The sequence below is a fragment of the Paramormyrops kingsleyae genome, chromosome 25 (assembly GCF_048594095.1).
Source record: "Paramormyrops kingsleyae isolate MSU_618 chromosome 25, PKINGS_0.4, whole genome shotgun sequence".
Lineage (NCBI taxonomy): Eukaryota > Metazoa > Chordata > Actinopteri > Osteoglossiformes > Mormyridae > Paramormyrops > Paramormyrops kingsleyae.
Window position 1 is genome coordinate 27,231,077 of NC_132821.1, and position 204,419 is coordinate 27,435,495.

The 204,419-nt window shown below is 44.9% G+C and overlaps 5 protein-coding genes, 1 long non-coding RNA gene and 289 other non-coding genes across 309 annotated transcripts; 2 read left to right on the top strand and 293 right to left on the bottom strand.

Annotated features, from left to right (window-relative positions):
* The first annotated feature begins 2,036 nt into the window (after window positions 1-2,036).
* On the top strand, window positions 2,037-57,852 carry LOC111837418 (prominin-1-A). Of its 9 annotated transcripts, XM_072707157.1 has the most exons (29): window positions 2,037-2,605; window positions 24,603-24,661; window positions 25,154-25,180; window positions 26,940-27,145; window positions 37,119-37,239; window positions 37,723-37,786; window positions 38,917-39,006; window positions 40,310-40,333; window positions 42,860-43,077; window positions 43,196-43,270; window positions 43,722-43,785; window positions 45,228-45,387; window positions 45,955-46,107; window positions 46,692-46,815; window positions 46,956-47,059; window positions 47,199-47,283; window positions 47,469-47,615; window positions 47,890-47,961; window positions 48,335-48,427; window positions 50,014-50,067; window positions 50,436-50,516; window positions 50,716-50,784; window positions 51,543-51,632; window positions 52,317-52,432; window positions 53,132-53,152; window positions 53,618-53,686; window positions 54,900-54,985; window positions 56,049-56,081; window positions 56,234-57,852. In XM_072707157.1, exons 1-27 carry the CDS (start codon window positions 2,383-2,385, stop codon window positions 54,967-54,969), a joined length of 2,679 nt encoding a protein of 892 aa, XP_072563258.1. In that variant the 5' UTR covers window positions 2,037-2,382; the 3' UTR covers window positions 54,970-54,985; window positions 56,049-56,081; window positions 56,234-57,852. The 9 variants fall into 9 exon arrangements, with proteins under 9 accessions (XP_072563258.1, XP_072563259.1, XP_072563260.1 ...); XM_072707158.1 differs by lacking the exon at window positions 40,310-40,333 and having other exon boundaries at window positions 2,038-2,605; XM_072707159.1 differs by lacking the exon at window positions 25,154-25,180 and having other exon boundaries at window positions 2,038-2,605.
* A 3,998-nt stretch (window positions 57,853-61,850) lies between these two features.
* Window positions 61,851-62,980, top strand: fgfbp1b (fibroblast growth factor binding protein 1b). The gene is made up of 2 exons (XM_023799419.2): window positions 61,851-61,920; window positions 62,046-62,980. The coding sequence occupies exon 2, from the start codon at window positions 62,081-62,083 to the stop codon at window positions 62,747-62,749; it is 669 nt and encodes a 222-aa protein (XP_023655187.2). The 5' UTR covers window positions 61,851-61,920; window positions 62,046-62,080; the 3' UTR covers window positions 62,750-62,980.
* Window positions 62,981-75,002: 12,022 nt separating this feature from the next.
* Window positions 75,003-75,075, bottom strand: trnaf-gaa (transfer RNA phenylalanine (anticodon GAA)). Its single transcript has one exon. It is a non-coding gene; the product is annotated as a tRNA-Phe (tRNA).
* A 127-nt stretch (window positions 75,076-75,202) lies between these two features.
* Window positions 75,203-75,276, bottom strand: trnai-aau (transfer RNA isoleucine (anticodon AAU)). The gene has a single exon. It is a non-coding gene; the product is annotated as a tRNA-Ile (tRNA).
* Window positions 75,277-75,504: 228 nt separating this feature from the next.
* Window positions 75,505-75,577, bottom strand: trnaf-gaa (transfer RNA phenylalanine (anticodon GAA)). Its single transcript has one exon. It is a non-coding gene; the product is annotated as a tRNA-Phe (tRNA).
* Window positions 75,578-75,704: 127 nt separating this feature from the next.
* Window positions 75,705-75,778, bottom strand: trnai-aau (transfer RNA isoleucine (anticodon AAU)). Its single transcript has one exon. It is a non-coding gene; the product is annotated as a tRNA-Ile (tRNA).
* A 96-nt stretch (window positions 75,779-75,874) lies between these two features.
* Window positions 75,875-75,946, bottom strand: trnaq-cug (transfer RNA glutamine (anticodon CUG)). Its single transcript has one exon. It is a non-coding gene; the product is annotated as a tRNA-Gln (tRNA).
* A 67-nt stretch (window positions 75,947-76,013) lies between these two features.
* On the bottom strand, window positions 76,014-76,086 carry trnaf-gaa (transfer RNA phenylalanine (anticodon GAA)). Its single transcript has one exon. It is a non-coding gene; the product is annotated as a tRNA-Phe (tRNA).
* Window positions 76,087-76,213: 127 nt separating this feature from the next.
* On the bottom strand, window positions 76,214-76,287 carry trnai-aau (transfer RNA isoleucine (anticodon AAU)). The gene has a single exon. It is a non-coding gene; the product is annotated as a tRNA-Ile (tRNA).
* Window positions 76,288-76,515: 228 nt separating this feature from the next.
* On the bottom strand, window positions 76,516-76,588 carry trnaf-gaa (transfer RNA phenylalanine (anticodon GAA)). Its single transcript has one exon. It is a non-coding gene; the product is annotated as a tRNA-Phe (tRNA).
* A 127-nt stretch (window positions 76,589-76,715) lies between these two features.
* trnai-aau (transfer RNA isoleucine (anticodon AAU)) lies at window positions 76,716-76,789 on the bottom strand. Its single transcript has one exon. It is a non-coding gene; the product is annotated as a tRNA-Ile (tRNA).
* Window positions 76,790-77,013: 224 nt separating this feature from the next.
* Window positions 77,014-77,086, bottom strand: trnaf-gaa (transfer RNA phenylalanine (anticodon GAA)). Its single transcript has one exon. It is a non-coding gene; the product is annotated as a tRNA-Phe (tRNA).
* A 127-nt stretch (window positions 77,087-77,213) lies between these two features.
* trnai-aau (transfer RNA isoleucine (anticodon AAU)) lies at window positions 77,214-77,287 on the bottom strand. Its single transcript has one exon. It is a non-coding gene; the product is annotated as a tRNA-Ile (tRNA).
* Window positions 77,288-77,522: 235 nt separating this feature from the next.
* trnaf-gaa (transfer RNA phenylalanine (anticodon GAA)) lies at window positions 77,523-77,595 on the bottom strand. Its single transcript has one exon. It is a non-coding gene; the product is annotated as a tRNA-Phe (tRNA).
* A 127-nt stretch (window positions 77,596-77,722) lies between these two features.
* On the bottom strand, window positions 77,723-77,796 carry trnai-aau (transfer RNA isoleucine (anticodon AAU)). Its single transcript has one exon. It is a non-coding gene; the product is annotated as a tRNA-Ile (tRNA).
* A 228-nt stretch (window positions 77,797-78,024) lies between these two features.
* trnaf-gaa (transfer RNA phenylalanine (anticodon GAA)) lies at window positions 78,025-78,097 on the bottom strand. The gene has a single exon. It is a non-coding gene; the product is annotated as a tRNA-Phe (tRNA).
* A 127-nt stretch (window positions 78,098-78,224) lies between these two features.
* On the bottom strand, window positions 78,225-78,298 carry trnai-aau (transfer RNA isoleucine (anticodon AAU)). Its single transcript has one exon. It is a non-coding gene; the product is annotated as a tRNA-Ile (tRNA).
* A 224-nt stretch (window positions 78,299-78,522) lies between these two features.
* Window positions 78,523-78,595, bottom strand: trnaf-gaa (transfer RNA phenylalanine (anticodon GAA)). The gene has a single exon. It is a non-coding gene; the product is annotated as a tRNA-Phe (tRNA).
* Window positions 78,596-78,722: 127 nt separating this feature from the next.
* trnai-aau (transfer RNA isoleucine (anticodon AAU)) lies at window positions 78,723-78,796 on the bottom strand. The gene has a single exon. It is a non-coding gene; the product is annotated as a tRNA-Ile (tRNA).
* Window positions 78,797-79,100: 304 nt separating this feature from the next.
* On the bottom strand, window positions 79,101-79,173 carry trnaf-gaa (transfer RNA phenylalanine (anticodon GAA)). Its single transcript has one exon. It is a non-coding gene; the product is annotated as a tRNA-Phe (tRNA).
* Window positions 79,174-79,300: 127 nt separating this feature from the next.
* On the bottom strand, window positions 79,301-79,374 carry trnai-aau (transfer RNA isoleucine (anticodon AAU)). Its single transcript has one exon. It is a non-coding gene; the product is annotated as a tRNA-Ile (tRNA).
* Window positions 79,375-79,470: 96 nt separating this feature from the next.
* Window positions 79,471-79,542, bottom strand: trnaq-cug (transfer RNA glutamine (anticodon CUG)). The gene has a single exon. It is a non-coding gene; the product is annotated as a tRNA-Gln (tRNA).
* Window positions 79,543-79,609: 67 nt separating this feature from the next.
* On the bottom strand, window positions 79,610-79,682 carry trnaf-gaa (transfer RNA phenylalanine (anticodon GAA)). Its single transcript has one exon. It is a non-coding gene; the product is annotated as a tRNA-Phe (tRNA).
* A 127-nt stretch (window positions 79,683-79,809) lies between these two features.
* trnai-aau (transfer RNA isoleucine (anticodon AAU)) lies at window positions 79,810-79,883 on the bottom strand. Its single transcript has one exon. It is a non-coding gene; the product is annotated as a tRNA-Ile (tRNA).
* Window positions 79,884-80,107: 224 nt separating this feature from the next.
* Window positions 80,108-80,180, bottom strand: trnaf-gaa (transfer RNA phenylalanine (anticodon GAA)). Its single transcript has one exon. It is a non-coding gene; the product is annotated as a tRNA-Phe (tRNA).
* Window positions 80,181-80,307: 127 nt separating this feature from the next.
* Window positions 80,308-80,381, bottom strand: trnai-aau (transfer RNA isoleucine (anticodon AAU)). The gene has a single exon. It is a non-coding gene; the product is annotated as a tRNA-Ile (tRNA).
* A 228-nt stretch (window positions 80,382-80,609) lies between these two features.
* trnaf-gaa (transfer RNA phenylalanine (anticodon GAA)) lies at window positions 80,610-80,682 on the bottom strand. Its single transcript has one exon. It is a non-coding gene; the product is annotated as a tRNA-Phe (tRNA).
* Window positions 80,683-80,809: 127 nt separating this feature from the next.
* trnai-aau (transfer RNA isoleucine (anticodon AAU)) lies at window positions 80,810-80,883 on the bottom strand. Its single transcript has one exon. It is a non-coding gene; the product is annotated as a tRNA-Ile (tRNA).
* A 228-nt stretch (window positions 80,884-81,111) lies between these two features.
* Window positions 81,112-81,184, bottom strand: trnaf-gaa (transfer RNA phenylalanine (anticodon GAA)). The gene has a single exon. It is a non-coding gene; the product is annotated as a tRNA-Phe (tRNA).
* A 127-nt stretch (window positions 81,185-81,311) lies between these two features.
* On the bottom strand, window positions 81,312-81,385 carry trnai-aau (transfer RNA isoleucine (anticodon AAU)). Its single transcript has one exon. It is a non-coding gene; the product is annotated as a tRNA-Ile (tRNA).
* A 224-nt stretch (window positions 81,386-81,609) lies between these two features.
* Window positions 81,610-81,682, bottom strand: trnaf-gaa (transfer RNA phenylalanine (anticodon GAA)). Its single transcript has one exon. It is a non-coding gene; the product is annotated as a tRNA-Phe (tRNA).
* Window positions 81,683-81,809: 127 nt separating this feature from the next.
* On the bottom strand, window positions 81,810-81,883 carry trnai-aau (transfer RNA isoleucine (anticodon AAU)). Its single transcript has one exon. It is a non-coding gene; the product is annotated as a tRNA-Ile (tRNA).
* A 224-nt stretch (window positions 81,884-82,107) lies between these two features.
* trnaf-gaa (transfer RNA phenylalanine (anticodon GAA)) lies at window positions 82,108-82,180 on the bottom strand. Its single transcript has one exon. It is a non-coding gene; the product is annotated as a tRNA-Phe (tRNA).
* Window positions 82,181-82,307: 127 nt separating this feature from the next.
* Window positions 82,308-82,381, bottom strand: trnai-aau (transfer RNA isoleucine (anticodon AAU)). Its single transcript has one exon. It is a non-coding gene; the product is annotated as a tRNA-Ile (tRNA).
* A 228-nt stretch (window positions 82,382-82,609) lies between these two features.
* Window positions 82,610-82,682, bottom strand: trnaf-gaa (transfer RNA phenylalanine (anticodon GAA)). The gene has a single exon. It is a non-coding gene; the product is annotated as a tRNA-Phe (tRNA).
* A 127-nt stretch (window positions 82,683-82,809) lies between these two features.
* On the bottom strand, window positions 82,810-82,883 carry trnai-aau (transfer RNA isoleucine (anticodon AAU)). The gene has a single exon. It is a non-coding gene; the product is annotated as a tRNA-Ile (tRNA).
* Window positions 82,884-83,107: 224 nt separating this feature from the next.
* On the bottom strand, window positions 83,108-83,180 carry trnaf-gaa (transfer RNA phenylalanine (anticodon GAA)). Its single transcript has one exon. It is a non-coding gene; the product is annotated as a tRNA-Phe (tRNA).
* Window positions 83,181-83,307: 127 nt separating this feature from the next.
* trnai-aau (transfer RNA isoleucine (anticodon AAU)) lies at window positions 83,308-83,381 on the bottom strand. Its single transcript has one exon. It is a non-coding gene; the product is annotated as a tRNA-Ile (tRNA).
* Window positions 83,382-83,477: 96 nt separating this feature from the next.
* On the bottom strand, window positions 83,478-83,549 carry trnaq-cug (transfer RNA glutamine (anticodon CUG)). The gene has a single exon. It is a non-coding gene; the product is annotated as a tRNA-Gln (tRNA).
* Window positions 83,550-83,616: 67 nt separating this feature from the next.
* trnaf-gaa (transfer RNA phenylalanine (anticodon GAA)) lies at window positions 83,617-83,689 on the bottom strand. Its single transcript has one exon. It is a non-coding gene; the product is annotated as a tRNA-Phe (tRNA).
* A 127-nt stretch (window positions 83,690-83,816) lies between these two features.
* Window positions 83,817-83,890, bottom strand: trnai-aau (transfer RNA isoleucine (anticodon AAU)). The gene has a single exon. It is a non-coding gene; the product is annotated as a tRNA-Ile (tRNA).
* A 224-nt stretch (window positions 83,891-84,114) lies between these two features.
* trnaf-gaa (transfer RNA phenylalanine (anticodon GAA)) lies at window positions 84,115-84,187 on the bottom strand. Its single transcript has one exon. It is a non-coding gene; the product is annotated as a tRNA-Phe (tRNA).
* Window positions 84,188-84,314: 127 nt separating this feature from the next.
* Window positions 84,315-84,388, bottom strand: trnai-aau (transfer RNA isoleucine (anticodon AAU)). The gene has a single exon. It is a non-coding gene; the product is annotated as a tRNA-Ile (tRNA).
* A 96-nt stretch (window positions 84,389-84,484) lies between these two features.
* trnaq-cug (transfer RNA glutamine (anticodon CUG)) lies at window positions 84,485-84,556 on the bottom strand. Its single transcript has one exon. It is a non-coding gene; the product is annotated as a tRNA-Gln (tRNA).
* A 67-nt stretch (window positions 84,557-84,623) lies between these two features.
* On the bottom strand, window positions 84,624-84,696 carry trnaf-gaa (transfer RNA phenylalanine (anticodon GAA)). The gene has a single exon. It is a non-coding gene; the product is annotated as a tRNA-Phe (tRNA).
* Window positions 84,697-84,823: 127 nt separating this feature from the next.
* Window positions 84,824-84,897, bottom strand: trnai-aau (transfer RNA isoleucine (anticodon AAU)). The gene has a single exon. It is a non-coding gene; the product is annotated as a tRNA-Ile (tRNA).
* Window positions 84,898-85,121: 224 nt separating this feature from the next.
* On the bottom strand, window positions 85,122-85,194 carry trnaf-gaa (transfer RNA phenylalanine (anticodon GAA)). The gene has a single exon. It is a non-coding gene; the product is annotated as a tRNA-Phe (tRNA).
* A 127-nt stretch (window positions 85,195-85,321) lies between these two features.
* Window positions 85,322-85,395, bottom strand: trnai-aau (transfer RNA isoleucine (anticodon AAU)). Its single transcript has one exon. It is a non-coding gene; the product is annotated as a tRNA-Ile (tRNA).
* A 228-nt stretch (window positions 85,396-85,623) lies between these two features.
* On the bottom strand, window positions 85,624-85,696 carry trnaf-gaa (transfer RNA phenylalanine (anticodon GAA)). Its single transcript has one exon. It is a non-coding gene; the product is annotated as a tRNA-Phe (tRNA).
* Window positions 85,697-85,823: 127 nt separating this feature from the next.
* trnai-aau (transfer RNA isoleucine (anticodon AAU)) lies at window positions 85,824-85,897 on the bottom strand. The gene has a single exon. It is a non-coding gene; the product is annotated as a tRNA-Ile (tRNA).
* A 96-nt stretch (window positions 85,898-85,993) lies between these two features.
* On the bottom strand, window positions 85,994-86,065 carry trnaq-cug (transfer RNA glutamine (anticodon CUG)). The gene has a single exon. It is a non-coding gene; the product is annotated as a tRNA-Gln (tRNA).
* Window positions 86,066-86,132: 67 nt separating this feature from the next.
* On the bottom strand, window positions 86,133-86,205 carry trnaf-gaa (transfer RNA phenylalanine (anticodon GAA)). The gene has a single exon. It is a non-coding gene; the product is annotated as a tRNA-Phe (tRNA).
* A 127-nt stretch (window positions 86,206-86,332) lies between these two features.
* On the bottom strand, window positions 86,333-86,406 carry trnai-aau (transfer RNA isoleucine (anticodon AAU)). Its single transcript has one exon. It is a non-coding gene; the product is annotated as a tRNA-Ile (tRNA).
* A 224-nt stretch (window positions 86,407-86,630) lies between these two features.
* On the bottom strand, window positions 86,631-86,703 carry trnaf-gaa (transfer RNA phenylalanine (anticodon GAA)). Its single transcript has one exon. It is a non-coding gene; the product is annotated as a tRNA-Phe (tRNA).
* Window positions 86,704-86,830: 127 nt separating this feature from the next.
* On the bottom strand, window positions 86,831-86,904 carry trnai-aau (transfer RNA isoleucine (anticodon AAU)). The gene has a single exon. It is a non-coding gene; the product is annotated as a tRNA-Ile (tRNA).
* A 228-nt stretch (window positions 86,905-87,132) lies between these two features.
* trnaf-gaa (transfer RNA phenylalanine (anticodon GAA)) lies at window positions 87,133-87,205 on the bottom strand. The gene has a single exon. It is a non-coding gene; the product is annotated as a tRNA-Phe (tRNA).
* A 127-nt stretch (window positions 87,206-87,332) lies between these two features.
* trnai-aau (transfer RNA isoleucine (anticodon AAU)) lies at window positions 87,333-87,406 on the bottom strand. Its single transcript has one exon. It is a non-coding gene; the product is annotated as a tRNA-Ile (tRNA).
* A 96-nt stretch (window positions 87,407-87,502) lies between these two features.
* Window positions 87,503-87,574, bottom strand: trnaq-cug (transfer RNA glutamine (anticodon CUG)). The gene has a single exon. It is a non-coding gene; the product is annotated as a tRNA-Gln (tRNA).
* A 67-nt stretch (window positions 87,575-87,641) lies between these two features.
* trnaf-gaa (transfer RNA phenylalanine (anticodon GAA)) lies at window positions 87,642-87,714 on the bottom strand. Its single transcript has one exon. It is a non-coding gene; the product is annotated as a tRNA-Phe (tRNA).
* A 127-nt stretch (window positions 87,715-87,841) lies between these two features.
* trnai-aau (transfer RNA isoleucine (anticodon AAU)) lies at window positions 87,842-87,915 on the bottom strand. The gene has a single exon. It is a non-coding gene; the product is annotated as a tRNA-Ile (tRNA).
* A 96-nt stretch (window positions 87,916-88,011) lies between these two features.
* trnaq-cug (transfer RNA glutamine (anticodon CUG)) lies at window positions 88,012-88,083 on the bottom strand. Its single transcript has one exon. It is a non-coding gene; the product is annotated as a tRNA-Gln (tRNA).
* Window positions 88,084-88,150: 67 nt separating this feature from the next.
* trnaf-gaa (transfer RNA phenylalanine (anticodon GAA)) lies at window positions 88,151-88,223 on the bottom strand. Its single transcript has one exon. It is a non-coding gene; the product is annotated as a tRNA-Phe (tRNA).
* Window positions 88,224-88,350: 127 nt separating this feature from the next.
* trnai-aau (transfer RNA isoleucine (anticodon AAU)) lies at window positions 88,351-88,424 on the bottom strand. The gene has a single exon. It is a non-coding gene; the product is annotated as a tRNA-Ile (tRNA).
* A 96-nt stretch (window positions 88,425-88,520) lies between these two features.
* On the bottom strand, window positions 88,521-88,592 carry trnaq-cug (transfer RNA glutamine (anticodon CUG)). Its single transcript has one exon. It is a non-coding gene; the product is annotated as a tRNA-Gln (tRNA).
* A 67-nt stretch (window positions 88,593-88,659) lies between these two features.
* Window positions 88,660-88,732, bottom strand: trnaf-gaa (transfer RNA phenylalanine (anticodon GAA)). Its single transcript has one exon. It is a non-coding gene; the product is annotated as a tRNA-Phe (tRNA).
* A 127-nt stretch (window positions 88,733-88,859) lies between these two features.
* On the bottom strand, window positions 88,860-88,933 carry trnai-aau (transfer RNA isoleucine (anticodon AAU)). Its single transcript has one exon. It is a non-coding gene; the product is annotated as a tRNA-Ile (tRNA).
* Window positions 88,934-89,157: 224 nt separating this feature from the next.
* On the bottom strand, window positions 89,158-89,230 carry trnaf-gaa (transfer RNA phenylalanine (anticodon GAA)). The gene has a single exon. It is a non-coding gene; the product is annotated as a tRNA-Phe (tRNA).
* A 127-nt stretch (window positions 89,231-89,357) lies between these two features.
* trnai-aau (transfer RNA isoleucine (anticodon AAU)) lies at window positions 89,358-89,431 on the bottom strand. The gene has a single exon. It is a non-coding gene; the product is annotated as a tRNA-Ile (tRNA).
* Window positions 89,432-89,659: 228 nt separating this feature from the next.
* trnaf-gaa (transfer RNA phenylalanine (anticodon GAA)) lies at window positions 89,660-89,732 on the bottom strand. Its single transcript has one exon. It is a non-coding gene; the product is annotated as a tRNA-Phe (tRNA).
* A 127-nt stretch (window positions 89,733-89,859) lies between these two features.
* trnai-aau (transfer RNA isoleucine (anticodon AAU)) lies at window positions 89,860-89,933 on the bottom strand. Its single transcript has one exon. It is a non-coding gene; the product is annotated as a tRNA-Ile (tRNA).
* A 96-nt stretch (window positions 89,934-90,029) lies between these two features.
* On the bottom strand, window positions 90,030-90,101 carry trnaq-cug (transfer RNA glutamine (anticodon CUG)). The gene has a single exon. It is a non-coding gene; the product is annotated as a tRNA-Gln (tRNA).
* Window positions 90,102-90,168: 67 nt separating this feature from the next.
* On the bottom strand, window positions 90,169-90,241 carry trnaf-gaa (transfer RNA phenylalanine (anticodon GAA)). Its single transcript has one exon. It is a non-coding gene; the product is annotated as a tRNA-Phe (tRNA).
* A 127-nt stretch (window positions 90,242-90,368) lies between these two features.
* Window positions 90,369-90,442, bottom strand: trnai-aau (transfer RNA isoleucine (anticodon AAU)). Its single transcript has one exon. It is a non-coding gene; the product is annotated as a tRNA-Ile (tRNA).
* Window positions 90,443-90,538: 96 nt separating this feature from the next.
* trnaq-cug (transfer RNA glutamine (anticodon CUG)) lies at window positions 90,539-90,610 on the bottom strand. Its single transcript has one exon. It is a non-coding gene; the product is annotated as a tRNA-Gln (tRNA).
* Window positions 90,611-90,677: 67 nt separating this feature from the next.
* trnaf-gaa (transfer RNA phenylalanine (anticodon GAA)) lies at window positions 90,678-90,750 on the bottom strand. The gene has a single exon. It is a non-coding gene; the product is annotated as a tRNA-Phe (tRNA).
* A 127-nt stretch (window positions 90,751-90,877) lies between these two features.
* On the bottom strand, window positions 90,878-90,951 carry trnai-aau (transfer RNA isoleucine (anticodon AAU)). Its single transcript has one exon. It is a non-coding gene; the product is annotated as a tRNA-Ile (tRNA).
* A 224-nt stretch (window positions 90,952-91,175) lies between these two features.
* On the bottom strand, window positions 91,176-91,248 carry trnaf-gaa (transfer RNA phenylalanine (anticodon GAA)). The gene has a single exon. It is a non-coding gene; the product is annotated as a tRNA-Phe (tRNA).
* A 127-nt stretch (window positions 91,249-91,375) lies between these two features.
* trnai-aau (transfer RNA isoleucine (anticodon AAU)) lies at window positions 91,376-91,449 on the bottom strand. Its single transcript has one exon. It is a non-coding gene; the product is annotated as a tRNA-Ile (tRNA).
* A 228-nt stretch (window positions 91,450-91,677) lies between these two features.
* Window positions 91,678-91,750, bottom strand: trnaf-gaa (transfer RNA phenylalanine (anticodon GAA)). The gene has a single exon. It is a non-coding gene; the product is annotated as a tRNA-Phe (tRNA).
* A 127-nt stretch (window positions 91,751-91,877) lies between these two features.
* trnai-aau (transfer RNA isoleucine (anticodon AAU)) lies at window positions 91,878-91,951 on the bottom strand. Its single transcript has one exon. It is a non-coding gene; the product is annotated as a tRNA-Ile (tRNA).
* Window positions 91,952-92,175: 224 nt separating this feature from the next.
* On the bottom strand, window positions 92,176-92,248 carry trnaf-gaa (transfer RNA phenylalanine (anticodon GAA)). The gene has a single exon. It is a non-coding gene; the product is annotated as a tRNA-Phe (tRNA).
* Window positions 92,249-92,375: 127 nt separating this feature from the next.
* Window positions 92,376-92,449, bottom strand: trnai-aau (transfer RNA isoleucine (anticodon AAU)). Its single transcript has one exon. It is a non-coding gene; the product is annotated as a tRNA-Ile (tRNA).
* Window positions 92,450-92,545: 96 nt separating this feature from the next.
* trnaq-cug (transfer RNA glutamine (anticodon CUG)) lies at window positions 92,546-92,617 on the bottom strand. Its single transcript has one exon. It is a non-coding gene; the product is annotated as a tRNA-Gln (tRNA).
* Window positions 92,618-92,884: 267 nt separating this feature from the next.
* trnai-aau (transfer RNA isoleucine (anticodon AAU)) lies at window positions 92,885-92,958 on the bottom strand. The gene has a single exon. It is a non-coding gene; the product is annotated as a tRNA-Ile (tRNA).
* A 224-nt stretch (window positions 92,959-93,182) lies between these two features.
* trnaf-gaa (transfer RNA phenylalanine (anticodon GAA)) lies at window positions 93,183-93,255 on the bottom strand. Its single transcript has one exon. It is a non-coding gene; the product is annotated as a tRNA-Phe (tRNA).
* Window positions 93,256-93,382: 127 nt separating this feature from the next.
* Window positions 93,383-93,456, bottom strand: trnai-aau (transfer RNA isoleucine (anticodon AAU)). The gene has a single exon. It is a non-coding gene; the product is annotated as a tRNA-Ile (tRNA).
* A 96-nt stretch (window positions 93,457-93,552) lies between these two features.
* Window positions 93,553-93,624, bottom strand: trnaq-cug (transfer RNA glutamine (anticodon CUG)). The gene has a single exon. It is a non-coding gene; the product is annotated as a tRNA-Gln (tRNA).
* Window positions 93,625-93,691: 67 nt separating this feature from the next.
* Window positions 93,692-93,764, bottom strand: trnaf-gaa (transfer RNA phenylalanine (anticodon GAA)). The gene has a single exon. It is a non-coding gene; the product is annotated as a tRNA-Phe (tRNA).
* A 127-nt stretch (window positions 93,765-93,891) lies between these two features.
* Window positions 93,892-93,965, bottom strand: trnai-aau (transfer RNA isoleucine (anticodon AAU)). The gene has a single exon. It is a non-coding gene; the product is annotated as a tRNA-Ile (tRNA).
* Window positions 93,966-94,193: 228 nt separating this feature from the next.
* trnaf-gaa (transfer RNA phenylalanine (anticodon GAA)) lies at window positions 94,194-94,266 on the bottom strand. Its single transcript has one exon. It is a non-coding gene; the product is annotated as a tRNA-Phe (tRNA).
* A 127-nt stretch (window positions 94,267-94,393) lies between these two features.
* trnai-aau (transfer RNA isoleucine (anticodon AAU)) lies at window positions 94,394-94,467 on the bottom strand. The gene has a single exon. It is a non-coding gene; the product is annotated as a tRNA-Ile (tRNA).
* A 224-nt stretch (window positions 94,468-94,691) lies between these two features.
* trnaf-gaa (transfer RNA phenylalanine (anticodon GAA)) lies at window positions 94,692-94,764 on the bottom strand. The gene has a single exon. It is a non-coding gene; the product is annotated as a tRNA-Phe (tRNA).
* Window positions 94,765-94,891: 127 nt separating this feature from the next.
* Window positions 94,892-94,965, bottom strand: trnai-aau (transfer RNA isoleucine (anticodon AAU)). Its single transcript has one exon. It is a non-coding gene; the product is annotated as a tRNA-Ile (tRNA).
* A 228-nt stretch (window positions 94,966-95,193) lies between these two features.
* On the bottom strand, window positions 95,194-95,266 carry trnaf-gaa (transfer RNA phenylalanine (anticodon GAA)). The gene has a single exon. It is a non-coding gene; the product is annotated as a tRNA-Phe (tRNA).
* Window positions 95,267-95,393: 127 nt separating this feature from the next.
* Window positions 95,394-95,467, bottom strand: trnai-aau (transfer RNA isoleucine (anticodon AAU)). The gene has a single exon. It is a non-coding gene; the product is annotated as a tRNA-Ile (tRNA).
* A 224-nt stretch (window positions 95,468-95,691) lies between these two features.
* Window positions 95,692-95,764, bottom strand: trnaf-gaa (transfer RNA phenylalanine (anticodon GAA)). Its single transcript has one exon. It is a non-coding gene; the product is annotated as a tRNA-Phe (tRNA).
* Window positions 95,765-95,891: 127 nt separating this feature from the next.
* trnai-aau (transfer RNA isoleucine (anticodon AAU)) lies at window positions 95,892-95,965 on the bottom strand. The gene has a single exon. It is a non-coding gene; the product is annotated as a tRNA-Ile (tRNA).
* Window positions 95,966-96,193: 228 nt separating this feature from the next.
* On the bottom strand, window positions 96,194-96,266 carry trnaf-gaa (transfer RNA phenylalanine (anticodon GAA)). The gene has a single exon. It is a non-coding gene; the product is annotated as a tRNA-Phe (tRNA).
* A 127-nt stretch (window positions 96,267-96,393) lies between these two features.
* trnai-aau (transfer RNA isoleucine (anticodon AAU)) lies at window positions 96,394-96,467 on the bottom strand. The gene has a single exon. It is a non-coding gene; the product is annotated as a tRNA-Ile (tRNA).
* Window positions 96,468-96,691: 224 nt separating this feature from the next.
* Window positions 96,692-96,764, bottom strand: trnaf-gaa (transfer RNA phenylalanine (anticodon GAA)). Its single transcript has one exon. It is a non-coding gene; the product is annotated as a tRNA-Phe (tRNA).
* A 127-nt stretch (window positions 96,765-96,891) lies between these two features.
* Window positions 96,892-96,965, bottom strand: trnai-aau (transfer RNA isoleucine (anticodon AAU)). The gene has a single exon. It is a non-coding gene; the product is annotated as a tRNA-Ile (tRNA).
* A 228-nt stretch (window positions 96,966-97,193) lies between these two features.
* Window positions 97,194-97,266, bottom strand: trnaf-gaa (transfer RNA phenylalanine (anticodon GAA)). Its single transcript has one exon. It is a non-coding gene; the product is annotated as a tRNA-Phe (tRNA).
* Window positions 97,267-97,393: 127 nt separating this feature from the next.
* trnai-aau (transfer RNA isoleucine (anticodon AAU)) lies at window positions 97,394-97,467 on the bottom strand. Its single transcript has one exon. It is a non-coding gene; the product is annotated as a tRNA-Ile (tRNA).
* Window positions 97,468-97,691: 224 nt separating this feature from the next.
* On the bottom strand, window positions 97,692-97,764 carry trnaf-gaa (transfer RNA phenylalanine (anticodon GAA)). The gene has a single exon. It is a non-coding gene; the product is annotated as a tRNA-Phe (tRNA).
* Window positions 97,765-97,891: 127 nt separating this feature from the next.
* Window positions 97,892-97,965, bottom strand: trnai-aau (transfer RNA isoleucine (anticodon AAU)). Its single transcript has one exon. It is a non-coding gene; the product is annotated as a tRNA-Ile (tRNA).
* Window positions 97,966-98,189: 224 nt separating this feature from the next.
* trnaf-gaa (transfer RNA phenylalanine (anticodon GAA)) lies at window positions 98,190-98,262 on the bottom strand. Its single transcript has one exon. It is a non-coding gene; the product is annotated as a tRNA-Phe (tRNA).
* Window positions 98,263-98,389: 127 nt separating this feature from the next.
* Window positions 98,390-98,463, bottom strand: trnai-aau (transfer RNA isoleucine (anticodon AAU)). Its single transcript has one exon. It is a non-coding gene; the product is annotated as a tRNA-Ile (tRNA).
* A 228-nt stretch (window positions 98,464-98,691) lies between these two features.
* On the bottom strand, window positions 98,692-98,764 carry trnaf-gaa (transfer RNA phenylalanine (anticodon GAA)). The gene has a single exon. It is a non-coding gene; the product is annotated as a tRNA-Phe (tRNA).
* A 127-nt stretch (window positions 98,765-98,891) lies between these two features.
* trnai-aau (transfer RNA isoleucine (anticodon AAU)) lies at window positions 98,892-98,965 on the bottom strand. The gene has a single exon. It is a non-coding gene; the product is annotated as a tRNA-Ile (tRNA).
* Window positions 98,966-99,189: 224 nt separating this feature from the next.
* On the bottom strand, window positions 99,190-99,262 carry trnaf-gaa (transfer RNA phenylalanine (anticodon GAA)). The gene has a single exon. It is a non-coding gene; the product is annotated as a tRNA-Phe (tRNA).
* A 127-nt stretch (window positions 99,263-99,389) lies between these two features.
* On the bottom strand, window positions 99,390-99,463 carry trnai-aau (transfer RNA isoleucine (anticodon AAU)). Its single transcript has one exon. It is a non-coding gene; the product is annotated as a tRNA-Ile (tRNA).
* Window positions 99,464-99,691: 228 nt separating this feature from the next.
* On the bottom strand, window positions 99,692-99,764 carry trnaf-gaa (transfer RNA phenylalanine (anticodon GAA)). The gene has a single exon. It is a non-coding gene; the product is annotated as a tRNA-Phe (tRNA).
* A 127-nt stretch (window positions 99,765-99,891) lies between these two features.
* On the bottom strand, window positions 99,892-99,965 carry trnai-aau (transfer RNA isoleucine (anticodon AAU)). Its single transcript has one exon. It is a non-coding gene; the product is annotated as a tRNA-Ile (tRNA).
* A 224-nt stretch (window positions 99,966-100,189) lies between these two features.
* trnaf-gaa (transfer RNA phenylalanine (anticodon GAA)) lies at window positions 100,190-100,262 on the bottom strand. The gene has a single exon. It is a non-coding gene; the product is annotated as a tRNA-Phe (tRNA).
* Window positions 100,263-100,389: 127 nt separating this feature from the next.
* Window positions 100,390-100,463, bottom strand: trnai-aau (transfer RNA isoleucine (anticodon AAU)). Its single transcript has one exon. It is a non-coding gene; the product is annotated as a tRNA-Ile (tRNA).
* A 224-nt stretch (window positions 100,464-100,687) lies between these two features.
* trnaf-gaa (transfer RNA phenylalanine (anticodon GAA)) lies at window positions 100,688-100,760 on the bottom strand. Its single transcript has one exon. It is a non-coding gene; the product is annotated as a tRNA-Phe (tRNA).
* Window positions 100,761-100,887: 127 nt separating this feature from the next.
* trnai-aau (transfer RNA isoleucine (anticodon AAU)) lies at window positions 100,888-100,961 on the bottom strand. The gene has a single exon. It is a non-coding gene; the product is annotated as a tRNA-Ile (tRNA).
* Window positions 100,962-101,189: 228 nt separating this feature from the next.
* trnaf-gaa (transfer RNA phenylalanine (anticodon GAA)) lies at window positions 101,190-101,262 on the bottom strand. Its single transcript has one exon. It is a non-coding gene; the product is annotated as a tRNA-Phe (tRNA).
* Window positions 101,263-101,389: 127 nt separating this feature from the next.
* trnai-aau (transfer RNA isoleucine (anticodon AAU)) lies at window positions 101,390-101,463 on the bottom strand. Its single transcript has one exon. It is a non-coding gene; the product is annotated as a tRNA-Ile (tRNA).
* A 224-nt stretch (window positions 101,464-101,687) lies between these two features.
* On the bottom strand, window positions 101,688-101,760 carry trnaf-gaa (transfer RNA phenylalanine (anticodon GAA)). The gene has a single exon. It is a non-coding gene; the product is annotated as a tRNA-Phe (tRNA).
* Window positions 101,761-101,887: 127 nt separating this feature from the next.
* trnai-aau (transfer RNA isoleucine (anticodon AAU)) lies at window positions 101,888-101,961 on the bottom strand. The gene has a single exon. It is a non-coding gene; the product is annotated as a tRNA-Ile (tRNA).
* Window positions 101,962-102,057: 96 nt separating this feature from the next.
* On the bottom strand, window positions 102,058-102,129 carry trnaq-cug (transfer RNA glutamine (anticodon CUG)). The gene has a single exon. It is a non-coding gene; the product is annotated as a tRNA-Gln (tRNA).
* Window positions 102,130-102,196: 67 nt separating this feature from the next.
* Window positions 102,197-102,269, bottom strand: trnaf-gaa (transfer RNA phenylalanine (anticodon GAA)). Its single transcript has one exon. It is a non-coding gene; the product is annotated as a tRNA-Phe (tRNA).
* Window positions 102,270-102,396: 127 nt separating this feature from the next.
* On the bottom strand, window positions 102,397-102,470 carry trnai-aau (transfer RNA isoleucine (anticodon AAU)). The gene has a single exon. It is a non-coding gene; the product is annotated as a tRNA-Ile (tRNA).
* A 228-nt stretch (window positions 102,471-102,698) lies between these two features.
* On the bottom strand, window positions 102,699-102,771 carry trnaf-gaa (transfer RNA phenylalanine (anticodon GAA)). Its single transcript has one exon. It is a non-coding gene; the product is annotated as a tRNA-Phe (tRNA).
* Window positions 102,772-102,898: 127 nt separating this feature from the next.
* trnai-aau (transfer RNA isoleucine (anticodon AAU)) lies at window positions 102,899-102,972 on the bottom strand. The gene has a single exon. It is a non-coding gene; the product is annotated as a tRNA-Ile (tRNA).
* A 228-nt stretch (window positions 102,973-103,200) lies between these two features.
* On the bottom strand, window positions 103,201-103,273 carry trnaf-gaa (transfer RNA phenylalanine (anticodon GAA)). The gene has a single exon. It is a non-coding gene; the product is annotated as a tRNA-Phe (tRNA).
* A 127-nt stretch (window positions 103,274-103,400) lies between these two features.
* On the bottom strand, window positions 103,401-103,474 carry trnai-aau (transfer RNA isoleucine (anticodon AAU)). Its single transcript has one exon. It is a non-coding gene; the product is annotated as a tRNA-Ile (tRNA).
* A 228-nt stretch (window positions 103,475-103,702) lies between these two features.
* Window positions 103,703-103,775, bottom strand: trnaf-gaa (transfer RNA phenylalanine (anticodon GAA)). Its single transcript has one exon. It is a non-coding gene; the product is annotated as a tRNA-Phe (tRNA).
* Window positions 103,776-103,902: 127 nt separating this feature from the next.
* On the bottom strand, window positions 103,903-103,976 carry trnai-aau (transfer RNA isoleucine (anticodon AAU)). Its single transcript has one exon. It is a non-coding gene; the product is annotated as a tRNA-Ile (tRNA).
* A 228-nt stretch (window positions 103,977-104,204) lies between these two features.
* On the bottom strand, window positions 104,205-104,277 carry trnaf-gaa (transfer RNA phenylalanine (anticodon GAA)). The gene has a single exon. It is a non-coding gene; the product is annotated as a tRNA-Phe (tRNA).
* Window positions 104,278-104,404: 127 nt separating this feature from the next.
* Window positions 104,405-104,478, bottom strand: trnai-aau (transfer RNA isoleucine (anticodon AAU)). Its single transcript has one exon. It is a non-coding gene; the product is annotated as a tRNA-Ile (tRNA).
* Window positions 104,479-104,713: 235 nt separating this feature from the next.
* trnaf-gaa (transfer RNA phenylalanine (anticodon GAA)) lies at window positions 104,714-104,786 on the bottom strand. Its single transcript has one exon. It is a non-coding gene; the product is annotated as a tRNA-Phe (tRNA).
* A 127-nt stretch (window positions 104,787-104,913) lies between these two features.
* On the bottom strand, window positions 104,914-104,987 carry trnai-aau (transfer RNA isoleucine (anticodon AAU)). Its single transcript has one exon. It is a non-coding gene; the product is annotated as a tRNA-Ile (tRNA).
* Window positions 104,988-105,083: 96 nt separating this feature from the next.
* trnaq-cug (transfer RNA glutamine (anticodon CUG)) lies at window positions 105,084-105,155 on the bottom strand. Its single transcript has one exon. It is a non-coding gene; the product is annotated as a tRNA-Gln (tRNA).
* Window positions 105,156-105,222: 67 nt separating this feature from the next.
* Window positions 105,223-105,295, bottom strand: trnaf-gaa (transfer RNA phenylalanine (anticodon GAA)). Its single transcript has one exon. It is a non-coding gene; the product is annotated as a tRNA-Phe (tRNA).
* A 127-nt stretch (window positions 105,296-105,422) lies between these two features.
* Window positions 105,423-105,496, bottom strand: trnai-aau (transfer RNA isoleucine (anticodon AAU)). The gene has a single exon. It is a non-coding gene; the product is annotated as a tRNA-Ile (tRNA).
* Window positions 105,497-105,592: 96 nt separating this feature from the next.
* Window positions 105,593-105,664, bottom strand: trnaq-cug (transfer RNA glutamine (anticodon CUG)). Its single transcript has one exon. It is a non-coding gene; the product is annotated as a tRNA-Gln (tRNA).
* Window positions 105,665-105,731: 67 nt separating this feature from the next.
* On the bottom strand, window positions 105,732-105,804 carry trnaf-gaa (transfer RNA phenylalanine (anticodon GAA)). The gene has a single exon. It is a non-coding gene; the product is annotated as a tRNA-Phe (tRNA).
* Window positions 105,805-105,931: 127 nt separating this feature from the next.
* trnai-aau (transfer RNA isoleucine (anticodon AAU)) lies at window positions 105,932-106,012 on the bottom strand. Its single transcript has one exon. It is a non-coding gene; the product is annotated as a tRNA-Ile (tRNA).
* Window positions 106,013-106,229: 217 nt separating this feature from the next.
* trnaf-gaa (transfer RNA phenylalanine (anticodon GAA)) lies at window positions 106,230-106,302 on the bottom strand. Its single transcript has one exon. It is a non-coding gene; the product is annotated as a tRNA-Phe (tRNA).
* Window positions 106,303-106,429: 127 nt separating this feature from the next.
* trnai-aau (transfer RNA isoleucine (anticodon AAU)) lies at window positions 106,430-106,503 on the bottom strand. Its single transcript has one exon. It is a non-coding gene; the product is annotated as a tRNA-Ile (tRNA).
* A 96-nt stretch (window positions 106,504-106,599) lies between these two features.
* Window positions 106,600-106,671, bottom strand: trnaq-uug (transfer RNA glutamine (anticodon UUG)). Its single transcript has one exon. It is a non-coding gene; the product is annotated as a tRNA-Gln (tRNA).
* A 67-nt stretch (window positions 106,672-106,738) lies between these two features.
* trnaf-gaa (transfer RNA phenylalanine (anticodon GAA)) lies at window positions 106,739-106,811 on the bottom strand. Its single transcript has one exon. It is a non-coding gene; the product is annotated as a tRNA-Phe (tRNA).
* Window positions 106,812-106,938: 127 nt separating this feature from the next.
* On the bottom strand, window positions 106,939-107,012 carry trnai-aau (transfer RNA isoleucine (anticodon AAU)). Its single transcript has one exon. It is a non-coding gene; the product is annotated as a tRNA-Ile (tRNA).
* A 96-nt stretch (window positions 107,013-107,108) lies between these two features.
* On the bottom strand, window positions 107,109-107,180 carry trnaq-cug (transfer RNA glutamine (anticodon CUG)). The gene has a single exon. It is a non-coding gene; the product is annotated as a tRNA-Gln (tRNA).
* Window positions 107,181-107,247: 67 nt separating this feature from the next.
* On the bottom strand, window positions 107,248-107,320 carry trnaf-gaa (transfer RNA phenylalanine (anticodon GAA)). Its single transcript has one exon. It is a non-coding gene; the product is annotated as a tRNA-Phe (tRNA).
* Window positions 107,321-107,447: 127 nt separating this feature from the next.
* Window positions 107,448-107,521, bottom strand: trnai-aau (transfer RNA isoleucine (anticodon AAU)). The gene has a single exon. It is a non-coding gene; the product is annotated as a tRNA-Ile (tRNA).
* A 228-nt stretch (window positions 107,522-107,749) lies between these two features.
* trnaf-gaa (transfer RNA phenylalanine (anticodon GAA)) lies at window positions 107,750-107,822 on the bottom strand. The gene has a single exon. It is a non-coding gene; the product is annotated as a tRNA-Phe (tRNA).
* A 127-nt stretch (window positions 107,823-107,949) lies between these two features.
* On the bottom strand, window positions 107,950-108,023 carry trnai-aau (transfer RNA isoleucine (anticodon AAU)). The gene has a single exon. It is a non-coding gene; the product is annotated as a tRNA-Ile (tRNA).
* A 228-nt stretch (window positions 108,024-108,251) lies between these two features.
* trnaf-gaa (transfer RNA phenylalanine (anticodon GAA)) lies at window positions 108,252-108,324 on the bottom strand. Its single transcript has one exon. It is a non-coding gene; the product is annotated as a tRNA-Phe (tRNA).
* Window positions 108,325-108,451: 127 nt separating this feature from the next.
* On the bottom strand, window positions 108,452-108,525 carry trnai-aau (transfer RNA isoleucine (anticodon AAU)). Its single transcript has one exon. It is a non-coding gene; the product is annotated as a tRNA-Ile (tRNA).
* Window positions 108,526-108,753: 228 nt separating this feature from the next.
* trnaf-gaa (transfer RNA phenylalanine (anticodon GAA)) lies at window positions 108,754-108,826 on the bottom strand. Its single transcript has one exon. It is a non-coding gene; the product is annotated as a tRNA-Phe (tRNA).
* Window positions 108,827-108,953: 127 nt separating this feature from the next.
* trnai-aau (transfer RNA isoleucine (anticodon AAU)) lies at window positions 108,954-109,027 on the bottom strand. Its single transcript has one exon. It is a non-coding gene; the product is annotated as a tRNA-Ile (tRNA).
* A 228-nt stretch (window positions 109,028-109,255) lies between these two features.
* On the bottom strand, window positions 109,256-109,328 carry trnaf-gaa (transfer RNA phenylalanine (anticodon GAA)). The gene has a single exon. It is a non-coding gene; the product is annotated as a tRNA-Phe (tRNA).
* Window positions 109,329-109,455: 127 nt separating this feature from the next.
* On the bottom strand, window positions 109,456-109,536 carry trnai-aau (transfer RNA isoleucine (anticodon AAU)). Its single transcript has one exon. It is a non-coding gene; the product is annotated as a tRNA-Ile (tRNA).
* Window positions 109,537-109,753: 217 nt separating this feature from the next.
* On the bottom strand, window positions 109,754-109,826 carry trnaf-gaa (transfer RNA phenylalanine (anticodon GAA)). The gene has a single exon. It is a non-coding gene; the product is annotated as a tRNA-Phe (tRNA).
* A 127-nt stretch (window positions 109,827-109,953) lies between these two features.
* trnai-aau (transfer RNA isoleucine (anticodon AAU)) lies at window positions 109,954-110,027 on the bottom strand. Its single transcript has one exon. It is a non-coding gene; the product is annotated as a tRNA-Ile (tRNA).
* Window positions 110,028-110,123: 96 nt separating this feature from the next.
* trnaq-cug (transfer RNA glutamine (anticodon CUG)) lies at window positions 110,124-110,195 on the bottom strand. The gene has a single exon. It is a non-coding gene; the product is annotated as a tRNA-Gln (tRNA).
* Window positions 110,196-110,262: 67 nt separating this feature from the next.
* Window positions 110,263-110,335, bottom strand: trnaf-gaa (transfer RNA phenylalanine (anticodon GAA)). The gene has a single exon. It is a non-coding gene; the product is annotated as a tRNA-Phe (tRNA).
* A 127-nt stretch (window positions 110,336-110,462) lies between these two features.
* trnai-aau (transfer RNA isoleucine (anticodon AAU)) lies at window positions 110,463-110,536 on the bottom strand. The gene has a single exon. It is a non-coding gene; the product is annotated as a tRNA-Ile (tRNA).
* Window positions 110,537-110,764: 228 nt separating this feature from the next.
* On the bottom strand, window positions 110,765-110,837 carry trnaf-gaa (transfer RNA phenylalanine (anticodon GAA)). The gene has a single exon. It is a non-coding gene; the product is annotated as a tRNA-Phe (tRNA).
* Window positions 110,838-110,964: 127 nt separating this feature from the next.
* Window positions 110,965-111,038, bottom strand: trnai-aau (transfer RNA isoleucine (anticodon AAU)). The gene has a single exon. It is a non-coding gene; the product is annotated as a tRNA-Ile (tRNA).
* A 228-nt stretch (window positions 111,039-111,266) lies between these two features.
* Window positions 111,267-111,339, bottom strand: trnaf-gaa (transfer RNA phenylalanine (anticodon GAA)). Its single transcript has one exon. It is a non-coding gene; the product is annotated as a tRNA-Phe (tRNA).
* A 127-nt stretch (window positions 111,340-111,466) lies between these two features.
* On the bottom strand, window positions 111,467-111,540 carry trnai-aau (transfer RNA isoleucine (anticodon AAU)). Its single transcript has one exon. It is a non-coding gene; the product is annotated as a tRNA-Ile (tRNA).
* Window positions 111,541-111,775: 235 nt separating this feature from the next.
* On the bottom strand, window positions 111,776-111,848 carry trnaf-gaa (transfer RNA phenylalanine (anticodon GAA)). Its single transcript has one exon. It is a non-coding gene; the product is annotated as a tRNA-Phe (tRNA).
* A 127-nt stretch (window positions 111,849-111,975) lies between these two features.
* trnai-aau (transfer RNA isoleucine (anticodon AAU)) lies at window positions 111,976-112,056 on the bottom strand. The gene has a single exon. It is a non-coding gene; the product is annotated as a tRNA-Ile (tRNA).
* An 89-nt stretch (window positions 112,057-112,145) lies between these two features.
* On the bottom strand, window positions 112,146-112,217 carry trnaq-cug (transfer RNA glutamine (anticodon CUG)). The gene has a single exon. It is a non-coding gene; the product is annotated as a tRNA-Gln (tRNA).
* A 67-nt stretch (window positions 112,218-112,284) lies between these two features.
* trnaf-gaa (transfer RNA phenylalanine (anticodon GAA)) lies at window positions 112,285-112,357 on the bottom strand. The gene has a single exon. It is a non-coding gene; the product is annotated as a tRNA-Phe (tRNA).
* A 127-nt stretch (window positions 112,358-112,484) lies between these two features.
* On the bottom strand, window positions 112,485-112,558 carry trnai-aau (transfer RNA isoleucine (anticodon AAU)). The gene has a single exon. It is a non-coding gene; the product is annotated as a tRNA-Ile (tRNA).
* A 228-nt stretch (window positions 112,559-112,786) lies between these two features.
* trnaf-gaa (transfer RNA phenylalanine (anticodon GAA)) lies at window positions 112,787-112,859 on the bottom strand. The gene has a single exon. It is a non-coding gene; the product is annotated as a tRNA-Phe (tRNA).
* Window positions 112,860-112,986: 127 nt separating this feature from the next.
* On the bottom strand, window positions 112,987-113,060 carry trnai-aau (transfer RNA isoleucine (anticodon AAU)). Its single transcript has one exon. It is a non-coding gene; the product is annotated as a tRNA-Ile (tRNA).
* Window positions 113,061-113,156: 96 nt separating this feature from the next.
* trnaq-cug (transfer RNA glutamine (anticodon CUG)) lies at window positions 113,157-113,228 on the bottom strand. The gene has a single exon. It is a non-coding gene; the product is annotated as a tRNA-Gln (tRNA).
* Window positions 113,229-113,295: 67 nt separating this feature from the next.
* trnaf-gaa (transfer RNA phenylalanine (anticodon GAA)) lies at window positions 113,296-113,368 on the bottom strand. Its single transcript has one exon. It is a non-coding gene; the product is annotated as a tRNA-Phe (tRNA).
* Window positions 113,369-113,495: 127 nt separating this feature from the next.
* Window positions 113,496-113,569, bottom strand: trnai-aau (transfer RNA isoleucine (anticodon AAU)). Its single transcript has one exon. It is a non-coding gene; the product is annotated as a tRNA-Ile (tRNA).
* A 228-nt stretch (window positions 113,570-113,797) lies between these two features.
* trnaf-gaa (transfer RNA phenylalanine (anticodon GAA)) lies at window positions 113,798-113,870 on the bottom strand. The gene has a single exon. It is a non-coding gene; the product is annotated as a tRNA-Phe (tRNA).
* Window positions 113,871-113,997: 127 nt separating this feature from the next.
* On the bottom strand, window positions 113,998-114,071 carry trnai-aau (transfer RNA isoleucine (anticodon AAU)). Its single transcript has one exon. It is a non-coding gene; the product is annotated as a tRNA-Ile (tRNA).
* Window positions 114,072-114,306: 235 nt separating this feature from the next.
* On the bottom strand, window positions 114,307-114,379 carry trnaf-gaa (transfer RNA phenylalanine (anticodon GAA)). Its single transcript has one exon. It is a non-coding gene; the product is annotated as a tRNA-Phe (tRNA).
* Window positions 114,380-114,506: 127 nt separating this feature from the next.
* trnai-aau (transfer RNA isoleucine (anticodon AAU)) lies at window positions 114,507-114,580 on the bottom strand. The gene has a single exon. It is a non-coding gene; the product is annotated as a tRNA-Ile (tRNA).
* A 96-nt stretch (window positions 114,581-114,676) lies between these two features.
* Window positions 114,677-114,748, bottom strand: trnaq-cug (transfer RNA glutamine (anticodon CUG)). Its single transcript has one exon. It is a non-coding gene; the product is annotated as a tRNA-Gln (tRNA).
* A 67-nt stretch (window positions 114,749-114,815) lies between these two features.
* Window positions 114,816-114,888, bottom strand: trnaf-gaa (transfer RNA phenylalanine (anticodon GAA)). Its single transcript has one exon. It is a non-coding gene; the product is annotated as a tRNA-Phe (tRNA).
* A 425-nt stretch (window positions 114,889-115,313) lies between these two features.
* On the bottom strand, window positions 115,314-115,386 carry trnaf-gaa (transfer RNA phenylalanine (anticodon GAA)). The gene has a single exon. It is a non-coding gene; the product is annotated as a tRNA-Phe (tRNA).
* A 127-nt stretch (window positions 115,387-115,513) lies between these two features.
* On the bottom strand, window positions 115,514-115,587 carry trnai-aau (transfer RNA isoleucine (anticodon AAU)). The gene has a single exon. It is a non-coding gene; the product is annotated as a tRNA-Ile (tRNA).
* A 96-nt stretch (window positions 115,588-115,683) lies between these two features.
* On the bottom strand, window positions 115,684-115,755 carry trnaq-cug (transfer RNA glutamine (anticodon CUG)). The gene has a single exon. It is a non-coding gene; the product is annotated as a tRNA-Gln (tRNA).
* Window positions 115,756-115,822: 67 nt separating this feature from the next.
* On the bottom strand, window positions 115,823-115,895 carry trnaf-gaa (transfer RNA phenylalanine (anticodon GAA)). Its single transcript has one exon. It is a non-coding gene; the product is annotated as a tRNA-Phe (tRNA).
* Window positions 115,896-116,022: 127 nt separating this feature from the next.
* On the bottom strand, window positions 116,023-116,096 carry trnai-aau (transfer RNA isoleucine (anticodon AAU)). The gene has a single exon. It is a non-coding gene; the product is annotated as a tRNA-Ile (tRNA).
* A 228-nt stretch (window positions 116,097-116,324) lies between these two features.
* Window positions 116,325-116,397, bottom strand: trnaf-gaa (transfer RNA phenylalanine (anticodon GAA)). Its single transcript has one exon. It is a non-coding gene; the product is annotated as a tRNA-Phe (tRNA).
* Window positions 116,398-116,524: 127 nt separating this feature from the next.
* trnai-aau (transfer RNA isoleucine (anticodon AAU)) lies at window positions 116,525-116,598 on the bottom strand. The gene has a single exon. It is a non-coding gene; the product is annotated as a tRNA-Ile (tRNA).
* Window positions 116,599-116,826: 228 nt separating this feature from the next.
* Window positions 116,827-116,899, bottom strand: trnaf-gaa (transfer RNA phenylalanine (anticodon GAA)). Its single transcript has one exon. It is a non-coding gene; the product is annotated as a tRNA-Phe (tRNA).
* A 127-nt stretch (window positions 116,900-117,026) lies between these two features.
* Window positions 117,027-117,100, bottom strand: trnai-aau (transfer RNA isoleucine (anticodon AAU)). Its single transcript has one exon. It is a non-coding gene; the product is annotated as a tRNA-Ile (tRNA).
* A 235-nt stretch (window positions 117,101-117,335) lies between these two features.
* Window positions 117,336-117,408, bottom strand: trnaf-gaa (transfer RNA phenylalanine (anticodon GAA)). Its single transcript has one exon. It is a non-coding gene; the product is annotated as a tRNA-Phe (tRNA).
* Window positions 117,409-117,705: 297 nt separating this feature from the next.
* trnaq-cug (transfer RNA glutamine (anticodon CUG)) lies at window positions 117,706-117,777 on the bottom strand. Its single transcript has one exon. It is a non-coding gene; the product is annotated as a tRNA-Gln (tRNA).
* Window positions 117,778-117,844: 67 nt separating this feature from the next.
* On the bottom strand, window positions 117,845-117,917 carry trnaf-gaa (transfer RNA phenylalanine (anticodon GAA)). The gene has a single exon. It is a non-coding gene; the product is annotated as a tRNA-Phe (tRNA).
* Window positions 117,918-118,044: 127 nt separating this feature from the next.
* On the bottom strand, window positions 118,045-118,118 carry trnai-aau (transfer RNA isoleucine (anticodon AAU)). The gene has a single exon. It is a non-coding gene; the product is annotated as a tRNA-Ile (tRNA).
* A 228-nt stretch (window positions 118,119-118,346) lies between these two features.
* On the bottom strand, window positions 118,347-118,419 carry trnaf-gaa (transfer RNA phenylalanine (anticodon GAA)). Its single transcript has one exon. It is a non-coding gene; the product is annotated as a tRNA-Phe (tRNA).
* A 127-nt stretch (window positions 118,420-118,546) lies between these two features.
* On the bottom strand, window positions 118,547-118,620 carry trnai-aau (transfer RNA isoleucine (anticodon AAU)). The gene has a single exon. It is a non-coding gene; the product is annotated as a tRNA-Ile (tRNA).
* A 228-nt stretch (window positions 118,621-118,848) lies between these two features.
* Window positions 118,849-118,921, bottom strand: trnaf-gaa (transfer RNA phenylalanine (anticodon GAA)). The gene has a single exon. It is a non-coding gene; the product is annotated as a tRNA-Phe (tRNA).
* Window positions 118,922-119,048: 127 nt separating this feature from the next.
* trnai-aau (transfer RNA isoleucine (anticodon AAU)) lies at window positions 119,049-119,122 on the bottom strand. Its single transcript has one exon. It is a non-coding gene; the product is annotated as a tRNA-Ile (tRNA).
* A 235-nt stretch (window positions 119,123-119,357) lies between these two features.
* On the bottom strand, window positions 119,358-119,430 carry trnaf-gaa (transfer RNA phenylalanine (anticodon GAA)). The gene has a single exon. It is a non-coding gene; the product is annotated as a tRNA-Phe (tRNA).
* Window positions 119,431-119,557: 127 nt separating this feature from the next.
* trnai-aau (transfer RNA isoleucine (anticodon AAU)) lies at window positions 119,558-119,631 on the bottom strand. The gene has a single exon. It is a non-coding gene; the product is annotated as a tRNA-Ile (tRNA).
* Window positions 119,632-119,727: 96 nt separating this feature from the next.
* trnaq-cug (transfer RNA glutamine (anticodon CUG)) lies at window positions 119,728-119,799 on the bottom strand. The gene has a single exon. It is a non-coding gene; the product is annotated as a tRNA-Gln (tRNA).
* A 67-nt stretch (window positions 119,800-119,866) lies between these two features.
* Window positions 119,867-119,939, bottom strand: trnaf-gaa (transfer RNA phenylalanine (anticodon GAA)). The gene has a single exon. It is a non-coding gene; the product is annotated as a tRNA-Phe (tRNA).
* A 425-nt stretch (window positions 119,940-120,364) lies between these two features.
* On the bottom strand, window positions 120,365-120,437 carry trnaf-gaa (transfer RNA phenylalanine (anticodon GAA)). Its single transcript has one exon. It is a non-coding gene; the product is annotated as a tRNA-Phe (tRNA).
* A 127-nt stretch (window positions 120,438-120,564) lies between these two features.
* Window positions 120,565-120,638, bottom strand: trnai-aau (transfer RNA isoleucine (anticodon AAU)). The gene has a single exon. It is a non-coding gene; the product is annotated as a tRNA-Ile (tRNA).
* A 96-nt stretch (window positions 120,639-120,734) lies between these two features.
* Window positions 120,735-120,806, bottom strand: trnaq-cug (transfer RNA glutamine (anticodon CUG)). The gene has a single exon. It is a non-coding gene; the product is annotated as a tRNA-Gln (tRNA).
* A 67-nt stretch (window positions 120,807-120,873) lies between these two features.
* On the bottom strand, window positions 120,874-120,946 carry trnaf-gaa (transfer RNA phenylalanine (anticodon GAA)). The gene has a single exon. It is a non-coding gene; the product is annotated as a tRNA-Phe (tRNA).
* A 127-nt stretch (window positions 120,947-121,073) lies between these two features.
* trnai-aau (transfer RNA isoleucine (anticodon AAU)) lies at window positions 121,074-121,147 on the bottom strand. Its single transcript has one exon. It is a non-coding gene; the product is annotated as a tRNA-Ile (tRNA).
* A 228-nt stretch (window positions 121,148-121,375) lies between these two features.
* Window positions 121,376-121,448, bottom strand: trnaf-gaa (transfer RNA phenylalanine (anticodon GAA)). Its single transcript has one exon. It is a non-coding gene; the product is annotated as a tRNA-Phe (tRNA).
* A 127-nt stretch (window positions 121,449-121,575) lies between these two features.
* On the bottom strand, window positions 121,576-121,649 carry trnai-aau (transfer RNA isoleucine (anticodon AAU)). The gene has a single exon. It is a non-coding gene; the product is annotated as a tRNA-Ile (tRNA).
* A 228-nt stretch (window positions 121,650-121,877) lies between these two features.
* Window positions 121,878-121,950, bottom strand: trnaf-gaa (transfer RNA phenylalanine (anticodon GAA)). Its single transcript has one exon. It is a non-coding gene; the product is annotated as a tRNA-Phe (tRNA).
* A 127-nt stretch (window positions 121,951-122,077) lies between these two features.
* trnai-aau (transfer RNA isoleucine (anticodon AAU)) lies at window positions 122,078-122,151 on the bottom strand. Its single transcript has one exon. It is a non-coding gene; the product is annotated as a tRNA-Ile (tRNA).
* Window positions 122,152-122,386: 235 nt separating this feature from the next.
* trnaf-gaa (transfer RNA phenylalanine (anticodon GAA)) lies at window positions 122,387-122,459 on the bottom strand. The gene has a single exon. It is a non-coding gene; the product is annotated as a tRNA-Phe (tRNA).
* A 127-nt stretch (window positions 122,460-122,586) lies between these two features.
* On the bottom strand, window positions 122,587-122,660 carry trnai-aau (transfer RNA isoleucine (anticodon AAU)). The gene has a single exon. It is a non-coding gene; the product is annotated as a tRNA-Ile (tRNA).
* Window positions 122,661-122,756: 96 nt separating this feature from the next.
* trnaq-cug (transfer RNA glutamine (anticodon CUG)) lies at window positions 122,757-122,828 on the bottom strand. The gene has a single exon. It is a non-coding gene; the product is annotated as a tRNA-Gln (tRNA).
* A 67-nt stretch (window positions 122,829-122,895) lies between these two features.
* trnaf-gaa (transfer RNA phenylalanine (anticodon GAA)) lies at window positions 122,896-122,968 on the bottom strand. Its single transcript has one exon. It is a non-coding gene; the product is annotated as a tRNA-Phe (tRNA).
* Window positions 122,969-123,265: 297 nt separating this feature from the next.
* Window positions 123,266-123,337, bottom strand: trnaq-cug (transfer RNA glutamine (anticodon CUG)). Its single transcript has one exon. It is a non-coding gene; the product is annotated as a tRNA-Gln (tRNA).
* Window positions 123,338-123,404: 67 nt separating this feature from the next.
* trnaf-gaa (transfer RNA phenylalanine (anticodon GAA)) lies at window positions 123,405-123,477 on the bottom strand. The gene has a single exon. It is a non-coding gene; the product is annotated as a tRNA-Phe (tRNA).
* Window positions 123,478-123,604: 127 nt separating this feature from the next.
* Window positions 123,605-123,678, bottom strand: trnai-aau (transfer RNA isoleucine (anticodon AAU)). Its single transcript has one exon. It is a non-coding gene; the product is annotated as a tRNA-Ile (tRNA).
* A 96-nt stretch (window positions 123,679-123,774) lies between these two features.
* trnaq-cug (transfer RNA glutamine (anticodon CUG)) lies at window positions 123,775-123,846 on the bottom strand. Its single transcript has one exon. It is a non-coding gene; the product is annotated as a tRNA-Gln (tRNA).
* A 67-nt stretch (window positions 123,847-123,913) lies between these two features.
* trnaf-gaa (transfer RNA phenylalanine (anticodon GAA)) lies at window positions 123,914-123,986 on the bottom strand. Its single transcript has one exon. It is a non-coding gene; the product is annotated as a tRNA-Phe (tRNA).
* Window positions 123,987-124,283: 297 nt separating this feature from the next.
* On the bottom strand, window positions 124,284-124,355 carry trnaq-cug (transfer RNA glutamine (anticodon CUG)). Its single transcript has one exon. It is a non-coding gene; the product is annotated as a tRNA-Gln (tRNA).
* Window positions 124,356-124,422: 67 nt separating this feature from the next.
* Window positions 124,423-124,495, bottom strand: trnaf-gaa (transfer RNA phenylalanine (anticodon GAA)). Its single transcript has one exon. It is a non-coding gene; the product is annotated as a tRNA-Phe (tRNA).
* A 127-nt stretch (window positions 124,496-124,622) lies between these two features.
* On the bottom strand, window positions 124,623-124,696 carry trnai-aau (transfer RNA isoleucine (anticodon AAU)). The gene has a single exon. It is a non-coding gene; the product is annotated as a tRNA-Ile (tRNA).
* Window positions 124,697-124,924: 228 nt separating this feature from the next.
* Window positions 124,925-124,997, bottom strand: trnaf-gaa (transfer RNA phenylalanine (anticodon GAA)). The gene has a single exon. It is a non-coding gene; the product is annotated as a tRNA-Phe (tRNA).
* A 127-nt stretch (window positions 124,998-125,124) lies between these two features.
* trnai-aau (transfer RNA isoleucine (anticodon AAU)) lies at window positions 125,125-125,198 on the bottom strand. Its single transcript has one exon. It is a non-coding gene; the product is annotated as a tRNA-Ile (tRNA).
* Window positions 125,199-125,422: 224 nt separating this feature from the next.
* Window positions 125,423-125,495, bottom strand: trnaf-gaa (transfer RNA phenylalanine (anticodon GAA)). The gene has a single exon. It is a non-coding gene; the product is annotated as a tRNA-Phe (tRNA).
* Window positions 125,496-125,622: 127 nt separating this feature from the next.
* trnai-aau (transfer RNA isoleucine (anticodon AAU)) lies at window positions 125,623-125,696 on the bottom strand. Its single transcript has one exon. It is a non-coding gene; the product is annotated as a tRNA-Ile (tRNA).
* A 96-nt stretch (window positions 125,697-125,792) lies between these two features.
* trnaq-cug (transfer RNA glutamine (anticodon CUG)) lies at window positions 125,793-125,864 on the bottom strand. The gene has a single exon. It is a non-coding gene; the product is annotated as a tRNA-Gln (tRNA).
* Window positions 125,865-125,931: 67 nt separating this feature from the next.
* On the bottom strand, window positions 125,932-126,004 carry trnaf-gaa (transfer RNA phenylalanine (anticodon GAA)). The gene has a single exon. It is a non-coding gene; the product is annotated as a tRNA-Phe (tRNA).
* Window positions 126,005-126,131: 127 nt separating this feature from the next.
* trnai-aau (transfer RNA isoleucine (anticodon AAU)) lies at window positions 126,132-126,205 on the bottom strand. The gene has a single exon. It is a non-coding gene; the product is annotated as a tRNA-Ile (tRNA).
* Window positions 126,206-126,433: 228 nt separating this feature from the next.
* On the bottom strand, window positions 126,434-126,506 carry trnaf-gaa (transfer RNA phenylalanine (anticodon GAA)). Its single transcript has one exon. It is a non-coding gene; the product is annotated as a tRNA-Phe (tRNA).
* Window positions 126,507-126,633: 127 nt separating this feature from the next.
* trnai-aau (transfer RNA isoleucine (anticodon AAU)) lies at window positions 126,634-126,707 on the bottom strand. Its single transcript has one exon. It is a non-coding gene; the product is annotated as a tRNA-Ile (tRNA).
* Window positions 126,708-126,935: 228 nt separating this feature from the next.
* Window positions 126,936-127,008, bottom strand: trnaf-gaa (transfer RNA phenylalanine (anticodon GAA)). Its single transcript has one exon. It is a non-coding gene; the product is annotated as a tRNA-Phe (tRNA).
* Window positions 127,009-127,135: 127 nt separating this feature from the next.
* Window positions 127,136-127,209, bottom strand: trnai-aau (transfer RNA isoleucine (anticodon AAU)). The gene has a single exon. It is a non-coding gene; the product is annotated as a tRNA-Ile (tRNA).
* Window positions 127,210-127,444: 235 nt separating this feature from the next.
* trnaf-gaa (transfer RNA phenylalanine (anticodon GAA)) lies at window positions 127,445-127,517 on the bottom strand. The gene has a single exon. It is a non-coding gene; the product is annotated as a tRNA-Phe (tRNA).
* Window positions 127,518-127,644: 127 nt separating this feature from the next.
* trnai-aau (transfer RNA isoleucine (anticodon AAU)) lies at window positions 127,645-127,718 on the bottom strand. The gene has a single exon. It is a non-coding gene; the product is annotated as a tRNA-Ile (tRNA).
* A 96-nt stretch (window positions 127,719-127,814) lies between these two features.
* trnaq-cug (transfer RNA glutamine (anticodon CUG)) lies at window positions 127,815-127,886 on the bottom strand. Its single transcript has one exon. It is a non-coding gene; the product is annotated as a tRNA-Gln (tRNA).
* Window positions 127,887-127,953: 67 nt separating this feature from the next.
* trnaf-gaa (transfer RNA phenylalanine (anticodon GAA)) lies at window positions 127,954-128,026 on the bottom strand. Its single transcript has one exon. It is a non-coding gene; the product is annotated as a tRNA-Phe (tRNA).
* A 127-nt stretch (window positions 128,027-128,153) lies between these two features.
* trnai-aau (transfer RNA isoleucine (anticodon AAU)) lies at window positions 128,154-128,227 on the bottom strand. The gene has a single exon. It is a non-coding gene; the product is annotated as a tRNA-Ile (tRNA).
* A 96-nt stretch (window positions 128,228-128,323) lies between these two features.
* trnaq-cug (transfer RNA glutamine (anticodon CUG)) lies at window positions 128,324-128,395 on the bottom strand. Its single transcript has one exon. It is a non-coding gene; the product is annotated as a tRNA-Gln (tRNA).
* Window positions 128,396-128,462: 67 nt separating this feature from the next.
* Window positions 128,463-128,535, bottom strand: trnaf-gaa (transfer RNA phenylalanine (anticodon GAA)). Its single transcript has one exon. It is a non-coding gene; the product is annotated as a tRNA-Phe (tRNA).
* A 297-nt stretch (window positions 128,536-128,832) lies between these two features.
* On the bottom strand, window positions 128,833-128,904 carry trnaq-cug (transfer RNA glutamine (anticodon CUG)). The gene has a single exon. It is a non-coding gene; the product is annotated as a tRNA-Gln (tRNA).
* A 67-nt stretch (window positions 128,905-128,971) lies between these two features.
* On the bottom strand, window positions 128,972-129,044 carry trnaf-gaa (transfer RNA phenylalanine (anticodon GAA)). Its single transcript has one exon. It is a non-coding gene; the product is annotated as a tRNA-Phe (tRNA).
* A 127-nt stretch (window positions 129,045-129,171) lies between these two features.
* trnai-aau (transfer RNA isoleucine (anticodon AAU)) lies at window positions 129,172-129,245 on the bottom strand. Its single transcript has one exon. It is a non-coding gene; the product is annotated as a tRNA-Ile (tRNA).
* Window positions 129,246-129,473: 228 nt separating this feature from the next.
* trnaf-gaa (transfer RNA phenylalanine (anticodon GAA)) lies at window positions 129,474-129,546 on the bottom strand. The gene has a single exon. It is a non-coding gene; the product is annotated as a tRNA-Phe (tRNA).
* A 127-nt stretch (window positions 129,547-129,673) lies between these two features.
* On the bottom strand, window positions 129,674-129,747 carry trnai-aau (transfer RNA isoleucine (anticodon AAU)). Its single transcript has one exon. It is a non-coding gene; the product is annotated as a tRNA-Ile (tRNA).
* A 228-nt stretch (window positions 129,748-129,975) lies between these two features.
* trnaf-gaa (transfer RNA phenylalanine (anticodon GAA)) lies at window positions 129,976-130,048 on the bottom strand. Its single transcript has one exon. It is a non-coding gene; the product is annotated as a tRNA-Phe (tRNA).
* Window positions 130,049-130,175: 127 nt separating this feature from the next.
* On the bottom strand, window positions 130,176-130,249 carry trnai-aau (transfer RNA isoleucine (anticodon AAU)). Its single transcript has one exon. It is a non-coding gene; the product is annotated as a tRNA-Ile (tRNA).
* A 228-nt stretch (window positions 130,250-130,477) lies between these two features.
* On the bottom strand, window positions 130,478-130,550 carry trnaf-gaa (transfer RNA phenylalanine (anticodon GAA)). Its single transcript has one exon. It is a non-coding gene; the product is annotated as a tRNA-Phe (tRNA).
* A 127-nt stretch (window positions 130,551-130,677) lies between these two features.
* Window positions 130,678-130,751, bottom strand: trnai-aau (transfer RNA isoleucine (anticodon AAU)). The gene has a single exon. It is a non-coding gene; the product is annotated as a tRNA-Ile (tRNA).
* Window positions 130,752-130,986: 235 nt separating this feature from the next.
* Window positions 130,987-131,059, bottom strand: trnaf-gaa (transfer RNA phenylalanine (anticodon GAA)). The gene has a single exon. It is a non-coding gene; the product is annotated as a tRNA-Phe (tRNA).
* Window positions 131,060-131,186: 127 nt separating this feature from the next.
* On the bottom strand, window positions 131,187-131,260 carry trnai-aau (transfer RNA isoleucine (anticodon AAU)). Its single transcript has one exon. It is a non-coding gene; the product is annotated as a tRNA-Ile (tRNA).
* Window positions 131,261-131,356: 96 nt separating this feature from the next.
* On the bottom strand, window positions 131,357-131,428 carry trnaq-cug (transfer RNA glutamine (anticodon CUG)). Its single transcript has one exon. It is a non-coding gene; the product is annotated as a tRNA-Gln (tRNA).
* Window positions 131,429-131,495: 67 nt separating this feature from the next.
* trnaf-gaa (transfer RNA phenylalanine (anticodon GAA)) lies at window positions 131,496-131,568 on the bottom strand. The gene has a single exon. It is a non-coding gene; the product is annotated as a tRNA-Phe (tRNA).
* Window positions 131,569-131,993: 425 nt separating this feature from the next.
* trnaf-gaa (transfer RNA phenylalanine (anticodon GAA)) lies at window positions 131,994-132,066 on the bottom strand. The gene has a single exon. It is a non-coding gene; the product is annotated as a tRNA-Phe (tRNA).
* A 127-nt stretch (window positions 132,067-132,193) lies between these two features.
* trnai-aau (transfer RNA isoleucine (anticodon AAU)) lies at window positions 132,194-132,267 on the bottom strand. Its single transcript has one exon. It is a non-coding gene; the product is annotated as a tRNA-Ile (tRNA).
* Window positions 132,268-132,363: 96 nt separating this feature from the next.
* Window positions 132,364-132,435, bottom strand: trnaq-cug (transfer RNA glutamine (anticodon CUG)). The gene has a single exon. It is a non-coding gene; the product is annotated as a tRNA-Gln (tRNA).
* A 67-nt stretch (window positions 132,436-132,502) lies between these two features.
* Window positions 132,503-132,575, bottom strand: trnaf-gaa (transfer RNA phenylalanine (anticodon GAA)). The gene has a single exon. It is a non-coding gene; the product is annotated as a tRNA-Phe (tRNA).
* Window positions 132,576-132,702: 127 nt separating this feature from the next.
* On the bottom strand, window positions 132,703-132,776 carry trnai-aau (transfer RNA isoleucine (anticodon AAU)). Its single transcript has one exon. It is a non-coding gene; the product is annotated as a tRNA-Ile (tRNA).
* A 235-nt stretch (window positions 132,777-133,011) lies between these two features.
* Window positions 133,012-133,084, bottom strand: trnaf-gaa (transfer RNA phenylalanine (anticodon GAA)). The gene has a single exon. It is a non-coding gene; the product is annotated as a tRNA-Phe (tRNA).
* Window positions 133,085-133,211: 127 nt separating this feature from the next.
* On the bottom strand, window positions 133,212-133,285 carry trnai-aau (transfer RNA isoleucine (anticodon AAU)). The gene has a single exon. It is a non-coding gene; the product is annotated as a tRNA-Ile (tRNA).
* Window positions 133,286-133,513: 228 nt separating this feature from the next.
* On the bottom strand, window positions 133,514-133,586 carry trnaf-gaa (transfer RNA phenylalanine (anticodon GAA)). The gene has a single exon. It is a non-coding gene; the product is annotated as a tRNA-Phe (tRNA).
* A 127-nt stretch (window positions 133,587-133,713) lies between these two features.
* Window positions 133,714-133,787, bottom strand: trnai-aau (transfer RNA isoleucine (anticodon AAU)). Its single transcript has one exon. It is a non-coding gene; the product is annotated as a tRNA-Ile (tRNA).
* Window positions 133,788-133,883: 96 nt separating this feature from the next.
* Window positions 133,884-133,955, bottom strand: trnaq-cug (transfer RNA glutamine (anticodon CUG)). Its single transcript has one exon. It is a non-coding gene; the product is annotated as a tRNA-Gln (tRNA).
* Window positions 133,956-134,022: 67 nt separating this feature from the next.
* On the bottom strand, window positions 134,023-134,095 carry trnaf-gaa (transfer RNA phenylalanine (anticodon GAA)). The gene has a single exon. It is a non-coding gene; the product is annotated as a tRNA-Phe (tRNA).
* A 127-nt stretch (window positions 134,096-134,222) lies between these two features.
* On the bottom strand, window positions 134,223-134,296 carry trnai-aau (transfer RNA isoleucine (anticodon AAU)). Its single transcript has one exon. It is a non-coding gene; the product is annotated as a tRNA-Ile (tRNA).
* A 96-nt stretch (window positions 134,297-134,392) lies between these two features.
* On the bottom strand, window positions 134,393-134,464 carry trnaq-cug (transfer RNA glutamine (anticodon CUG)). The gene has a single exon. It is a non-coding gene; the product is annotated as a tRNA-Gln (tRNA).
* A 67-nt stretch (window positions 134,465-134,531) lies between these two features.
* trnaf-gaa (transfer RNA phenylalanine (anticodon GAA)) lies at window positions 134,532-134,604 on the bottom strand. The gene has a single exon. It is a non-coding gene; the product is annotated as a tRNA-Phe (tRNA).
* A 127-nt stretch (window positions 134,605-134,731) lies between these two features.
* On the bottom strand, window positions 134,732-134,805 carry trnai-aau (transfer RNA isoleucine (anticodon AAU)). Its single transcript has one exon. It is a non-coding gene; the product is annotated as a tRNA-Ile (tRNA).
* Window positions 134,806-134,901: 96 nt separating this feature from the next.
* On the bottom strand, window positions 134,902-134,973 carry trnaq-cug (transfer RNA glutamine (anticodon CUG)). Its single transcript has one exon. It is a non-coding gene; the product is annotated as a tRNA-Gln (tRNA).
* A 267-nt stretch (window positions 134,974-135,240) lies between these two features.
* Window positions 135,241-135,314, bottom strand: trnai-aau (transfer RNA isoleucine (anticodon AAU)). The gene has a single exon. It is a non-coding gene; the product is annotated as a tRNA-Ile (tRNA).
* A 228-nt stretch (window positions 135,315-135,542) lies between these two features.
* trnaf-gaa (transfer RNA phenylalanine (anticodon GAA)) lies at window positions 135,543-135,615 on the bottom strand. The gene has a single exon. It is a non-coding gene; the product is annotated as a tRNA-Phe (tRNA).
* Window positions 135,616-135,742: 127 nt separating this feature from the next.
* Window positions 135,743-135,816, bottom strand: trnai-aau (transfer RNA isoleucine (anticodon AAU)). The gene has a single exon. It is a non-coding gene; the product is annotated as a tRNA-Ile (tRNA).
* A 96-nt stretch (window positions 135,817-135,912) lies between these two features.
* trnaq-cug (transfer RNA glutamine (anticodon CUG)) lies at window positions 135,913-135,984 on the bottom strand. The gene has a single exon. It is a non-coding gene; the product is annotated as a tRNA-Gln (tRNA).
* A 67-nt stretch (window positions 135,985-136,051) lies between these two features.
* trnaf-gaa (transfer RNA phenylalanine (anticodon GAA)) lies at window positions 136,052-136,124 on the bottom strand. The gene has a single exon. It is a non-coding gene; the product is annotated as a tRNA-Phe (tRNA).
* A 127-nt stretch (window positions 136,125-136,251) lies between these two features.
* On the bottom strand, window positions 136,252-136,325 carry trnai-aau (transfer RNA isoleucine (anticodon AAU)). Its single transcript has one exon. It is a non-coding gene; the product is annotated as a tRNA-Ile (tRNA).
* Window positions 136,326-136,560: 235 nt separating this feature from the next.
* Window positions 136,561-136,633, bottom strand: trnaf-gaa (transfer RNA phenylalanine (anticodon GAA)). The gene has a single exon. It is a non-coding gene; the product is annotated as a tRNA-Phe (tRNA).
* A 127-nt stretch (window positions 136,634-136,760) lies between these two features.
* trnai-aau (transfer RNA isoleucine (anticodon AAU)) lies at window positions 136,761-136,834 on the bottom strand. The gene has a single exon. It is a non-coding gene; the product is annotated as a tRNA-Ile (tRNA).
* A 228-nt stretch (window positions 136,835-137,062) lies between these two features.
* Window positions 137,063-137,135, bottom strand: trnaf-gaa (transfer RNA phenylalanine (anticodon GAA)). Its single transcript has one exon. It is a non-coding gene; the product is annotated as a tRNA-Phe (tRNA).
* A 127-nt stretch (window positions 137,136-137,262) lies between these two features.
* Window positions 137,263-137,336, bottom strand: trnai-aau (transfer RNA isoleucine (anticodon AAU)). The gene has a single exon. It is a non-coding gene; the product is annotated as a tRNA-Ile (tRNA).
* Window positions 137,337-137,564: 228 nt separating this feature from the next.
* Window positions 137,565-137,637, bottom strand: trnaf-gaa (transfer RNA phenylalanine (anticodon GAA)). The gene has a single exon. It is a non-coding gene; the product is annotated as a tRNA-Phe (tRNA).
* Window positions 137,638-137,764: 127 nt separating this feature from the next.
* trnai-aau (transfer RNA isoleucine (anticodon AAU)) lies at window positions 137,765-137,838 on the bottom strand. The gene has a single exon. It is a non-coding gene; the product is annotated as a tRNA-Ile (tRNA).
* A 228-nt stretch (window positions 137,839-138,066) lies between these two features.
* trnaf-gaa (transfer RNA phenylalanine (anticodon GAA)) lies at window positions 138,067-138,139 on the bottom strand. The gene has a single exon. It is a non-coding gene; the product is annotated as a tRNA-Phe (tRNA).
* Window positions 138,140-138,266: 127 nt separating this feature from the next.
* Window positions 138,267-138,340, bottom strand: trnai-aau (transfer RNA isoleucine (anticodon AAU)). Its single transcript has one exon. It is a non-coding gene; the product is annotated as a tRNA-Ile (tRNA).
* A 235-nt stretch (window positions 138,341-138,575) lies between these two features.
* On the bottom strand, window positions 138,576-138,648 carry trnaf-gaa (transfer RNA phenylalanine (anticodon GAA)). The gene has a single exon. It is a non-coding gene; the product is annotated as a tRNA-Phe (tRNA).
* A 127-nt stretch (window positions 138,649-138,775) lies between these two features.
* On the bottom strand, window positions 138,776-138,849 carry trnai-aau (transfer RNA isoleucine (anticodon AAU)). The gene has a single exon. It is a non-coding gene; the product is annotated as a tRNA-Ile (tRNA).
* Window positions 138,850-138,945: 96 nt separating this feature from the next.
* On the bottom strand, window positions 138,946-139,017 carry trnaq-cug (transfer RNA glutamine (anticodon CUG)). The gene has a single exon. It is a non-coding gene; the product is annotated as a tRNA-Gln (tRNA).
* Window positions 139,018-139,084: 67 nt separating this feature from the next.
* Window positions 139,085-139,157, bottom strand: trnaf-gaa (transfer RNA phenylalanine (anticodon GAA)). Its single transcript has one exon. It is a non-coding gene; the product is annotated as a tRNA-Phe (tRNA).
* A 170-nt stretch (window positions 139,158-139,327) lies between these two features.
* trnaf-gaa (transfer RNA phenylalanine (anticodon GAA)) lies at window positions 139,328-139,400 on the bottom strand. Its single transcript has one exon. It is a non-coding gene; the product is annotated as a tRNA-Phe (tRNA).
* A 525-nt stretch (window positions 139,401-139,925) lies between these two features.
* On the bottom strand, window positions 139,926-152,781 carry LOC111853126 (annexin A5-like). 3 transcript variants are annotated; one of them, XM_072707112.1, is made up of 13 exons: window positions 152,763-152,781; window positions 150,099-150,128; window positions 148,220-148,304; window positions 146,836-146,930; window positions 146,283-146,396; window positions 145,144-145,234; window positions 144,874-144,953; window positions 144,626-144,676; window positions 144,217-144,310; window positions 143,933-144,028; window positions 143,534-143,592; window positions 141,102-141,224; window positions 139,926-140,495 (listed from the first exon to the last, which is right to left on the bottom strand). In XM_072707112.1, the coding sequence occupies exons 2-13, from the start codon at window positions 150,099-150,101 to the stop codon at window positions 140,433-140,435; spliced, it is 954 nt and encodes a 317-aa protein (XP_072563213.1). In that variant the 5' UTR covers window positions 150,102-150,128; window positions 152,763-152,781; the 3' UTR covers window positions 139,926-140,432. The 3 variants fall into 3 exon arrangements, with proteins under 3 accessions (XP_072563213.1, XP_023685521.2, XP_023685519.2); XM_023829753.2 differs by lacking the exon at window positions 152,763-152,781 and adding an exon at window positions 151,835-152,026; XM_023829751.2 differs by lacking the exon at window positions 152,763-152,781 and adding an exon at window positions 150,366-150,492.
* Window positions 152,782-163,076: 10,295 nt separating this feature from the next.
* Window positions 163,077-165,770, bottom strand: LOC140582863 (uncharacterized). 4 transcript variants are annotated; one of them, XR_011985655.1, is made up of 4 exons: window positions 164,270-165,691; window positions 163,954-164,026; window positions 163,586-163,741; window positions 163,077-163,391 (listed from the first exon to the last, which is right to left on the bottom strand). It is a non-coding gene; the product is annotated as an uncharacterized lncRNA (long non-coding RNA). The 4 variants fall into 4 exon arrangements; XR_011985656.1 differs by lacking the exon at window positions 164,270-165,691 and adding an exon at window positions 165,698-165,770 and having other exon boundaries at window positions 163,386-163,741; XR_011985657.1 differs by having other exon boundaries at window positions 163,386-163,653.
* A 2,075-nt stretch (window positions 165,771-167,845) lies between these two features.
* exosc9 (exosome component 9) lies at window positions 167,846-173,547 on the bottom strand. The gene is made up of 12 exons (XM_023829524.2): window positions 173,381-173,547; window positions 172,989-173,083; window positions 172,726-172,845; window positions 172,255-172,357; window positions 171,275-171,412; window positions 170,990-171,072; window positions 170,774-170,906; window positions 170,447-170,535; window positions 169,750-169,896; window positions 169,448-169,617; window positions 169,276-169,354; window positions 167,846-168,748 (listed from the first exon to the last, which is right to left on the bottom strand). Exons 1-12 carry the CDS (start codon window positions 173,444-173,446, stop codon window positions 168,670-168,672), a joined length of 1,302 nt encoding a protein of 433 aa, XP_023685292.2. The 5' UTR covers window positions 173,447-173,547; the 3' UTR covers window positions 167,846-168,669.
* Window positions 173,548-176,077: 2,530 nt separating this feature from the next.
* trnaf-gaa (transfer RNA phenylalanine (anticodon GAA)) lies at window positions 176,078-176,150 on the bottom strand. Its single transcript has one exon. It is a non-coding gene; the product is annotated as a tRNA-Phe (tRNA).
* A 1,506-nt stretch (window positions 176,151-177,656) lies between these two features.
* Window positions 177,657-182,679, bottom strand: tmem33 (transmembrane protein 33). 2 transcript variants are annotated; one of them, XM_023829517.2, is made up of 8 exons: window positions 182,492-182,679; window positions 181,280-181,386; window positions 181,091-181,185; window positions 180,742-180,929; window positions 179,655-179,722; window positions 179,277-179,410; window positions 178,995-179,078; window positions 177,657-178,839 (listed from the first exon to the last, which is right to left on the bottom strand). In XM_023829517.2, the coding sequence occupies exons 2-8, from the start codon at window positions 181,322-181,324 to the stop codon at window positions 178,710-178,712; spliced, it is 744 nt and encodes a 247-aa protein (XP_023685285.1). In that variant the 5' UTR covers window positions 181,325-181,386; window positions 182,492-182,679; the 3' UTR covers window positions 177,657-178,709. The 2 variants fall into 2 exon arrangements, with proteins under 2 accessions (XP_023685285.1, XP_023685284.1); XM_023829516.2 differs by having other exon boundaries at window positions 181,280-181,352; window positions 182,492-182,678.
* A 374-nt stretch (window positions 182,680-183,053) lies between these two features.
* trnaq-cug (transfer RNA glutamine (anticodon CUG)) lies at window positions 183,054-183,125 on the bottom strand. Its single transcript has one exon. It is a non-coding gene; the product is annotated as a tRNA-Gln (tRNA).
* Window positions 183,126-204,419: the final 21,294 nt, after the last annotated feature.

The following is a 204,419-nucleotide window of genomic DNA, read 5'->3' on the forward strand; positions in this document are numbered from 1 at the left end:
TCGAGGCTAAACAGATTCAGCTCAGCTAACCTCTCCTTATAAGACATTCCCCTAAGACCAGGAATCATTCTCGTAGCCCTCCGTTGCACCCTTTCCAAGGCAGCAATGTCCTTTTTAATGTATGGTGACCAAACCTGCACACAATATTCACCCCTGAGAAGCAAGAGGCTGATTTTTAAATCACACAGCTATCTAAGTTAAGTCTGTCTATGTGGATCATCACCCTGGGCTCTGAAGGACAATGACCTGGTCCTGTCCTCTCACTTACAGTCTACACTGGGCTCCTTGCCGTCGTTTAATTACTGTAGATTGTGCTTGTAGACGTGGTGCTCCTCCAAACCCCCCCCCCCCCCCGCCCCCCCCTGAAAAGACCACATTAGTTTTATCAGTTTATTTTAAGAATATTAAGACAAAGTGATTGAAATAAGGTCAGTGTCTGATTATTTGTTATTTATTTTGCTTTTAGTAGAAGATTGACCTTTTCTGAATCGTCTTGAGTGCTACCATGTTTTTGCCGAGGGAGGACACTGAATCGGAATAGCATGGGCTGAGGGTCTCAGACGTATCCGTTTTAATTTATGTTAATGTAAAGATTACATGTTTAGCTGTAAGGTCACAGTGGGCTCCTTGGGAGTTTTCTGACTGTTCATTTTGCTTATGTTTTACTGATTATCCCAGCAGGTAAGACAGACTTTGTATAGCCTGTCTGTTTCTGTCATGCTGTTTCATCATCATGAGTCTTTTATCCATTTCATTAAGAGCAGTGTTTCACAACCCCGTCCTTAGAGACCCCCAGACAGTCCGCATTTCTGCTCTGGGACAGGGGTGTCAAACTCCAGTCCTGGGGGGCCGGAGCCCTGTGTAGCTTAGCTCTTTCCCCGTTCCACTGCAAATGATTCAGCTCAAGCCCTGTGTGGAAATTAGCACAAGGAATTGAACCAGTTGTGTTAAATGAGGGGAAATCCAAAAATGTGTAGGGCTCCGGCCCCCCAGGACTGGAGTTTGACACCTCTGATCTGGGAGCCGGGAGGGAGCAAAAACACGGACCGTCTGCAGGTTCCAGAGGAAACACTGTACCCAGATGTTGTTACTGCTCTTGTCACCTCAGTACCCCCTCCTCCCTAAACATATTCCAGTTGCCCCAGTCCCCTTGCATGCTTTTACCCCCTGCCATGTTAGAATCGCACTGTAACATGATATCCGGTGACCAGTCAATGCATTCCCTGTGTTTGGGTCTTGTGGTTCTGTCTGAGTGACATGCTGCATTTCCAGGGCAATGACATATTGAACAATGAATAACTATGAGGTTCACGGTACTAAATAAACCAAACAAACAAAAATGGAAGTTTGATAGATTTTACCTCTGAGATGAGGTGCATGACATGTAAAACGAAGGTGAAAATGTAATTTGTAAGATATGCGACACTGGTGGGAAGGTATTCACAGGGTTGTCAACTCTCACACATCTGGCGTGACGCTCACGCAAGAAATCTTACGGCAAATGTATATTATTCCATTTTAAACCTAAAATGAGCTACATCAAAAGCACTGGGGTAGTTTGTAAACCCTACAGACTATTTACAAGGTAATAAAACTGTTATATACACGTAAATGTGTGCAGACTTGTCTGAAATTTAAAATCTCACGCCAGCCAGCTGAAGAAAGTTGGCATCCCTGGTGTTCATCAGCTTCAAACCACATGATACAGGAAAAATAAACTAACCTTCTCTTAACTTTACTGGTCGGATTGGTTTATATGGTAAGATTTAAATGCCAGTGAAATATTACCTTGCTGAGATGCTAAGTAAATTAGCTTGTGTACCCTGTTGATGTGACGGACATTGTGAGGCTGTTGTGCTTCCCACTTCAGGAATATCCAACCAGGTCCAGCTTGCTGAAGGTTCCACTTCACCACTGCAATCCATTCCTCTGCCACTGTGGCTCCCGCAGTGACTGCACTGCCAGGGGTAACACACATGCACGCACACACACAGAGACACACAGAGCGCCGTCGGCACACACTCCTGCGCACACGCACACACTCCCTCACTCACTCACGGAGGCTCGCATCCATTCAGCACTGGTGGAAAGCACTCTCAGAACGCGGGAGCAGAGAGGAGGGAGTGACGCTGTACATCTCCTGCTGGCAAGACATCGGTCCTGGGGGAGATGTTCCTCATCCCTTAGGAGCACAACTTAACTTTTCTGTCCATCGTTTTGGAATACTTTATTTGTTTTTCATTTTTTGTGCACTTAGAACCGACACAGATTCCAGTTGAATAGGATTTTTTTTTAACCTTCCTAAGACAGTCCTCTTCCCACTCTTTGCTGTTTTTGAAGCTGATTTTCGTCCTGCTCTGGTACACCTGTCTGCTGTTTGTCATGGTTGGGAAAGTGGGGATAGTCATTCTGCTCTGTCTGGGCTCAGCTTCCAGTGAGCTCCGGGCAGCTGATCAAGACTCACAGTCAGGAACTTTGGATTTTGGGTTCGTTCCCTCCGGAGTTTACGAAACACATGCCTATTATGAACCAGGACCCATAGGGATTCTCTTTCACATGGTCCACGCTTTCTTGTATGTGGTGCAACCCAACCCATTCCCCAGAGGTAAGCTTTGCTGTAGCTGTTGTTCCCAAAACTCTTTGACTGGCGCTGGCTGGAATGTATGGCTCCCCTAACTGGTCTTTCCGAAAAAAGTATGTCACGGTGTGCAATTAAAAGTGATCGCATGATGGAAGTTTACCGTTACTTTGTCAAAGTTACGGCGTCTACGACTAGTAGCTATATTGCAAATTCCAATAACAAAACAGAAGCGTCGATTGATTATAAAACAATATCTGGGAACAAGTTTTTAAGTTGCCTTCTGACTAATGATAACAGGTATGAGAATAAACAAACACAAAATTATAAACAGTGTCAAATACTGTAGTGCAAAGTCTCATGTTCAAAATAGCTCTGAAGTCGTTCTTTAAATATGTTGTCATGTCATAAGTTGCTGTTCTGAGTAGGCAGGCAGAGAGCCGTTGAGAAAAAGGCGGGCAGGTGTCCACTTGAAACAGCTTTAAGCCAGTGCCATTTTCATCACCTGCAACCAATTAGAGAATCCTGCGATTAGGTGTAGCCTGGCAAGTCACCTGTCTGATTGGCTAATCGTATAATCTGGGCTGCCATATGTCGTTTGCTTTTGTCACCAGCTTTGTGCTGCTCGTTTAAGCTCAGGTCACCGGCGGCTTGACTGTAAACCGACGGCGTGATTGGTGGTCAGTGTCGGTCGCCAACATCCTGTTAATCACCTCCAAATCTATTTCAGTTATTGATATTTGACTAACGTAATTGACCTTATTATTAATTTGTTTGCGCTCGGGTCCATTGTAGAAATCAAGTTACATATTAAATTTAAGGGTTTAATTCTTGTTTGAGTCCCTTAGTCCATGACGCCGTTAATGCCATCTCCTGTATCAGCTCTCAAACCAGTTAACAAATGCATCGCTTCCTGTCATGTGCCATCAAAGCCAATAGATCATCATTGTAATAAGTCTTGTTTTCATTTTATCTTTATTTATTGTTTAAGACAATACAACAGTTGTGCCCAAGAGGATTAGCGCCTACGATAGGTTTCACTGAGTCAGACACTCTACCCACTGTACTGTACCACCTACTGTCCTATTGTGTTTCCCTTTGTCTTTCCTGCTCTGTATGACACAGAAGTCGCAGTCAGCCTGTGACGTAACTCCTAAATAGTCTTTCAGTCGTCTAGCAATAAAATGGAATAATAAGTCACATCAAAGTGAACTCCAATAATCCCTTTGTGTGGGGCTGGTATTGCCACAAAGGCCCCTAAGTGTCCAAAACCATTTTAGGGCCTTAAGGCACACATTAGTGTCGTCGGTGATTTTTAGATGTGCCACCTGACCTGTATTCACAGGGGCATTAATATATCGCTTAGTCCGAGTTGTTTAATTTGCGGGAAGAAAACAGACTGTCCTTTTCGAGTGCTATTCAGAGAAGCAAGGGATGGTCCACTAGGTGTAAATGAATGGTGAAGAGGCATGCTACTTAGTACGCTGTGTGCTTCATGAAGTCCATTTTCACAGCACAATTACATATATGTATATATAATTATTTTTCTTCTTCTTCTTTTTTTCATTTAGAACTTCCTAGAGAATTTCCTCCCTTGCTACGCCTTAAAGGTATTGCGTTGTATGGGGCCCCTTGGATTGTACTGAAGTCAGCGGTCATAGGAATTAGGAATTTTAGCCAGGAAACTTGCTGTCAGGAAGCGTGCCAACGCGGTGTTACGTTTTCCTATGTGCTATCAATGTCTTATTTAAATGTTGGTGTGAATTGAATCTGGGCTTCCTGTCAAATGGTTGCTTTTCTCCCAGATGGCAGAAGAACAGATGTTGGGCAGCTGAGGAAAGAGAAAATGAACGTCATGCATATACGTTTGATTAGGACGTGCGCTCCGGAATGGAAACGGAAAATTCTCCATAAATGAAAGAAAGGCTTTTATTCTGAGAACAATATTTAGGACAGCTGTTAGATCTGGACTAGTATCTTCTGGCCAAGATGTAGAAGATGAGAGTAGGCTATCTTAGATGAATTTTAGTATAATATACTACACTATCCACTACATTAGTGGGTAAACTGGAAAACTGTGGGGTCTTACGTTTTTAAGTAAGAGTCTCTGCTAAGCAATAAGTAAATTAATAAATACACGTGTCAGCAGACGGTTTCGACCGAAGTGACTAAGGCAGCTTACAATGCAGGGTTTTGCCGGCGTGTGGCTCCGCGTATTTGCTGAAGCTTTTTAGATAGAGTGTTTTCCTCACAGCCAAATATCCGTCCGACAGTCTAAATGCGAAGAGCAACACATAATCTATCATATGATAAGCATGCGACATCAGTAGCTTCGTCGAATGCGCTCTTAATGTCTTTGAACAGATCGCCTGAGTCCCCCAAAGACCTTAACATAAATAATACAGCAAAACACACAAATCATGCAGAAAGTGTGCTGTATTTTGCATGTGGTCCTGTTAAATCTTATACAGAATACAGGAAATACAAGATCAGGGTGACTATTTTAATTCCAATAATTATTTCAGCAGTCAGTGAAAGGAATTAATCAGCGAGCGAAAAACAAAGCATTTCAGATTTTTCTTTTGTTGTTTTGTGTAGTATTTTTTATTTTTTTTCCCCATACTCGTGACATTTTCATTTTTAATACCCACTGCTTGCATGCAGTGTTTTACCTCAGGCATTTGTTAATGAAGATACATGCATAGGATTCCATGAAAAACATTGCGAGCCGCGCACTAATGTGTTAGGAATTAATCTTGCATGCAGCCTGGGCTATAAACCGCGACTGTGTTACAGTACTAGATTTATATAATTTATATGGAGCAGACAGACTGCTGTGCCTTGATACTGTATGTGAATTCCCATTAAATAAGCCATTGTGTGGTGCAGTTGGTGTTGAGGCTGCAGGATGAAAACAAATCCACGCGCAGCAATGGATACCTCTTGGCTTATAACTGTTCAAGCTGAGCGCACAGTGCAGAAAAGCTGGATTTCCATGAGTATGATATCAGTACTTAGAATTACTCCATTACTCGTTACTCAGTCTGTAGTGTAATTAGCCGGGTTAATTAAAAGCTATTCACTGATTTCGTTATGAAAGTAGGCGTCCTGGTTTTGGAGTTTTCGGACAGCCGTTACATTCCATTGTGGAATGGAGCGCGGCGCATTGTTAATTAAGATTTGCTATGGCAACAGAAGTCAGCAACCCGATTTCGATGCTACGGTGAATTTGGTTTTATATGTGACTGTGTGCGGCCACCTGCCAGTGTCTTCACAGAAAGAACATGTGTGACATGAGCCCTGCTCCCTAATGCCTCTGCTCCGCCTCGGCCTCTTCGGTAATCTGACACGGAAGAGGACAGATTAGCCCCCCTGCATAAATGAATGTCATTATTTGTGTGGAGGGAAAGTCATTTAGCACATAGCTGGGCCTGTGAAATTAGCCTCCCTGCCCGCCTCTGCTAAAATTACAGGAGTAGTTTAAGTAGAAATATGTTTTAAATTCTTTTAATTAAAACTGATTTGCTCACCACTACCTTGCAGGGTGCATTGAATTCCTGGCTTCCTAATCTCTGAGATTCTCTCTGCAATATTTTGAGTTCAGAAGATACACTATGTGGCCAAAATTGTGGAAACACATCCTACTTTTAGAGACTGCAGAAATTTATTCAACTGTTGCTCCAGTTGCATATTTTATTGTCGAATGTATGATTTTACAAATATCATACTTTGGACGATTAAATAAGTAAATAAGTAAAGTTCTGCGATCTCTAAAAGCTGACAGTGTTTCCACAGTTTTGGCCATGAGTGTGATGTGGACGGCATTGTGGTGCAGTGGGGAACACGTGGGATTTGGTGTGGCTTTTCTCTGGGTACTCTGATCTCCTCGTGCAATCCAAAAACATGCAATTAGGCTAACTGGCTTCTCAAAGTTACCCATAGTGCATGTTTGTGCTCTGTGATGGACTGAAATTCTATCAAAGGTGTCCTATGACTTGTTTCTTAGGCTTCCAGGGATAGACTCCGGATTTGTCGGTACACTATTACCTCACAGAAGTATAAAACACTGAATTTTCTGTATTTGATGAATGGTATGTAAATGAGTGCTGAGATTGAGGTAATTCGACCAGGTACAGGTAGTCTAGGATAAGAAGCAATTCAAGTGCAATAATTCATTTGTGTAATTAATGCTCATATACTTTGTGATTGGAAAAGGTAACCCATGCAATAATAGAGGCTGATGTAAAGTTTTAAATTGTCGTGGTGTAGTGTTCCTTGGGGGTTAAGGCTGAACCCACCCAGAGGATAGAGTTCTTATGCTCTCGGGAGGTGAATAGGGCAGACTAGACTTACTTACAGTATCCACATCCATCGTATTATTTAATAACGTAACTTGTGAAACCTTACAGCCGGATCCGGAGGTGCTCACATTCAATGCACGTTCTCAAGCAGATCCCTCTGTAACAAAATCAGCTCAGTCGTCACCTGTGAGGTTCTCTTCACATTCATTCAACCACAAAATAAAATAAACGGAAAATAACAAACGTTGTAGTTAGGCGTGTAAAGTCGTTTAAATGCCCGATGCAGTGTGTTCACATCCATTGGTTACTGTGTGTAAATACTTGTCAGGTCAGGTCCTTCATTTCTCAAAGACAACTTCCACGACAGCATGTAAGATTACCTCACTACTAGGGGGGGGGGGGGGTGGGCTGGTCACACAGAAGAACCAAATCACTGCCGAACCCTGAGACCTCTTTAAGAAGATAATCCCTTTGGCAGATAATTCTCTCTGAGGTAAGATCAGAATCCGATTTACGTACTGCTTAGAACTTTCTGGAAAACCAAAACGAGCGACAATAAACTGTCTTCTCGTTCTCCATTTACACACACTGTATATGCCACTTTTTTAAGTTGTATATTTCACTTGTGTTAATTATTGCCTTTCTTATTGTTTATGAGGCCTTTATTTATGAGAGGAATGAGTTAGCTGACTATAGGCAGCTGACTGGCACATGTACTGTAAATATGGATTGGAACTGTAAATAGGTGGCATCATAGAGAGCAGTGGCATCATAGAGACCCAGACAGTCCATGTTTTTGCTCCCTACTGGGAGGGGAGCAAAAATGTGGACTTTCTGCAGATCCCTGAGGTCCAGATTGGGAAACACTGGTACTGAGGACCCATGGTTGGGTGTGTTTTTTAGTTCCTGTCCAGCAGATCTAACACGGGCAGTAGGTCTGTCCACCGCCTTTACACCTTGCTATGCCTGGTTATGGCCAAAGCCTCACGGGACTTACGGGACTGAACGTGGTATAGAGATACGATTCTGGTTATTAAAGCCCGACTGTTAAGCCCTTCCTGATGGATCATTTTAGCTACATTATCTTTAAAAGGTTACTTGTAGTGCCGCAATTACAATTTAATTATTTGGGAACTCAAATCTATGTCACCCCCCCCCCACCCCATGCTGATTGGTTTGATTGTTTATTATAGCATAATTTTAAAACTTTATTCCCTTTGTAGGAATATATAAGATGTGCTCTAACTTGTTATTTTTTTTAAACCGGTGATTATCATCGTCACAGAGTCCTTTAGCGTTATTTATCTGACATATTAACAGTTGAACGATAGATGATATTTGCTTATAGCAAGACGTTATTAGAGTAGGCATGCTAAGGCCTTTCTCCTCATTTCACGAAACGAAAGTCGCCGACCTGCTGACCTGAATTTTAGGCTTCTTTTACTCAAAACGGTTTCACTTACTAGATATGGGTTAGATGACTGGGTACAGTGAACTGGATTCAGGGAAAGGTGAGAAAGTTTGAACTGCTGGTATATGCAACATTTCATACGTTGCTACTACTGAGCGCGCTGGATTATATTCATCAGGCTAAAGATGCCGATGAAAAATCCTCAGTCCAGCTTGTGTTTTATCCCTGCTTATCAGTTCTCCTGCCTCATAAATATCCTCGTTTATTTATTCCTCAGAAAACAGTGTTACGCAAAGACATCATCTGAAGTGTCTGAGAAGCACGAGGGCCCTCTGTGAAATGAGGGAGGCGCCCAGGCGTGTGGGCCGATAATGCATCTGTCCTACCGCTGCGTGGTCACCAAGAGTCATTCCGTCTGCATACAGCAATCGGCAAGGGAACGGGAATCTGTTGTTTGAGATGATGCAAAGCTGACTCATGGGAATGACGCTTTTCATTGCCAGAAGAGTGTGCGTCAGGCCTCCGCTCTAAGAATGGGATTTTACATGAATTATTTGTGTTTGATATTTGCTTAAAGCTACTGTCAGTATTAGAGGAGGGATATTAAAGCCTTTGTTCATATATTTTGAGGCAACAGCAACCACCTTGCTGAATATAATTGGAGGTTTCTGTTAGATCAAATAGTTTCTCTTACTAGGTTTTGGTTAGATATGTGAGATTAAAAGCTTCAACTCAGAACAGTGAGGAAGTCTAAACTAGTTTACACAACATTTGGACAGGAATACCCATCCATTTATCTTCTGTAATCTCACGACGTCACAGGAAGGACATGCAATCTCCTCACACCCAGAACTCTGCTGGGGGCTTCAACACCAGTCCCAGAGATGGGAGGCTACAGTGCAACCACTGCACCACCATAGAGAAGAATACATTTTCTGAAATACACGTTTGAGATTTCGGAGGTAGGCCTGCATGGAAAATGCAGAAGGAAGGCCTGCGGTTGTAAGAGATGCTCCCTAACTTGTTTTTAGTGCTGGCCTGACTGCTTCCATGTGCACGCTGAAGATTTCACATCCTAAAGGGACCATTCTCACCCTTCAGGACCACTGTCTGATGTCAGTCACCATTCTGGTCTTTGCTGCAGTTTTACTTGTGTCAGTGAACAGGCTCAGATCTTTGGCTACGTTGAACTTCATGAATTTAAAATTCCTGTAATTATGCAGTCCGGGCCTGCTTTCATTAATTAAAAAGTATAACTCTATTAACTCTAAAACCGTTGCTATTAGCCATGCAAAATATCATGTACTCATAGATCATCATTATCATCACACCACTCCTCTGCAGGGCAGAGCTGGCCTATATATTCAAGGCAGCAGACTTCAGCTGATTCTGATGGATCCACAGATCTACCCAAGCCAGCTGGGTGACATAACCTCTCCAGTGTGTTCTGAGTCTGCCCCAGGGCACAGATCCTTTATGAGACCCCCCGGGTCACTTCCGAGATCTTTGCTCGATCAGAAGGTGCAGCAGCCTTATCTCAAGGTCTCTCTGGATCTTCCAAACTCCCTACCTTGTCGCAGAGAGTGTGCCCAGCCACCACCCAGGAAGGCATCATTTTAGCTTCCGGTTACTCGATACCTTTGGTTAGTACCCACAGGATTTGGGAGGTAGATCGACTGAGAGAGCATGAGCCTCGAATGATGACTTAACTCATTTCACAACCACTGACCACCCCCCACCCCGTTATCAGCAGTCAACAGCCCATCCACCTGTCAAAGTCACGTTCCTGCTGGCACTCATGAAGAAGATCCAAGGATCTTTTACTCCCTCACTAGGCGCAGATTGTCCCCTGAAGGTCGCAATCCTGTCCCCAGTGCTGGGCATTTCAGGTCCAGAAGCTAGAAATCCAGACCGAGATTTTGTTTCCACCAACCAGTTGAACAATAAGAGTCAGTACTCAAGTACTCAACTGCTTGGTAGAAACAAAATCCTGGTCTGAGTTTGTAGCTTCTGGACCTGAAATGCCCAGCACTACCTATCTCCCAAAATCACTAGGGTTTAATCCGCCTGGGCCCTTTCCTCATTCTTGACACCCAAATGGCACTGCACCTGACCCTCACCTTTGACCTTGTCCACAAAATGGTTCCACATGGTCAGACTGGGTTACATGGGTGGTCTGGCCACTATGAGCCCACCAGCAGATGTCACCCCCCCAGTCCTGCCTCTCAGAATGGCTCCTGTAATCCTATTCTGGGTGTGTGACCTCTCCACAAAAAACTGCTCTCCGAGAGAGCCTTACCTTATGACAAAGATCTGTGGACCATTGAAACACACAAATCCCACCATCATGCAAAGGTCGTGATCCTGAGAAAGGCGACACTGATGAGTATTTTCTTTAATTCCTAAAGCAGTTGCTCTCTGAACCACAGTCACTAAGGATAAGAGTCTTATGTGTTACAACTGGGAAGAACAATGAACAACAGACTCTTTTTGCGTGGCAAAGCTTTATTTCAACAATTTTGCTTTTTCGCTGCATAAGACGTTTTTCACATACCGCAAGTGCATTGCGTGATCCACGCCGTTAGCTTGGATAGCTTAATTATTGCCACAGGAAGGATGAAAGGGTAAATATGGATGAAAAGGGGATGAAAATGTTTCATGGCTGCCTGCAGGTGAAATTGCCGGAGTAAATCAAGTGGCACTAACGAAGAGGACTTTATAATCTTAACCAGTGGAGTGTGAACAAGCATTTTTATGATGATGGAATTTTTTTGACATCTCATGTCTATTTTCTTCTGGTAAGTCCAGGGGTCTCTGATGTAAAATAATTTTAAAAAAGCTGAGCCTGCCCCCCCCCATCTGCTTCAATGGCCAAACACATCTGGTGCAGCAGGCCTGTGTTAGGATCCCCAGAGCATCACTCTGGGCACATTACTCAAAGTATTTAACTGGCATGTGGGATACAAACATAAGTTGACTTACTTTCATGGGTTTGTCTCCCCAAACTCTCTGTAATATCGGGGAACGCGTCCAGTTCTAGCTATTGAAAAGATCGGGGGCTAAGTCAAGTTTACCTGGGGTTTGGCTTTTTTTGTTTTTGATGGAGGATTGGTCATCGGGGCTAAAATACTCAGGGCTCTAGCCCTGAGTGATGGGACCTACCGACACCCTTGGTACTGGGTGAGGTGTTCCCCGTTTGCATAAATAAGCACTGTAAACATACACACTAGTGGCCAAAATTGTGGACGCACCTAGCATTTTTAAAAACCACCACGCAAATAATGTTCATAAACAGTCGAAGGATGTTAGAAATATCAAACATTGGGCGATTAAATAAGCAACCGGAGTGGACGGAATAAAGTTCTGCAATCTCTAAATATTGGAAATGTTTCCACGATCTTGGCCACTAGTGTAGATGCATCGAGGTGCAGAATAGCCGGGCCCTCGGCCAGCACTGTGATGCGATGTATATTCCGTAAGTTCAGCTGGCACATTTGTCTGGTGTCGACCACCAAAGTGCTCGGTTACCCTGAAACGGAGCTTTTTCTGTCATTTTTTTTTTTACATTTTTTCGTGAATGGAAAATATAGTAGGGATTCTTGGAATAACCCTTGGACTAGCCTTGTGGGAGGAATAAGGATTTTGTGGAGTTTTCCTCAAACTTCCTGAATTTATCCAAGAGAAGGAGTGTAAACTGAGATTACTTTAAGATGCTTCAGCTTCGCTTGACATCTGTGCTCGGTTGCGAAGGCACATTAATGAAGGTCCCTGGATGTGGTGCTGCTCACACTGTCAGGAATCTGGGTGCCCAGGGGCCCGCTCTGCCTTTCCAGGGGCCCGCTCTGCCTTTCCAGGGGCCCTAGCAAAGCCTTACTAGAGGGGTCGCTGTTACCTACAAAATTGATGATCATTCCACTTCCTCCGCAGCTGGGGATTACCGTATTTGGTGAGTCGAAAAAGATTTAATATTAATGAGTTCTCACATTCACCGACCAATTAAGGTAGCGCCTCTGTCATGGATATTAATGAGGGTTCCCTAACTACCCTGTAAAGCAACAATTTGCCTCCAGGGGAACAGTGAGCAGTGTGACATATAGGGATGTGCATATCATTTAATTTTTAAAGTGAACGTGTGCATGAGCCTTGCAAACGCTGTGTGATGACACCGAGTAGCTGCCGCACATTGAAAATTGGTGCCATTTTCTTACATTCTGTTACTCCACTGTAACTCGCAGCACTGGGTCATATGAGTTGCAGTGCTCAATGCCGGCCGGACGCCTGGACTAGGGCCCAAAAAAGGATGTGTGCAGGGTAACCCAGATGTATGGTAACCCTATCCACAGTGCAGGTGATTTCACAGCTCTTAGGGAACTGCCAGTTCTACCTATAGCTAAAGCCAACCCTGTTGGTGCCGTTTTTTTAAACCAGTTCAGTCAAAGACTCCTTACATATAGTATTGTCACATGACACAACATGTTACTTTGTTGTTAAAGAGCTTTTATCAATGGAACTTGTTCAGTATAATGAGGGGAATTGTTCTGGTGATTGATGGATACAGATAACATCTCCAATACCTATTACTAGGAAGGCTCTCAGTGCTGGAACGAGGATTCAAGGATTAGTGGGGAATACAGAAAAAAGGATGCAAGGATTAGTGGGGAATTCAGAAAAAAGGATGCAAGGATTGGTGGGGAATACAGAAAAAAGGATGCAAGGATTAGTGGGGAATACAGAAAAAAGGATGCAAGGATTAGTGGGGAATACAGAAAAAAGGATGCAAGGATTGGTGAGGAATTTAGAAAAAAGGATGCAAGGATTGGTGGGGAATATAGAAAAAAAAGATGCAAGGATTGGTGGGGAATATAGAAAAAAAGATGCAAGGATTGGTGGGGAATATAGAAAAAAGATGCAAGGATTGGTGGGGAATATAGAAAAAAAGATGCAAGGATTGGTAAGGAATTTAGAAAAAAGGATGCAAGGATTGGCGGGAAATATAGAAAAAAAGATGCAAGGATTGGTGAGGAATTTAGAAAAAAGGATGCAAGGATTGGTGGGGAATATAGAAAAAAAGATGCAAGGATTGGTGAGGAATTTAGAAAAAAGGATGCAAGGATTGGTGGGGAATATAGAAAAAAAGATGCAAGGATTGGTGGGGAATATAGAAAAAAGATGCAAGGATTGGTGGGGAATATAGAAAAAAAGATGCAAGGATTGGTGGGGAATATAGAGGGAAAAAGCAAGAATTTTAGATTGAGTTTTATTCGTGGAAGCACTAAGTGGGTTTAATTATAGTTATAAAGAATTTTATTGCTGTCATGGAGATGATTCTCAGATAGGCCTGCTGCCAGCTTCTGCATGCAGTTGAAAGGCAAGTGTCTGTGTGCCCGCGTGTGTAATAACGTGGATGAATTAAGAGGTAGTGTTACCTAATTGAAGTTTCTGTCTGGCTAACATATTAAGGCATTATTGCATTTCGCTCTGTTTACAAAGGACGCCTTTGAAGTGACACGGCTGCTGGTGTGATGTAACATTTTCCAGGTCAGGAGGTTTTAACTGAGCTGGGATTGTGGGGAGTTTTTTGGATGAAGGCCAGGTAATAATAAAACACACTTCGCTTTGGATCACTGCGATTTATCAGAGGAGCCGAAATAACTTCTAATGATCTTACATAATAAAAAAGCGTTTTACTAGGGTTGCAATTTGTTTGATGTATTTATTTATACATTCTGTGATTTGTTTTGTGTTAAAGGCTGGCTTTGTACAGTATTTCATAGTAATACATAACGGCTCAGTCACCAGTGTTAATTAATATTTAGTGTATACAGGCATTCGGCAGGTTAATGGCTCAACTTATTTAAAGGTTATCGGCTCAACTTACGGACAACTCATACTTACGAATGGACAGCCGTAATTTATATTATATTATACTAAAAATTCAAGAGAAATACCATGGTACATAACGAACGCACGCACTACTTTGTAAAGCTTGTGAAAACATCACGTGGCTTCAGTGGTTTGTCGACTCGAGGTACAGTACAGTATAGTACAGTATAGTACAGTATAGTACAGTATAGTAGGCTACAGTATAGTACAGTACCATTTGTAGTTACGTTTAGTATTACTGCATTATTATTATCATTATTATTTACTGTATTATTATTTTGTTCGATTTACCTACAAATTGGACTCTTATTCGTAACCCGGGGTCCTGCCTGTAGTAATATATTATTTTCTTTTCATAATTTATGAAACACTTCATTAAACACTTTTTTTTCCGTAGAGGCCTACACAGTCTTTGTGAATGCCTTTGTGCAGCTTGGCAAAGGCCATAATCATAATATATATCACAATATTCAGAGGTGCTCACAAAGTCCCCCCCCCCCACAATGCATATTATAATTACGGCCTTGGTCCCCCCCAGTGTTGACTGCATGGTTTTCTGCTGGGGCAGCATAGATGCGGTGAGGAACCATAGCAGATGCACTCTGACCCCAGCCATTCACCCCCAGGGCCGCTTCCTGGATCCCTCCCTTCCCCCGTCTGCCAGCTGACTGTCACTGGCTTGTCGCACTCATTGTAATTAGTATTGACACTCGTGTAATCGGATCTCAGAACCACAGACGTCAGGTTTGCATTTTTCCCACAGCATTTAAAGGCAAATTTAATATTTCATCGAAGACATCTGGTGGGGGGGGGGGGGGGGGGTGGATAGGGACATCCCACAGGTGTTTTTCGTTTGTTTTTTCATTCAGATCTTCTTTCTCCATGTGCTCCAGCTTTTCCCTGCAGTCCAGAAATGTATGCTTAGCCAAACTGGATTGGGATTTCTAAAAGTCATTGTATTTGAGGGTAAGTATAGCCTGTGATGGGCTGCCATGCCTTTCTGGGTGTTCCCAGGCCAATCTAATTATGTTTGAACATTTTTAGGGCCCCTGTCAATCAGTGGTCCTTGGAATCGTCCAAACTACCCCCATCCCCCCCCCCCCCCCCCCACCCCCACACCCCCTTATGGCACCCCTGTCCCTACTTCTCATCATTTACTTCCTGCCACCAAGTTCATTGCGGCCGATTTCCAGATAAGAGGTTGTGGAACATTCATGGTTGACCAGCTGGAAGTATCTTTTTCCTATAAGACTTGTGGTTAAAATGTTTCTTATCGGGAGATGAGGTGGGTGGCTGTTCATTTTGCAGTCTGGTGAATAAATACAGTGTGTGGCATTATGTGAAGGCAGCCGCACGCTCACACGCCTGCAGCTATGACTCATATCACTCCTCTCCGCTTGTTTAAATAGATGGCATGTCAACAGTGGGCTGCAGCCAAATGCTTTCTCGCTGGTTCTTCGATTACCCAGCATGCCACCCACTCCCGCCATACTGGGCAGATGATGGCTTTCATGCAGTCAAGCTGAACATCTGAGTGGAAAAGTCCTTAATAGATTTCGCTTGGGTTTCCGTCTTTTTGGCATTTCCAAAATGTTGCCCTCTCCGTTTTGGCATTGCGGAATTCCTTTCATTAAATTCCTCTTTCTTCTTTTGTGAGTCTCAGGCTGCTCTTATGATTGCTTGCTTTTTTTGTCTGATCTCTGATTGCTAGCATTCACATGTCATCTGTACTTTGGTAGTGGAAGTTTGCATGTTCTGTGGTCATTTTTTTTTTCCCAATCATTTAAATAAAAAATTCAGTGGTTATTATTTATGCCTGCCTGTGATATTAGGATTTTGATTGCCGAAGTTGACCATATTAGTTCATTCTATTATTATTATTATTATTATTATTATTATTATTATTATTATTATTATATTACAGGTACACTAGTAGGCAAAATTGTGGAAACACTTCCAATTTTTAGAGATTAAAGAACTTTATTCAACTGTTACTTATTTAATCATCCAATGTATTTGTAACATTCATTGATTGTTTTTAAACATTACCACCAATATTTGTGCAGTCATTTTTAAAGTCTAATACCAAAACTAGGTGCTTCCACAATTTTGCCCACAGTGTATATCCTCATATCACCTTTAAAGGCAACAGCCCCATATGTCCATGGGAGCCTGAAGCTTGGCTTGAGATCTGTGCTCGCTGCTGGATGCAGAGCTCACACGCCGTCTTGGATCTCGGAGATGTTTTTTGGATACCCAGGTTAAGGTTTGCTACGCTGGGCACTGTCCAGGACAAACCTACTTTTTATGATAATGGGTGTATGTTTATTTTTGTCTAGAGGTGTTTTCAAAGACTTCTTGGAAGCTCCTAATTCTGTTTTTTATTAGTATCAATATTAATGCGAAAGAAGAAAGCTTTTCAATGCGACGCACTTTTTTTTTGGTGGAATTCTACTAGAACTTGCCGTAGTGGAGGAGTGTGTTAAGCAGCCCGTCAACGTCAGAATAAATATGCATAGTTCTTTCCAGCCGTGGGAAAGCAAATCTATATCTGCAGCAGAGTGATTCCTCAACCAGAGTCTGTACTGATATTTGATGAGTGGTTTGTGGAATATACTGCAGTATACTATACTTATACTTCTAAGTACATTCATGAACAACAGGAACAAGGAGTATCTGATCTGTATCTAGCTCAAACAACTGACTGGCACTTAGTGGTTAATTAGTTACTAGGACTCTAAATTGGATGTAATGATTTATCAGTAATTGGTACATAGCGATGAATTAGTGTTGCTTTCCCAGCAACCTCTGACAGAGGACGGCTATTTATACCATGCTGTCCAGGTTTCTTGCTCCAAAACAAGTGTTCTGCAGTATGGTGATAGAGTGTGATGTTGGTGAGGTGATGTGCCTCCGGGGTACAGTATAGCGTGACAGTGTGGTAGGACGCAGCATTTCTCCAGCCCTAATGCTCCTCACCTCTGGTGATCGTTATTATTGTCTCTTTGCCAAAGCTGAGCAAAACAAAAATCCTTTATCTGTAAAAATATACACATATCCCTGGGAAAACAGGTCACATCTATATAAATGTTTTCGCTTTGGATTGTTTCTGAAGCCCTGGGATAAAAATTCTGGGTAACACTTTCTATGAATGTCACGGCAATAAGAATCTATGAACACATTCATAACACATTATAATGCATTCCTGAAGCATTATGAACATGGCTATAAATATTTATAAAAAAGACATAACACATTTTAGCCATGTTTATTATGCATTACAAATGCTTCATGAAGCTCTCATTTATTATAGATACATTCATATTACAGTACAATATACAGTCCTTGGTTCTTATACTGGCCATTATAATGCATTATGTAGGTATTCATAGTGCATTATATATGCTGTAATACTTCTGTAATTCTTTTACTGACCATTATAAGGCATTATAGATGACAGCTTCGTCACATCTTTCCCGCCATTTCCACCTGACCCTCCTGTCTCCTCCCTGGCGTGACCCTAAAAAGCCACACCTGTTACATGATTGTCTTGCCTCTCATTCTTAACCCTCGTGTTAACCGCTCCCAGCTGCCTCTTGTTAGCTCCCTCGTTAGTCTCATATATACGTGCTTCCCAGTCCTGTGTTCCCTAGTCCAGTCACTGATGTCGTATCTTCTTGTTGCCTGTGTCCTACCTTGTTTCAGTTCCCCCATTTTGATCCCTCACAATCCTGTTTACTTCCAGCCTTTATTCATTGAGTTCAATAAAATTGTTTCTCCACCACACCTGCCCCCAAGCCCTTCATCCCGTCGGTCGTGACAAGCTTCAAGTGTTACTAAATATTTTTAAAATTCTCTCTTTTCAGTCGAATGATTGAAATAGATGACTTGAAATCTTATGGTTAGATTTTGCACAAGTTGTCCCCACTTGAAAGCTGTTTGCTTTGCTGTTTTGAAGCTTGTCCTTCTGTGTGTTGCTGATCTCAGAAATGCTTAGGGCTCTGGTGACACACCGCCTTCACCAGAAAGCAGACTGGCAGTCTCACTGCCTGGCTCTATGATCCATCTATGATCGGCAATCTCCATCTAATCACTGCCACTACACAGAGCACGTAACCAGAGGGTGCTCATGAATATGCACCAAGATAATGGGACACAACGCAAGTGTCTTCACTTGGCTTGTCTTCCTTCGTACCTCTCAGAATAGCTGGGTTTTCAGCATTGCTGTGCTCAGCAACACTTGTGGAGGGGCTATGACACAACATGGCAGCTCAGCAGGTGGTAACGTTGCCTCACACCTCCAGGGTGGAATCCTGGTGTGTGTGTGTGTGTGTCTGTGTGTGTGTGCGCACGCGCATTTGTGCATGTGGGTCACATATAAATTACATTGTGGCAACCTGTGATAAAAACCTGTTACTTTGACTTTGTGGGGACCATTTTTTTCGGTCCAAACAAGGGGACATTCAATTTTATAAAAATCTGTGACTGCAATCGAAAACCTAGAAATGCCAAAAGTCTGTTTGATTACATACTGTTAAGGTTAAGATATAATTACAAACCTGTGTGTGTATGTGTGTGTGTGTGTGTGTGTGTGTGTAGCTTCTCACATGTTTTGTACTGTTTCTTGTCAGTTACTCCAGTTTCCTCCCACTGTACTAAAATATGTAATTAGGGGAACTATTGCCTCACAATTTCCCATAACTTGTGACATTGTGTGTGCATGGTGCATGTCCTGCAATATACTGGCGTCCCATCCAGGGCATCAAATGCTGCCTGGAATAGGCTTCTGGCTCCCTTTGACAGATGGACATAAAGATGAGTATTATTGGATGGATCTTACACAGTGCTTGGCGGACAATGCCGAGACTTACACGATGTCCACGGTCTTCCTCTCCTTCCCGGGTAATCTGACTGATGCAAACAACCGCAGTTGTGTAGAACCAATCTCACCAAACTGAGAATAAAGGCACATGAATCACTTATCTCCCCCAGCAATTAAAAAAATCCCTCCTCAGTCTACTATCTTTTTGGATCAGGTGTCGCCAGAACAATTATGATTAATTAAACTTTAATATGTGTTTGTTGGTTAATGTCAATGAAGTCTGCAACATTATTATTTTTTGTACAGAAATTAATCAATCAGGGCACAAGTGCAATAATACCTATTTTTTTTCAATATCTGTCTATTTACAGCATCTCCCTACTGCAATATTTACCCACCCACCTATTAATTACCATCCTTATAAGTATTTATTCTTATACACAAATTATTACATGTTACTGTGTAATGTCTATTTTTCTCTTTTTGTGTGGCTGTGTACTGTTCAGTCGGTAATCATAAACAATCTCCTCCAGCATAATAAAAGTGTTGTCATTCTGATTCTGATATTATTAATAGTAATATCTAGCATTATAATTGATTACCTATTTATTATATTGGCAAGGCTAATGTGAGAAGCCGAGGAAAAAGGATGTTTACACTTTCTACGTTAGACTCTCTGCATTGATGCATATACTCAAGCCGGGCAAATTCTTTGTAGTGAGATGGCAAGCGGCAGTTTGCCGGAGTAGCTGGTGACCAGTGGTTCCAGCATGGTAATTCCACCCACGGCGGGTTCGGAAAATCCATTCATCCCATTGTCACTTGTGACGGCTGTAAACCCGAGTTTCTGTCTCTGCCTGGATTTAAAAGCATCTCTAAGCAATCGATTTCAGGAGTGATGGAAAAACCATTGGCTGTAAACAGTCGAAATAGTACAGTAGTACGGACATGTCATTTTAATGTGAATGATTGTGGGGCACCTCTAGAGATTATGGGCCCCATGGATGCATATCATACTGGGACCCCAACCCAGACCAGACCAATCTAACTGTGTTCCAAATCGTCTTCACTTTCCCCCCATTTATGGTGCCCCCCACACAGACACCACACTAACCTGTCGGTGATATTTACACCTATGCTCACTGCAGGTATACTGTATCTAACCCCCTCTGCTCTCTCTATACCCCCCCCCCCCCCACCCCAGGTCTCTGCTGTTTCTCTCCCTTCAGGCGCCTCCTTCAGACCAGATTTACAGTTGCGTAATAGAGGCTTGAGTTGTTTACTGAGGGAGTGCCCCCCCCCCCCCCCTCACCAAGCACCAAGTGTCTTTATTGATGCAGCACTCTGTCTCAGTATGAGACAGCTGGGAGGGGGCAGAGAGTGATACACACAGCTAGGGGGAAAAAAACAAGAGACCAGAGCAAATTTCACTCATTTCTCAATTTATGTGTGTGCATCTGTGAATAATCCATTTTGTTTTGTAAACTCCAGCCTGGTTCTTCTCTGTTTCTCATTAATGAAGGACTTCTTCCTTGCCTGAATGAAGGACTTCTTCCTTGCCTCTAAGAGCTTAGCAGTGCACTTCACACTACTTAATGTTTCCCATTCCTTTTGAAGGTCGCCTGAGGTCATCCTCTGAGTCATGATGCACTGCTGGATAAGCTGACGGTCATCTCTGGCATTAGAAAGTCACTCCTGCCCTCTACCTGGCTGGTTTTAGGCCATTCCCAGTGCCTCCTGCTTCACCTTATTCTTATGTACTGCTGTCTTAGAAACTTTGAGCCTGGAAGCAGCCTGCCTCACAGTGTAGCCTCTGCCAGCAGAACCCGGATTAAACCAGGATTTAACAATGCAGATTTTTTTTAAATATAGAGTGGTCTCTTAATTTTTTCCAGAGCTGTATAGTACTGCCCCCCCCCCCCCCCCCCCCCCCCACACACACACACACACACACACACACACGCACAAACACACATTCTCTATTCATTCACTACTCGATGGCTACTGGGTGCGGCAAAAGATACTCATTTTAAAAAGATCAGAGATGAGTGGCCTGGTCATTTATAACATTAAATGCTTTACAAATTCATGCTAACATTATGCTTCAGCGGGTCGCCGGCCCGAGGTACAGTACAGTGCTACAGTATGTGTAGTTACTTTTAGTATTACTGTATAATTATTATGTACTGTGTTATTACTTTTCATACTTGCGGATTTCACTTAAAAACTGACTAAGGGAACAGACCTTGTTTGTAACCTGGGAACTGCCTGTATACATGCAAACACTCTTTGCTCTTGAGAAGTCGGTCCTCAGCTGATCGTCCACCCTGATGTTTTAGCTTGTTGCCCAGGATCAACTTGAATGCTTGGGATTAGCTGTATATCTTGAGATCTTTCTATGGTTGCAGTCCCTGCTCCCAATTCATTAAGTGTGGAAATAATACTAATAAAAATAACTGAGCACATTTGCTTTCATTGTGCCCGTCTTTCGTTATTCATCCATTCACCATACCTGCTTACCCTGTACGGCAGTGTTTCTCAATGCCTGCAGACAATCTATCTTTGCAATTTATCTGTCTTTGCTCCTACAAGGAGCTGGGAGGGAGCAAAAACATGGACCGTCTGAGGGTCGCTGAGGACTGGGTTGGGAAGCACTGCTGTACTGGGTGGTGGTGTTAGACTGGAGTGTATGCCAGGAAGTTCAGGGGACACTCTGAGCAGGATGGTCACACACACACACCGACGCAGCGGCAATTTAGAGATGACAGTTTGCCTCACCACATGTTTTTAAATTATGGGCAGGACCTGGAGTTGAAGTGGAAGAAACCAACAAAAGCACAGGGAGAAGTCCACACAGCACAGGGAGAACTCCACACAGCACAGGGAGAACTCCACACAGCACAGGGAGAACTCCACACAGCACAGGGAGAACTCCACACAGCATAAGGAGAAGTCCACACAGCACAGGGAGAACTCCACACAGCACAGGGAGAACTCCACACAGCATAGGGAGAACTCCACACAGTACAAGGAGAACTCCACACAGCACAGGGAGAACTCCACACAGCATAAGGAGAATTCCACACAGCACAGGGAGAACTCCACACAGTACAAGGAGAACTCCACACAGCACAGGGGGAACTCCACACAGCACAGGGAGAACGCCACACAGCACAGGGGGAACTCCACACAGCATAAGGAGAACTCCACACAGCACAGGGGGAACTCCACACAGCACAGGGAGAACTCCACACACATGGAGCAGGATTTGAATGCCCAACCTTGAAGGTGTAACCCAACAGCTGCCCCACCAGGTTCCGGACTCCCTGTAGCCTGAGGACCACGTGAGACTGTGAGATAACGGTGAAGATGCACAGGCCACACCTACCGGTGTCCCTGATAGGAATCCCCCTGGGGGATGGGTGAAAATCTCAGGGTAACCTTGTACCCACTTGAATCGAAAGGATCGAACAGATGGAGAATTAATGTCAGTAATGTTGTGGCGTGAGGGGGGCTTGGTCAGGTGGGGTGGCTGTGGAGCTTCTGTCACGGTCAAGCTTCCCCGGTCCAATCCCATTAGCATGAAAGCTCTTGGTTATGGTCATGTAATTGGTCATGTAATTGGTCATGTAATTCTTCGGTTTTGCCAGCCCCCCCCCCTCCCCTTACAAAAATGAACCATGGTTTTACTTTGATTAAATAACCATGGTTTACAATGGTTTGCCGTTTTTCATGGTTTTTTGGGTAACTATGGAAACCATGACTATGGACTTTGCTGGGTCCTTTTTAAAACCATAGTAGTACCATAGTTACCATGAAGTGCTATGGATACACCATGGTAGTACTATGAGTAGTACCAAAGTACCATGAGGTACCATAGTAAAACTATGGTTACTGCATAAAAGCATAGGAAACCATAGTGAATTTTCCTAAGGGCCATGCCACCCAGACCCAGCCTGCTAGCTGAGGTAACTCACTGGGGTAATAAAAAGCTTTAAGGGCATCTTTGTACGCAGCAAATCTCTCCTCAGTGTTGTGTTTAATTGGATTCCCTTCTTTCATTTAATGTGCGGTTACCTTTGATTTATGGGTAGGGCGTAGTTCACCTAAAAGGTAGATGGAGCATCATCCCAATAATCATCAATGGATAGAGGCGGATTCAATCCTGAACAAATTATCCAGGATCCATGTGAGTTTTTCAAAAACACACCAAACAATTGAAACTTCCTGCTTCCTGTTTGGCCATTTTGTCCAATCAAATTCCTCCACATTGAAACATGGAATATTAGACAAACTCATATATAAATCTTACATGTCAGATTCTAAATAATATTCATATTAAAATAAACAGTTAATTTAAATCAATAAATGTAACCAGACCTTTTGCTGCTCCCGTCTTCCTGCTGGTGTGAGTGGTCACTCTCTCCTACATTTGTGTTCCTGCTTGTGTCCCAATTTACTCCTTACTTTCTGTTGCTCACGCTGCATCTGAGAGCTGCTGTAGAAGCTGCGTCTATCAACTGCCAGCAGTTGGAGAACACTGCGTGGCGTCAGATTAAATCGCCACAGGACATGATGGGGGTTGGCAGGGGGGGTTTTAGCTTTTCCAACAGCAAGCTTGTGTCAAGTATGATGCGAGCCACTTAAAGTCTCGCAAGAAGTCAGCTATTGATTTAGACTTAACAACCAACTTTGCGGCAAACACAATCCATCAGTGGGTTGCTTGAAGAATCGGAATCCTTACCCGCGTAGATCTAATTTGGAAGCCATGGCCCATGTTTGTCCCTGCCCACTTCTCCTGCATGGAACACTTATGACATGCGCATTATCCTCGTCTGGCTTCTGCCATGGTTACCCGAAGGCTGACACATCCTCCCACAATGAACTGGAACAGAGCTGATATCTCAGCTGTCTGAGCAAGGGCCTGTATCACCAAGCTGGAGTTTTGGGTTAGCAAGACAACTTGTCGGATTTAAGATAGTCTGGTCTAAAAGTGAACGGAGATAAAGTCCATTTAAACCTGGGTACCTTAAATCCGACAAGTTATCCAGCTGACTAATAAATCTCGCTTCGGGATACAGGCTCAAGGTCTGGAAAAACTGTTTAGGGGGGGTCTCTGTTCCCCGGTTCTGTTGTACCTTTAATTGGGACTGCCAAGGGCATAGGTTTTGTTTCAACATTAGTAAGGACCAAATCAGCCTCGAACCCCCCAAGCCCCTAAACACACACGCTGCACCCATAACATTGGTAAGGAAATATCCCTACTGTCCAAATCCATATCTCCGCCCTTGTGGACTACACACTGGCTTGGCCGTATTAGACCGAATGCTGTTTGCAAACGATGGTTCAATAATCATGATTCTAAATCTGATATGAATTAGGCTTCCCAGTGACATCTTTATTGTCGTGAGGACTGAGCCATCCATCAAACCTTTCACAGCATAACTTCCCAGAGCCTGGTAATACGTTCACAATAAGGCGGCTTTAATCCGGCTACGTGTGCTTCAAGTGAATACTCAGGCTTGAATTTGTTCAAGGATTGACTTGGTTGTTTTTCTTACGCTCCAAACCACTGAGCTTGTTTCTTTTCTCCTTATGTCTTTTCAGATCTCATCACCAAACTAGCCAAAGAAAAGTATGGAACGCTACAAGCTCAGTATCAGAAGGTAATGTGACAGGTAGCACTAGGAGCTAAAGGAATGAACTGTCGCCCTAAATGGGCGCCATGGTTTTACTTAAGCCACTTTCGATTTTAAAGCCCATACATGAATCACCAAGATAATTAATTGAGACATTACACTTCTATTCTAAATGTCTTTTGTGACCACAAAGTATTTTTGTGTTATATGTTTTATAAGTAAAGAAATTAAGAATCTGACTATATTGTACATATATTGTATATATGTATTTGGAAGCACATTTTGGTTGCCTAAAAGAAATTGGCTGACCACATGTAAACTTGAAGTATTGATAAAGAGGAGCTTTGTCTTGGGGTTACTTGTTTACATCTTGGGGAATCACAGCTGCCTTGTTTTGTGCTGGTTCGCTTTCGACAATGACTCATTCACCCGTGATCATGCCTTTGTTTTCTGCATGCTGCTCCCGCCGCCGCCGCCGCCGCTTCGCGTGTGCGCTCTCCCTCCGCTCTGGCGCCTCAGCCCGAGAACGTTGTGCTGACGCTCCAGGTAACATCACTCACCCCCCCCCCCCCCCGAGCTGTCCAAGCACCTGCCCCAGCTTCGGCACATCTAGTAGTCGATCATCTGACCAACAAGCATGATGTAGGGTGGGTAGAGTGGTCATGGGAAGGAGATTTGAAGATCTGTGTAGAGAAATTGCATCCATTAAAATCAGTGTCCTCAGGGGCACCTACATTTTTGCTCCCTCCCAGTGCTCCTGTATCATGTATTCAGTGTTCTTGATTGTTTTGGTTTGCTCTTGATTGTTTTGGTTTGTTCTTGATCGTTTGGTTTGTCCTTGATTGTTTGGTTCAGGTACTGTATGCTAGGAGCTGGGAGGGAGCAAAAATGTGGACCGTTTGGGCGTTGCTGTGGACTGTTTTGAGAAACACTGAATTAAATAATCAAATTCTACTGTAACACCGATGTAGTATTAAGTAATCATGAAACTAGCAAGTGACAAGAATTCGTGCTGGAGCAGCTGACTCATTTCTCAGAGGTAATGGGAGAATTCTGCACTCACTTGGCCTATTCTCATGTTCCAGTGAAAGAGATAAAATGTGAGAAAAAATTTCCCATGACTACCTTCCTGCCTCGGTCAGAAAATGCATCCCATGCGGGAGCCTTGTGGGAGGGGGCGGGGGCATGCATGCCTTGCGGGAGCCTTGTGGGGGGCAGAGTCCCACTGCTATAGATTCAGGAGACACTTTGGGTTCAGCCTCTCTTTGGGGTTCATCCTCGCCTTATTCCGCTCCCGATTCTGGGATCTGCACCAGCTGAGAAATGCCTCTATGTTGCTTCTCCCTCTCACCATCTGCTGATGTTCCTGTTTTCAGCAGTTTGGATATTAAATTGCTCACAGTTTGGAAAGGAAACTGTAGAATTCTCAGTGCTTCCTCTTTGGGCTTTTTAGCAATGTTTAGCGAAGGTTAAATATTTTCAGACGCACAAGTTTATTTTTAATTTTTTTAAATAAAAATTAATTAATAATCCATGTGTTTTTTTTTTTTTTAAACTGAATGTACTGCCAGTGTGACAAAGAATGAAAGTACGAGAATTCGGGTGAAATTGTTTTATTTAATGTTTTTTTTTTCAACCATCTGGTTGGACTTATGTTCATATTCAGTGGGTCCATGTTCTCTGCTAATCACTCAATATAGTGCCAGATGCCTTATCTATGCTAATAGATATGGACATGTTTATGAATATATACATTTCTAATCGAAATGAGCAAAAAGAATATATATAATCATTCTAATGACACTATCAAACTTTTGTAACATAGAGGCCTTTCTTCCAGCTTAATTATAATCAAATATCTTTTCCGCCTGTATTTTCTAGTATGTTCAGGATTGCACTTGATTAGTGGTAACTTTTTTTTCTCTAAACTCCACCACAACTTACAGGCAGTGATTCTAAATATAACTGTTTTTATCTATTGTCAAGTGTTTGAAGTATGTTGGTTCGAGTCTCTCATAAGCCCTTGGTAGTTTACCTGAATTACTACAGTAACTCTCTCAGTTATATAAATAAGTTTAACCTGTAAATTATACCTATTTGTAATATTAGTTTTGCTAATTTGTTCACGATACACCTAGACTTCATGTTCTCATCTCGCTCACGTTCTCGGAACCATGACTGCTACAGCAGGTGTTCTCCTGTAGATGCTGGTGCTCTGTGCTCGTTCCCTGAGCCCCATGCACCGCATCCCTCGGACCCGGAAGCTTCCAGCGCCAGTTCACCCTGCGCCTGTGTGGTTCCGCAGGCCATCTACTACGAGATGGGCTTCGTGGTGTGTGCGGCGCTGGGTGCGCTCTTCGTGCTGCTCGTGCCCCTGGTCGGCCTCTGCTTCTGCATGTGCCGCTGCTGCGACAACTGCGGCGGGGAGATGCACCAGCGGCAGCGCAAGAATGCCGACTGCAAGCGGGGCTTCTTCACCGGCATGCTCGCCGTCACCTCGTTCATTATCACGTAAGTCCGACCCCCCTCCTTCAGCTGACACCGGTGGGGGGGTGGGGACCTCCACAACCCTGACGGCACTTTCCCAGGTGTCAACGGGGCCGTGACGCATAAACCACAGCGATGCACGCCTGCAGGTCCAATCAACACTGTACGGCGTCACATAGCACGCTTTTAACAGGTTCTGAAATAGACCAAAGTGTAGAAACGAAAGCCAGGGTATAAAAAAAAAAACTGATGCTTCCTCGCTCCTCCTCACTTTCGCAGCCCTGCTCCAGTACTGGTTGTTTCCCTTAGAAGGGAGATTTCTCTGGTCTCCGCTTTGAAAGCAAAATAAAATATATTCTACCCTAAATCCACCTCCCCGGATTGAGGATTCTGAATCCCTTTAATTTTGTCCTGTCCCTTTCTTTCTTCTTTTGTTTCGTGAAAACCCTCCACTGTCGACATTCCACGGCTGTATTCCAGCTACTGGGAGACGCACTGGGAGACGCACTGTCAGTTCCAGTGTAGCTGCTGTAATTAAGTGGCTGTGCTGCCCCCACTGACCGCTGCCTCTCAGAATAAATGAGTTTTTTGAGCTCGACGTGAAAGTAAAGCTTTCTGTTCACAAAGCAGAGCTTTTGGGAGGGATTTGGGTGTTTTAAGTTATGTTTGCTTTGCGATAGGCTTTTTTTGAACTCTGTCATTTGCATAATTGCATTTTAGTCAGTGTTCCACACCAGTGCTTTTGAAATTTGCTTTTTTCTAAATTTTTTCCATAGTGCGGTGAACAAAAATATGACACATTGTTATGTGTAGTTTAACTCTATTTTAATTCAATATCCAGGTGTTGTCTTCATGTGTTCCATGTATGTTCTTTTTTTTGTTAACTATTTAAAAAGTATGGTTTACACAATTTTAAAATGCAAAAGATGGTTTGAAATATCCGTGTTGTTGCTTCTATTTTTCATATCGTCATTCTAAAGAAAAAAAACAATATATATATATATACATATATATATATATATTTAGTGCTTACATGTCCATGACTTCTTGACTAGTGATTCTAGTTAAATTTTGATGTTAGACCCTGACATGAAGGGAGCCCGGTCTGTGCTGTAACTCAGGGCCTATCAGCCCGGCCTGTGCTGTAACTCAGGGGCTATCAGCCCGGTCTGTGCTGCAACTCAGGGGCTATCCCTCTCATCCCAGATAATTAATGCTAAGCAGGGGGCCAAGATGCCGTTGTTGTTGTATTGTGCTAATTATACAGATATTTTCTTTTCTGTGCATTGACTAAAATGAAGAAGAACTCCAATTAGTGGATTCTGACACAAGTTCTCCTGCTTGAAATTCTTTTCTTCTCTCAGAGTAACACATGACCAGAGGGATGTGTTTCATTCTTTGTAGAAGCTCTAATAACTAGCTTGGTGTGTCTCAGACACTTCGGCGAGATATGAATAACTCATGAAAATTCACCCATCTGTTTCATCTATATATTTTTTCATTATTTTTTGTTTGCCAGCCAAATTAGGAGCGAATTAATATGGAATGAGTCGTTGCGAATTCACTGCAGACTTGCGTGTCTTAAAAAGAAAGTGAACTCTGCTTTACTCGTAAACAGGTAAATTGAAATACCAAAGCTAACAGCTTGCTGAGTGGCACGTCTTGCTGTAATTGCTGTCTATAATGAGCGATGCCACATGCTGGTAGCGTGGAACGAGAAACATCTTGACTCATACAGCGCTGGGAGTATCAGAACTCTGCTGGTGCTTGCTGGCTTCCCTTCTGGTCCATGCAGCACCAGAACGACTTTCTATGCAAATGACATCTTGGAGCTGGTGGACGTTGAGCATTTTCTGTACCCGTTTGTCTAAATTCGGTGCCCATCTGATGCCCGTTTCAGAAGCTACGGGCGTAAGGCAGGGAACAACCCAGGATGGGGGTAACAATCATTTGAAGGGCACACACATTTACACAGTTTGGTATCTATAATTCACCGTAGCCTGTAGGGGGAAACCGGAGTACCTGGAGAAAACCCACTGACACAGGGAGATGATGCAAACTCCAACCGCATGGAGTCAGGCCTGGCCCCAGAGGCGTGAGGCAACAGCGCTAACCAATATGCATTTTATTTTGTTCCTCGTCATTGTTATTGACAAGAGACAATTGAAGCAGCTTCGTCTTCCTGGTAGCTCGAGGATGAAGTAATAACACCCCCAACTAAGACTGCATTTAAGCTCATCTGTAAATTTAAGGAGGATGACGAACTTCACTTTGTTAGCCTTACCATCGCTCGCATTCTGTTTAAATGAGCAATGCTTCTGTCAGCTGAGGAAGCCTTCTCTAGCATTTATCTTCTTCTATGGACTGAGGCTGTGGATTCATACAGTCGAGCAGAACTGCTTTTCGTTCAATATAATGTCGCTCTTCTACCAGGCGAAACAGCTTAGATTGCTTATACTGTACGTATAGATGATATTCGCACTCCTGGGAGACAGAGTTTTTGGGTTTCCGCCGTAGACATAAACCATTTAAAAGGATTTCAGACTGTTATGCATGGTCTTCAGTATTAATGGAATTTGCCATTGTTGGTCTTTCTAGTCATTTTGGTATACAGAGCATATTTTCTCACCTGGGTAAGATTTTGCTCGGGTACGTACCAATATTATCGCAGCATAATCAAAGTGCAGCCGTCGAAAGAAAGTCTCTCTTCTGAGTCAAGATCTTGACTCAGAAGATCTGGACACAGTCAACTTCTGCATAGAAAAAGTAGAAGACAGCTGTAGCTCCTGGACCTGCAGAACATGCAGACATCAGTTTAAAGAGTCAACTAGCTTAGAAATATGCACCGATGTGTTTAGAGCAAAGGTCATAAAATATTACTGTGGAAAGATCTAATACATCTTCATGTGTCTACAGGAGAAACAATCACATTTCATTCTTTTATGCATTTATTCATTAAACTATTTAGGAACTTTCCAATATAGCTGGACAGCACGGTTAATTTAGAATGTTTATTTTTTATTTTATACTGTATTTATAGTGGACAGGTAATTACTGATGTAATTCTTTAAGTATGCTATTACTCCTCGCTTGGCCTTTTTGTGCAGTTTGTCCATTAATGGCTCTGTCTCTTGTATGGGTACACCCTGTAAGGTACACCGGGCAGTGAATTCTCTTCTAGACGTGTATGATCAGGTTTCTGAGCTGGGCGTTGTCATTGCTCATGGTAGGAGACTGTTGTAGTACAATGCTGCGTTCCATTTACCTCAGAAGGCTGGGCTGGGAATGACGTCGCACCGGACTTAACCGCATTCCAGAACAACTAGCTATGTTAGCCATTAGCAATACCAGCTGATAACAACTCATTACATGCACACACCATAGCAACATCTCCACGGATAGGGGTTGGACAACACTGTGTGTTTGACCGATTTAATGAGACACAAAGACAAAACTGCAGTATGAGCAGTTAATTTGTACAGCTTTTTACTCTACATGCACGGAGCAGCCAGTCAGAAGTCCGACTTCAAGGGGCGTTCCGGGGGAAATTCCTGACGAGTAACTTGGAAATCCTGACTGTCCAGTTCAAATGGAACTCACCGTAAGCCGAAGGCCTCTCAGCGACGTGACTGGTCCATGACAGCAGCTCCGAGGATTCTGGGGGTGTGAATTCCATCCGGGATGGTGTGTGTTTCAATGGTGCCGTATTTGTGTTTGGAAGGTTGCTTATTCAAATCCCAGTGTTTGCAGAGTGATATCGCTGTTGGGCATTTGATTCAGGCCCTTCATCCTTAATTGCTCCAGGGACAGGCTGACTGTGCTTTGTACAAAAAAAGGTTTTGTATAAAAGCATATACAAATAAATAAAATATAAAGAGCCATGCTTAGGGAGTATTGTGAGATTAGGCATTTAGAAGTACAGTATTACGCAAATTTGGATGTGAATACTTCAGATCAGGTGCAAAGCGATATTTCTTTGTTATATGCCAGCAGTGAAGGGTCCATGTCCTCTCTCTAAAAGGCCATCATCCTGCACGTTTGAGTGGGAGGTCATTCGTTCACCTTGGTTCTGCGGTTGCCAGATGGGGCTTCCCCAGGGATGGGCTCAGCTGCACAGAGGCTTGAATCAGGTGCCGGAAGCGTCCGCCCTGCCCCTCTGGTGACCAAAGCACGTCTAAATTAGAATCCCGTTCCCTGCTGACCAATGGCAGCCCGCTCTGAATGGATTGGTCACATGTTACAACTGCATGGACCAGTACCTGGAAATCTGCCGGCATGCAAAGATTATTAAGGCACGTCTCATGCAAGAAGTGATGTTTTCCAGCTTCACACTCTGCCTAGGAATACTGGTGGAGTCTGGAAGCTTAGGTGTTGATTAAAATATGTCAAAATCGCCTTTGAAAACAGTGCAGTTCTGAGAATTTGCACTCGGATATAAAAAGGTAATGAGGTCATAAAAAAAAAACACCCATGCAGTTACATTTTCACTTGTCACTTTTGGTGCAACTTTTATGTCTAAACCTTTGTAGTGAAAAGACTACTGCAACTAAATCTTTTGTTCAATGGGCCATGAACTGTTGTTTTTGAATCTACAGTTTAATTTTGTTACTTGTCATTGCTGTGTAGCGTGCAAAATCTTCTTTATTTAAATTTTTCTACCAAGCAGCTGAATGATAAGTAATTATCCTTAAGTACATTTCTTTACGTTTCTGTGCACAAAATTGCTCATTTTACGTGATTTCTTTCTTTAGATGTTCGGGATCGTGTCGTGAATGGACCAGGAAGACAGCATATTGTGATGAAAGTTGACCAGAAAGATTAAATATTACAGTTACAACTTGGGCTTTTATATGCTGTGAAGAGTGACGCTTTGAAATATCGGCTCAGGGTGTAATTATGAGGGACTGAAGAAGTGGCAGGTGTTTGATGCGGCATTTAGAGCGAATCCGTCTTACATAAAGGACAAGCAGACTTGGTGCACTAGAATTCGTTAAGCCTCATTACTGAAACACGTAGATAAACCACAAGTCCGTCGTCGTTGTGCATCTACATGTACTATGCAGCTATTCTCACTAATACCCTTATAACTCACATGAGGAAGGACTTCATCAGACTGGAGGTGTGTGCTTCAACAGTAGCTATATACACACACACACACACATACAGAGGTTTGTAATTATATCTTTGTGGGGACTCTCCATTCACTTCTATGGAGAAAACTCTAATCACAACAAGACAACCTTAACCCCTACCCAGCCCTAAACTTAACCACAAGTAACCAAACAAAATATGAGACTTTTGGCATTTTTACCTGTTTGATTGCATTCACAGATCTTTGTGGGGACCTGAAAAATGCTCCCCACTGCATCAAAAAAACATGTTTTTATTACATTGTGGGGGATAGTTGGTCCTCACAACATAATATAAACATAATCCACATACTGTATATATACTGTATATACACATTACTATGTCGTTTACACAAAATGATGTTTGAATGTATGAATAATTCCTCTTGAAAGGTGTTATTTTCAGTCTGCTTGCCCAGTGGATATTATTCTCTCCAGGACATCGATGACTTAACAGCTAAGCTAGTCATTTCCAATCCCACTGGGTAGCCCCTTTGGATACTTCAGGGTGATTAAATATTTAGTTATGTCATTGTTGGTTTTGGACTCCCCGAGCGCCGCCAGGACCGGACCGTTTAAGAACGCCGATTGGAGGGGCCCTGCCTTCTTCCCACGATCTTCATCCCAGTTTAATCAAGTCCAGTTCTCAATCAGAGGTGATTCTCTTCTTGGCTGGTGACCAGGCTGCTGTCACATTCTCAGACCTGGCTTCGCTCCCCTCCTAAGGCTAAAATACAGCAATGGCGTCGTAGCCGGTAAGAAGAATATACACCTCCTTTGAAGAGGGTCCCCAGGGTGGTCTGGCCCCTTCACACATATTGGCTATTGTCAGCAGAGCTTTCAATATGGGAAGTCTTAATAGGAGAGGAGATCTTAAATGGGTACATTGGGGGCAGCTTAAGTGTAATGAATGAAGAGATAGCTAGGCCAACCTTAGCAAAAGAGATTGGTGGTCTCTGTTCCTAGGGGCGATCAGCCATTGTTCCCATGAGTGAAGTCCTTTTTGTGGTTAAACAGAAGTTATTCATTCAGCAGATGCTTTTGCCTAAAGTTTGGAGTCAGGATTAGCCATCACCCAGGAATAGTAGGGTTTATGTGTCAAATGGTGATATATCTGCCTCCCATTGGATTCGAACCACCAAACAAGATGTGGAGTCTTACCCCACTGAGTGACCCCCCCCACACCGTACCCTATTCAGTTAAAGACTGAGCAGTCTGCTAGCATTAAATTAGCTTAATGTTAAATATGTCACTTCAAGATAGGGATGGCTGCGATGGGCTGGGCCCCCGGCCTGGGTAGCTTCCGGGATCGGCTCCGGACCCCCCGCGGCCCAGAAGGATAAGCGGTTTGGAAAATGGATGGATGGATGGATGGATGGAAGACAGGGATGGTGAGTGTGTCTATGAATTCGGACTCAATGCCCATAATCGGAAGGTCGCTGGTTCACATCCCGTGGCAAGCAGAGTGGTTTCACAGCTGGGCCCCTGAGAAAGGCCCTTAATCCCAGTTGCTCCAGTGACTGTCTGACCCCACTTTGTTAAATAATTGAAATTAAGTTTTGACATTTGTGTCTAATTTCTCAATGTCACCATCTAGGCCTGCTTTTTGTCAGCTCAAGCCATCATTGCAAAAATTCATTCACCGTAATACAATGTCACCTGTTAATCACCCTCTTTGATTTCATTATTATGTCTGATTTCATTTTATTATCGTTCCCCAAGTAGTCATTCTTATTAAAGTATTGAATGGCATATTAATGCTTCTTTGCCTAATGAAAAATTGCTTTTATGAAATGGCCGGCAATTTTCATTCCTACCTATCAGAAATGACACAGAATTTTTATTTTTACTAGACACTTTTGTTGAAAGTAACACACAATTGAGGGAAGCATGGGGTTAGAGCACAGGATCAGCCTTTGTCCAGAACACCTATAGTAGCTGGGGTTAAGGGCCCAGTAGTGATATGATTACTGAGCTGGCCATGGGATGTGAGCTCACAACCTTCTGGACACAGTCAAAGATCCAATCGGTTTTCTATTCTACCTGCCTTCTGATGAGCCACATCTGTCCTTGGTACTTACCTGAGATCAGGTGTGGCTCATTAGAAGCCAGGTAGGATAGAAAACCTACTGGACAGTAGCTCTCCAGGACCGGAGTTGGAGACCCCTGGTCTACATAATCCTAAATCGCACAACCTGCGTAATTCCTCTTTAAGGCCGTTCCCACATCACATTTCCAAATGTCCGTGCAATTTTGTGCTTGTACTTTTGACAATTATAGGATGGAGCTGGGAAGAGCCCCCCGTGCTGAATGGCCTGTTATTTTGAAATGCTCTTGCCCCGAGCATCAAAGCTCCTTTGTGCGGGCGCTGGGCTGTTTCGCCGACCCTGCTCGGGCCGTGGTGACAGCAGGGCTCCCAGACGGAGCACGGACCCCACAATGGCTCTTTGTGACATCCTGGGGTAGACAGTGCCCGTTGTGCAGCCCCTTTCAGCTCCTGCTCCCATTCAACCGTGGATTCGCCACCGGGCCGCATTCCTGTCTCTCAGCGGCCGTTCATCTACGCCGCGGACCCAGAGGACACGATGCTGGCCACGACATCAGCTCGCAAAACGATTCCCACAAACGTCGTTAACTGCACTTTTTACGATCTTATTTAAAGAACAACCTCAGAGCAAAACCCTTGTTCTTTTGCGACTGGTGTAGTTGAAATCGAATGTTCCCAGTCGAGTTCTTTATACGGAACACGGACGAACGTAAAAGCGGGAGGTAAAGCTGAAGGCGTGATTATAGTATCCGTTACTCTCTCGGCTTCCACCGACCGTGGCTTAAAAATGCCCCCACTGACAGAAGCGAGAGCATCTTCATGTTACATTCTTCGTACGCAGCAGAAGGGCTAAGTGTCGGCCCGTGGGGCTGATCTCTTATCAGATCACTCTTGCTCTCTGTCCTCTGTTAGGCAGACACACAAGGGTCGGCTTACGGAAAGGATGTTCTCTTTTAAAAGAACGACTCCTATTGTCAAGGGAAAGAGGGCCTTTAGTGTGCGAGGCTGTAAGCGACAGCAGACTGCAGTGCCAGTTGGTTTGATCTGAATGCTGGATAGGTAGCAGGTCTTTCCGAGGTTAATGCACTCTTCGTCTGTCCTGAGTGCCAGGACATCCCAGGACTGGAAGCACACTTGACCGGCTGCGGCCACTTGGCCGCTCGGTTCATTCCCATCTCTGTAGCTCCTCCAGGACCTTCTCACAGTGCCTCAGCTCTCCCAACACATGGCACATGTATTGACATTGAGTCTGGATGTTTGGGTCTATATACAGCCAACCGTTTGGGTCTGGCGAATGAGCGCCTTCCATGGACGTTACCACAATGGTCTACCTGCCATTTCTTAAAAGCGTGATTCTTCGTAATCCCTTGCCATAAAACAGGAGTTAGTGTTACGAAACCTCACTGTGCAAATCGGAGATACCCATGAAGGCCTTACACAAGGGCATGCAAATCGCTTTAAAAATGCAGACGGGTGCCCTACAAAAAAGGATCGGAACCAAAACTCAGCTTAGTATTTTCTGAATCGTAACCGTGATTCAGGCTGATGATCAAATAAACGATCATTCTTATTCATGCTTACACTGCCCCCTACTGTTGTGGAGTTGTAAATGCTCTGTAACATTTAATAGGAAAGACCACATTTGTAATTCTATAATAATTTATATGACAATGCTTTACATTAACTGCACCTTCATAATGCATTCATAATGTGTTCATAGAACATTCATAAGCAGCATGTACATTAACATCCTAACACACCTTAACAGCTTTAATGTATATTAATAACACACATTATATGATTATAATAAACAATGATATGATTGTATAATGTTTGTTATTAATGTATACTACAGGTATGTTAGGAGGTTAAGGTATACTTACATGCTGCTTATGAATGTTCTATGAATGAATTATGAAGGTACACTGAATGCTCTATGAATGCATTATGAAGGTACACTGAATGTTCTATGAATGCATTATGAAGATGCACTGATTGTTCTACAAATGCATAATAAAGGCATTAAGAAGTTGGCTATTGCAGTTAATGTTAAGTGTTAATATTTATATTATATATGATAATGTATTTCATATACAACAATATATAATGTAACACTATGAGTCATTATATAATAAAAAGGGAAAAGGAAAATGGTTTGTTTGGAATTTGGACTTTCACAAATGCACCAAGTTGGTCTTCCTATCTAAATGGGAACCTTCCATTCATTTCTATGGGAAAAACCCTAATCCCAGTCACGACACCCTTAACCCCTACCCAGCCCTAACCTTAACCATAAGTAACCAACCCAAATACAAGACTTTTGGCATTTTTACTTTTTTGATTGCATTTACAGATTTTTATAAAACTATATCCAAATGGGGACCTCAAAAGATGTCCCCAAAAGTAGGGAAATTTCAGGTTTTACTACACTTTGGGCACAATTTGGTCCTATTTATCTATGCAAACCCACACACACACACACACACACACACACCAGGTCAGCAGAGAGTTTAGGGGAAGCAGAGAATGAGTTGTGGGGGAAATTGCATTTCAGAGTATTGTGGCCCCACTTCAGTCCAATTTCCATTTAAAACCAGGGTTTTCATAGCCTCCGGGAGAGTAAGAAAAAGCGTTTGGAGCCGATAGCCAATAGGGTGAAACCAAACGGTGGGAGAGCTCATATGGGATTAAAGAGAATTTAGGGCCGTGTGATGGCAACGCCAGAGCAGTCAGCCAGACAGAAGGTATAGTAAGAACACAGCCATTAACAATGCATTCTGAACTTAACTGAACAGGCCTGTGTTGGGTCCTTCTCTTTCAGATTGGGGGTCCTGTGTGCGTACGCAGCCAATCAGAACCTCAGCTCCCACGTCAAAAGCATGAAGAGGCTAGTCGACACCAACATGAGAGACCTCAAGCTGTTTGCCAATGACATTCCAGTGGTAATGCGTCCAGCCTATGGAGATTCATATGATTTGTATAGGATGTATTATAAATATGCATAATGTAAGCGGGTGGGGTATTCAGGCTTAAAATGTCAGTCTAATGTTGGTTTTCGTCAACTCATTTGCATATTGTTAGCCCCGCCTCCCACGCTAGCCTATCACTGACTTTCTAACACACCTTCTCCTCGCTTCAGCAGATGTTTCATATGTATCTGTTTGTTGTCTCGACCACAAACACAGTCCATAATAATCAGCAGCATCTTTGTGGATGTATGTGTGTCCGGTAAAGGGAGAGCGGGAAGCTGCTAGGTTGTTAGTATCGTGTATTTATCAGAGACTATCAATGTACTTTTTATAGAGATAAATTCTCTGTTCCTCACTTGTCCCTCTGAAAATTTGTTCCTTAATCTTAATGGGTACCTTCTTTTGTTCCTCTTCATTGACTGCACTGCTTGGCTGAACTGTTTGTTTCTGTTTCAGCAAATTGACTATGTTACTGCGCAGTACACTGTAGTCAAGAAAAAAGTCCTCTCTGACCTTGACAGTAAGTTCAAAACAGCGTCTTTATGAGCCAGTGAGCCCCCCTCCACTTCCAGATTGCATTCTGATGCTTTATATGCGCTGGCCAGATCAGCCTGATCGCCTTGTTTGTCTTAAAGACTGTTTTTATCAGGTCGGTCATTTCAAATGTTCTCAAGTTGACACTTGAGCCTTCTCGGGAGTCCCAATGCATTTTTAACTGAAAGCATATCGCTTGACTTCTGGGAATTTTCTCATTAAACTGGCTAGTAACTGACTGAAAGAGGTGATTCAAATGGAAGGATGCATTCTGTTCATGGTGTTTTTTGTCCAGTATTTGAAAGAAATACCTATTGCCTTTAAATAAATACATTTTAGTCATTTTGTATTACAAACAGAAATTATTATAAGTGTATTCCATAATATGGCCAACATACTGACAAAAATATTTCTTGTTTTTATATCTTCATTTTAATAAAAAAGTTTACACATTATTGCATTTAAATTTACATTATGACTAAATAATTTCTGCCTCCACAGTGTTGTCTGTATTGGTGTTTGATAACATTTGCGGTTCCTTCATGCTGTTCTCACAGTTACGTTTCTGGAAAGGATCCGGCAACCTTAATCATGATAAGCTGATGCCCCATTTTGCAATGTTTTTACCATGTCTTTTGTTGCATATTCTCTGTTGCAGCGTCAAAAGGTCTTAAGATTCTTTTTCAGACTTAAAAGAAGCATACAAACAAGCTTTCCGTATGCGGTCCTGCTGCAGACGACATTTTTCAGATGTTCATTTTTTTTCTTGACAGTACCGCTCCCAGAGACTCAAATGAAGAATTTATACCCATTTTGTTTGCTTGTATGCCTAGATTCATTTATTCCACAGTGACATGAACCTTTGTGATATTATTCTGGATCCTAATAGCGTCCGAGACAACAGCGTTTACAAAGAATTATATTATCATCATACTATCTATAAATTTTAGTCACAATGCATGTTCAGATGGGCGGGAAGCAAATATCTGTTTGATAAGTGATAACCGGTAATATGTTATGCGTGTTTAATAAAAAAATTTAAATGTCATGTGACATCATGTGATACTCATTACCTTGGTCGTTAATGCGATTATGCTCGTCTCTTCACACCTTCAGACATTGGGGCCTTGCTTGGTAGTGGGATTCACAGTCAGCTTGGCAAAGAGGTCCTCCCTGCCCTCGATGGCGCGCTGAGCGTGACTGAAGGTACGGCCACAGCTCTCTCACACGGTCCTGCCGGAAGTTTCTGAGGAGAATGTGCCCTTTCCCGCCAAAACTTGCCAGTATAGCATGTTTGTAGCATGTTACGTAGTGAAGGGCTCCTTATGTTTTTCCATGCATCACACCCCTCATACAACTTCCAGTACGATAAAGACACGGCTGCCGATGCCATGTAAGGAAAACTCACCACTTTGGCTATTTACAGTGTTGGGCAGTTCAGGTCCAAAACCTGCAAATCCAGACCAAGATTTAGTTTCTACCAACCAGTTGAGCATAAAGAGTCACAGTCACAGAGTACTCAGCTGGTTGGTAGAAACAAAAACGTGGTCTGGATTTGTAGCTTCTGGACCTGAACTGCCTATATAGCAATATAAAACTAGTTATATAACAGGTTTTATGTTGCGGTCATGTGTACCCATATCAGTTTTAATGTACTAGAAACAACCTCATACGTGCCTTGTTTTAAAGTATTTATCCATTTCAAAATGTTCTTCTACGTTTAGTTTTAAAATTCACATCAATGCTATTATAAATGAAAGGTGGAATATAGTTGTGCTGATGATTTTACTGATGAAGATACATTAGAAAACCTTGTTCTGAGTTGAAATGCAATCTTAGAAAATCAGTATGACTTTTATTTAACATGGGGGGTGTCAGCAAGGGTGATCAATTTAAATGCAATCGAGGCGGAATTGCTCTTGCAAGTCACTGCAGTTTTGCAAGCAGAAAGTAGCACATAATAACTATCGCTGGATTTTATTTAAGTAATTATTCCTGGCATTTTTTTTTTTGTCATTAAATTTATTGTATTTCATTTCTGCCGTTACGGTTCATCCATTTCTATTTCATGTTACAAGTTAAAAATTCTCTGCTTAATATTGAAATGTTGTATTTGTGTATTATGGCTGGTTAATTCAACACTAGCATAGTGATTCAGGTGTTAGTTTATCAGTTATTTTGTATCTTATGTAGACGGTGTATTTCGAGAAATTTAACCTATATCAGTGTGAATGTATCATGTATAAGAGGATATCATGTTAATCAAATGTAAACACGATGTACTGTATTTCTGTTGTGTTTGTGGGTGTGTGTGTAGATGGTAGATTGCTTAGCTCAAATCTTTTAGCGTAACGTGAGAATGCTTTCTTGGTGCAGCCTTTTGCAATACTCACGGTAGGCCTTGTATACTCACGGTAGGCCTTGATACTCACGGTAGGCCTTGTCCTTTTATTCTGACATTTAATTTCATTAATTTCCTCTGCTCCATTCCACTCCGTTGCACTGAAAGCCACAGTGGAAAGGACCCACAAAGGTATCGGTGACTGCACTTCCATCGAGTGCTGTGACCTGTCAACTTGACTCGTAGGCTTGGGCGGTATCAGTTTTTTCATACCTTCTGAACGGTTCACCCCAGTGTATGGTATACGGTATATTTGAGGGGGGAAAAAAAAGTAAATCATTAGGCTACTGAGCCTAAACCAAGGATGCTAACTTTGTTCAGCTGGCTGGCATGAGATTTTCAATTTGAGACAAGTCTGCACACGCATTTAAATGTATGTGACAGATTTATTACCTTGTAAACAGTCCGTAGGGTTTGCCAACTATCCCAGCGCTTTTAATGTAGCAAATTTTAGGTTTATAGCAGAATAATATAGATTTGCCGCAAGATTTCTTGCGTTATCGTGAGTCTGAAAGCGGGAGTGTCACGCCAGATGCACAAGAGTTGGCAACCCTTCCTTAGCGGGCTCATCAGTATCGAAGTTGAGTGCTTGGGCAACGAGGAGACGACTCCTTGTTAAAGAAATAAAAAGATAACGCTTTGTTTAGTGATGTCACTGTCCGATCTGCGGCCACATCTGCACTAGATTCGTCTCCCGCCCATGCGCCAACAATTTACAGCCCATTTTGTTTTTGCGGAATTACCCTACGTATGCTTGTTATTCTTTGACTTTTTTATTGATCTGAAGCTCCAATCGCCGCTAACGTTGTGCCCTACAATATATCACCTCAATATGACATCACTATATCAGCTAAATAGAAAATGGAGCGTCTGTGTTTTTGACGGTATTAAATATAATACCTTCGGGGTATACCGTAATAACGTCATACCGCCCAAGTCTACCGCCATGCTTTTGGTGCTGTGTTTGCTTGTGTTGTGTTCAGCTGTTTTCTTATCCAGGTCAGACAGAAAGTAACCAAATGCATTGTGTACATAAGCAGAGGGTCGGTCTTCAGCTGCTGCTGCCTAAACATGCGTTAATTATAGTGCCCTTCTACTATTTAGCTATCTTCCACTTTACACCGTATGTCATGATGATTCAGCCTAACTAAAACTCATCACTGTCAGTATTAGTGACCGTGCACAGTAATCACAATTAATTGATTCTAGTGGGTCGTTAAAAGAACATACTTTAACAAATAAAATTATCTCATAATAAAAAGTATAACATATATTTGTACACAATTTTGATTCTATAAATATAAATAACTGTTTTTAAAGGTAAATGTAAATAACTAATTATATAATATATAAATAAAATTATGTAACTATTTTTAAATCAGGGTTTATGAGCCTTGTTTTCAGTGTTGTGGTGTCGGAGCAGGGAGCACAGTGTGAAAAGTTAAAATACCTCGGAACAAAAGTAGCCTTTTTTAGTCCAAAAGCAAAGGGCAGGTTTAGATAAAAGGACGGCATGTAGCACGGTCACTGAGCACCCGGCCCAGTAGATGGAGAGTTTCCAGTCTCAGGACAGACCTGCCATCACACGTAACACACTGAATGACTAGAACAAGAAAAAGAACAAAATCCGAATGTGACTTTCCACTTACACTTTAGCTAAGAAGCTAAATGTAAAGTAAAATGATAAAGACGTGGTAATAGTGTTCTTGTGGTGGCTGGCCTGTGTTGCCTCTTGTTTGTTCCCTTGTTTGTTCTCGTTTGTGTTTCTGTAGCGTCTTACCTTCATGTGTGTGGGTTTTTTTTTTGAAAAAGGCCCTGAGATATCAGCATTCTGAAATAGCAATGGCGATTGTAGGATTTGTTTTAAGGTAGGGGGGCTACTGTTAGAGGGGCCGTAATTCATACATACTCTCAGACACTTGAGCCTTCTCGGGAGTCTCAAGGGCTGTACCCTTGTAATTGTATCTTTTAAGGTACAGAAATACTCAGACTCTGAGTAGCATCCCAAAGGTACAAACAGCATTAATGTACCATCAATGGTACAGAAATGGTCCTCAGAGTCCATTTCTGCACCTTAAAATGGACAATAACCTACAACTAAGAGTACAATTGGCAGATCCTTTAGGGTACAGCCCCAGTGACAAGCAAAGGTATGGATTTTTACCCCTTTCTTCTGACAGTGCAGAGAGACCAACCTTATTATTAGCCAATGATGTGTTTTGAATCGGTGAGTGGCAGGGGAGGGGGCACTCCTTGCCATTGACCCCTTGCACTTGGGGCAAATGAGGCTGCTTCAGCCAACAACAGGACCTAACTCCCCCACCTGTAACTATAGCTGATTGGACATATGGATTCTAATCCAGATTTGTGGCTAAAAGGCAGGCCACAGCAGCTGGAAAATACTTTTGAAGTACTTTTTAAGTACTTTTGAAGTAATTGTTACTGAACTAACAAACATGAAACAGAAGGGTGGCTGCAAAATGTGATTTAATTAAATTTACATAGAAGCAGAGTCTATGCCGAAGAGAGAGTGAGAAATAACAGCATATAAATTAAGCTACAGACCGCTGAATAAATGTCTTTGAAGTTCTCCCAGGCTGACTGTTGGGTGCAAGAATTTTAGGGGAACGTTATTCAGCATATCTCCATGTCGCACAGCTATGCAGGAGACCAGGGAGGCGCTAGAGAACGTGAGAACGGCACTGGACACCCTGCAGGACGGCACCGGCAAGCTGCAGGCAGAACTCAACGGTATCCGCTCTAGTCTGAGACACACCCTAAATGACCCGGCCTGCTTCGACAGTGCCGTCTCACACACCTGCAGCAACGTCCGCGGCACGCTCAGCCAGCTCGTCATCGGGGCCAACTTCTCCGCGGTCAGTGTCCCGCCCCCCCTCCCCATGCCACAGCCTCCAATGGGGCGCTCGTTGTCGCCACAGCTGGAAACGTGTTGACCAATAGTTGTAAGGCCAATGTTCTCATTCTGAATTTCAGTTGCCAGACGTAAGTGGAGAACTTGCCCGTGTGGACGGCGTTCTCAAGACTGACCTGAGCAACATTGTTCAGAAGGTTAGTATTCTTCTCAAACTAACCCATTGTGTTCAATCCACTGACCTCCAGTGAACTCCTCAGCTGTCAGGTCTCGCTGTGGTCCAGTCTACTGGACATCTACAAACTGTGGTCTCACATCCCATAGTCCTGTCACGGCCAGTCTTATCCACCCCAGAACTATGTCTGTATGCAGGTTTTTGGGGTAACTTTTAGGTCAGCCGTTCAAACCCAGGTATGAGAACTCTTCAGCCGATCAGTCTGCTAATTAGTGATCTAATTAGGGAGCTGCAGCGAAAACCCGCAAAGCCCTTTCTGGATAAGATTGGCCACCCCTGCCGTAGTCGATCGTCAAGTATTTTTCACATTTTTTCAGAATCGAGATTAGTCGGCTCTAATTTTATGCTCATGTCAGAAAATGTTCCTAGTGTTCCCCAACTTATCACTGTCTTTGTTTGCTGCCCCCCCGCAGGGGTATTTATCATTTAACGACACCCACTCCCTGGTGAAGCAGCAGACGAAGGATGTGGTTTCAGGTATGTGCAGGTGGCTGTTGACACAACGAAAAATGCAACAAAGAAAACCGTTTTGTGTGAGGCAGCCAGGCATGGACCTCACCAACTGTCATTCAGGTTTAAGATAAGAGCCACTTTATTATTTAAGAGCCACTTTATTATTTATTGTCATTATGCGTCAGTACATTAAAATTGTGTTGACATCTCTACTTGTGCAGCAATTGTCAAAACAATGACAATAGAAAAGCACTAATTTAAGTTAGGCAGTGCAACAGGTAATTCCACTAAAGTGCAGACAATGGAGTTACTATATACAAAATGTAATTATGTATATTTTCTTTTCTGATGAAAAAATGGCTAAAATATTTTATAGCTTCAACACCATGCTGCTTTCCCGTGTGTCCGGGTCTTTCTTTGATCCCCCATGGTCTTATATTAAAGTCAATACTTGTCTCTTGCTATCCTACGTGTAGCCCTTCCTCATAAGTGAGACTACATCCAGTGGTTCTGACGTCTGGCCCCCAGATTTTTATAGTGTGAAGTGGCCAGGACATTCCCCCCCTCCCCCAGGGGCACATCAGCCGCAGAAACGCTGGAAGTGCTCTGTTCTTCCTGAGCTCGAGGTTCTCTGGTGCAGGAGAGTTCCTTAATGAGTTGGCCCCGTTTTCTTCAGTCAGCGCCGACCCCTTTGGTCTGTCTTCTCTAGATTCACAGACACAAAAGAGGGAGAAGTATGGATGCTAAATGCTCACGTGGGCTGGCGCCCCCCTTCTCTGTAGGCCTCATCTACAGAGTCCTTCATCCTACCATGCAATCCTGTAGAATCCCTATCAACTCCCCTTGCTTTTCAGGTTTATTACTCTTATTACTTTACTGATGTTACAAACGTCATTGTTAGTTTTTTCACAATTGACACTATGACACATATATATTGCACAATTACTATTCTATTTTAAGCTAGGGTAAGCTGTATATTTTGTAAATACACATTATACATATTTTATTGTCTTCCAACACTACTGTGTCATGTGACTACTTTGGTCCAATCATGATCGAGTGATTACAATGGGGGAGGGTAAAGGCTTAAGATGGATAATAACTCCCTGTAGTGTTCCAAATTGTTGGTGTTTAATAAGACCCCCCCCCCCTCCAAAAAAAAAAAAGCCGAAGTATGAACTGAACCATGGCTCAAGAATCCAGGTCTGAACCGAGCTGTGGGTTTGTAGAATCGTAACGTGCCTAGAATTTATGCTAATGACTTTCAGAAATAGATGCAATCCTTGTCGAAGTAGAACCAACCTTCAGCAAACCGCCATCCTGTTTCTTCATTTCTACATGGTCCCTCAACCCTGGATATTATAATGCCGATTGATATTGGTTCAGATTCCAGATCAAGGTTCCATTTGTAACTGCTACTTCCATCACCCTGTGTTGAGTGAGTAATACGTATCTCCCCACCGCAGGTGCCCAGGACATTCTGGATGGCATCAGCACCAACATCGCCTCCTTCTCCAAGATGTTCCCCATCCACACCTCCATGTACAACTTCACCGTCTACCTCACCCAGAGCCAGGTGAAGATCGAGGTCTTCTACCCACAAATCGAGCTGATGGACTTCTACAGGTACCAGTAACATCTCAGCCCAGGTTTTATGGGCTTACAGAAGGTGTCCCACAACCTCTCAGTGCCCAGAACATCTCTGAGGGTCAGAGACGTCTGCACCTGATTCTGCCTGTGATCAGTATGAATTTCCACTATACTGCCCCACAGCGGCAAAACACACCAACAGCCAATTTGAATAAAAAGCGCATTATGACCGAAATCAGTTCATTAGGCTCTGTTTTAATTTGTGGGAAAATATCTTAATTCAGCTATGCTCAGTTTTGAACAAAATATTATCATTTCCCTACCTACTGCACATACGGACAAACTGTCTAATATCTTTCTCAGTTGCTGTGTAGTTACTGTGTTTTGCCTTTGTGTGGCAGTATATACTTGTCATGTGAAATCTCACGCATTTTATAAATAATGTACATAACCTGAGTATAAATGTTGCATTATTACTGCACGAAAATAAACACTCACACACACGTATCATCAGCTTGCCATGTTTACTAAGATCTGAATCTCCTGGCCTTTTCTAATGGCTTTAACAGATTCTTAAATGTTTATTTTTCTTTATTTTTGCAGATGGACGGCCTGCATTGCTATATGCTGTTTGCTGGTGCTCATCCTCTCCTTTAATTTCCTGGGCCTGCTCTGTGGTTACTGTGGTTACGACAAGCACGCCTCGCCCACCACCCGCGGCTGCCTCTCCAACATGGGCGGGAACCTGCTTATGGCGTGAGTGACCTCATGCCCCACGCTGCCAGGGGCGTGGCCACGCCGCAAGCCGGCCAATCAAAGCTTCCCTGAAGCCTAGCGATCTCAGTATACCCGTCCTGTCCCTGCTGACCTTGTGTGGTCATGTTTCCAAATTTTGTAGTATTTTTTTCCTTTATGAATCTCTTAATTTATTGATCCCTCATGTGGAAAGTCTCCTTCTGTCTACCTCATCTTGGTGCCCATGACGCTGGGGGTTAAGGGCCTTGCTCAAGGACCCGCAGATATGACTAGTCTGCCATGGCAGGGTTCAAACTGATAACCTTCCGATCGCGGGCACAGAGGCTGGGCCACGCACTCCAACAATACAATGGAAATGTATCTCGATGTGCTTGTTACTTTCTAAACACATCCTGCGACCAGGTTTGTCAGATGGGCATGGGTACCCTGGCAGATTCAGAGGCCCCAAGGTGACATTCTGTCAGGGGTTCTAGAATTTCTAGCCACACCCCTTCCCATGGCAGTCATGTGAATTTTAATTTATAGCAAGAGAAAAACACCAAAAATTTAGGGCGAATCTTTCTTCATTTTTTCATGTGTCTCAGTGGTGCTGGCTTCAGTTTCATCTTTTCCTGGGTGCTGATGGGGGTGGTGACCGTCACGTTTGTTGTCGGGGGCAACGTGGAGAAACTCCTATGCGAGCCCTTTGAGAACAGGGAACTCTTCAAGGCAAGTGAAAGCGAAAGTCGATGGTGTACAGCGACCAGTGCATTCCGGAGATGCACAGAGATGTCCCACACATAGAAACATTGCTCTGATTTATCTGGTATTAGTGGCATTTATAGATTTTATAACACTTCTCTGTGCAGGTCATAGACGCCCCATATGCGGCCAATCCAGACATGAAGAACTTCCTCCCAGGGATGCTCTTCCAGAACCCTCAGATCAACCTGACCCTAGAGAGTGTCTACAGGTCACTTTTCATTTTTTAATAGTCATGGCTGGAATTGAAGTTATAGCACTTGCCAGCAGGTGGCAGCAGAGGAGCTTTCATATATTTTGTTCTTGCGATGCATCGTTGCCTGTTTGTACCTGCATGTTTCTTTTGGTAGTAACTGCAAAGAAGACAAGGGTGTTTTCTCTGCACTGAAGCTGGACAACATTTTCCATGTGAACAGGTTTTTGAACTCCAGTGTGGTGAGTCTGAATAGAGTCCCTGCGTAGAGTCCCTGCATAGAGTCTCCATTGTTCCATGAGCACACTGATGGACAGACAAAGCCAGATGAACCTTTTATAAACCAACCTGCATCTGCACACCTGGGGTTCGAGCCTCCTCCGATGTTTGTTCCATGCTGTTTTAAGCTGGTTCTCCTCTCTCCCAGTACACCAGGGACATGGCCAGGGTCTTTGAAGACGTCAAAGTAGACCTGAAGGGTATCGTCCTGCTCGAGCCGGCAGGAAGGCAGAATCTTATCAATTTCGCCAACGCAGGTGTCGGTGAGATCAACTACGCTGCCTTCCTGGCAGAGGTAACCAGCCTTCATTTTCATTTCCCCTGTGGGCGGTCCTCCTCTTTCTACATCCTCTGGCTGATCTATGATTTGCAAGCAGAGTATAGTCTACTCTGCAAGCACCGTCTACTATGCTCTGGTAATCTGTGTAGGCACATAATGGTGAGGAGATGAGCGTAATTACATGGGATTTTGATTATACTCCTGCTCAGAAGGGGATGTATCTGTAAGGTATGAGCACGCTCTGTTCGGTTCTAAATTTCTGCAATGACATGCTCTGCATTTCTTACAGGTCAACAAAGGTGTGACGAGGGTGGATTTGCTGGCATTTGCCAGCAAACTGGAAGCTCTGGCCGACGAGCTGGTGCGTTTTGAAGATTATTTAAATAATTAAAACTAGCTTTTTTAGATTTAGAATTAGAATGAACTTTATTGATCTACAGCAGCGAGCATGTAGAGCACAGACAAGATATGAGACAGCATGTAAATTAACAGGGCAAATTAATTGAATTCAGAACCATGTCTCCATTGGTATATTCAGACTATTAATTGTATTTTATGAATATCTTGTTTGGTACTTTTTCAGAGCTCATTGTTGGTTCTGGAAACAGTCGAGACCTTGATTACATGTTGAGAATTGAGGCTTTTGCAGAAGCACAGGAGAATAGGCTAGATTCAGCACCAGATGAATGGAAGTGAAGGGCTTGATATGGCTCTCTGTTCTATCCCCACTACAGCCACGGGGGGCGCTAGAAAACGCCCTGAAGGGCCACGCCACCATCGTCCGGCAGATCCACAGCCAGCGGGTGGTTCCCATGGAGCAGGCCATGGTAGGCTCTTCATATGCTTGAGGGAGTTTTATTTACACAAAAATGTTCTGAGGACAGAACGAAAAATGATTGGCTCAGAGAGATAATCAATCAGATTGTAGATGAGGCAAGACCAAGACATCTGATTGATTGGTTGGTCCCACCTCCTCTAGTTGTTTGGACCCACCTCCTATACAATCTGATTGGTTATCTCTCTGAACCAATCATTCTTCATTCTGCCCTCATTTTTATGTAGAACTCCAATGAGTATTTATATTATCCGGCTTGGGGACTCGACCTGTAATGAAATGCACAGGCTAAATGCTCACTTTTCAGAGTCCATCTCCCTGTATAAAACAGTCCTGTGCTGTTCCAGGTGCTTCTCTGTGACATCATGACCTGAACTCTCAATTCACATCCTTTGAAATTGTCTGAAATACTTATTCTGTGCTCAGCAGTCGGTGACAGTGGCCTGCCAACAGCACTGCAATTGAAATGAGCGGGAACTATATCATTAGCCTCAGTAACAATTGTGGCAGCGCACAATGTATCTTCAATGCATTATGTCCGCACCGAATGGAGCCCCAATACACAAATAAAGTTCAGTGTGGTTTTAAAGTCTAACTTTAAAGTCTAACTCAGCATCATGAAATGCACCAGCAGCTGCTGATCTACGGGCCTGTCAGCCTTATCTGTTCTCAATTTCATTCACCCCGTCGACTTCCTTTTAACGGCTGCCGGGAAGTATGTTAGAGCGAGGGTAAGCATGTTTCCCTTGTAAGTGTCTGAAACTGGACAAACATTATCTGTCCCCGTCCGTCCTGTAGCCTGTGATTGTGTTTCAGCAGAAAGCTCCGGAGTTCCTTACCTTAGTGGAACACTGCACTGGTTTTGCTGGTTTTGATTGATCCTAATCATTACTGGTTTTGATTGATCCAAATCAAAAAAATCATGTATAATCAATCATCATAATAATACTGTATATGTTACTAGTCATAAATTCTTTCCACTGTTTATTTTTTATACAATCTTTTATTTTCTTTTTTCATAGTATGCGTATATATGAATATAGTAATAATGTTTTGTATCATTATCTCATTATAGTGGTTATATTACATAACAAAAAAGATCCATAACACTTTATTAGGCATTCCTAATGCATTTCATTATCTACGTAAAGATATAAACTTATATTAGAAATTTTTGTGATTAAATATATCATTGAAATGTTATGTGGTAACGTGTGGATTGTATGTATCTCATTATCATTGTATATGTCTGCAAACACAGATGTTCATGTTATTTTGGTATCTTACTCCTTGTAGTTCTGTTACATTTTAATGAGTCATGATCCACTTTGAACTATTAGTGCCCCACATCTCCAAAAACACCAGAGCGATCTCATATCCACAGGTCTCCTAAGCATTCATGGTTACATTTTGCATATACAGTATTTCACTCTGGGTGTAAACCAGTATGTGAGGGTGTGCACCAGTGTGTGCATGTGTACACTAGTATGTGAAGGTATGCAGCACTGTGTGAGCACATGCACCAGTATGTGAGCGTGTGCACCAGTGTGTGAGCATGTGCTCTGCTTTCTGTCATAGAACACACTGAGTCAGAGCATTGTGATACTGCAGAGGACAGCCAGCGACCTCCCTGTAAGTCTGAAGTCCGCAGCCTCCGTTAGCTTCAGGACCAAACAACATCACACAATCTGATTGTCTGGTCAGTTAAACTGACCCTCATTCCATGTTCACCCCCTAAGGAGCCGTGTGTAATGAGCTCATTCAAAAGAACTCTTGGATGAGGTCCATTAGACCCTCGGATGCCTTGTTGCTAGCTATCTATAGAGAAGTAGACTGGTAACTTGGGAAAAATGTTAAGATGTTCCTGTAAGTAGTAAGTGCAAGAGATGGGTTTTGTGGGGCAAGGAGCTTGACTATCTTTCCTCAAAAATAAACCTGTACATCATTTGGCTTTAGGGACTGTCATATGTTATTGTCAAATCCTGTTTGTTTATGCTTAGGCAAAAATCACCAATATCCTGAACGCTATTGATGCGGCAGAATATCTGATTACCCAGAATGCAACGCAAGTGGTCAAGCAGGTAAAATAACTAAAGCAGGGGTGTCAAACTCCAGTCCTGGGGGGGGGGCGGAGCCCTGTGTATCTTAGTTCTTTCCCTGTTCCACCATAAATGATTCAGCTCAAGAGCTGTGTGGTAATTAGCACAAGGAGTTGAATCAGGAGTGTTAAATGAGGGGAATTCACTAATTAACACGGTTCATTGTTCTCTTCTCATCTAGGAAACCTCAAAGTATATCCTGAACATTGTCGGCTACTTTAAACAGTATATAGAGTGGGCCAAGAATTCAGTAAGTAGTTCTTGGAGAACTTCAGTTCATAAATAACATCCCTGACTTTCTATCCTGAACTTTCACACTGTGTGCAACTTTACCACCTGCAGGTGCTTGTACCATGTTAGCAACATCAGCACATTATTTATGTACAGCAGTGTTTCCCAATCCGGTCCTCAGGTAGCCATTGACAGTCCCTGCTGGACAGTCCACATTTTTGCTCCCTCCCAGCTCCCAGTAGGGACAAAACATATGGACTGTCTAGCAGGTAGCTGGGAGGGAGCAAAAATGTGGACTGTCTAGCAGGGAGCAGGGAGGGAGCAAAAACGTGGACTGTCTAGCAGGGAGCTGGGAGGGAGCAAAAATGTGGACTGTCTAGCAGGGAGCAGGGAGGGAGCAAAAACGTGGACTGTCTAGCAGGGAGCAGGGAGGGAGCAAAAACGTGGACTGTCTAGCAGGGAGCTGGGAGGGAGCAAAAATGTGGACTGTCTAGCAGGGAGCGGGGAGGGTGCAAAAACATGGACTGTCTAGCAGGGAGCTGGGAGGGAGCAAAAATGTGGACTGTCTAGCAGGGAGATGGGAGGGAGCAAAAACATGGACTGTCTAGCAGGGAGCTGGGAGGGAGCAAAAACGTGAACCGTCTGTGAATCCCTCAGGATCAGATTGGGAAACACTGACATACATAATTTATTATATTGTCTTGATTGTCCTTCAATGTTTCGCACAATATGCCAAAGTAAATTCCTTGCATGTGGACGTGCTACATTGTTTTTCAGATTGAACTAGATGTGGGAGTCTGCAAACCTTTGAGCAACGTCATGGACACTGCCGATATCATCGCCTGTAGCTTCATAGCGGACTCAGTGGTGAGATACGGCATCTTGTGACAGTGTTCAGCTCTGCGGGGGCTGTTGGGTCGGAGGTGGGTGGGCGTGATACTGCACTCAGTTGCAGTTTGTTCATCACCCACAAGAAATCCCAAGACACGTCCTCATCCATGGACAAAACGGAGAAATGCGGCCTCTGGGTAGGGGCTGAAAGGCAGACCAGCGGCGGTTCATGTCTTAGAAAGCCTGTCAAAGGTGTGGCGAGGGAATTTTGCGAGGGGAATGGAAATGATTTGGGAACTGAGTCACGACACAATTATGTTGCTGCAAGGCTTAAATTCTTATCCAGTCCGACTGAGTGCCAAGTGAGGCTGACAGCGTCTGGTAGAATGGAAGTACCTCCTTTCTGCAAGGATCAAATAACCAACAAAAGCGTACTTATGTGGAGACTGCAGACTCGAAAAGGAGCTGCTTAGAAAGTTTCGCCTGATGTTACTGCAGGGATCGAGCTCTGGTCTTTCAGGAAGGAAAAAGATGATATGCACGCTTTTTGCACTCATATCTATAGCACACCACAGTCCTGGGGAAAAGTTAAAAAATTATTTAGTTAATGAGAATTTTTGGGTTGATCTGTTGACAATGAGAGCAAGTTTAAGAAAGCGTTGTGTGTGAAGACCGGAGCGACACACCTGTATAAACTCCACTTCCTTCTCTATCTCCCAGAATGCCTTTTGGTTTGGGCTGGGCTGCTGTACAGTACTCCTCATACCCAACATTATACTGTCCGTAAAGCTGGCCAAATTCTATCGCCGAATGGACACTGAAGATGTATATGATGAGTGAGTATTGCAGATCCGCGTCTGGAAGCGTCAGATCGGACTGGATTTTCCTTCTTCTTTCTCTTGATCTTTCCTATTCCCATTTTCTCCCTCTCACACCCCCCCTGCCCCAACTTCCGTTTGGTCTCTCCCATTCCTTATTTCCCCCTTTTCCCTTTTTAATGGCCCCTTCCTTGCATGCTTACCACTAATCACCAATTCCCCACTTTCCTTTGGTTTTGCCCTTAATCTGTCCTCCTGTTTCTTCTCCTTCTCTAATGCCTCTCTCTTCACTTCCTCTCCCCATCTATTTCTGTTTACCTTCTTCCTTATCTGTTTGATTAATCCCTGAAGCACCCCCTCCCCGCTTCTATCCGAACTCTTCCCTCTAATATTTGATAATAACCCACATCCTCCTCTCTGTTCTTTTCAGTTCCTCTGTCTCAGGGACTTGGCACTTCACCTTGTGATAACCATTCCTGCCCTTTCCATTGCGTTTCGTCTTTCACAACTTACTTTCCGCATCTCTAGCATCATGTGATGCACTCTGCACTTTGAGGACAGTTAGTACATTTTACTAAAAAAAAAACACTACCGAATGATGACATCCAAGCCACTTTATGGAACAAGTTGCTGCCGAGATCTTAATTAGCAATCCAGAAACGCTCAGTGCATTTATTGTACATGTAATGGTATTTTTTCCTTCTTTATGTCTTGTAGTGTGACAATACCCATGAAAATGTAAGGTTTCACCCCCATTTTATGTCCTTTTTCTAAATTAAATCCAGCTTATCACCTGTCATTCCTGGATATTCTCCGCTTATGCTAAGAACTTTGTAATGCTACTTTCTTACACCTTTCTGGTGCTGCCTTTAGCCTTAAATCCTTGTCAAATTTGTGCTTTGTGGAGATTTTTTTTCCCTTTTTTGCTTTATTTGCGCAAACATTTTAAAACGACAGAAACAAAGAACCTAACCATTAAAAAGAAGTATAAGTCTATCATGTTTATTTGATTTGTATCACTTTATTTCATATCTAAAAGAGCATTTTAAGATGTATACTTGCCTATTTACACATTTATATGCACATCTGTACAGTCTGTACGTGTCATTGTAGAACATCAGGCCACATTGCCACTTAGTTCCATCCATTTACCATTTATGCATTTGTATTTACATTTCTTTTATATCCAATGTTTTGTTTCAGTATGGAAATTGGTAATAATGGTTATCATAATCAGCATTTGCAGTGTATTCCCAACCCTGTAATGGCCAGGTAAAATCCATATATACTTTTTTAATTGCATGCCCTTTCAGATGCAGTCGGTGGTGGTTGTAGTGGGGTTTTAGAAGATATGTTGATGCAAGGAATGAGTGCATGTTAAGGGCTAGTAATCATCTGACAAGGCCCTCAAACCTATTCATAGGCTGGTTAAGTATGTATTCATTACTACAAATTATAGCCAAATAACTTTTACTAAAGAGGGTTTTTAGTCACCGAATGGGATTTACTAGAATAAGTTATAATCAACAGGGAAGTCAAATTCAATATTCAAATAACGTCTTACGGCGACAAACCACAGCAATTGCAACCACCATCCAGCAAGATTATCTGAAATAATTTGAACCTATTACAGCGATAATAGAAGCTCATTATTGCCAAGTAAAACATTTTAAAGAGTCAATCACTGAAATGTTAACAGAAACATGTCGACATTTTCGCTTCTTGCTGCCAGGCTGCATTGTCGTAGGCTTGATATGCATGATGTGGCGATAGAATTACGACTAACGCCGGTGAGCCACGCACATTGCTGGCTTTCGTGCCTCGACTTGCAGTGTCCTCCCGGTGCGCTGTAAGACGAGGTAGGACTGCAGGCATTTTGCATGGACACCATTGTATGTGCCTTGCGTGCTCACTTCCCCCGACTCACATTAATCTGTCAGCCATACCACCTCTGACACCTGAGGAAGTCTCCTAACCGCATGAATGGGCTTCCGACAGTATTCTTCAGCTGCCTGTGTGGCGTGACAGAGTTTAAAAGCTGGAGGCTGAATTGCCCACAAAGGGTCATACTGTTGGCTGGCTGTAGTCAAAACAGTTTGCAATGTTGTTGAATGTCTCCCCCATTGGATGGATTGCAACATATCAGTTGGTCTTAAAATAATATTCCATTCGCACCAGTGCATGGCCCATCTCCTCATGTGTCATTAGAATTTCCATTAATATTGTGTGCCGTCTTTAAAAATCATGTAGGTTGTAGAATATTGTATCCACCCGTCTATTGTGCCGCCTACTCGGTACACGGTCGCTGCGGGGTCTACTTTGACCTACATGTATATTTCGTAATACCTCCATAAGCAGTGCATGCTCTCTTCTGGCATTCACCACCACGCTTACAGCTTTCCTCTATTAGCCGAAAGGCCTGAATGAGCCACGTGAACGTTATTCTGCCGTTAACCATCCCCTGGACTTGTTTCTGCACCACTAGCGTCTCTACTTATGATACAATGACTAGATTTCCCCGCGCCTCAGCACCGCCCAGGCATGCGGACTGGTGAGCCCCCGACTGCTCAGGTAACTGTCAGCCGAGCCACAGGAAGTCCGTCGCATCTTTCCATCTCGCTCTGTTCGCGTGCCTCTGGGTCTGCACTTGAGGTGCGGCCCGCTCTGCTTTCTTCACGTCCTCTGTCATCACTTTGGAGCTCCATCAGTGTCATCCGGCACCTCTTCGCTCTTCTGATGTGTCCTCTCTTGCGATACATCATCCCATACTGTAGGTGGCGCCATGGTGCCAGCTGCTTTTCCATGTAGCTGCAGACAATAATGTTATGACCACCACTAATGTAATAACGTGCCAATAACGTAATACATTTCCCAGTTCTTAATGTAATAAAAATCAATAATGTAAGAACTGGCCGATAACGTAATAACGTAACATTATTGTCAGTTATTATATTATTGGCTGCTACATGCTTTCGTTTTTACTGCCAAAACATCTCTCAGGTTATCCAACGTGTCCATGCTACTTTCGGATTCTTGTGTCACGTCATTTCTCATACCTTGACACGTCTTTGTGTCAGGTAGTTTGACCGAGAAGTTTCGCAATAAGCAGCCGAATCTGACCTAAGTCATCAGCATCTCCTGCACAAATGTATGTTAAAAGGGTTAATACATTTATCCAGATTGCATAAAACAGCCAAGTATACCAAGTTTGTCAGGTATGTTTGCGTAAAGATGTTCGTACGTCATAAGTACAAACATGTAATGCTTATGTTACATTACATTACTCTTTGATCAAGTTAAGGATAGAGCCTAAATGGTTACATTCAGAATGCTGCAGGTCTATAGTTTTGTTGTGGTTTAGGTTACTGAAGCATAAGTCTGGATGCCCACTGGGGATGGTGTTTCTGGGGTCTAATTGTTTCTCTTCTTCTTTTATGGTGGATGCACTCTACCCTTCCTCGCTCTGGATTTCAGCTGTTTTCTTTCTGTATTCATTCAAGCCTCTTGTCAAATAAATAAATTATTTTCCCTTAAGCTGCAATGTAATTGCAATGCATTTCATTACTTCAGCTATTTAGTTTGGGTCAATATTTGGTTCCAGGCTAACTAACCCATATCAATGTCTGTCTTGTAGCACCATCAATGGCATGAACTGAGGCCCTCGTTGGTAAGTCTTCATGAAGATAATTTTATCTGACAGACCGTATAGTGCACCGGCAATCGGGAACAAGAACTGTGCATTTCATAAAGACAAAAGGCGGAATGTCGCCACATTCATGAGAAGTAAAACCGTAATTCTGTTATTACCCTCCTACACAGGGTTCCAGATGGACCAAAAAAGATAGAGGGATGAGCTGCTGAAGAGGCCGTTGTTGAGGGTCTAGATGTGCAAAGTCTCTCCCTCCCTGCACACTCTGTTACAGTGTCCTCTCCACTGCCTCTCCACTTTCAGAGGTGGAAAGTTCAGGTCCAGAAAGTACAAATCCAGGCCAAGATTTTGTTTCAACCCACCAGTTGAGTTACTCTATGAATGTCGCCCTTTATTCTCAACTGGTTGGTTGAAACGAAGTCTTAGTCTGGATTTGCACTTTCTGGACCTGAACTTTCCACCTCTGTCCATTTTCAACGTCAACACTGAATCGCACCAGAAATTCTTAGGTTGTGCGTGTGTGTTTTTTTTTAAAGCTGAAAGCGTTTTTATATTCAAAGTGAGATAAAACTTGAAGCCTGAGTAGGGAGTGGTGTCTAACGTACGTCACCGCTAGCAATTACAGTCAATTACAGTATTTCAGAATATTTACCGGTGCAGTTACATGACAAAACCAACATGTACATTTTGTATGCTGTCAACTTTGGGATCTGTCCCAAATATTTTGTTAATATTTGTTTTGTAAACCATGTCCTTCGTATTTATGGTTCTTCTACTGTGTACATCATCAGCATTTAGGTTACAGTTCTGGTTTTGCCGCACAATGCACAAACGTTTCCAGTTCAGTTACAGTAACAGTGACTGCAGTGCTGTCTCAAAGAAAGTTTTACTTTACTTTTTTTTACTTTTTTTTTTTTTTAGAGAAATGAATAATAATGAACTAATTGGTAAATATGCACACTTTAAAATCAAAGGCAATCTTGGCTGATTCCCGCAGCATTTTCTTTAGAAACAGCTTGACTGTTGCCTTTATTGTGATATTGGCATATACATGTATATTGTGACAGAATGGAATATTATAAGCATAGATATAATTTTGCATCGCAGAAAGATTAGATATAACAAGCATTCTGTCATCTGTTGCCAGACATAATAATATTAAGCTATTGAAATTAACTGAATAATTTTAGACATAGGTTCATCAACATGACATATTTATATTGACTGTGAAAGTAACTAACTTAATTTGGTGGTATGATACACTAAAGGGACAATTTGAAGCCAAAATGTTTTGTATTGTAGCTCTGGGGTCTTTGAAGTTAGATTACTGTAGGTGCTCTGAAGAAAGAAAATAATATTCCATAAAATTTTTACAAAATAGCATAATAGTGAAGATTGACTACCAAAAAAAACCAACAAATATTTCTGAGCGGTAATAGCATATTATTTCTGGTTTAATGTCATGGAGAGGCACCCAGGCATTCTCAAGAATTATTATTATAACAAAATTATTATTATTCAAAGCAAACTAGACACACATGCTGTGTGTAAGACTGTTTTAGTCTGGGTGTCTCGTGTTCACCGCTCTTTGTGCCTGTTCATTGAGGATAGTCGTATTCCACCTTACGACCTGAACCGCAAGCCATGCAGTGACTCGGTGAATGTTCAGGGCTTGAGCGCAAACTAGTAGCCAGTTTCTAACCAGTTTAAAACAGTACGGGACTGTTTTTATTAATTTATGTATTTGGGCTTCTGCTCAGAAATCGGGAAATGACTGCCACTGGAACTTGACACCTGAACGTGTAAAAAAAATGTGAATAAAGAATTCAGTTTGTTGAGTCATTCTTTTTTATTTAACTAAACACAAACACAAAAATCAAATTAATAATATTTGCGGGTGATTGGTTCCAGGACCCCCCCCCCCCCCCCGCAGATACCAAAATCCATGTACCCTGAAATCCCTGATCTAAAATTGTGTAGTATTTGCATATAATCTACACACATCTTCCCATATACTTTAAATCATCTCTAGATTACTCATAATACCTAATGTAATGTAAAGGATGCATGAATAGTCATAATATTGTATAGTAATTACATAGAACATGTCAGCAACAATGTATCATTTTCTTTGTTTCAACACTTACAGATTGCTTTCGTTGAATGGCAGGGTGTACTTACACATCCTCATGGGTTCAGTGTAGTGCTCAGCATGCGACAAATTCAAGTGTAACCTTCTGGAACTTTCTGGAATCATTATTATATATATGGATCCATGAATGCAGAAATGGAGGGCTGACTGAATGTCATATACCATTAAAATGGTTAATGCAAAATACATGTATGCTAGAGACTACAGTTCACCGAGAACATGTGAGGACTCACCAAGGGGGCAGCTGGGTTAAATAACCCCTCCCTTTGATGGTTTAGTGTCAGGGGAAGAGGTGCAGTAGCAGAAAGCCGTGACTAATTCTTGTCCTGACACAAAAAGGGGAAAAAAAAATATCTTGTCCAGACGTGCCTGCCGATCGCTCGCTTCCTTTCAACTTTCAAAAGTAAATACTCAAAAATGAACCCCGCCGCCCCCACCTCGCCAGGAATACGGAGAGGTGATGTGGCGTGATGTTTCATCATCCTATAGCCCTGCGCCAGTTCAGACTGTCTCCGTGGGCGATGGAGGTGCCCGGCCCCGTCTTGGCGCTGATCCTCACAGAGTGTTCACTTCCTGAGCTGAGCAATCCTGCCTCTGATGTCTCTATTAGTGACCATGTGACATCGCAGGTATAGTGGGACCGTTCTCCGCATACTTTGTGGATTAGCGAGTCCCTCAGATTTGACACACCCCCTTTACGCACGGAATAGATTAATTCCCAACCAGCTCAAAATGCCTTATCCAAACAGCCTTTAAAATGATCCTCAGCTCATCTCAGTAGTGAGTAACATGAAACGTTGTGCTTCATAACACTTACTAGAGAAAGCAGGGTCCGTGGGGAGGACAGCGACATCACTCTGCCAGCCATGGGACTTGAACATGCGACCTTCTGAATATAAGCATAGAGTCCTAACCTGCTAAGCCATACAATTTCTACCTCTGTAACCTAGTCAAGTTCCTGTGATGGTGGGGGGAGGGGCAGAATTCCATGCCAGGCAAGAGTGGGGTACTCCCCAAACAGAATGGCAGTACGTCCATATTTATGTTATGTAAATAGTAAATCACTACAAAGTACATTTCTTTCATGTGCCATTCAGTTAAATAAGGCTTTAAGTCACTAATGATAGAAGTCTTGTTACAAGTATGAGATTAAATCATATCCCATCAAGTTTGAATTGTATAAACCAGTGTTTGCCAATCCGGTCCTCAGAGGCCCACAGCAGTCCGCGTTTTTGCTCCCACCCAGCTCCCGGCAAGGGAGCAAAAATGTGGACTGTCTGGGAGGGAGATGAGAGGGAGCAAAAATGTGGACTGTCTGGCAGGGAGATGAGAGGGAGCCAAAATATAGACTGTCTGGCAGGGAGATGAGAGGGAGCAAAATGTGGACTGTGGCAGGGAGAGGAGAGGGAGCAAAAATGTGGACTGTCTGGCAGGGAGATGAGAGGGAGCAAAAATGTGGACTGTCTGGGAGGGAGATGAGAGGGAGCAAAAATGTGGACTGTCTGGCAGGGAGATGAGAGGGAGCAAAATGTGGACTGTGGCAGGGAGAGGAGAGGGAGCAAAAATATGGACTGTCTGGCAGGGAGATGAGAGGGAGCAAAAATGTGGACTGTGGCAGGGAGATGAGAGGGAGCAAAAATGTGGACTGTCTGGCAGGGAGATGAGAGGGAGCAAAAATGTGGACTGTGGCAGTGAGATGAGAGGGAGCAGCTGGGGGTCCCCGAGGACCGGATTGGGAAACACTTTTATAAACCGACATCAGACAAACCCCAATATATTCTGGCAGTTCCCATACAATCCTCACAATGCAGATGGGCTCCTTTCCACACCAAACATCAGGAAGGACTATTACTTGTGTGTCTTGTGCCAATAAGTATGACAAGGTCGATTACTGCTGATCATCTATGGCAGGGGTGTCAAACTGCAGTCTTGGGGGGCCGGAGCCCTGTGTAGCTTAGCTCTTTCCCCGTTCCACCACAAGAGATTCAGCGCAAGAGCTGTGTGGTAATTAGTACAAGAATCAGTTGTGTTAAATGAGGGGAAACCCAAAAATGTGCAGGACTCCGGCCCCCCAGGACTGGAGTTTGACACCCGTGATCTATGACATCTGGACATCCCAGTCTCAGAGCACTAGGACCAAAGCAAGCCTCAGGAAAATGTCCAATCCCATTCATCAGGTAAAAATGGCTGCATTTTGTTATATTCAATCATGAAGACGATTGCTTGTTTATATTTGATGCAGGGAAAACCTAAGTACAGCGACATCTATTAAAGTCTATTAATTTCTTTTCATATTCATTCCTTGTCATTCCAATTTACAGTATCAACTGGAAGATTTAAAAAGCGTTATCTTCTGCTTATTGCTGAAGAATGTATGGTGAGTTTTAGCATAGAAATCCATTTCTAACAGCATGTTTTACACTGGAACCAGAGTGTTCAAACTGCGGTTTTATATTACTATTTAGGACAAGATACGACGTAAGATGTTGTCTTTAGAGTTCTGCCATGATGATATATAAAGTGTTCCTTTGTTAAGAGATCTGGCTAATGTTTTGCATAATATTTGGCAGAAATAACAGCTCTGTTTTTCTTCATACTTCCATGAAATAAGTCGCTTTAAATATAACAAACCACAAAAGAACATGCAAGTTGTAATAAGGGTCCACGACGGAAAAAAAGTCAACCCCATTAGACTTTGTTGCCCACTAGGTAGCACTGCTGCACAAAGATGCTGAAATAATGTAGGCGATTTAGTGATTAATCCCCTATCATGAAAAATCAATTCGGAATGTTTTTTCATTACGTTTCATAGGATACGATAATTAATTGCAGAAGCCACTGAAGACACGATCGATGGATTTATTGATGAAAAGTGTTAAAACAGTTTACTTCTTAAAAATAAAATCAAAATCATACGATTAGACTACAATTGCAAAATATACCATCCATTCATTCTAAATCCAATACAGAGAAACCGACCTTCATCGGACAAATATATATAACACTAACACCTTAAATTAATTAAACGCCACATCACAAACTCTTCCCTAAATTGTTATGCTGAAAATACGTTTTCTGAAAGAAAGCCTTTAAACATGAAAGGAGAAATAGACGGAGGGCGATAATTGTTTTTTAACATTTCCTTAAAGCCAGTCTTGTTGTCAAAGTTCATGCGTTTCCGATTGTAGAGGATTTTCAGTCGAACAAAGGTAATGAAAGTTGGCCAATTTATTGTTATAATAGGACACGACTAAAATAACAATAATAATGATAATAATACAATTTTAAAATATGAATAAAATTATTATTATTAAAAATCCAAGAGGTAAACGATTGTGAATGAGGTTACTTTAAAAAATGCACGATATTAAAAAGAAAAAAAGACACGTGTATTACGCAACTTTGTGCCTAGGCGTTAGACACGCTCAGAGCCCAAGATAAAACGAAATATCCTACGTTTTTTGGCGTGCTGCATCAGGTCCCCGCCTATATAGCGTGCCACCCATTTGCATTCCAGTTTATTCATCTAAGGAAAGATCCCGGGAATTTCAAACCGCGCCTCTTGGGAATGCATTGTGTTGTAAATCTGACGTGGTGGGCGTGTCCGGGGGCATATAAATACCATATAAATACCAAACACGAGTACTCCAGGTGTACAAAAGCAGCAGTAGCATCCCAGTTTTTAATGAGCACTTCCAAAAACCGGTAAGATCCACATTAGCGATAGTCTTAGGTTAACTTAACGTTCGCCGTGCAATTTAAAAATAATAGTGCTACAGTATATTTATTCGCCATATAATTGTTGCTTTTCCTGTACATTTTTTTTATAGGTTCCCAGCGTGTGTGGAAAATATTCGAATAAGAGATGATGATCTTTAACAACTTCGTACTGTTGCTGCTCATCGCCTGCATCGCCCTGCAGGTCTTCGTGGTGGAAAGTGAGAAGGGACAGGGGAAGAAGGGAAAGGGAGAGGGCAAAGGCAAGGGGGCAGGGAACAGGGAGGCGACGCCGGAGAACCACCCCGTGGCACCCCGGGGTAGCGACAAGGGTCAGAAGACCCGAGGAGGAAAGGAAGCCTTCAAGGGTAAATTTTCCACGAAAGATAAGAAGCAGTGCACCTGGGCGGCAAACGGCGAGGACAAATTCACGCTTGGAGTCACATGCAAAAAAGGAGAGGAGAGTTTTAACTGCGAGTACACAGCCACACCTGCCAAATGTCCCCAGTACGCGTCCAACGTCAAGATGTACTGGAAGCAGATCGCCCGTGCCCTGAAAAAACAGAAGACTTTGTGCCAGGATGCGAATGCCATTATTAAAACGGGCGTCTGCAAGAAAGCCGCCAAGGACGCGCATTTCAGACTAAACCTCGCACCGCCACAGACAGTGACTGAGACCGCGATTATGTCCTCAAAGGGAAACAAGTCGTGCACGGAGGACGTGGACAATGAAAAACGGGCAGAAGAATACTGCAACGGCTCATGGTCATCCTTGTGTACTTTCTTCTTCTCAATGGTACAAAACGGGGATTGCTGAGTACCTAACGCACCTAGTGTGGTTAAAACCCTTCACTTCAAGCTCTATGTCTTTCTAGCGTCCGAATGTACAAAAAGCAAGGGATTTTCCCGACGATTATTAACATATTTTAAAAAGCAAATATATAATGCACTGATTTGATCTCTTTTTTCACGAGCTGTTTGCTTTAATTTTGCTTATACATTTGTATTTATAAGTTTTAAAGATTCTAAATAAATATTTTTATGTATTCATTATGTCCAGTGTACTTTCTCTCCAGAATTGCTGTCATATGTAAATTATTGTATATTTTTCCATGCAGTTGAATTAAGCATTAAATTGGGTTCATTTTTAAATTACCGCATACGTATACATGCTGTCATTAACCCACAGTTTGGTATTTAACATGAATCCCAATTATTTACAGATTATTTCTTGAGTTTCCAACATCTGGTTGAAAAAATGGCATCTCCGACTATTATTAAGACTAGCCGTAGTAATTTTCTGAATGAGGTCTTTTAGCATTCGTGGTCAGAGCTGTGTCCATGTATTTAGAAATCTAAAAAACAAAAAAAGATAGCTTCTCTTTTCCTGAAGAGGAATGAGTAACATTTTTAAACTCCACACGGCACATACACGCAATCAGAGATGCAGATGCGTGGGTGACACCCTGGCTAGTCTGATAATGGTCTGTGTGACTTACACAGTCCTCTAATACCTTACAGTGTGTGGAACTTCGGACTGCTTGTCGTTAATTCACAAGCGCTGAACCTTTAAACACTGGCCTGTCCCTATTTTTCTCCACGGTTCAGTTTTCAAAGGGATGTCCGTACCTTCATGTCGAAGCTTGATTTTAGAGATGAACTAGGGATGGCGTTGCAGCTCCAGCTGTGTAAAATTGCTTTAATTTTCCCAGGTGTTAGTTTTAAATTAACAGAACACTGCAGCATGACTCACACATCCAGCATTAACAGAACGATGTTAATGAATGGGTGCTTGACCCCAGCGTTCACCTTTATCAACATTAAACACAGCCACACTGCATCTCATGGCCAAGAGAAACACTTCAAAGGCATAGCTATCGGCTCGTTTACCAGAGTTCTCAGAGGTGGGCTATTAAACAAAACATATTTTACAATGGAGTTATTTTGTTTTGCTTGGCTTTGTCACTGCAACATGTTTGTTTGTTTTTTTTAAATCCCTGCTGAAATAATTCAGCTGGCCCAATAGCCTTCAGGGAAGCCAGAAGATAAAAACAAGGCACTGATTAGCCATTCCAACACAGCTAAATTCTTACCACAGGGCTCGCGGATGCCTTTTAACTGTCAGTAAAGTCATCAAAAATTCAGAGATAATACAAAACTGTGAAGGCCAATCAGTCATTAAGACAGGCTGCCAAACATCTGAACACGCAGCAATTCTCGGCAATTATAATTTTTGTTCAGCTGCATTTACATATGAATTGTTGATCTGTTGTTAGAATTGTATTTGCTCGTTTTTTTGTCTTTTTTCATATTAAGGATAATGTAGAATTTAACGCAGAAGTTGTACCTTAGGACATATGTACAGTTTTATGCAAAGACTGGTAATATTTTAAAAGAATGGCATCTGGACTTTTGCTCATTAGACACTTTGAAGTGTGATTCCTGACTAATTCATCAGAATCAGAATTCTTTTATTATCCTGGAGGAAATTGTTTGTAGTGACAGATGGCATAGTACACAGAGACACAAAAGAAAAAAGAAACAATACACAATGTCACATGCAACAACTTCTATATAAAAATAAATGAGTAAATGTATCAAGATGGTAATAAATTAAGCGGGTACGGTACTGTAGTGACAAAATACAAATTTGCTGGTAATTATTGCACAAAGATAAATAGACAGGCAGATATTTATAAAAACAGGCAGTATTGCATATCTGCACTGAGTGATTTACTGGTTGTGCAATCTGATGGCCGTTGGATGGAATGATTTCCCTGAGGCGCTCAGTGGAGCGTTTCATGTTGACGAGTCTATGTCTAAATGTGCTTTTATTTATCTAACCACAGTACTGTGGAGCAGGTGAGCAGCTTCACACATGATCAGCTGAAGTCTGCACATCGCCCCCCTCTCTGCCGCAGTGTCGCAGACATAAATCCGAGACCTTATCCCTTATGTCTCATGCTGGTCCCTTAAACACAAGGATGGTGAATTAGCTCTATCAGCATCTGTTGCATGGGGTTCCTTGTAATTCTGGGTGTCTTTTTGAGGCCAGCCCTCACAATTTACTATATAAAACTGAGGCATTATGACGCGTTAGTCCTGTATGCCACAGACAGCCGCACTCAGACTCCTTTTAAGCAGGAAAAGCGTCATATTGGGGTTTCACCATTGAGTGTTCATTACTGAGGTATATCCCTGAGCTATAGGCGATTAAGGCACCGTAACTGTGTAAAATTCCAGAACATTTTCGGAAGAGCATGGGGATTATGCACACCAAGGTTACAATATGGCTAGTGTTGTTTTATACTCAGAGCTATAGCCTGGGTTTTTTAAATACAGAGGTCTTAAGTGTTATCCCATCCTAAGTGCGCCCCATGATGGGTCGGGGTTATTGGAGCTGCAGAAATGCTGAGGACTTGACCTCGGCGTCCTCAATAGTAGGTACGGCCATTTTTATGCTAATGAAATAGTTATGGAGGAGGTCTTCCTTCTGGTGGGTGGGCAGATGCAGATGACATGGTGGAGAAAAAAAAATGGATAAGGGTGAAAATAAATGGGAGGAAAAGGAAAAACAGAATTACTCAGGGGAAAGGAATAAGCTGCAGAACCACAGCACTAGGATGGATACTGAAGTTGAAAAGAAAAAACAGTTATTCATACTCAAGAGTGGAATTGAGGGAGAGGAGGATTATATTACTGAAGTGGTTGGTGTTTAATACCTGGCTTAATAACAATTTATTGATCTTTATGGGGAAATTCTATTTTCACCTACCCCATTTTACCCTTCATAACACACAGACATAGGTGAGAACAAGCTTGGTGGTGAATGGCAGCCATGGGCACCTCTTGCATCTGGGGATTAAGGACAAGGCCTACAGCCATGTGAATATTCCCCCAAAGCCAGGATCAAACCAGCCACCTTGTGATCATAAGCCCAGAGGCTTAGCGCGTCGAGTCACATGACGTCCCCATGAGCCCAAGCTGAGTTGACTCACTTTGACTGGATCAGTGGTGACCAGCTCCTTCCAATCAGCTCAAGCATGCATCCTACACATATAAAAACCTCCAAAAAAATCTGATTCTGATAAGAAAATGAAAAATGATTGTTCAACTTCTCAGGCAGTGACACAAACCATACAATAAAACATGCAAATACTTTACTATATCAAATAAGTGGATCTATGTAGTCATGCTTTCCCATTTATCTTGCATTATAGATCACCGCCACTCTGAAATTTCTGTCCTGTTTGATGTGAAGCCTCCAATTATTTATTGATAAAACAGGTGCAGGGTTGCCAGTTTTGGTCAGCCGGCCGGAATGAAGTTTTCAGTTCGAGACCAGTCTGCATGCAAATGCACATGCATGTAACAGTTTCATCACCTGTAATCTGTAGGGTTTACAATCTGCTCCAACGCTCTTGATGCAGCTAATTTGAGGTTTATAATGGATTAATATAGATGCGTGACAGTTGGCAAACCTTGCAGGTATCACCTCCTCAGCAAGCAAACAAAGTATGGATAAGAGAATGCCAGTCCAGTACTACATTCCCTGTGGTAGGGCCCAGTTTTTGTGCATTGCACAAGATGGCCTGTCCCTGTGACATTGATTACTGTCTGGGAGCTGGCTCAAATCCTCCCCCCCCCCCCCCCCCCCCCCGATTCTTCTTACTTTAAGGCAGCCAAGTGCCGCAAACGAGGAGGACCCAAAGGCCATGGCTGTTCTTCATCGCTGGATGGTCCAGGAACTGGGAGCCTCCAGTAGTCAAAAGAATCCCGGATAAAAAAAATACTATGGAGTGACTCCCTTGATACACAAAGTTTAGACAGATGGACTAGTGAAACATCTCAACATCAAAAGCCCGGAGCCTGCGCTGACTGTTCGTGTACAGTGCTCCTCTGTTGTCCTGCAGACCCGTGTCATGCCTGAAATCCACCGCCAGCTCCATATCTTCCTGATGTTCAGCTGTCGGTGATACTTCCTGCACCACAAGACAAAGTACTCCACTAGCCCCTTCGCCCCATCTTGCTCTCCATACCGGTGAGAGCAAGTTGGTGGGGATTACAGTGCAAGGGCAGGTGGTGCCCAGGGAGCTGGGGGTTAGGGTCCTGCTTTTGATCACAGGCACAGAAGCTTAGTCTGCTGAGGCATGTCCCACCCCCGGCCTGCAAACTTTCCACACTACTCTCATTAGAGAACCTATTGGTGTTGTGCTGAAAGTCTGTTCTGTAGAGGGTGAACAGGAAGGGAGATTGGACACTTCTCTGAAGAGCTCAAGTGTTGGTCATTGTCTTCTGTCATGGAACCTCACACACTGTTGTGTGTTAGTAACGTAGCTTATGAGCCAGTAGACTGACCCCCAAATACTCCACATACGGCACTGGTCTTAGTCAGATACACGTCCTCTTTGAGATCCATTTTGCCCCCATGCACGTTTGTGCAGCGCGTTTGTGTAGCTCTGCAGTTTGCAGTCCGCACAATATCTACGTCCAACTGAGTGTCTGAACCCATGACCCTCTGCAGGAAACAATTACCGGCATTATCTCGTCACGTGAGCAAGCACGGAGAAGCAGGTGCTCGCCATTGATTTATCAAAGGAATTCTAGAAGGAGGCACAAGCAGGGAAGATGGGGCATGCAGGGAACAGCTTGGGATGAAGGCTCCCGATTCCCATTGCAACCATCCTGAGGGTGTTTTCATTACCTACACATTTGCACGTATGCTTTGTGTTTTGTTGTCTGTTCGCAACGCTACAGCCTGGGATCTTCAAGCACAACAGCAGGAGTGGCTGGTGTTAATCTACAATAAAGCGAAATATACTGGTAATATTGGCTTGACAGTCAAAGAGATTCTCTGGACAAAGTCCCAGATACTTGAAAAGATTGTGTGTCTCTTCCTTTTTAACACCTAAATCCTTTTAGGGTGTTTCCTCTTATTTATGTATAAAGATTGAATACATAAATGACACCAGATTCTTTTCAAAAGCATTGTGAGGTTTATTTAACAAGGAATTTGCCCACTGTTGAATTTAAAACCCAGTATAAGATGGACATGCATCTGTCTAACCAGTATAATTTCAAATAAATAAATGCAGAGAGGAATCTTGTTAAATCTTCATTTAATGAATTATACATAAACGTTTCGCTGAGGCCCCAAACTGATTCATAAGTGTGTTGTTTCTGATTTTGTTCTTTGTGTTGCATTGTGGTCCTATTTCGTTTTACTGTGTACTGTGTATTTGGCTGAAATTACAATAAACCTACTTGACTTCATAAGCTTGGCTGAATGTAACCAAGTCTCACCTTCCGCTGTTAAAATCGTCTTGTTTTCGTAAACGTCGTCCGTTAGCAGACCATGTGAGTTTCAAAGCCTCCATTCATCAAATAGAAGAGCAGACCAAAGTCTACTCCCATAAAACCGCTCACCACGCTCATACTGTATACAGCATGCGGCGCTACAGTTATAAAAGGCTCTTTTTATTGGAAATGCTGGGATAACTGTGTCAAGGGGAGCCCCATAATCTTTTGCCATGGCAACGACCTCCAGGTTGGGCTGTGGTCTTGAGGAAACAAAGGTCAGCACATCCTTCTTTCTATAAAATGATGACATAGAGTAAAGTGACCAGATAATCCATGTTAGGGAGGACACTCCCTGACATGGATTATCTGCTCACCCTAGCATAGGGCCTAAGAAGGGGTAGGCTATATACCTTGAAGAAATGGCAGTCTATTGTAGACACACTCACACACCATCAGCAATTTAGAAATACCAATTAAACACCAATCGAACAGCAAGTCTTTCATTTTTAGGAGGGAATTTGAGTGATATTGGGAGAACATGCAATCCTGACACTGACACAAATGTAACCATTCAGCTGAATAGTTATGAATTCCCAGTAAATTATTCTGATATTTCTTAAATTCCTTAAAAGAAGACATAAAACTGCTGGAACATGCCTCACTTCCTGGTCTTTAAGGTTCGCCCACCTCGATGTTAAGCAAATATTTCATGGCTGTTTGGTTTCTGGAAGTATTTGCTGTGAGTCACCCATTCATGTGTGGTTTTGGTATTCAGCGTGGCAGCCCCTTTGTTCCGGAACCTACTCGACCGGGACTGTCAAACTCCTTCTGCTATCATGTGTGCACAAGTTTTCGTGTCAACATTTTCCTTTTATTATTTTATTTTATACTTCACTGTGATATGGCACTAATTCTTTAGCACATTGTACGATTTTACTTTTTTTTTTTCTTTAAAAAATGTATTAATTTTTTGAAAGCTGCTTTTTATTTACATATTTAGCAAATCCTATATCCATAGTGACATACAATTATGAAATGAAAGCAGCCAGTCCTTGTAGATTGAGATTGTAGCCCTTGCTGATGGATCCAATGGTGAAATCACTCAATATATTAATTTGTGTTTTTTAATGGGTCTGAACAAGTGATTCACCATTTAATCAAGTTAGTGGTTGGGAAGGACCTCTAACCGGAAACCATGCATAGCATCCACACCCCAAACCCACTTGTCATTCAGCAGAATGCCGCTGTGTTTACACTCCCGTGTTTACAGTCCGGTGATTACACTCCCGTGTTTACAGTCCGCCAGTCCTGGTGGTGTTTCCCCTGTATTTTTTGGTTTAGCACCTGCCGAAAAGCACTGCTTCCATCTACCAGCGTCCCTGCAGATCAATCTGACTGTCACCACGGGTGCAAGTTACTCCTTAAAAGTATGAGTGCGTCTGGCAGGCAGGCAGCAAATGATCTGACTTCTGACTTATGCTTCTGCACCCTCTGTTGGCTTTATACTCTGTCGGGGACTTGGGAACAGCACCATCCACCATCCAGCAACGGCAAGAACCGAGGCCACAGACTCGTGCCGACATTCCTGTCTGCCTCAAAGGCCGCATGTCGACACAGAAGTACCCCCCCCCCCGTGTGGTCTGGCTAAAAGGCACTGAGGAAGGACTGCGTTCCCCTCAAAACCACGGCAGCACATGAATGCTCCGATCGCTGGACCGGGACAACCGATAGCTAAACAAACTAGATAAAAGGTGAGAAAACAAACAACAATATGGTTCCACCAAGATGGTCTTCATCTTTTCAGCAGCTGCATTTTGCATTCGAAAGCCTCTCTTGACATTTGGTTTAAAAAAAGCAAAAAGTGTGCAGTGATTCATATATCCTGGACTCCACTGTCTGCTGACCAAAAATCTGATGTTCTCAGGGGGATATTAAAATGGCATTTAATGACATTATTCAGACTTCTAAGGCTTCCGCCCCATGCCCCATATAATGCCCCACTATATAATCATAATGCAACAACATGTTCTTACCAGCACATTGAATTTTCTACAATAATAAGACTGCTAGATGTGCTTAATAAGGCAAACATTGACGGCTTATAGTTTCCCAAGATACCATCTAACTCTTTGGGTTGCCGCTACTGGCACATAACTCTTTGTCAAGATAAAAAAGGGAGGGTCACAGTGATTACCATATGCATAGCGATTGGTGGAAGGGAAATATCATGTCATGCTCAAGCCAATAACAATTCAAAATGTCCTGGTCTCCTGATGTAGGAAAACACCTTTTCCCATGGGAAATCCAATACACCGGTACTGCAGGTATGCGGTTGTTGAGTAAGAATTTAATTAAAAGGAAACTTCCTTGAGAGTGACACAGATTGTATATCAATATCTATATGTGTAACTATCTTGTTATCCAATTCTTTCCAACTTTTGAAGACATCACTATAATTTAAAACAGATTTTGAAAACCATGTAATCCCAATTTTTTTGACGGTTATCAGGTTTTATTACCATGTTCTCGCAAACTTGATATGCTGCTTCAAAAAAAGTCATGCAGCCCTTCCCTGCACTGACGTACACTGTAGGCAACCTGAAGTTATTGTAATATATTACACCTTCAGAACTAGTGAATGATATCATTCTTTGGGACGGTAATGGGTATGTAGTCTTTCCAGAATGAATGAGTAAATAGAACCTGCAGAGTTTAAACTGTGGGATAAAACATTTCATAATTAACTATAACAATTTAAACCATCAGATCATTATTTATTCTATCTATTTTATTTCTCATTAAAATATGTATTGATACATTTATTGCCAGTCACCATAGCAGAATGGATTATTTTATTCTGTTTTTGTGATGTTCCACCGGACATGAAAAAAGAGAAAGACTCCTTTCAAGAATTCAGACACACATAACAAAGAAAATGGGAAAGTAGTTAGAGGAACAAGCCTGAACAGATTGCATGAAAAAAGGGTTTTTACTTTGTGCTGATGCATACCTACACACATACACACTTACAGACATATATATAAACACAAATACACACACAGATATGTATTTGGATTACATTTTCCATCTGTAAAAAACTATAAAAGCCTTTCATTTATTTTATTGGGCGACCAAATGTTCTTTTACCCAATTCCACCCTTTGAAACAGTTCCAGAATATTGTCTGCTACAGCCATTTAATTATTGTTTAATTGTCAGAGTCCTGGTGACTAATGTCTACACCTGTATGTAAGTAATTAATTGATTATATAATGGCGAGTTGTGAGAGTGAAGTACTTGTCATGTATCCAGTTCTGGTGCTAAAATAGCCCATAGAACAGTTATCAAATTTAATAAATGGTGACTGTTGATTGTGACAGGAGTCATAAAGTCTGGGAATTATTTGTTGAATATCTCAGCCAAAAATTAGCTTAAGTTTCATTTGGATTATTCCATGTAGAATGCTGGATAAAATTCCTATCCATCTTGCAATCACCTGGTCTCGGTTTTGGTGATGTGGAGCTGATCCTGGGTAGCACATGACCCAGGGCAGATGCCAGTCCATCTCAGGCTACTCACACCGTGGCAACTGTGGGAGAAACCCAGGGTATGCAGACAATACCAGCACGACACAGACTTCGCTTTAGTACGATTTCAGTCGGACTAACATGTATACATGTACTTTAAAAGTCTGGTTTTAGTCGGACTAACACAATCATTACTTAGCGTGCATGTAAACATACTGACATAAAGAACCAACAAAGCCCAGGCGCACAGAAGGAAGATGGGGTCGAAACCCCAAACCTGGAGGTGTGAGGCAACAATGGTAGCCAGTCCAGAAAAGCCGCAGGATGAACCTCTATTATTTTCAATCCAGTAATTGTTACACACCTCTCTGATAGTTTTATTCATCGGCCATGAGGAGTGAACTGTCAATTTGCTTGGTTTTTGAGTTACATTTGAAAATATGTTATCTAAAGGACTTTTTGTTTTTGGTTATTTACTGAGATTCTGCTTAGAATCTTAATGGTGATTATTGCAACTAATACAAAGGAAGGTAAATAGGGAAACACATGAACAAAAGCGGCACGGAATCAGCGACAAAGGCGGGTAACGAGTGGAATTCCTGTGTGTCCAAAACCTTCACTGACACCTCGTGATTTACTGCCTTGCCTTTTGATATTGCGATGCAAAGTGCCCCTCACCTCGAGTTCTGTTTTATTCATTGGACCAAGTTCTTACTTGTATGCAAAAAAAATTGTTAGCGCAATTTTTATAGGTTGTGTCCCAACATGAACACCTTGACATTTTTAAAATGTTGGATATTAATTTTACAATATGAGGAATGGAGGAGTTTTATTTTCAGGGTCTATATATAGACTTATGCTCAATTATAGGTAAATGAGGGTGCAGTTTCATATTCAGCAGGTAATATATCTTGATGTAATGGGAAATATGTCATTATGAGTTATGTTTCAAGACAATACCCTTTACTTAGGTTAAACTGCTTCTGTTTTTCAGGATTTTTCACCCTGTCTGCCATAATCCTGGAGGTAATTCCGACAACAGAGACAAAATTTTAACAAAAGGACAACTTGCAGTGTGTAAAAAAATTGCTTTGCACTTGGCACTAATAAGTACACCCATACTATTATCTTAACTGGAATTTAATACATTTTATAGGTGTAATTTGTGTTGGCCTATCGCATATAATTTGAGGGATGGGCATGACAGTCTCAGAGAGTGTCAATTTGCATGCATGCATGTCATCACCCTCAGAGAGTGTTAATATACATGCATGCATGTCAAATATGCACAGAAAATTTATACATCTCGGCTGCCAAGTAAATTGTATAAGATGAGTATGCGTGGTACTCAGTCGGAATTTAGGTCTGTATCTATATTGGTTTTATGACTCTTCTCTTATTGGCCCTGTAGCCTTGCAGACTCTTGCACTAAAAAACGCTGCAATTCAGCTGCATCCCTTTCTGCAACAAGAGAGTCATTTATGCTTTTTAGAGGCCTCCCAATTGGGGGCCCCCCACCCCCACCAGCATTCTGCCCGCCCCCACGTGTACTGCTGCTGTGAATGGGGGGCAGCACAGTAATTGTTTTTAAGGCGGGGTTGCGGTATTGTTTCTCAGTGGAGTGAGGTGGCCTGACGTGACTCACTGCTGGTCCTGCCCCTTCCATTGGCTGGACTTTGGCGCTAATCAATGACAAAAAGAACCAATCTGGAACACCCAAGAAGTTTGGACGGTTGTAGGGCAATGCAAAGACGTACCGGGAGCTTTAAGGTTTGGACCGGTACAATGACAGAAACCGAATGAACATCTGTGGGGTCACTGGAAACCAGTTGTATTCTGTTATGCACGGACATGAAAGGACCTACGATCGATTTATACACAAACCATACAAACGTATAAAACTTGCAATACATTGCAAAACTTTCACTAACTTTTTGAGATACAGGCCAAGTAAAGCAAGGTCATTATTAGATTTTATCTTTATGGTACATCAAAATTTCAAACACAATCGGTATAGTGTAGCAAAATTGTGTAGTAAAATTGTAACTGCACATTATTTGTGTGTGAGAGCATGTGCGTGTGTGTGTGTGTGTGTGTATAAATACATAAATAAATTATTAATGTGACCCAGAGCCTGCTTCAGTGGGAGTGTGTTATACCAAAAGAAAGATAATTCCACCAGGATCTTAATAGGAGTCAGTTTTGAGAAACGCTCATTGAAAATTGTCCACATAGCTGAAATAAAGGTTTTTTAATTTAAAGGTATTTTCTGGACTTCTGCAATGTGTCATTAGCTGTGTCAATAAAAGCGGATTTTACATCAGTAGCCTGTCATTCAAACAAGTACCTGGTGAAACACATTGCCTTTTCAAAGCTGAGCACTTTATCAGATCCTATTTACATAGAGCACAATCTTTAATTGTTGTTGTTTATCTGTACTGTGTTAAAAGAAATAAAGAATATGTTTTCTAATGTAATAGAATTTCTTCCAATCAGATGCCTCCGCTTCTTTGATCACGCATGTACAATAAATGATGTAGTAAGTTTAAATGTTTATTTTGCGTTGACCTGGAAGAAAAGTGCAACCCTCTGCTGCCATCTAGTGTCAGTTCTAACATGTCAACAATAATTCCAGAAATTATTAACTGTAATGACAGGGACAGCATAACTTAGGGGCAAAATGGTTTGAGAAAAAGTTTTTCTCAGGGGGTCTAAAATGTATAAACTTTCTTTAATATCTTGCCTAGACCACAGGAATATATTGAAGCAGTTTTCATAACATTAACTATCATGCACTAATGTCGGTCGACCACTATAAGCTTAGAGTTGCAGTGTTTGTGGAATCCTTGTGAGCAGTATGACAGTTATGTAAAGTCTGCCTCACCTGAACACCATCAGCCCAATAGATAAATAAAAATGCAAATGTAAAGTATTAAGGAAAACCCATCCATTCAATTTCCTTTAAAAGAAGGAGAAAAAATAACTCAAAAAATGGTTAATTTGAGCTTTGCATTACATTTCAGATTTAGCTGCGGAACAATAACTGTATCCTTTATTTGAACAAATGTCCCATTACAGATAATGAATGTGCTTCATTCCAAAGATTAAGTCATTAAGGGAAATAGCAGACGTAGGGACTTGAAACACAGACTGTGCTAATCATTACACCACGGAACCGGGATGTATGTCGCATCAATGAAGGTGGAGCCGCTACCGGCAACTAGCACCAAGACTCACATCGCGCTGCCAGAACCCGGGATCGAACCAGGGACCTTTAGATCTTCAGTCTAACGCTCTCCCAACTGAGCTATTCCGGCACATCTGCTTGTTCCACCGCATGTGGAATGTAGGACTGCCTCCTAAATGAAAGAGGGCAGATATTGGACATGGAAGACATGTAGGGGTATTTGACAGGTCAAGGTCACTGGGAGAAAAAACACAGCATGGCCCGTATGGGGATCGAACCCATGACCTTGGCGTTATTAGCACCACGCTCTAACCAGCTGAGCTAACCGGCCAAGGGCTGGAAATGGCTAACTACACCACAAGCAAAAGTGCAAAAGAAACATTTTTAAGCAGGAGTTTGCCTTGGGGCTCAAAAGTGAGCCTGAGACAGGTCCCACTGAGATTTGAACTCAGATCGCTGGATTCAAAGCCCTAACCATTACACCATGGAACCGGGATGTACGTCGCATCGATGAAGGTGGAGACGCTACCGGCAACTAGCTCCAAGACTCACATCGCGCTGCCAGAACCCGGGATCGAACCAGGGACCTTTAGATCTTCAGTCTAACGCTCTCCCAACTGAGCTATTCCGGCACATCTGTTTGTTCCACCGCATGTGGAATGTAGGACTGCCTCCTAAATGAAAGAGGGCAGATATTGGACATGGAAGACATGTAGGGGTATTTGATAGGTCGAGGTCACTGGGAGAAAAAACACAGCATGGCCCGTATGGGGATCGAACCCATGACCTTGGCGTTATTAGCACCACGCTCTAACCAGCTGAGCTAACCGGCCAAGGGCTGGAAATGGCTAACTACACCACAAGCAAAAGTGCAAAAGAAACATTTTTAAGCAGGAGTGTGCCTTGGGGCTCAAAAGTGAGCCTGAGACAGGTCCCACTGAGATTTGAACTCAGATCGCTGGATTCAGAGCCCAGAGTGCTAACCATTACACCATGGAACCGGGATGTACGTCGCATCAATGAAGGTGGAGACGCTACCGGCAACTAGCTCCAAGACTCACATCGCGCTGCCAGAACCCGGGATCGAACCAGGGACCTTTAGATCTTCAGTCTAACGCTCTCCCAACTGAGCTATTCCGGCACATCTGTTTGTTCCACCGCATGTGGAATGTAGGACTGCCTCCTAAATGAAAGAGGGCAGATATTGGACATGGAAGACATGTAGGGGTATTTGATAGGTCGAGGTCACTGGGAGAAAAAGCACAGCATGGCCCGTATGGGGATCGAACCCATGACCTTGGCGTTATTAGCACCACGCTCTAACCAGCTGAGCTAACCGGCCAAGGGCTGGAAAGGGTTAGCTAAAAAACAAGCAAAAGTTGAAAAGAAACATTTTTAAGCAGGAGTGTGCCTTGGGGCTCAAAAGTGAGCCTGAGACAGGTCCCACTGAGATTTGAACTCAGATCGCTGGATTCAGAGCCCTAACCATTACACCATGGAACCGGGATGTACGTCGCATCGATGAAGGTGGAGACGCTACCGGCAACTAGCTCCAAGACTCACATCGCGCTGCCAGAACCCGGGATCGAACCAGGGACCTTTAGATCTTCAGTCTAACGCTCTCCCAACTGAGCTATTCCGGCACATCTGTTTGTTCCACCGCATGTGGAATGTAGGACTGCCTCCTAAATGAAAGAGGGCAGATATTGGACATGGAAGACATGTAGGGGTATTTGATAGGTCGAGGTCACTGGGAGAAAAAACACAGCATGGCCCGTATGGGGATCGAACCCATGACCTTGGCGTTATTAGCACCACGCTCTAACCAGCTGAGCTAACCGGCCAAGGGCTGGAAAGGATTAGCTAAAAAACAAGCAAAAGTTGAAAAGAAACATTTTTAAGCAGGAGTGTGCCTTGGGGCTCAAAAGTGAGCCTGAGACAGGTCCCACTGAGATTTGAACTCAGATCGCTGGATTCAAAGCCCAGAGTGTTAACCATTACACCATGGACGTCGCATCAATGAAGGTGGAGACGCTACCGGCAACTAGCTCCAAGACTCACGTCGCGCTGCCAGAACCCGGGATCGAACCAGGGACCTTTAGATCTTCAGTCTAACGCTCTCCCAACTGAGCTATTCCGGCACATCTGTATGTTCCACCACATGTGGAATGTAGGACTGCCTCCTAAATGAAAGAGGGCAGATATCGGACATGAAAGATATGTAGGGGTATTTGATAGGTCGAGGTCACTGGGAGAAAAAACACAGCATGGCCCGTATGGGGATCGAACCCATGACCTTGGCGTTATTAGCACCACGCTCTAACCAGCTGAGCTAACCGGCCAAGGGCTGGAAATGGCTAACTACACCACAAGCAAAAGTGCAAAAGAAACATTTTTAAGCAGGATTGTGCCTTGGGGCTCAAAAGTGAGCCTGAGACAGGTCCCACTGAGATTTGAACTCAGATCACTGGATTCAGAGCCCAGAGTGCTAACCATTACACCAAGGAACCGGGATGTACGTCGCATTGATGAAGGTGGAGACGCTACCGGCAACTAGCTCCAAGACTCACATCGCGCTGCCAGAACCCGGGATCGAACCAGGGACCTTTAGATCTTCAGTCTAACGCTCTCCCAACTGAGCTATTCCGGCACATCTGTTTGTTCCACCGCATGTGGAATGTAGGACTGCCTCCTAAATGAAAGAGGGCAGATATTGGACATGGAAGACATGTAGGGGTATTTGATAGGTCGAGGTCACTGGGAGAAAAAACACAGCATGGCCTGTATGGGGATCGAACCCATGACCTTGGCGTTATTAGCACCACGCTCTAACCAGCTGAGCTAACCGGCCAAGGGCTGGAAAGGATTAGCTAAAAAACAAGCAAAAGTTGAAAAGAAACATTTTTAAGCAGGAGTGTGCCTTGGGGCTCAAAAGTGAGCCTGAGACAGGTCCCACTGAGATTTGAACTCAGATCGCTGGATTCAGAGCCCTAACCATTACACCATGGAACCGGGATGTACGTCGCATCGATGAAGGTGGAGACGCTACCGGCAACTAGCTCCAAGACTCACATCGCTCTGCCAGAACCCGGGATCGAACCAGGGACCTTTAGATCTTCAGTCTAACGCTCTCCCAACTGAGCTATTCCGGCACATCTGTTTGTTCCACCGCATGTGGAATGTAGGACTGCCTCCTAAATGAAAGAGGGCAGATATTGGACATGGAAGACATGTAGGGGTATTTGATAGGTCGAGGTCACTGGGAGAAAAAACACAGCATGGCCCGTATGGGGATCGAACCCATGACCTTGGCGTTATTAGCACCACGCTCTAACCAGCTGAGCTAACCGGCCAAGGGCTGGAAAGGATTAGCTAAAAAACAAGCAAAAGTTGAAAAGAAACATTTTTAAGCAGGAGTGTGCCTTGGGGCTCAAAAGTGAGCCTGAGACAGGTCCCACTGAGATTTGAACTCAGATCGCTGGATTCAGAGCCCAGAGTGTTAACCATTACACCATGGACGTCGCATCAATGAAGGTGGAGACGCTACCGGCAACTAGCTCCAAGACTCACGTCGCGCTGCCAGAACCCGGGATCGAACCAGGGACCTTTAGATCTTCAGTCTAACGCTCTCCCAACTGAGCTATTCCGGCACATCTGTTTGTTCCACCGCATGTGGAATGTAGGACTGCCTCCTAAATGAAAGAGGGCAGATATTGGACATGGAAGACATGTAGGGGTATTTGATAGGTCGAGGTCACTGGGAGAAAAAACACAGCACGGCCCGTATGGGGATCGAACCCATGACCTTGGCGTTATTAGCACCACGCTCTAACCAGCTGAGCTAACCGGCCAAGGGCTGGAAAGGATTAGCTAAAAATCAAGCAAAAGTTGAAAAGAAACATTTTTAAGCAGGAGTGTGCCTTGGGGCTCAAAAGTGAGCCTGAGACAGGTCCCACTGAGATTTGAACTCAGATCGCTGGATTCAGAGCCCTAACCATTACACCATGGAACCGGGATGTACGTCGCATTGATGAAGGTGGAGACTCAGATCGCTGGATTCAGAGCCCTAACCATTACACCATGGAACCGGGATGTACGTCGCATCGATGAAGGTGGAGACGCTACCGGCAACTAGCTCCAAGACTCACATCGCGCTGCCAGAACCCGGGATCGAACCAGGGACCTTTAGATCTTCAGTCTAACGCTCTCCCAACTGAGCTATTCCGGCACATCTGTTTGTTCCACCGCATGTGGAATGTAGGACTGCCTCCTAAATGAAAGAGGGCCGATATTGGACATGGAAGACATGTAGGGGTATTTGATAGGTCGAGGTCACTGGGAGAAAAAACACAGCATGGCCCGTATGGGGATCGAACCCATGACCTTGGCGTTATTAGCACCATGCTCTAACCAGCTGAGCTAACCGGCCAAGGGCCGGAAATGGCTAACTACACCACAAGCAAAAGTGCAAAAGAAACATTTTTAAGCAGGAGTGTGCCTTGGGGCTCAAAAGTGAGCCTGAGACAGGTCCCACTGAGATTTGAACTCAGATCGCTGGATTCAGAGCCCAGAGTGCTAACCATTACACCATGGAACCGGGATGTACGTCGCATCAATGAAGGTGGAGACGCTACCGGCAACTAGCTCCAAGACTCACATCGCGCTGCCAGAACCCGGGATCGAACCAGGGACCTTTAGATCTTCAGTCTAACGCTCTCCCAACTGAGCTATTCCGGCACATCTGTTTGTTCCACCGCATGTGGAATGTAGGACTGCCTCCTAAATGAAAGAGGGCAGATATTGGACATGGAAGACATGTAGGGGTATTTGATAGGTCGAGGTCACTGGGAGAAAAAACACAGCATGGCCCGTATGGGGATCGAACCCATGACCTTGGCGTTATTAGCACCACGCTCTAACCAGCTGAGCTAACCGGCCAAGGGCTGGAAAGGATTAGCTAAAAAACAAGCAAAAGTTGAAAAGAAACATTTTTAAGCAGGAGTGTGCCTTGGGGCTCAAAAGTGAGCCTGAGACAGGTCCCACTGAGATTTGAACTCAGATCGCTGGATTCAGAGCCCAGAGTGTTAACCATTACACCATGGACGTCGCATCAATGAAGGTGGAGACGCTACCGGCAACTAGCTCCAAGACTCACGTCGCGCTGCCAGAACCCGGGATCGAACCAGGGACCTTTAGATCTTCAGTCTAACGCTCTCCCAACTGAGCTATTCCGGCACATCTGTTTGTTCCACCGCATGTGGAATGTAGGACTGCCTCCTAAATGAAAGAGGGCAGATATTGGACATGGAAGACATGTAGGGGTATTTGATAGGTCGAGGTCACTGGGAGAAAAAACACAGCACGGCCCGTATGGGGATCGAACCCATGACCTTGGCGTTATTAGCACCACGCTCTAACCAGCTGAGCTAACCGGCCAAGGGCTGGAAAGGATTAGCTAAAAATCAAGCAAAAGTTGAAAAGAAACATTTTTAAGCAGGAGTGTGCCTTGGGGCTCAAAAGTGAGCCTGAGACAGGTCCCACTGAGATTTGAACTCAGATCGCTGGATTCAGAGCCCTAACCATTACACCATGGAACCGGGATGTACGTCGCATCGATGAAGGTGGAGACGCTACCGGCAACTAGCTCCAAGACTCACATCGCGCTGCCAGAACCCGGGATCGAACCAGGGACCTTTAGATCTTCAGTCTAACGCTCTCCCAACTGAGCTATTCCGGCACATATGTTTATTCCACCGCATGTGGAATGTAGGACTGCCTCCTAAATGAAAGAGGGCAGATATTGGACATGGAAGACATGTAGGGGTATTTGATAGGTCGAGGTCACTGGGAGAAAAAACACAGCATGGCCCGTATGGGGATCGAACCCATGACCTTGGCGTTATTAGCACCACGCTCTAACCAGCTGAGCTAACCGGCCAAGGGCTGGGAATGGCTAACTACACCACAAGCAAAAGTGCAAAAGAAACATTTTTAAGCAGGAGTGTGCCTTGGGGCTCAAAAGTGAGCCTGAGACAGGTCCCACTGAGATTTGAACTCAGATCGCTGGATTCAGAGCCCTAACCATTACACCATGGAACCGGGATGTACGTCGCATCGATGAAGGTGGAGACGCTACCGGCAACTAGCTCCAAGACTCACATCGCGCTGCCAGAACCCGGGATCGAACCAGGGACCTTTAGATCTTCAGTCTAACGCTCTCCCAACTGAGCTATTCCGGCACATCTGTTTATTCCACCGCATGTGGAATGTAGGACTGCCTCCTAAATGAAAGAGGGCAGATATTGGACATGGAAGACATGTAGGGGTATTTGATCGGTCGAGGTCACTGGGAGAAAAAACACAGCATGGCCCGTATGGGGATCGAACCCATGACCTTGGCGTTATTAGCACCACGCTCTAACCAGCTGAGCTAACCGGCCAAGGGCTGGAAATGGCTAACTACACCACAAGCAAAAGTGCAAAAGAAACATTTTTAAGCAGGAGTGTGCCTTGGGGCTCAAAAGTGAGCCTGAGACAGGTCCCACTGAGATTTGAACTCAGATCGCTGGATTCAAAGCCCAGAGTGTTAACCATTACACCATGGACGTCGCATCAATGAAGGTGGAGACGCTACTGGCAACTAGCTCCAAGACTCACGTCGCGCTGCCAGAACCCGGGATCGAAACAGGGACCTTTAGATCTTCAGTCTAACGCTCTCCCAACTGAGCTATTCCGGCAAATCTGTATGTTCCACCACATGTGGAATGTAGGACTGCCTCCTAAATGAAAGAGGGCAGATATTGGCCATGGAAGACATGTAGGGGTATTTGATAGGTCGAGGTCACTGGGAGAAAAAACACAGCATGGCCCGTATGGGGATCGAACCCATGACCTCGGCGTTATTAACACCACGCTCTAACCAGCTGAGCTAACCGGCCAAGGGCTGGAAATGGCTAACTACACCACAAGCAAAAGTGCAAAAGAAACATTTTTAAGCAGGAGTTTGCCTTGGGGCTCAAAAGTGAGCCTGAGACAGGTCCCACTGAGATTTGAACTCAGATCGCTGGATTCAAAGCCCAGAGTGTTAACCATTACACCATGGACGTCGCATCAATGAAGGTGGAGACGCTACCGGCAACTAGCTCCAAGACTCACGTCGCGCTGCCAGAACCCGGGATCGAACCAGGGACCTTTAGATCTTCAGTCTAACGCTCTCCCAACTGAGCTATTCCGGCACATCTGTTTATTCCACCGCATGTGGAATGTAGGACTGCCTCCTAAATGAAAGAGGGCAGATATTGGACATGGAAGACATGTAGGGGTATTTGATAGGTCGAGGTCACTGGGAGAAAAAACACAGCATGGCCCGTATGGGGATCGAACCCATGACCTTGGCGTTATTAGCACCACGCTCTAACCAGCTGAGCTAACCGGCCAAGGGCTGGAAATGGCTAACTACACCACAAGCAAAAGTGCAAAAGAAACATTTTTAAGCAGGAGTGTGCCTTGGGGCTCAAAAGTGAGCCTGAGACAGGTCCCACTGAGATTTGAACTAAGATCGCTGGATTCAGAGCCCTAACCATTACACCATGGAACCGGGATGTACGTCGCATCGATGAAGGTGGAGACGCTACCGGCAACTAGCTCCAAGACTCACATCGCGCTGCCAGAACCCGGGATCGAACCAGGGACCTTTAGATCTTCAGTCTAACGCTCTCCCAACTGAGCTATTCCGGCACATCTGATTATTCCACCGCATGTGGAATGTAGGACTGCCTCCTAAATGAAAGAGGGCAGATATTGGACATGGAAGACATGTAGGGGTATTTGATAGGTCGAGGTCACTGGGAGAAAAAACACAGCATGGCCCGTATGGGGATCGAACCCATGACCTTGGCGTTATTAGCACCACGCTCTAACCAGCTGAGCTAACCGGCCAAGGGCTGGAAATGGCTAACTACACCACAAGCAAAAGTGCAAAAGAAACATTTTTAAGCAGGAGTTTGCCTTGGGGCTCAAAAGTGAGCCTGAGACAGGTCCCACTGAGATTTGAACTCAGATCGCTGGATTCAAAGCCCAGAGTGTTAACCATTACACCATGGACGTCGCATCAATGAAGGTGGAGACGCTACCGGCAACTAGCTCCAAGACTCACGTCGCGCTGCCAGAACCCGGGATCGAACCAGGGACCTTTAGATCTTCAGTCTAACGCTCTCCCAACTGAGCTATTCCGGCAAATCTGTTTGTTCCACCACATGTGGAATGTAGGACTGCCTCCTAAATGAAAGAGGGCAGATATTGGACATGAAAGATATGTAGGGGTATTTGATAGGTCGAGGTCACTGGGAGAAAAAACACAGCATGGCCCGTATGGGGATCGAACCCATGACCTTGGCGTTATTAGCACCACGCTCTAACCAGCTGAGCTAACCGGCCAAGGGCTGGAAATGGCTAACTACACCACAAGCAAAAGTGCAAAAGAAACATTTTTAAGCAGGAGTGTGCCTTGGGGCTCAAAAGTGAGCCTGAGACAGGTCCCACTGAGAATTGAACTCAGATCGCTGGATTCAGAGCCCAGAGTGCTAACCATTACACCATGGAACCGGGATGTACGTCGCATCAATGAAGGTGGAGACGCTACCGGCAACTAGCTCCAAGACTCACATCGCGCTGCCAGAACCCGGGATCGAACCAGGGACCTTTAGATTTTCAGTCTAACGCTCTCCCAACTGAGCTATTCCGGCACATCTGTTTGTTCCACCGCATGTGGAATGTAGGACTGCCTCCTAAATGAAAGAGGGCAGATATTGGACATGGAAGACATGTAGGGGTATTTGATAGGTCGAGGTCACTGGGAGAAAAAACACAGCATGGCCCGTATGGGGATCGAACCCATGACCTCGGCGTTATTAACACCACGCTCTAACCAGCTGAGCTAACCGGCCAAGGGCTGGAAATGGCTAACTACACCACAAGCAAAAGTGCAAAAGAAACATTTTTAAGCAGGAGTTTGCCTTGGGGCTCAAAAGTGAGCCTGAGACAGGTCCCACTGAGATTTGAACTCAGATCGCTGGATTCAAAGCCCAGAGTGTTAACCATTACACCATGGACGTCACATCAATGAAGGTGGAGACGCTACCGGCAACTAGCTCCAAGACTCACGTCGCGCTGCCAGAACCCGGGATCGAACCAGGGACCTTTAGATCTTCAGTCTAACGCTCTCCCAACTGAGCTATTCCGGCACATCTGTTTATTCCACCGCATGTGGAATGTAGGACTGCCTCCTAAATGAAAGAGGGCAGATATTGGACCTGGAAGACATGTAGGGGTATTTGATAGGTCGAGGTCACTGGGAGAAAAAACACAGCATGGCCCGTATGGGGATCGAACCCATGACCTTGGCGTTATTAGCACCACGCTCTAACCAGCTGAGCTAACCGGCCAAGGGCTGGAAATGGCTAACTACACCACAAGCAAAAGTGCAAAAGAAACATTTTTAAGCAGGAGTGTGCCTTGGGGCTCAAAAGTGAGCCTGAGACAGGTCCCACTGAGATTTGAACTCAGATCGCTGGATTCAGAGCCCAGAGTGCTAACCATTACACCATGGAACCGGGATGTACGTCGCATCAATGAAGGTGGAGACACTACCGGCAACTAGCTCCAAGACTCACATCGCGCTGCCAGAACCCGGGATCGAACCAGGGACCTTTAGATCTTCAGTCTAACGCTCTCCCAACTGAGCTATTCCGGCACATCTGTTTGTTCCACCGCATGTAGAATGTAGGACTGCCTCCTAAATGAAAGAGGGCAGATATTGGACATGGAAGACATGTAGGGGTATTTGATAGGTCGAGGTCACTGGGAGAAAAAACACAGCATGGCCCGTATGGGGATCGAACCCATGACCTCGGCGTTATTAACACCACGCTCTAACCAGCTGAGCTAACCGGCCAAGGGCTGGAAATGGCTAACTACACCACAAGCAAAAGTGCAAAAGAAACATTTTTAAGCAGGAGTTTGCCTTGGGGCTCAAAAGTGAGCCTGAGACAGGTCCCACTGAGATTTGAACTCAGATCGCTGGATTCAAAGCCCAGAGTGTTAACCATTACACCATGGACGTCGCATCAATGAAGGTGGAGACGCTACTGGCAACTAGCTCCAAGACTCACGTCGCGCTGCCAGAACCCGGGATCGAACCAGGGACCTTTAGATCTTCAGTCTAACGCTCTCCCAACTGAGCTATTCCGGCAAATCTGTATGTTCCACCACATGTGGAATGTAGGACTGCCTCCTAAATGAAAGAGGGCAGATATTGGACATGAAAGATATGTAGGGGTATTTGATAGGTCGAGGTCACTGGGAGAAAAAACACAGCATGGCCCGTATGGGGATCGAACCCATGACCTTGGCGTTATTAGCACCACGCTCTAACCAGCTGAGCTAACCGGCCAAGGGCTGGAAAGGATTAGCTAGACCACAAGCAAAAGTGCAAAAGAAACATTTTTAAGCAGGAGTGTGCCTTGGGGCTCAAAAGTGAGCCTGAGACAGGTCCCACTGAGATTTGAACTCAGATCGCTGGATTCAGAGCCCTAACCATTACACCATGGAACCAGGATGTACGTCGCATCGATGAAGGTGGAGACGCTACCGGCAACTAGCTCCAAGACTCACATCGCGCTGCCAGAACCCGGGATCGAACCAGGGACCTTTAGATCTTCAGTCTAACGCTCTCCCAACTGAGCTATTCCGGCACATCTGATTATTCCACCGCATGTGGAATGTAGGACTGCCTCCTAAATGAAAGAGGGCAGATATTGGACCTGGAAGACATGTAGGGGTATTTGATAGGTCGAGGTCACTGGGAGAAAAAACACAGCATGGCCCGTATGGGGATCGAACCCATGACCTTGGCATTATTAGCACCACGCTCTAACCAGCTGAGCTAACCGGCCAAGGGCTGGAAATGGCTAACTACACCACAAGCAAAAGTGCAAAAGAAACATTTTTAAGCAGGAGTGTGCCTTGGGGCTCAAAAGTGAGCCTGAGACAGGTCCCACTGAGATTTGAACTCAGATCGCTGGATTCAGAGCCCAGAGTGCTAACCATTACACCATGGAACCGGGATGTACGTCGCATCAATGAAGGTGGAGACACTACCGGCAACTAGCTCCAAGACTCACATCGCGCTGCCAGAACCCGGGATCGAACCAGGGACCTTTAGATCTTCAGTCTAACGCTCTCCCAACTGAGCTATTCCGGCACATCTGTTTGTTCCACCGCATGTAGAATGTAGGACTGCCTCCTAAATGAAAGAGGGCAGATATTGGACATGGAAGACATGTAGGGGTATTTGATAGGTCGAGGTCACTGGGAGAAAAAACACAGCATGGCCCGTATGGGGATCGAACCCATGACCTCGGCGTTATTAACACCACGCTCTAACCAGCTGAGCTAACCGGCCAAGGGCTGGAAATGGCTAACTACACCACAAGCAAAAGTGCAAAAGAAACATTTTTAAGCAGGAGTTTGCCTTGGGGCTCAAAAGTGAGCCTGAGACAGGTCCCACTGAGATTTGAACTCAGATCGCTGGATTCAAAGCCCAGAGTGTTAACCATTACACCATGGACGTCGCATCAATGAAGGTGGAGACGCTACTGGCAACTAGCTCCAAGACTCACGTCGCGCTGCCAGAACCCGGGATCGAACCAGGGACCTTTAGATCTTCAGTCTAACGCTCTCCCAACTGAGCTATTCCGGCAAATCTGTATGTTCCACCACATGTGGAATGTAGGACTGCCTCCTAAATGAAAGAGGGCAGATATTGGACATGAAAGATATGTAGGGGTATTTGATAGGTCGAGGTCACTGGGAGAAAAAACACAGCATGGCCCGTATGGGGATCGAACCCATGACCTTGGCGTTATTAGCACCACGCTCTAACCAGCTGAGCTAACCGGCCAAGGGCTGGAAAGGATTAGCTAGACCACAAGCAAAAGTGCAAAAGAAACATTTTTAAGCAGGAGTGTGCCTTGGGGCTCAAAAGTGAGCCTGAGACAGGTCCCACTGAGATTTGAACTCAGATCGCTGGATTCAGAGCCCTAACCATTACACCATGGAACCAGGATGTACGTCGCATCGATGAAGGTGGAGACGCTACCGGCAACTAGCTCCAAGACTCACATCGCGCTGCCAGAACCCGGGATCGAACCAGGGACCTTTAGATCTTCAGTCTAACGCTCTCCCAACTGAGCTATTCCAGCACATCTGTTTATTCCACCGCATGTGGAATGTAGGACTGCCTCCTAAATGAAAGAGGGCAGATATTGGACATGGAAGACATGTAGGGGTATTTGATAGGTCGAGGTCACTGGGAGAAAAAACACAGCATGGCCCGTATGGGGATCGAACCCATGACCTTGGCGTTATTAGCACCACGCTCTAACCGGCTGAGCTAACCGGCCAAGGGCTGGAAATGGCTAACTACACCACAAGCAATAGTGCAAAAGAAACATTTTTAAGCAGGAGTGTGCCTTGGGGCTCAAAAGTGAGCCTGAGACAGGTCCCACTGAGATTTGAACTCAGATCGCTGGATTCAGAGCCCAGAGTGCTAACCATTACACCATGGAACCGGGATGTACATCGCATCAATGAAGGTGGAGATGCTACCGGCAACTAGCTCCAAGACTCACATCGCGCTGCCAGAACCCGGGATCGAACCAGGGACCTTTAGATCTTCAGTCTAACGCTCTCCCAACTGAGCTATTCCGGCACATCTGTTTGTTCCACCGCATGTGGAATGTAGGACTGCCTCCTAAATGAAAGAGGGCAGATATTGGACATGGAAGACATGTAGGGGTATTTGATAGGTCGAGGTCACTGGGAGAAAAAACACAGCATGGCCCGTATGGGGATCGAACCCATGACCTTGGCGTTATTAGCACCACGCTCTAACCGGCTGAGCTAACCGGCCAAGGGCTGGAAATGGCTAACTACACCACAAGCAATAGTGCAAAAGAAACATTTTTAAGCAGGAGTGTGCCTTGGGGCTCAAAAGTGAGCCTGAGACAGGTCCCACTGAGATTTGAACTCAGATCGCTGGATTCAGAGCCCAGAGTGCTAACCATTACACCATGGAACCGGGATGTACATCGCATCAATGAAGGTGGAGATGCTACCGGCAACTAGCTCCAAGACTCACATCGCGCTGCCAGAACCCGGGATCGAACCAGGGACCTTTAGATCTTCAGTCTAACGCTCTCCCAACTGAGCTATTCCGGCACATCTGTTTGTTCCACCGCATGTGGAATGTAGGACTGCCTCCTAAATGAAAGAGGGCAGATATTGGACATGGAAGACATGTAGGGGTATTTGATAGGTCGAGGTCACTGGGAGAAAAAACACAGCATAGCCCGTATGGGGATCGAACCCATGACCTTGGTGTTATTAGCACCACGCTCTAACCAGCTGAGCTAACCGGCCAAGGGCTGGAAATGGCTAACTACACCACAAGCAAAAGTGCAAAAGAAACATTTTTAAGCAGGAGTGTGCCTTGGGGCTCAAAAGTGAGCCTGAGACAGGTCCCACTGAGATTTGAACTCAGATCGCTGGATTCAGAGCCCAGAGTGCTAACCATTACACCATGGAACCGGGATGTACGTCGCATCAATGAAGGTGGAGACACTACCGGCAACTAGCTCCAAGACTCACATCGCGCTGCCAGAACCCGGGATCGAACCAGGGACCTTTAGATCTTCAGTCTAACGCTCTCCCAACTGAGCTATTCCGGCACATCTGTTTGTTCCACCGCATGTAGAATGTAGGACTGCCTCCTAAATGAAAGAGGGCAGATATTGGACATGGAAGACATGTAGGGGTATTTGATAGGTCGAGGTCACTGGGAGAAAAAACACAGCATGGCCCGTATGGGGATCGAACCCATGACCTCGGCGTTATTAACACCACGCTCTAACCAGCTGAGCTAACCGGCCAAGGGCTGGAAATGGCTAACTACACCACAAGCAAAAGTGCAAAAGAAACATTTTTAAGCAGGAGTTTGCCTTGGGGCTCAAAAGTGAGCCTGAGACAGGTCCCACTGAGATTTGAACTCAGATCGCTGGATTCAAAGCCCAGAGTGTTAACCATTACACCATGGACGTCGCATCAATGAAGGTGGAGACGCTACTGGCAACTAGCTCCAAGACTCACGTCGCGCTGCCAGAACCCGGGATCGAACCAGGGACCTTTAGATCTTCAGTCTAACGCTCTCCCAACTGAGCTATTCCGGCAAATCTGTATGTTCCACCACATGTGGAATGTAGGACTGCCTCCTAAATGAAAGAGGGCAGATATTGGACATGAAAGATATGTAGGGGTATTTGATAGGTCGAGGTCACTGGGAGAAAAAACACAGCATGGCCCGTATGGGGATCGAACCCATGACCTTGGCGTTATTAGCACCACGCTCTAACCAGCTGAGCTAACCGGCCAAGGGCTGGAAAGGATTAGCTAGACCACAAGCAAAAGTGCAAAAGAAACATTTTTAAGCAGGAGTGTGCCTTGGGGCTCAAAAGTGAGCCTGAGACAGGTCCCACTGAGATTTGAACTCAGATCGCTGGATTCAGAGCCCTAACCATTACACCATGGAACCAGGATGTACGTCGCATCGATGAAGGTGGAGACGCTACCGGCAACTAGCTCCAAGACTCACATCGCGCTGCCAGAACCCGGGATCGAACCAGGGACCTTTAGATCTTCAGTCTAACGCTCTCCCAACTGAGCTATTCCAGCACATCTGTTTATTCCACCGCATGTGGAATGTAGGACTGCCTCCTAAATGAAAGAGGGCAGATATTGGACATGGAAGACATGTAGGGGTATTTGATAGGTCGAGGTCACTGGGAGAAAAAACACAGCATGGCCCGTATGGGGATCGAACCCATGACCTTGGCGTTATTAGCACCACGCTCTAACCGGCTGAGCTAACCGGCCAAGGGCTGGAAATGGCTAACTACACCACAAGCAATAGTGCAAAAGAAACATTTTTAAGCAGGAGTGTGCCTTGGGGCTCAAAAGTGAGCCTGAGACAGGTCCCACTGAGATTTGAACTCAGATCGCTGGATTCAGAGCCCAGAGTGCTAACCATTACACCATGGAACCGGGATGTACATCGCATCAATGAAGGTGGAGATGCTACCGGCAACTAGCTCCAAGACTCACATCGCGCTGCCAGAACCCGGGATCGAACCAGGGACCTTTAGATCTTCAGTCTAACGCTCTCCCAACTGAGCTATTCCGGCACATCTGTTTGTTCCACCGCATGTGGAATGTAGGACTGCCTCCTAAATGAAAGAGGGCAGATATTGGACATGGAAGACATGTAGGGGTATTTGATAGGTCGAGGTCACTGGGAGAAAAAACACAGCATGGCCCGTATGGGGATCGAACCCATGACCTTGGCGTTATTAGCACCACGCTCTAACCGGCTGAGCTAACCGGCCAAGGGCTGGAAATGGCTAACTACACCACAAGCAATAGTGCAAAAGAAACATTTTTAAGCAGGAGTGTGCCTTGGGGCTCAAAAGTGAGCCTGAGACAGGTCCCACTGAGATTTGAACTCAGATCGCTGGATTCAGAGCCCAGAGTGCTAACCATTACACCATGGAACCGGGATGTACATCGCATCAATGAAGGTGGAGATGCTACCGGCAACTAGCTCCAAGACTCACATCGCGCTGCCAGAACCCGGGATCGAACCAGGGACCTTTAGATCTTCAGTCTAACGCTCTCCCAACTGAGCTATTCCGGCACATCTGTTTGTTCCACCGCATGTGGAATGTAGGACTGCCTCCTAAATGAAAGAGGGCAGATATTGGACATGGAAGACATGTAGGGGTATTTGATAGGTCGAGGTCACTGGGAGAAAAAACACAGCATAGCCCGTATGGGGATCGAACCCATGACCTTGGTGTTATTAGCACCACGCTCTAACCAGCTGAGCTAACCGGCCAAGGGCTGGAAATGGCTAACTACACCACAAGCAAAAGTGCAAAAGAAACATTTTTAAGCAGGAGTTTGCCTTGGGGCTCAAAAGTGAGCCTGAGACAGGTCCCACTGAGATTTGAACTCAGATCGCTGGATTCAAAGCCCAGAGTGTTAACCATTACACCATGGACGTCGCATCAATGAAGGTGGAGACGCTACTGGCAACTAGCTCCAAGACTCACGTCGCGCTGCCAGAACCCGGGATCGAACCAGGGACCTTTAGATCTTCAATCTAACGCTCTCCCAACTGAGCTATTCCGGCACATCTGTATGTTCCACCGCATGTGGAATGTAGGACTGCCTCCTAAATGAAAGAGGGCAGATATTGGACATGGAAGACATGTAGGGGTATTTGATAGGTCGAGGTCACTGGGAGAAAAAACACAGCATGGCCCGTATGGGGATCGAACCCATGACCTTGGCGTTATTAGCACCACGCTCTAACCAGCTGAGCTAACCGGCCAAGGGCTGGAAATGGCTAACTACACCACAAGCAAAAGTGCAAAAGAAACATTTTTAAGCAGGAGTGTGCCTTGGGGCTCAAAAGTGAGCCTGAGACAGGTCCCACTGAGATTTGAACTAAGATCGCTGGATTCAGAGCCCTAACCATTACACCATGGAACCGGGATGTACGTCGCATCGATGAAGGTGGAGACGCTACCGGCAACTAGCTCCAAGACTCACATCGCGCTGCCAGAACCCGGGATCGAACCAGGGACCTTTAGATCTTCAGTCTAACGCTCTCCCAACTGAGCTATTCCGGCACATCTGTTTATTCCACCGCATGTGGAATGTAGGACTGCCTCCTAAATGAAAGAGGGCAGATATTGGACATGGAAGACATGTAGGGGTATTTGATAGGTCGAGGTCACTGGGAGAAAAAACACAGCATGGCCCGTATGGGGATCGAACCCATGACCTTGGCGTTATTAGCACCACGCTCTAACCAGCTGAGCTAACCGGCCAAGGGCTGGAAATGGCTAACTACACCACAAGCAAAAGTGCAAAAGAAACATTTTTAAGCAGGAGTTTGCCTTGGGGCTCAAAAGTGAGCCTGAGACAGGTCCCACTGAGATTTGAACTCAGATCGCTGGATTCAAAGCCCAGAGTGTTAACCATTACACCATGGACGTCGCATCAATGAAGGTGGAGACGCTACCGGCAACTAGCTCCAAGACTCACGTCGCGCTGCCAGAACCCGGGATCGAACCAGGGACCTTTAGATCTTCAGTCTAACGCTCTCCCAACTGAGCTATTCCGGCAAATCTGTTTGTTCCACCACATGTGGAATGTAGGACTGCCTCCTAAATGAAAGAGGGCAGATATTGGACATGAAAGATATGCAGGGGTATTTGATAGGTCGAGGTCACTGGGAGAAAAAACACAGCATGGCCTGTATGGGGATCGAACCCATGACCTTGGCGTTATTAGCACCACGCTCTAACCAGCTGAGCTAACCGGCCAAGGGCTGGAAATGGTTAACTACACCACAAGCAAAAGTGCAAAAGAAACATTTTTAAGCAGGAGTGTGCCTTGGGGCTCAAAAGTGAGCCTGAGACAGGTCCCACTGAGATTTGAACTCAGATCGCTGGATTCAGAGCCCAGAGTGCTAACCATTACACCATGGAACCGGGATGTACGTCGCATCAATGAAGGTGGAGACGCTACCGGCAACTAGCTCCAAGACTCACATCGCGCTGCCAGAACCCGGGATCGAAACAGGGACCTTTAGATCTTCAGTCTAACGCTCTCCCTACTGAGCTATTCCGGCACATCTGTTTGTTCCACCGCATGTGGAATGTAGGACTGCCTCCTAAATGAAAGAGGGCAGATATTGGACATGGAAGACATGTAGGGGTATTTGATAGGTCGAGGTCACTGGGAGAAAAAACACAGCATGGCCCGTATGGGGATCGAACCCATGACCTCGGCGTTATTAACACCACGCTCTAACCAGCTGAGCTAACCGGCCAAGGGCTGGAAATGGCTAACTACACCACAAGCAAAAGTGCAAAAGAAACCTTTTTAAGCAGGAGTTTGCCTTGGGGCTCAAAAGTGAGCCTGAGACAGGTCCCACTGAGATTTGAACTCAGATCGCTGGATTCAAAGCCCAGAGTGTTAACCATTACACCATGGACGTCGCATCAATGAAGGTGGAGACGCTACCGGCAACTAGCTCCAAGACTCACGTCGCGCTGCCAGAACCCGGGATCGAACCAGGGACCTTTAGATCTTCAGTCTAACGCTCTCCCAACTGAGCTATTCCGGCACATCTGTTTATTCCACCGCATGTGGAATGTAGGACTGCCTCCTAAATGAAAGAGGGCAGATATTGGACATGGAAGACATGTAGGGGTATTTGATAGGTCGAGGTCACTGGGAGAAAAAACACAGCATGGCCCGTATGGGGATCGAACCCATGACCTTGGCGTTATTAGCACCACGCTCTAACCGGCTGAGCTAACCGGCCAAGGACTGGAAATGGCTAACTACACCACAAGCAATAGTGCAAAAGAAACATTTTTAAGCAGGAGTGTGCCTTGGGGCTCAAAAGTGAGCCTGAGACAGGTCCCACTGAGATTTGAACTCAGATCGCTGGATTCAGAGCCCAGAGTGCTAACCATTACACCATGGAACCGGGATGTACATCGCATCAATGAAGGTGGAGACGCTACCGGCAACTAGCTCCAAGACTCACGTCGCGCTGCCAGAACCCGGGATCGAACCAGGGACCTTTAGATCTTCAGTCTAACGCTCTCCCAACTGAGCTATTCCGGCACATCTGTATGTTCCACCACATGTGGAATGTAGGACTGCCTCCTAAATGAAAGAGGGCAGATATTGGACATGAAAGATATGTAGGGGTATTTGATAGGTCGAGGTCACTGGGAGAAAAAACACAGCATGGCCCGTATGGGGATCGAACCCATGACCTTGGTGTTATTAGCACCACGCTCTAACCAGCTGAGCTAACCGGCCAAGGGCTGGAAAGGATTAGCTAAAAAACAAGCAAAAGTTGAAAAGAAACATTTTTAAGCAGGAGTGTGCCTTGGGGCTCAAAAGTGAGCCTGAGACAGGTCCCACTGAGATTTGAACTCAGATCGCTGGATTCAGAGCCCTAACCATTACACCATGGAGCCGGGATGTACGTCGCATCGATGAAGGTGGAGACGCTACCGGCAACTAGCTCCAAGACTCACATCGCGCTGCCAGAACCCGGGATCGAACCAGGGACCTTTAGATCTTCAGTCTAACGCTCTCCCAACTGAGCTATTCCGGCACATCTGTTTGTTCCACCGCATGTGGAATGTAGGACTGCCTCCTAAATGAAAGAGGGCAGATATTGGACATGAAAGATATGTAGGGGTATTTGATAGGTCGAGGTCACTGGGAGAAAAAACACAGCATGGCCCGTATGGGGATCAAACCCATGACCTTGGCGTTATTAGCACCACGCTCTAACCAGCTGAGCTAACCGGCCAAGGGCTGGAAATGGCTAACTACACCACAAGCAAAAGTGCAAAAGAAACATTTTTAAGCAGGAGTTTGCCTTGGGGCTCAAAAGTGAGCCTGAGACAGGTCCCACTGAGATTTGAACTCAGATCGCTGGATTCAAAGCCCAGAGTGTTAACCATTACACCATGGACGTCACATCTATGAAGGTGGAGACGCTACCGGCAACTAGCTCCAAGACTCACGTCGCGCTGCCAGAACCCGGGATCGAACCAGGGACCTTTAGATCTTCAGTCTAACGCTCTCCCAACTGAGCTATTCCGGCACATCTGTATGTTCCACCACATGTGGAATGTTGGACTGCCTCCTAAATGAAAGAGGGCAGATATTGGACATGAAAGATATGTAGGGGTATTTGATAGGTCGAGGTCACTGGGAGAAAAAACACAGCATGGCCCGTATGGGGATCGAACCCATGACCTTGGTGTTATTAGCACCACGCTCTAACCAGCTGAGCTAACCGGCCAAGGGCTGGAAAAGATTAGCTAGACCACAAGCAAAAGTGCAAAAGAAACATTTTTAAGCAGGAGTGTGCCATGGGGCTCAAAAGTGAGCCTGAGACAGGTCCCACTGAGATTTGAACTAAGATCGCTGGATTCAGAGCCCTAACCATTACACCATGGAACCGGGATGTACGTCGCATCGATGAAGGTGGAGACGCTACCGGCAACTAGCTCCAAGACTCACATCGCGCTGCCAGAACCCGGGATCGAACCAGGGACCTTTAGATCTTCAGTCTAACGCTCTCCCAACTGAGCTATTCCGGCACATCTGTTTATTCCACCGCATGTGGAATGTAGGACTGCCTCCTAAATGAAAGAGGGCAGATATTGGACATGGAAGACATGTAGGGGTATTTGATAGGTCGAGGTCACTGGGAGAAAAAACACAGCATGGCCCGTATGGGGATCGAACCCATGACCTTGGCGTTATTAGCACCACGCTCTAACCGGCTGAGCTAACCGGCCAAGGGCTGGAAATGGCTAACTACACCACAAGCAAAAGTGCAAAAGAAACATTTTTAAGCAGGAGTTTGCCTTGGGGCTCAAAAGTGAGCCTGAGACAGGTCCCACTGAGATTTGAACTCAGATCGCTGGATTCAAAGCCCAGAGTGTTAACCATTACACCATGGACGTCGCATCAATGAAGGTGGAGACGCTACCGGCAACTAGCTCCAAGACTCACGTCGCGCTGCCAGAACCCGGGATCGAACCAGGGACCTTTAGATCTTCAGTCTAACGCTCTCCCAACTGAGCTATTCCGGCAAATCTGTATGTTCCACCACATGTGGAATGTAGGACTGCCTCCTAAATGAAAGAGGGCAGATATTGGACATGAAAGATATGTAGGGGTATTTGATAGGTCGAGGTCACTGGGAGAAAAAACACAGCATGGCCCGTATGGGGATCGAACCCATGACCTTGGCGTTATTAGCACCACGCTCTAACCAGCTGAGCTAACCGGCCAAGGGCTGGAAAGGATTAGCTAGACCACAAGCAAAAGTGCAAAAGAAACATTTTTAAGCAGGAGTGTGCCTTGGGGCTCAAAAGTGAGCCTGAGACAGGTCCCACTGAGATTTGAACTCAGATCGCTGGATTCAGAGCCCTAACCATTACACCATGGAACCGGGATGTACGTCGCATCGATGAAGGTGGAGACGCTACCGGCAACTAGCTCCAAGACTCACATCGCGCTGCCAGAACCCGGGATCGATCCAGGGACCTTTAGATCTTCAGTCTAACGCTCTCCCAACTGAGCTATTCCGGCACATCTGTTTATTCCACCGCATGTGGAATGTAGGACTGCCTCCTAAATGAAAGAGGGCAGATATTGGACATGGAAGACATGTAGGGGTATTTGATAGGTCGAGGTCACTGGGAGAAAAAACACAGCATGGCCCGTATGGGGATCGAACCCATGACCTTGGCGTTATTAGCACCACGCTCTAACCGGCTGAGCTAACCGGCCAAGGGCTGGAAATGGCTAACTACACCACAAGCAATAGTGCAAAAGAAACATTTTTAAGCAGGAGTGTGCCTTGGGGCTCAAAAGTGAGCCTGAGACAGGTCCCACTGAGATTTGAACTCAGATCGCTGGATTCAGAGCCCAGAGTGTTAACCATTACACCATGGACGTCGCATCAATGAAGGTGGAGACGCTACCGGCAACTAGCTCCAAGACTCACGTCGCGCTGCCAGAACCCGGGATCGAACCAGGGACCTTTAGATCTTCAGTCTAACGCTCTCCCAACTGAGCTATTCCGGCACATCTGTATGTTCCACCGCATGTGGAATGTAGGACTGCCTCCTAAATGAAAGAGGGCAGATATTGGACATGGAAGACATGTAGGGGTATTTGATAGGTCGAGGTCACTGGGAGAAAAAACACAGCATGGCCCGTATGGGGATCGAACCCATGACCTTGGCGTTATTAGCACCACGCTCTAACCAGCTGAGCTAACCGGCCAAGGGCTGGAAAGGATTAGCTAGACCACAAGCAAAAGTGCAAAAGAAACATTTTTAAGCAGGAGTGTGCCTTGGGGCTCAAAAGTGAGCCTGAGACAGGTCCCACTGAGATTTGAACTCAGATCGCTGGATTCAGAGCCCTAACCATTACACCATGGAACCGGGATGTACGTCGCATCGATGAAGGTGGAGACGCTACCGGCAACTAGCTCCAAGACTCACATCGCGCTGCCAGAACCCGGGATCGATCCAGGGACCTTTAGATCTTCAGTCTAACGCTCTCCCAACTGAGCTATTCCGGCACATCTGTTTATTCCACCGCATGTGGAATGTAGGACTGCCTCCTAAATGAAAGAGGGCAGATATTGGACATGGAAGACATGTAGGGGTATTTGATAGGTCGAGGTCACTGGGAGAAAAAACACAGCATGGCCTGTACGGGGATCGAACCCATGACCTTGGCGTTATTAGCACCACGCTCTAACCGGCTGAGCTAACCGGCCAAGGGCTGGAAATGGCTAACTACACCACAAGCAATAGTGCAAAAGAAACATTTTTAAGCAGGAGTGTGCCTTGGGGCTCAAAAGTGAGCCTGAGACAGGTCCCACTGAGATTTGAACTCAGATCGCTGGATTCAGAGCCCAGAGTGTTAACCATTACACCATGGACGTCGCATCAATGAAGGTGGAGACGCTACCGGCAACTAGCTCCAAGACTCACGTCGCGCTGCCAGAACCCGGGATCGAACCAGGGACCTTTAGATCTTCAGTCTAACGCTCTCCCAACTGAGCTATTCCGGCACATCTGTATGTTCCACCGCATGTGGAATGTAGGACTGCCTCCTAAATGAAAGAGGGCAGATATTGGACATGGAAGACATGTAGGGGTATTTGATAGGTCGAGGTCACTGGGAGAAAAAACACAGCATGGCCCGTATGGGGATCGAACCCATGACCTTGGCGTTATTAGCACCACGCTCTAACCAGCTGAGCTAACCGGCCAAGGGCTGGAAAGGATTAGCTAGACCACAAGCAAAAGTGCAAAAGAAACATTTTTAAGCAGGAGTGTGCCTTGGGGCTCAAAAGTGAGCCTGAGACAGGTCCCACTGAGATTTGAACTCAGATCGCTGGATTCAGAGCCCAGAGTGTTAACCATTACACCATGGACGTCGCATCAATGAAGGTGGAGACGCTACCGGCAACTAGCTCCAAGACTCACGTCGCGCTGCCAGAACCCGGGATCGAACCAGGGACCTTTAGATCTTCAGTCTAACGCTCTCCCAACTGAGCTATTCCGGCACATCTGTATGTTCCACCGCATGTGGAATGTAGGACTGCCTCCTAAATGAAAGAGGGCAGATATTGGACATGGAAGACATGTAGGGGTATTTGATAGGTCGAGGTCACTGGGAGAAAAAACACAGCATGGCCCGTATGGGGATCGAACCCATGACCTTGGCGTTATTAGCACCACGCTCTAACCAGCTGAGCTAACCGGCCAAGGGCTGGAAAGGATTAGCTAGACCACAAGCAAAAGTGCAAAAGAAACATTTTTAAGCAGGAGTGTGCCTTGGGGCTCAAAAGTGAGCCTGAGACAGGTCCCACTGAGATTTGAACTCAGATCGCTGGATTCAGAGCCCTAACCATTACACCATGGAACCGGGATGTACGTCGCATCGATGAAGGTGGAGACGCTACCGGCAACTAGCTCCAAGACTCACATCGCGCTGCCAGAACCCGGGATCGATCCAGGGACCTTTAGATCTTCAGTCTAACGCTCTCCCAACTGAGCTATTCCGGCACATCTGTTTATTCCACCGCATGTGGAATGTAGGACTGCCTCCTAAATGAAAGAGGGCAGATATTGGACATGGAAGACATGTAGGGGTATTTGATAGGTCGAGGTCACTGGGAGAAAAAACACAGCATGGCCCGTATGGGGATCGAACCCATGACCTTGGCGTTATTAGCACCACGCTCTAACCGGCTGAGCTAACCGGCCAAGGGCTGGAAATGGCTAACTACACCACAAGCAATAGTGCAAAAGAAACATTTTTAAGCAGGAGTGTGCCTTGGGGCTCAAAAGTGAGCCTGAGACAGGTCCCACTGAGATTTGAACTCAGATCGCTGGATTCAGAGCCCAGAGTGTTAACCATTACACCATGGACGTCGCATCAATGAAGGTGGAGACGCTACCGGCAACTAGCTCCAAGACTCACGTCGCGCTGCCAGAACCCGGGATCGAACCAGGGACCTTTAGATCTTCAGTCTAACGCTCTCCCAACTGAGCTATTCCGGCACATCTGTATGTTCCACCGCATGTGGAATGTAGGACTGCCTCCTAAATGAAAGAGGGCAGATATTGGACATGGAAGACATGTAGGGGTATTTGATAGGTCGAGGTCACTGGGAGAAAAAACACAGCATGGCCCGTATGGGGATCGAACCCATGACCTTGGCGTTATTAGCACCACGCTCTAACCAGCTGAGCTAACCGGCCAAGGGCTGGAAATGGCTAACTACACCACAAGCAAAAGTGCAAAAGAAACATTTTTAAGCAGGAGTGTGCCTTGGGGCTCAAAAGTGAGCCTGAGACAGGTCCCACTGAGATTTGAACTAAGATCGCTGGATTCAGAGCCCTAACCATTACACCATGGAACCGGGATGTACGTCGCATCGATGAAGGTGGAGACGCTACCGGCAACTAGCTCCAAGACTCACATCGCGCTGCCAGAACCCGGGATCGAACCAGGGACCTTTAGATCTTCAGTCTAACGCTCTCCCAACTGAGCTATTCCGGCACATCTGTTTATTCCACCGCATGTGGAATGTAGGACTGCCTCCTAAATGAAAGAGGGCAGATATTGGACATGGAAGACATGTAGGGGTATTTGATAGGTCGAGGTCACTGGGAGAAAAAACACAGCATGGCCCGTATGGGGATCGAACCCATGACCTTGGCGTTATTAGCACCACGCTCTAACCAGCTGAGCTAACCGGCCAAGGGCTGGAAATGGCTAACTACACCACAAGCAAAAGTGCAAAAGAAACATTTTTAAGCAGGAGTTTGCCTTGGGGCTCAAAAGTGAGCCTGAGACAGGTCCCACTGAGATTTGAACTCAGATCGCTGGATTCAAAGCCCAGAGTGTTAACCATTACACCATGGACGTCGCATCAATGAAGGTGGAGACGCTACCGGCAACTAGCTCCAAGACTCACGTCGCGCTGCCAGAACCCGGGATCGAACCAGGGACCTTTAGATCTTCAGTCTAACGCTCTCCCAACTGAGCTATTCCGGCAAATCTGTTTGTTCCACCACATGTGGAATGTAGGACTGCCTCCTAAATGAAAGAGGGCAGATATTGGACATGAAAGATATGTAGGGGTATTTGATAGGTCGAGGTCACTGGGAGAAAAAACACAGCATGGCCCGTATGGGGATCGAACCCATGACCTTGGCGTTATTAGCACCACGCTCTAACTAGCTGAGCTAACCGGCCAAGGGCTGGAAATGGCTAACTACACCACAAGCAAAAGTGCAAAAGAAACATTTTTAAGCAGGAGTTTGCCTTGGGGCTCAAAAGTGAGCCTGAGACAGGTCCCACTGAGATTTGAACTCAGATCGCTGGATTCAAAGCCCAGAGTGTTAACCATTACACCATGGACGTCGCATCAATGAAGGTGGAGACGCTACCGGCAACTAGCTCCAAGACTCACGTCGCGCTGCCAGAACCCGGGATCGAACCAGGGACCTTTAGATCTTCAGTCTAACGCTCTCCCAACTGAGCTATTCCGGCACATCTGTATGTTCCACCGCATGTGGAATGTAGGACTGCCTCCTAAATGAAAGAGGGCAGATATTGGACATGGAAGACATGTAGGGGTATTTGATAGGTCGAGGTCACTGGGAGAAAAAACACAGCATGGCCCGTATGGCGATCGAACCCATGCCCTTGGTGTTATTAGCACCACGCTCTAACCAGCTGAGCTAACCGGCCAAGGGCTGGAAAGGATTAGCTAGACCACAAGCAAAAGTGCAAAAGAAACATTTTTAAGCAGGAGTGTGCCTTGGGGCTCAAAAGTGAGCCTGAGACAGGTCCCACTGAGATTTGAACTAAGATCGCTGGATTCAGAGCCCTAACCATTACACCATGGAACCGGGATGTACGTCGCATCGATGAAGGTGGAGACGCTACCGGCAACTAGCTCCAAGACTCACATCGCGCTGCCAGAACCCGGGATCGGACCAGGGACCTTTAGATCTTCAGTCTAACGCTCTCCCAACTGAGCTATTCCGGCACATCTGTTTATTCCACCGCATGTGGAATGTAGGACTGCCTCCTAAATGAAAGAGGGCAGATATTGGACATGGAAGACATGTAGGGGTATTTGATAGGTCGAGGTCACTGGGAGAAAAAACACAGCATGGCCCGTATGGGGATCGAACCCATGACCTTGGCGTTATTAGCACCATGCTCTAACCAGCTGAGCTAACCGGCCAAGGGCTGGAAATGGCTAACTACACCACAAGCAAAAGTGCAAAAGAAACATTTTTAAGCAGGAGTTTGCCTTGGGGCTCAAAAGTGAGCCTGAGACAGGTCCCACTGAGATTTGAACTCAGATCGCTGGATTCAAAGCCCAGAGTGTTAACCATTACACCATGGACGTCGCATCAATGAAGGTGGAGACGCTACCGGCAACTAGCTCCAAGACTCACGTCGCGCTGCCAGAACCCGGGATCGAACCAGGGACCTTTAGATCTTCAGTCTAACGCTCTCCCAACTGAGCTATTCCGGCACATCTGTTTATTCCACCGCATGTGGAATGTAGGACTGCCTCCTAAATGAAAGAGGGCAGATATTGGACATGGAAGACATGTAGGGGTATTTGATAGGTCGAGGTCACTGGGAGAAAAAACACAGCATGGCCCGTATGGGGATCGAACCCATGACCTTGGCGTTATTAGCACCACGCTCTAACCGGCTGAGCTAACCGGCCAAGGGCTGGAAATGGCTAACTACACCACAAGCAATAGTGCAAAAGAAACATTTTTAAGCAGGAGTGTGCCTTGGGGCTCAAAAGTGAGCCTGAGACAGGTCCCACTGAGATTTGAACTCAGATCGCTGGATTCAGAGCCCAGAGTGCTAACCATTACACCATGGAACCGGGATGTACATCGCATCAATGAAGGTGGAGATGCTACCGGCAACTAGCTCCAAGACTCACATCGCGCTGCCAGAACCCGGGATCGAACCAGGGACCTTTAGATCTTCAGTCTAACGCTCTCCCAACTGAGCTATTCCGGCACATCTGTTTGTTTCACCGCATGTGGAATGTAGGACTGCCTCCTAAATGAAAGAGGGCAGATATTGGACATGGAAGACATGTAGGGGTATTTGATAGGTCGAGGTCACTGGGAGAAAAAACACAGCATGGCCCGTATGGGGATCGAACCCATGACCTTGGTGTTATTAGCACCACGCTCTAACCAGCTGAGCTAACCGGCCAAGGGCTGGAAAGGATTAGCTAGACCACAAGCAAAAGTGCAAAAGAAACATTTTTAAGCAGGAGTGTGCCTTGGGGCTCAAAAGTGAGCCTGAGACAGGTCCCACTGAGATTTGAACTCAGATCGCGGGATTCAGAGCCCTAACCATTACACCATGGAACCGGGATGTACGTCGCATCGATGAAGGTGGAGACGCTACCGGCAACTAGCTCCAAGACTCACATCGCGCTGCCAGAACCCGGGATCGAACCAGGGACCTTTAGATCTTCAGTCTAACGCTCTCCCAACTGAGCTATTCCGGCACATCTGTTTATTCCACCGCATGTGGAATGTAGGACTGCCTCCTAAATGAAAGAGGGCAGATATTGGACATGGAAGACATGTAGGGGTATTTGATAGGTCGAGGTCACTGGGAGAAAAAACACAGCATGGCCCGTATGGGGATCGAACCCATGACCTTGGCGTTATTAGCACCACGCTCTAACCGGCTGAGCTAACCGGCCAAGGGCTGGAAATGGCTAACTACACCACAAGCAATAGTGCAAAAGAAACATTTTTAAGCAGGAGTGTGCCTTGGGGCTCAAAAGTGAGCCTGAGACAGGTCCCACTGAGATTTGAACTCAGATCGCTGGATTCAGAGCGCTAACCATTACACCATGGAACCGGGATGTACGTCGCATCAATGAAGGTGGAGACGCTACCGGCAAATAGCTCCAAGACTCACATCGCGTTGCCAGAACCCGGGATCGAACCAGGGACCTTTAGATCTTCAGTCTAACGCTCTCCCAACTGAGCTATTCCGGCACATCTGTTTGTTCCACCGCATGTGGAATGTAGGACTGCCTCCTAAATGAAAGAGGGCAGATATTGGACATGGAAGACATGTAGGGGTATTTGATAGGTCGAGGTCACTGGGAGAAAAAACACAGCATGGCCCGTATGGGGATCGAACCCATGACCTTGGCGTTATTAGCACCACGCTCTAACCAGCTGAGCTAACCGGCCAAGGGCTGGAAAGGATTAGCTAGACCACAAGCAAAAGTGCAAAAGAAACATTTTTAAGCAGGAGTGTGCCTTGGGGCTCAAAAGTGAGCCTGAGACAGGTCCCACTGAGATTTGAACTCAGATCGCTGGATTCAGAGCCCTAACCATTACACCATGGAACCGGGATGTACGTCGCATCAATGAAGGTGGAGTCGCTACCGGCAACTAGCTCCAAGACTCACATCGCGCTGCCAGAACCCGGGATCGAACCAGGGACCTTTAGATCTTCAGTCTAACGCTCTCCCAACTGAGCTATTCCGGCACATCTGTTTGTTCCACCGCATGTGGAATGTAGGACTGCCTCCTAAATGAAAGAGGGCAGATATTGGACATGGAAGACATGTAGGGGTATTTGATAGGTCGAGGTCACTGGGAGAAAAAACACAGCATGGCCCGTATGGGGATCGAACCCATGACCTTGGTGTTATTAGCACCACGCTCTAACCAGCTGAGCTAACCGGCCAAGGGCTGGAAATGGCTAATTACACCACAAGCAAAAGTGCAAAAGAAACATTTTTAAGCAAGAGTGTGCCTTGGGGCTCAAAAGTGAGCCTGAGACAGGTCCCACTGAGATTTGAACTCAGATCGCTGGATTCAGAGCCCTAACCATTACACCATGGAACCGGGATGTACGTCGCATCAATGAAGGTGGAGACGCTACCGGCAACTAGCTCCAAGACTCACATCGCGCTGCCAGAACCCGGGATCGAACCAGGGACCTTTAGATCTTCAGTCTAACGCTCTCCCAACTGAGCTATTCCGGCACATCTGCTTGTTCCACCGCATGTGGAATGTAGGACTGCCTCCTAAATGAAAGAGGGCAGATATTGGACATGGAAGACATGTAGGGGTATTTGATAGGTCGAGGTCACTGGGAGAAAAAACACAGCATGGCCCGTATGGGGATCGAACCCATGACCTTGTTGTTATTAGCACCACGCTCTAACCAGCTGAGCTAACCGGCCAGGGGCTGGAAATGGCTAACTACACCACAAGCAAAAGTGCAAAAGAAACATTTTTAAGCAGGAGTGTGCCTTGGGGCTCAAAAGTGAGCCTGAGACAGGTCCCACGGAGATTTGAACTCAGATCGCTGGATTCAGAGCCCAGAGTGCTAACCATTACACCATGGAACCGGGATGTACGTCGCATCGATGAAGGTGGAGACGCTACCGGCAACTAGCTCCAAGACCCACATCGCGCTGCCAGAACCCGGGATCGAACCAGGGACCTTTAGATCTTCAGTCTAACGCTCTCCCAACTGAGCTATTCCGGCACATCTGTTTATTCCACCGCATGTGGAATGTAGGACTGCCTCCTAAATGAAAGAGGGCAGATATTGGACATGGAAGACATGTAGGGGTATTTGATAGGTCGAGGTCACTGGGAGAAAAAACACAGCATGGCCCGTATGGGGATCGAACCCATGACCTCGGCGTTATTAGCACCACGCTCTAACCGGCAGAGCTAACCGGCCAAGGGCTGGAAATGGCTAACTACACCACAAGCAATAGTGCAAAAGAAACATTTTTAAGCAGGAGTGTGCCTTGGGGCTCAAAAGTGAGCCTGAGACAGGTCCCACTGAGATTTGAACTCAGATCGCTGGATTCAGAGCCCAGAGTGCTAACCATTACACCATGGAACCGGGATGTACGTCGCATCAATGAAGGTGGAGACGCTACCGGCAAATAGCTCCAAGACTCACATCGCGTTGCCAGAACCCGGGATCGAAACAGGGACCTTTAGATCTTCAGTCTAACGCTCTCCCAACTGAGCTATTCCGGCACATCTGTTTGTTCCACCGCATGTGGAATGTAGGACTGCCTCCTAAATGAAAGAGGGCAGATATTGGACATGGAAGACATGTAGGGGTATTTGATAGGTCGAGGTCACTGGGAGAAAAAACACAGCATGGCCCGTATGGGGATCGAACCCATGACCTTGGCGTTATTAGCACCACGCTCTAACCAGCTGAGCTAACCGGCCAAGGGCTGGAAAGGATTAGCTAGACCACAAGCAAAAGTGCAAAAGAAACATTTTTAAGCAAGAGTGTGCCTTGGGGCTCAAAAGTGAGCCTGAGACAGGTCCCACTGAGATTTGAACTCAGATCGCTGGATTCAGAGCCCAGAGTGCTAACCATTACACCATGGAACCGGGATGTACGTCGCATCAATGAAGGTGGAGACGCTACCGGCAACTAGCTCCAAGACTCACATCGCGCTGCCAGAACCCGGGATCGAACCAGGGACCTTTAGATCTTCAGTCTAACGCTCTCCCAACTGAGCTATTCCAGCACATCTGTTTGTTCCACCGCATGTGGAATGTAGGACTGCCTCCTAAATGAAAGAGGGCAGATATTGGACATGGAAGACATGTAGGGGTATTTGATAGGTCGAGGTCACTGGGAGAAAAAACACATCATGGCCCGTATGGGGATCGAACCCATGACCTTGGCGTTATTAGCACCACGCTCTAACCAGCTGAGCTAACCGGAAAAGGGCTGGAAATGGCTAACTACACCACAAGCAAAAGTGCAAAAGAAACATTTTTAAGCAAGAGTGTGCCTTGGGGCTCAAAAGTGAGCCTGAGAGAGGTCCCACTGAGATTTGAACTCAGATCGCTGGATTCAAAGCCCAGAGTGTTAACCATTACACCATGGACGTCACATCTATGAAGGTGGAGACGCTACCGGCAACTAGCTCCAAGACTCACGTCGCGCTGCCAGAACCCGGGATCGAACCAGGGACCTTTAGATCTTCAGTCTAACGCTCTCCCAACTGAGCTATTCCGGCACATCTGTTTATTCCACCGCATGTGGAATGTAGGACTGCCTCCTAAATGAAAGAGGGCAGATATTGGACATGGAAGACATGTAGGGGTATTTGATAGGTCGAGGTCACTGGGAGAAAAAACACAGCATGGCCCGTATGGGGATCGAACCCATGACCTTGGCGTTATTAGCACCACGCTCTAACCGGCTGAGCTAACCGGCCAAGGGCTGGAAATGGCTAACTACACCACAAGCAATAGTGCAAAAGAAACATTTTTAAGCAGGAGTGTGCCTTGGGGCTCAAAAGTGAGCCTGAGACAGGTCCCACTGAGATTTGAACTCAGATCGCTGGATTCAAAGCCCAGAGTGTTAACCATTACACCATGGAACCGGGATGTACGTCGCATCGATGAAGGTGGAGACGCTACCGGCAACTAGCTCCAAGACTCACATCGCGCTGCCAGAACCCGGGATCGAACCAGGGACCTTTAGATCTTCAGTCTAACGCTCTCCCAACTGAGCTATTCCGGCACATCTGTTTATTCCACCGCATGTGGAGTGTAGGACTGCCTCCTAAATGAAAGAGGGCAGATATTGGACATGGAAGACATGTAGGGGTATTTGATAGGTCGAGGTCACTGGGAGAAAAAACACAGCATGGCCCGTATGGGGATCGAACCCATGACCTTGGCGTTATTAGCACCACGCTCTAACCGGCTGAGCTAACCGGCCAAGGGCTGGAAATGGCTAACTACACCACAAGCAATAGTGCAAAAGAAACATTTTTAAGCAGGAGTGTGCCTTGGGGCTCAAAAGTGAGCCTGAGACAGGTCCCACTGAGATTTGAACTCAGATCGCTGGATTCAGAGCCCAGAGTGCTAACCATTACACCATGGAACCGGGATGTACGTCGCATCAATGAAGGTGGAGACGCTACCGGCAAATAGCTCCAAGACTCACATCGCGTTGCCAGAACCCGGGATCGAACCAGGGACCTTTAGATCTTCAGTCTAACGCTCTCCCAACTGAGCTATTCCGGCACATCTGTTTGTTCCACCGCATGTGGAATGTAGGACTGCCTCCTAAATGAAAGAGGGCAGATATTGGACATGGAAGACATGTAGGGGTATTTGATAGGTCGAGGTCACTGGGAGAAAAAACACAGCATGGCCCGTATGGGGATCGAACCCATGACCTTGGCGTTATTAGCACCACGCTCTAACCAGCTGAGCTAACCGGCCAAGGGCTGGAAAGGATTAGCTAGACCACAAGCAAAAGTGCAAAAGAAACATTTTTAAGCAGGAGTGTGCCTTGGGGCTCAAAAGTGAGCCTGAGACAGGTCCCACTGAGATTTGAACTCAGATCGCTGGATTCAGAGCCCTAACCATTACACCATGGAACCGGGATGTACGTCACATCAATGAAGGTGGAGTCGCTACCGGCAACTAGCTCCAAGACTCACATCGCGCTGCCAGAACCCGGGATCGAACCAGGGACCTTTAGATCTTCAGTCTAACGCTCTCCCAACTGAGCTATTCCGGCACATCTGTTTGTTCCACCGCATGTGGAATGTAGGACTGCCTCCTAAATGAAAGAGGGCAGATATTGGACATGGAAGACATGTAGGGGTATTTGATAGGTCGAGGTCACTGGGAGAAAAAACACAGCATGGCCCGTATGGGGATCGAACCCATGACCTTGGTGTTATTAGCACCACGCTCTAACCAGCTGAGCTAACCGGCCAAGGGCTGGAAATGGCTAATTACACCACAAGCAAAAGTGCAAAAGAAACATTTTTAAGCAAGAGTGTGCCTTGGGGCTCAAAAGTGAGCCTGAGACAGGTCCCACTGAGATTTGAACTCAGATCGCTGGATTCAGAGCCCTAACCATTACACCATGGAACCGGGATGTACGTCGCATCAATGAAGGTGGAGACGCTACCGGCAACTAGCTCCAAGACTCACATCGCGCTGCCAGAACCCGGGATCGAACCAGGGACCTTTAGATCTTCAGTCTAACGCTCTCCCAACTGAGCTATTCCGGCACATCTGCTTGTTCCACCGCATGTGGAATGTAGGACTGCCTCCTAAATGAAAGAGGGCAGATATTGGACATGGAAGACATGTAGGGGTATTTGATAGGTCGAGGTCACTGGGAGAAAAAACACAGCATGGCCCGTATGGGGATCGAACCCATGACCTTGGTGTTATTAGCACCACGCTCTAACCAGCTGAGCTAACCGGCCAAGGGCTGGAAAGGATTAGCTAGACCACAAGCAAAAGTGCAAAAGAAACATTTTTAAGCAGGAGTGTGCCTTGGGGCTCAAAAGTGAGCCTGAGACAGGTCCCACTGAGATTTGAACTCAGATCGCTGGATTCAGAGCCCTAACCATTACACCATGGAACCGGGATGTACGTCGCATCAATGAAGGTGGAGTCGCTACCGGCAACTAGCTCCAAGACTCACATCGCGCTGCCAGAACCCGGGATCGAACCAGGGACCTTTAGATCTTCAGTCTAACGCTCTCCCAACTGAGCTATTCCGGCACATCTGTTTGTTCCACCGCATGTGGAATGTAGGACTGCCTCCTAAATGAAAGAGGGCAGATATTGGACATGGAAGACATGTAGGGGTATTTGATAGGTCGAGGTCACTGGGAGAAAAAACACAGCATGGCCCGTATGGGGATCGAACCCATGACCTTGGTGTTATTAGCACCACGCTCTAACCAGCTGAGCTAACCGGCCAAGGGCTGGAAATGGCTAATTACACCACAAGCAAAAGTGCAAAAGAAACATTTTTAAGCAAGAGTGTGCCTTGGGGCTCAAAAGTGAGCCTGAGACAGGTCCCACTGAGATTTGAACTCAGATCGCTGGATTCAGAGCCCTAACCATTACACCATGGAACCGGGATGTACGTCGCATCAATGAAGGTGGAGACGCTACCGGCAACTAGCTCCAAGACTCACATCGCGCTGCCAGAACCCGGGATCGAACCAGGGACCTTTAGATCTTCAGTCTAACGCTCTCCCAACTGAGCTATTCCGGCACATCTGTTTGTTCCACCGCATGTGGAATGTAGGACTGCCTCCTAAATGAAAGAGGGCAGATATTGGACATGGAAGACATGTAGGGGTATTTGATAGGTCGAGGTCACTGGGAGAAAAAACACATCATGGCCCGTATGGGGATCGAACCCATGACCTTGGCGTTATTAGCACCACGCTCTAACCAGCTGAGCTAACCGGAAAAGGGCTGGAAATGGCTAACTACACCACAAGCAAAAGTGCAAAAGAAACATTTTTAAGCAAGAGTGTGCCTTGGGGCTCAAAAGTGAGCCTGAGAGAGGTCCCACTGAGATTTGAACTCAGATCGCTGGATTCAGAGCCCAGAGTGTTAACCATTACACCATGGACGTCACATCTATGAAGGTGGAGACGCTACCGGCAACTAGCTCCAAGACTCACGTCGCGCTGCCAGAACCCGGGATCGAACCAGGGACCTTTAGATCTTCAGTCTAACGCTCTCCCAACTGAGCTATTCCGGCACATCTGTTTATTCCACCGCATGTGGAATGTAGGACTGCCTCCTAAATGAAAGAGGGCAGATATTGGACATGGAAGACATGTAGGGGTATTTGATAGGTCGAGGTCACTGGGAGAAAAAACACAGCATGGCCCGTATGGGGATCGAACCCATGACCTTGGCGTTATTAGCACCACGCTCTAACCGGCTGAGCTAACCGGCCAAGGGCTGGAAATGGCTAACTACACCACAAGCAATAGTGCAAAAGAAACATTTTTAAGCAGGAGTGTGCCTTGGGGCTCAAAAGTGAGCCTGAGACAGGTCCCACTGAGATTTGAACTCAGATCGCTGGATTCAGAGCCCAGAGTGCTAACCATTACACCATGGAACCGGGATGTACGTCGCATCAATGAAGGTGGAGACGCTACCGGCAAATAGCTCCAAGACTCACATCGCGTTGCCAGAACCCGGGATCGAACCAGGGACCTTTAGATCTTCAGTCTAACGCTCTCCCAACTGAGCTATTCCGGCACATCTGTATGTTCCACCGCATGTGGAATGTAGGACTGCCTCCTAAATGAAAGAGGGCAGATATTGGACATGGAAGACATGTAGGGGTATTTGATAGGTCGAGGTCACTGGGAGAAAAAACACAGCATGGCCCGTATGGGGATCGAACCCATGACCTTGGCGTTATTAGCACCACGCTCTAACCAGCTGAGCTAACCGGCCAAGGGCTGGAAAGGATTAGCTAGACCACAAGCAAAAGTGCAAAAGAAACATTTTTAAGCAGGAGTGTGCCTTGGGGCTCAAAAGTGAGCCTGAGACAGGTCCCACTGAGATTTGAACTCAGATCGCTGGATTCAGAGCCCTAACCATTACACCATGGAACCGGGATGTACGTCGCATCAATGAAGGTGGAGTCGCTACCGGCAACTAGCTCCAAGAGTCACATCGCGCTGCCAGAACCCGGGATCGAACCAGGGACCTTTAGATCTTCAGTCTAACGCTCTCCCAACTGAGCTATTCCGGCACATCTGTTTGTTCCACCGCATGTGGAATGTAGGACTGCCTCCTAAATGAAAGAGGGCAGATATTGGACATGGAAGACATGTAGGGGTATTTGATAGGTCGAGGTCACTGGGAGAAAAAACACAGCATGGCCCGTATGGGGATCGAACCCATGACCTTGGTGTTATTAGCACCACGCTCTAACCAGCTGAGCTAACCGGCCAAGGGCTGGAAATGGCTAATTACACCACAAGCAAAAGTGCAAAAGAAACATTTTTAAGCAAGAGTGTGCCTTGGGGCTCAAAAGTGAGCCTGAGACAGGTCCCACTGAGATTTGAACTCAGATCGCTGGATTCAGAGCCCTAACCATTACACCATGGAACCGGGATGTACGTCGCATCAATGAAGGTGGAGACGCTACCGGCAACTAGCTCCAAGACTCACATCGCGCTGCCAGAACCCGGGATCGAACCAGGGACCTTTAGATCTTCAGTCTAACGCTCTCCCAACTGAGCTATTCCGGCACATCTGCTTGTTCCACCGCATGTGGAATGTAGGACTGCCTCCTAAATGAAAGAGGGCAGATATTGGACATGGAAGACATGTAGGGGTATTTGATAGGTCGAGGTCACTGGGAGAAAAAACACAGCATGGCCCGTATGGGGATCGAACCCATGACCTTGGTGTTATTAGCACCACGCTCTAACCAGCTGAGCTAACCGGCCAGGGGCTGGAAATGGCTAACTACACCACAAGCAAAAGTGCAAAAGAAACATTTTTAAGCAGGAGTGTGCCTTGGGGCTCAAAAGTGAGCCTGAGACAGGTCCCACGGAGATTTGAACTCAGATCGCTGGATTCAGAGCCCAGAGTGCTAACCATTACACCATGGAACCGGGATGTACGTCGCATCAATGAAGGTGGAGACGCTACCGGCAACTAGCTCCAAGACCCACATCGCGCTGCCAGAACCCGGGATCGAACCAGGGACCTTTAGATCTTCAGTCTAACGCTCTCCCAACTGAGCTATTCCGGCACATCTGTTTGTTCCACCGCATGTGGAATGTAGGACTGCCTCCTAAATGAAAGAGGGCAGATATTGGACATGGAAGACATGTAGGGGTATTTGATAGGTCGAGGTCACTGGGAGAAAAAACACATCATGGCCCGTATGGGGATCGAACCCATGACCTTGGCGTTATTAGCACCACGCTCTAACCAGCTGAGCTAACCGGAAAAGGGCTGGAAATGGCTAACTACACCACAAGCAAAAGTGCAAAAGAAACATTTTTAAGCAAGAGTGTGCCTTGGGGCTCAAAAGTGAGCCTGAGACAGGTCCCACTGAGATTTGAACTCAGATCGCTGGATTCAGAGCCCAGAGTGCTAACCATTACACCATGGAACCGGGATGTACATCGCATCAATGACGGTGGAGTCGCTACCGGCAACTAGCTCCAAGACTCACATCGCGCTGCCAGAACCCGGGATCGAACCAGGGACCTTTAGATCTTCAGTCTAACGCTCTCCCAACTGAGCTATTCCGGCACATCTGTTTGTTCCACCGCATGTGGAATGTAGGACTGCCTCCTAAATGAAAGAGGGCAGATATTGGACATGGAAGACATGTAGGGGTATTTGATAGGTCGAGGTCACTGGGAGAAAAAACACAGCATGGCCCGTATGGGGATCGAACCCATGACCTTGGCGTTATTAGCACCACGCTCTAACCAGCTGAGCTAACCGGCCAAGGGCTGGATATGGCTAACTACACCACAAGCAAAAGTGCAAAAGAAACATTTTTAAGCAGGAGTGTGCCTTGGGGCTCAAAAGTGAGCCTGAGACAGGTCCCACTGAGATTTGAACTCAGATCGCTGGATTCAGAGCCCTAACCATTACACCATGGAACCGGAATGTACGTCGCATCAATGAAGGTGGAGACGCTACCGGCAACTAGCTCCAAGACCCACATCGCGCTGCCAGAACCCGGGATCGAACCAGGGACCTTTAGATCTTCAGTCTAACGCTCTCCCAACTGAGCTATTCCGGCACATCTGTTTGTTCCACCGCATGTGGAATGTAGGACTGCCTCCTAAATGAAAGAGGGCAGATATTGGACATGGAAGACATGTAGGGGTATTTGATAGGTCGAGGTCACTGGGAGAAAAAACACAGCATGGCCCGTATGGGGATCGAACCCATGACCTTGGCGTTATTAGCACCACGCTCTAACTAGCTGAGCTAACCGGCCAGGGGCTGGAAATGGCTAACTACACCACAAGCAAAAGTGCAAAAGAAACATTTTTAAGCAGGAGTGTGCCTTGGGGCTCAAAAGTGAGCCTGAGACAGGTCCCACTGAGATTTGAACTCAGATCGCTGGATTCAGAGCCCAGAGTGCTAACCATTACACCATGGAACCGGGATGTACGTCGCATCAATGAAGGTGGAGACGCTACCGGCAACTAGCTCCAAGACTCACATCGCGCTGCCAGAACCCGGGATCGAACCAGGGACCTTTAGATTTTCAGTCTAACGCTCTCCCAACTGAGCTATTCCGACACATCTGTTTGTTCCACCGCATGTGGAATGTAGGACTGCCTCCTAAATGAAAGAGGGCAGATATTGGACATGGAAGACATGTAGGGGTATTTGATAGGTCGAGGTCACTGGGAGAAAAAACACAGCACGGCCCGTATGGGGATCGAACCCATGACCTTGGCGTTATTAGCACCACGCTCTAACTAGCTGAGCTAACCGGCCAGGGGCTGGAAATGGCTAACTACACCACAAGCAAAAGTGCAAAAGAAACATTTTTAAGCAGGAGTGTGCCTTGGGGCTCAAAAGTGAGCCTGAGACAGGTCCCACTGAGATTTGAACTCAGATCGCTGGATTCAGAGCCCTAACCATTACACCATGGAACCGGGATGTACGTCGCATCAATGAAGGTGGAGACGCTACCGGCAACTAGCTCCAAGACTCACATCGCGCTGCCAGAACCCGGGATCGAACCAGGGACCTTTAGATCTTCAGTCTAACGCTCTCCCAACTGAGCTATTCCGGCACATCTGCTTGTTCCACCGCATGTGGAATGTAGGACTGCCTCCTAAATGAAAGAGGGCAGATATTGGACATGGAAGACATGTAGGGGTATTTGATAGGTCGAGGTCACTGGGAGAAAAAACACAGCATGGCCCGTATGGGGATCGAACCCATGACCTTGGTGTTATTAGCACCACGCTCTAACCAGCTGAGCTAACCGGCCAGGGGCTGGAAATGGCTAACTACACCACAAGCAAAAGTGCAAAAGAAACATTTTTAAGCAGGAGTGTGCCTTGGGGCTCAAAAGTGAGCCTGAGACAGGTCCCACGGAGATTTGAACTCAGATCGCTGGATTCAGAGCCCAGAGTGCTAACCATTACACCATGGAACCGGGATGTACGTCGCATCAATGAAGGTGGAGACGCTACCGGCAACTAGCTCCAAGACCCACATCGCGCTGCCAGAACCCGGGATCGAACCAGGGACCTTTAGATCTTCAGTCTAACGCTCTCCCAACTGAGCTATTCCGGCACATCTGTTTGTTCCACCGCATGTGGAATGTAGGACTGCCTCCTAAATGAAAGAGGGCAGATATTGGACATGGAAGACATGTAGGGGTATTTGATAGGTCGAGGTCACTGGGAGAAAAAACACAGCATGGCCCGTATGGGGATCGAACCCATGACCTTGGCGTTATTAGCACCACGCTCTAACTAGCTGAGCTAACCGGCCAAGGGCTGGAAATGGCTAATTACACCACAAGCAAAAGTGCAAAAGAAACATTTTTAAGCAAGAGTGTGCCTTGGGGCTCAAAAGTGAGCCTGAGACAGGTCCCACTGAGATTTGAACTCAGATCGCTGGATTCAGAGCCCAGAGTGCTAACCATTACACCATGGAACCGGGATGTACGTCGCATCAATGAAGGTGGAGACGCTACCGGCAACTAGCTCCAAGACTCACATCGCGCTGCCAGAACCCGGGATCGAACCAGGGACCTTTAGATCTTCAGTCTAACGCTCTCCCAACTGAGCTATTCCGGCACATCTGTTTGTTCCACCGCATGTGGAATGTAGGACTGCCTCCTAAATGAAAGAGGGCAGATATTGGACATGGAAGACATGTAGGGGTATTTGATAGGTCGAGGTCACTGGGAGAAAAAACACATCATGGCCCGTATGGGGATCGAACCCATGACCTTGGCGTTATTAGCACCACGCTCTAACCAGCTGAGCTAACCGGAAAAGGGCTGGAAATGGCTAACTACACCACAAGCAAAAGTGCAAAAGAAACATTTTTAAGCAAGAGTGTGCCTTGGGGCTCAAAAGTGAGCCTGAGAGAGGTCCCACTGAGATTTGAACTCAGATCGCTGGATTCAAAGCCCAGAGTGTTAACCATTACACCATGGACGTCACATCTATGAAGGTGGAGACGCTACCGGCAACTAGCTCCAAGACTCACGTCGCGCTGCCAGAACCCGGGATCGAACCAGGGACCTTTAGATCTTCAGTCTAACGCTCTCCCAACTGAGCTATTCCGGCACATCTGTTTATTCCACCGCATGTGGAATGTAGGACTGCCTCCTAAATGAAAGAGGGCAGATATTGGACATGGAAGACATGTAGGGGTATTTGATAGGTCGAGGTCACTGGGAGAAAAAACACAGCATGGCCCGTATGGGGATCGAACCCATGACCTTGGCGTTATTAGCACCACGCTCTAACCGGCTGAGCTAACCGGCCAAGGGCTGGAAATGGCTAACTACACCACAAGCAATAGTGCAAAAGAAACATTTTTAAGCAGGAGTGTGCCTTGGGGCTCAAAAGTGAGCCTGAGACAGGTCCCACTGAGATTTGAACTCAGATCGCTGGATTCAGAGCCCAGAGTGCTAACCATTACACCATGGAACCGGGATGTACGTCGCATCAATGAAGGTGGAGACGCTACCGGCAAATAGCTCCAAGACTCACATCGCGTTGCCAGAACCCGGGATCGAACCAGGGACCTTTAGATCTTCAGTCTAACGCTCTCCCAACTGAGCTATTCCGGCACATCTGTTTGTTCCACCGCATGTGGAATGTAGGACTGCCTCCTAAATGAAAGAGGGCAGATATTGGACATGGAAGACATGTAGGGGTATTTGATAGGTCGAGGTCACTGGGAGAAAAAACACAGCATGGCCCGTATGGGGATCGAACCCATGACCTTGGCGTTATTAGCACCACGCTCTAACCAGCTGAGCTAACCGGCCAAGGGCTGGAAAGGATTAGCTAGACCACAAGCAAAAGTGCAAAAGAAACATTTTTAAGCAGGAGTGTGCCTTGGGGCTCAAAAGTGAGCCTGAGACAGGTCCCACTGAGATTTGAACTCAGATCGCTGGATTCAGAGCCCTAACCATTACACCATGGAACCGGGATGTACGTCGCATCAATGAAGGTGGAGTCGCTACCGGCAACTAGCTCCAAGACTCACATCGCGCTGCCAGAACCCGGGATCGAACCAGGGACCTTTAGATCTTCAGTCTAACGCTCTCCCAACTGAGCTATTCCGGCACATCTGTTTGTTCCACCGCATGTGGAATGTAGGACTGCCTCCTAAATGAAAGAGGGCAGATATTGGACATGGAAGACATGTAGGGGTATTTGATAGGTCGAGGTCACTGGGAGAAAAAACACAGCATGGCCCGTATGGGGATCGAACCCATGACCTTGGTGTTATTAGCACCACGCTCTAACCGGCTGAGCTAACCGGCCAAGGGCTGGAAATGGCTAATTACACCACAAGCAAAAGTGCAAAAGAAACATTTTTAAGCAAGAGTGTGCCTTGGGGCTCAAAAGTGAGCCTGAGACAGGTCCCACTGAGATTTGAACTCAGATCGCTGGATTCAGAGCCCTAACCATTACACCATGGAACCGGGATGTACGTCGCATCAATGAAGGTGGAGACGCTACCGGCAACTAGCTCCAAGACTCACATCGCGCTGCCAGAACCCGGGATCGAACCAGGGACCTTTAGATCTTCAGTCTAACGCTCTCCCAACTGAGCTATTCCGGCACATCTGCTTGTTCCACCGCATGTGGAATGTAGGACTGCCTCCTAAATGAAAGAGGGCAGATATTGGACATGGAAGACATGTAGGGGTATTTGATAGGTCGAGGTCACTGGGAGAAAAAACACAGCATGGCCCGTATGGGGATCGAACCCATGACCTTGGTGTTATTAGCACCACGCTCTAACCAGCTGAGCTAACCGGCCAGGGGCTGGAAATGGCTAACTACACCACAAGCAAAAGTGCAAAAGAAACATTTTTAAGCAGGAGTGTGCCTTGGGGCTCAAAAGTGAGCCTGAGACAGGTCCCACGGAGATTTGAACTCAGATCGCTGGATTCAGAGCCCAGAGTGCTAACCATTACACCATGGAACCGGGATGTACGTCGCATCAATGAAGGTGGAGACGCTACCGGCAACTAGCTCCAAGACCCACATCGCGCTGCCAGAACCCGGGATCGAACCAGGGACCTTTAGATCTTCAGTCTAACGCTCTCCCAACTGAGCTATTCCGGCACATCTGTTTATTCCACCGCATGTGGAATGTAGGACTGCCTCCTAAATGAAAGAGGGCAGATATTGGACATGGAAGACATGTAGGGGTATTTGATAGGTCGAGGTCACTGGGAGAAAAAACACAGCATGGCCCGTATGGGGAACGAACCCATGACCTCGGCGTTATTAGCACCACGCTCTAACCGGCAGAGCTAACCGGCCAAGGGCTGGAAATGGCTAACTACACCACAAGCAATAGTGCAAAAGAAACATTTTTAAGCAGGAGTGTGCCTTGGGGCTCAAAAGTGAGCCTGAGACAGGTCCCACTGAGATTTGAACTCAGATCGCTGGATTCAGAGCCCAGAGTGCTAACCATTACACCATGGAACCGGGATGTACGTCGCATCAATGAAGGTGGAGACGCTACCGGCAAATAGCTCCAAGACTCACATCGCGTTGCCAGAACCCGGGATCGAACCAGGGACCTTTAGATCTTCAGTCTAACGCTCTCCCAACTGAGCTATTCCGGCACATCTGTTTGTTCCACCGCATGTGGAATGTAGGACTGCCTCCTAAATGAAAGAGGGCAGATATTGGACATGGAAGACATGTAGGGGTATTTGATAGGTCGAGGTCACTGGGAGAAAAAACACAGCATGGCCCGTATGGGGATCGAACCCATGACCTTGGCGTTATTAGCACCACGCTCTAACCAGCTGAGCTAACCGGCCAAGGGCTGGAAAGGATTAGCTAGACCACAAGCAAAAGTGCAAAAGAAACATTTTTAAGCAGGAGTGTGCCTTGGGGCTCAAAAGTGAGCCTGAGACAGGTCCCACTGAGATTTGAACTCAGATCGCTGGATTCAGAGCCCTAACCATTACACCATGGAACCGGGATGTACGTCGCATCAATGAAGGTGGAGTCGCTACCGGCAACTAGCTCCAAGACTCACATCGCGCTGCCAGAACCCGGGATCGAACCAGGGACCTTTAGATCTTCAGTCTAACGCTCTCCCAACTGAGCTATTCCGGCACATCTGTTTGTTCCACCGCATGTGGAATGTAGGACTGCCTCCTAAATGAAAGAGGGCAGATATTGGACATGGAAGACATGTAGGGGTATTTGATAGGTCGAGGTCACTGGGAGAAAAAACACAGCATGGCCCGTATGGGGATCGAACCCATGACCTTGGTGTTATTAGCACCACGCTCTAACCAGCTGAGCTAACCGGCCAAGGGCTGGAAATGGCTAATTACACCACAAGCAAAAGTGCAAAAGAAACATTTTTAAGCAAGAGTGTGCCTTGGGGCTCAAAAGTGAGCCTGAGACAGGTCCCACTGAGATTTGAACTCAGATCGCTGGATTCAGAGCCCTAACCATTACACCATGGAACCGGGATGTACGTCGCATCAATGAAGGTGGAGACGCTACCGGCAACTAGCTCCAAGACTCACATCGCGCTGCCAGAACCCGGGATCGAACCAGGGACCTTTAGATCTTCAGTCTAACGCTCTCCCAACTGAGCTATTCCGGCACATCTGCTTGTTCCACCGCATGTGGAATGTAGGACTGCCTCCTAAATGAAAGAGGGCAGATATTGGACATGGAAGACATGTAGGGGTATTTGATAGGTCGAGGTCACTGGGAGAAAAAACACAGCATGGCCCGTATGGGGATCGAACCCATGACCTTGGTGTTATTAGCACCACGCTCTAACCAGCTGAGCTAACCGGCCAGGGGCTGGAAATGGCTAACTACACCACAAGCAAAAGTGCAAAAGAAACATTTTTAAGCAGGAGTGTGCCTTGGGGCTCAAAAGTGAGCCTGAGACAGGTCCCACGGAGATTTGAACTCAGATCGCTGGATTCAGAGCCCAGAGTGCTAACCATTACACCATGGAACCGGGATGTACGTCGCATCAATGAAGGTGGAGACGCTACCGGCAACTAGCTCCAAGACCCACATCGCGCTGCCAGAACCCGGGATCGAACCAGGGACCTTTAGATCTTCAGTCTAACGCTCTCCCAACTGAGCTATTCCGGCACATCTGTTTGTTCCACCGCATGTGGAATGTAGGACTGCCTCCTAAATGAAAGAGGGCAGATATTGGACATGGAAGACATGTAGGGGTATTTGATAGGTCGAGGTCACTGGGAGAAAAAACACAGCATGGCCCGTATGGGGATCGAACCCATGACCTTGGCGTTATTAGCACCACGCTCTAACTAGCTGAGCTAACCGGCCAAGGGCTGGAAATGGCTAATTACACCACAAGCAAAAGTGCAAAAGAAACATTTTTAAGCAAGAGTGTGCCTTGGGGCTCAAAAGTGAGCCTGAGACAGGTCCCACTGAGATTTGAACTCAGATCGCTGGATTCAGAGCCCAGAGTGCTAACCATTACACCATGGAACCGGGATGTACGTCGCATCAATGAAGGTGGAGACGCTACCGGCAACTAGCTCCAAGACTCACATCGCGCTGCCAGAACCCGGGATCGAACCAGGGACCTTTAGATTTTCAGTCTAACGCTCTCCCAACTGAGCTATTCCGGCACATCTGTTTGTTCCACCGCATGTGGAATGTAGGACTGCCTCCTAAATGAAAGAGGGCAGATATTGGACATGGAAGACATGTAGGGGTATTTGATAGGTCGAGGTCACTGGGAGAAAAAACACATCATGGCCCGTATGGGGATCGAACCCATGACCTTGGCGTTATTAGCACCACGCTCTAACCAGCTGAGCTAACCGGAAAAGGGCTGGAAATGGCTAACTACACCACAAGCAAAAGTGCAAAAGAAACATTTTTAAGCAAGAGTGTGCCTTGGGGCTCAAAAGTGAGCCTGAGAGAGGTCCCACTGAGATTTGAACTCAGATCGCTGGATTCAAAGCCCAGAGTGTTAACCATTACACCATGGACGTCACATCTATGAAGGTGGAGACGCTACCGGCAACTAGCTCCAAGACTCACGTCGCGCTGCCAGAACCCGGGATCGAACCAGGGACCTTTAGATCTTCAGTCTAACGCTCTCCCAACTGAGCTATTCCGGCACATCTGTTTATTCCACCGCATGTGGAATGTAGGACTGCCTCCTAAATGAAAGAGGGCAGATATTGGACATGGAAGACATGTAGGGGTATTTGATAGGTCGAGGTCACTGGGAGAAAAAACACAGCATGGCCCGTATGGGGATCGAACCCATGACCTTGGCGTTATTAGCACCACGCTCTAACCGGCTGAGCTAACCGGCCAAGGGCTGGAAATGGCTAACTACACCACAAGCAATAGTGCAAAAGAAACATTTTTAAGCAGGAGTGTGCCTTGGGGCTCAAAAGTGAGCCTGAGACAGGTCCCACTGAGATTTGAACTCAGATCGCTGGATTCAGAGCCCAGAGTGCTAACCATTACACCATGGAACCGGGATGTACGTCGCATCAATGAAGGTGGAGACGCTACCGGCAAATAGCTCCAAGACTCACATCGCGTTGCCAGAACCCGGGATCGAACCAGGGACCTTTAGATCTTCAGTCTAACGCTCTCCCAACTGAGCTATTCCGGCACATCTGTTTGTTCCACCGCATGTGGAATGTAGGACTGCCTCCTAAATGAAAGAGGGCAGATATTGGACATGGAAGACATGTAGGGGTATTTGATAGGTCGAGGTCACTGGGAGAAAAAACACAGCATGGCCCGTATGGGGATCGAACCCATGACCTTGGCGTTATTAGCACCACGCTCTAACCAGCTGAGCTAACCGGCCAAGGGCTGGAAAGGATTAGCTAGACCACAAGCAAAAGTGCAAAAGAAACATTTTTAAGCAGGAGTGTGCCTTGGGGCTCAAAAGTGAGCCTGAGACAGGTCCCACTGAGATTTGAACTCAGATCGCTGGATTCAGAGCCCTAACCATTACACCATGGAACCGGGATGTACGTCGCATCAATGAAGGTGGAGTCGCTACCGGCAACTAGCTCCAAGACTCACATCGCGCTGCCAGAACCCGGGATCGAACCAGGGACCTTTAGATCTTCAGTCTAACGCTCTCCCAACTGAGCTATTCCGGCACATCTGTTTGTTCCACCGCATGTGGAATGTAGGACTGCCTCCTAAATGAAAGAGGGCAGATATTGGACATGGAAGACATGTAGGGGTATTTGATAGGTCGAGGTCACTGGGAGAAAAAACACAGCATGGCCCGTATGGGGATCGAACCCATGACCTTGGTGTTATTAGCACCACGCTCTAACCAGCTGAGCTAACCGGCCAAGGGCTGGAAATGGCTAATTACACCACAAGCAAAAGTGCAAAAGAAACATTTTTAAGCAAGAGTGTGCCTTGGGGCTCAAAAGTGAGCCTGAGACAGGTCCCACTGAGATTTGAACTCAGATCGCTGGATTCAGAGCCCTAACCATTACACCATGGAACCGGGATGTACGTCGCATCAATGAAGGTGGAGACGCTACCGGCAACTAGCTCCAAGACTCACATCGCGCTGCCAGAACCCGGGATCGAACCAGGGACCTTTAGATCTTCAGTCTAACGCTCTCCCAACTGAGCTATTCCGGCACATCTGCTTGTTCCACCGCATGTGGAATGTAGGACTGCCTCCTAAATGAAAGAGGGCAGATATTGGACATGGAAGACATGTAGGGGTATTTGATAGGTCGAGGTCACTGGGAGAAAAAACACAGCATGGCCCGTATGGGGATCGAACCCATGACCTTGGTGTTATTAGCACCATGCTCTAACCAGCTGAGCTAACCGGCCAGGGGCTGGAAATGGCTAACTACACCACAAGCAAAAGTGCAAAAGAAACATTTTTAAGCAGGAGTGTGCCTTGGGGCTCAAAAGTGAGCCTGAGACAGGTCCCACGGAGATTTGAACTCAGATCGCTGGATTCAGAGCCCAGAGTGCTAACCATTACACCATGGAACCGGGATGTACGTCGCATCAATGAAGGTGGAGACGCTACCGGCAACTAGCTCCAAGACCCACATCGCGCTGCCAGAACCCGGGATCGAACCAGGGACCTTTAGATCTTCAGTCTAACGCTCTCCCAACTGAGCTATTCCGGCACATCTGTTTGTTCCACCGCATGTGGAATGTAGGACTGCCTCCTAAATGAAAGAGGGCAGATATTGGACATGGAAGACATGTAGGGGTATTTGATAGGTCGAGGTCACTGGGAGAAAAAACACAGCATGGCCCGTATGGGGATCGAACCCATGACCTTGGCGTTATTAGCACCACGCTCTAACTAGCTGAGCTAACCGGCCAAGGGCTGGAAATGGCTAATTACACCACAAGCAAAAGTGCAAAAGAAACATTTTTAAGCAAGAGTGTGCCTTGGGGCTCAAAAGTGAGCCTGAGACAGGTCCCACTGAGATTTGAACTCAGATCGCTGGATTCAGAGCCCAGAGTGCTAACCATTACACCATGGAACCGGGATGTACGTCGCATCAATGAAGGTGGAGACGCTACCGGCAACTAGCTCCAAGACTCACATCGCGCTGCCAGAACCCGGGATCGAACCAGGGACCTTTAGATCTTCAGTCTAACGCTCTCCCAACTGAGCTATTCCGGCACATCTGTTTGTTCCACCGCATGTGGAATGTAGGACTGCCTCCTAAATGAAAGAGGGCAGATATTGGACATGGAAGACATGTAGGGGTATTTGATAGGTCGAGGTCACTGGGAGAAAAAACACATCATGGCCCGTATGGGGATCGAACCCATGACCTTGGCGTTATTAGCACCACGCTCTAACCAGCTGAGCTAACCGGAAAAGGGCTGGAAATGGCTAACTACACCACAAGCAAAAGTGCAAAAGAAACATTTTTAAGCAAGAGTGTGCCTTGGGGCTCAAAAGTGAGCCTGAGACAGGTCCCACTGAGATTTGAACTCAGATCGCTGGATTCAGAGCCCAGAGTGCTAACCATTACACCATGGAACCGGGATGTACGTCGCATCAATGAAGGTGGAGTCGCTACCGGCAACTAGCTCCAAGACTCACATCGCGCTGCCAGAACCCGGGATCGAACCAGGGACCTTTAGATCTTCAGTCTAACGCTCTCCCAACTGAGCTATTCCGGCACATCTGTTTGTTCCACCGCATGTGGAATGTAGGACTGCCTCCTAAATGAAAGAGGGCAGATATTGGACATGGAAGACATGTAGGGGTATTTGATAGGTCGAGGTCACTGGGAGAAAAAACACAGCATGGCCCGTATGGGGATCGAACCCATGACCTTGGCGTTATTAGCACCACGCTCTAACCAGCTGAGCTAACCGGCCAAGGGCTGGAAATGGCTAATTACACCACAAGCAAAAGTGCAAAAGAAACATTTTTAAGCAAGAGTGTGCCTTGGGGCTCAAAAGTGAGCCTGAGACAGGTCCCACTGAGATTTGAACTCAGATCGCTGGATTCAGAGCCCAGAGTGCTAACCATTACACCATGGAACCGGGATGTACGTCGCATCAATGAAGGTGGAGACGCTACCGGCAACTAGCTCCAAGACTCACATCGCGCTGCCAGAACCCGGGATCGAACCAGGGACCTTTAGATCTTCAGTCTAACGCTCTCCCAACTGAGCTATTCCGGCACATCTGTTTGTTCCACCGCATGTGGAATGTAGGACTGCCTCCTAAATGAAAGAGGGCAGATATTGGACATGGAAGACATGTAGGGGTATTTGATAGGTCGAGGTCACTGGGAGAAAAAACACATCATGGCCCGTATGGGGATCGAACCCATGACCTTGGCGTTATTAGCACCACGCTCTAACCAGCTGAGCTAACCGGAAAAGGGCTGGAAATGGCTAACTACACCACAAGCAAAAGTGCAAAAGAAACATTTTTAAGCAAGAGTGTGCCTTGGGGCTCAAAAGTGAGCCTGAGACAGGTCCCACTGAGATTTGAACTCAGATCGCTGGATTCAGAGCCCAGAGTGCTAACCATTACACCATGGAACCGGGATGTACGTCGCATCAATGAAGGTGGAGTCGCTACCGGCAACTAGCTCCAAGACTCACATCGCGCTGCCAGAACCCGGGATCGAACCAGGGACCTTTAGATCTTCAGTCTAACGCTCTCCCAACTGAGCTATTCCGGCACATCTGTTTGTTCCACCGCATGTGGAATGTAGGACTGCCTCCTAAATGAAAGAGGGCAGATATTGGACATGGAAGACATGTAGGGGTATTTGATAGGTCGAGGTCACTGGGAGAAAAAACACAGCATGGCCCGTATGGGGATCGAACCCATGACCTTGGCGTTATTAGCACCACGCTCTAACCAGCTGAGCTAACCGGCCAAGGGCTGGATATGGCTAACTACACCACAAGCAAAAGTGCAAAAGAAACATTTTTAAGCAGGAGTGTGCCTTGGGGCTCAAAAGTGAGCCTGAGACAGGTCCCACTGAGATTTGAACTCAGATCGCTGGATTCAGAGCCCTAACCATTACACCATGGAACCGGAATGTACGTCGCATCAATGAAGGTGGAGACGCTACCGGCAACTAGCTCCAAGACCCACATCGCGCTGCCAGAACCCGGGATCGAACCAGGGACCTTTAGATCTTCAGTCTAACGCTCTCCCAACTGAGCTATTCCGGCACATCTGTTTGTTCCACCGCATGTGGAATGTAGGACTGCCTCCTAAATGAAAGAGGGCAGATATTGGACATGGAAGACATGTAGGGGTATTTGATAGGTCGAGGTCACTGGGAGAAAAAACACAGCATGGCCCGTATGGGGATCGAACCCATGACCTTGGCGTTATTAGCACCACGCTCTAACTAGCTGAGCTAACCGGCCAGGGGCTGGAAATGGCTAACTACACCACAAGCAAAAGTGCAAAAGAAACATTTTTAAGCAGGAGTGTGCCTTGGGGCTCAAAAGTGAGCCTGAGACAGGTCCCACTGAGATTTGAACTCAGATCGCTGGATTCAAAGCCCAGAGTGTTAACCATTACACCATGGACGTCACATCTATGAAGGTGGAGACGCTACCGGCAACTAGCTCCAAGACTCACGTCGCGCTGCCAGAACCCGGGATCGAACCAGGGACCTTTAGATCTTCAGTCTAACGCTCTCCCAACTGAGCTATTCCGGCACATCTGTTTATTCCACCGCATGTGGAATGTAGGACTGCCTCCTAAATGAAAGAGGGCAGATATTGGACATGGAAGACATGTAGGGGTATTTGATAGGTCGAGGTCACTGGGAGAAAAAACACAGCATGGCCCGTATGGGGATCGAACCCATGACCTTGGCGTTATTAGCACCACGCTCTAACCGGCTGAGCTAACCGGCCAAGGGCTGGAAATGGCTAACTACACCACAAGCAATAGTGCAAAAGAAACATTTTTAAGCAGGAGTGTGCCTTGGGGCTCAAAAGTGAGCCTGAGACAGGTCCCACTGAGATTTGAACTCAGATCGCTGGATTCAGAGCCCAGAGTGCTAACCATTACACCATGGAACCGGGATGTACGTCGCATCAATGAAGGTGGAGACGCTACCGGCAAATAGCTCCAAGACTCACATCGCGTTGCCAGAACCCGGGATCGAACCAGGGACCTTTAGATCTTCAGTCTAACGCTCTCCCAACTGAGCTATTCCGGCACATCTGTTTGTTCCACCGCATGTGGAATGTAGGACTGCCTCCTAAATGAAAGAGGGCAGATATTGGACATGGAAGACATGTAGGGGTATTTGATAGGTCGAGGTCACTGGGAGAAAAAACACAGCATGGCCCGTATGGGGATCGAACCCATGACCTTGGCGTTATTAGCACCACGCTCTAACCAGCTGAGCTAACCGGCCAAGGGCTGGAAAGGATTAGCTAGACCACAAGCAAAAGTGCAAAAGAAACATTTTTAAGCAGGAGTGTGCCTTGGGGCTCAAAAGTGAGCCTGAGACAGGTCCCACTGAGATTTGAACTCAGATCGCTGGATTCAGAGCCCTAACCATTACACCATGGAACCGGGATGTACGTCGCATCAATGAAGGTGGAGTCGCTACCGGCAACTAGCTCCAAGACTCACATCGCGCTGCCAGAACCCGGGATCGAACCAGGGACCTTTAGATCTTCAGTCTAACGCTCTCCCAACTGAGCTATTCCGGCACATCTGTTTGTTCCACCGCATGTGGAATGTAGGACTGCCTCCTAAATGAAAGAGGGCAGATATTGGACATGGAAGACATGTAGGGGTATTTGATAGGTCGAGGTCACTGGGAGAAAAAACACAGCATGGCCCGTATGGGGATCGAACCCATGACCTTGGTGTTATTAGCACCACGCTCTAACCAGCTGAGCTAACCGGCCAAGGGCTGGAAATGGCTAATTACACCACAAGCAAAAGTGCAAAAGAAACATTTTTAAGCAAGAGTGTGCCTTGGGGCTCAAAAGTGAGCCTGAGACAGGTCCCACTGAGATTTGAACTCAGATCGCTGGATTCAGAGCCCTAACCATTACACCATGGAACCGGGATGTACGTCGCATCAATGAAGGTGGAGACGCTACCGGCAACTAGCTCCAAGACTCACATCGCGCTGCCAGAACCCGGGATCGAACCAGGGACCTTTAGATCTTCAGTCTAACGCTCTCCCAACTGAGCTATTCCGGCACATCTGCTTGTTCCACCGCATGTGGAATGTAGGACTGCCTCCTAAATGAAAGAGGGCAGATATTGGACATGGAAGACATGTAGGGGTATTTGATAGGTCGAGGTCACTGGGAGAAAAAACACAGCATGGCCCGTATGGGGATCGAACCCATGACCTTGGTGTTATTAGCACCATGCTCTAACCAGCTGAGCTAACCGGCCAGGGGCTGGAAATGGCTAACTACACCACAAGCAAAAGTGCAAAAGAAACATTTTTAAGCAGGAGTGTGCCTTGGGGCTCAAAAGTGAGCCTGAGACAGGTCCCACGGAGATTTGAACTCAGATCGCTGGATTCAGAGCCCAGAGTGCTAACCATTACACCATGGAACCGGGATGTACGTCGCATCAATGAAGGTGGAGACGCTACCGGCAACTAGCTCCAAGACCCACATCGCGCTGCCAGAACCCGGGATCGAACCAGGGACCTTTAGATCTTCAGTCTAACGCTCTCCCAACTGAGCTATTCCGGCACATCTGTTTGTTCCACCGCATGTGGAATGTAGGACTGCCTCCTAAATGAAAGAGGGCAGATATTGGACATGGAAGACATGTAGGGGTATTTGATAGGTCGAGGTCACTGGGAGAAAAAACACAGCATGGCCCGTATGGGGATCGAACCCATGACCTTGGCGTTATTAGCACCACGCTCTAACTAGCTGAGCTAACCGGCCAAGGGCTGGAAATGGCTAATTACACCACAAGCAAAAGTGCAAAAGAAACATTTTTAAGCAAGAGTGTGCCTTGGGGCTCAAAAGTGAGCCTGAGACAGGTCCCACTGAGATTTGAACTCAGATCGCTGGATTCAGAGCCCAGAGTGCTAACCATTACACCATGGAACCGGGATGTACGTCGCATCAATGAAGGTGGAGACGCTACCGGCAACTAGCTCCAAGACTCACATCGCGCTGCCAGAACCCGGGATCGAACCAGGGACCTTTAGATCTTCAGTCTAACGCTCTCCCAACTGAGCTATTCCGGCACATCTGTTTGTTCCACCGCATGTGGAATGTAGGACTGCCTCCTAAATGAAAGAGGGCAGATATTGGACATGGAAGACATGTAGGGGTATTTGATAGGTCGAGGTCACTGGGAGAAAAAACACAGCATGGCCCGTATGGGGATCGAACCCATGACCTTGGCGTTATTAGCACCACGCTCTAACCAGCTGAGCTAACCGGCCAAGGGCTGGAAATGGCTAATTACACCACAAGCAAAAGTGCAAAAGAAACATTTTTAAGCAAGAGTGTGCCTTGGGGCTCAAAAGTGAGCCTGAGACAGGTCCCACTGAGATTTGAACTCAGATCGCTGGATTCAGAGCCCAGAGTGCTAACCATTACACCATGGAACCGGGATGTACGTCGCATCAATGAAGGTGGAGACGCTACCGGCAACTAGCTCCAAGACTCACATCGCGCTGCCAGAACCCGGGATCGAACCAGGGACCTTTAGATCTTCAGTCTAACGCTCTCCCAACTGAGCTATTCCGGCACATCTGTTTGTTCCACCGCATGTGGAATGTAGGACTGCCTCCTAAATGAAAGAGGGCAGATATTGGACATGGAAGACATGTAGGGGTATTTGATAGGTCGAGGTCACTGGGAGAAAAAACACATCATGGCCCGTATGGGGATCGAACCCATGACCTTGGCGTTATTAGCACCACGCTCTAACCAGCTGAGCTAACCGGAAAAGGGCTGGAAATGGCTAACTACACCACAAGCAAAAGTGCAAAAGAAACATTTTTAAGCAAGAGTGTGCCTTGGGGCTCAAAAGTGAGCCTGAGACAGGTCCCACTGAGATTTGAACTCAGATCGCTGGATTCAGAGCCCAGAGTGCTAACCATTACACCATGGAACCGGGATGTACGTCGCATCAATGAAGGTGGAGTCGCTACCGGCAACTAGCTCCAAGACTCACATCGCGCTGCCAGAACCCGGGATCGAACCAGGGACCTTTAGATCTTCAGTCTAACGCTCTCCCAACTGAGCTATTCCGGCACATCTGTTTGTTCCACCGCATGTGGAATGTAGGACTGCCTCCTAAATGAAAGAGGGCAGATATTGGACATGGAAGACATGTAGGGGTATTTGATAGGTCGAGGTCACTGGGAGAAAAAACACAGCATGGCCCGTATGGGGATCGAACCCATGACCTTGGCGTTATTAGCACCACGCTCTAACCAGCTGAGCTAACCGGCCAAGGGCTGGATATGGCTAACTACACCACAAGCAAAAGTGCAAAAGAAACATTTTTAAGCAGGAGTGTGCCTTGGGGCTCAAAAGTGAGCCTGAGACAGGTCCCACTGAGATTTGAACTCAGATCGCTGGATTCAGAGCCCTAACCATTACACCATGGAACCGGAATGTACGTCGCATCAATGAAGGTGGAGACGCTACCGGCAACTAGCTCCAAGACCCACATCGCGCTGCCAGAACCCGGGATCGAACCAGGGACCTTTAGATCTTCAGTCTAACGCTCTCCCAACTGAGCTATTCCGGCACATCTGTTTGTTCCACCGCATGTGGAATGTAGGACTGCCTCCTAAATGAAAGAGGGCAGATATTGGACATGGAAGACATGTAGGGGTATTTGATAGGTCGAGGTCACTGGGAGAAAAAACACAGCATGGCCCGTATGGGGATCGAACCCATGACCTTGGCGTTATTAGCACCACGCTCTAACTAGCTGAGCTAACCGGCCAGGGGCTGGAAATGGCTAACTACACCACAAGCAAAAGTGCAAAAGAAACATTTTTAAGCAGGAGTGTGCCTTGGGGCTCAAAAGTGAGCCTGAGACAGGTCCCACTGAGATTTGAACTCAGATCGCTGGATTCAGAGCGCTAACCATTACACCATGGAACCGGGATGTACGTCGCATCAATGAAGGTGGAGACGCTACCGGCAACTAGCTCCAAGACTCACATCGCGCTGCCAGAACCCGGGATTGAACCAGGGACCTTTAGATTTTCAGTCTAACGCTCTCCCAACTGAGCTATTCCGACACATCTGTTTGTTCCACCGCATGTGGAATGTAGGACTGCCTCCTAAATGAAAGAGGGCAGATATTGGACATGGAAGACATGTAGGGGTATTTGATAGGTCGAGGTCACTGGGAGAAAAAACACAGCACGGCCCGTATGGGGATCGAACCCATGACCTTGGCGTTATTAGCACCACGCTCTAACTAGCTGAGCTAACCGGCCAGGGGCTGGAAATGGCTAACTACACCACAAGCAAAAGTGCAAAAGAAACATTTTTAAGCAGGAGTGTGCCTTGGGGCTCAAAAGTGAGCCTGAGACAGGTCCCACTGAGATTTGAACTCAGATCGCTGGATTCAGAGCCCTAACCATTACACCATGGAACCGGGATGTACGTCGCATCAATGAAGGTGGAGACGCTACCGGCAACTAGCTCCAAGACTCACATCGCGCTGCCAGAACCCGGGATCGAACCAGGGACCTTTAGATCTTCAGTCTAACGCTCTCCCAACTGAGCTATTCCGGCACATCTGCTTGTTCCACCGCATGTGGAATGTAGGACTGCCTCCTAAATGAAAGAGGGCAGATATTGGACATGGAAGACATGTAGGGGTATTTGATAGGTCGAGGTCACTGGGAGAAAAAACACAGCATGGCCCGTATGGGGATCGAACCCATGACCTTGGTGTTATTAGCACCACGCTCTAACCAGCTGAGCTAACCGACCAGGGGCTGGAAATGGCTAACTACACCACAAGCAAAAGTGCAAAAGAAACATTTTTAAGCAGGAGTGTGCCTTGGGGCTCAAAAGTGAGCCTGAGACAGGTCCCACGGAGATTTGAACTCAGATCGCTGGATTCAGAGCCCAGAGTGCTAACCATTACACCATGGAACCGGGATGTACGTCGCATCAATGAAGGTGGAGACGCTACCGGCAACTAGCTCCAAGACCCACATCGCGCTGCCAGAACCCGGGATCGAACCAGGGACCTTTAGATCTTCAGTCTAACGCTCTCCCAACTGAGCTATTCCGGCACATCTGTTTGTTCCACCGCATGTGGAATGTAGGACTGCCTCCTAAATGAAAGAGGGCAGATATTGGACATGGAAGACATGTAGGGGTATTTGATAGGTCGAGGTCACTGGGAGAAAAAACACAGCATGGCCCGTATGGGGATCGAACCCATGACCTTGGCGTTATTAGCACCACGCTCTAACTAGCTGAGCTAACCGGCCAAGGGCTGGAAATGGCTAATTACACCACAAGCAAAAGTGCAAAAGAAACATTTTTAAGCAAGAGTGTGCCTTGGGGCTCAAAAGTGAGCCTGAGACAGGTCCCACTGAGATTTGAACTCAGATCGCTGGATTCAGAGCCCAGAGTGCTAACCATTACACCATGGAACCGGGATGTACGTCGCATCAATGAAGGTGGAGACGCTACCGGCAACTAGCTCCAAGACTCACATCGCGCTGCCAGAACCCGGGATCGAACCAGGGACCTTTAGATCTTCAGTCTAACGCTCTCCCAACTGAGCTATTCCGGCACATCTGTTTGTTCCACCGCATGTGGAATGTAGGACTGCCTCCTAAATGAAAGAGGGCAGATATTGGACATGGAAGACATGTAGGGGTATTTGATAGGTCGAGGTCACTGGGAGAAAAAACACATCATGGCCCGTATGGGGATCGAACCCATGACCTTGGCGTTATTAGCACCACGCTCTAACCAGCTGAGCTAACCGGAAAAGGGCTGGAAATGGCTAACTACACCACAAGCAAAAGTGCAAAAGAAACATTTTTAAGCAAGAGTGTGCCTTGGGGCTCAAAAGTGAGCCTGAGAGAGGTCCCACTGAGATTTGAACTCAGATCGCTGGATTCAAAGCCCAGAGTGTTAACCATTACACCATGGACGTCACATCTATGAAGGTGGAGACGCTACCGGCAACTAGCTCCAAGACTCACGTCGCGCTGCCAGAACCCGGGATCGAACCAGGGACCTTTAGATCTTCAGTCTAACGCTCTCCCAACTGAGCTATTCCGGCACATCTGCTTGTTCCACCGCATGTGGAATGTAGGACTGCCTCCTAAATGAAAGAGGGCAGATATTGGACATGGAAGACATGTAGGGGTATTTGATAGGTCGAGGTCACTGGGAGAAAAAACACAGCATGGCCCGTATGGGGATCGAACCCATGACCTTGGCGTTATTAGCACCACGCTCTAACTAGCTGAGCTAACCGGCCAAGGGCTGGAAATGGCTAATTACACCACAAGCAAAAGTGCAAAAGAAACATTTTTAAGCAAGAGTGTGCCTTGGGGCTCAAAAGTGAGCCTGAGACAGGTCCCACTGAGATTTGAACTCAGATCGCTGGATTCAGAGCCCAGAGTGCTAACCATTACACCATGGAACCGGGATGTACGTCGCATCAATGAAGGTGGAGACGCTACCGGCAACTAGCTCCAAGACTCACATCGCGCTGCCAGAACCCGGGATCGAACCAGGGACCTTTAGATCTTCAGTCTAACGCTCTCCCAACTGAGCTATTCCGGCACATCTGTTTGTTCCACCGCATGTGGAATGTAGGACTGCCTCCTAAATGAAAGAGGGCAGATATTGGACATGGAAGACATGTAGGGGTATTTGATAGGTCGAGGTCACTGGGAGAAAAAACACATCATGGCCCGTATGGGGATCGAACCCATGACCTTGGCGTTATTAGCACCACGCTCTAACCAGCTGAGCTAACCGGCCAAGGGCTGGATATGGCTAACTACACCACAAGCAAAAGTGCAAAAGAAACATTTTTAAGCAAGAGTGTGCCTTGGGGCTCAAAAGTGAGCCTGAGACAGGTCCCACTGAGATTTGAACTCAGATCGCTGGATTCAGAGCCCAGAGTGTTAACCATTACACCATGGAACCGGGATGTACGTCGCATCAATGAAGGTGAAGACGCTACCGGCAACTAGCTCCAAGACTCACATCGCGCTGCCAGAACCCGGGATCGAACCAGGGACCTTTAGATCTTCAGTCTAACGCTCTCCCAACTGAGCTATTCCGGCACATCTGTTTGTTCCACCGCATGTGGAATGTAGGACTGCCTCCTAAATGAAAGAGGGCAGATATTGGACATGAAAGATATGTAGGGGTATTTGATAGGTCGAGGTCACTGGGAGAAAAAGCACAGCATGGCCCGTATGGGGATCGAACCCATGACCTTGGCGTTATTAGCACCACGCTCTAACCAGCTGAGCTAACCGGCCAAGGGCTGGAAAGGATTAGCTAGACCACAAGCAAAAGTGCAAAAGAAACATTTTTAAGCAGGAGTGTGCCTTGGGGCTCAAAAGTGAGCCTGAGACAGGTCCCACTGAGATTTGAACTCAGATCGCTGGATTCAGAGCCCTAACCATTACACCATGGAACCGGGATGTACGTCGCATCAATGAAGGTGGAGACGCTACCGGCAACTAGCTCCAAGACTCACATCGCGCTGCCAGAACCCGGGATCGAACCAGGGACCTTTAGATCTTCAGTCTAACGCTCTCCCAACTGAGCTATTCCGGCACATCTGTTTGTTCCACCGCATGTGGAATGTAGGACTGCCTCCTAAATGAAAGAGGGCAGATATTGGACATGGAAGACATGTAGGGGTATTTGATAGGTCGAGGTCACTGGGAGAAAAAACACAGCATGGCCCGTATGGGGATCGAACCCATGACCTTGGTGTTATTAGCACCACGCTCTAACCAGCTGAGCTAACCGGCCAGGGGCTGGAAATGGCTAACTACACCACAAGCAAAAGTGCAAAAGAAACATTTTTAAGCAGGAGTGTGCCTTGGGGCTCAAAAGTGAGCCTGAGACAGGTCCCACTGAGATTTGAACTCAGATCGCTGGATTCAGAGCCCAGAGTGCTAACCATTACACCATGGAACCGGGATGTACGTCGCATCAATGAAGGTGGAGACGCTACCGGCAACTAGCTCCAAGACTCACATCGCGCTGCCAGAACCCGGGATCGAACCAGGGACCTTTAGATTTTCAGTCTAACGCTCTCCCAACTGAGCTATTCCGACACATCTGTTTGTTCCACCGCATGTGGAATGTAGGACTGCCTCCTAAATGAAAGAGGGCAGATATTGGACATGGAAGACATGTAGGGGTATTTGATAGGTCGAGGTCACTGGGAGAAAAAACACAGCATGGCCCGTTTGGGGATCGAACCCATGACCTTGGCGTTATTAGCACCACGCTCTAACCAGCTGAGCTAACCGGCCAAGGGCTGGAAATGGCTAACTACACCACAAGCAAAAGTGCAAAAGAAACATTTTTAAGCAGGAGTGTGCCTTGGGGCTCAATAGTGAGCCTGAGACAGGTCCCACTGAGATTTGAACTCAGATCGCTGGATTCAGAGCCCAGAGTGCTAACCATTACACCATGGAACCGGGATGTACGTCGCATCAATGAAGGTGGAGACGCTACCGGCAACTAGCTCCAAGACTCACATCGCGCTGCCAGAACCCGGGATCGAACCAGGGACCTTTAGATCTTCAGTCTAACGCTCTCCCAACTGAGCTATTCCGGCACATCTGTTTGTTCCACCGCATGTGGAATGTAGGACTGCCTCCTAAATGAAAGAGGGCAGCTATTGGACATGGAAGACATGTAGGGGTATTTGATAGGTCGAGGTCACTGGGAGAAAAAACACATCATGGCCCGTATGGGGATCGAACCCATGACCTTGGCGTTATTAGCACCACGCTCTAACTAGCTGAGCTAACCGGCCAGGGGCTGGAAATGGCTAACTACACCACAAGCAAAAGTGCAAAAGAAACATTTTTAAGCAGGAGTGTGCCTTGGGGCTCAAAATTGAGCCTGAGACAGGTCCCACTGAGATTTGAACTCAGATCGCTGGATTCAGAGCCCAGAGTGCTAACCATTACACCATGGAACCGGGATGTACGTCGCATCAATGAAGGTGGAGACGCTACCGGCAACTAGCTCCAAGACTCACATCGCGCTGCCAGAACCCGCGATCGAACCAGGGACCTTTAGATTTTCAGTCTAACGCTCTCCCAACTGAGCTATTCCGACACATCTGTTTGTTCCACCGCATGTGGAATATAGGACTGCCTCCTAAATGAAAGAGGGCAGATATTGGACATGGAAGACATGTAGGGGTATTTGATAGGTCGAGGTCACTGGGAGAAAAAACACAGCATGGCCCGTATGGGGATCGAACCCATGACCTTGGCGTTATTAGCACCACGCTCTAACCAGCTGAGCTAACCGGCCAAGGGCTGGAAATGGCTAACTACACCACAAGCAAAAGTGCAAAAGAAACATTTTTAAGCAGGAGTGTGCCTTGGGGCTCAATAGTGAGCCTGAGACAGGTCCCACTGAGATTTGAACTCAGATTGCTGGATTCAGAGCCCTAACCATTACACCATGGAACCGGGATGTACGTCGCATCAATGAAGGTGGAGACGCTACCGGCAACTAGCTCCAAGACCCACATCGCGCTGCCAGAACCCGGGATCGAACCAGGGACCTTTAGATCTTCAGTCTAACGCTCTCCCAACTGAGCTATTCCGGCACATCTGTTTGTTCCACCGCATGTGGAATGTAGGACTGCCTCCTAAATGAAAGAGGGCAGATATTGGACATGGAAGACATGTAGGGGTATTTGATAGGTCGAGGTCACTGGGAGAAAAAACACAGCATGGCCCGTATGGGGATCGAACCCATGACCTTGGCGTTATTAGCACCACGCTCTAACTAGCTGAGCTAACCGGCCAGGGGCTGGAAATGGCTAACTACACCACAAGCAAAAGTGCAAAAGAAACATTTTTAAGCAGGAGTGTGCCTTGGGGCTCAAAAGTGAGCCTGAGACAGGTCCCACTGAGATTTGAACTCAGATCGCTGGATTCAGAGCCCAGAGTGCTAACCATTACACCATGGAACCGGGATGTACGTCGCATCAATGAAGGTGGAGACGCTACCGGCAACTAGCTCCAAGACTCACATCGCGCTGCCAGAACCCGGGATCGAACCAGGGACCTTTAGATTTTCAGTCTAACGCTCTCCCAACTGAGCTATTCCGACACATCTGTTTGTTCCACCGCATGTGGAATGTAGGACTGCCTCCTAAATGAAAGAGGGCAGATATTGGACATGGAAGACATGTAGGGGTATTTGATAGGTCGAGGTCACTGGGAGAAAAAACACAGCATGGCCCGTATGGGGATCGAACCCATGACCTTGGCGTTATTAGCACCACGCTCTAACCAGCTGAGCTAACCGGCCAAGGGCTGGAAATGGCTAACTACACCACAAGCAAAAGTGCAAAAGAAACATTTTTAAGCAGGAGTGTGCCTTGGGGCTCAAAAGTGAGCCTGAGACAGGTCCCACTGAGATTTGAACTCAGATCGCTGGATTCAGAGCCCAGAGTGCTAACCATTACACCATGGAGCCAGGATGTACGTCGCATCAATGAAGGTGGAGACGCTAACGGCAACTAGCTCCAAGACTCACGTCGCGCTGCCAGAACCCGGGATCGAACCAGGGACCTTTAGATCTTCAGTCTAACGCTCTCCCAACTGAGCTATTCCGGCACATCTGTATGTTCCACCACATGTGGAATGTAGGACTGCCTCCTAAATGAAAGAGGGCAGATATTGGACATGAAAGATATGTAGGGGTATTTGATAGGTCGAGGTCACTGGGAGAAAAAACACAGCATGGCCCGTATGGGGATCGAACCCATGACCTTGGTGTTATTAGCACCACGCTCTAACCAGCTGAGCTAACCGGCCAAGGGCTGGAAAGGATTAGCTAGACCACAAGCAAAAGTGCAAAAGAAACATTTTTAAGCAGGAGTGTGCCTTGGGGCTCAAAAGTGAGCCTGAGACAGGTCCCACTGAGATTTGAACTCAGATCGCTGGATTCAGAGCCCTAACCATTACACCATGGAACCGGGATGTACGTCGCATCAATGAAGGTGGAGACGCTACCGGCAACTAGCTCCAAGACTCACATCGCGCTGCCAGAACCCGGGATCGAACCAGGGACCTTTAGATCTTCAGTCTAACGCTCTCCCAACTGAGCTATTCCGGCACATCTGTTTGTTCCACCGCATGTGGAATGTAGGACTGCCTCCTAAATGAAAGAGGGCAGATATTGGACATGGAAGACATGTAGGGGTATTTGATAGGTCGAGGTCACTGGGAGAAAAAACACAGCATGGCCCGTATGGGGATCGAACCCATGACCTTGGCGTTATTAGCACCACGCTCTAACCAGCTGAGCTAACCGGCCAAGGGCTGGAAATGGCTAACTACACCACAAGCAAAAGTGCAAAAGAAACATTTTTAAGCAGGAGTGTGCCTTGGGGCTCAAAAGTGAGCCTGAGACAGGTCCCACTGAGATTTGAACTCAGATCGCTGGATTCAGAGCCCTAACCATTACACCATGGAACCGGGATGTACGTCGCATCAATGAAGGTGGAGACGCTACCGGCAACTAGCTCCAAGACTCACATCGCGCTGCCAGAACCCGGGATCGAACCAGGGACCTTTAGATCTTCAGTCTAACGCTCTCCCAACTGAGCTATTCCGGCACATCTGTTTGTTCCACCGCATGTGGAATGTAGGACTGCCTCCTAAATGAAAGAGGGCAGATATTGGACATGGAAGACATGTAGGGGTATTTGATAGGTCGAGGTCACTGGGAGAAAAAACACAGCATGGCCTGTATGGGGATCGAACCCATGACCTTGGCGTTATTAGCACCACGCTCTAACCAGCTGAGCTAACCGGCCAAGGGCTGGAAATGGCTAACTACACCACAAGCAAAAGTGCAAAAGAAACATTTTTAAGCAGGAGTGTGCCTTGGGGCTCAAAAGTGAGCCTGAGACAGGTCCCACTGAGATTTGAACTCAGATCGCTGGATTCAGAGCCCTAACCATTACACCATGGAACCGGGATGTACGTCGCATCAATGAAGGTGGAGACGCTACCGGCAACTAGCTCCAAGACTCACATCGCGCTGCCAGAACCCGGGATCGAACCAGGGACCTTTAGATCTTCAGTCTAACGCTCTCCCAACTGAGCTATTCCGGCACATCTGTTTGTTCCACCGCATGTGGAATGTAGGACTGCCTCCTAAATGAAAGAGGGCAGATATTGGACATGGAAGACATGTAGGGGTATTTGATAGGTCGAGGTCACTGGGAGAAAAAACACAGCATGGCCCATATGGGGATCGAACCCATGACCTTGGTGTTATTAGCACCACGCTCTAACCAGCTGAGCTAACCGGCCAGGGGCTGGAAATGGCTAACTACACCACAAGCAAAAGTGCAAAAGAAACATTTTTAAGCAGGAGTGTGCCTTGGGGCTCAAAAGTGAGCCTGAGACAGGTCCCACGGAGATTTGAACTCAGATCGCTGGATTCAGAGCCCAGAGTGCTAACCATTACACCATGGAACCGGGATGTACGTCGCATCAATGAAGGTGGAGACGCTACCGGCAACTAGCTCCAAGACTCACATCGCGCTGCCAGAACCCGGGATCGAACCAGGGATCTTTAGATCTTCAGTCTAACGCTCTCCCAACTGAGCTATTCCGGCATATCTGTTTGTTCCACCGCATGTGGAATGTAGGATTGCTTTCTAAATGAAAGAGGGCAGATATTGGACATGGAAGATATGTAGGGGTATTTGATAGGTCGAGGTCACCGGGAGAAAAAACACAGCATGGCCCGTATGAGGATCGAACCCGTGACCTTGGCGTTATTAGCACCACGCTCTAACCAGCTGAGCTAACCGGCCAAGGGCTGGAAAGGGTTAGCTACACCACAAGCAAAAGTGCAAAAGAAACATTTTTAAGCAGGAGTGTGCCTTGGGGTTCAAAAGTGAGCCTGAGACAGGTCCCACTGAGATTTGAACTCAGATCGCTGGATTCAGAGCCCAGAGTGCTAACCATTACACCATGGAACCGGGATAGATGTCGCATCAATGAAGGTGGAGCTGCTACCGGCAACTAGCTCCAAGACTCACATCGCGCTGCCAGAACCCGGGATCGAACCAGGGACCTTTAGATCTTCAGTCTAACGCTCTCCCAACTGAGCTATTCCGGCACATTTGTTTGTTCCACCGCATGTGGAATGTAGGACTGCTTCCTAAATGAAAGAGGGCAGATATTGGATATGGATGACATGTAGGACAATACACCATGGAACCGGGATGTATGTCGCATCAATGAAGGTGGAGCCGCTACCGGCAACTAGCTCCAAGACTCCCTTCGCGCTGCCAGAACCCGGGATCGAACTAGGGACCTTTAGATCTTCAGTCTAACGCTCTCCCAACTGAGCTATTCCGGCACATCTGTTTGTTCCACCGCATGTGGAATGTAGGACTGCCTCCTAAATGAAAGAGGGCAGATGTTGGCCATGGAAGATATGTAGGGGTATTTGATAGGTCGAGGTCACCGGGAGAAAAAACACAGCATGGCCCATATGGGGACCGAACCCATAACCTTTAGATCTTCAGTCTAACGCTCTCCCAACTGAGCCATTCTGGCACATCTGTAGGTTCCACCGTTGCCGTTTTCTGCCTGTTTCTTTGGAGCCCATCCCTCCATCCATCCATCCCTCCCTCATACTTTGCACTTTTGAAAACCCAGATTGTTTCCCACTCCATCCCTCAGCTGGCTCTGGAATTATGTCAACTTAAAGGCCGCTGCTTGGAAATGCTGATGATCCTCTATTACTGCAATTTGCATAACTAGCTCCATATACTATAAAACGACAAGGTTTTCTCCCATCTGTCTTAAATTTCACACCACAAGACTTTTGTTTTAGAAATGGAAACTTTTCAACCCTTGGGACAGAGCACAGAAGCCAGCCTTGTGTTTTCATGAAAATTTATTCTTTACTGAATAGCCAAAAGCATTATTTTTTCTTCTATTAAAATATTTGCCTTTGGTTTACATAGTAAAATTTACTCTTAGTTCTTTATATTCACACAAACAAAACATTTAGATCAGTTACAAGGGTACGGTTTAATTTTGTCATTGCACTATATTTTAGTTTGTCCAATTTGTTATAACATTTTAGAACAGAATACCCCTTTTATCAGTGTACATGGAAGGGGCAACATAATTCAATATCCTGACTATTTACTTTAATTAATATTTATACCTGGTGACTATAAAAGTGTATATATTGTTAGTGAAATTATAAATACTTCCACTTGTTTTCAGGGTGACCATGTGAAACTTCTGTTAACACATGTCTAACTGTCCGTTTTTAATAAGTTACAAAAAAAGCAGCCATGCTAAGTATCAGCTGAGTACCATTCATCTGGTGACTGTTACATTCTGTATAATGCTGGTTAGTGGCCCTTTGTGACAGTCATGCATCATCTCCCCCACAAAGGAGTAGCAGGGTCTTCCTGTAGTCACCAGAGGTGTCATTCTGCAACAAATCACAGGCATTAGTCAGTAAAATTCCAAAATCAACTAAAGGAAAATCATAACGTCAGTCACACTACATCATACTCATAGGGAAATATTTATATTCAGAAATAGTAATACGGTGATGATTATGGCTCAAGGTCAAGTTTAAATTAAGCTGGTGTGTTACTAAATGGGGTAAATCTTTCCTTGACACACTTAGTAATAACAGAGTTACTACTGAAGTACAAATCATGAACAAATTATAAACAAATATAGTTGCTACTTGAGATGATACATCATGATTCATTGATGAACAAACATTAGATTGATATTTCATTTGTTATTCATTACTTATTCCTTCAGTAGTTCATTAGTAGTTCCTTCAGTAGTTCACAAAGGTTTACAGAATTAACTGATGTAGTAACAAATATAGTAACTGCCTGAGAGACACATCAAGATTCATTAATGAGGAGTTAACATGAGATCAGTATGTAACTAAGACTTAGTTTGTGGTTAATTAATGCATAAGTGATAGCATAATGCTATATGATGTGTGCCCTGTCAAGTAAAGTGTTACACTAAATAGAAAGAGAGCACAAGTGGCGTGAATATGTGTGGTCAAGACCTTAATCATGGAGTACAGTGAGGTGGCAAACATCTTCCTGAACTGGGCTCTGATGTCCAGCATGTCCACCTCGCTCCGGGACACCAAGATGCGAATGAGGGTGTGATCGTCCGTCCCAGCGCCCTGAGAAACACAAAGCCTGGGATTAGTTCTGAGACAGACAAAAAAAAAAAAAGTACTATTCACACGGTAGCTCAGTGAGCATAGCTACTGCTCCACACCTCCAGGGTTGAGAGTTTCACTCGTGCCTCCACACTGTGTGAGGAGTTTGCATGTCCTCCTTGTTTCATGAGAGTTTCCTCCAGGTTCTCAGATTTTGGCTTGCAGTCCAAAGAGTTTGAATTGAACGGGTGCCTGCAAGTCACTTATGTGTATGTGTACGTATGATTGTATGTGTTTGTGCCCTGCAATGAACTAACATGCCAGCAAAGGAGTTCCCCAACCTTGAGTAATTTGCTGCCTGAGAAATGCTGTAGGCTCGGGGTTCCCAACTCCCAATCCATGGGGAGTATTCCACTGAGCCATGGAACATGGGGGGGGGGGGGGGTATCTGGAGGGGTTGGTTAATTTCCACAAGTAAACTATATATTTTTTATGTTTAATGGCCCCTCATATTTGTGCGTTGTGTTTGCAAACTTTTTACAAATTGCTTGTTTACAAATTGCTAATAAATCCACTGGTGTCCACCAACCCCCCAGCCTCCCCCCCCCCCCACCACCACAACCACGTTTTTAAACGTTCTGCGAATATTTGCCCTATGGAAACCAATCTGTGCTCATGAGAAGGTTGGGAACCCCAACTAGGTGTCCAAGACCAGCACAAGCAGAAAATAGATGGATGTTCTCATATGAAACTGAAAACGGGACCTGAGGCTTTATGAAACGTTGTATGAATGACTTGGCATAGATTTTTGTTGCCTGAATAAAAGTTTAATCAAATCATTTACATCTGATCGTATATTAACAATTGTTTTTTAACTTTAGCGATGTGCTAAATAAAAATATGATTATATATATATTTTTTTTTTTTAAAGTGTAAGACAATGTAGGTCTTTGCCAACTTCTTATCTGGTAGATTACCTAGATGCAAATAACATTATAAAGGATAGCCAACATGGATTTAGGAGAGGTAGATCCTGCTTAACGAATCTGCTTGAGTTCTTTGAGGAAGCTACAAGTGAAATTGATCACAAAAAGGCCTATGATGTGATTTACTTAGATTTCCAGAAAGCCTTTGATGTTGTCCCCCACAAACGGCTCTTGTTAAAGCTTAAAGCTGCAGGAATTTTAGGAACTGTGGCAGCTTGGATCAAAAACTGGCTAACTGATAGGAAGCAGCGAGTAGTTATTAGAGGCACTATGTCACAGTGGGCCTCCGTTTATAGTGGGGTACCGCAGGGTTCAATTTTAGGACCACTATTGTTCCTAATTTACATTAATGATATTGACACGAATACATACAGTAAACTGGTTAAATTTGCAGACGACACTAAGGTGGGCGGGGTAGCAGATACTAATCTAGCAGCAGAGAGGCTTCAACGGGATCTGGATTTAATTAGCGAATGGGCTGATACTTGGCAGATGAAATTTAACACAGATAAATGTAAGGTAATCCATGCAGGGAGCAGAAATATACAGTACAGATATTTTATGGGTTCCACTGAAATAAAGGTAGCTGATTACGAGAAAGATCTCGGTATGTATGTTGATGCTTCCATGTCCCACTCTCGCCAATGTGGGGAAGCAATAAAAAAGGCGAACAGAATGTTGGGTTATATCTCTAGATGTGTGGAGTTTAAGTCAAGGGAGGTGATTTTACAATTATATAATTCCTTGGTAAGACCCCACCTAGAATACTGTGTGCAGGTTTGGTCACCATACCTCAAGAAGGACATTGCTGCCTTAGAAAAGGTGCAACGAAGAGCTACGAGAATGATTCCTGGTCTTAGAGGAATGTCTTACGAGGAGAGGTTAGCGGAACTGAATCTGTTCAGCCTTGAGCAAAGGAGACTAAGGGGGGATATGATTCAGGTCTATAAGATTCTAACGGGTCTGGATGCTGTTCAGCCAAATTACTATTTCAATATTAGTCTAAATACTAGAACTCGTGGCCATAAGTGGAAATTAGCGGGAGAACATTTTAAAACAAATTTGAGGAAGCACTTCTTTACACAGCGTGTAGTCAGAGTATGGAATAGTCTTCCTGCTATTGTAGTGGAAGCTAAAACCATGGGTTCCTTTAAATCAGAGCTAGATAAGATTTTAACAACTCTGAGCTATTAGCTAAGTTCTCCCCAAACGAGCTTGATGGGCCGAATGGCCTCCTCTCGTTTGTAAATTTCTTATGTTCTTATGTTCTTATGTTCTTATGTTCTTATGTTCTTCTAGCAAAGAAATGTATCAGCATGCATGTAAAATATTTAATGGCCATACCTTAAGCCCATAGTAAAGGCTTTCAGCAAAGTAAGCTGGGACACTCCTGGCACATTTTACTATGAAAGAGAAATATTTAATGCTTTAATCTCATTTAAATCACAAAAGAATGAAAATCACAAAAGAATAAAACTGCGTATTTCTGTAACGTAACACATGAATATGACAAAGCAAAAAATAAGTGGGCAAACATCACACAATTTCTTATCTCAGCACTTCGAATGCAGAAGCATCAGTAAAAACACTGCCCGTATTATAATTACAGAGCAAATGGTACCTTAGCCTAATTATAAATTGATCCACATATTAGACGGTAGCTACCTTTCCTGCGGTTGGATACTCTGAGAGCGTCTGAGGGAGACACAGCATATGAGTGAGAGGGAGCAGACCAGCACTTACCCACAGCCAGAAGCAGCTCCTCCAGGCTTCCCGATGTCTCCCTCTGGACGCTCTCCTCTATCTCAAAGCCACTCAGCTTCCTGTATTCGTCAAACACTGGGAATACAGAATACATTGTTTTCACAACCATGAGTACATTGCTGAGCAATTTCTCTCCAGGATCAATAAAGTTCTTCTGGATCTGATTTTGATTCTGCTGACGTCCCCAAGCACGTACCATTTTGTTTGAATGGTTGATAATCCATAATAAATTAATAGCACAAGGAGAATGAGTTTTCTCACACCTTTGTTGAGGTGAGCTGCGCTTCGGTTGCCAAGTATGGTGATGAAAGTCTCCTCTTCGGTGCCAAACTTCTGCTCCCCAGCAGCAAACAGTCCCTGCAGGGAGCCACAAGGAGGGATCTGTAGGGATCTTGAAGGTGTGTGATCACCTTAGAAACATTTCTGTTTACCAAACCCTTTCCAAAGGGCATTAACATCTCAATAGACTGAAGAACACAGAATTGACTACGTCTACATGCTGACTACAGCGATGTTGCTGTGCAATTTACAACCAGATGAGACGAAGGGCAAATCATCTGGGTCTGGACGATCACGCAAGTCTGTGAACTGCAATTTATCTGTGGAACAGACTCTACTGATAAACATGTTGACAGCAGGTATGTAGCCAGGTAGCAAAATGACAGGTTTTACCTCAGCGTCAGTTTTAATGGCTCCCTGATCAACTCCCTGTTGCCTATTAGCCTATGTCAAAGAAGGAGAGAAACAGACACTTCACATGCTATTCTGATTATGTTTGATACCAATATCCAATACAAAAAGAGTTCTAATGCCCATGTAAAATTATTACAGCAAACAGGATATTTATTTATTGCTGGTTGGATGTTTAAAAGCAATGGGTGCGCGAGTTAAAAAGAATACTGAGTGGAGGGGGTCATCACCTGCAGAAGAATGACCATCAGCCTCATGAAGTGTCCCGATGAGTCCCCAGTGATGTCGTCTTCCAGGCTTGAGCCATACTCTGGGAAAGGGCGACACGATCATGCACAATTTACAGAAACCAATAACCAATGACGTAATTATTGGAGACTATCTTACAGAATTTACGTGAATAAGCAGCTACATTTCTGGATAGAAAGACCGACAAAAAAATGAATTGGGGCAAAATATAGAAGGTATTTCTCCAAGCCTTTAGCCTCACAAACCCTCACCTGACTTGTAGGCAGTAGCTATTTCTTTGATCTGGGAAGCCATCCGAGAAGCCAAGATCTCAATCAGCACCTTCTCATCTGTCCCGGCACCCTGACAGGCATGAGTAGTGAAAAGCAGAGCAATTAATCACTATCGATATGGTCGATGCAGTAGGCCTGGGTAATGCCTAAAAAATGCTAAATTGTAATTTAACCAGGAAACCGGTCCCCATAAGGGAAAAAAACGGATATTTATCACATTATGGGGACATTGTGTCCCCATAAGGATAGGTACACCCACTCTCACACACACACACACACCATTATCATCAATGGTATAGGTCAATATTCACTTTAGGTCAATAGTCACAGCACTATATTTTATTTACAGATAAGTAAATATAAAACAGACTGGAAAGAATGTTGCTAGTCTCAAAAAAAACTGAGTACAGTTAAAAGCCTAGTTCATCTAAACGTAATCAAATCGCGGATGGTTCTTTATTTTTTTATCTCTAGGTTTGGCTATAGCCTGTCAAGACTGCTCCCTCCCATAAGTAAAAGGAGGAACAGACAAGGAATAGCTGGATATGAAGACTGTTGGAAATTTCCAATGGAAAATAATAGTGGTAAAGGCCTGTCTTTTTTGACCATCCACATTAGTTGGGAAGCTCACAATAACTTCATGGAGTTTCACTTGAACTGCTGAAATTCTGGCCGCTGACTGGAAGACAGTAGCTGGTCATGTGACAATGTCGAACTTCCCAACTTATAAGAATGGCGAACACATTACTGCTTCAAAGGGCAATGCTTGTGAAATGCTACACTATAATAGTTACGTCAGAAACGTAGGCTACAAGGCTGAAATAAAAGCCACATTGTTAATCTGTTATTTTGCTTTGTGTGCAGTCCAAGTCATACTAATTTCATGAACAAGATGATAATCGCCTGTCAATCACTGCCAGACACTGACACTGGGTTACTTGTCTATCAGTGTCAAACACCAATAATACCATCAAATTCTTACTGTGCAGAGTAATTATAGCTTGTGTGTGCTAGGTGAGTGGGAAAGGAGATATTTCATTGATCTTTTCAGAAGCAGACAGTAAAATGTGTGTGTTTAGGCAGCAAAACGTTTAAAAATGAAAGAAATACGTCCTTACCTTTATTGCATTCCTCAATTCATATATGTCATAGGACACAGGAGGAGTCATCAGAGCAACAATGAGTGTTTCAAACTTTCCCCCAAGTTCAGATTTCAGATCATCAACCAGGTCCTAAAAAGAGAAACAAACACATACTGAAGCGAGCAAAATATCCATCCGTCCACCATCTGCTTATCCTGTTTTTTTGTGTTACTTTAACGACTCGTATGAAAATAACAGTCATCCCTGTGTTGAGTAACAAACACACCAAGCCATGACGCACAAGCAGAGCTTGTTGGTTATGAAGTGTGAAGTGAATCCGGCTAAAAGGTCATGAAGGTGCTGCTCCAGGCTACCAACTCGACAGGGAACCTGAAAATACAGGGGCTGTGTATCTGTAGCCAGGGCAGGCATAAAACTACAGGACGGTGTGAAGGCTTCAGTACCATGAACTGTAGCTACTTCAGATGCAAGACAGTTATTTTTAATTATGTGTCAATTCAAAATGACATTAGTTGGCTTTTGTATTATCTCCTAGAGTCGTCCAGGCCAAACTTTCACCACCCCTCACCTTTCCATATGTGCTCTTGTAGGCCAATTTAATCTGCTGTCGCTGGCTGTTGTTTCGTGCCGCTATGAGCGTAAGGATCGCGTCTTCATCGGTACCTGGAAATCAACAATCGGTAGCAGAAAACAGCAGAAAAACAAGAAAGGGAGTGTCGGTATTTCACAAATTAATTTTAAAAGCGATATGATAGGAGTATCTCAGTTCCTGAAAGCAAGATTTCATGCATGTATGCAGTGTTCACCCATAGACATATTCAGTTCAAACAGGATAAATGCTGATTAAAAAAAACACACACACAGCTGAACATTTTTTCCCACATAAGTCAAACCAAGGGAAAACAAGAAAAAAAAGAAAAATATCCATTTACAACAAGCAATACTTTCGCATTGATTCAGTAAACCTACTTGTGCATAAAAAGCATTCCTAAAATACACATACACACATTTATTCACATCATGAAAGACAGGTAGCATTCAGGAAAAACAGATGTAAACATTAGTGTAAACATTAATCCACAATTTCCACTGGGTGCAGTATTTTATTTTTTTATATACTATTTTGGCCCGAATATAAGATGGTATTTTTTCCCCAAAAATTACATTTAAAAAGCTGAGGTGACCTTTCATTCAAGGACTAGAATTTAGATGTCATTGTATACATATATCAGGAGATTCAAAAATATTTTTAAATTATCCGCCTCCTGTCTACAGTAATCGGACTGAAAGATACAGAAAGCAAGAGATAGTCTTGAGAATAAACGGTTCAATGTTTATTTCAGTGTTCAGATTAATGCATTTATTGATAATGTAGTTTTCTGATTAGACTAAATTAGATGTGTGTAGTTTAATACACTTATTAAAATTTAATATTAAACTCCTATATAGCTAGGCTTGTTCCCAATAGCCAAAATGTGTCAGAGTAAACAGTTTGTAATATTGACTATCAATCCTTTCCCACCCTTTTCAGTTTCATACACTTATTGTAATGCAATTACTTGTGGTTGCTTTTTAACAGTGAGATGGTTAACTTCTTATGTGTTCTTGTCAAGTAAAATTATTTTTCTTTATAGAGAAGATTTGGTATTCCCAATACTTTTTTCCAAAATGAGTTGCTGAAAATGTGAGGGGTCATCTTACAATCAGACCAAAATTATAATTTATACATTGATTATCTTTATTGTGCTTGCTTGTCTTGCACGGCACCCTAAAGTAAAGTCAATGTACGTTAAAGTACTTGGTAATGAATAAATAATCAATTCCAATTCTGAGTATTTCAGAAGCTGAGAAACCCGCATCTGCAAAACAGAAACGTACATTTCATACAGAAAGCAGCCATCCATTTATGTTATTTTGTTGTATATAGTATGAAACAGGAGTGCTTTGCTTACCCAACCCTTTCATTGCCTTGTAGAAAACATCAGCATCATGGCTGGCGTTGAAGTTGGCAAATGGCTTTACGGTTCCTCTGGCGGCCTGGTGAGCAAACAGAAAGAGATACTTCTGATCGCTTCATTTAACAATGATTTCATACTGTCCCGGGCCATCTTTCAGGTAGAAGTACCGAGAAATTACCACTGGGGGGAGTTTCAGAGAATTGCACATAGCCGTAGACACAACAGAGTGGTCAGAAATGTTTGGGAAAACTCATGACCAGCTTGACAAAAGGAAGCTGAAGATATTTCAAGTATATCAGAATAAAGTTAATGAGGTCAAATTATATTTTACTGTGTTTGTGCAGTAAATACATTATTTTGACAGATAAAGACTAAGTACTTGTATTTATTCAAACCATCCCAATTTACAATCTTAGACAAATTTAGACATCAAACACTGCACTGGAAGACTTGTCAAACTCTTTGGTTGTTGGATTACTCTTAATCATAACATTATTACTGCTACAAAACAATATAAATCCACAAACGTGGTCGCAAACATCTTTGCACAATGGTTCCCAAACATGAAACGTGACCTCCTGGTGAAATAAAGAGCCTTATTATGTGGAATGCATGTTTAGAAACTTAAACCACGCGATCAGGTAGCGAACATGTCACATTCAGTCACCTAGCAACACAGTTCTGAGTGCACGGATGTTCTGAGCAACCACAAATCGATTACAAACAATGCTTTCCATTCATGTTCATTACATCAATACATTATTGTTTCCTGCACGTACACACTTGCCTGCACACACCCTAGTGCAAACTGACACACAGGTGAGGCAGATGGTACATTATAGGCGTAAGGCAGTCAAGGTAGGCAGCTAAGGCAGCTAGGGCAGCTAGGTGTATGTGCAGCTAGGCTGAGTTTCCAGATATATGCACAGTGCAAGTGCGATTTAAAATGCAGCTGTGAGTTCTATGCAGGCACAGAGGGCATAGCAATTGCGTTTATGAAGCTACGTGAATTGTTTTACTTTAAACTGAGTTGAAACTGAAAACTGTGGCTAAATTAACCACTGAGCAATTGGCCCATTGTTATGATACTCACCATGATGCGTAACTCAATCCTCCTTTGATTAAGATATTTAATTAACCTACCCTGAACCTGAGTAGATAACTGTTGTGAGCTGTCAGTGCTGTGATACCTATTATCTATGCAACTGCCTACCTACATTTCATACCGGTTTCCAGTCTTAAGTGACTGTAAACTCCACACAGACATCCAAAAGAGCAGAACAACTGTGGCCCTGATTTCGCCCAGTAATTGCTTGCAACAGACAGGGAGTTGTGGAAACAACCAGAGCCATTGGGAAAGTAAGGATCCACCCTTTGCAGCTGCTACCCACCAGTATGAGTCACAACCAAAGCACAGCTCATCCTCCTGGTTTGCTCATTAAACATAAGAAAACAATTACTAACCTATCCAAGCCCGGCATTTCTTTATGGCAACCGAGTTCATTGCAATATTCACTCATATAGTACAGGCCAATACGTATATTTAATTCTCATTTTTTTAAAAATACACTCGTTTACCATTTTCTCTCATAGAATAAACGTATAATCCCTTTAGTCTACAAAATTACTGAATATATAAAACTTATAAGAGTATTTTTCAGGGAAAAAAAATCCATACGTTTTAAAAAAAGAAATGTCAGGGAGTTAAAAAGCAGAAGTTTTATTTCGCTGCGGTATGTTACTATGCAGGGATTTCCGAAAATGAAGCTATCGGGTGCCTACACAGTAAAAAGCGGAAATATTCATAAATTACACTCTATATATTATAGCCTAAGCAGTGATAAAGTAAAGAAAAGAAATTGAAGAACCTTACCATGGTGAGAGTACGTCACTTCAGCAGAACCTGTTTTTATAAAGAGAAAAACACAAAATCAGCCAAAAAGTCCATCATTCGCACGATCTACGCAAGTAACCATCAAACTTCCAACCTCTGACCCTATAGGCAGCATCAAACATTTCCACGTAATAAATTCTCTCATTTCTAGAAAAGATTTCATGCGCTCATTGTTTAAAATCTCAGATTAAAACGGCACGCGCTGACGTAGCGAATTTATTTTAAAAAGAAATGCAAGAATCTTACGAAACTGTCAGGAACAAGAGGAGATGCAAACTGAGGCGCCGAAGTCACCAGACTCGGCTCCGTGTCGCTGCCACACCCCGTAACGCCCACGAATGTTACTCTCAGCCGCGTCCTCAGGGGATGGGCTTGGTAGAAAGGGCACAAAGAAGCCCAGCAAACAAGGGACAGACAGAGGATGTCCCCCGGACGGCCGCATCACGCCTTCTTTTACTATAAAAAAAGAAATCCTTCAAAAAAGTTTTTATGATAGCTTGTTCATAGGGACAGTATTTAAGTATTTATAAAATAACTGCCCGGATGGCTGCCGAGTGGCGAGATTTGCTTATAACTTATAAGGACTTTGAGTCAGATTTCAAACTTGCGGCCTCGGGCGGTGTTTATTACCCCCGTTGCCATGAAGACACTATATCGCTGCACCCGTTGAGTTGAGTCAGGCGACCTGCGCGTGTCGACTGCGGCCTTTGCAAAACAATCCCTCCCAAAAAAAAATCTCGTTATATTTTGTTGGAGTCACCACTCCGCCGGAGTCCGTTGATGAGAAGAGATTCACTGCACAGTCGAGGAGTGGTTGCAGGTCACCAGTTTATTCTGATTAATCAGGGAGCAACGATCTGACATACATTCAGCATGTACAGGAAGATGCTCAAACCATAGGTGTCGGCTCTAGGTCTTTATAGGCCTTTTGGGGTGTGGCCCCCCTTTCCTGTACTTTTCCACCTACGTGACTACCACAGATTTTGACTTTTGCTCTAGTTAGTATGTGTGCCTGTCCCCAGAAAAGAGTAAAAATAAGTGTCAGCTACATGATCGGTTCCTGTTCTCTGACTGTCGGGAACAAGGCCCTCCTGGCCGGCTCGGTTCTTGTTCTTTTACTGTCGGGAAGAATTATTAGTTGCATTCTTAAATGATTAACCCCTCAATCTATTTAGGACTAGGTCATCTTGACCTGTTTTCTTGTCTACCAGTTCCCGTTTTTAGTGTCTGCATTATATTAGACACTGTGTTATTAAACATTAGTAAGTTAATATTTGGATTATAGTGAAACTACCCCTTCATTATTGTCTAATGCACCCCTCAATTTGTTATGCGACCCCGCGATGTATCGAAACTGTGATGGGGAACGTCGAGATGCAACCTAAGCAGGGCCGGCATCAGGGCGGATCTAGCGGGCTGGCACCTAACTGACGGGGGGGGGGGCACTATCGATCGTGAGCTATATTCATATGAGCGACACTAGAGGTTGACAATTTTTTGTGACTCCCGTGAGTCAAGGGATTCCCAGCGATGTTAACGTTAGCTGCCGTCAACAACAAAAAAAGACCCAGACAAGCGGACAGTCATCTTAACAGACCCTAACATCGCAGGACTAATGAAAAGTAAACAAGCACCTTTCATATGCATCCCTTGTGATGCATAAAACGCAAACGCAGCGTAATGTTTTGTTCAGATTGAACGCAGGAACAGCTTACCGTTGATTAGGCTTCCCATGAGTGACACAGCTCAAACTCCATCAGGTTCTCAACTTCGATATATATATCAACTTATTCACCAATTTCCCCTCTGTATTAGACTTTATAAGACTATATATCAATTGTTGAGGATTTCACCATATGCTGCCAAACTGGGAGACATAGGCCTTTTCTCAATTTCTTCTGATCCGAGTTAAATTTGTAAACGAAGAGTGAAATTCGGTTTAGGACGGTAGCGCCGCCACGCTTTCTGGTGAAAGTGAAAATGACGTGCATAATGCATTTACAAATGTATAATTTAATAATATATTTTCAACATACAAATAATATATTTTCAACAAACAAAATCTATTGTTACATTACCGTTGAATGAATCGTTCTCTTGAACTACACACCCTTATGAAAAGAGGCTGCTCAGTTGAATGAATCGCTACCCTAATGTGACCGCTGGCGGTTGAAAATTCTATTCTATCAATTTTTCCGTGAGAAAGTCAAATGCCGCACCAAAGCAACAAAAAATATTTGAAACCGTTCTTAATTAATTTCGTGAATGTATACACGTTTAATATCTGAAGAATAATTAGATATGAAAATGAATATTTTGGAGCCTGTGGTGGTGGGTGCTGGAGCGTGTGTAGGGGGTCGTGGCGACTCGCTAGGGGGGGCAATACCTTCGAATGCCCCCCCTTGACGCCGGTGTTCTCACAAAACGTTCTACTTTATCAAAACATCCTACCGTACTGCTAATCGATAGCCCTAACCATAACTCTTACCCTAACCCTAACCCCCAAAAAAACCCTAAAACCCTTACCTTAACCCTAACCGCTAAAACCTAACCTAACAGAGTATTAGATTGATGGTATTCATAGCCTTGGTTTTATTGAGCTAGTATCGGGAAAAATTCATTGTAGAGTCTTAAAGCACTTACTGTATGTAAGTCGCTCTGGCTAAGGGCATCTGCCAAATGCTGTAAATGTAAATGTAAATGTAACCCTAATCCCAAGACGGTGGAACTGCACATGCGCAGAAAGGCTCGATAGCACGTGATAGGTAGGATGTTTTGTCAGAACATTGGCACTAAGCCTAAATAGATCACTCAAACATCAGAATATGTACATCAGTACATCAGTATAGTACTTTAAAAATAAAGTACTGATTTTAAGTCAACCAGTGTTGGAGCACGGCGTCTCCACCGGGTCCGTGGATGAGAAGCTCACGGCTCCCCAGCTGACACGGGGAGAAGTTGCAAATCACCGGTTTATTGTCTTGACTGATTATAATCAGGGAGCGGCCGTCTGACATACATTCAGCATGTACAGCAGGAGGCTCTGCCATATGTATCAGCTGTATCCCTTTTAAAGCCCTTTGGGCATCTCCCCCCCTCTCTCGGTACCTTCCGTCTACGTGACAACCACATGTTTGACATTTACTCTAGTTAGTCGGTTAGTACTTGTCCTTGTGGAAGGCTACAGATACGTAAGGGCCGCTGACGTTCTCTGTCGCTCCCTCTATCGGTCCCGATTAGGTAACCTTGCCCTGCCGGCGCCAGTCAGTTCTCGTTTCAGTTAACTGTATTTTTTAGAATGAACCCCCCCCCCCTTCATCATGCCCTGCTTTAAGCTATATTCTCTTTTTCCTCTATTCATTGTATGTTCTTTATAATTCTATTGCATCCCACAATTCCCCCTTTTGGTCTCCGCAAGGAGATCACCCTGATTATGCTGATTATTAATATTTTGCCTTATTTATGAAATTTTGCATTCCCCCTTTTGATCTCCACTAGGAGATCACCCTATTGGAGGGGAGATGTAGATCAAAGCTGTCCAGATGACCCTTGCCCCTCTCCAGCCCGACAGGCAGGAGAGGCATCATCTGCGCATAGGTGTCATCCTGCTTCTCTATCACGGTAGTGATGAGACGAATTGACAGTGCGCGCAGGCAGGGAATACAACAACACCCGCAAGTAACTAAAATTGCAGCAAAAGTAGCAATGGATAATAAAAGCGAGCCCATTAAGCCTTTCCACTGTCCGAACACCGAGGTCAGCCAAGCATCCCAGATGTTATTGATCCCGGAGTGTGCATGCATCGTTTTGGAGAGGGTCTGGAGACCCTCGAGTGCCCTGGTCACTGAGCCGTCTGGTGCTGTGTTGTTGGGAATGTAAGTACAGCATACTTCCCCAAACATAGCGCACACTCCCCCCTTTAGGACTCCAAAGAGTTCCACACACAATCCTGTCCATCCAGCCTAGGAAGGAGGGCAAAAACCCTGAGCTTCAGGGAAATTCCACTCCCAGCCCGCCACAGGCGGGGTCCATGGCTGGCATGGCTCACAAACCACTAATCATTAACACTTTAAGCATTTTAAGCATCACACATAACACCCTTGTTTCCCCCAACATTCCATTTTTATCTTGATCTTCATCCTGGTCCTAGTGTTGTCTGGTGGTGGATGAGGTGCTTTTGTTCTTTATGGTCGTTGGAGCAGGGGTGGACTCCCCTGCTCTGGTTGCTCAGGTCAGGGGATTATTCTGCCCCTTCTGTTGAGACCTGAGTTGCGTCTAGTTCAGCCGAACTGACGCTCTGGGTTCCTTCCCTCAGGGCCTCCTGGATCTCTGCTGTGGTTCTCCCTGGGTCCTCCGCAGCCGCGCACTGGCTCCAGTGAAACCACGTGTCGCCTTTGCCTTTCAGACGAACCGCGTGTGATGTCCTCTCCGTAACTTGGAAGGGGCCCGTCCACCTGGGCTCTGACCACTTCCGTTTGATGACTTTCAGGAGGACCCACTCCGCCGTGTGTGGTTTGGCTGGCTGGTTCTCTGGTCTCGCCTCCTGGATCTGTTTAGAGAAATCTGCAACGAGACCTTGCAAACAATCATAATATGCCCTAGGATTTTGCTCCCCCTTCTTGTCGGGGGTCCAGGTTAACCCTTTCTGGGGTCCTGGGAACTGCCTGCCTGTCTGGAGCTCAAAGGGGGTGAACCCGGTCCCCCTGTTTATGGAACACCTCACTGACATCATTGCCAGTGGTAAAGCGTCAACCCAATTCATTTTGGTCTGCGCGCATTTTGCCAATTTTTGTTTTATTGTTTGGTTCATTCGCTCCACTTTTCCCTGGGACTGCGGATGATACACAGTTCCAAACGCATGTCTCAATCACAATGCTTTCTCTACCGTCCGGAGGTCCTCGTTCTTAAAGTGGGACCCATTGTCTGACCGAATCCTGTTGGGAAACCCGTGTCGTGGTATATACTGATTAATCAGACTAGTGGTATATACTGATTAATCTTACTCTGCCATAGCCCCTCCTTCTGCTAATTTCAGGGCCTCGATAACCGCTATCACCTCGGCTCTCTGGGCTGACTGGGCTCCCCCCAGTCTGTCTGCCTTCAAGGTTACATACTCCTGGCCTTGTCTGGCCACCACTGCATACCCTGCCTGCAAACCTGTGTCTGTTCTAAAACAACACCCATCTGTAAACCAATCGTCTGTTTTCTCTATTTTTTCTGCCTCTAAGTCTGGTCTGACTTTCTCCTCCTTCTGAACTCGGTACTCACACTCGTGTGGTTCTCCCCCGCTCATGTGGAAAAATTCGTGAGAAAAATTCAGATTAGGTGCTTCTAGTATTTCACTAAGTCTCTGTTGCCTGAGTGACGTCATGGTAAACATCTGTGAATTCACATAAGCCACCACACTGTGCGAGGTCAGAATGTGCAGCGGATGTCCCATCACTATGTGTGCTGTTTTCTGAATAATTTTGGCCACTCCCGCCACGTGCCTTGTGCATGCGGGGTGTCTTTTTTCTGTAGTATCGAGTTTTACGCTGACGTACATCAGCACTCTCCTCTCCCCCCTTTTTTCTGAAACAGGATGCCGTTGACGACCTCTCCTGTTTCCGAAACATCCAAGTGAAACGGGAGAGAGTAATCTGGGAGGGCTAGGTCCGCGGCCTGTGCTAGCCTCTGCTTTAAGGTGATAAACGCCTCCTCAGATGCTTGGTCCCAGTTAAGGGGCATCCTGAGGTTACGTAGGCCGTGTTCTCGGACAAGGGCCCTCAGGGGCTGTGTAAGCCCCGTGTAATCTGGAATGTAGGTGCGACTGTAACCTGTGAGCCCTAGGAAAGATAACATGTCTTTTACTGTGATGGGCTTTGGGTAATGCAAGATAGCCGACCGATGAGCTGGGGAGAGGCCTGTTCCTGCCCCCGACAACACTCGTCCTAGGAAGGTCACTGCTGTCCTAGCAATCTGCAATTTGTCTTTACTGACCTTAAAGCCTTTTTCTGACAGAAGGCGCAGCACTGACTGGGTGGCCTGTAGGGCCGCCTCCGCTGTTGGGACCGCGATCAAAAGATCGTCCACGTATTGGACGAGGGTGACACCGTCCGGGAGAGGACACCCCTGCAAAGCCTGCTTCAGGACCTGGTTAAAGATACCTGGAGAAAGGGCAAACCCTTGAGGCAGGCGGGTGTACCGCAGCTGGCAGCCCCTATAAGTGAATGAGAATATGTCCCTACACTCCTCTGCTAGGGGCAAACAGAAAAAAGCATTTGCTAGATCAATGCATGTGAACCATTTTTGTTGCGGGGTCAGATTAGTTAGGGCAACATATGGGTTTGGGACTGGAACAGTAGGGGTCAGCAGGAGGTTGTTTATGGCGCGTAAGTCGTGGGCCATCCGATATTTGCCTGTGCCGGGTTTTGCCACTGGGAGGATGGGGGTGTTCCACTGAGACGTGGAGGGCTCTAACACCCCGGCCCGCAAGAGGCCCTCTATAGTCTCAGCTATCCCTTCCTCCGCCGCCAGCTTGTGCGGGTACTGTCTGAGCCAGAGGGGACCCTCCCCTGATCGAAGTTGGAACTGCACTGGCGTGCAGGATATTAGACCTACATCTGTGGGGCTGGTGGACCTCAGCGAGACGCCAAAAGGGCCGCCGCCTTTGGGTGGTCCATCTTTTCACACCTGTGATCTCTAGCTATCTGCTCATGTTGCAGGAGGGCTGTGTCCTGTGTTGTGACCTGTATGCGATAGGTACTGCAGGAGGGCGAGAAGGAGACCTGTGGGATCTGGGTCTGTACCCAGTCCTCAGTTTCTCTGGCCCGTTTCACCATCGGGCCCAAATCCTTGGCCTGGTGGAGGGCCAGAGAGACATGTGGGACAGCTTCCTGTCCCATCATGTACCAGGGCAGCTGTTCTGGGGTAAGCAGTGTGGCTGAGGCTACCCCTTCGGGACCCACATATAAGTTCTCAGAGGCAACTTGCCACTGCTGGCCTTCTAGTTGCTCAACAAACAGTTCCTCATACCAATCAGTACTATCCCTGTCGTAGGAAAGGGTCACATGAGGAGGGTCAGGTGGGGGTACATAGGGTTCTAGGAGCGAGATCCAGGGCCGCCACGCTGAGTAGGCCGCCAGGATGCCAGTCAGGCTGGGTTCCAGTAGGCCCCAATAGATGTCTGCTAGGGCCTGACTCTGGACCGGCTGTACCAGCCACTGTCCCGTGCCCGCGGTGCGGGCGTCGCACCGCAGGCGAGTGCCCTCCGGCAGGGTGACCACCAGTCCGTCTGCACTACACAGGATCAAGGCCCCCAGCTTCACCAGCATGTCCCGTCCCAGGAGGTTCACTGGAACGGAAGAAGACACCACGAACGGGTGGAGAAAGGTCTGTTTTCCCACCGCAACCTTCACCGGTTTAGTCACTGGCAGTCTCTGTTCTTCCCCTGAGAAGCCCACAACGGTCACTGTTGAGGTAGGCAGATGATGTTGTTGTGGAACCACGTTAAGAGTGGAATACGTGGCTCCCGTGTCTACCAGAAATGGCAGTTCTTTGTCCATGACCATAAGGGACAGCGTAGGGTCTGCCTCCCCTGCGTCCCGGGCCGCTCGCGGGAACCATCATTGTGAGGAGGGGTACCAGTCCCACTCCCCTGCCTCCACTGCTGGATATTGTCCTGCTGTGGGAGCCGCTTGGGGGTTGGGTGCCATCACCTGTGGATCGGTTGACAGTCCCTGGTCTCCAGGAGGTCCTCCCCTGCCGCGTATACTGGCCGGGACAGGTGCTGGGCAATGTCTTGCCCAGTGTCCTTCTGCCCGGCACCTGAAACAGACACCTGACGGTGGTCCTCTTTGCGGCGAGCCCCTTCCCCAGCCCCTGTATCCCCGACCCCAACCGCCTCGGCCCCTTCCCCATTGCTGGCCCCACCTCCCCTGTTGGTAGGTGGGTGGCCCATTCCAAGGGCCGGGCAGGTATATGGGTGGTCCCCCTGGGGACACCCCAGCCACCATCTGCTTTCCCTACTCTTTCCTTTTAGCTTCATTAGCCTTTTGCCTCGCTTCGCCCACCTGCAGCTTCAGTAATTGTGTCTGTAATTCCTTAAGGTTGCTCTTTTCCTTTTCTGCTTCCTCTTGTGCCCTCTGCAAATGGTGTACTACATGCCGGTCCCACACATGGGAGTCTGCTCCCGGGAGTTCCGGGTTGCCCAGTATAGCTGACCTAACTGCCTCTGGGACCCCCTCCATTACTGCCCGCCTAAACCACTCCCGCTGCACCCCTTCCTGCCCCGGGTGGCACCCGGTTCAACGGGTCCAATCCTCTTTACATTTATCCAAATATTCTCTAGGGTGAACCTTAGGGTCCCATGTAAACTTTGGGACGGCTGCTCCACTAGGGGCGGGGAACATCTCCCGCATGGCGTCACCCAAGTGCATCACCACCATCGTCAGACACATATTGTCTGCATATGTAATAGTCCCTGCTCTGTCTTCTACGCCCTGTAGGGAATGTTTAGTCAAGCAGCGGGCTGCCACCGCCCGGAAATCTCCCAGTGCAAGCGTCATGCCCTGAGTGAGTTGGTCTAACTTCTCCATCCACTGTCCTCCCCCCTCTGCCGGGGGGGGCATTTTATCTGCCAAGGCCTGCACATCTCCTATAGAGAAAGGTTTATACCTTTCCCTTCCATTGCCTGCTCCCCTCAATAGGGGGAGCTGCTTGCCTCTGGAGCGCAGGCCGTATCTATTTCCAGACGGGCCTGGCAGTCCCTCTATGTACTCCTCGCTGAGTCCGTCTATCTGTAGGGCCACTTCTGTCTCCTCCTCCTCCAGTAACCCTAACAACTGGCCCAGCACCTCTACTTTCTTCTGCGTCTGGCCGCTGAGGCCTAGCTCTCTCCCTGGTGTGACGGGTTTAGCACATCCACCTCCCCCTAGGTTCTCTGCCTGTTCCCTCAATACTCTGTTGCTAAATGCTGGCTGCTCTTGTGCCCTTGTATTTTCACGGACATCTGACCTGTCTCTTTTCAATTGACTAGAGCACTCAGATCCTACGTCTGAGTCCCTGTCTGACTCCTCCTCTGTCTTCCCAGACCGGACACAGTCTGAGACTTCCTGAGTATCCTGTGTTCGAATGTGGAGGGTTCCTCCTGTCACATTGATCATGGGGCACATATGGGCCGGGGGCGCTGTTGAGAGCGCCTCCCTACCCTTATACGCTGAGGGACGATCCCCATGTTTTACTTGTTTTTCTTTTACGGGAGGGAGTGACTTACACTCCCCCTTTTCCTCACTATGGAGGTGGTCTGTCCCTTGCCAAAATATGGCTAATCTCGCTCACACTCTCCTTTCCTTCTCATGTCTCTCTGCCTCTTTTTTCCACTTCCCTTTCTGCACTATACTGGCTGTCGCCCTCTGCCTTGCTGCTTCGTCCCTTTGGCTAGCATGCTCTCTCTCCTTTTTCCACAGTAATTCTCCGAGTGAGCGCTTATCCTCTACTCGACACCCGGCGCTTCGAACCGCCCCACACATACGCTCCCCGGCATCAGCTACCTCCTTCTCTTTATCTCCTTCACCACTTGCCCCTTCTATGGCTTCCTTCACCACCTGGATCTGCTTTACTAGTGGCTTTCACACTGCATTTTCCGGGGGCACCCATCCCCCGTCATCTAGCTCCCGATCAAACTCGCGGTCCATTTTTAATCTGTCCTGACTGTTTTGATCCCTTGTCTAACAGCCCTTCTGCCTCCGGATGTGGGTTCAGCCACCCACACTTAGTACACCTCCTTATCCTAGTCGAATGTCCTACCAACAAACACCACCAATACATAAATCAACAACTTCTAAAATAATAAGACTATATTCAGAGCAGCTCACTGTTGTGTCCCCCCTGAACAGGGCACGTCCCACAAGCTCAATCCCAGTCAAACAGGCCCGCCCCCAGCCGAAACCCCCCCCCCGATCTCCAGCAATGTCAACTTGGAAGGGGGTGTTCTGTACGCACAACTGAGACAACCCAGGTGGGAGTCAGCTTATCGGCCGCACTACCGGTGTTCTGACTCAACCAAGGCCAGCAAAATAGCCTTCAGGCGTCACACACCCTCCCGAGAGTCCAAGCTAGGGGTGTTCTTAGAACTCACCCTAGGCGAGGTCCTGCTCGGCAGTTGTAATGAACGCCCGAGGTACCCGTCGGCCCTGCCCGTACTGAGTCAGCGGGTGCGGCCGGGCTGGCACGCTTTTGGGCATCCAATTGCTGAGAACTCCCCTTCGGTTCTGACAAACCGTAAGACCGCAAGCAGTGACAGCAGAGCCACGGGCAGCTCGACCAACAGAGAGCGAGCGGCGAGCACCCTGAACAGGAAGAACCCACAACCCTGCTCGCACACAACTCAGCACATGACAGTCTTGGTGACAATTTCAGAGCAGACACTCCTGAAATATCGACTTGGCTTTTTTCACATTTTTATCAGAGAAGGAAGAGGCAGAAAGAAATCAGCATGGGCTTAAGTTGCACAAAGGTGCAGGGACTGAAAAAAGAAAAGCTTCAGGGCCAAAAGAAAAAGCCCGCTCACCTCAGAGTGTGGAGGAAGCTGAGAAAGCTTGGAAAGAAAGATAAAGCTGTGCTCAGCATGGATCAAGCCAGCGGTGACTTGGCCAAGGGCACAGAGAATCAGAGCCCAGGTCCTAAAAGCACCAAATCTGAAAGTGAATTGGTGAAACTGGCCCTAGAACAGAATGAAGCTCCAAAGACAGACATTAAACACGTCGAGGATAGGGAGAGGAGCGGAGGACAGGAGCCTACTGGGGTGGACCAGGAGATGGGCAACCCAGAAAAAGGGCTACCTGTAGAGAACATGGAGGAGGATGGAGGAGGACAGGAGCCTACTGGGGAGGACCAGGAGATGGGCAACCCAGAAAAAGGGCTACCTGTAGAGGACATGGAGGAGGATGGAGGAGGACAGGAGCCTACTGGGGAGGTCCAGGAGATGGGCAAAGCAGAACAAGAGCCACCTGTAGAGGACATGGAGGAGGATGGAGGAGGACAGGAGCCTACTGGGGAGGACCAGGAGATGGGCAACCCAGAAAAAGGGCTACCTGTAGAGGACATGGAGGAGGATGGAGGAGGACAGGAGCCTACTGGGGAGGTCCAGGAGATGGGCAAAGCAGAAAAAGAGCCACCTGTAGAGGACATGGAGGAGGATGGAGGAGGACATGAGCCTACTGGGGAGGACCAGGAGATGGGCAACCCAGAAAAAGGGCTACCTGTAGAGGACATGGAGGAGGATGAAGGAGGACAGGAGCCTACTGGGGAGGTCCAGGAGATGGGCAACCCAGAAAAAGGGCTACCTGTAGAGGACATGGAGGAGGATGGAGGAGGACAGGAGCCTACTGGGGAGGACCAGGAGATGGGCAACCCAGAAAAAGGGCTACCTGTAGAGGACATGGAGGAGGATGGAGGAGGACAGGAGCCTACTGGGGAGGACCAGGAGATGGGCAACCCAGAAAAAGGGCTACCTGTAGAGGACATGGAGGAGGATGGAGGAGGACAGGAGCCTACTGGGGAGGTCCAGGAGATGGGCAAAGCAGAACAAGAGCCACCTGTAGAGGACATGAAGGAGGATGGAGGAGGACAGGAGCCTACTGGGGAGGACCAGGAGATGGGCAACCCAGAAAAAGGGCTACCTGTAGAGGACATGGAGGAGGACAGGAGCTTACTGGGGAGGTCCAGGAGATGGGCAAAGCAGAACAAGAGCCACCTGTAGAGGACATGGAGGAGGATGGAGGAGGACATGAGCCTACTGGGGAGGACCAGGAGATGGGCAACCCAGAAAAAGGGCTACCTGTAGAGGACATGGAGGAGGATGAAGGAGGACAGGAGCCTACTGGGGAGGACCAGGAGATGGGCAACCCAGAAAAATGGCTACCTGTAGAGGACATGGAGGAGGATGGAGGAGGACAGGAGCCTACTGGGGAGGACCAGGAGATGGGCAACCCAGAAAAAGGGCTACCTGTAGAGAACATGGAGGAGGATGGAGGACTACAGGAGCCTACTGGGGAGGTCCAGGAGATGGGCAAAGGAGAACAAGAGCCACCTATAGAGGACATGGAGAAGGATGGAGGAGGGCAGGGGCTACTTGTAGATGACCCATACTTGGCACTAACCTGTTTCGCTGAAGAAACTGTTGAAAGTGTTTTGGACCTCAGTTACTCTTCTATATATTATTTGAGTTTTGTATACAGGGAAATATTATTATTTCTTTTTTTTTATTTTTACATCCTATAACTTGGATTTGTTTACTTGGAAACTGGTTGCTGTTAATAAATGTGCTATAAAATGATTGCTTAAGTATGACTCAGTATTTCTTTATTTTTATGTTTATATCCTATAATTAATTACTTTGAAACTAGTTGCTGTAAATATAGGTGGTATAAGATGATTGTTTAACTATAACTTGTTTGTTGTTTATAAGTACTTAGTAATTTCAAAACCAGGCTGAAAAGCCATCTTTTCAACATTGCATATAAAATAGTTACTTCCTCTCGGAAGAGGAAAAAGCAGTAACACTTTACTTGAGGGGGCACAGATACTTAGGAGTAACTCGGTTATTATTGCTGAAGTACAAATCATGCACAAATGCTGTAGCTACTGGAGATGAAAGATGCATAAATTTTCATTAATGATGAACAAACATGAGATGAGCACTTGACTTGTGTTATTTATTATTTCTTCCTCCAGTAGTTTGCAAAGGTTTGCAGAATTAACAGATATACAGAGCGCCCCCCCCCCCAGTCTAACCGGCAATGTTACTCAACGCTGACCAGGCCGGAGTAGCTTAGTTGGGAGCGTGTTAGACTGATGATCTCATGGCTGTTGGTTCAATCCCAGGTTCTTGCAGTACTCAGCGCAGATGCTGGTGCAGACAGCTGGGCTGGCTTTGGCCTTCATCAGCACACTGCACAAATCCTTGTCGCTGTTGTAAAATAAGGCTGGCTAGCGGTGGTGCAGTGATTGGCACTGTTGCTTCACGCCTCTGGGACCTGGGCTCAAGTTTCCGACAGGGTTCCATGCGTGTGGCGTTTGCATGTTCTCCCCGTGTCATCATGGGGTTTCTTCCAGGTATACAAATTAAGGGTGGCTAATGCAGCCAAGTGTTTTGGGTACACTTAGGACAGGACTATTCAAATCACAGTCCTCACCATCTGAACCCTGAACCCATCCTCAGTGATTTTGAAGGGAAATGTTATGCGTCTGAATGACTTGGCTTTTATACGAGGTTACTGACAAACACTGCGTCTTTAAAAATAACAAAATAAGCCACAGAACCACAGATATTACTAACATGCAGCTTCATATATTTTCATGAAAAGCAACACTGTGGACACTTCCTTAATCAAATATTTACATGTAATGTACATCACAATAATTATTTTCTGTTCACAAAAATACAAAAAATCCCAGACAGGTACAGAGATTCCGACTGATCTCACCTGCTCTTTCAAGAGCATAATTCCTCCACTGGACTGGATGGAACAGATCTCTCTGTGCTTGTTCATTGCTATAAGCAGTAGACCATCCATTACCCTCTCCTCACGCTCACATGGGTCCACCAGAAGAAACGCTAAGAGGGATTAAGTCTCTCTCTTCTGGGGTGTATTGTAGGGGAGGTTAACATTTATTATGTTATAATTACATTATGTACACAATGGATTTTACTATATTGCACAACGGAATTTAACAATTATGTGCATCATCTGTTTGTGGAGGAACTGAACAAGATGCAGATGGTACAGAAATTTCTACTGTTTAAGGTAAGTGCAAGACACTGAAGATGACATGACAGTTCAGTGATACTCACGATGGTCACCTCTTCTCCCTGAACTCCGACGTCTGGTCATCGGAAGTGGCACAGTGCTGTGATAGCCGCTATGCTATATGCATAAAAACACAGACATTACAGGCACAACAACAATAAAGCATAAAAGTGTATTCAAAGTTTCAGAACTGCATTTTGATTATTATATTTAGTTTCTAGCTGCATAAATGGACACAGCTAGGCATTTCCCACTAGGATGGTACCTGAACCATACAGTGAAATGAGGACCTAAAAACCTAGACTGAGTCTCAGACCACAGGGTTTAAAGGCAATTTAGAAATTATAAAAATAAAATTACCATTTCACCTGATACTACACACGATGACTCTGTGTCAAGACACTTGGAGTTTCTAAGACATCTTTCCAACTGAAGATATTTCAAGTATATCAGAATAAAGTTAATGAGGTCAAATGATATTTTACTGTGTTTGTGCAGTAAATACATTATTTTGTTTAGTAAAAACCCAGGACAGATTTTGGGCAAAGTCAATAAGTAAATGAATACTGCAGCGTGAAGGCAGCTCTTCGTGTTGGACTGACGCCAGCTTGTAAATAGTTCTCAGTAATCGCTTGTGTGATTATAAATGTGCTGTGTTATGTCATGTATAGTGGTTAATGGTTATTGTTGTGCATGGTGTGTGTATGTGTGTCCGCGCTTCCACCGTGTGTATGAGGAGTAAATGGCGGGGCGACGTGCACGGTGGGCAGTGCGAGTGTGTGGGTGTAGTAGTGCGGGTGTAATAAAAGTCATCTGGTGATTAAACTCCGAACTATCTCTCGTGTTTAATTATTGGCAGCATGGTTCGGCGGCCCACTAATTCAATACTTTATTGTAAATGATGTAGTGTGTGTGTGTGTGTGTGCTCGCGCGCGCGCGCGCAAGTTAGCCAGTCTGCGTGGCGCGCGCCGTTGAGTCACGTGGCAGCCGGGAGCGCCAATCGAGAGCCGCAGCGCGAACACAGACACCGCAGTACATTTGGGAGAGAAATGGAAACTGAAGTATCGATCTTATTAAACTGGTATTGATTACTATCAACACCAACATTATTATCGATATTATCCATGCTTGGATCGATCCGCCCACCACTACCCACAAATATGAGTCACAACCAAAGCACAGCTCATCCTCCTGGTTTGCTCATTAAACATAAGAAAACAATTACTAACCTATCCAAGCCCGGCATTTCTTTATGGCAACCGAGTTCATTGCAATATTCACTCATATAGTACAGGCCAACACGTACATTTAATTCTCATTTTTTTTTAAATACACTCGTTTACCATTTTCTCTCTTACGGAGCATAGAATAAACGTATAATCCCTTTAGTCTACAAAATCACTGAATATATAAAACGTATAAGAGTATTTTTCAGGGGAAAAAATCCGTAAGTTTTTAAAAAAAGAAATGTCAGGGAGTTAAAGAGCAGAAGTTTTACTATACAGGGATTTCCAAAAATGTACCTATCGGGTACCTACACCGTAAAAAGCGGCAATATTAATAAATTACACTCTATATGTTATAGCCTAAGCAGTGTTAAAGAAAAGAAACCGAAAAACCTAGAGGGAAAAACACACAATCAGCCAAAAAGTCCATCATTCGCACGATCTACGCAAGTAACCTCTCATTTCTAGAAAAGATTTCATGCGCTCATTGTTTAAAATCTCAGATTAAAACGGCACGCGCTGACGTAGCGAATTTATTTCGAAAAAAATGCAAGAATTTTACGAAACTGTCAGGAACAAGAGGAGATGCAAACTAGAGCCCTGCGCGGGACTATTTTTTTAATCCCGCTCCCGCCCACTCCCGCTGAATTTCTGACCATTACCGCCCAATCCCGCCCGCTGTCTCTGTCACTCCCGCCCACGACAATCTAAAACCCGCCCAATCCCGTGAGATTTGCGTTGGGACCCGCAGGATCCCTCTCCCAATGCAGGGCTCTAATGCAAGCTGAGGCGCCGAAGTCACCAGATTCGGCTCCGTGTCGCTGCCACACCCCGTAACGCCCACTTCATGGAAGTACCGAAAGTACGGTACCTGGTGCGGTGGAAAAACGTAAGTTTTTAAAAAAAGAAATGTCAGGGAGTTAAAAAGCAGAAGTTTTACTTCGCTGCGGTATGTTACTATGCAGGGATTTCCAAAAATGTACCTATCGGGTACCTACACCGTAAAACAGTTGTAAACAACACCTTCAGTTGGAAAGATGTCTTAGAAACTCCAAGTGTCTTGACACAGAGTCATCGTGTGTAGTATCAGGTGAAATGGTAATTTTATTCTTATAATTTCTAAATTGCCTTTAAACCCTGTGGCCTGAGACTCAGTCTAGGTTTTTAGGTCCTCATTTCACTGTATGGTTCAGGTACCATCCTAGTGGGAAATGCCTAGCTGTGTCCATTTATGCAGCTAGAAACTAAATATAATAATCAAAATGCAGTTCTGAAACTTTGAATACACTTTTATGCTTTATTGTTGTTGTGCCTGTAATGTCTGTGTTTTTATGTATATAGCATAGCGGCTATCACAGCCAGAATGAAGCTCCAAAGACAGACATTAAACCTGTCGAGGATAGGGAGCGGAGGACAGGAGCCTACTGGGGAGGACCAGGAGATGGGCAAAGCAGAAAAAGGGCTACCTGTAGAGGACATGGAGGAGGACAGGAGCCTACTGGGGAGGACCAGGAGATGGGCAACCCAGAAAAAGGGCTACCTGTAGAGGACATGGAGGAGGATGGAGGAGGACAGGAGCCTACTGGGGAGGACCAGGAGATGGGCAACCCAATAAAAGGGCTACCTGTAGAGGACATGGAGGAGGATGGAGGAGGACAGGAGCCTACTGGGGAGGATCAGGAGATGGGCAACCCAGAAAAAGGGCTACCTGTAGAGGACATGGAGGAGGATGGAGGAGGACAGGAGCCTACTGGGGAGGACCAGGAGATGGGCAACCCAGAAAAAGGGCTACCTGTAGAGGACATGGAGGAGGATGGAGGAGGACAGGAGCCTACTGGGGAGGTCCAGGAGATGGGCAAAGCAGAACAAGAGCCACCTGTAGAGGACATGGAGAAGGATGGAGGAGGGCAGGGGCTACTTGTAGATGACCCATACTTGGCACTTACCTGTTTCGCTGAAGAAACTGTAGAAAGTGTTTTGGACCTCAGTTACTCTTTTATATATTATTTGAGTTTTGTATTCAGGGAAATATTATTATTTCTTTTTTTTTATTTTTACATCCTATAACTTGGATACATTTGTTTACTTGGAAACTGGTTGCTGTAAATAAATGTGCTATAAAATGATTGCTTAAGTATGACTCAGTATTTCTTTATTTTTATGTTTATATCCTATAATTAATTACTTTGAAACTAGTTGGTGTAAATATAGGTGGTATAAGATGATTGTTTAACTATAACTTGTTTGTTGTTTATAAGTACTTAGTAATTTCAAAACCAGGCTGAAAAGCCATCTTTTCAACATTGTATATAAAATAGTCTAAGATAATCAGTTATTTTAATGAATTATTTTTTGCAAATACTTTCTCACTTCTTTTGTGTTTATTTTAATTCCCTGTCATTTTCTTTTCTTTCTTTTCTTCAGTTCAAGTGTCTGTTGGGCACTTTTTAAACCCTGTGGTGTTATATAAATAAATATTGATATATGTGTAATGCCAAGCTGTCCCCAGGGCTTGGTTATGAGGTCGGCAAAAACAGTTACTTCCTCTCAGAAGAGGAAAAAGCAGTAACACTTTACTTGAGGGGGCACAGATACTTAGGAGTAACTCGGTTATTATTGCTGAAGTACAAATCATGCACAAATGCTGTAGCTACTGGAGATGAAAGATGCATCAATTTTCATTAATGATGAACAAGCATGAGATGAGCACTTGACTTGTGTTATTTATTATTTCTTCCTCCAGTAGTTTGCAAAGGTTTGCAGAATTAACAGATATACAGTAGCGCCCCCCCCCCCAGTCTAACCGGCAATGTTATTCAACGCTGACCAGGCCGGAGTAGCTTAGCTGGGAGCGTGTTAGACTGATGATCTCATGGCTGTTGGTTCAATCCCAGGTTCTTGCAGTACTCAGCGCAGATGCTGGTGCAGACGGCTGGGCTGGCTTTGGCCTTCATCAGCACACTGCACAAATTCTTGTCGCTGTTGTAAAATAAGGCTGGCTAGCGGTGGTGCAGTGATTGCTTCACGCCTCTGGGACCTGGGCTCAAGTTTCCGACAGGGTTCCATGCGTGTGGCGTTTGCATGTTCTCCCCGTGTCATCATGGGGTTTCTTCCAGGTATACAAATTAAGGGTGGCTAATGCAGCCAAGTGTTTTGGGTACACTTAGGACAGGACTATTCAAATCACAGTCCTCACCATCTGAACCCTGCTGGTTTTCCAGCCTTCCTTTAACTGTCAGCCAGGTGTGAAGCCTCTGACCAATCAAAATCAGTAATTATTAAACTAACCGCATGGGAGAACTGAAAACACGGCCTGGATTTGGAATCCACGTCCAGATTTGAAGAGCTCTGACTTAGTACATTGATTTTCACATTTTTCTTTACTCCAGTTAATCTTTATTGCTACTTCATCTTACAGCTTAATCAAAATATCCAAATATATCAATATAATTTTCAATGAACATTTTTCATAGGCGTAATGAGCAGACATACAGTGTGTAATTTACTGCTGGTGCTCCTTGAGTCAGATGCCTGTCAATGGGCAAGTTTCCTCTTCTTCTTCTTCTTTTTCGATGCACTTGTAGCTTGTTTCTGCCCACTGCTCATCTCCTCCCTGTTAAAACAAGCAAAGTTAGCAGCTTCTTAAACATGTTGTGCCTTGTGGCTAAAGGGGCAATAACTCTGCAATCCCGTGACCAACACCACCATTCAGAAAGGAACACTTTGTTGCAAGGAGATAGTTCAGTGCTACCACATTACAAGTAAATCAAAGTGGTCATTTTATGGTCTTTCTGAACATTTTCTTATTTTACATAAAGGCGAACTCTGACATCACTAAATTTAAAGGTAACTACTGGAAACGCACGATGACAACACAACAATGGTTAACATTCCTTAAGACAAAACTAAATTTTACATAAAATGTACAGACCTACAGAACAAAAGGTTTAATTAACTGGAGACGGAAAAAAATTTATTGAATGAAAGGATAAAAAAAAAAATTCTTTCTTCTGAAAGGAAAGTATACCTTAAGAGTTATTTAATTAATTACTGTACATAGCAACATTTTGTAACACCAGAAAGATATACAATATCACAAAAAGGACTGTACATAAAAATATCTACATATATTTGCCTTACCTAAAATCCTTTACTTCTACTCCTTGATGCAATATTACAACCTCTTCCTCTTCACTGTCTGAGATAACTACAACATCCCCTGAAAAAAGAAGAGTACAATTCAGTCACTTTGGGCACGAACACAAAGAATACATTTTTAGACAGTTAACATGACCCATAAATTAACACTTGCCTTTCTTAGATGTGATGGTTTCTGATTCAGGCTGTTTTTCAGGTCCACCCTGCTCTATATCATCTTCTTCCTCCTCCTCCTCCTCCTCCATTTCATCCAACCCCCAAGCATTCTGCAGGCCCTCTCCCACCTGGCCTGTTCCTGGGGCACGTACCACTGGTGAGGGGACACTCCGTTTGTCAAGGAAGGGCAGGAGGTCAAGAAGGCACAGTCACGTCTAACCGTACAGGCACACAGAATGTTTCCAGCTAACAAAGGTCTCTCCCTGAAAGTCAGACCAGCAGCTTTAAACCGAAGGATACGTGTCACATGGAGCCCCCGTTCTGCAGATGATGTCCTCGGCCTTCTCCTCAATATCGATCATCTCGACAGGGGCAATCTCACTCTTCAGGGCTGTGATTCGTTCTTTCGCCATTGATTCCGCAAAGCCAAATTTGCCGCCTTCTTTCCTGCACATATATGTAAAGCTTGCTGTGAAACCAACCAAAGCTGTGGCCTGTACTACGAAGCGGGGTTACTGGCTTATCGGGGTAACTTGTCGGATTTAAGGTACCACAGTTTAAATGGACTTCATATTCGCTCACTTACATTTTGCCCAGACTACCTTAAATCCAACAAGTTACCCCGATAAGCCAGTAACCCCGCTTCGTAGTACAGGCCACAGGACATTAAACCCAAAACAAACCTAAACAGTTCCTACTGCAGTTCACTAAGCTGTATTACCAAATAGGTGACTGATTTAAAATTACGCCCCCCCCCCCAACCCAGCACAAAAGTTTGATACCAACACTGGTATCAGTGATTCTGAAGGGAGATGTTATGCGTCTGAATGACTTGGCTTTTATATGAGGTTACTGACAAACACTGCGTCTTTAAAAATAATGGTACGCAACTGGTACCAATAGTGTACAATTCCAGTTAAGAGAAAAACCTCTCACCCGGATCGATGGTTTAAACCTCAACGGAGAGGCCTTTGGAAATAAAATTCCAAATACATACCTAACTTTCCTGTCATTTTCCAAGGCTTTATTGATTAGTTCTGTTATCTCACAGACCTTGACGCTTGCAATCTTGCTACATCGAAGAACCTGTAAAATGATGCATTTACATTTTGCCAAAGTACTGCAGCGCACATCAGATTTAACAAAATAAGCCACAGAACCACAGATATTACTAACATGCAGCTTCATATATTTTCATGAAAAGCAACACTGTGGACATTTCCTTAATCAAATATTTACATGTAATGTACATCACAATAATTATTTTCTGTTCACAAAAATACAAAAAATCCCAGACAGGTACAGAGATTCCGACTGATCTCACCTGCTCTTTCAAGAGCATAATTCCTCCACTGGACTGGATGGAACAGATCTCTCTGTGCTTGTTCATTGCTATAACCAGTAGACCATCCATCACCCTCTCCTCACGCTCACATGGGTCCACCAGAAGAAAAGTTCTGTGAAAGAACAGAAATGACAATTCAGTAGAGCGCCCCACGGTGGATGCATAGAGCGATGCAACGAAGGAAAGCAGACTTACCCTTGCTGGAAAAAGGAAAAGCTGACAGAAACAGGCATGTGGTAAATGCTAAGAGGGATTAAGTCTCTCTCTTCTGGGGTGTACTGTAGGGGAGGTTAACATTTATTATGTTATAATTACATTATGTACACAATGGATTTTACTATATTGCACAACGGGATTTAACAATTATGTGCATCATCTGTTTGTGGAGGAACTGAACAAGATGCAGATGGTACAGAAATTTCTACTGTTTAAGGTAAGTGCAAGACACTGAAGATGACATGACAGTTCAGTGATACTCACGATGGTCACCTCTTCTCCCTGAATTCCGACGTCTGGTCGTCGGAAGTGGCACAGTGCTGTGATAGCCGCTATGCTCGCTGCATCCATGATATTGCCATCATGGTTCAACACATGCACATCTATCCTTATCTTCCATACCTGAAAACAAGCAAATACTCCTAAACCTTCAGTATTTTTGTTGTTGTTGTTTTGACAGAATGTTTTGCATTGAGGTTGTATGTACCTACACAACCAGTCAAAAGTTTTTGGACACCACAGGTTTTATAAAAAGGTTTTATAAAAAAAGATTTTTCATTTTTGTTAAGCACTGGAAAATGGAGTGAACAACTATGAATGAAAATACAAGTCAAATAAAACAAGTTTCCTTTAAACACAGAAAGTCTCTAACTGCATGTCTGACATCCTATTAAGTGGTTGTGTGGTGATGCCATAGTCAAATTCTAGGCTGTCCTTTAACTTAAAATGCACTAGTTAACTGATTCATCCCATGCAGCTCAGATCAGTATTTAATCCCCCTTGTAGAAAGAATGCCTCAAATTTTCCCTGCTGTTATAACTGCTAGAGGAGGTTACTTTGATGAATCAAAGATATGACATTTTCTTGCTAATAAAGGTAATCAAATGGTGTACATTTATTCTTTAGCAAATATTAAGTGTATTTTTAGTAAATGTTAAGTAACACGCAAATGTAGAAAAATCTCATTGTGTGCAAAAACTTTTGTCTGGTAGTGTACATAAAAACACAGACATTACAGGCACAACAACAATAAAGCATAAAAGTGTATTCAAAGTTTCAGAACTGCATTTTGATTATTATACTTAGTTTCTAGCTGCATAACTGAGGCCTCACAATAAATGGACACAGCTTTTCCCACTAGGATGGTACCTGAACCATACAGTTAAATGAGGACCCAGAAACCTAGACTGAGTCTCAGACCATTGCGTTTAAAGGCAATTTAGAAATTATAAAAATAAAATTACCTTTTCACCTGATACTACACACAATGACTCTGTGTCAAGACACTTGGAGTTTCTAAGACATCTTTCCAACAGCCTATTCAACGTCACATGTAATTCAGACTGTCTGAAAGAAAAGAGGCAAGGGAGAAGTCAGTATTGAAAAGAAATGCACATGTCTTTGTTTTGGGAAATGAACAGACAGATGACATGCAAATCTAAACCGACTGAAAGAACATTAAGAACCATCAGGTTTATGACAAAGGAGAAAACGCGATGCATTTAATAGTCAAACATTATCAACAACCTGCTCCCAAGACTTCAATTAAGAGACATTGCTATTTTAGAATCATGAACTGCTTCAGTTATCTAATCGCAAAATTAACAATAAGCATGAATTCTGAATCAGCTTTAAAACTGTACAATTATACATGCACGCTTGCTATTTACTACAACTGTTGAGTTTTACATTACCGAATGATAAATATACCGTACCTGCCAGATTCAAAGGCAGGTGAAGCCATAGGCGATAGCTCCAAGTTGATGAACATAATCCCCTCCGTTGGTCGATTATCTTTAGGAGCTACCAGTTCACACGACACTTGAGCCAAAACTCTGCATGTTAAAAACACACACACACAGATCCCACAACTGTAATTTGTACTCAACAATGAAGACATTTTAAAGACTGAAATTAGCCTAAATATTATAGGGCTAAATGACTAACGAACATCACAACTAGGGCTAAAATTATTAACCTTGTCTTTCCCACGTCAACAACGCAACATCCATAATCGGTTCCAAATGTAATCTTGATGTTTCTGTAATCATACGTCTGCCTTCCATCCAAACGCTGCCGGAAATAATGAAAAAAATGTGAGCTAGATGCAAAACATCGAAAAAGATTAGGCTTGTGATGCAGGGATGTATATTCCACTGAGCAGAATTCCACGTGCTAACACGATTTTAAATCAGCTTTCATGAAACTGTGCCATTCTAACATATTCATTTTGTTGGATTATAATCCGTGAAAATAATGGAGCTACCTATATCATATGCATTTTAAAGTCACGTTGTGACATGGAGGATTACGCGAACTTCAATAAAAGTAACGCCTGCAATTTGACTTGCTTATTCTACGGAACTTTACCTTTTTCTCTTCAATTGCCTTCAACAGAAACTGCCGTTCGCAATTTGACAATGGCGTTTCTCTCATGTTTTAAATAATAAAAATAGAGACAATCTCCCAAGCACACTACCCACACTTTGCTTCTACTGTTTCTTTCCCTTACGTTCAGGCGCACGTTTATGACGTCACTTTGTTTGAGCGATTTTAACCCTTTAAATTTGGGGACATTCGGATTCAGAAATGTGTTTAGATCTAACTAGGTACCCCCCAGGGGGGCTCTGCCTGGGCACCTGAAACTTCAATGACTGATAGGTATTGCGCGCACCAGTGCTTAATATCGATGCGATTCCACTGGTTTTGCAAAAATGCAATCAACATACTGCAGTGTTATTATGGGAGCTGGCCCACGTTTCTGGGATATCTGAAATGTGCATATCACTCAATAACATTCGGTTTACATCTTCACTGCATTCCTTATTTATTTTAATTCATGGTTCTTTTATTGTTGTGCAAAGCAACATATGTAGGTGAGGAAGATAATACAGCACAAGCATACAGCTGTCAGTGAGCCAACTTAGGCACTAGTGCTGATAGGCTATGTTTCCAGTGAGTGACCAATATCAAGTGCAAGGTTATGTGAACAAGGACCATACAAAATCACACATAACCTAATACCAGGAAAGCTCTTCAAATAAAGCAAGAGTACACCTTTGTGGGAGAAGCGCAAAGTAATACGTAAGTGATTGAAGCTAAGATGAGTCTTAAGAAAAAATAACATGTTCCATCAAGATTTGAAATCAGATTGCTGGATTTAGAGTCCAGAGTGCTATTCATTACACCAAGGTTCTTCAACTCGGGACCTCGACTCCAAATCCAGGCCGTGTTTTCAGTTCTCCCAAGTAGTTGTTTAATAATAACTGATTCTGATTGGTCAGAGGCTTCACACCTGACTGACAGGTAAAGGAAGGCTGGAAAACCAGCAGTGCTCGGACCTCGAGGACCGTGAGTTGAATAACCCTGCATTACACCATGAAACACTTAAGTCAATGAACACGTAGCTGGAACAAAATAGAGATAAGGGCTTATGCTGGATCAATGAGTAAGGTGCTCAAGCCATTACGGAAGCAAGTGTGTCTCACAATGTCCCCCGATGGCCCGTTTCAGATTCTAATGCGAGTAATGAAGTATGTAGGGCATTATTTTCCAACCCAGTCCCCGGGGACCGCTAGACAGTCCGCGTTTTTGCCCCCTCCCAGCGCACCTGACTCATCGAACGTCAACCAACTTTCTATAACCTGGGTAGTATCATAGTTTTGGCACCAGATGGAGCCGCTGCTCTATTCTTTCATATTATAGTTCACGTTGCGCTAGTGTAATGGTCTCCAACTGTGAGTAACCACACATTCTAACCGATGATTTGAAGTAGTTTGGTCTTCACCAGCTTTTTTCATTGGTGTGATGTTTATGATGGCTGTGTTCAGAATGTCGAAGTGAACGAAGTAACTCTTTCGAAAGATTAGGCTGCTATAAGCATGTAATGGGGTACATCGTTTAAGATGTATTTTAGTAAAAGAGGATTGGAGATTGTTTTAAAAATAAAGCACATTTTTGGAAAAAAATATATTCGGGTTTTTTTTGCTTTTGTCTTTAGTGCTGTCCCACTTTTGCTGAAGGTGCTAGTATTAAAGTGGGACAGTATTTTTTAGGTAAATTGGACACATTTTTACATGTAAATAATATAGATCGGGGTACCCAACTTTTCGATCGCGATTGACCATTGTTTGTAGGTAGATCACGATACGATAAAAGAATAATACAGTATACCAAGGAATGTTACATGGAGATTTGAAGACACTCATGTAGTGAAAATTACTTATTTGAAGTAGCTAGATCTTGTGAACAAACTTTTACAATGGTTTGTTTTCTTGGTCAATGAAATATTGCTTTGTACAATTAAAGTAGGCTACTCTATACATCAAAACCACTGTCCTACTTTACCTGAACAAGCTCATAAAGAAATGAGAGGCGCCTGTCTAGGTTTTATCCCATTTAATTCTAAAATATTACATAGATTGTTTTAATGTCCATACAAATCGGTTAAAGGAGACATGCAGCTAATACAAAAAAAGATTAGTTTGGGCAAATGTCTTTCATTGGATTTTTCTAAATCAATTACCAAAGAATCTCCCACTTTGCATAGTTCACCCTATTTCAGTTTTACTTTTCGCTCTTCAGACAGACTTCGAACTCGCAGCCTTTGGACCTAAGTCAGTCTAACAATGTTATCACCATGGAGGGTCTTCATCTGGGTCCTAAAGTCTTCTCTCGGTTTCAAATTTCGTTTTGTTCCCCTTTCTCTATTTCTTCCTCCCGTCTTCCCTACCATTTTCTTTCACCCTCCCTCAACCTAAACAGAACGTACTCGGCTCGGCGCTACAAATCGCTCGCCTAGGATGTGTGAAGTAGTAGGATCGATACCCCAATTCTCCATAGGTCGTTGATTACCTTACCTTTTAAAATCAGATTCTTCTCACCGTAATGACTTGATCCTTAGCCACTCAGGCGCTCCTCCCAACAGCGCTTACATGCAGAGTTGGTTACTAATCGAAATGATTTAATAGCAACATGAATTCGTAATCAAAATATCGGAATATCCCAGCATTGTCTCGCATTTCACCTCAGATAGGAGTGAAAAGCTGAGAAAACACCTCAGTCCACTGCCGAAACCCGGGATCGAACCAGGGACCTTTAGATCTTCAGTCTAACGCTCTCCCAACTGAGCTATTTCGGCAGATACATGCATGAGTTTCGAACCTGTGTACTGACGCTAATTAAAAAAAAAAAAAAATCGCATTAATGAGAAATTGAACTAATTGTATATACACTCACCTAAAGGATTATTAGGAACACCTGTTCAATTTCTCATTAATGCAATTATCTAATCAACCAATCACATGGCAGTTGCTTCAATGCATTTAGGGGTGTGGTCCTGGTCAAGACAATCTCCTGAACTCCGAACTGAATGTCAGAATGGGAAAGAAAGGTGATTTAAGCAATTTTGATTTTGAGTATTTCACAATCTGCTCAATTACTGGGATTTTCACGCACAACCATTTCTACGGTTTACAAAGAATGGTGTGCAAAGGGAAAAACATCCAGTATGCGGCAGTCCTGTGGGCGAAAATGCCTTGTTGATGCTAGAGGTCAGAGGAGAATGGACCGACTGATTCAAGCTGATAGAAGAGCAACTTTGACTGAAATAACCACTCGTTACAACTGAGGTATGCAGCAAAGCATTTGTGAAGCCACAACACGCACAACCTTGAGGCGGATGGGCTACAACAGCAGAAGACCCCACCGGGTACCACTCATCTCCACTACAAATAGGAAAAAGAGGCTACAATTTGCACGAGCTCACCAAAATTGGACAGTTGAAGACTGGAAGAATGTTGCCTGGTCTGATGAGTCTCGATTTCTGTTGAGACATTCAAATGGTAGAGTCAGAATTTGGCGTAAACAGAATGAGAACATGGATCCATCATGCCTTGTTACCACTGTGCAGGCTGGTGGTGGTGGTGTAATGGTGTGGGGGATGTTTTCTTGGCACACTTTAGGCCCCTTAGTGCCAATTGGGCATCATTTAAATGCCACGGCCTACCTGAGCATTGTTTCTGACCATGTCCATCCCTTTATGACCACCATCTACCCATCCTCTGATGGCTACTTCCAGCAGGATAATGCACCATGTCACAAAGCTCGAATCATTTCAAATTGGTTTCTTGAACATGACAATGAGTTCACTGTACTAAAATGGCCCCCACAGTCACCAGATCTCAACCCAATAGAGCATCTTTGGGATGTGGTGGAACGGGAGCTTCGTGCCCTGGATGTGCATCCCACAAATCTCCATCAACTGCAAGATGCTATCCTATCAATATGGGCCAACATTTCTGAACAATGCTTTCAGCACCTTGTTGAATCAATTCCACATAGAATTAAGGCAGTTCTGAAGGCGAAAGGGGGTCAAACACCTTATTAGTATGGTGTTCCTAATAATCCTTTAGGTGTGTGTATAGTTGCTTTTATAACTTTATAACAAGAGGAGTTACCTATTCATTACCTATTCAAGCAATTTCACACAGCAACATCACTTGACAAATGTTCTCTCTAAATCCAGTGAGGTGCATGTAATTCAGCTTTTTCATTTCATAATATAGTTCAATTGAATGTGATTAAAATTAATAGCAGGGTGCTTCAGACATTGTTCTTCCACATGCACACATGCATTTCTACCAAGGAAGCTTTTCCAGGAATTGTTTATTGCCAAAAACATGGTCCTTCAGCCCCAGCAAGTCATTAAAAAGGGCTGTTACTAGCAATTATATAATCTACGATTGGTAACAGATTACTATCCAAACTTCACAATAACTGTCCAGAACTTTCATAGCAACAGTGTTTTATCATAGACCATGGAAGAATTGGAGACATCCAAAACAATGAAAATGTGTATTTGTTCAGCCATGCCTACAAACACAGAATGGCCAGACAAACAACCCTTCAAAAGGTAATATCCACTGATGCAACGCTCTCTCTGCAGACTAATGCACCATACATTACAATGCAGAGTGTAATCACTGGTGGAACTGCAGAAGAAATTATAACATGCAGATAAATTAGTCTGAAAAAAAAAAATTCAAACTGAAAAATATTACACAAAAATAACATTTTTGTATAAATTAGCACAGGACATACAGGTTGTACATATCAGACATTAGATCGGCTTAAACGCTGAGAGATTGTTGTTCTTTAAAAACAAAGCAAAAATTCTGCATGCTTTATAGCCACTGACTTTATTTTCAGATTTCTTACCTTTTAAAATGAAACACAATCTATACCAGGCAAAAGCTTAAACTTCTCCCATCACCTAATCCTTGTATATCCATCCCAAACCTGTTTACAGATTGGCATTATAAAACTTTAGTTTACAGTGTTAGTATTACAGCGTATGCAATTTCTCTTCACACTACAGAAACGATTCCAACTGACCAATTTTTTTTTCCTAACTCTGGTTTAAGGGGGGTGGGGGGTGGGGAATAAACATACAACATTCAAAGCAGATGACATACGTGTAGTGGACAATGCCATTTTCCCCAAAGAGGCTTATTTTCGGAGGTGGAATTGATTTCAGTGTTTTTGTGACTTGGATTTGCACTCTAACCTAATGACAGAAAGTAGCAGGGACACCATCTTGACTTGACATTCTAATAGGCAAACTGTCTTTTTTTTCCCCCACCCCAGTGCTGGAAAGTTGCTTTGGAGAGAGATCCCAACATCCGTGGACAGGCTGTGGTCAGACCCCTGTAGGTGCCAGGCGGCTGACGAAAGCGATGCTGCTGTGACACATCCTGCGGAGGAAGGCTGGGCAAGACGGCTTCATAATGAAGTGCTCTATAAGGATGCGTAGCTCAGTGAAGAGGGTGCTGTTGGGAAAAGAACGCATATATGGAGCATCATATTGGGGCTAAGAGCTAATCGGGAGATGTCCAAACAAGGGTACGAGGGAAATGAAACATGGAGGGCACTTCCGACATAGGAGTATCACAGTAAGCAGATTCGGGGGGGCACAGCCTCTTACCGGCAATAGGGATTTCTCCTGGATGAGTAGCGGAGTGTGAGAAACCGATAGTAGATGAAAGGTAGCAATAAACTCCCCTGGCCACTGGAATAGGGTGGAGGAGATTTTAAGTTAGAATATAACAATGAATAGACTTTGGCTTGACTTTTGACAACTATTGACTTGACTTTGGGAAAATACATTAATGTAGACCACTGGTACAAAAGGTCTACATTGTATAGTACATTAGCATAGACCACTGAAACAGGTGGTCTACATTAACTTGAGTCAATTGATACAAACCTGAATAACATAAATACAGTGGCCGGCATTAGGAATATTTCGTTGCAAGCAATGAATTTCAAGATGTTCTGCTGGTTGGCTGTCAGCTTGTTCAAGAAACTCCTCACAAATGCCAAGCTGTTAGGGCCCATTGTCTGCACAGGAAGATCTAATGGTTACATTCTCCCAAATACATGCACACACACTTTGCCAGTGTCACAAATTCTATTTTAAAAACAGCATTTCATTCATCACCAATGATGCACTGAAATGGTTTAAAACCAGTGGCACACTGCGTAAACCATACAGAATACACACAGATACAATAGCAGCGCGACGACAAAATAAATTCCAGGGGAAAATTCATGAACCTGCAAAAAAAAAAAGAATGAGACTTACGTCGAGGACTTTTTTTGTGTACGTTGTAGCATGAAGCAGGGAGAAGAGAAAGACTGGAAAGATGCTCACTGAAGATGATGGTTAGGGAAGAACACGAGTCAACAAACCCCTGCCATGCATCTACCCTCCAAAATCTACAGATGAACTACTGGCAACAGACAAATGACACAGGGATTAAAAAAGGCCTTTGAACAGGGTTAAGCTTTAGTTTTTCTAGCCAATAAACAGCAGTGAACAGACTAAGTAACAACTGTGAACAGCTATTTTACTAAAATGTACCACGCAAAATGTATCTCCCATGTATTAAACTTATTTGGGCGACTCATTTTTGAATAAAGTAATTGAATGAATTTGAGTAATTGAATTGAGTAATTGAATTGAATTGAACTGAATGTAATTGAGTAATTGACTAAGAAAATTTCATCTTCACTCGGAAGCTACTATAAGTGTGATATTATCAACCCTATACAGCATTCCTTAATATAACCAAAAGAGATTTAAGTGGATGTGCGTGATGTGTAACTGGACAATTAGTCAAAAATCGTATAAACAAACTGGGGGACTGTCAACAGGACCACTAATGTTTGGACTGGTGAAGACATTAACATACCGGGTATGAAACTGGGACAATTATTCCCGTTATGAGCTTCTGTGATTATTATGGAGGGTCTATTTGCACCCGGGTGCAAATAGCATCTATCCACCTGTTCCTGTCCACTGGCTCCACAAAAGAAATATAAAAACTACGTTGCTTGCATAGTTGCACATCACTTCAATGGCTGAAGGTACCAAAGTGGGATACAAATACACAAAGCATAATTAAAAAAATAATAATAATGATGACAGGTCTTGTCCCTGGATATTTATGGTTATTTATGTTCGTTCATATCAATGTTTACATTTATGTCATTTTCTAGGCTGACAATCCTAGAGCTGCTAAACGGTCTTTCAGTATTTTTTAAAACAATGACAATAAAGATCTATTCTATTCCAACAACGTCGATAATAATAGTAATAACAACAACAACAACTATAGGCCGAAAACGTAAAACACTGTGTTTTAGTCAGAGATTCGGAGGAAGGATACTTGTGACTGGGTAGGAGTTGACAAGAATGAGAGAGTAGAGCAGGTAGTGACAGCTGTCTTCTTGCAAAGCCTGGGCCAAAAAGGCTCTGCTCAGCTGGAAACGAGGAAGCCGATGGTGCAACCGAAGAGCGCTGGTCAGAGCATTGGCCAGTAAGGCGCGCTGATAAAAATTCGCAGCCTCGTGCAGTCTGAAAGAAGCGATTAAAGAGCGCAATTAAGCAAGCCACTGAAGTAACCCTCAGCCTATCCGATCATCCCAACCTTTATAGATTTGAATCATCTAAATAAGGCCATCCCAGGAACCCAAAATAAATTTTAATTAGCTCACATATAAGAAAAAAAGACTCACCCTAAGAGTGGTAGGATGAATAAAACAGAACAGTAGACTGTGAACAAGCGCGAGAGCCACATAGCCGTCTCCAATTTGTTGTTCAACATATATTGCTGCAATAAATGGGGAGAAAATAAAGACAGTCATTGACACTACTAGACATCCAACCGATCTAAAGCAAAATACATTAAAATGAAAGGTACTTACCACAGCACCTTGATTAGGCGGACTTGTGTTTTCATTATCTGCCATTGTTAAATTTTCCTTTGCAGTTCTGCTTCTGTAGAAGTGTAGGACACTTGAAATTAAACCCCCTGAAACTCATTCAAGATTTTGACTTAGATGTTCAGTTAGTAAGTACTGCTGCATGTAACAACCGAGTTCCACATATTAAAACATGGAGAGAGAAAAAAAAAGATAAACCTGCTTTAAATACCCCATAATTCCCACCATGTATAAATGTTTGATGTTTCACTAATTTTGACCTATATCAAATCTTTAAAGTGATAATTGTAATGATTAATAAGAGTTAGCAGTCTAAAGTGTGTCCAGCAGAAACTTGAGGACGTTTCTCATCTTTCCCCAGTCATCATAGCTACATTAAAATTGTAAGTGGAAGAGTCTGAATATCTAATTTGTTCTGCATTATCTGGTCTAGTGATCTGAAGTTCCCCAGTTCAAATATCATTATGGTTATATTACCATTGGGCACTTCAGCAAAGCCCTTAAATGCGAAATGCTAAAGGAACTAGCTGGTAAATAAGTAAAATGCAAAAAAATAACAATACTAGTCTAATGGTGACAAAGACCTAAACCAATACCCAATGAAACTATCAAAGCAATTAGAGGAAACGTGAATGTTGCAATTTCGTTACTGCTATTATGCCATTAAACAATGTACGTACATAAAAATAAATTACACTCTGCAAGACTAACTCAACAATTAATAAAATTAATTAGTGTCATAGACAAAGTACATTTTATATTAATATAAGATAGTACGATCTTTGGAACTTGAAACCAAAATCTTTTTTGCAACGTTATAGTGGTTTGTCAGTCAGCCTTGGCTGTAACTAACTAATATTTAAGTCCGTGATACGATCTTTGAGCAACATGGTTATTATGTACCTAGCTGTTCTGGTTGATTTTTAAGCTAATGTAAATTATGAACGTAGAAAATTGCTTTAACGCAACACGACGCCTATGCAGAGCACTTCGTTCATCAACGCGAGAAAACAAACCACTGTTTACTTTACACCATGTGTAAACTGCTAAAAAAATGAATGAATGAACACGAAAGCTCAGTCACTACCCTAGGAAGCTAACGAAGGAGCGAGATGGAATGTTCCGGAATTAGCATAGGTGCTAGCTAGCCAGCCTATGTTTAAAGGTTGTACGACATGAAAGGAATATACTTACCTGAATATAATACACGCCACTGAGCTTTAGTTTACTCCACCTCTACCTCTGAGAAAAACGAACAACTGACAGAGTGTACTTATGCGGTCTTTAAAAGCCCCCTACCACATGTACGATAAACCTTTTCCTCGGCTAGTCTTCACTTCTCGTTACTCTGCTCAAACCGGAAATCTCGCTCAACTTGCTCTCGCGATATTCTATCGGTCCCTCAGCATAAAAATTCCCCAATCCACCACGAGATACATCTGTGATGCAATATGAAGTATATTTACAGCACCAAGGAAAAGATCGAAATGTCGAAATGATCCTAAATATTTCCTCATCATTTCAATTTAAATGCGTAAATCGTGTAAGATTTATTCAAACTTTTCACACATATATACAGCCAAGCTTAACAATGTCGGTTTTCTAAGCATACAGTGCCATGCAGTGTTCACGTTAAGACAATGCTTAATTCATTTCCGATTTCTGTAGCTGAGATCGCATAATCTATGTGTTGGAAATAACAATACAGTGAGATCAAAGATCCTCGTTCAAATGGCACAAAAATTAACCAGGTCGCAGGTTCCACCGAGATTTGAACTCGGATCGCTGGATTCAGAGTCCAGAGTGCTAACCATTACACCATGGAACCACAAGATACACTGTATTTTAAACTTTGTAAAAGAATTGTTTATTCGGAAGTAAAACGTTATAACGTAAATGTGTGATTAAAATTTATGTTAGGATTATACTTTTTACACACGGCGTGTCTACTTCTTTAATGACATGGATAGAAATTGAATATGATAATCCCAGTAAACCTGAGATTTATAGGTGTCGCTATCTTCATATATGCAAAATTGAATTTTAAATCATGTCACCCACAAGAGGTCGCCACTTAGCAATACATTTGTATAATTGTCGTTCTCTAGAAAGATGATAATGTACAGGGAATCATTTCATTACTGCAAGGAAACCTGCTGTACGGTGACGGTATAGTTACACATTTCAGGTAATATTACTACTTTTCCATGCACGTTTAATCTACATGCAATCTCACGTTCAAAGTATGAAATCCTCAAATGTTAGGCCTATATTAAATATGTTACATAGCGTTCAATAATAAACTGTTTTCAGATGCATTTACAGATCTTTATATAAATTGTACTTATGCTGTAACTGTTAGGCCTACACAATCCCAAAAGAAACTAGAAACTGCAAGCAGTTACTAAAGGGTCCAAAGCGTAGGACAATCGGACTGGTAGGACAGTAGAGGAATAAGGGCAGAGATCTGGCGGCCAGGGTAGTAGAAAGTCAGACAGAATTAGTCAGCCATAACATGATGGAAATTTTGGCATAGGTCTAATGCGATATGACTATATATGTTCCTGGATTTGGTACGACATAGTAAATTTGACTGCCAATAAAATTTAAGTGTAGGACAAGTAGGACAGGAGATATCGACCAAAACATGTTGTGGGGCGCAACGGTGCCCCCCTCTGACTGACTGGGATGGGTCAGAGAGGCTCAGTAGTGGATAGCAATAGGAATCTTACTGCCAAATTTGGTCGGCCTAGGACTTATGGTTTTGGCTGGGCATTCAGTTTTAGGGAAGAAAAATAATTATAATCGAACCCTCTGGAGGAGTGCCTAAGCCCGTCTGAATGGCTGGGTTAATAACAAAAATAGAAGCTTCATTGACCATCATGGGGAAAATGCCTATATGTCTCCCCAGCTTGCTTTACAGAGAGCATGCTGTGCACATCGGGCTGCCTAGCTCAAGTACCAACCGAAGCTGGGTTTGAACCGGTGACCCTCTGATTACAAGCACACAGGTTTAGCCCACTGAGCCACCCGCTTCTGATGGTAAGATGGGTGAGATCAGTAGACACTTTCATAACTGATCTGGTAACTCATTATACCTGAATTGGCCTAGGTTGGTCTTAGTAACATATAAACAGTGGCCGTAGCGCTCCCGTTTGACTGATCGACACAAAATTTGGAGGGTCGCTCGGTGGTATAGCACTACATTAGTGAGAGAAATTTGGTAATGATTGGCTGAAGCATGCCTGAGATATAGCTGTCTGATTGAAATGTACGTGGCACCAGTATGGTCATGGTTTGGCTTTTGGCCGTACCTTACTGAAAGCATAAGATTTTTTCTGTAAATCATTAAATGGACTGTCTCCTGATTTTAATGACAGCAGATTTAAGTAGGTGCGGCAAAAATTCTAGGAGGGCAACGAAAAAGCCTGTTTACAGACAATTATAAATTATGCAAAACTGCAATGATATATAACCAAGTTACATATGTGTTTAGATTTGCCATGACATATTGAATTAGACTGGCAATCAATTTTAACTGTAGGCTTGACAGTTTTGTAGAAATAGGCAGAAATGCAAATGGGGCCACTGTAGCGCCCCCATCTGGCCTAGTGAGTTGTCCTTTACAGGATGTGCAGAGGGTCAGAAGGTGAATGTAGCAGCCAAATTTTGGTTTGATTGGTCATTGTTAAGCCTGTCAAATGGCTGCTTGATGTTGATTGGCTAATGGCAGCCAAGCTTTTATGATTGATGACTGGCATTGTATGTGACTGTCCTCAGGCTAGGTCGTAGTATATGTCAGCAAAATTTCAGTTGGATTGGCCAAGGCAGTCAGGAGATATTGGCAGTTTTTAGTTGTAGCGCCCCCTATGGACGAAATGCAGCCCGCCTTGGACCGTGTCCCCAGAATGGTGTCGGAAGGTAGGATTTCAAATTTGGTCTAGGTAGGCCAAGGCACGGCCAAGTTATAGCCATCAGACCAAAACGGGCCAAATTTGGACATTGTTTGGGCGTGGCTAATGGCCGTAGGATATAAAAATGTCTCAATTTTGTTAATGTTTCTTGATCAGATGAGAATTCTGATTCGTCTGACACCTCATTTGTCTGATTTGGTAGGACAAGCCAGGACTTTAAGGAAAAAGTATGATTTGCAAATTATGCAAATTAGCAAAAAATCTAAGTAGGCGGAGCTTCATGGTCCCATTGACTTTTTGGTAGGGCAAGGCTGTCTGCATCAGGAGAAAAAAGAATTTCGATGGTAGGACAAACAGGACAGGAGATATCGTCCAAAACGTGTTGGGGGGCGCTACGGCACCCCCCTCTGGCTGAGTCGGACGGGTCGGACAACCTGAGTAGTGGGTAGGAATTGCAAGCACCTTACCAAGTTTGGTCAGCCTAGGACTTACGGTTTAGGCTGGGCATTCAGTTTTAGGGCAGAAAAATAATAATAATAATCCTAAGAAAAACAATAATGGTCCATAAGGACTTCGTCCTTTGGACCCTTAATAAGACAGAAGAAAAAGAAAAGTTTACAAAACGCAGGTGATTGTGTTTCATAAAACACTCGCCAGATGGCGCACAATAGAACACTGCTTCCCTGTCACCTTAATTGAGCAAGGCAGCAGCCGAGGGTAATTAGTTTAGAAGATCATACAGATAGCATTTTTAAAATATGTACTGTGCATTTAATGTTTGTGAAATTATATATATTTTGATTTTTGGCAGATAGCCGTATAATGCATTTTCAGTTGCTTGAACGTCAACTGGAAATATAGGTAATGCTATGTTAAATCGAATTGTTTCTGTGCAAAAACCTAATTAGGCATTTAAAAAGGTTAACGCCAGCGCCTGAGACGGTTTTTGTTTAATAATCCTATTACTGACGACTCATCATGTATAAAATGGTGCAGAAGGATGCAAAGTTCCCACTCCTTTAAGTCTGTCAGAGAAATAGACAAATCCCACCGTATAGCAACAAAAACGGATATATTGTTGTCTCCCAGGTTGGTTCAAGTTCGCTGTAAGTACTTATTGTTATGGTGATTTTAACGGATAATTTCATTTGTTTTTGGCTCCGTTTGTATTACACTGTAGACCTTATGCTCATATTTCCATTTTAATTGCTCAACGGAAGATTAGAAGCTTCTCACGTAGATATAGGAAACATTTCTCAAAACACATATGGTAGAAGCTGAGCGGCTCGATATGATGTTAGGCTACATGTGTACTTTCTGCATAAGGATGCGTTTGTTTTTTAAAATATTTATTTAAACCTAAATATTTAAAAGAATGTGGATTAAATAATCAATATCTATATTTACCTTATTAATTCTAACTTTGAAGTGATTTATTGTTTTAGGCTTAAGGCCTACTTCTTAAATATGTGACGATAGCCATAACAAATGCGTTGTAGTACAAAACACATTTCGAATATTACTATATCAAGAGAAGGCTCTATAGTCCTGAATTTTCCCATTGGCTTATTGTGCATATATTCTATTTGTTTGTTTAATATCTAAATTTCGTCATCTTCTGTTTCTGTTTTGTGCGGTGCTTCTCGGACTTTATTTCCACTTGTATTATTAGTCCCACAGTGCATTCGTTGAGCATGAACACACACAAAAATACAATTTGTTAAGATTGCATTTCTCATTAATATACTGCAAACGAATTTATGGAAAGAAAACGAATAGCAAAAACATAACCGTAAAAATAATACATGGATTAATGCCATTATTTTAATATATTACCATTGTTGTTTGAACTACGATATGCCATTGTAGGATCCCCTTTGCATTGCTTGAGTAGTATGTAATGAATACTGACGATTAGGACGCTATTTGTTAGATTTAAAAACTTTATTGAAACTTTATCTGAAACGAAAATTCTCGTTATATTTCTGTTCCATTATTCGTGGTCGGTTATTTCAAAAAATCTCCACCAACTGCTACCAAGCATTTTCAGGACAATCTGATGTAGAAAATTCCTTCAGACTAAAGGGAAACGATGGACAGTGAAGCCATGAACAGGTAAAAAGAAAAGAAAAGAAAAGAAACCAAAGCTTCAATAGAAGTTCCTTTGGAATCAGAGGAAAGCTTGTGTTATTTTCCCAGCTGTACTGAAATAAAAAGAAATCAAGCAAATGGGAAAGAGAATAGAATTGAAAAGCCTAAAAACAAAACCGTGACAAGTGAAAAGATCCCAAGAAATTAGAGTGGAATGACCACAGTAAATAAGACTGGGCCTTTTTAGTTGTTCTGTGAATTGTGATTTGAAAACATTAGACAAGCGACCAAAGGAGCTTTTCACGTCCTTTATTTAAAAATAAGAAAAGCGATGAGGAAGACTTTATTAAAAACAAACCATAAAAGGTAGCATCGATCGAACTTGTGTAGTAAAAATTAAAAACAAATCCAAACAGCTTTGTTTTTTCTCAGTGATACTTAAATAATAAATACACTTTAACAGATGAGTATATATCACATCTGTAGGCCTATACTTTAGCGGGTCGAATACATGATTTAACATAGAGTGGTGTGATTTATCGAAAAAAATGTGTTAAAACGTTTAAACATTAAATTTAAAACACTCAAAAATAACCTTACGAGTTGAATAACCTGTGTGTATAAGGCATTTGTTCCTTCGTTCAAATGCAACTAGGCACTGTCACTTCGTAATTGTGCGTACAAAATAGACTGGGCGTACCCATACATTCCTGGCAGCCTGTTTTGCCTTTCGCGACGCGTATTCTTTTATAGTCTTTTCTCGCGTTAGAAGTCGATTTGATGGAAGACTTGACTCTTAGGAAGAAATCATTTGAATTCATATTCGTGTGAAATCTTTTTGCTGTACGATTTTTAAACAGATTCAATGTATATTTGCAAATGGACTAGTAAGACTCAGAAACTACATATTAAGTAGATTTATTTAACATATATACTCACGGTGACTACAGGATATATATATATATATACACACACACACGCACATATATATATATATATATTCCGCCACTAATAACTTCGTTTTCAGCGTTGTTTCTCGCTAACATGCAGGGTGGAGCCCGTGGTCAGATAACTGCCTGCACAAATTCCGCATTAACTGTTGTGTATCTTTCAATGTGAAATTTCTGTAGTGCGTTATCTCTGCGGATTCCATTTTTGCAATGTCACACCCCTTTGTCTCCTTTTGTCTTCATATTTTCCCAAATCTATTTTATCTCTTAATTTTATTATGGATCTATAGAATGTAGTACATAGGCAATTAAACATATGTATTATTTATATAATAGTAAGAGGAGTTTAACATTTCGGTAGATGTTGCGTATTAACGTATATATTAACGAATTTGCGTATTTAGATTATAGTAGAAAAACGTGACTAAACTTCAGCTAATCTAGAGTAGATGTTATTTACGATTCGTGTTAATAATTGTGTAACTGTTAAGATACCTGAGCTAACCCTAACTTAAATGCAGACTGAAACTAATTAGATTAAAATATTTATAAATATATATAGGTCTAATAAAAATATTTTAAACAACTCGACCGTCCTGCTCCCAAAAGGAGGCATTGTTAGATAACCCCAGAAGAGCAAATGTTAAAATCCAAGCTATCGTTATTGCTTTATCAGACTCAATCAGGAAATGAATTAATCAATGCACAAGCAGATACAACGTGCAGATCATTTGCAAGTAATGGATGGATATTGCGATGTGCCGATATTATTTTCTGTCAGTCAAGGTAACAAAGTGAACATGTATTGCATATATATTAAAAATTATACACTCATCGAGTGGGTTTGATGCTCATTTTATTGAAGCGCTGCGGAAGGTGAGGTCTCCATGGAATAATTTTTCTGAGTGTTATTCTCGCAGGAAAAATATTTCAGAAATCCCCTTAAACGGCCGCTAAATTGAGCTGTTCCGTAACAGAATGCAGAACCTGGTAGTTATTGTCGGCTTGTTTAAGGCCGGTCTAGGTAGGCCTAGGCGTGGGTTCATTTTCGTTCTACAGCGCCTTGCTTCAGTGATAGGATGTGTTACGACCCACGTTCATTTAAATATGTTCCCCTAGAACAAGGAGGGAACCAGTGGAAGACCCGTACTTGTGCACATATTTGTGGAGACTGATGATAAGTGTCACGATGAAGCTTAAACCACGGTATTAAATTGTCAAAATGGAAAGATTTCCCTAATAATATGCCATTCATGGTGAATTATGGTATTTGAGCTAGCTGTAGACAGATCTGGAACAAATACGGCGTACGAGAGAGGTCATTAAACACACACGCAACTGCCAGAGGTCAGATGGAGTTCTTATGGCTCACGCTCACACAAATTAGAAGGAAAAAAGACGCAGTTGAAATACGGGACCTCGCTGAAAAGCCTACGTTGACATTATGGCTGTTTTATGCAGTTGCATCTTTGCCTCAAAATGTGATGTAAAAACACGACTTCACAGAATAAAAAGAATGAACTTCATAAGGCTGTGGACATTTCAATGGTTCGTTTAACTCGAGGCATTTCTGAATCGGTCATTTAAATAGGGAATTCATTCATTACACCATAAAATTACTATTGGGAATACGCGTTAGTTTAAGGTTGAGGCATTTATCTGAGAAGTGTGTGTGTGTGTCTGTCTGTCCTTTATTTTTCAATTTTTGCCTGGTATCGTTTAATACCGCGATTGAAATCCAGCTAAGCAAATAAATACCATCCGACGGATATTTCAGTTAGTTGGGTTAATTTAAGCTAGAATTAGTTCCTATCCAATATGAATGGCCCTTACTTAAACTGTTATTGAACAATGACATCTAGCTCAAGTTAACCCCGCTGAGAAATCCTACTTCGTGGACCCCCCCCCGGATTCATAAAACTAAGTAAAAAATAAAAAATATATAGCTATTAATATACACATGGAAAGATTTTGGGCTTGTTAAACAGTTAAACATCTGATAAAGAATGTTGCATGGCGGTGAATTTGGAACATCTTTATGAGAGTCCGACAGACTAGCACTGACCCCAGATGTGCCTTTTCAACGAAATAATGTCTGCTTTGATATTACGTGTTGAGTAATATTGTTATGGTTAATTCTGGTGTTGTTTATAATGGTCTATTTAAGTATTTGTAAATAAAAAAATTCACCAGCAGGTACATTTTACTTTAAATCAACACTAATGTAAAAAGGAATGTATTTACATATAGTGTAATATTGAACTATGAAATTTCTATCAATTGATACTTTTAGTCTTCTGTTCACGCAGTTAGAAATCGATTTGCGATTCTAACGATTGCAGCTTTCCCGCTTATTTTAATCATGGTTGTGGACACAATTCTGTTTTGCCTTTAACTTTTATTGTGATGTTAACTTTTGTGTTAAATGTTAACAACCTGAAACAATCAATTTTGTTGCCGTTAACAAATCAGTGTTGACTCCAACACTCGGTCGCTTTGTCCCTATTATGTTGCTGCCCTCACTTGAAGATTTATGTATTTTTAATATTAAATTCCTTCTGTTATGTGGACTGCAGTCTTGTTGACTTTTCTTGACCCGGCGACCTCTTCCCTAAACTTTCCCATATCTAATGTGGAATTTTTTCCCCCCTTTACCGTCATTTGACTTATCTTCCTATTCAGTTGACTGCCGTCTCTTTCTCCTCGCTGACATGCGCTGTTTGCACTGTTCTTGAACTTCAGGGCGCTACACAGCCGAATCTGCCGTGTCCTCATCCTGTACTTTGAACCTTGAATCTTCCTCAAAAAGTGCCTTGTTCTACAAGTCTCCCCATGACTACACAGCTTGCTAATTAGTTAAACAAACTCCTTCCCTAATGATTCCCCGGGCCTTCCGATCTTCTGGGGTTTTGTTTGAATCAGCTGCCACTGCCGGAGATTTTGCTTGTCCTGCTGGAAACTTGGCCCCTCTGACCCGAACCACCACTGAGCTGTTAAACCGGGCGGACAGGCCTGTCCGAGCGAACCCCCCCGTAGGCCAAAGGCCAGGGCAGCGAGTGCTCTAGATGCCACCAGCTGCTTGGGGTGATACAAACCGCAGAGTGCACTGAATACTTTTTAAGTTTACCTACTTTATAGACAACGTGAACTTTCTTAACAAATGTTACAATCCAAAATAATGCCACAATTGAATTGACAACATTTCAGTAGCCTTTACATGTTGAATTTGATACAAAAACGCTGTAAATTATCGCAATAAGGCAATGTTGATATCGACGTCATTTGTGGAGTCGGGAATACATTTTCGATGTGCTGACGACGTCATATTAATAGCATGAAATTGAAGCACATCAGAAAATCGCGGTATATTGACTAAAAAGCGCTTACGCAGGGCCGCCTGTTAAGACTTGTATTTGCTGACTTTTGTGGCTTTGCCCTGACCCGGTGCCATGCGTCCTCCCTGGAGATTTCGACAGAAATTGATACTAATTGAAGGGACTGTACGCTGCTGGTTGCTGAAGCGCCTCCGGCAAATGCAGGACCTGCTCGTCAGCGGCTAATTGACAAGAGCTTGTCTGTGTTTTGGAGCAGGTGGTCTTAAGCACTGAGGCATAAACACTAGCCTGACACGGCCCCCATTTGCCTGAAGCAGACGGGGGGGCAAATATAGTTAAAACGAAGAGAGATTTATGGAAAGTCCCATAGGTGACGCTAAGGTAGACGTTTCTTATTGAGGGGTCTTATTTGATGTTTTTTTCTGTCGTAGTAGCTTGCTCCATATATTTTTAATAAAAGAGAGCATCAATTAAGGTCAATTGGCCAGGTGACATTGTCTTGCTGTGCATCATGGCAAATGAGCTCCGATAAACGCAAAGTAATGATTCTGTCAATAAAAATGATGCTGATATTGTTGACGAAATATGGGATATTAACGCTCTGGATCGGAGACCTTCCCACCGGAATAATCAATAAACTCAGTCTTTTGTTAGACTGGAAGTAAACAAAATGCGATTTTATTTTTTTGTAGTCTAAAGAAACGTTCCGCGCTTTAAACGGGCTATACAATGCGTTTTTTACATGTTTAATGTCAACTATGTAGCATAATGGTGTTGCGCACATTTAAACACGCTCATATTCGGGACAAATAGCTATTGTATCCAGCTGAGGTGGAAACGGTTTGGCTTTCCCACTGTCTGCACGTGTGAACTGAAAGAATGGCCGTGGAACTTAATTTCTTTCCCCTTTAAACCAAAATCTCGAACTTTTCGGACATTTCTTTACGTTTTCTCGCTTTATTTCTTAGTAACAATGACAACATTGTAGAACCCCGTTGGAGCGCCACAGTTGGGGACCTTTGGTAGTATTTTAGACATCTTTAGATTTCATCAATCAAATTGACTGCGGTTTTCCATAAAAATGCTGAATCTGGTCTAAAACGGAGAGAACTAGATAAAAAAAATATGCTGTCTTGTAAGATGATAAATGGCGTTTCTTTGATAGAAATTGTTGAAAAAACTTGTTTATCGCCCAGGATTAAAACCTGAAACAAACATATTAACCATTCTATCGTCTGCATTACAAATTACGACAGGTACCTGAAACGTGTGTTGCAACATTAAATGACTGTTTGGTTAATGTCTGATCTCAGAGCAGAATTTATAGGGATTTGGAAAATTCTGCTTTCTCTGTCATTGTTAGTCATTAAATGCTAATTCATACCTCGTTGATATTAAAACATAGGCCTATAGTGTTATGTTATTGGTCGCAAACATTTTTACACGTCTTCTGCTTCGGTATAGTATAGCAGGGAAATAGAGGAAATGAGACTTTAGCTGTGGTTTGATTGCAGCACGTTAGTACTCGGCTATTTGTATAAAACCGAAACAAATAAATCAGTCCTCTGTTATACTAGCATAAATTAATGCTAGTAATTTTGACACTGAATAGTCTATCGTCAATTCAAAATGCAAAAGTGGCTTTCAGCAGCACTTCGTGAAATATTGTGTAAAGAGTAACCCGATCGCACAATGAGTGCGTTACATAATTTCTATAGGGCCTATTTTTAAATAAATGATAATTTTGTTAAGGTGACGTATCCGTAATCCTGTAATTCACTCAGAGGCTTCGCGGGTTGCGCTCTTCATCAATACTGGCACAGCATACCTCGGTCATCTCCCAGATATGACGACGCCTGGCATGCTAATGAGAGCGCAGGATCGCCTGAAGGAGATGGCTGATGCTGGTGGGGTAGATGCGCCCCAGCCGGGGCACGACATGCCACTCACTCCAGCAGGGGGCTCGGGGCTCTCACCGGCTTTAGTCCTCTATATTTCAAAGCCTCTTTCAGCATCTCTGCGGGCTCCGCACTGAAGGAGACTCACTCCGCATAAAAGAGCATTATGAAAATTATAATATCAGCCCCAGAGCATGTCTGTCTTGGCTGCATTGATGCATTGAGGAGATACTTCTGCCAAGTCGATACCTAAAAGTCCATTCGAATGCATATACCAAGTCTGAATGAGGCAACAGTACTTTCTTTATACAAACGTTACTTTTCAATTTCGTGACACTTTCGTTTTCGTTCCGTCCCCCCCCCCCAACATCGAGTTTTTTTTCTTACCGTAGCCTTTTAAACGTCCCTTTACAGCTTTATTTGACGCACTGTCTTACTTTTGTTTGTCATTGATGATAAATGATCCTTACTAAACCATTACAATTGTTATTGTAGCACATTCTTATGGAAACAGAGACATATCTATAAGCGCAGATGAATGCATCAGAAACTTAACGGCTCGCAGAAAAGTGGACGCCGAAGAAAGAGCATCCACAAAAAACGGTTATATGATTCAGGGGGAAAAATCACAGCTTTTTAAACCACAATCGGAAAGATTTTTCTTCCGAATGTGTGCAGGACAAACTCCATTTTTTGGACAGTGTTGACTGAAAGTTGCTACGTAAAATGAAATCCTAGGCCTACAATTTAAATCAACACGCAGGCCTACTGCTGCCTTAGGTAGTAAATAAATAATGTAATGGTTTGCAATATTGTATAATCAAGAGGACAATCGTAAGAAACGTAAAATCAGCATTACTACGAATGACAATGCAAAATATGAATATTAATAACGTTCGAAACAAGAATGGCTGACTGGTATGATGTACGATGGTGGATGGTTCAAAGGTACAGTATGTCACCCATTGTGGTGTTAATTTCCTTAATGTGGGGCACTCGCTTTAATGAATGTTTTATCATTAATAATGAAGCTGATATAATTTTTCCATGATAGATTATGTTGACACTGATCTGCAGGTGCTTGAACTATTGGACGCTGCCGAACATGGCGCCGTTATTGTTGGTGGCCGATGCGCACGTATAGCCTACATGCGCCAAGTGGCATGTGGCATTTCTGAAAAGATGCGCAGCTGTGCTCGTTTTGTACATGGAAGCTGGCGAAGGAGAAAGCGTGGCGGTTTGGCATCGAGGTTTTCCAAGCCATGAAAAATGGTTTAATTTCGGGAGAGAAGGAGCGGCTTGGCTCGAGCGGGGACGTGACATTTCCTGCGGTGAGGCCTACATTGGCCGCTAATAGAGATCTAATTGATGGGCGAAGACCCATTTCCGTGCACACTCTTTTATTGCTCCATCCAGTCTGCTGTAAAATATAACCTTAATCTGATTGTGCAATTCCACCAGGAACCGAGTGAGAGTTTACGGCATAGGGAAAAAAAATCGTTATTAAAAAAGTTAAAGCAGCCGCAGGAAAAGTGCGCGCTGCCTTAAAAAAGGAAGGAAAGAGGAGATGTAAACGGCATACATGCTGCCCAACTCTTTTAAGACCGCTAACGCTTTGTCTTTCAATTTCATAATTTTAATTTTATAATTCGTTGTTACGCTTGTCGTATTTTCATAATTAGGACCAGTGTTTACATAAAATTAAGAATTACCTTAAAAGAATTTAGAGCGGTAATGGAAAATTCTATAAGGTACCAGCTGTTTACGTTCTTCCCTTCATGCTGTTTAGCCTGTCGGGAAAGCTAGATGTTTCTGGAGTAATCAAGGTACGAAGAAGTGTCGCAGCTGCGCATGTGCTGTAGCTCAGAAGCTTATTTTTGTTCTGAAAGTTCAACGATTTCCTTCCAGTGTGCAGGTGGTATGATACAAAACGGAAACTGGTTATTCTGCGTCTACGTCACCGCATCGTCAGTAAATATAATATAACATTATATATGTATATACACGCTCACACACACACGCACACATATAAATCGAATTTTCTTGATTACTTTACTAAGGTTTGCTAGGTTTGGGTATTAAGATTTGTTTAGCATATTAGCTGACCTGTAATAATGATACCTTTAACCAGTTATCTAGTTTATGCTTCCCCAGTCTATATGTGATTGACTATGTACTGATGTAAAACTGGTTAAATTAAACTGGTGTTTGCCAGTCAAACCAGTCTTGCTGGTTTGTCCCGTGATTCTTTTTTTTTTACAGTCAGCGTTTGAATAGATATTAAATTCACCTGCTGATCCAGTTGCAAGTGAATTGCTACAGTTTTTATAAAGTTGAAAAGCGAATGCCTGCAACTAAAATATTTAAATATAAGCTCAACACAACAGCTAACCTGCTTAGTATATAATGAGGCAAAGTATTGTGTTTTCAGTGTAAACACACTAAAACTGTACCACAAGAAAGAGTAATCTACCGATTTATATTATTAATAGTTTATTGATTTAACCGATTTTTATGTGACGATGGTCGACATGGCAAACATGTATTCCATTCAGATCAAAAAGCATACAGTTTGTCAAAGTAATGGGCAGGATACGTTATATACATGAATATGATTGGTTACAACTGACGTAGAGTTTTCCTGTGTAGGAAAAAGGCAGCCACTGTTTCCTCGGAAATTTAATAAATGTAATAAAAACTTAACATAGATATATAACGGACCACTCGACAGCTGCCTCCACAGTGTTCGCTATGTTCAGTATTTTGTTAGCAAATGAAACACTGTCTATTGACGTTATGTTAAAGTGTGCTGTAGTTTAGGAACTTGCTGCTGATTCAACTGCAGTGGCAGCCTATAGGGTCAGAATACTCCCGACTCTAAGGCCAAATACAAACTAAAAACCATCACTGTGCATGATACATTTGGCCGCAACCACTTTGTACCTCCTTCTTTTTCTCCTGTTGAGAATGAGAGCAACATTGTTACAAGACACTCAATTCAATTCAAGTCAATTTAAGAGCGTTACCAGAGGAATTTTGTTTTTTTACTGTATACATTTAATACATGTTTTGGCATGCGAGGGTTGCCAGTTAATGGTAGGACTGAACTTTTGCATTTTCATTGATTATTACTATAACTGTCGGTATGTGTCTATGTTTGGCTGTGGGCCTGAAAAATGAGATTGGACTTACAGGGAAGAACTGAATTCATGCATGTGGATTCCTGGGAGAAGGTAATGCATCTCACTGCCACTCTCTTGCCCTGCTGCTTGTTCTCTCTCTCTCTCTCTCTCTCTCTCTCTCTCTCTCTGTCCTTTGCTTCCATCCCCTTCCCTTAGCATCTCCTTGAAGGGTGTAATGAGGCATGTCTTTACGCAGAGACCCAGCCTGGAGGGAGATGATTGATGAAGCGGGGGGCAAGGCTGAGCCCTCGCCGGAGAAAGCCCCCATAGAGGCTTCAATAAAGCCCCGATAGTGGATGGGCCGGGTGGCCTCAATAGCCACGGCCCAAGCATATTGAGGTGAATCAGGGAGGGAAGGTGCTCTGTTGTCCAATAATCCATTTAGCCATTGAGCCACCAGCCGTCTGAGGCCGGATAAGTGCCGCGGAGGAAGTGGGGAGGGTGAAAGGAGGGTGGGGGGGGGGGGGGGGGCAAACGCGCACGCACACACACAGCGGCCCTCAGCCGTCACGCAGAGGGCCGCGGCCGGGCCGCCGCTTATTGTGCGGCTGCCTGAGAAAGCGGTGTGGCACCCGTGCCACACGGGGCGGGGGCGAGGCCGGGGGGGCGGGGGCGGGGGGGGGGAAACAGAAAAAAAGCTGGTTGAGGCAGTTAATGGAGGTGGCAGTCCGGCTGCCTTTTAGCGCATAAGGCGACACTGAAAGTAATAAGAAGTGCAAAATGAACAAGCGCCATTATGAGAATGAATTATTCTTAATGGCACGTTTCTGCGTTAAAATATACAGTATTGGGCAAAACTGTGGAAACCCTTCCAGTTATTAGAGATCGCAGAACTTTATTCAGCTGTTGCTCCACTTACTTAATTAATCGTCCAGTGTATATTTGTACATATTCCTTGATTGTTTATAAACCGTATTATGTAGCAATTTTTGAAGCGTAATGCCAAAAAATGCAAGGTGTTTCCACAGTTTTAGCCACCAGTGTATTTGTTTATAAACACCTAATGTGCTTCGTGTATCGAAATACATATTTTGTGTGGTTTTTCTTTTTTACTTTTTGACTGTCCTTAAAAGGAAGAACCAAAACATACCTGCTAATGGGCGGAACACCTGTAAACACCAGTAAACACCTGTAAGACGGACATGAAAGTCTCTGTTACTATTATGGGAGGAATGTTTATTTAAAATACAAAAAAAAATTGGGTTATTACAATCTTGGTTTCTTACTGGGTTCTTATTGTGCTGTGACCGGCGATTTTTGGCCGGACACCAACCAGTCAGCCAAAACCCCCACCACACCCCCCCCCGCCTGCCTAAAAAAAAATTCTTGCCACGCTTCAGTCTTGAGCGGCACCATAGGCAACCAATAGATCCATAAATCCCCCCTCCCTAGCACCAGATATGAGGGGTCAACCTTCAATAAAAAAAACCCACAGTCATACTTAACGCCACTATTGTCTGCCATTGACTGGCCTTTCCGGAATGGTCCTAGGTGGGCGCTGTGAGGAACAGCTCAACATCTTCAGCAGCACAATGACAGCAATAATCTCCTACCCGTTCTCCTTTATATACTTAAGTGGTCTTACACAACGTCCTGCAGCAAGGCCATCCGCCAGGGACCGGGGGGGTAATCGGCCATTCCTGCAACTCTCCAGCCCCTGCATTTGGATTTGGCTGCAACCGCTCCATCGCTCACATGCAACCTCCACCCAAGCCAGCACCACCCCCATCCATCCGCAGCCAATCCTCCAAGCACGGCTGCATATGCATCAACCGGATATTAAATCAGATACAAATTTTGTTATTACTGTGTGAGTTGTTTTAGGAATATATCACCAACTCTTCAGGTTCCCTTAAATTGAATGTGGTAACCTAGAGGCTATACTCTATAAAATGTTAACATCACTTTATATTATCAAACACTGAATATAATACATGCATGTGGGTACGTCAATTTGTGACTTGAAATGTGTTTTGTTTACTGTTTTTGATTTCATAAACTGGATATAAATGAAGAGGCATAAAATCATCCACCATTTACTTGGTGAAAACATGAACTGCAAACGTCTCTAAAATGGTGTGTTTTTTGCTCAGTTGAGAGTCAGAGATGCGGCTTTTGTGTCGGCCTTCAAAAGGCCACCGGTTGACCTTTGGATTTAACAAGTGTGATGCTTTACTGGGAAATCTATTGGGGTAGATGAGCACCTGATTCCTGCCGTCACAGTCCAAAAGAGCACAATCCCTGTGATGAATGGAGGAAGGAAAGAAAAGTGCACCATTCACAAGCCTCTCCTTTTAATACGCCGCCTGCTCGCTGCGTCGCTTTGCTGTAGTCTGTGAATGTCCAGTTTGCTGCCTATGCGCTAAAATCGCCATCGTTTTCCAGTCTAAGGCCACTGCATGCAATGACAGGGATTACGGTTGCTGTTAGCTTCCACGTCTCTGACAAAGGTAGCTATACAGAAGCAAATCTGTTAGCCAACAACACAGGATGGAAGCTCATATCCTATACACAAAGCAGAATTCCCAAACTGGGCAACTTGAAGCCAAACGTGAAGCCCGTCCAATTAGAGGACAGGTAAGTGACATTCCTATTGGACAATCCTTACATTTTTGCTGAAGTTATCTGGGTAAAGGAAACAAATCCTGCTTTGTGGAATAGCCCCCCACCCCTTGGATTTGAGAAGCTTGGACGTCAGAGGTGGCCAATCCAAACCATTAGTGGAGGTAGTACATCCTATGTTTTTGAGAATAAGTTATGAGACAAGTAAATTTGACATAACACATTACTACAATTTTATTGTCATTTAAAAACGCATTTTGTACATCTTTGTAATATTGTATAACGCATTCTCTCTTTACCGCCTCTGATGGACATGATGCTGAGTTCACACAGTCCCCATAAGCCTCTGCCCCCCCCCTTTCCGAAGCAGCAGTGCACGGCTGTGATCACGGAGCAGCTGCTCGAACTTCCAACTCAGTCGACAGCAGAGAAAATCCGGATTTTTCTTTTACTGATATTTACAGTGGATTTGCAATTATAAAAACAGCCATGGATTATTAGGGACGCGCTCAGTCCTTTCTGATGGGTGAATTATCGTTGTTTGTTAACCAATGGAATTGACTGATATGATACAATGTTTCTTGTAGGTAAGAGTGTTGCTAAGATGGGTGGGGGACTAGTTAAGGATAATTCCAAGAGTAAATAATTTGTAACATAATTGGATTGGTCTGGGTTGGGACCCAAGGTCTCCAGTAGCAGCCTTGCCAGTAGGTCAACTATCAAGTAGACATGAGAAACAGAAACTAGGTAACTGATTATGGATGGATGGAATCATTGGCAAAATTACACTGGTTTTCCAAAAATTGCTTTGTTTTATGCCCTTTTTCAATGTACCCAATACAGACTTGTCTTGTGAATACAATATCAAGTTTATACTCTATTGAAAATAAATCTATCCAAGACTGTTGAAAATCCGACATCCAAGAATACTGATCCATGTTTTGCATGTTTATAGTCAATAATTGTCAACTACACTTAGTATAATCAAATCTAGAACAATTTCGAAATGTGTAATAAAATCTGGTTGAAGACTGTTAATTGGCTTTCATCTTAGTTACTGCTTAAAAAATCAACTACATTGATCAAAATGTCTGGTTAAATAGCAAAAATGCTTATAAATCAGACTCAGATATTGTAAATGTGAGTCAAACCATATATGAAATATATTTTTCCTAATATGTAAATGTATTGTCCTGAATGTTGCAGTATTCCTTTTTCAGCAGCACTAAAATAAAATGTCTATAATATTATGATTTTGCCAATAAGTGTATAGTATTATAAACATGTTATAAGTCCTTTATTTCAAAATAATTCAATACACTGGGTCCAGTGACCCTGATCAGGGTAGCTGGTTGGATGGATGGATGGATGGATGGATGAACTCAGTGTGAATAGACAAAATAAGTTACAATCTAAGGATTACAGTGAATATTGCAAGGATATTGCATATAAAAATACTTTTTTTTCTGGGGGAAGGCTTCGGGGAGTGCTTTTTGTCTGTGTTATTGTACATATTATTTCAAAGAAAGAAAATTGTCTAGGGAAAAGACAGAATGCCGTCTTCAGAACACATTACACCAACATAAACATCTGCATGGGTGGAAGATAATTGTGTTGTAATTCGATTTCCACATTTGAAAATGGAGACTGAAATAATAATAATAAAAAAAAAATCCCAATGAATCCGCACAAATGAGAACACATCTCCTCTGGTGCGCAAGACGGTGCAATCCTGCACGTAATGAGGTGTAATTTGCCAGAATCGCTGCCCGTGTTCCCTCACAGGTTCGGCTTCCGCGAGCACTGATGATCTATTCTTTTATTTACGTCCCTCTGAGCTGAAGGGGGCTGGGGGGGGGGCAGCACACAGGCGGGATTGTGCGCCGGGGTCCGTCTGCGCGTGTGCGTGCGCGTGTGTTGAAGGGGGAGTGCGCCACATTGGGGTTACGCACCAAGCCAGAGGGACTCGTGCCCGGCCTGCCAGGCCTTCGCGGGGACTCGCCGAGCCCCGGCGGCTCCGCCGCCATCCTGACAACTCCCATAAATTATACGAGATTTTCATATTTCAAATTTCATCTGCATTGGTCTTGCGGCGGCTAACTGGGGCTGGCAGCCCGTAGGGGAGGGAGGTCCCAGTGCTGGTGCTGAGCTCGCCTCGCCTCCTATGGCCGCCCCAGAGATCCGGCTAATTGAATTGCGCCGCTGATTAGATTATCTCTGCTGCTGCCTGCTGCCAATCTGAAGTATGGCTGCCTTCTCTTCTACTTAACCTTGCTGCCCCGTGCCAGTTGCTGCCTGCACACACTACGCCCAGCCAGAGAATATGTTTAAACCATCAAAGTTGTGAGTGATTATTGTTTCGCCTTTCATTGTCCGCCCTTATAAAAGCGCACATCGTTCACCGGCGGCGCACGGCTCTCATTTACGTTCCCTCTGCCGCCGATCCATTCATACCCTCAACGAAATCACATCCTGTCTTTGTTTTGTTTTTTTTTTCTCCCTTTTTTCGGCTTGATAATGTCGTTTGCTCGCTCTGTCGCCAATTGGCCCGATGTTGGGAAAATAAGCCTCAAATAACATGCCGTGACAGCACAGACGGTATGAGAAAGTACATCTCTCCTGACTGCGGGTCTTAAGAAAATTCACAGTTCGAGTAATAAACAGCAGCGCGCATCCAATCAATAAATACATTTTTGGAGCGAGAGCGGCAGCCGCAATGCTGGGAGACGATCGATGAAGTGAATCTGCAACCAAGGTCATGTGACACCAGCGTGCGGGAGATGTTTTGGAAGCTGGCAGACAGTATGAAAGGTGGGACAGAATGAAACGGTCACTCTAAGGTTGAAATAAAGACAAAACCCCTGTGCCATGGGACTAAAAAGTGTCGGATTTTTATTTCAAAGCCCTTTCATAGCAATCAATGTAAGACTTTGACAGTGATCAAATCATTATAATGACTGAGTAAAAATTCCACTGGTGAAATCTACCGGAAAATATCATTCAATATGTTTTTTTCCATTTTTTTTTATTCCATATATTGGAAACTGTGTAACTATTTATTGAAGCTGCTCTCCAGACTCACTATTATTGCATCCGAGTCTTTATCTCCAGCACTGGAAGAGGAACATGGTGAACCAATGAAAGCAATAATCTCACTTTTGTATTCATGCTCAGACCTCTTACCAACAAGCTAATTCTCCACCTAAACAGCTCCATTGACTTCACAGTAAATGTCATCAAAGATGTTTTTTTTTTTATTTGTGCTTAAAGTCTGTGCGTATGATTAATATGTATTGCCGTAGAAATCCTGTTGCGATTCAATTATCATCTATTGCTTCCTGTAATTGGATCAAATCTCTTTTAACAATACACCCGTGTTGAATGTCTGGGCCAAAGACTTTCTTTCTTTATTGTTCTCCACTCTGATAAAAGCAATTGAATTGGTGGCTGCGATATTGGATTTTGCTCTGTAGAATGCACCGAAATCGTATTTTTGTTAGAAACTATCAATAAATCTTGTCCCAGAAAAGTAATAAGATACAACTATGAAGAAGACCTTGGGTAGGGAAAAATACTACAGTTTAAGCATTTAGGGGTGTGAGTAAGGAATGAGGGTGCCACAAAACCGTCTGTGGAGAGCATCTTCATGGCAAACTGTTTTTTTTTTTGGGTGACATTGTGTGGGTGAACGGAAGAGGAGAGGTGTGAAGGGTTTGTCGGGATTGCTGCGAAATCACACAAAAACACATTCACCTACCCTCCCACCCCCCGGCCGCGTACAGAACGAGGTGGAACCTCTGGACGGGGTGCCTGGGAGAAAACACGGAGAAGGACAATCTGCTTGTGGCCTGCGTCTAGGTCGGCACAATGTATTTAATAATCAGCATTTTATAGATATTCAACTGTGGAAAAAATTAAAAGACACAATTTTTTGTTTCGCTCATTTCTCAATTTATCGGTCTGCGTATGTGAATAATATATATATTTTTGCAAACTCCAACCTGGCTCTTCTCTGTTTCTCATTGATGAAGGGCTTCTTCCTCGCTTTATGGGACTTCAGTCCTGCTTCTATGAGCCTGATATGAACTGCCCTAGCAGTGCACTTCACACCTGCACTTAATGTTTCCCATTCATTTTCAAGGTCACTTGATGTCATCCTATGATTCAAGAGAAACTGCCGGATAAGTTGATGGTCGCATTACAAAATCGGCTCTGCCCTCTACCTGCCTGGTCGTTCCCAGTGTCTCCTGCTTCACCTTATTCTTGTGTACTGCTGTCGTAGAAAAAAGCCTGGAAACAACTTCTGCCAGCAGAACCAGGATTAAACCAGGATTTAAAAATGCAGATCTGTTTACAAATATAGAGTGGTCTCAATTTTTTCTGTAGCTGTGTGTGTGTGTGTGTGTATATATATATATATTGTGTGTAATAATTGCACATTTCACTGTTACAAGTGTGTGTGCGTATGTGTGTGTGTGCACAAGCTGTTTATACATAGTATACAACTCTTTTGTAATGTACTAATATAATCGATGAGTGAAATGTGCAGTCATGACAGGGCTGCACACATTTTACGTTACTTCAACGTGCTTCGACTATACTGCAGTTTCATTAAAGGAAATGAATCATGTACTTAATCCCATTTGTAACACTGGCTGAATGGAGATAGTGGCTTGGTGAATAAAGTGATCAAAAATGTCACTCTCGATTATTGTGTCTTGTGCTTGCAATAAAGCAGAACACACATGCAGATACAAAATCTCACCTGTGCACAGCTTACTGAGGTAATTGCATACAGGACACAGGGCAGCTAGTTAGGGTGCATTTAATCTTACCTGTCAGAATGGGCGGCAAAGGTGCGAGACCTGAAACGCAAAGCGCATCTAGCGGTGAGACTATTCATGGTGACTCTGTTATGTTCTGTTATAGCCACCAAGCTGCACATTTACTTCTTAAACATCTGCTCTACCCCCATCCGCAGTTTGCACCATCCTTCACTCCGAGTTTGGGGCCTGAAAGCTTTTCCTCTGCGATATAATGGGGGACACAGCAGGGTCAGGGACAAACAGGGACTCGTCGGTGCCCTGTCATTGGGGGTCAGCAGGAGGGCTCAGCTCCTAGGGACCGGAGGCTTGTTGGTACTGAGGAGTAACGGACAGTCCCCAGGCTAAGCACGCGTGACTTACAGAC

What these genes read in the sequence shown, in the direction of transcription:
- LOC111837418 (XM_072707157.1), top strand. Translation starts at nt 2,383, where the DNA reads ATGGTTGGGAAAGTGGGGATAGTCATTCTGCTCTGTCTGGGCTCAGCT. An exon ending in TTGCCAATGACATTCCAGTG is followed by an intron (nt 37,240 to 37,722) that starts GTAATGCGTCCA and finishes TTTCTGTTTCAG; the next exon opens with CAAATTGACTATGTTACTGC. An exon ending in ACCCTAGAGAGTGTCTACAG is followed by an intron (nt 47,060 to 47,198) that starts GTCACTTTTCAT and finishes TTCTTTTGGTAG; the next exon opens with TAACTGCAAAGAAGACAAGG.
- fgfbp1b (XM_023799419.2), top strand. Translation starts at nt 62,081, where the DNA reads ATGATGATCTTTAACAACTTCGTACTGTTGCTGCTCATCGCCTGCATC.
- LOC111853126 (XM_072707112.1), bottom strand. An exon ending in CAAGGCAATGAAAGGGTTGG is followed by an intron (nt 146,931 to 148,219) that starts GTAAGCAAAGCA and finishes GTTGATTTCCAG; the next exon opens with GTACCGATGAAGACGCGATC. An exon ending in TGATGGTCATTCTTCTGCAG is followed by an intron (nt 144,677 to 144,873) that starts GTGATGACCCCC and finishes TCTTTGACATAG; the next exon opens with GCTAATAGGCAACAGGGAGT.
- exosc9 (XM_023829524.2), bottom strand. Translation starts at nt 173,446, where the DNA reads ATGAGAGAAACGCCATTGTCAAATTGCGAACGGCAGTTTCTGTTGAAG. An exon ending in TTTTCCTTTTTCCAGCAAGG is followed by an intron (nt 170,907 to 170,989) that starts GTAAGTCTGCTT and finishes GTTCTTTCACAG; the next exon opens with AACTTTTCTTCTGGTGGACC. An exon ending in GTAGAAGTAAAGGATTTTAG is followed by an intron (nt 168,749 to 169,275) that starts GTAAGGCAAATA and finishes TTGTTTTAACAG; the next exon opens with GGAGGAGATGAGCAGTGGGC.
- tmem33 (XM_023829517.2), bottom strand. Translation starts at nt 181,324, where the DNA reads ATGGCAGATAATGAAAACACAAGTCCGCCTAATCAAGGTGCTGTG. An exon ending in CGCCTAATCAAGGTGCTGTG is followed by an intron (nt 181,186 to 181,279) that starts GTAAGTACCTTT and finishes CATTTATTGCAG; the next exon opens with CAATATATGTTGAACAACAA. An exon ending in TTCATCCTACCACTCTTAGG is followed by an intron (nt 180,930 to 181,090) that starts GTGAGTCTTTTT and finishes CGCTTCTTTCAG; the next exon opens with ACTGCACGAGGCTGCGAATT.